We start from the raw sequence: 202,187 nt of genomic DNA, 5'->3' as shown, positions 1-202,187 counted from the left end.
CACTCTGACTTCACAGCACAAGCTAGGCATCCATGTCTACGCACGGCTGGAATGATGCACCTAAATCTCTATCTCACCCAGGGCAGGGGCCTCATGGGACCCACCTCTGAGAACTCAGGCCCAGCACAGAGCAGACTGCCCTGAGGCTTGTCAAATGACCAAGTGACCCAGTAAGGGGGACGATGGGTTCTTTCCAGAGGCCCTTGTCTTCCACAGCTGAGGACCCTAGGAAATCACAGGTCTCGGTGCTCTTTCCTGGGAGCGGGAGAGGAGGGGCTGGCAGGGCTGGGACAGCGAGGCCCATATCAGACAGCACAGCTTCAGAGCCTTCCAAACGGGGCCCTCTCGGGTCCTGACTGCTTGATTGTCGCGGGGGAGCTGCTACAAGTGCTGAGGTGTCTCTGCCAATACAGCTGATCTTCTGCCCACTTGGGCGTGAGCCCCTGCCAAACAACCTGAGACAGCTTAGAGGTAAATGATGGATGGCATGTCCACCTGGTGGAATTCTCTAGAGCAGTGCTGTCCAATGACAGAAAGGTTCTGTATCTGTGCTGTCTGACACAATAACCACTAGCTACACATGGCTTTGGGGCACTTGAAATGTGGCTCATGAGACTGAGGAAGTGATTATTTTATTTTATTTAAATATAATTTTTTTTAGAGACAGGGTCTCACTCTATTTCCCAGACTGGAGTGCAGTGGCTGTTCACAGGCCCCATCAGGCTCAAGAGATCCTCCCACCACAGCCTCCCATATACGTGGGACCACAGATTCACACCACCAAGCCTGGCTAATTTTTAAATTGTTTTTAGAGATGGGGCCTTGCTAAATTGCTCAGGCTGGTCTCAAACTCCTGGCCTCCCAAAGTACTGGGATTGCAGGTGTGGGCCACCACGCCCAGACTAAATACATTCCTAGTTATATTTAAAGAGCCACATATTGGACAGCACAGCTCTAGGCCTTCACAAACGGACTGCTCTAAGTGTACTGATCGGGAATTCTCTCCGCCTTACTGCTGAGCAGAAAATCCAAGGTATAAGCAGTGTGTGTAGAGTGCTTGCATCCGTGTGAAAGGTGTGCCCGGGCTGTTGGGGACACAATAGCGAGCAGGGGGCAGGCAGTCACAATCACTGTATCCCAGGAAGGGAACTAGGTGGAAGGAGAGGATCTTCCACTGTACACGCCTTGGTTTCTTTTGATTTGAGGCCCACCCCAAGCAGCCTGAATCTCCGACCACTCCCCAAACTCCTCACTCACCCCTCCAACAGCCAATCTCCAGCCTCCATGACCTTTCTGTCTCCCACGACCCTAAGCGCACTTGTACCTCAGGGCCTTTGCACTTGCAGATCTCTCTGCCTGTAATGCTGTTCCCTGGGTTCTTCTGGCTGGCTCTCAGAACCAAGATCACTTCCTAAGAGTGGCCTCTCCTGACCACCCTGGCTAAAGTCCTCTCTCTATACTTGATCTTAGCCAAAAGGCCAAGAAACAATTGTCCTTTCTCTGTTATTCCATATTTTAGCCCCTTGTTTGTTTTCCTCTGTAATTATCTTACTTGTTCACTCTCCACTGGCTGCCACCTCACTAGAAGGTGAGCTCTGAGAGGCCAAGGGCTGGTCTTGTCCACAGCTATAGCTCGAGAGTCTACAATGGGGTCTGGCATGTAGTAAGTGTTCATATTAAATGAATTTCCCAAATCCACAATTTAAATCTCAGGCTTGTGAGCTGATCTCAAAAAGGCTCCATTCCTTTTTTACATTTTTTTTAAAAAAGAAAAGACTCTCCAAAAACCTTTTAGGAGCTGGGACAGTACCCCCAAAATATACGTTGCTTCTTGAAACAATGCAGCGATGAGCCCCAGAGTGCCCATGGAGGACCCCAACCCACCTTCCATCTTCTGACCTGAGGGCCCAGCCTTGATGTAGGGCTGGGGACCTGGCGATGGCTCAGGACTGTCACTGCTTTTGAGGGACCTCGAGGCTGGGGTGTCTGCTTGTAAACCAGGATTCCCCCACATTGTGCCAAGGACAGCATAGCAGACAAGGGACCAATATCTAAGAAACTCCTGCAAATCCAGAAGGAAAAGACAGGAACCTCAAAGTACGACTCTGGACAGGGTGTGACCAGGTGATTGGCTGAGGAGGAGGCCCAAAGCTAGCAAGCATGTGAAGAGACGCTGAAACTCGAGAGTAGCCTGAGGGATGCTCTCATTTTGTGCCCATCAGACTAGCACAAGGTAGATAGCTGAAGAGTGCCAGGTGTTGGCAGGGATATGAGGGGCTCCCCTGGACTAGGGGGGCAAAGCCATCCCACAGCTATCTGGGAGCCATTCAGCTAATTACATACATACATGCCCTGTGATCTGGCAGTTTTGCCCTGAACATATTACATCTTCCCCCCAAATCCTCACACATGGCCATATGCGGAAGGTTGGAGGAGGGGTTGGATGTAATCTGGGGTCTGTTGCTGGGAAGTGGATCAACAAAATGTGTGGAGGACCCAATGGACACACAGCCACATGGAGGGACATAGAAACCTAGTGTTGAGTGGAAAGGGTAAGAAACAGAATGAGCCTGGTGTGGTGGAGCACACCTGTAGTCCCAGCCACTCAGGAGGCTGAAGCAGGAGGATCGCTTGAGCCCAGGAGTTCAAGGCTGCAGTGAGCTGTGACAGGGCCTGTGAACAGCCACTGCACTGCAGCCTAGGTGACATAGTGAGAGCCTCTCTCTCAAAAAAAAAAAAAAAAAGAAAGTGAAGTGAGCTATAAAGCATAAAGCTATTTGCACAAAATGATTACATGGAAAACACGTTTTCCAAGACACATATAAAACTGTTAGTATGATTATCTGGGGACAGGGTGATAAGAATAGGGAATGAGGAATTTAAAAACAAAGGAATGAAGCCCAGGAGCTGCGGGAGCCCAGGGGAGAGGTTTCTAGGAGGGTCAGTGGTGCTTCCAGGAGGAGGTGACCTGGGTGCCCTTGCTGAAAAGGAATGAAGGGTGAACCAGACAGATGAAGGTGTGTGTGTGAGCGTGGGGGCTGGAAGGCACAGTAAACCAAGAGACGCTTACTGAGCGCCTACTATAGGCCACATGCTCTTCTAGTCGCTGGGTTTATGCAGTGAAGACAGAGCTGGCCCTTGGTCTGAGGAGTTTCAGATCTAGAGGTGGAGACAGACATTAAAAAATACCTAGAAAAACGCTGACTATAATTAAACACAGCTCTGACGGTCATCCGCCTGCAGCTGTGAGTGCCGACAATGACGCCTGATCCTGGAGGGGCTCAGGGAAGGGCTCTGTGAGGCAGTGATATCTGAGTTGAAGGAGAACAGCACTTAGCCCTGTGTACGTGAGAGGAAAAGCATTCCAGGCAGAGGGAACAGTATCTGCAAAGGTCTGGAGGCAGGCAGGAGCAGGAAATCCAGTCCACCCACATGGACAGAGCATACACGGAGTGAGGGGAACATGGTACCAGGTGAGGCCAAACCTAGAGCCTTGCAGGCTGTGGATTTCATTCTAAGGCAAGTGACGAGACCAAAGAGCAAGAGGCTAGTGCAATGTGGGCAGGCAGGGAAGGCAACTGGGACAGCGCCCCTAAAGTACACATATGACCTCCCAAGGGGACAGAAGTAAGAGTTCCAGATTGTCCACAGAGTGACCATCCCTGCCCTCTCTTATCATTGCTCTGGGACCAGCAGCCCCTGCGCAGCCACATTCAGAGTTCCCCAGCTTGGACCAGGGGACGGAGGGAAGTGGAAAGTCAGGCACAGAATAAGAGGACTTGCTAATGGGGGCAGGAGGGAGAGGAAGGTGGTCAAGGACTTGGAGATGGGAAAGGGCCAAGAGTTGGGTGGACAGGTGAGTGTTTCCGGGCCTGTGGAGGGACTGCATGGAGGTGGCCAGGGCAGATCACAGTGAAAATGTTAAGTCAGACCAATGCACTTTGCTTGACCTTGAAAAAATTAAGAGGAAGCCAGCACCATCCCAATTTCACCATCCTCTGCCTTGCACCCCAGCCATCCCCAGCCCCCATCCCGTTCATGCCCTGGCCTCTTCCTCTCCTTTTCTCACCCTCCTTTTTCTTCTCTGGTCTCGCGGTCCTATGCGGTGTCTCCGGCAGAGGACGAGTTGGAAGGGACAATCTGGGTGTTGGTGCCACCTACTGGCTGCCACAGGAAGTGCAGCCTGGTGTGGGGCGCAAGTCTGAGCTGGGGACGCTGTGAAGGGAGGTCTTCACTCGCTCGTGGTGAACAGGTCATTCCTGGAGGACCATTCTGCTCTGGGCACCATTTTCAGAATGGTGCTGATAAGCCGCTCACCACCTTCCCCAGGGAATCACTGATGGGCAAAACTGTAATTGCTCCTGTTCAAAACCCTCCCTCTGCCTTCAGAATTGGGTCCAAGCTCCTTAACACAGCACAGAAAGCCTTCAGGACCGGACCCTGGCCTCAGGCACACTGCCTCATTCTCATTAGTTTCACCGCCTACCTCCCCCACCCCCACGCGTGGGCCCTCGCACGTGGGGGCCCCTGCCTGCTTGCACAGGCCGTTCTCTCTTCCTGGAACACTCTCCCGCTCCCTACTGCTCTTCCAAACTCCTGCTCCTCTTTTAGGTCTCAAATGACCTTCACCCTCCACCCCAGGAGAAGACTTTCCAGCATCTCCACATTAACCAGGGACAGGAAGAGTGTCTCAGGCAGTGGGAACAGCATGTGCAAAGGTCCAAGATGCCATCGAGGAAATGGAAGAGGGCCAGAGAGGGTGACAGAGCTGGCAGGGCTCTGGCAACAGATCCCATGGGTCCTGGTGAAAGGTTGAGTCCCTGGTGAACAGTGGAAGACAAGGTTTTCAGCAGTAAAGGACATGGTCAGATGTGTGTTTGGAAAGGCCCACATGAGGCTGCTAAGTGGAAAAGGCGCTGAAGAGGCAAGAGTGGGTTTGGGGACAGCAGGCAGGGGCTGCATTGGACAGAGATGATGGGGGTTTGGACCCTTGAGCTCCCACTTCATGAAGGACAGGTTCTGACCGCGAGCTCCCAGTCCTTGGCTCTAGCCTCCCTGGAAAAGGGACAGGCCTGCAGGGTGCCAGCCCAATGCCTCTGCCTGACCTCCCTGTGGGGACCCTAGTGTACCCCAGTGTGCTCCACATCAGCTTGGCTGGCTTCTCTGACATACCCCCACACCCACACTTCTCACCCCCTGGTGATAGGTACCCAAATGTTGCCTGTCTCTCTGAGCCAGTGCCTGTGGCTTATGGGAGCTGCCATCCCATTTTACAGAGGAGGAAGCTTAGGGTCAAAGTTGGGAGGCGAACTGTGAGGGGCAGCGATGGGATGTGAAACAGGGTCTGTCTGCCCTCCCCACCACACTAGGTGGCCTAGCAGTTACAGATAGGGCTCTGTCACCCAGTGACTTTGGTTAGGTTGCTTTACTTTCCTCTGCCTCGGTGTTCTCTTCTGCAAAAATGGGGCAATCGGGGGGTTTGTGAAGAACATGTGGGATGAATGTCTGTAAGGCACCAGCACAGCACTGGGCACACAACAGGCACTCGGTAAATGGCTGCTGTTACATGAACACTGTCTCAGGAACTTAACATGCTCACTGGGGAAATGTGCTTCATGCTCCTGAGTCGGGGAGAGATCAAAGGGAGCTGCAGGAGGCCTGAGAAGGGAGGAGAAAGTAGAGAGAGCATCTCAGGGCAGGTCTGGAGCTAAGACACTCTGAGTTCCAAGCAAAGTGCAGGCATCCAGGACACCAGCTGTGAGGAGCCTCGAATGCCACACTGAGGAACTACCAAAGGTTCTAGAGTCAGAGAAGGCACAGCTAGTGCCCTAAGCCCAGGGGTGGGCTGCTCTCTCCCCCACAGATGACAGCATTGGCTTTGGAGGCCTAAGGGATCCTGGACAGTGGAGGAGGCTACTGGCAGCAGGGAGCCCATTCTCAGTCTTCAGATACTCCGCTTCCTGGGCCCGAGAACCTCCTCCATGTAATTCCCCAGCTAGTCATAGGGTGGCGACAGTGCACCATGAGAGCTCTGCTTCTCCCTCCCTGTCTTCCAGCCAAAACAAAAGCCAAGTACCAATGCCTGTAAGATGCCTCTAAGAGATAGAAGGAGAATCCTTACATCTCTATGAGTTATAGTCCATTAGTATCCCCAACTTACAGATGGAAATGAAGGTTCAGAGAAGTCAGTTAGTACCCCCAAGATCACCCAACCAGGATTTGAACCCTGGTCTGTGTGTCTCCCAGTCTGGCTGCAACAGCTGCCCGTCCTAGGCTAGCAGTCCTGGTTTGGCCTCCTGCCCCCACTAAGGAGGTTGGAAGGGCAGTGCTGCCTTCCCCAAGCTGAGAGATCAGAGGTCTGCATGGGAGTGGAATGTTAGGACAAAGAAGAATTTCACTTTTGCTTTCTCTCTGTGAAGTTTGTCACTTTTGTGGCTTTGGCACTGGGGTGAGGTGACGGGACAGTTTCCATCCCTGGGGTAGAGAGGAGCTGGTCTGAGGGATGAGGCCTTAGTGTCCCCATACCAGCCTAGGCTCCTGAGACTGCATTCCCAGGCCCTTGTAGCTGCAAAAGAGGGAGAGAGGTGACTTTGATGGAGCACTTCCTGCCTGCCAGCACTATGCCAGACACACTTTCTGCATGCATTCGGCACATAGTAATGAAGCACCCTCTGTTTGCTGGTCACAAGAGAACAAATACTCCAATCTCTTGGCATGCAGCAATAAATATATATATTTATATAAAATAATATATCTTAAAATATATTTTACTATAAATGAGCACACAACTTAATACATATTTATTGAATGAATGATCTATGTTGGGCTGAGGTACTTGTGAGACAACCAGCTAGTGAATTGGCAACTGTGGGACAAATCTAGGTTAGAGATTGAGATGCAGGCACGCAAGTGACGAGTAAATGAGTTCCCTCAGGGATACTGCAAAAACGATGAGCCCCAGGACAGACACCTCCGTCTGCTGGGCAGGGAAGAGGGGCCATGCCCATGACACAGAGGCACAGAGAAGGGCTTGTAAGAGGGAGGAGGCGGCCAGGATGCCCTGGAAACCTCGCTGATGCCAAAGGGCCAAAGAGAGTCAAATGGTGCCCTTAGTAAAGCAGCAAAGATTACGAAACGTCACCGGATTTGGCCATGGTGACACACTGGGTGCTCTGAAGCCACACTGCAATGGGTTGAGGAGGGAGATGGGAGGCCAGGACAGCGGAGGGGAGGAGGGGCAGAGCCTGGCTGCAGGGGAGTTGAGATTTTTCTCTTAAATATGGGGAGAGACAGACGCCTTTGTGGGCTGCCGGGAAGGAGCAAGAAGACGAGGTAGGGTTGGAGCTCCAGAGAAGCGAGAAGAGAAAGCAGCAGAAAACCCCAAGGAAGCATTAGGGCGGGACTCAGAGCCCACGACGAGGACAGGGCCGGTCCTCCTCCGCCTCCTTCACGGAGCACTGAGGCCGAGCAGGTGGTGAATTCAGAGAAACAGGCACAAAGGGCCAGTGGGGTCGCTAGCTGGAGCTGGGGCACGCTGGACGTTAAGAGGTACTGATGACTCTTTCCCCGCGCGGCCTAGAGCACAAAGATCACTTTCTCCCGAGCTCCACCGCCACGGAGAGGGTCGCGCGGCCCAAGGCCCCGGACGCCGCTGATTGGCCCGCGGCAGCCACCTGACCGGGCTGGCCAATCAGGAGCGCTCTCCCAGGAATGCCGCCCCGCGTGTGGTCCCCGGTGGAAGCCCGGCCTGCGGCAGCCTCGCGCGCCCTCCGGCCTGGGCCGGTGTGGAGCTGGGAGGCCGCGGCCGGGCTTCCACTAGCCCGTTCCGCTGGCCGGGGAGGGGAAGGCGCCCGCCCGCCCGGGACGCTGGGGCCCAGGGTCCTTGTGCTAGATCCCCTTCTCTCTCGCAGGCTTCCGCGGCTCTGTCCCTGTTCCCCTCTCGTCACTGGTCCAAAGCAGTGTTGTACGAGGTTTGGAGCAAACAGAACCAAGTTGAAATTACTTGCTCACCATGTAATTGTTAAACACCTAGGGCAGGTGTTTAACTTTATTGAACCTCAGGTTCCTCACCTGGAAAATGGGACTACTAATACCTCGGTGTCTTTGTGAAGATTGTAAAGCCTTGCCTGGCACGTGGTGAGCCCCCCAAACACACTGGTAATCACTTTTATGATTGTTGGTATTTCTTCCCTGGAGGAGCTCACAATCGTATCACACAAAGCCTTGTGTTAAAGCTGCTGCTGCTTCCTCTTCCTCCGTACTAGAATGTGTGCTGCTTGTCAACAAGGACATGCCCACAGGCCTTTTTAGTCTTCCAACCCCACAGTCCCTTCACTTGACCTGACAAGGGTAAATTTAACCTACACACAAACAGTAATAGGGCAGAGTATATGAAACCATGGGATTTATATCAGGGAAAACCCCAGCAATAAGGTGAGAATATAACACAACAAGGATGTACTCACCTTGTTAGAAGGCTGCCATGTCCCAGCTCTGTGAGCACAGGCAGATCTTGACCTCTCTGAGCCTCACCAGGATAATAACTACAACCATTGGAGGACACACCAGGTGCCAGGCACTGTTCTAAGCTTACATATTACCTTTCAAAAACCCCACTTTACAGAGAGATCACACAGGCACAGAGAGGTTCTTTACCACAGATATTAAGTGGCAGAGCTGGGCATTCAAGCCAGGCCTTCTAGGCCAGAGTCTGTACTCCTAACTTCACAGTGTGCCGCCTCTCAACACCAGCACAGGAAATTGGCACCCTAGACACGCAACACACAGAGCTATGGACAGTGTTCTGCAGCCAACCGCAGAACACAGAACATTCTCAGGATAACTGGCCCAGTCATTTCCAAAGTCCAATGTTATAGAAACCATGAGGTGGGGGACAGTCTATCAGGGGTGGGGAAACTGCCTTAAGGCCCACAGGTTTCCCACCCCTGGTCTAGATTATAAGAGATTTAAAAGATACAAGGACCAATGTATGATCCATCTACCAAAGACATTTTAGGGAAATGTGAATATAAAAAAGGCATTAGATATTAGGAAATTATTGTAAGGTGGTATTGTAGTTAGGTAGAAGAATGTCCTCCTTTTCAGAGAAGTTTGCTAAGTGTTTAGGTAAAAAGTATCAAGATATCTTTAAATAACTTTGAAATGGCTTAGAAAAAAAGTCTCTGAAGCAAATATGCAGAATGTTAACACATATGGAGTCTAGGTTGTATTGACTACATTTTTCTTTTTTACTTTTCTATATGTTTTTAAAATATCATAATAGGAATTTTTTTTTAAACTGAACATATTTCCCACCCCTTGTCCAGCTGTATTTCTCATCTGGTACCCCTGCCTCCTGCAGAACCGGGAAGGATGCAGTCGTGAGTGGAGGGCGCCCGCTGGTTAGGCCCAAATGTGGTCCATCCACACAGGGAAGTATTATTCAGCCACAGAAAGGAAGGAAGTACTGATACATCCTCCAACGTGGATGAACCTTGAAATCACGCAAGTGAAAGAACCGAGACACAAAAGGCCATGAGTTCCATGCATGTAAGTGTCCAGAATAAGCAAGTCCACAGAGACACAGGCCCTCTAGAAAAAACCCTCCCCTACTAACCCCTGTCAGGACAGCTGCCTTTGTTCTATGCAGCCTTGTTTTCTAATTCCGGTTTTTGCTTAAGCTTTTCCCCTGAGGGATGTGAAGATTTTCCAGATCATTCCAAGCAGGTTGGAGTTAAGAGAACAAGTTCCTACTCAGCTATAAGAAACAATGTATTTTCCTGGAAAGAGCTGGAGCCCATTCTACTAAGTGAAGTATCCCAAGAATGGAAAAATAAGCACCACATGTACTCACCATCAAATTGGTGTCACTGATCATCACCTAGGAGCACATTTAGGAATAACATTGATCGGGTGTCGGGCAAATGTGGGGGGGGGGATGGGTATATACATACATAATGAGTGCAATGCGCACTGTCTAGGGATGGACACGTTTGAAGCTCTGACTTGAGGTGGGGGCAAGGGCAATATACGTAACCTAAACTTTTGTACCCCCACAATATGCTGAAATAATAAAAAAAAAAGGAAAAAAAAATAGAACAAGTTCCCAGATTTTTAACTTCCTTATGTCCTCCTGGGTCTGCCTGAGAAAGCACCTCTTCCAGGTTCCCTTTCTGGAGATTTCCCATTCAGAAGAGCACAGCCGCATCTCACCCAGATGGATCTCTCTGGGAGGTGGGAAGGGGTGCCCCAGGAGAGTGCCTGTTGGGAGAGCCAGCAGAGCTCCCCAGGCCTCACTCAGCAAACTCAGTGGAGCTCTACCTTGTCTGTCTATCCTAGAATTAGAATTTGTGTGTGTGTGTGTATATGTGTTCTTATTAACACTGCTTTTAATTGAGAAATTAAGTCCTATCTTTTCTGATGGAAAGTCAGTCTGAGATGGCTGAGGGGTTTGAAGATGGGGCCTGACTTTGCCATTTTAGACACACTTTCTATAAATTGAACGAGCTGAATCTAAGCTGCCAGGTTTTGGTGAAGTACACATATAGTACATTGGAAATTATATTATTTGCAACATATGATTTAAAAAAAACAAAACTAGATGTCAACTTTCAAATGTGTGAGTGGGTTATATGCATATTTTCTTAACATTCTTTAAAGGGGTATTTGATCAAATATTTGGAAGACCAGCCACTGCTCTCCACACTTCTTATTTCCTTACCTCTTATTCAATCCCCAACCCACTGCACACCTGAAAGGTTTCCTACCAGTTCACCAAACCCTTATCCATAGTCTTATCATACCTTTATCTTACCTGACTTCCCTTTAGCATTTATTGAGCAGCTACTGGGTACAAATTCTGTGCCCACTTGCCAGAGCAGGGTTTTTACTAGCTGCTTTTCAGTCTCTGTTTTCATCTGTAAACTAGGATAATATCTTCTCTTTGAAGGGAGATAATGGGTAGATGTGGGTGGATGAGTTGTAAATGGTAACTTTTATGCAGGCGGAAGGTATAGCTACTTTCCTGGCCCGCTGGCTGTTCCCAAACATCCTGAATCCTTTTGGGGAGGGTTTAAGTTTTGCATAATTCATTTAGCCAGTAATTTGAACCACAGTTCTGTCTGATGGAGACACAGGCTTGAAAAGAAGGAGAAGGGATAGATCAGGTGTCAGGAAATGTTTCTGGAGCACTCACTCTAAGCCTCACAGTCCTTGGTCACTGGAGGAGAGAGAAGTGTATGCCCTAGGGCCAGGCGCGGTGGCTCACACCTGTAATCCTAGCACTCTGGGAGGCCGAGGCGGGTGGATCGCTCAAGGTCAGGAGTTCGAGACCAGCCTGAGCAAGAGCGAGAACCCGTCTCTACTAAAAATAGAAATAAATTATCTGGCCAACTAAAAATATATATAGAAAAAAATTAGCCGGGCATGGTGGCACATGCCTGTAGTCCCAGCTACTCGGGAGGCTGAGGCAGTAGGATCGCTTAAGCCCAGGAGTTTGAGGTTGCTGTGAGCTAGGCTGACACCACGGCACTCACTCTAGCCCGGGCAACAAAGTGAGACTCTGTCTCAAAAAAAAAAAAAAAAAAAAAGAAGTGTATGGCCTAAGCCGTGTTGTAAGTAGCTTTCCAAGTGGCTGGAACCAGATTTAGAAGCCATTAGTTAATACAAGGGCTCATTCAGGAAAAAATGGCTGCCTGTAGGGATGGGATCAGGGAAGACTTCTGGGAGGAGGAGTATTCTACAGGACCCTGAAGGATAAATAGGAGTCTGCCTGACAGGAAAAAAGGCAGAGGGAACAGTATGAGCACAGGCTGGATAGAATGTGACCTGTCCTGGCACTGGGCAGCTGGGGGAAGTGATAACGGCAGAAGGGCAGGGATTAGTGGCTACTTTGGAAAGAGGCTTGAGAGGAGGAAAACATGAAGATGGAAGCTTGAATCCTTGGGGCTGGGGCTGAGGGTACAGGGTTAGGTTAGCAAACAGAACTGTGGTATTTGAGGCAGGAAGGAAAGTTTGCTGGAGAGCTGCCTGGCCTCAGATGTTGCCAAGCCTTCCCTGATCTTAAGCCTGATTCAGTTTTGTGGAAACTCCTGCCTGGGGAGAGGAAGGACACAGCTCCTGGACCCATCAGAAGGGCTGCTGGTGGTGTTCACTAGGTACATTTGGGATTAATTACCAAAGGCCTCCATGCCTCCCCCAAGATCTGGCTGTTTAGTCAGAAAGTAGATGCTGCTCCTGTCCAATGGGAACAGAGAGCTTGAACTGGGAGTTAGGGGTTGGGAATTTGGCTCTGGGAAAGTTTTGCTTCATTTCTAGAAGATGGGCATAACAATAGTGCCCATCTCATGGGATTAAATGAGAGCGTGTCCTGGAGAGTAGCTGGCACAGAGGAGGATAAGCCACGACTGTTATTGGAACCAGACAATCTCAGCACATCCCAGAAGCAGGGCTCTTGCTGGGGCTGTGTTTCCAAGGGAGGAACCAGTCTCTCCTGGACACTGATGGAAGAGTGAGTTTTTTACTGCTCAGATGCAATCATGTCATTATCCTTCTCCTTAATTTCCCACGGCTCCCTACTGTCTTCCAGATAAAACTTCAATTCTTTAGCTTGACTAATACAGTGCTGCACGGCCAAGCCCCTGTGGTCATGCCCATCCTCACTTGAGCCTCTTACTGCTATGGCCACCTCCCCTGGCACCTGCGCCAACCTATGGGGCCTCCCACCTGTGGTCAGTTCCTCCCAAGCCTGGGGTTGCTCTAGCTCTTCTGCAGGAATCTCTGCCTCTTCCCCTCCTTTCCTGGTCATTCCTGCATGTCCTTCAGCACTCCCTCTGGATGTTACTTCCTCAGGGACTGCCCCTGAGTCTTCTCCAGGGGACGTCCACCCCCCCACCCCACTGCTCTTAGCACTCTGCTCTCCGCTTTCCTGTTGTCTGTCTGCCTTCCCCAAGGCTGTGAGGTGGTGTCCACTAAATGTCTATTGAATTAATGGATGAAAAGGGGGCAGTTCTAAGAAAAAAGAGGTCACTGTACACTGGCCAAATGTCCCAAGAGGTATCTATTCCAGCAGAGTGGGAATTATCAGAAACGATGATTTATAAATAAGGAAGCTCAGGCTAAGGTAATCTCACTTTGCCTGATATTCAAATTTCTGAACGCCCGCGTGTGAGCTGGCATGCTGGGCTTTCCACAGACAGTGTGTGCAGGGTGTCCAGGCTAAGAGCAAGGGATGTGAGCCCAGTCACACCAGGTGAGAGCTGAGGCTCCAAGACCTTGTACAAGGGCTTACTCTCTTGGACTTCAGTTTTTCACAGGGCTGGTGAAGGGTTAAAGGAACTGTGTGTCCAATGCCTTGCATGGTGTCCAGTACACGGCACAAACTCAGCAAGTATTTATTGATTCTTCTCTCAGTCTTAAGGATGGAAGACACAGGCCCAGAAAAGTTCCCTGAGCTGAGACACTCATCTAGGGAAGAACTGGGTGTGCCTCCCACGGCCCCACCCTATGGGGACACAGCCCTATGTCTTCTTCCCCTACTTCAGGAGTCAGTGTCCTTGTGAGAACATACGGCCCTGTGGATGTCCTCAATTTAGTGATGGCACCCACTAGCTCAGCCAGGGCCTGCTGGATGCGGAGGCTCCAGAGGGGGCTGTTGTGCTTGAGGCCTCATTAGCCAAGATGTACTCTACAAGGCAGAGAGGGCCCTCAGGGGTCATCCCAGGGAAGTCTGAAAGGTTTACTCTGGGGTTCAAGTCTTCTCCCCCAGACCTGTTAGCAACCAGATCATCCCCAGCTGCCAGTCCCCCTTTGGCCCTCACTCTTCTTCCAGAGGAGCTGGGAGGTTGGAGAGAGGTGTTCTGCAAGGGAGTGATGGTCAGAAGTCAGCTTTGGAAGGAACCATCTTACACCTTAGCACATTTATTTAGCTGTCTTTTCCTGAGGCCAGCATCTCATCCTTTGTTTCCCTAACATCCAGCATACTGCCTGGAAGTGGTTGCTGAATGTAGCAATGAATTATATTTCAGCATTGAAGTGCTTAGTTTGTAACTAAATGTAAGTGGAGGCTGCTAACACTTCCCTTTACCTTAAAGGATCCTCATAACTGCCCTGTGCATTGGAAGCCACAGGTGAGGAAACCGAGGCTTGGGGCTGTTAAGTGACTTGTTCAAGGCCACCCAGTGGCAACTCCCAGGCTTTCAAGGATGGCTAGTGGGAAAGTAAAGGACTGGGAGGAAGCTTGATGAATTGGGGCAATTGGCAGAGGAGTAACTTCAGTCAGAAATGATTGGGTCAAATGATTAGGTGTGAAGAAGGAACCAGTCAGAGCATCCCAGTTGAATTGCCCAGTTGGGGCTATTAGGGGTGACTTCTTAGCAGAACAAAAGGGCAGGACCCTGGGGTATAGACCGGACTCTTCTCTGGCTGACCCTAGCACATAGAAAACTGCCAGCCTGACTTTGCACCTGGGAATCTTAAGGGTATCTTAAGAAAAAGTCCCCCTGGGATCACAGCCCTCTCATCACTCCGGTTCCAGCAAGTGCTTTTCCTTTACAAAGCCCACTTGCTGTCTCCAGAAGGCCTGCATCCAACACTTGTGCGGGGTGTGCTAAGGCTCTGCTTACTTGGGAGTCTCCATCACTGGACTGTGGGCCTTGGAGAGGAAAGAATGGGCACATCTTGAGCTGGCGGGTTACTGGGTGGGAGAAGGGTGGGGTTTAGCTAGCCCAGCACTGACATTGCACAGCGAAACGTCGAAAGTGGCGTTTCTCCCAGGTGGGCTCGTGGTTAACACACTCCGCTGCGGGTAAACACTCCACTGGGGCAATAACTATGCACATTTACTAAGTCCTGGGAGGCATGGTGGTCACGTGGCCTTCGAGGGCGGTGCCCTCAGCTTTAAGATGGAGTTAACTCCAAATCTAATCACAGAAGGCTTTCTGGAGGAGGCGGAATTTTTATGACGGTCGGTTGTGGCTTTCTCTGAAAAGCGAGGATGCGCTTAGCCCCCTAGAGGGTAGCTCCTGAGGTGAGCTTCTTGCTGGGTATTAAGTCCAGGGGATGACGGGGGTCCACTCTGGGAGAAGGGGCTGGGGGACTAGAGTCACAGGATCAGGCCCAGTTTGGGTTCCAAGACCTGCCCTTCTGCTGTCTTTGCGTACTGGACGCGCCGCGACAGCGCTAGGTCGGTGCTGCGGGGCCCTGGCGCTGGGTGCAGGCCCTGAGATCCCGGCCGCCCGAAAGAAGGGCGCCCCTGGCTGGGGGTTGGGTCAGAAGCTTGGCCGAGCCGGACCGGCGGTCCCCTCTCCCGGCGCAGTTCCGCTGGGGTCCCGAAGCCCGGCCCGCAGGGGCAAGGCGCGCGCTCCCCGGGGAGCCGGGCTGCGGAGCCGGCGGCCTGCGCTGGGCGGCGGTGGCACGAGAGGGCCATCTGCCTGGGTGCCGAGAACTGCAGCGTCTGCGGTGCGAGGCGCGGCCCGTCCCGGCCCCCTGCCCGGCGCGCACGCACCTACCCACGCCCGCCAGCGCCCGCAGCCCAAGCCCCTTGCCAGGCCCAGACCCAGACTAGGCGCGGGAGGAGGTGCAGGGATTAGTGGACCCCTCCCCCGGGCTCCCCTCGCCCCGCCCGAGGCAGCGAGGACCCTTGGGCTCGGGGGTGGTGCGGGAGCTTCGTCTCGGCTGTGCAGGGCTGGAGACTCGGCCTCACTGGGCGGGGGCTGCACGGCGGCAGGCCAAGGTGCGGGCGCGCTGTCAGGCTGCAGCCCGGCTCGGGTGCGGGGGGTGGGCTCAGCGCCGGGGTCGCCCGGCTTCATTCCCCCTTGAGGCCACGGCCGAGCGGGCAGTGCCCGGGCGGGTAACCCGACCCGGCTCCCCGGAGCCGCTCACCCCGCACGGCCGGACAAGGGGGAGGGAGAGGAATGGGGGGAGGGGGAAGGGAAGGGGTGGTGGGTGAGGGGCTGTAGGGAGCGCAAGGCCGACTTCCTAGCCCGTCTGCGCTGCAGTAGGGTGGCTGCCTGCGGCGCCCCGGACGAGTCAGCTCCCTGCCTCGCGGGCGTCGAGCCTGCGGCAGGAGGGAGCCCTGGGGCTGCACAGGCTTGGCTCGGGGAGGCAGACCCGAGCTGCTGCCTCCATTTTGTTTCCTGCTCAGCTTGGTCTGTGGTGGTGGTGGTGGTGTGGGTTTGGGGTGCAGCCGGGTAGGGGGTTCACCTGCGGCCGCGCCTGCTCGGGGCCTGAGGCCTCGAAGACCCCAGCCCAAGCCCCCAGGTGAGCCCTGTGGCAGGAGGGGGGTTGCCTTGGCCTCGGGCCGAGCCAAGCGGGCTGAGGGCAGGTGCCCAGTGGATGGGGAGCCTGGGCTGTAACCTAAGATGGAGGCCGGGACTGACGCGGGCCGGCGGGGCGGTCGGACAGGCCTCAGCCGGGCCAGGTGCCGCCTGGGTTGGGGTTCGAGACGGGTAGGCTGCTGGAGCCGTGTGCAGCCTGGGGCCTGCGCAGTGCCCCGAGGTAGGTGAGGGGATCGGAATGCCACCCACGACGCCCGCAGGCCCCGACACTCCTAGGAGGCGCGCGAGGCCCCTGGGGAGCCCGCCCCAGGCCCCGCCCGGGCAGCTAGGCCGGCCCGTAGGCCCGGACCGCGAGCGGCCGCAGGGGGAGGGAAGAGAGGGGGCGGCAGCGGCAGCTCCGCTGATTGGGCGGTGCGTTCGTGAGCCCGACTTCACCCGCCCTGAACCCCGAAGAGTGAGGCGAGGGAGCGCGCGCGCACGGTGGGGGAAGGGGTGCGCGCGCACTCTGGGCCCCAGCCGCACGCGGGCCGGCGCGAGGCGCTCGGTCGCACGCGCTGCCGCGGGGGCGCGCGCGGTGGGGGTGTGAGGAGGAGGAGGAGGTGGCGGCGGAGGAGGAATAGGCCGGGGCAGGTCGCGGTTGCTGCCTTCTCCCTTGAAGAGAGACGCGGGGGGAGGGGGGTGCGGCGAGCGGCTCCTCTCTCTCCCCACTGCTCCGCTCGCGCCCCAGTGTAATGAGGGTCACCCCCTCCCCCCAGCTGGCCCGGGAGGGGGCGCGGGGCACGGTAACTAGTGCGCTGGGGTGGGCGGCGGGCAGGCGCGAGGAGGAGGGCGGAGGCGGCCGGGTGGGGAAGATGGTGGTGGCCGTGAGGTGAGGGACTCGGGGGTGGGCCAGGCGCGGCGCGGGGTTGGTGGCCGGCGGCGCTGCAGCCGTGGCCCCCTCCCCCTCCTCCATCACTACCAGCCGGGCTCAGGCCTAGCTGGCTGGGCTGCCGCGAACTTCCTCCCGGCACGGCCCATGCCCCGCCGGCCGCCCGCGAGCACCTCGGCCTCCGCCTCCCCTCAGCTAGCCGGCTGGAGAGCACGGGGCCGGCTGCCCTCCCGCAGCAAACTTTGCTTGCTGCTGAATATTGATGAGTGAGATCGGCTCGGCCGGGAGGTGCGGCCGCGTCTGCGGGAAGGAGCGCGGCCCGGGCAGGCGGCGGCGGCGTCGGCAGCAGCCATGTTTGTCAAGCTGAAGCAGCTGCTGCTGCCCTGACTCGGCTTCGCCCGCTACCTCTGTTTCTCGCCCTGCTGCGTCCTGGCCTCTGGGCCCTGTAGCTGCGGACCAAGCAGGCCTGCAGTCAGGAAGGCAAGCTCCGGGGTGCACCCGCCTCGGCCAACTCGCCTGCGGCCTGGGCACGGCCCCTGCAAAGGCTCCGGCGCTGCCTGGGCGCAGGGTGCAGCGCTATTGTGACCGCTGCGCCCGAGCGAGCGAGCCAGGAAGGAGGAGGGGTACCTTTTTGTGCGGCGTCCGGGAGGCCGCCTCGGACCCCGCAGCCCCCTCCCTTCCAGAGATCCTGCCACTGGACCCCTGGCAGGGGAGGGGAAGGACGATTCCTGGTTGAGATTTGAGAATTTGGACTGCCAGAGGGATTTTAATTTTAGTTCAGCCCAAGTGTCCACCAGTCTGCAGTGGAGGAAAAAGGGACGAGCTGTTTCCATGTGGCAGGATCTGCCCAGCTTCGGGAAGATGGTGTTTGCGGAGGCTCACCGAGGCCATTTTTACATCTTCAGTCGGGGGAACTTTTTCCGCCCATGGAAGTGCAGCAGAAAGGCATAAAGGCCACTAGGCCTTGAGAAGTGGCTGCCATTTTGAAGAGAAGAGTCAGATGGCCTATTAGATTAATTGCTGTGTTTTTGGATTCTAGGTTGATGCCGGCCCAGGATGGATCAGACCTGTGAACTACCTAGAAGAAATTGTCTGCTGCCCTTTTCCAATCCAGTGAATTTAGATGCCCCTGAAGACAAGGACAGCCCTTTCGGTAATGGTCAATCCAATTTTTCTGAGCCACTTAATGGGTGTACTATGCAGTTATCGACTGCCAGTGGAACATCCCAAAATGCTTATGGACAAGATTCTCCATCTTGTTACATTCCACTGCGGAGACTACAGGATTTGGCCTCCATGATCAATGTAGAGTATTTAAATGGGTCTGCTGATGGATCAGAATCCTTTCAAGACCCTGAAAAAAGTGATTCAAGAGCTCAGTCGCCAATTGTTTGCACTTCCTTGAGTCCTGGTGGTCCTACAGCACTTGCTATGAAACAGGAACCCTCTTGTAATAACTCCCCTGAACTCCAGGTAAAAGTAACAAAGACTATCAAGAATGGCTTTCTGCACTTTGAGAATTTTACTTGTGTGGACGATACAGATGTAGATTCTGAAATGGACCCAGAACAGCCAGTCACAGAGGATGAGAGTATAGAGGAGATCTATGAGGAAACTCAGACCAATGCCACCTGCAATTATGAGCCTAAATCAGAGAATGGTGTAAAAATGGCCATGGGAAGTGAACAACACAGCACACCAGAGAGTAGACATGGTGCAGTCAAATCGCCATTCTTGCCATTAGCTCCTCAAACTGAAACACAGAAAAATAAGCAAAGAAATGAAGTGGACGGCAGCAATGAAAAAGCAGCCCTTCTCCCAACCCCTTTTTCACTAGGAGATACAAACATTACTATAGAAGAGCAATTAAACTCAATAAATTTATCTTTTCAGGATGATCCAGACTCCAGTACCAGTACATTAGGAAACATGCTAGAATTACCTGGAACTTCATCATCATCTACTTCACAGGAATTGCCATTTGTAAGCAGTTTTTGGTACAACTTAAATATATACATAGATGTGTATCTACAGGCCACTTAAAGGGAAACTTGTGAGAAATTTGTTTTGGGTTGCTTATCAGTTCACAGCTGAAAGCCTACTGCTAATGATAGATGAGCTTTTGGGGGAAAATTTTACTTTGATTTTTAAATTTCTCTCTACTGTATGAGTTTGGTTCTTTTCAGCTTTTCCTAAGCAACTCTCCATTGAGGACTGGTTAAGTGAGTGTTTAACTTTTAAGGGTATTTGACTGAGTTCATTGATTTTTCAAGATGGAGGTATACATTTCATTAGTTTAAAAAAAAAAAAAAAAAGGCTTTGGCCAGCCAGTATCATGAGTGCTGATGAACCAGTTTATTTCTTGGAGTCTTGTTTCTGTATAAAGCATGGCTTATTTATTAGTTGATGAGTTGACTGTTGCTGCAGGTTGAAGTGCATTTTGAGCACAGATTGAAAGTGGCTAAGATGAGAAGGCTTTCTTGGACATCAGTCAAAATTTAAATTAGGCTAATTTTTCTGAATGTAGAGCAGGCATCCTATGCTTTTGATAACTGCCACCATCGGCTCTTGAACATTTTCTAGTTAAAGTTTTTCATTTTTTTTTTAAAAGAGACAGCGGTCTCCCTGTGTTGCCCAGGCTGGCCTCAAACTCCTGGGCTCAAGTGATCCTCCTCCCTAACCCTCCCAAGCAGCTGGGACTATAGTAGTTTTAAGTTTTGAAGTATATATGTTGTGTGGTGTATGTACGTATAGGTGTACATAGAAATGGAGAAAATCTAATTTGAGTTGCTGTTTTCAGCATTGCTATGTAGTATTAGAGGGTGGTGAATGATAACGTTCTTTTTTATTTGAATTTATGCAGAATTTCTTGACTTCTCTAGTTAGCTATTATGATCAGTTGACTTCTTAGCCTCAGTTTCATCACTTTTAAATTCTGAAGGTATTTGATTGCCGTAATATTTCTTTCAGCTTTAGATATTTGATTCTGATTTTGTTTCTATGTAAACACATTGTCACTGGTAATGTTACCAAACAGGATTTATTTATTTTTGCCAGCAAATGCCTTAGAAGTACCATGTAAAGGTTTTATAAGAAAAACTTACAGTACATGGTGATTGTTTTGAGTGCCTGAACATTCACTTTACTGTATATCCCTTCTGTTGTTTAAAGTTACAGAGGGAGAATGTGGGTGTGTCACTTTTTTTTCTGTTGATTCATATCTTAAATATGCATTAGTACTCCTTGGTTTCTTAGCTTGGCAACTGCAGGTTTAAAAAACTAGGTTCAATAGTTATCTTGAGTCTGTATTGTCCTAGATATGTATTATGGTGGATAGGCTGTTTTGAAAAACCTATTGGCAGCTTAGACAAATTCTTGAGTTCACATTGAAGTTTATTTTACATATATGTAGTTTTGTTTGTTTTCACATACAAATTTAAGTCTGAGAATGGAGATAGATGTTTCTCTGCAAGCATACAAATGGGGATTTAAGCCTGTCTGGTTCATATCAAACAGATGTTTGTGGAGTATTGGTTTAATTAAGAACAATTGAAAATATTGGAGCCTTTAGACAGTATCTTATTCTTCTAAAATGGAAATTAGCAAAATTGTATAAATGTAGAAAACTTTTTGAGGGAGAAATTCTAAATTGCTCAAAGACTTAATGGGTTTGAAGAAGCAGTATCTAGTTTATTCTTTTAGGACTTTGGTTCCAGGTAGTGGTTGAAATCTATTGGTTTTTATTTTTGCCTTTGATATTTTTTAACTGAGGTTTTAAAAAGGGAGGTCAATCTCAGTGTAAATTTAGTTTAACAGTGTAGCTTAGGAAGGGTGTAATTAAAAATAATTCTTCTATGTAGCCATATAGTATTGATTTCACAGTTCATTTTAAGTTCATCTGTGGAGTAGGTATAGATGCTATGCTGAAGGCTGGACCTTTTAGAAAATCCTTAGCACAAATTGTGTATGTCTCTTATTCTCTCTGTAGTGTTACCATAGAATAAGATTCTGTTGGCAGTGGATAAGAGTAATTATTAGGGTGGTAGACTCCTGTCTAGAATTAGAGAAAGATGCATAAATCAAGATCACATTTTCTGTTGTTTTGTTTATCTAGCTCTCAGCAGACTGACTCCTGTCATAAATGAGCAGCCTCTTCAGTTTACCCTCATGTGCCCTTCATCTATTTCTGTGAACAGTGATGTGAAATGGTTGTCATTACAGTTTATAATCCTGACCTGGTGCTTTCATATTTAACTGAGTTGTTACCTTCTTTTTTTTTTTTTTTTGAGACAGAGTCTCACTCTGTTCCGGGGGCTAGAGTGCCGTGGCGTCAGCCTAGCTCACAGCAACCTCAAACTCCTGGGCTCAGGTGATCCTTCTGCCTCAGCCTCCCCAGTAGCTGGGACTACAGGCATGCACCAGCATGCCCGGCTAATTTTTTTTTTTGTATGTATTTTAGTTGTTTGGCTAATTTCTATTTTTAGTAGAGACGGGGTCTCGCTCTTGCTCAGGCTGGTCTTGAACTCCTGAGCTCAAACGATCCGCCCGCCTTGGCCTCTGAGAGTGCTAGGATTACAGGCGTGAGCCACTGTGTCCGGCGAGTTGTTACCTTCTAATTCCTCCCACTACACAAGGCCTTTGTGCTTTGTACGTGGTAGGTGTTTGATAAAATCTTAAAGGAAGGTTTGTCCCCAGATCCCTAAGTTTAAATAGGCAATAACTTAGAGTTTATTAAGTGCTTTGGTCTGTATTGTCTCGTTGGGTCTTCCTAGCCTTGTGGTGAAAAGAGACGTCATAGAAGAAATAGGTTAGCTTTCATGGCACTTGAGATCACTGGAGTCAAACTTGAAGTCATAGAATTAACTGAATAACCCTTGGCTTATTTTACTGACTTCTGAAAGGTCTGTGATACCTTTGGCTGTGTCTGAGGTAACTCTTGGATTTCTCACTACTAGGATGATTTAGAGCAGTTGTTTGTTTTCTATTCTTCTTCACTTAGATATTTTTATGAAGAATTTATACTATAGTTATATTTGTGAATTTATGATCCTCAAAGTTTTTAGAATGTAGCCAGCTTCAGGATGGTTTGACATATATATGATACCATGGATGTTTAAGGAATCGAGTGAAGAGATAAATGAAACCTAGAGCAGTTGAGGCTTCAAGAAAGAAGTGGGACTTGAATTGGCCTTGGCTGGATTGACTTTGTTAGGTTTAGAAGGGTACTTTGGATGTGGAGAATTAAAACAGCATAATATTTTCAGAGGATAATTGTTGGGGGTTGCTTGGGTAGGATGAATGTAGTCAAATAATAGGGCCTAGAAATCTAGACTAAACCATTTGGTATTGATGTGATAGGAACTGGGAGCTATTGAGGGATTTTAGCTGAGAAGTGATAATGATGAAATCTATGTTTGGAAGACTGGCTGGGTGAGATTAAAGGCAAGGTTAGGATGTAGGAGTCTGTTGCAGTAGTAATTAAGACTGGGACTTGAGTGTAATTAGTACTAGAAAGAAAGGGGATAAATCTGAAAGACTATTTCAAAGGGAGAAAGTTAGAATTGACGACCCCGCTGGAGGAAACATTGGAGCCTGGATTTGAAGAATGAAAGAGACATGAGGGTAGATGTCTAAGGCTTATAGTGTTGGTGCCTGAGAAAAAAATGATTCTTCATAGGTTCCCTGCTCTTCTCTACCCATCATCTCAGCAGTTCTTTACTGCCTTCTTTCCTCTCAGAAGAAGGTTGATCCTTTCTTTACACCTTTGAGGTTCTGCTCTCTATCTGACTCCCTCCTCCTTTCTGGGTGACCTTGTTTTGTTAATTGCTCTTTCCCCTTTCCCTCTGGTTCTTCTTTTTCTACTTCCCTCCACTACATCACTTTCTCTGCCTAAAACCATGGTGGCATCTTACTCCAAAGGAATCTTCTTTTATCCTGTAACCCTTAAAGTAACTATTCCCCTTTCTGGTAAGAGTCATCTAGTTTGTTTACCTCTCCTTAATGCTCTGTAGTTTGGCTTCTGTATTCTACTCTGCTTAAATTGTTCTTTCATAAGTCACAGATGAGACCTTCTTTATACTTATTCTGCTGTATTTGCAGCATTTTGACCACTATTCTTTAAACAGTACTTTTTTGAATGTTTATTCTTTTTCTTCCTCTTTCCCTGCAGTCTCATCCATTTTCTTTCTTTTCTTTTTTTTTTTTTGAGACAGAGTGTCACTTTGTTGCCCTGGCTAGAGTGAGTGCCCTGGTGTCAGCCTAGCTCACAGCAACCTCAAACTCCTGGGGTCAAACGATCCTACTGCCTCAGCCTCCCGAGTAGCTGGGACTACAGGCATGCACCACCATGCCCGGCTAATTTTTTCTATATATATTTTAGTTGACCAGCTAATTTGTTTCTCTTTTTAGTAGAGACAGGGTCTCGCTCTTGCTCAGGCTGGTCTCGAACTCCTGACCTCGAGCGATCTACCCGCCTCGGCCTCCCAGAGTGCTAGGATTACAGGCGTGAGCCACCGCGCCCGGCCTCATCCATTTTCATTAATTCACTTTACTACTGCTCTGTTGTATGAAACTCTCTCTGACCTAACTTCTTAGCTTCAGACCAAGAATTCTTTTTTTTTTTTTTGTTTGAGACAGAGTCTCACTCTGTTGCCTGGGCTAGAGTGCCATGGTGTCAGCCTAGCTCACAGCAACCTCAAACTCCTGGGCTCAAGCGATCCTCCTGCTTCAGCCTCCCGAGTAGCTGGGACTATAGGCATGTGCCACCATGCCCGGCTAATTTTTTCTATATATTTTTAGTTGTCCAGCTAATTTCTTTTTATTTTATTTTTTTAGTTGAGATGGGTCTCACTCATGCTAAGTCTCAAATCCTGAGCTCAAACGATCCACCCGCCTTGGCTTCCCAGAGTGCTAGGATTATAGGCGTGAGCCACCACCCCCGGCCAGACCAAGAAATTAAAAAAAAAAAAATCTTTATTTTGGGTTGGACGTGGTGGCTTCTGCCTGTAATCTTAGCACTCAGGGAGGCCAAGGCAGGAGGGTAGCTTGAAGTTAGGAATTTGAGACCAGCCTCAACAAGATCAAGACCCCATCTCTACTAAAAATAGAAAGAAATTAGCCAGGCATGGTGGCACATGCAGATACTTGGGAGGCTGAGGCAGGAAGATGGCTTGAGCCCAGTAGTTTGAGGTTGCTGTGACCTAGGCTGAGGTCATGGCACTTTAGCCTGGGCAATGGAGCAAGACCCTGTCTCAAAAAAAAAAAAAAAATTGGAAACAGGGTCTCACTGTTTTGCTTGGACTAGAGTGCTGTGGCGTCACCATAGCTCACTGCAACCTCAAACTGCTGGATTGAAGGGATCCTCCTGCCTTGGCCTCTGGAGTAGCCAGGACTATAGGCACATGCCACCACACCCAGCTAATTTTTCTATTTTTTGTAGGGACACAGTCTCACTATGTTGCTCAGGCTGGTTTCAAACTCCTGGCCTCAAGCAATCCTCCCTCCTCAGCCTCTCAAAGTACTAGGATTATAGGTGTAAGCCACCGCACCCAGCATGGACCAATAAATTCTAATTGCTAACTGGCTTCTCTCCTACCTTGTGTCATACTCACTTAAAATGTAACATTATTTCCATTTTGAACCCATCTCTCTTACTGCCAAATGTGCGTTTCCTTCTGTTAATGATGGCATCATCATCCTTTTCATCTCAAGGCTGGGAACCTAGAATCACTTACTCATTTATATGATTAAAACGTATTTGGTCAGGTGTGGTTGCTCACACTTGTAATCTTAGTACTTTTGGGAGGCTAGGAGTTCGAGACCCTGTCTCTACAAAAAATAGAAAAATTAGCTGGGCGTGGTGGCATGTGCCTGTAGTCCCAGCTACTCGGGAGGCTGAGGCAGGAGGATCCCTTGAGTCCCAGGAGTTTGAGGTTGCTGTGACCTATGATGATGCCACGGCACTCTAGCATCAGCAACACAGTGAGACCCTGTCTCAAAAAAAACCCAAACCATATTTGAGGACCCCCTCTGTGCCAGGCACTGCTAGTATTAAAAAAGAGAGAGATAGTCTGTGCTTTTGAGGAACTTCTCTGTTTGGCAAAGACTAGTGTAAGCAATGGCAATACAGAATGCTAAGTGGTTTGGTAGGTGTTATATATGCATTACTTTGGTAGTGTGGAGGAAAGCATGCCTGGAGTAATCAGGAAGGACTTCACAGAGTGGTTATTTATAATTTGAACTGAGACATGCCAGTAAGAGTGAATAGCATATGTAAGTGGCAAGAAATTCTTGGGTAGGTATCTGGGAGGAGAATGGGGTTGTCAGGAGATAAAGGTATAAAGATGGGCTTGTTTTATACCGTGCTGCGTAGCTGAATTTTTATGCTATTGCTAAATTATACAGATCTCAGACTTTCCCTTTCTTCATTCCTGTTCTACTATAAGGTCTTTATCACTGGTCTTTGTTTGGTTTTTCTCTCCAGTCTATCCTATATAAAATTACTTCCTGCTTACCAAATGAGAAATGCTGGGTCTCTGCTTAAAGCTTTAGCTTCGGTGCCTCACTCTTCTCATTGTCCTAACAGATAAAGTCCAAATTCAGTGTGCTCTTTGATAGGATCCTATTCTGACCTTTCCAAATCTTATGCTATGCCTTTGTGCACCCTGGGTTTAGCCAGACCTTACTCTATACTCTGCCTTGGCTCATGCCTTTATGCTCCTGGTCTGATTCATCTTTGCATTTTAGCAGTGTGTGGTGGACACATGTATTTATTGAGTGAATGGTGCTATTACAGAGGTTCAAGTTCGGAAAGAGTAAATTTTAAGTAGGAAGATCGTGAGTGGACTTGCGGCTCTCCTCATTTTCAGTGTACCAAATTTTAAAACTTCACAGGTTTTTGTGACTTAGTTTCCTCATGCATCAGTTACTAAGGCTTTTGAATTTCAGCTCCTTGGTAGCTCAAGAACTCATTATTCTTTGCGTTCTCAACTTCTACTCTTCTAATTAAAGATATTAAATCATAATGGTTTTGGAGTTGAACAGATCTCTTAGTGTATACTAGACTACCTGTTTAATTGCAGAAGTTCCTTAATCTCTCCAGGGCCCAGTTCCACATATCTAAATTGGGGCTACTAGTATCTTCCTTGCAGGTTGTTGAGATGATGCAACAGGATAATTTACAGGAAGTAGTTAGCACAGTGCTAGTCCTGAAGTAGGTTCTCAGTGAGTGATATCTATTATTGGATGCCAAGAGCCAAATGAATATTTCGAAGAGTTGTGAATTTTGAGAAAGATATCTTTGAGTTGTTCTTGTTTTTCTCTGTATTCTCCCAAACACTTTTCTTGTTTAATTGGTAAGTTAAAGACATTAGCTACCATTGATAATTTCTATTTTTTATTTAATAATCAGGAGGATTTAATTTGTGCAGTAGGATCAATAGCTTTTTGTACCGTAACTATTAAGTGGTGTACCTATTACATTCTTGCTTTTTTTTTTTTTTTTTTTTTTTGAGACAGAGTCTCAACTCTGTTGCCCAGGCTAGAGTGCCGTGGCGTCAGCCTAGCTCACAGCAACCTCAAACTCCTGGGTTCAAGCGATCCTACTGCCTCAGCCTCCCAAGTCGCTGGGACTACAGGCATGTGCCACCATGCCTGGCTAATTTTTCTACATATATATTTTTTAGCTGTCCATATAATTTCTTTCTATTTTTAGTAGAGACGGGATCTCACTCTTTTTCAGGCTGATCTTGAACTCCTGAGCTCAAACAGTCCACCCGCCTCGGCCTCCCAGAGTGCTAGGATTACAGGCGTGAGCCACTGCGCCTAGCCCTACATTCTTGCTTTTTGCTGATTGTCCATTGTCATAATGTTTTCTTTTTTTTTGAGACAGGGTCTCACTTTTTTGCTCAGGCTAAAGTGCTTACTGAAACCTCAAACTCTTGGTCTCAAGGGATCCTCCTGCCTTAGCCATGTCCAGCTAATTTTTAAATTTTTTGTAGAGACAGGGTCTTGCTATGTTGCCCAGGTTGGTCTTGAACTCCTGGCCTCAAGTGATCCTCCCCTTCAGCCTCCCAAAGTGCTGGGACTACAGGTATGTGCCACCACGTGCAGCCTATTATAGATATAAGTGTTTCATTTCTACACCCTGGATTTCAGGGAAGCCCAATGAAAGGAGATCCAACATCTTTTCTGGTGGTAGATTTGATTCCAATTTAACAGTTATTTCCAAAACTTCTTTAAATGATCTCAAATGTAGCCTTTTAAAGCAATTGTGAATCTTTTTTTATTTAGAAAAATTAAACTTAAAAATAGAATGGGCCAGGCGCAGTGGCTCACGCCAGTAATCCTAGCACTTTGGGAGGCTGGAGGTGGGAGAATTGCTTGAGGCCAGGAGTTGGAGAGCAGCCTGAGCATGAGCGAGATCCTGTATCTACAAAAAAGAGAAAGAATTAGCTAGGCTTGGTAGCATGTGCCTGTGTTCCCAGCTGTTCCGGAGGCTGAGGCAGGAGGATTGCTTGAGCCCAGGAGTTTGAGGTTGCACTGAGCTGTGATGAGGCCACTGCACTCTTGTTCTGGCAACAGAGGAAGACCTTGTCTCCCAAAAAAAAAAAAAAAAAAGGGCGGGGCGCAGTGGCTCAAGCCTGTAATCCTAGCCCTCTGGGAGGCTGAGGCGGGTGGTTCACTCAAGGTCAGGAGTTCGAGACCAGCCTGAGCGAGACCCTGTCTCTACTAAAAATAGAAAGAAATTATCTGGACAACTAAAAATATATATATATATAGAAAAAATTAGCTGGGCATGGTGGCACATGCCTGTAGTCCCAGCTACTTGGGAGGCTGAGGCAGTAGGATCGCTTAAGCCCAGGAGTTTGAGGTTGCTGTGAGCTAGGCTGACGCCACGGCACTCACTCTAGCCAGGGCAACAAAGTGAGACTCTGTCTCAAAAAAAAAAAAAAAAAAAAATGATTCTCTCTCCTCCCCTCCCTGCCTCTCTCCCTCTGTCTTCCTCCCCATGTATGTGCGTGCACTTTTTTTCCGCTTTGGTTAATGTTAAGGACATCTATCCATATAAGTAGGTGGAAAGATTTCCATTCTTTTTTTATTATAGGCATTTTTATTGGGTTAGATGTAGATTCACATGCAGGTGTAAGGAATAATACAGAGAGGTCTCTTATATTTTGCTTGGTTATGCAATGGTAACATTTTTCAAAAAACATCTAATACTACAGCCAGCATACTGACATTGCTGTAATTCACCACTCTTATTCAGGTGTTCCCAGGCCCTCAAAAGAAAAGTCTCTGTTTCTGTAAGGACATATTCCCAGTTATACTGGTACTCATTTGTTATATGTGTATTAAGTTCTTTACATTTTTGTCACCTGTGTAGGTTAGTATATCCACCACCACAGTCAAATTCCTGAACAGTTCTAACACCATAAAGATTTGTCCTGTTGGTTACCCTTTTATAACCACACTCACCTCCTTCTTGGCAACTGTTTCTTCCCTAAGCTCTTTCAGCTACTAATCTGTCCTTTTTTCCTAAAATTTTGTCATTTCAAAAATGTTATATAACTGGAATTATACAGTATACAGCCTTTTGGGATTGGTTTTTTTCACTTAGCATAATTTTCTAGAGATTCATCCAAGGTGTTGAGTATATCAGTAATTCCGTTTTATTACTTAGTAATATTCCATGATATGAATATACCATAGTTTGTGTAACTCTTTACCTATCGAAGGACATCTGGGCTGATTCTAGCTTTTGGCTATTAAAATAAAAATGCTGTGAACATTTGTGTGTAGGTTTTTGTGTGAATATAAGTTTTCACTTTTCTGGGATAAATGCCCAGTAGAGCAATTAATTACAGGATCCTTTGGTATTGACATGTTTAGTTTTATAAGAAATTGTTCAACTGTTTTCCACAGTGTCTATACCATTTACATTCTCACTGGCAATGTGTGGGTGATCCATTTTCTTTTTTTCTTTTTCCTTTTGAGACAGAGTCTCGCTCTGTTGCCCAGGCGAGTGCCATGGTGTCAGCCCAGCTCACAGCAACCTGAAGCTCCTGGGCTGAAGTTATACTCCTGCCTCAGCCTCCCAGAGTGCTGGATTATAGGCTCGAGCCACTGCAATGGCCTAATTGTGGTTTTAATTTGCCTGTCTGTGATAGCTAATGATGTTGAACATCTTTTTGTGTACTTATTTGCCATCCGTATATCCTCTTTGGTGAAATATATTCATTTCTTTTGCCCATTTTCTATTTGGATTTTTTTTTTCTTTTTTACTGTTGAGTTTTGAGAGTTCATTATGTATTCTAGATTATCTACATTCTTTTAAATGGCTATATACAAACTATAATTTTAAAACGTTACTTTCAGTTTTAGATAATTTTTTCTTTTCTTTTTTTTTTTTTTGAGGCAGAGTCCCACTCTGTCACCCTGGCTAGAGTGCTATGGCATCAGCCTAGCTTACAAGCAACCTTAAACTCCTGGGCTCAAGCAATCCTTCTGCCTTAGCCTCCCGAGTAGCTGGGACTACAGGCATGAGCCACCATGCCCGGCTAATTTTTTCTATATATTTTTAGTTGTCCAGCTAATTTCTTTCTATTTTTTTAGTAGAGACGGGGTCTTGCTCTTGCTTAGGCTGGTCTTGGGAACTCGTGAGCTCAAATGATTCACTCGCCTCGGCCTCCCAGAATGCTAGGATTACAGATGTGAGCCACCGCACCCGGCCCCATGATACTTTTTGAAGGATTGCTGGAACGCTAAAATCTATTTTGGAGGATGATCAATTATGTTTACACATTAGATTAAATTAAAAATAATTAATGGTTATGTGATATCTCCTGACATACCAGGAAGAGTCTGAAGTTAGTTTTTCTTTGTAAATTATGAGAATATATTCCCTTTGTCATCTCTAATTTCTCTTGATTCTGTAATTGGAGCTGTTGGGGCTCCCTGGTGAAAGTAGGTGATGTGTTAGTTGTGTCTGTAGGCAGGGAAAATAACAGGCATTAATGCCATATTCATTGTCATTGAAATTTAACATCCAAAGTCATTTCTTTTCTTTTTTTTTTTGAGACAGAGTCTCACTCTGTTGCCTGGGCTAGAGTACCGTGGCATCAGCCTAGCTCACAGCAACCTCAAACTCCTGGGCTCAAGTGATCCTCCTGCCTCAGCCTCCCGAGTAGCTGGGACTACAGGCATGCGCCACCACACCCCGCTAATTTTTTCTATATATATTTTTAGTTGTCCATATAATTTCTTTTTTTTTTTTAGTGGAGACGGGGTCTCGCTTTTGCTCAGGCTGGCCTCGGAACTCCTGGGCTCAAATGATCTACCCACCTTTGCCCCCCAGAGTGCTAGGATTACAGGTGTGAGCCACCACGCCTGGCCAGTCATTTCTTTTTTTTTAATTTTTATTTTATTTTTTTTTTGAGACAGACTCTTGCTTTGTTGCCCGGGCTAGAGTGAGTGCCATGGCATCAGCCTAGCTCACAGCAACCTCAAACTCCTGGGCTTAAGCGATTCTCCTGCCTCAGCCTCCTTAGTAGCTGGGACTACAGGCATATGCCACCATGCCTGGCTAATTTTTTCTATATATATTTTTAGTTGACCAGATAATTTCTTTCTATTTTTAGTAGAGACGGGGTCTCACTCTTGCTCAGGCTGGTCTCGAACTCCTGACCTTGAGCAATCCACCTGCCTCGGCCTCCCAGAGTGCTAGGATTACAGGCGTGAGCCACCGCACCTGGCCCATTTCTTTTGTTTAAAAAAGGTTATTATTCCAGCCTGAGCAACGTATCAAGACTTCGTTTCTACAAAACAGGAAAATTAGCTGGGCATGAGGCACACAACTGTAGTTCCGACTGCTCAGGAGGCTGAGGCAGGAGGATTGCTTGAGCCCAGGAGTTTGAGGTTGCTGTGAGCTAGGCTGGCGCCACAGCACTCTAGCCTGGTTAACAGAGTGAGACTCTGTCTCAAAGGAAAGAACCAGAAAAAACAAAGATTGGTTCTTGCTCTCTCATCCAGGCTAGAGTGCAGTGGCATATTCATAGCTCACTGTAACCCTCAAATTCCTGGGCTTCAAGCTATCCTGTGTCAGCCTCCCGAGTAGCTGGGACTACAGGTGTGTGCCACCATGCCTGGCTAATTTTTAGTTTTTTTCCAGAGATGAGGTCTCTGTGTTTCCCAGGCTGGTCTTCAGGTCCTGGCATCAGGCAATCCTCCCACCTCAGTCTCCCAAAGTGCTGGGATTACAGGCCTATTTTTTGTTTAAATGATTGAAATTATATTTTTTTATCTGTATTTTTACTCTGAATGTCGATTCTTGTATTTCCTATCAGCTTGTTTCTGTTTCTTAATTTCCGCTGGTACTCAGTAGGAAAAAGTGTAGATTAAATCTTGTTTTGAAAGAGTCATAAGGGTCTTTCCAAACTGTTGGTAAGAATTTGTTAAAATTGACCAGACTGGAAGTCATTACAGTTTTGTTTTTTAAAATAATAGATTATATTAGCATTGTATTTAACCTTATATTTTGACTTTTCTATAGTAGATGTGAAGTAATTTAGTTAACTTTCTTTCTTCAGTTGACAAATAATGGCAAAAGTGATAAAGATGAATGAAGTGTCTTAAGTAGAAAGTCAGTTTGGGATTGTAGAAAGAATATGGGCTTTGGAGTTGCACATGCTTCCATTTGAGACTAAACTTAATTCCTGTTTTTGTCTCAGACAAAGGACCTCTCAACCTCAGTTTCATAATCGATGAAATGTTTTGAAAATTAATTCCTAGCATAGTGCATGGCACATGGTAGTTATTTGCTATCATTAATCATCATAGTTAACATATATTGAGTGCTAGGCAGCCAGGCTCTGTACTGTGTATTTAATAAGTGTTTTCCATTTATTTTTTGTATTTCTTTTTTAATCTTAAATGCCAAACTTACATTTCTGATGACTTTGGGGAAGTAAAACTTTGTATTTTGTTTTGCTTTGTTTTGTTTTAATAAAAAGAGATTGATTTTAATTGACAAAAATTTATGGATGACTCACTCTTAGAAAAGTGACTCACTGGCAGTGGCGGTATCCTTCCAGTTGGTTTGAAATTCAAGAAGTCTGGGTGGGGTCAGTAATGAGAGGTAAAGGTGCTAAATATGTTCCCAGACACATTGAAAAACTTCCTTGTCACTCAGATAATGGGTTATGTGTCAAACTGGGAGGAAAGGAAGCAGTTAAAGGTTTTTGTAAGAACAGCCTAGTTGTAATTCTCGCCTGTGTAAATGAGCAGTCAGGTGAGGGAACAGATGAGTTCCAGGACCAAGATGGCCAAAATGAGGTCAAGGTATATCCTGCTGGGCTCAGGAAAGGAATGCTGCAGGCACGGTATGAGAAGTAGGGTGTTGCCTGAGGAAGAGAAACACAAAACACAGTGTGCAATGAGAAATACATACGTGGTCTTGATACAATATGTATTTGGTCTTTGTCTGGTTGGTTCCTCACACAGAGCTCCCAACACCTTTGTAATTTCCTGAGTGATTAAGAGTGATAGCGGTGTATTTTGTTATGCAGGGATGGAAAGGGTGTGATACCTTTCTTCCCCATCCTCAGGGTCACTGCTGACACTCCTGGAACAACATACAAGTTAACAGGAGAAAGGCATAACAAATTTATTTAATCCAAGTTTTACATGACATGGGAGCCATCAGAAATGAAGAACTCTTAGGTAGATAGTTAGGATCTCTGGCTCTTCTTGGGACAAGGGTGCCCTGCTTTGGTGCTGTCTCTGTTAGCTAATTTAATCCTCAAAACAACCCCACCTGAGTTGCTAAACAACCATTATTTCAGGTTTACACATTAGGAAATTGAAGCTTAGAGAGATTAAGTGGTTACCCAAGTAATGGCACTTGTATTCCAACCAAGGCCATCTGCTGCCTCCCCTATTACAGAGGACTAAGAATACTTCATTACATAATGCATTTTTAGTGGATTCTTGTGTTGTAAATGAAAGGATAAGAGATGGTAATGTGATTACTTGTTTTTGTCAAGTTTGCATGTAAATTTGGCCTAAAAACATGAATAAAAAGGCAAGTAATATCTGCAAATCTGTTCTGTCCTGTATTTCAAAGGCAAATATAACTTCTGTCCAGTATGAGAATTTCTTTCTCTGACTTCTCAGTTACGGCTATGTATAGCCACAGTGTAGCCACTGGGGCTAATTTTTTAATGTTTTTACAATGTAAGTATGGAGTAATGAAACGTTCTTTCAGTTAATCATATTAGAAATGAATGTTCCATTCAAAGGATAGTTTTCTTACCTTGAGAAACTAGACACTTTTTAAAAATTGAGGTTAAAATTTAAATAACTTACACTTCACCATTGTAACCATTTGAGGTATATAATTCAGTGGCATTTCCTACATATATACAATGTTGTGGAACCATTGCCATTGTCTAATTCCAGAACATTTTCACCACCTCAGATAAGAAACCCCTTATCCATTAAGTAGTCACTCCCACAACCCCTTTACCCCCAACCACTGGTGACCCACTAGTGAGCTTTCTGTCTTTGTGGATAAACCTAGACATTTCATGTAAATGGAATCATAAAATATGTGGCCTTTTGTGTCTGGTTTCTTTCATTTATTTCATTTCATTCATTTCAATGTTTTCACTGTTCATCCCTATTGTAGAATGTATCAGTACTTCCTTCCTTTTTATGGCCAAACAATACTCTTGCATGAATATACCACATTTTGTTTATTTATTCCTCTGTGGTGAATATTTGGTTTGTTTGTACTTTTTTTGTTTTTCTTTTTGGCTATGAGAAATAATGCTTCTATGAATAGTCACGTACAAGTTTTAGTTTGACCACCAGTTTTTAAATTTTTGGGTATCTACCTAGGAGTAGAATTACTGGACCACGTGCTAATTTTGTTAAACTTTTTGAGTAATCACCAAAGTTTTTTCCACAGAGCCTATAGCATGTTATATTCTCAACAGCAATATATGAGGGTTCCAATTTCTCTACATCCTGACCGACACTTATTTTCCATTTTTTTTTTTAGTATAGCCATCTTAGTATGTGTGAAGTAGTAAAATAGTATCTCCTTTTGGTTTTAATTTGTATTTCTTTAATAACTAATGATATTAGGCCGGGCGCGGTGGCTCACGCCTGTAAGCCTGGCAATCTGGGAGGCTGAGGCGGGCAGATCGTTTGAGCTCAGGAGTTCGAGACCAGCCTGAGCAAGAGCAAGACCCCATCTCTACTAAAAAAAAATATAGAAAGAAATTAGCTGGACAACTAAAAATATATATAGAAAAAATTAGCCGGGCATGGTGGCACATGCCTGTAGTCCCAGCTACATGGGAGGCTGAGGCAGGAGGATTGCTTGAGCCCAGGAGCTTGAGACTGCAGTTACGGTTGTGCCACTGCACAAAAACTGCTCATTGAAAAATAACTTCCCATTCTTCCCTTTTCCTTGTTTCTGGTAACTTACCTCTATTGTGTTTTCAGTCTTGTTGAATTTGCCTATCCTGGGTACTTCATGTAAGTGGAATCATAAGATATTTGGTCCTTTTGTGTCTGGCATATTTCACTTAGCATATGCTTTCAAGGTTTTTCCATGTTGTAGCATGTATCAGAACTTTTTTATGGCTGCATAATCTTCTGTTATATAGATAATACCACATTTTGTTATCCATTCATCTGTGATGAACATTTGGGTTATTTTTACCTTTTTGATGATGTAAATAATGCTTCTGTGAACATGGGGATACAAATATCTGTTTCAGTCCCTGCTTTCAATTCTTTTGGGTATATACCTGGGGTAGAATTGCTGGGTCACGTGGTAATTCTATGTTTAACTCTTTGAGGAAACCCACCCCTTTTCTTTCTTAAGTGTTTGCTTTGCTGAGTATTTTCCCCACTTCCTGTAATTGCTTGTGATAGTTTTCCCGCATTTGTTTGCTGCTTTTGGGGGGAAACTGGCCTTTGAAGTTCACTGCTCCCCATGTCCTCTTATTTCACTGTAGACACTTTTGACTATGTTGACCTTTGCTTATGTACTTTTGGAGTTTACTTTTGGTAATCATCTTTTTAAATTTTTTTATTTTTGGAGACAGTCTCTGTCTGTTGCCCCAGCCTAGCTCACAGCAACCTCAACCTCCTGGGCTCAAGTGATCCTCCTGCCTCAGCCTCCTAAGTAGCTGGGACTACAGGTGCATGACACTATGCCCGACTAATTTTTGTACTTTTTTTAGAGACAGGGTCTCACTCTTGCTCAGGGTGGTCTGGAACTCCTGAGCTGAAGTGATCCTCCTGCCTTGGCCTCCCAGTGTTAGGATTACAAGTGTGAGCCACTGCTGTCTTTAGATCTTGCTGTTATATCAGGTAAAAGTAAGGACTAAATCTGGTAAAGAAATTAAAGTAATAGGTAACAGCTAGGTTCTAATTGTGACTCAGAAGTTAACATGAAAACACAAATAATTTTTTTTTTTGGAGACAGAGTCTCCCTCTGTTGCCCAGGCTAGAGTGCCGTGGCATTAGCCTAGCTCACAGCAACCTCAAACTCCTGGTCTTAAGCAATCCTTCTGCCTCAGCTTCTCAAGTAGCTGGGACTACAGGCATGCGCCACCATGCCCGGCTAATTTTTTTCTATTTTTAGTTGTTTGGCTAATTTCTTTATATTTTTAGTAGAGATGGGATCTCCCTCTTGCTCAGGCTGGTCTCGAACTCCTGGCCTCGAACAATCCTCCCGCCTCGGCCTCCCAGAGTGCTAGGATTATAGGCGTGAGCCACCACGTCTAGCCCAACACGAATGGTTTTTATCATGTGATAGAGTTTACTTCTTAGTGGTCCTGTATGGCAGGGTTTGCCAACTATGGCCTGCAGTCCAAATCTGGCCAATACTTGGGGTTGTATAACCCATTAGTCGAAGAATAGTTTTTATATTTGTGAATAATTGAGACAAAATCAAGGGAAAATATTTTGTATCATGTTAAACTTGTATGAAGTTAAAATTTCAGTACCATATAGGAATTTCTGTTGGAATATGGCTACTGTCATTCTTTTACATGTTGTCTATGGCTGTTTTTTGTGCTATGATGGGAGAGTTGAGTAGTTGTGGAAAGAGTAGAGTATATGTCTTGCAGAGTTTAAAATATTTACTGTCTGGCATATACAAAAAAAAGTTTACCAACTCCTAGTGTATGGTAGCTCAAGAATTATTGAATGAATGATCTTATAAGAACAATACTTATTAATATAAGTTCTGGTGTGTATGTCAAAATATTATTTCATAGGCACCTCTAGTTTAAGCTTTAATGAATGGAAGCAGTTATTGGGAGTCCTTCTGGTTAATGGGAAGGATGTTTATCGGAACTCTGTTATTCAAATCATGATTTTGGTCAACATTCTTTGGTTTTCAGAAAAGAGGGTAAAAAGTTTTGTTCTCCTATAATGTTGTTACATAGCATTTTTTCATAGTACGTTACAAATATTTTTGTGTCCTGTATCCTCTACTAAACTTAAAACTTTAAGCCTGGGCTGGTGTTGTCTTTATTTTATTTCACTGGAGCCTACATAGTTCCTGATTAGTAGATAAAGAATAAATATTTGTAGGAGGAATGAACGAATGTTCTGTTAGATAAGCAAATACCTAAGTCATTTCTCATATTTTGATTCTTCTGCAGAGAGGAAAGCTCCATTTGTATTTGAGATGTAAATAAAAAATAAATAGGGACTTACTTGCCTGAGACAGAATCGGTTGGAAAAAGTTATTACATAATCAGAGCACTATTGCCCAAAATAGTTATCTGTCTTTTAAGCCACCAAAGTATAGCTTGTACACGTTTATTATTTCATTGATTTTGTTTCTGGCAAATATGGTCTCAAAAGATTAGGGGTAATGTTCTGTTCTTTTTCTTTCCTTTTTTGGATTTTTGAGACAGGGTCTCGATCTGTTGACTGGGCTATTAGAGTGCAATGGCGTCGTCATAGCTCACTGCAACCTTAAACTCTTGGTCTCAGGGGATCCTCCTGCTTCAGCCTTCTGAGTAGCTGGGACTATAGGCACCTACCACCATGCCTGGTTAATTTTTCTATTTTTAGTGGAGACGGGGGTCTCACTATATTGCTCAGGCTGGTCTTAAACTCTTGGCCTCAAGCAGTCCTTCTGCCTCAGTCTCCCAAAGTGCTGGGATTACAGGCATGAGTCTCTGTTCCCAGACTAATTTTCTGTAATTAATTTCAGTGGTGAGTAGGAAGAAAATTTGAATGCATATATAAGTTACAGAAGTGTAACAGCATTCTAAGAAGGGCAAATAATGTTATAGCTTTGACTGTAATATGTGGTACATCATTTAAACCACATGGAAATGATGTATGTCATTTCAGATAGTAACATCCAGAATAAAGTTTTAAGAAATTAGTTTCCAGTTTCCAGAATGGTAAGTGGTATATTCTGTCTGCATTTTACAGCAAAAGCATATTTGTAATATGAACATTCAAATGTAAAAATTATACCTTTTCCTCATTTCAGTGACTTCAAACTCAGTGTTTTGAAATTGAAGGATTGAAATATACAAGTATTCGATTATTCTCTTAATTTTTGCAGTTGTATATCCAGTATACAGTCTGCATTTATCAGAAATGTTTAAAAGTGGCTTTTGTCTAGAAAGGCTCATTCCTATAAGATATTCATCATGTTGGAAGAGCTTTTAACAATTTTATTTTGTATTTTGCAAAAAAGGTCTCTAGTGGTGACCTCAGGATTCTTTAACACCAGGGCTTAGTCCAGAGTCCAGGTCCAACTTTTTGGAAAGAGTAGGGTGGTAGATATTCAGACTTTGGGGATAGCAGCTGTGTCCCGTTGGAAACTTTCTGTTTGGAGTGTTTCAGTGGTAGATGGGGGTGGTAGTCACCTACTAGAATTCTTGTGAGGTTTCTTATATTTCATGTGAAGGAACTTGGCACATTGTGGAACATTCTCTGAAATGTTATTTTCGTCCTAGTTTTGAGATTCAGTGTGTAGTGTGGTCCCAGTTTAAAAATTGTCAAGGCTTTTTTTTTTTTTTTTTAATTTAAAGACTGGCCCAAAAACATTGGGTTTTCAAATTTTGCATGTCATTGATCAGTCACTTTAATAGATTTATTTGACTGAGTTTTTTTTTTTTTTTTTTTTTTTTTTGGTTTTTTTTGGTTTTTTTGAGACAGAGTCTTGCTGTGTTGCCTGAGCTAGAGTGCTGTGGTGTCAGCCTTGCTCACAGCAGCCTCAAACTCCTGGGCTCAAGTGATCCTCCTGCCTCAACCTCCCGAGTAGTTGGGACTACAGGCGTGCACCATCACGCCTGGCTAATTTTTTCTACTTTTAGTAGAGACAGTGTCTTGCTCTTGCTCAGGCTGGTCTTGAACCTCTGACCTTAAGCAATCCTCCTGCCTTGGCCTCCCAGAGTGCTAGGATTACAGGCGTCAGCCACCTTTCCCGGCCTTACTCAGTATATTTAAGATATTATTGGTTTTTCATCATTTATTAGATTGGTATTTGATCCTGTTTGTTCACCAGAAACTTTGTGTCTTAGTTCATTTTCTGCTGCTATAACAATACCACAGACTGGATAATTTTTTTTTTTAAGTTTTATTTATTTTTTTTAGAGACAGTGTCTCGTTCTGTCACCCAGGCTGGAATGCAGCGGCTTGAGGATAGCTTACTGCAGCATCATGCTCCTGTGCCCAAGGGATCCTCCTGTCTCAGCCTCTCAAGTAGCTGGATTACAGGCACATTCCACCCCACTGGCTAATTTTTAAAATTTCAATTACCGGCTAATTTTTTAAATTTTAATTACTTAACCAGCTAATTTTTTAAATTTTAATTAATTAAAAATTAATTTATTATTATTTTTTAAAGACAGCTTCTCACTCCAGGCTGGAGTGTGGCAATTGTAGCTTCAAATCCTGGGCTCAAGCAATCCTCTTTCCTCAGCCTGCTGAGTATCTGGAACTACAGGTTTGCGCCTGGCTAATTTTTAGAATGTTTTTTAGAGACAGGGTCTCCATGTGTTTCCTAGGCTGGTCTCAAACTCCTGGCCTCAAAGCAGCTCTCAGGCCTCAGCCTCCCAAAGTGCTGGGGTTACAGGTGTGAGCCACGGTGTCTAGTCCAGACTGGATAATTTATGAAAAAAAGAGATTTATTTGGCTTATGGTTCTGGAGGCTGGGAAGTCCAAGATTGAGAGACCACATCTCTTGAGGGCCTTCTTGCTATGTTATAACATAGCAAAAGGCATCACAGGGTGAAGAAGCATTAGGGCGAGACAAAGGAGACCAAACTCATCCTTTTATTAGGAGCCTACCGCTGCCATATGAAGCATTAATCCATTCATGAGGGCAGAGCCCTCATGACTTAATCACCTCTTAAAGGTCCCACCTCTCAACACTGTGTTACAATGGCAGTTAAATTTTAGCATGAGCTGAGTGCTGTTGGGTGCACCTGTAATTCCAGCTACTTTGGAGTCTGAGGCAGGATATTAGCTTGAGCCTAAGGGAGTTCAAGACCAACCTGGGCAACACAGTTGAGACCCCATCCAAAAAAGAATTTTCAACATGAGTTTTGGAGGCAGCGTATAAACCATAGCACTTTGGATATAGAATTTCCATAATTCTAAAAGGTTAGCTTTGAGATTTAAGAAATAAGAATAAACTGTAGAACAGTTTTTTCTAATCCTTTAATAATTTGAACTGGAAGCCTCTTAGCACAGTTGTAGCTTTCTGAAGTACTCTTTGTACCTGTGTCATCCCTACCTTTGTACGGGACTCAAAATCTTAATCCACCAAAGAAGACTGGTTAAATTTCTGGAGTAGCCTGAGGTGGGAGGATTCCTTGAGGTCAGGAGTTGGAGACCAGCCTGAGCAAGAGCGAGACCCTGTCTCTACTAAAAACAGAGAGAAATTAGCTGGGAAACTAAAAATAGAAACAAAAAATTAGCCAGGTGTGGTGGTGAGCACCTGTAGTCCCAGCTGCTCGGGAGGCTGAGGCAGGAGGATCACTCAACCCAGGAGTTTGAGGTTGCTGTGAGCAAGGCTGATGGCAAGGCACTCGGTCTAGCTCAGGCAGCAAAGCAAGACTGTCTCTAAAAAAAAAAAAATTGTGGTGTATTCCTAATAGACCACTGGCTACTGGAGGACGAAATGTCCATTGGCTATGGTTTTAAATTTGTGTGACAACTCAACAGATTATAGTTTTGTGCATTCAAACTTTCCTTTTGCATTGTATGCCATTTTTTCACTTACGTTAACTTAAAGTTGCCTTATGTTCCAAGGACTGAAATGGAAGATAAAACCTTTCACATTTATAATATTTTATTAAGTTTTTTTCCTTGCTCATTCATTTATTCATTCATCATTAAACAAATATTGAGCATTTACAGTGTGCCTTATACTGTTGTAAGTGCTGAGAATACACATGCTCAGTGATGAGCAGAATACACATGGTCCCTTGCCCTCATGGATTTTTTTTAGTAAAGTCAGAGAGACAAACAAATAGGCACAAATAATTTCACAATGGTTATTGCAGTTTAACTGATGACTAGGAAGAGGAGAAGTGTAGGGAACTTTGAGTGCACTCTCTGCTTTAGTGTGGTCAGGGAGGCTTCCCTAAGAAAGTGACATGGAAGCTGGGATCCAAAAGTTGAGTAAGAATTAACTTGGGTGTAAAAAGGATTCTAAGGGGGCAGAGGTAGTGGGAGAGAGGAATTGAAAGAGAATTTTAGGCAGAGGGACCAGCTTGTATAAAGGCCAAGGGGAACTGGTGCACTTTTAGTAACTTTTCAGAAGGCTGTGAGTTTATGATTGAATACTGGGGATCCTGAGGGTCTGCCATTGATTCAGGTTTGTTTGTTTCTTTTTCTTTCTTTTTTTTGGAAACAAGGTCTCTGTTGCCTGCCGTTGGAGTGCAGTGGCATCATCATAGCTCACTGTAACCTCAAACTCCTGGGCTCAAGGGATCCTCCTGCCTCAGCCTCCTGCATAGCTGGGACTACCATGCCCAGCTAATTTTTTTGTTTTTTGTGGAGACGGAGTCTTTGCCCAGGCTGGTCCCAAACTCCTGACCTCAAGCCATGCTCCTGCCTCGGCCTCCCAAAGTGCTAGGATTATGGGCCTCAGCCACCTTGCCCAGCCTCTTTTTTTTTTTTTAATTCAGCATTACGTCATCTGTTCACACCCACATGGGTGAGAAAAACCTCTTCACACCAACCAATGCCCAGATTTTCTTCTGTGCTCTTGTTAGACTGTCTGTCTGTCTCACGTTGCCTTTTAAAGAAATATTATTTATTACAGTTAAGATTTTAGAGACATTTGTTTTTTCCTGGTGAATTTTTGCAGTTTCTGTTAATTCAAAAAATTGCATTTATTCACTTTGTAGCACACTCACATACTTTAAATGTAAAAGGATTTATAGGTAAAAGTCTTTAAATCACCCAGTATCCCCTCTCCTAGTGTGTTGTCGTTTCAGATATTTTATGCATATCAAGCACATGCATGTAATCTACACAAGTTTTTCTTTTTTAAACAGTGGCAAGATGCTATACCTCTTCTGTACCTAACTTTTTTCCACCTATTATATCTGGTAGATCATTCTATATTATCTGCATTTCAAGAACTGCGTCATTCATTTTTATTGTTGTAGGTTACGTCATTGTCTGAATGTATCATAATTTAGCTAGTCATTAGTGATGGATGTTTAGTTTGTTTTCAGTCTTTTGGTACTACAGATAGTAATGTAGCGATTAACCTTGTATGTTACCTCATTCTATAATGGAGTATATATGTACCTATAGAATAAAATATTCATTTATTTAAATGAATACTTATTGAGCACTTACATTGTCTTAAGTTTGTTGTTTAAAAAATGAGTAAGAACAAAAATGAATACAAAATAAATAATATCCCTGCCCTTGAGATTGTTGTTGCCTGGTATTAATATCAATATAATGTGTCAAGTGCTGTAGTAAGAGGTACACACAGGTGACTGCAGAGCCGTAAGTAGGGGTATGGTAGACCCAAGTAGAGGCTCCTTTGAGCTAAAACTTGAAGCTATTAAGTAGCTATTAACCAGATAGGAAAGGAAGGCATGCCTTAGATGGAAAAATGCATGATCAAGTGCATGGATGTGTTATAGAATGACATTTATGTGTAATTGCAAAGTATAAATCATGTGATGCAGGTTGGTGTTAGAGGGCTTTAGGTTTGGATCAGCAACGAGGTGTCAGGTCAGGAAGGGCCTTGTTTTTCATCTCAGGAACTTGGACTTAGTTTTGTTTTTTTAAACAATTTAGCTTCAGCTGAAACCTTATACAGAACACCAGTGTAAAACATAGAGGAAAAGATAGAGCTGCTTTGATTTGGGGTATGGAGCAGCCAGCTTTTCTTCTCACCCTCTTGGGCCTTTCCAGAGCACTATATCTCTGAGGAACATAATTTGAAAACTACCTCTGTGGTGGAGTTTCAACACAAGGATTTTTTTTTTTTTTTTTGGAGACAGTCTCGCTCTTTTGCCCTGGCTAGAGTGCCGTGGTGTCAGGCTAGCTCACAGCAACCTCAAACTCCTGGGCTCAAGTGATCCTCTTGCCTCAGCCTTCCGAGTTGCTGGGACTACAGGCATGCGTCACCATGCCCGGTTAATTTTTTCTATGTATTTTTAGTTGTCCGGCTAATTTCTTTCTATTTTTAGTAGAGACAGGGTCTCGCTCTTGCTCAGGCTGGTCTTGAACTCCTGACCTTGAGTGATCCTCCCGCCTCTGCCTCCCAGAGTGCTGGGATTACAGGCGTGAGCCAACAGAAGGATTTTGAGAAGTTCAGAGGGATTGATTGATTCCAAAGATTCCCCTCCCCTTTTTCATTCTTAGAGGTGGAAATAATTTGGTGTAATGTGTGGGAGAAGGGAGAACTAAGCCAAACAGCTGTGTCTGGGCTGCCATGAAATTGTTACTTCTATTCTTTAGAGTAGCCTATTAAGAGATGATTAACATTAATTAAAAAACATCCTTTTAGAGATACAAACTAAAATATTATGGATGGGAGGTGACATGATACCCAGGAATGTGCTTCAGGTATAAATAAATCAGGTATGAGTGCTTTGGAGTGAAAGTGGCAGGAAGTGGATAGGATTATAAATGAACACAGCTGGCCATGAATTGATACTTATTGTTAGCTGGGTAATGGTTGCATAGGAATTTGTTGTATTATTTCTCTACTTTTGTGTATATTTGACATTTTCCATAAAAATTGAAAAAAAAAGACTAAAAATTCTGTGGCTAAGTTTTTTTTGACTAAGTGGGAAATTGCCTTTTTTTTTAATGCTTGATAATTATGAATCAGAACATAAATACAGTGCTTAAACTGAGATATATGTTTTTAAATATGTCTAAAATCTAATTTCAAACTATATTTGAAAATGCCCTGTAATTTTCCTAGTACTTTGCTTTGAAGAAAACTTTTTAGTTATTTAAATATCCAGATAGAATGTTATACCTGATTATGGTTTTCAAACTAAGCCATTATCATGAAGGATATGAGTAATTATGATTTTTTTGATATCTTTAAGTAATTGACAAGTTGATTTCTATTAATATATAAGCTACATTAATAATCAAGGGTAAACAGATTAATTTACTTAAGTTTGAGTAGGTTGCTTTGGGATTGGTTTTAACTTCTTAGAAAGGTTTATTCTGATACTGGTTTAATGTGACTGGCATTTTGATTAAAGTGCTATAACACACATGTGTGTGTGTGTGTGTGTGTGTAATTTTTTTTTTTTGAGTACTTAATAGCATTTCTGACAAAACCAGGAACTAATATCAGGTTGGTATTATATCCATTTTATAGATAATGCTCAAAGGGAATTAACTGCACTAGATCACACAATCTCTGTTTCTAGGGAATGAACACTTGTATAGAGCCTTCATGAAACCTGGATTATCATCGCTGGTTATTTGAAGGTCAGGGTCCATAATTAAGCATCCCAGTAAAATTAAGGCTGCTATATTATTGCATAATTGAAGAACATGTTCAAACTTTAAGCTAGACTGTGGTTTTTGAGGAAGAAATTATGTCTTAATCATATCTGTGGCCCCAGGGCCTAGACTAGCCTAGCCCTATGATCAGTAACTCTTTGTTGAGTGAGTGAAGAAGTGAATGAAAGTGGTATTTTGTAGGTTCATTATAGTTTAATTTCATAAAAGGCCTTGTGAAGGGGAGTCACTGAAACCCTGAAATGGTATAACAGGCAGGATGAACAGAGTTTATCTTTGTTTTAAGATTGAATATTGGTTATTTGAATCATGAGTTTGGGGTAAATTTCTATTTTTTTTTCTTTTTTACCTATGCCTTAAGTTGAATGGAACAGAAGGGGTGACTTTCAAAAATACCATTTTTAAAGAAATTTTAGGATAAGGATTATGTAATATATGCCAATCATTTATTAAGTGTCAGAACTGTTCAGCTCCAGCATTTATTTCTAATCACCTTATCTTCATTTTATAGATGAAGGATGGACTTGAGGTTCAGAAAAATTAAGTAACTTGTCTGGATTTACAGTCAGTAAATGTTAGAGTCAGGATCCCTTCATACCTAATTTTGTAGAGATCCATAGCCTGTGCCAAGATTCTTGAATCCTGGGCCTCTCCACTGTATGAGAGCCATGGGGATATTTTACATTATGACTGGAGAGACAACATACTTTTAGACAAAAGGTACTAGACTACAAGGCCAGATGTAGTCTTTTTTGTTGTCTTCAGGAAATCACCTAGATATGTTAGAGAGCCTCATATATGTTTTTTAAGGTTGATGCAAAATATAGGTTAATATGAGTAAAAGTTGCATTTTGAATCTCAAAAGGCTGTGTACAAATTGGTTTATTTTGTTTTTGGAGGTGTCTTTGTTTTAACCATAAGCTGACTCTAGACTCAAGTTTAGTATTACCTATTGTTGACGTGCATTTTACCAACATTGGTTTTTACTCAGGTAAAGAAGTACAATGAGCACAGACGTGTATGATATATTTGTTTTGACGTGACCAGGGGCATCTTATGTTAGTTGAGTTGTAGTATAAAGGTGTTTTGAGGAACATTTGCTTGTTGAGAGTTTATAAGCAGAATCCATCATTGAATGAGAGACTAAGGACCAATCATACTCGGTGGGGGGCAGGGGAGGAGGCTGTAATTATGACCATGGCCAAATACTAATTAGCTATATGATATGTTTGTTTTCAGCCTTGACTGTTCATCATAACCATCCATGGAGCTTTCAAAAAACTAGGTGCCCAAAGCCCCACCCAGTTTCTCATCAGAATCTTCAGTCTGCAGGAGCATGGGGGTGTGGAATTGGGCATGTGTTACATTTGTTATTTTATGAAACTCAGGTGGTTCTGATGTACAACCAAGGTTGAGAACCGTTAATCTGCTTCCTCTGGCACACAAACAAATCTGTCCATACACGGCATAGACTAAAGCAGAAGTCAAAGATAAGATAAGCCCCAGGCAAAAGAGTTGGAACCCATTCTACTAAGTGAAGTATCCCAAGAATGGAAAAATAAGCACCACATGTACTCACCATCAAATTGGTGTCACTGATCATCACCTAAGAGCACATTTAGGAATAACATTGATCGGGTGTCGGGCAGATGTGGGTGGCCGAGGTGATGGGTGTATACATACATGATGAGTGCCATGCACACTGTCTAGGGGATGGATAGGTTTGAAGCTCTGACTTGAGGGGGGGCAAGGGCAATACATATAAGCTAAACTTTTTTACCTCACAATATGCTGAAATAAGAATAAAAAAGAATAGGCCCCAGGCAATACTCAATAATTATATGATGATGTAATAATAAATGAAAATTGCTGGGTGCATAGTAGGTTCGCAGGCATGGAAAGAAAAAATTATGCAGAATATGCAGAATAGAAGTGATTTTGGCACTAGATTTTCTATTGTAGAGAAAATGCCTGTGGTCAGTGTTATGAAATGCCACACATTAGGAGCCCAAGGAAGGCCCTTAACTAATATTTTGAATCATTCAGTTTCAAATAACATAAAGGCACAACTTCATGCAACAGTTTCTTTTGTTGCCTCAGGCCAGAGGATACTTTCTCCCAGCTCCTGGGGACCTCCTGGGGTTACCAAGGTGTGCCTGTATCTGTTCAGGTCTGTCCTCTGCACTGCCACCAAGTCTGTTGTGGGTCTGAAGATTCATAAGGCATAAACCAAAGGCCTGGCCTAGGAGGAATGTCATGGCCTGGATGTGTCTGTTCTTCCACTTGAGTGTACTGCCCTCTTGGAGCAACTTCTCTTCTGTTCTTCATGCTCCAGGCATGATGGTCTCCTAGCCTCAATCTTACTATGTGGTCCTCAATGTGTGAGCTTCTCTGACCAACCTAGCAATCAGCTTTGCTTTCCAGCTTTCATTGGACCAATTCCCTGCTTTTCCTCTGCCCTTATCTAAGGCTTGAGGGAATTTCTTTGATTTATTGTCCAGGCTTTCACTTTGATCTGTTGTTCCTGGGATCTAGCCAATAGGCAGGGGGCATTTCTTACATGCCTAGTAACAATCAGGTTTTACTCAGTTATCTTTAGTTCTTTGCCTTAGATTGCTGCAGGCTAAAATTATAATGCTGCCAGAGATCATCTGTCTAACCACTGCTTGCTAGGTTTGCCTGACTGGGTCCTAGGTCCCTTTTTCTTCTCAATATTAACAGATTGAGCTCTGACTCAGTCTACCAGGTAGAGAGGATTGCTGGAATTTAGTGTACTCCTTTATTCTGTGGTTGATGGGGTAGAGTATGAGTTACAAGATGCTGGCTTCTAATCTCTGCTTTTTGCTAAAGGGCCCTAGACCTCTGGCAAGGTCACTCTTAGCCTGTTTGCTTGTCTGTAAATATGGGATAGTAAAAATCTGGCCCACTTTACCTGGTTGTTTTTGAGATTCAGATGATACAACGGATGTTAAAAGAGCTTTGACAATTAAAAATACACACATGTATTAGATTATGTGGTTGTAAGGTAGGAGTAATTTTGCTTATAGGAGTATTTTATTTCATCTTATTCTAGATTTAAACATTTCCTTTGTAATTTTGAGTTGAGATTAGGAAGGGAAATTACAATTCTTGTAGAAAAATTGAAAGAAACAAGCTCAGAGAGATGAAGCAACTTTCTAAAATCTCAGGTGGTTAGGAGCAGATAAAGAATTAAGCCCGTGCATTTGCAGTATAACAGATATTATTTTTTATGCTAGCATAGCAAGTGTGATCCAGTATATGTAGTTTCTCATTTAATTATAAGCAAATATAATGTAAGAGATTGGAACTTAAAAGGATTAATGGTTTATAAATGCATAACATATTATATATATTTATCTTCTTACTTTGTCCCATAGTCTTAGAGAAGTCATTTGGTCCCTCTGCTTTTCATAGTCTTTGTTCAAGAATAGTTTCTCTCTCAGAGAGGAAAATTCATTTTTAATAAATTATAATATACTCATAATGTAAATCTTGTTAATAGATTTAAACTGACTTAGAAGAAAAGGAGGTGACCTGTAAGCATATTTTGTGTTTGGTAATAGATATTTTTTAATTTTAAAAATGGAAAATTTTTTTTGTCAAGATTGAGTCTCACTGTATTGCCCAGGCTGGTCTCAAACTTCTGGCCTCAAGCGGTCCTTCTGCCTTGGCCTCCGAAAGTGCTGGGACTACAGGCATAAGCCATCATGATATATAGTTTCTATAACTCTTACTGAGATGTTGACCTTCCTTCCTGCACTGAACTTCATAATTTTTTTCATTTTCAACAGATACTGTTATTTTGACTTTGTATGTCTGCATATTCTTAACCATGTGTTATAGTAGATTCCTTAATAAAAGTGATCGTTGTAGGGGCAATAGATACGTCTCTAAAGTGATTAACGTGCAAGATAGCATATCAGTACTGCCAGAAAGGTAAGATGATGCTGTGATCATGTGAGGAGGGAAGGGTTTGTTTAACCTGCATCTTGAAGGAAGGATAGGGGAAATTTAGACATGGCGTAATGAAGGTGTAGGGCACACTGAGGCAGGAGGGATGCAGTGTGAGGAAATAATGTAGTGTAAATTACACTCTGATTAGATTGTTTTTTGTTTTTTGTTTGTTTTTTTTTTGAGATAGAGTCTGTCCTGTCGCCCTGGGTAGAGTACAGTGGAGTCAGTGTAGGGCTTTGCAACCTCTAACTCTTGGGCTCAGGCCATCTTCTCGCTTCAGCCTCCTGAGTAGCTGGGACTACAGGTGCACTCCACGACACCCAGCTAATTTTTCTAATTTTAGTAGACACAGAGTCTAGTAGAGACAGGGTCTTGCTCTTGCTCAGGCTGGTCTCAAACTCCTAAGCTCAAGCAATCCTCCCACCTCGGCCTCCCAGAGTGCTAGGTTTACAGGTGTGAGCCACTGAGCCCGGCCTTCTGATTAGATTTTAACATGTAGAAAGAGGTGTGGGAAATGAGGCAGTGTGGCCAGATGAGGTCAGTTTGAGGAGGGCCTTGAATACTGCTTGGTTAAGTGGTACGTACAATGCATTGGCTAATAGGGTGGAATCAAAGGTTTTATTTTTCTTTATTTTTTATTTTTGAGACGGAGTCTCGCTCTGTCACCTGGGCTAGAGTGCTGTGTTGTCAGCCTAGCTCACAGCAAGCTGAAACTCCTGGGCTCAAGCCATTCTTCTGCCTCAGCCTCCCAGAGTGCTAGGATTACAGGCTTGAGCCACCGCACCTAGCTGAATCAAAGGTTTTAAAGATAGTAATAGCATTGGAATTGTGCTAAATTTTGGATGGATTGAGAGAACTTGAACGTGGCTGTGTGTCCAGGGCGCCGATTAGGACTGTTAAATTATTTCAGGGTAGAAATAAGTGAATTATTCTCACAGAATCAATCTTTGTTTTTAGAAGTAGATGTTGGACAGCTGGTCTGGTTCTTGTAATAACCATAAAGTATAGGGACAATGAAAGGTCCACTTGAATTTCTTCTATTTAAACATTATTTTTAGATCGATTTGGAATTTGAAATATGTCCCTATAAACAGTGATAAATGGAAGTTAAGTTTAAGTGCCTATACTGTTGTATTCTTAATGTAATTGAAATGTATATTTACAAAGAAATATGGTGAATGATATTTATTATAACAGCTGTTTTTGGAGTTGTTACAATGTGTCAGGCATTTTATAACAACTTGATGAAGTATGACTCCAGACAGCCTTTTAACCATTACACTAAACTACCTCTCAAAATAATGGTCTTATACTAATAATTAAAAAAGATTCAGAACCCTTGAATATTGCTGCTCAGGTTGAATAGAGGAGGAAGAGTAGGCTTCTGATTTCAAGGCTTTGAAATAATGTAAGCTAATACCTAGTACTTTTATGTTTACCAGCTACTGGCACTGTACATATTAATGTGTTTACATATTATTCAGTACTTCAAATAGCCCTTTGAAGTAGGTGCTATTATTATCCCCATTTTACAGATGAAGTAAATGGGCACAGAGAAAAGAAAGGCACTTTTAGATTCTTAGAGGATGATAGTGTAAATGTCCTTGGTGTACTTTTCTCACTATTGCTAAGAAATTCTGTCTTGTTGCATTTTTCTACATATATTTCATTTTGCCCTACGAAAGCAATATGTGTTAAATTTACTTAGAAATATAATACAAGATACACTTTAAAAAACCACTGAATCAGATACCTTAAAAGGGTTAAAATGGTGAATTTTATCTTAAAGTCTGCCTTCCAAAATTATGCAAGTAATACATGTTGAGTGTCAAAAATCAGAAAATACAGATAAGACAGAAAGAATCACTTGACAGTATCCAGAGTTCCAGTTACCATTGTGACCTCTGTTCTTCCAGACTTTTTTGTATGTATATTTGCATATGAAGATGTATATCTTTATAAAATTTGAGACATTTTGTAAATTTTTTCCACTTAGAATATACTGTGTATATACAAAATATTTGTAGCACTCCCATGTATAGATGTTTTATAATTTATTTAGCCAAGTCCGTCAGTCCCTCTCCAACATCTAGATTTTTCCATTTCATTTTTTTTTTTTTTTCTTTTTTGAGACAGGGTCTTGCTCTATCACCTGGGCTAGAGTGCCGTGGAGTCAGCCAAGCTCACAGCAATCTCAAACTCCTGGGCTCAAACCTTCCTACTGCCTGAGCCTCCTGAGTAGCTGGGACTTCAGGCACATGTCACCATGCCCGGCTAATTTTTTCTATTTTTAGCAGAGACGGGGTCTCGCTCTTGCTCACGCTGGTCTCAAACTCCTGAGCTCAAGCGATCCTCCCGCCACGGCCTCCCAGAGTGCTAGGATTACAGGCCTGAGCCACTGCGCCTGGCCAATTATTTCCATTTCTTAGCCATTTAAAAAGTGATGGGACCGAGGCACATTTAAAGTATTGCTTTTCTGGCTGCTCCCAAGGTAGTGAGCGATCTCAACTGATTGTTCGCAGTTACAGATCAAACTCCTTGTTCTGCTCTTTCCCCCCTTTTCACTACTGCACTTGACTTGTCTTTAAAAAAAAATGTTGCTTTTCTGACCTGTGCCAGTTATCTCAAATCATTTCTGAGATTTTAGTCAGTGCCCTCCTTGGCTCAAGAAAAGACTGCTGGCAAACTAGAACATGTGCGACAACTGCAGAATAGCTTCAGTGGCTTTGTGTGTGTGAATAGACTTTTTACATTAGTTTTTCTTTTTCTTTTTGTCTTTTTCACCTTCACCCCATAGGCTCTAGACTTTTACATTAGTTGTTCTTGATTTGGGGAATATTTGAATTTCCAGTAAGTTTCGGAAACGTGAGTTATATTTAAATATTGTGGAAAATCCTTTTGTAAAGTGTAGAATTCTTGTTTTTTGTTTTTTTCCCCACGTCAGATGGGTAATGTGTTGATGTGGTAATAAAACTTGAGGGAGGCATATCTCACACTGTAGCATGAAAACTCAATCATCATGTGTGGGCCGGGTGTGGTGCCTCACCCCTGTAATCCTAGCACTCTGGGAGGCTGTGGTGAGAGGATCGCTTGAGCTCAGGAGTTTGAGACCAGCCTGAGCAAGAGCGAGACCCCGTCTCTACTAAAAATAGAAAGAAATTAGCCGGACAACTAAAAACAGAAAACACTAGCTGGCTGTGGTGGCTCATGCCTGTAGTTCGAGCTACTCAGGACGATGGCTTGAGCCCAGGAGTTTGTGGTTGCTGTGAGCTAGGCTGACTCCACAGCACTCTAGCCCAGGTAACAGAGGAAGACTCTGTCTCAAAAAAGTAAACAAACAAACAAACAGAATCTTTATGTAGAATCCTTATATAAAGAAAATTCTGGGTCACCAGATATAAAAATTTGTATTCTTTTGGGAATTAGACTGGTGCAATATAAAAAGCATTTTTGTTGGAGTCTGGTTTGAACTCTGTCTTTGCTGTTTTGGTACTAATTTTATGAACCTGGGCAAACAATTTCTGTCTTGATTTTCTCATCCATAATATGGACAAAATTTCCTGGCTGGGTGCTGTGGCTCATGCCTGTAATCCTAGCACTTTAGGAGGCCAAGGCAGGAGGATCACTTGAGACCAGGAGTTTGAGACCAGCCTGAGGAACATAGTGAGACCATATCTCTACAAAAAATAGAGAAATTAGCTGGATATAGTGGCACACGCCCATAGTCCCAGCTACCCAGGAGGCTGAGGCAGAAGGATCACTTCAGCCAGGGAGTTTGAGGTTGCGGTGAGCCATGCTGATACCACTGCACTGTATCTTGGGCAACAGAGCAAGACTATGACTCCACAAAAAAAAAACACCAAAAAAAAAAAAAAAAAAAAAACCCCAAAAATTCCTTCCTGGCATTTCTGTGCATTCATGTGATAATTGATGCCTGTTAAGTGTTGAGCACAGTGCCTGCCTTTTATTGTGCCCAGATGTAGCTGGTTAGATCACTGCACTTAATACGGTTATTTTACTTAGCAATTGCTCAGTGTGTGATTTGGTTGAGATGTACATTAACCCCTCTTCAGTTCTGACTTAAATGAAATGTTGTTGTGAAACACGGGTGGAAGTTGTGATTTTGTTTTTGTTTGCTTTTATTTTTGGGAAGTCTGTCTTTGTGGAGAGTTGAGGATCCAGGATGATTTTGAGCACTCAACACATACTTAAATGAATGCTTAGATTGAAAATAGCTGGGATGCTTCTCACCTACTAAGCAAACATTAAATTGGGTTTCTGCTTTCACTTGTGCTTGGAAAGTTTGAAGTTAGAGCTGAGAGGCTTTAAAGAGGAAGGTTGATCTGTGACCCTTACCATAATCTAGGGTTACTCCATAGCTTTGCATAAAACCACATTTGTTAGTGTACTCAGTATCTGAATAGACTAAGTGCTGTTCCTGGCCCCATGAGGAATAATTGTTGGGGAAAGAAACACTTCCACTGTACTAGAATATTTGTTTTGAATAGCCAGAGTACTCCGTTTCTAAAATTTGGGTGATTAATTGGTAATCTGAAGATGGCTTAGAGAACTACAGATTCAAAATTTGATAGCCACTGACTAAATTCTGATGTGCTTTCTCTGCCTAGAGTAGATCTGCCAAATTTAGTTGTATTGCCAAATACCAAACTAGGGCATTTCAGCGACAGAGAGTGGTTTTTGGCCATGTTTGAAGTAAAGACATTTAGTGTGTATGTATTTAAGTACATTGTTTATCTTTTTAAGACAAAATAGGGTTCTGTAGGTTAAAGGCTTGTAATTTTGATAGATGCTGAAGTGGACAGAATAAGGCACCTAATTTTGCTACTTAGAAATGGCTCATTGTTGCCTATTTTGGGTCAGTTAAAATATTTTTTATTGAACATGTATTTTGTTCCAGATAATGGGGATACAAAAGTAAATGATACTTTGTCCTCATGAAGTTTGGAGCCTGGGGGAGTAGATAAAAATAAGCTGGTAACTTGATATAATGAACTAAAAGATAGGCATACCATAGAGTATAGCAGAGAGGTGCTTGGCCCAACCAAGGGGAAGGAAGTGATGGGAGGAAGGTTTCCTGAGGGGACACGGGAGAAAGGAAAGAATTCTAGGCAGAGAGCGATGGAAGGATGAAGACCATAATCTGCAAAGGCAACTGTGGACAGCCTGGTGTAAAGCTTTTGATGTGGGGAATGGTGAAATATGAGATTGAAAAGAGAAATAGTATCCAGGTCCTCCCCTTTTGTATTTCATGAGAAGGAACCAACTATTCTTATCTTGACTGTCATTATCTCTTGAAGTTTGTCCTGAGAAATGTGTTACGAATGAAAGCCACTTTCCGTCTCTAAGAATTGCACCCCAACTAAGTGTCTATAATATTTTATATTGTTCATTTTTCTCTTCCAAATGGACTGTGAGCTCCTTGAGAACATTTTTGTTCTATATTCGGTTATATGCCTCTCAGCATGTTTTTATGAAGTGCTTAAATATAAAGAAAAAATATTTTCCTTAAAAATAAGTACTTACTGTAAAATATAATAATACTTTCACTCCTTAGAAATACTCACTGTTTAGCACTTTCCAGACTTAGTAAATATATGAATGAAAGAGTGACCAGACATAAATTACTTAAAACTAAATTTAATCCATTTGGCAAACATTATATGAGCATATACTACCGTGTGACACTCTAGGGAGACATAGGTAAGACAATATCACTACTATCAAGTGGCCTAAGAGAAAAGAGAAATAGTATCCAGGTCCTCGCCTTGGTATTTCATGAGAAGGAGCCTAAAACTAATGTTTTAGTATTAATAGCACATCATATCCTAAGGTAACTAGAGGAGCAACAGGAGAAATTAAAAAACTTGTTTGGCAGGTTTAAAGATAGTTTAAAAATAAAAACCTTCCAAAGTTCTTTACCTAACACTTAAAATTTGGACATTTCTTTTCTCATTATGATTGGCAATAGCATCTTTAAAGGTTTTGGGTTTTTTTTTCCTTTAGAACATATTTTTCTGCCTTCCCATAATAGTTTTTTTTTTGTTGTTGTTGTTTTGTTTTTTTGAGGATATGGAGTCTCACTCTGTCACTCAGGCTGGAATGCAGTAACATGATCATAGCTCACTGCAGCCTTGAACTCCTGACCTGAAGTGATCCTTGAGCCTCTGCCTCCTAAGCATGTGGGATTACAGGCACAAGCCACAGCACCCAGCCTGTAGTAATTTTTAATGACTACTTAATAGACCAGCAAATTGTTCTTTGTTTAGTGATCTTCCTGTAGTTTAAATTAATTATCTCTACTTTTGTTATTACAGTTAAAGATACAGTGAATATGTGTTTTTCCTTAGTCTTTTTCCTTCTTTTGGGTTTTTTTAGGATGGAATTCTAGGAGTATGAATATTGCATCAAAAGGTATTGCCATGTTGCTCTCCAGGAGGTGGTACAAAAATTGATTAGACTGTAGACCATAGTGAAAAGTTATTTTCAAACCCCCGAAAAAATGAAAAGAATTGAGGAGTCTATTTGTCAGGTGATTGCAGCACAGTTTAAAAAGGATCATTACCTATTTTTATGCTCTAGGGCTTAGTCCTCAGATGTCTTTCTGAATCCATATTCTCTTGATGATCTTTTATCTGGACTCTGATGACTCCCAAATTTATATCTCCAGCCTGGATCTCTTCCTGGAATTCCAGAATCTCGTATGTACAGAGGCCTTCTTGACAGTTTCACTAGATTGTGAAATTGGAATTTCATGCTTGTTGAAAACCATATTCCGGATGGATGTTTCTTCCTAAAACCTGCTTCTCCCATAGGTTTCTCCATTTTTAATAAATAACAACTCCAGCTTTCAAATAGTTAAGGCATAAACTCTTAGAGTGATACTTGAGTTCTCTCTTTCTGTACTGTGCATATCTAGTCCATCAGCAAATTTCATCCGCTCTGCCTACTTCTCACCCCCTCTACCCATCCCAGATTGCTTCTCTTAGCTGTTATATCTCTCGTCTGGATTATTTTCACAGTAACCTTCTAAGCAGTTCTCCCTGCTTCCTCCTTTCCCGCCTAAGGCTGTTTTATCAAAATAAAAACACTTGGAATGATTCTTTTAAAACATAAACCTCTTAAAGGCTATGTCACTCAGAGTAAAAACGGCAGGGCATACAGTGTAAGAGTTTACTCCTTGTCCTCCTCTCCCTGAATCATCTTTTTGTTCTCATTCATCCTATTCTCTCACTTGTTCACTCTGTTCCAGTTACATTAACTTTCTTGCTGTTCTTTGAGAAAAAAGCCAGGGTACGTACATTCCTTCCTCATGATCTTTGATTTGGTATTTTATCATTCAGTACAAGATATTTTCTAATTTCCATTATGCTTTATTTGTTGACCTAAGGATTATGTAGAAGTATCTTGTTAATTTCCAACATATGGAGATATTTTAGTTATGTTTTTATAATTAATTGCTTAACTACCAGCCAGGCACGGTAGCCCACACCTGTAATCCTAGCACTTCTGGGAGGCCAAGGTGGGAGGATGGCTCAAGGTCAGGAGTTCGAGATCACGCTGAGCAAGAGCGAGACCCCATCTCTACTAAAAAATAGAAAGAAATTATCTGGACAACTAAAAACATATAGAAAAAATTAGCCGGGCATGCTGGCGCATGCCTGTAGTCCCAGCTACTCTCGAGGCTGAGGCAGGAGGATCGCTTGAGCCCAGGAGTCTGAGGTTGCTGTGAGCTAGGCTGACGCCACTGCACTCTAGCCAGGGCAACAGAGTGAGACTCTGTCTCAAAGGGAAAAAAAATTGCTTAATTACCTGTGGACAGAGAATATGTTCCAGACGATATCAGTCCTTTCAAACTGGTTGAGATGTGCTCCATGGCACAGTACGTAGTCAGTATTTATAAACACTCTCTTTGTAGAAAGAACGTGTAGTCTATAATTAGAGTGTTGTAGTTTGTTAGGTCAAATTTGGTATTTACAATGAAAATTTCTTTTTCTCTTTTTTCTTTCTTTTCTTTTCTTTTCCTTTTTTTTTTTTTTTTTTTTGAGACAGAGTCTCACTCTGTTGCCCTGGCTAAAGTGCCGTGACATCAGCCTAGCTCACTGAAACCTCAAACTCCGGGGCTGATGCCATCCTACTGCCTCAGCCTCCCGAGTAGCTGGGACTACAGACATGCGCCACCATGCCCGGCTAATTTTTTCTGTATATTTTCAGTTCTCCAACTAATTTCTTTCTATATTTTCGGTAGAGACGGGGTCTCGCTCTTGCTCAGGCTGGTCTCGAACTCCTGAGTTCAAAGGATCCGCCAGCCTCGGCCTCCCAGAGTGCTAGGATTACAAGTGTGAGCCACCGTGCCCAGCCAATGATGAAAATTTCTAAACCTTGAGTGATTTGTTTGCTTATTCTGGTAATTACTGAGAAAGGTTTTCCTTCCACCATGATTATAATTTTGTTTGTATGTCATAGTAGCTCTGTCAATTTTTGGTTTTTATTTTTTATTAGGGCTTTAAATTTTAAAACTGATCTTCCTAGTGAAATGAATTATAAACTTTAATATTGAGAATTAAAAAAAATTTTAATATTTTAGTTATTTATTTTTGAGACAGAGTCTCACTCTGTTGCCCGGGTTAGAGTGCCGTGGCATCAGCCTAGCTCACAGCAACCTCAAACTCCTGGGCTCAAGCAGTCCTCCTGCCTCAGCCTCCTGAGTCGCCAGGACTACAGGTGTGCACCACCATGCCTGGCTAATTTTTTCTCTATATATTTTTAGCTGTCCCTATAATTTCTTTCTAATTTTTTTTTTTTTTTTTGTAGAGACGGGGTCTCGCTCTTGCTCAGGCTGGTCTCAAACTCCTGAGCTCAAGCAATCTGCCTGCCTCAGCCTCCCAGAGTGCTAGGGTTACAGGCGTGAGCCACCGCGCCCGGCCAGTTTTAATACTTTAAATTGTTAACGATACTTAGTTGATACCTAGTTAACCTCACACAGCATTAATTTTTTCTCTGTTTTGAAAATGCTCAAACTTGTATTTTTTAGAAGACTAAATGATACTTGGATTTAATAAGTTCTGTGAAGAACAAAATTCTACAACATTCATATTTTTATGCTTGACATACTGAGTTTTATGTCAGTTTAACCTATTATGAGAAAAAATAGCATAGTTTAAGTCACTTGTTCTCTTATCTTTAGTTCTGTCTCCACAAGTAAAACCTATCACTACTTTTCACAATAAGAAAGAAAAAAATAGGCCTGGCGTGGTGGCTCACGCCTGTAATCCTAGCACTCTGGGAGGCCGAGGCGGGTGGATCCTTTGAACTCAGGAGTTCGAGACCAGCCTGAGCAAGAGTGAGACCCCGTCTCTACTAAAAGTAGAAAGAAATTATCTGGCCAACTAAAAATATACATAGAAAAAATTAGCCGGGTATGGTGCTGCATGCCTGTAGTCCCAGCTACTCGGGAGGCTGAGGCAGTAGGATTGCTTAAGCCCAGGAGTTTGAGGTTGCTGTGAGCTAGGCTGACGCCACGGCACTCACTGTAGCTCGGGCAACAGAGCGAGACTCTGTCTCAAAAAAAAAAAAAAAGAAAGCAAAAAATAATACACAGTCAAAAGGAGCTGACTTGAAATCATTTATCCCCTTTGTCAAAAGATAACGGATTCAGTGTGGGAGATCACCATAACAAGAATAGTCACTGATTATTTATTACTATATCATTATTATTATTGATATATATTTTAAAGAAACTAGGGTCTCTCTGTTGCTGAGGCTGGAGTGCAGTGGTACAGTCATAGCTCACTGCAGCCTTGAACTCCTGGGCTCAAGCAATCCTCCTGCCTCAGCCTCCTGAGATGCATACCATCCCGCCCAGCTAAAAAAATTTTTTAAAAAGATTTTTACACATATTGTTTGAATGAAACTGGTACAGACAATGTCCATTTAAAATCAATATCCCTGGCCAAAAAGTACAAATTGGCCAGGCGTGCTGGCTCACGCCTGTAATCCTGGTACTCTGGGAGGCTGAGGCGGGAGCATTACTTGAGCTCAGGAGTTTGAGACCAGCCTGAGCAAGAGCAAGACCCCATTTCTACTAAAAATAGAAAAATTAGCTGTGGATAGTGGTGGGTGCCTACAGTCCCAGATACTTGGGAGGCTGAGGCAGGAGGATCGCTTGAGCATAGGAGTTTAAGGTTGTTGTGAGCTATGATGATGCCACTGTTCCCTACCTGGGGCGACAGAGTGAGACTCTGTCTCCAAAAAAAAAGTACAAATAAAATAAAAAAGAGAAGTATTCTGTTGTATATAACCTCTGCATGAAAAATGCTATTAATTGCTAATGAAAATTAGAACTTTTCTGGCATCTTCTGATAAGGTTTTAAAAAAATCTTAAAGTCCTTCTCTTCAGTGAAGCCATTTTGGAGTTAGTCATTATTCTTACCTTGTCTGTCATTCTGACTCCAACCTGATATTCCTCTTCTTTTGGTCCAGACCCTCAAATTTTCAAAGTAGCTTCAAGTTAAGGAAAGGTCATAGTCCCACATTTCAGTTCTCTGAAAAACTTCTATCTCCTATTGAAAGTAATAGTTCAGAAGTGAAGCAATCATATGCTAGAACTTCAGGACCCGTTAGAAAGTCATTATGAATGCTTGCATTGGTCAATCTTATTTATCATCACATGCCTGAAAATGTACAGTCCTGCAAAAGATGGCCTCTCTGTGTATACATGTAAATTTAAAAAATGAGTAGGTGGGCCAGGCTTGGTGGCTCATGCCTGTAATCCTAGCACTCTGGGAGGTCGAGGAGGGTGGATCGCTTGAGGTCAGGAGTTCGAGACCAGCCTGAGCAAGAGTGAGACCCCGTCTCTACTAAAAATAGAAAGAAATTATCTGGCCAACTAAAAATATATATATAGAAAAAACTAGCCGGGCATGGTGGCACATGCCTGTAGTCCCAGGTACTCGGGAGGCTGAGGCAGAAAGATCGCTTAAGCCCAGGAGTTTGAGGTTGCTGTGAGCTAGGCTGACGCCATGGCACTCACTCTAGCCCGGGCAACACTCAAAAAAAAAAAAAAGGAGTAGATAATATGAAGGGGGGAACTTAGGCTTGATCACCAAAAATTAGCAAATGAAAACAAACGATAATGACTAATGAGCACTAGAATTGAAACTACCAGATGTTTTAAAGAGATAGATGCCAGTTTTCAATTCCCCTTTGAACGCCACATTACAAATGAACTATTTATAAAAATAAAAAAGGATTAAGGGAAAAGAAAAAAATAAAAAGAATATCTAAACTATTGAATAACTCCCCCCCCTTTGTGCCTAATAAACTTCAATTCCATTTTCTTCCTTCATTCCTTGTTCTTTTGGACTATGATTATTAGCAATTCTCTGACCTTCAAGAGAATTCACTCTTGAATTCTTCCTGAGTGAATTCATTGGAACTCCATCTTTGACAGTGTGATTCTTTGAGTTTCTTGAAATGTGTTGTCATTTTCACTTGGAAGTGAACGTCACTGCTATGGTTTCCATTGACTTTGAGTTTACTGTATTCTTCTTCCTTCTTATCATCCAAGTCCTAGGTTGAAGGTTTTACCTCCTGGTCAGACATGGTAATGGTGGCTTCACCAGGGAGTCTCCACACAGCAGTGGCCTTGTGTAGGCTGCACCTTGTGGTTTACAAATGAAGTTTAAAAAATTTGTTGTAGACACAGGTTCTCACTATGTTGCCCAGGCTTGTTTTGAACTCCTAGTCTCAAGCCATCCTCCCCACTGAGTTTCTCAAAGTGCTGGGATTACAGGTGTGAGTAATTGTGTCACTATTTTTTTTTTTTTTACCATTTGCGCTGGCTCAGGAGATAAATAATAATGTACATTCCATTAGTGTATACAAATTCCATCTCACATTTTCTAATATTTTATAATAAAAGAAATAGGTCTAATGTTTAAGGGGAGGATTAGTGTGACATTATTATTGCAGGACAATTTTGCTGTCATCACAGCTCAAGAATTAATCTGCAGCAACCTTTTAGAAAACAGTTTACTGTCCACCCAAAATGTGAGATTAAGCAGTCCTAAATGCACATGAGGAAAAAATATAAGACATATTTTGTCGTCACTCACATTGCTCCCTCCTCCCTGAAATTCATATTAAATAGCTTTTGCAGATCACTTCTGTTTTTAGCAACTTAAAGAATGTAAATGAAAAGCATTCTTCAGTTTAAATAAAAATCATAACACCACTTTTGAAACTCCAAATGTGACTCTCATCATGTAAGAGAATGATTTAAATAGCAAATTCTTATAGCTCAGCGATTATGTACCATAATCAGTGAGGAAACTTGAAGCTCTCAAATTATTTGTTTTCAATTCAAGTGAAAACAGTTAGCCCATTGCAGTCATTTCCTTATCCTAGTCACTTGATTAATCTTTTAGTTCTGATTCCCCTAAGTCTTTGTTTACAGTTGTAATAGTTTTCCTCTTGCATTTCTTGGGAATTTCGTCATTAGCACAAATTTTTTTCATTTTAATGTTTGGCAGTTTCTTCAGATCAAAATCCCATGCCCTAAAAGTTTTCAGGTTACTCGCATTTACGGTGCCTGGAATGTCAAGGCCATATCCTTCACACTGCTGTCACTCAAGCTCCATTGACTGCTTAATGACTGCCTGTCTCCTGGGAATGGTGCTGCCTTCCTTGCCTGTGTTTGATGCTATTATGTAACCCAGTCTGCTTCAGCTGAATCTATTTAAATACCTTTCAGTTAATTCACAAGCATCTTTCTTTGAATATCCCACTTTTTGGGGATTGAGAAGACTTTTGAAACCACTGCAATTTTTTACCAATAAGGTTGAGACGCAGGCCTTTTCATTCTTCAATTTTTCATTTTTTTCTTGTTTGTTGGCCTCTCATAATTTGAACTGCTTTTCTGCTATTATCGATGGATAACTCCCCCCACTCCCAACCCCCACCCCCACTCTGCACTTTTTTCCTTTGGTGATTTAGGCGTGGTGATGTTCTTGTGGCCACGGAGAACCTCTATACACTAGATCTTGGGTAATCTCACCAACTGTTGCAGCAGCAGCTCACTTGAGTAACCCTACCTAAACACATGTGGGGCCAGGGAAGCCGGTGTGGACCTAGCTGGAAAGGGAAGGCTGCCTTGTTTATTTTTTTTCTTCTTTCTCCTTTCCTGATTTTACCCCCCCCCCCCCCCTTTGTCTCCTGTGATCTTGTCTGATCCTGCTTTCTATTGGATTTACAAATTGTTCATTGTTTATTTCCCTCCACCCTGTTCAAATTTGGAAATTACACATGTGGTTGCTCTTCATTGAGAGGTTCCCCTAGACATTACAATAGGCCTTCCTAACTTATCAAGACTTAAAATTACCATTACTTTCCTCTCTAACAGTATACTTTAAAACACTTTATTCTTTCCTAATAATATGTAGGCCTTAGAGTACTTAAGTTACTCTTTACTGACGTGAGATATTGTGAATTATAGTTTTCTTATTTTTGTTTTAAACTTCATTAGATATTGTTTTCAACAGTGTTCATTTTGCATATTTACTATGTGTACTTACTTTGTTTTTTGCATCCTTTACCTGAGATGATTTCCTTTAGTCTGAAGCACATCTTTTAGAATTTTGCATTCTGAAGGTCTGCTGGTGGCTAATTCTCACAGTTTTTGTTTGTCTGAAACTGTTTTTAGCTCTCATTCTTTTTTTTTTTGAGACAGAGTCTCACTCCCTTGCCCTGGCTAGAGTGCCATGGCGTCAGCCTGGCTCATAGCAACCTCAAACTCATGGGCTCAAGCGATCCTCCTGCCTCAGCCTCCCGAGTACCTGGGACTACAGGCATGCGCCACCATGCCCGGTTGATTTTTTTCTATATATTTTTAGTTAGTCAGGTAATTTCTTTCTATTTTTAGTAGAGACGGGGGTCTCTCTCTTGTTCACGCTTGTCTCAAACTCCTGACCTTGAGTGATCCTCCTGCCTCCATCTCCCAGAGTGTTAGGATTACAGGTGTGAGTCACCACGCCTGGCCAGCCAGCTCTCATTCTTAAAAGATATTTTTGCTGGGTAAGGATTCTACATTGGCAGGTATTTCCTTAACACACATGGAAAATACTGTTTTTACTGTCTTTTGACTCCTTTTGTTGCTGGTGAGACGTCAACAGTTTGGAATTAGAAATCTCCTTACTTTGAAGGTAATGTGTCTTCTTTTCCAACAGCTGCTTTGTAAGATTTGCATTTTTTTAAAAAATGTCATTTTGATGTGTCTAGTTGTGGATTTCTGTTTATTCTACACAAGATTTGTTGGCTTTCTCAGATCAGTGGATTAGTGATGATGATCATAGCCAATTTCTGATACTGTTGCCTCTGAACCATTTCTCTATTCTGTTCTTCTAAGAAACTGATTAAGTGTATATACATATGTGTGTCTCTTGCTGTTCTTTTTCTAAAATTGTGGAAAATAAATAGAATTTACCATTGTAATCATTTTAAAATGCACATTTAAGTGGCATTAAGGACATTCATAACGTATATTCACAGTACAGCGAATGCTACTGTCTAGTTCTATATATTTTTAATGCCCCAAACTGAAACCTGCACCCATTAAGCACTACCTATTTTGCTTTTTAAAAACTTTAATTAATTCCCAATTAGAATGTAAGTTCCATGACACTGGGGATTTTTATTTTTTTAAATATGGAATGCTTCATGAATTTGCATGTCATCCTTTCGCAGGGACCATGCTAATCTTCTCTGTCATTGCAATTTTAGTATATGTGCTGCTGAAGCAAGCAAGCCAGGGATTTTGTTTGTTTTTGAGACAGCGTCTCACTCTTGCCTGAGCTAGAGTGCCGTGGCGTCAGCCTAGCTCACAGCAACCTCAAACTCCTGGGCTCAAACGATCCTCCTGCCTCAGCCTCCCGAATAACTGAGACTATAGGTGCATACTACCACGCCCAGCTAATTTTTACATTTTTAGTAGAAATGCGGTCTCACTCTTGCTCAGGCTGGTCTTGAACTCCTGAGCTCAAGCGATCCTCCTGCCTCAGCCTCCCAGAGTGCTAGGATTACAGGTGTGAGCCACCTTGCCCAGCCCCAAGGATTTTTTTTATCTGATTAGTTGGCTGGTATGTTCTCAGTTTGTAAACAATGCCTGAAATATAGAAGTGGCTCAGTAAATATTTCTTGAATGAGTGAATAAATGAATGTGTGATTTATGAGAAGAATGTGCCATAAATTGGCTGTATTTATAAAGCTCATTCATGATACGGGTGGCACTTGAAGATCAGATCAACATAGTTATGAATTTAGTTTTGTCTTCTAGAAAGTGGTGCTATTAATACCAGTCTTGTAATGCTGCTATGATGATTGGCAATAAATATGGCACTGGTCTGTTTTCTGTCTCGTATATTTGCCTATTCTGGATATTTCATACAAGTAGAATCATACAGTATGTGTTTCTTTGTGTCTGGCTTCTCTCACTTAATATAACTTTTGAGGTTAACGTTATGTATTAGTACTTCATTTCTTTTCATTGTTGCATAGTATTCCGTTGTATAGATATGTAACATTTTATTTAGCCATTCATCAGTTGATGGGCATTTGATTTGTTTCTACTTTGTGCCCGTGATGAATAATTCTTCTATGAACATTCTTGTACAGGCACACTTCACTTTATTGTGCTTCACTGTTTTCCATTTTGGAGATACTATGTTTTTTACAAATTGAAGATTTATGTCACCCCTGCGTTGAGCAAGTCTGTTGGTATCATTTTCCCAACAGTGGGTGCTGACCTTGTGTGTCTGTCACATTTTACTAATCTTCATGATATTTCAAACCTTTTTCTTATTATGACATCTGTTATGGTGATCTGTGGTCAGTGACCCTTGATGTTACTATTGTAATTCTTTTGGGGCCCCGTGAACCGTGCCCACATAAAGTGGCAAACATAATAGATAAATGTTTTATGTGTTCTTACTGGTCCACCAACCAGCCGTTCTCGTCTCTTTGCCTCTCTTCAGGCCTCTTTATTCCCTAAGATAAAACAATATTGAAATTAGGCCAATTAATAATCCTACAATGACCTCTGAGTGTTCAGATGAAAGGAAGAGTCACACATCTCTAACTTTAAATCAAAAGGTAGAAAGGATTAAGCTTAATGAGGAAGGGATGCTGAAAGCCAGGACAGGCAGAAAGCTAAAACCTCTTGTTCCAAACAGCCACATTGTGAATGCAAAAGAAAAGTTCTTGAAGGAAATTAAGTGTGCTACTCCAGGGAACACATGAATGATGAGAAAGTGAAACAGCCTTATTGCTGATATGGAGAAAGTTTTAGTGGTCTGAATAGATCAAACCAGCCTCAACATGCCATTAAGCCAAAACCTACTCCAGAGGACAGCCCTATCTTACTCTTCAATTCTATGAAGGCTGAGAGAGGTGAGGAAGCTACAGAAGAAAAATTTGAAGCTAGCAGAGGTTGATTCATGAGGTTCAAGGAAAGAAGGTGTCCCTGTAACATAAAAGTACAAGGTGAGGCCGGGCGCGGTGGCTCATGCCTGTAATCCTAGCACTCTGGGAGGCCGAGGCGGGTGGATTGCTCGGGGTCAGGAGTTTGAGACCAGCCTCAGCAAGAGTGAGACCCCCGTCTCTACTAAAAAAATAGAAAGAAATTATCTGGCCAACTAAAAAATATATATAGAAAAAAATCAGCCGGGCATGGTGGCACATGCCTGTAGTCCCAGCTACCCGGGAGGCTGAGGCAGTAGGATTGCTGAAGCCCAGGAGTTTGAGGTTGCTGTGAGCTAGGCTGATGCCACGGCACTCACTCTAGCCTGGGCAACAAAGCGAGACTCTGTCTCAAAAAAAAAAAAAAAAAAAAGTACAAGGTGAAGCAGCAAGTACTTATGTAGAAGCTGTAGCAAGTTATCCAGAAGATCTAGCTAAGATAATATGGCTACAGTAAACAACAGATTTCCATTGTAGATGAAACCACCGTATATTGGAACATGATGGACTTTCATAGTTAGGGAGAAGTCAATTCCTGGCTTCAATGGACAGCCTGACTCTTTTGTTAGGGGCAATGTAGCTGTGAGTTTAAGTTGGAGCCAGTGCTCATTTACCCTTCAGAAAATCCTAGGGCCCTTAAGAATTATGCTAAATCTACTCTGCTTATGCTCTGTAAATGGAACAGCAAAGCCTGGATGACAGTACATCTGTTTACAGCATGATTTACTGGATATTTTAAGCCCACTGTTGAGACCTGCTCAGAGAATAAGATTCTTTCAGAATATTCCTGCTCGCAGTACAATTTTCCTAGTCACCCTAGAGCTCTGATGGAGATGTATACAAGGAGATTAATGTTGTTTTCATGCCTGCTAATACACCATTCATTCTGCAGCCCACGGATCAAGGAGTCATTTTGACTTTTAAGTCCTGTTATTTAAGAAATACCTTGCATAAGGCCACAAACAGAGATTCCTCTGGATCTAGGCAGAATACATTGAAAACCTTGTGGGAATGATTCTGCATTCTAGATGCCATTAACAACTTGAATGATTCATGGGAGGAGATGAAAATATCAACATTAACAGGAATTTGGCAGAAGTTGATTCCAGCCCTCATGGATTACTTTGAGGATTCGAGACTTTATTGGGGGAAGTAACTGCAGCTGTGGTGGAAATAGCAAGAGAACTAGAATTAGAAGTGGAGCCTGAAGATGTGACTGAGTTGCTTGCACACTCATGATAAAATTTTAATGGATAAAGAGTCACTTCTTATAGATGAGCACAGAAAGTGGTTTTTTGAGATAGAATCCACTCCTGGTGAAGATACTGTGAACATTGTTTAAGTGACAACATGGAGTTTGAATATTGCATAAACTTAGTTGATAAAGCAGCAACAGAGTTTGAGAGGATTGACTCCAGTTTTGGCCAGGTGCAGTGGCTCACCCCTGTATTCCCAGAGCTTTGAGAGGCTGAGGTAGGAGTATCGCTTGAGGATAGGAGTTTGAGACTAGCCTAGGCAACATAATGAGACCCCCATCTGTACCAAAGAAAAATTTTATAAAAAGTTCTACTGTGGGTAAAATGCTATGAAACAGCATCACATGCTACAGAGAAATCTTTTGTGAAAACAAGTGTCAATTAATGCAGTGAACTTCATTGTTGTCTTAGCTTAAAAATTGCCATAACCATCCTAATCTTCAGAAACCACCACCCTGATCAGTAAGCAGCAATCAACATTGAGGCAGGACCCTCCATCAGCTAAAAGATTATGACTGTCAGCCGAAGGCTCAGATGATTGTTAGTTTTTTTTTTTTTTAGCAACAAAGTGTTTTTCCCCCAAATTCACATGTTCAATACAATAAAGTATTTTCAACTAAGATATGTACATTTTTTAAAACATAATACTATTGTACATTTAATGGACTACAGTATATAAGCATAACTTTTATATGCACTGGGAAACCAAATAATTTATGTGACTCACTTTATTGACGTTATCTGAGACTAAACCTGTATCTCTGAGATGTTTTTGTGTGGACATTTGTTTTGATTACTCTTTTTTTTTTTTTTTTTTTTTTTTGAGACAGAGTCTCGCTCTGTTGCCCGGGCTAAGAGTGAGTGCTATGGCGTCAGCCTAGCTCACAGCAACCTCAAACTCCTGGGCTTAAGCAATCCTACTCCCTCAGCCTCCTGAGTAGCTAGGACTACAGGCATGCGCCACCATGCCCGGCTAATTTTTTCTATATGTATTTTTTTAGTTGTTTGGATAATTTCTTTCTATTTTTAGTAGAGACAGGGTCTCACTCTTGCTCAGGCTGGTCTCGAACTCCTGACCTCAAGCGATCCACCCGCCTCGGCCTCCCAGAGTGCTAGGATTACAGGCGTGAGCCACCGCCCGGCCTACTCTTGGGTACAATATACCTAGGAGTAAAATTACTGAGTCATATGGTTACTCTTTGTTTAACTTTTTGAAGAAATGCCAAAGTGTTTCCAAAGTGGCTGCATTATTATTTTCCTAACAGCACTGTATGACAGTTCTAATTTCCCATATCATTACCAATGCTTGTTATTCTCTCTCTGTGTCTACTTGGGAAGTGATAATCTCATTGTGATTTTGATTTGCATTTTCCTGATGAATAATGATGCTGAGCATCTTTTCATGTGCTTATTTGGCCATTTGTATCTCTTCTTTGAAGAAATGTCTACTTAAATCCTTTGGCCATTAAAAAAAAAAATTGAGAGGTAGGAGGATTGCTTGAGGCCAGCCTGGGCAATACTGAGACCCTGTGTCTACAAAAAATTTATAAAAAATTAGCCAGGCGTGGTGGTGCACACCTGTACTACCAGCTATTCAGGAGGCTGAGGCAGGAAGATTGCTTGAGCCCAGGAGTTTGAGGTTGCTGTGCGCTATGATGATGCCACTGCACTCTAGCCCAGGCAACAGAGTGAGATGCTGCCTCAAAAAAAAAAAAAAAAAAAGATTAAGGTGTTTGTCTTTTTATTGTTGAGTTTTAGTCATTCCCTATATATTCTAAATATAAGTTCCCTTTTAGATATATGATTTCCAAATATTAGATATCATTTGCAAATATTATCTCCCATTCTATTCTTTTTCTTGATTGTGTCCTTTGAGTGCAAAAGTTTTAAATTTTGATGGAGTCTTATTTATGTTTTTTTGTTGTTGCTGTTTGTTGTTTTCATGTCATATCTAAGAAACCATTGCCTACTTCAGGATCCCAAAAATGTATGACTCTGCGTTCTAAGAGTTTTGTGGTTTTAGCTCTTACATTCAGATCTTTGATCTTTTTTGAGTTAATGTTTGTATATGGTGTGAGGCAGGGGTCCAACTTCATTCTTGTTGATACCCAGTTGTCCCAGTATCATGTTGAATACTATTATTTAAAAGTCTTCATTGAAGACTCCATTGAATTGTCTTGGAATTCTTGTAGGAAATCAGCTGCCTATAGTTAGATGTATTGCTTTATTTCTGTATTGTCAAGTCTGTTCCCTTGATTTACATGTCTGTTCCTTTGCCAGTACTATACAATATTGATTACTGTAGATTTGTAGTAAGATTTTAAATTTGGAAGTATGAGTCTTTAAGATTGTTTTTGCTTTTTGGGTCTCTTGCATTTCCATATTAATTTTAGGATCAGCTTGTTATAGTCCTCAAAAAAAAAACCAGCTGGAATTTTGATTGAGTCTTATAAGTCAGTTTTGGAACTGTTGTCATTTTAACAATATTAAATTTTCCAATCCATGAACAAGGAATGTCCATAAATTTAGATCTTAAAAATTTTTTTCAATTATGTTTTATATTTTTCATTGATAAGTCTTTTACCTCCTTGCTTAAATACATTCTTAGTTATTTCATTCTTTTGGATGGTATTATAAATGGAATTTAAAAAATTTCATTTTCCTGTCTTGTTGAGAAGAAAAAGTAAAAATTTCATTTTCAGTTTATTTCTAGTGTATAGAAATACAATTGATTTTTGTATGTTGATCTTATATGCTATAACCTTACTAAATTAGAGTATTAGCTCTAATGGTTTTTTTGTGGATTCCTTAGATTTTTGTATGTACAGGACCATGTCATTTATGAATAGAGATAGTTTTACTTCTCCTTTTTCCACCCACCCTAGATTCCCTCCCTCCATCCCTAGCTAGAACCTTTGGTACAATCAGTATTCAACAGAAGTGGCAAGGGTGGACATCCTTGTTTTTTTTCCTGATCTTAGGAGGAAAGCTTTCAGTCATTGACCCTTAAATGAATTGTTAGCTGTGGGTTTCTCCATAGACAGTCTTTGTCAGATTGAGGAGGTTGTCATTTATTCTGCCTTGTAGAAATTTTTTTTTTTATCATGAAAGAGTATTGATTTGTGTCAAAGGGGTTTTGTGTGTTTATTGAGATGATTATTTGGTTTTTTCCTCTTCATTTTGTTAATATGGTGTATTGTGTTGATTGCCTTTCAGATGGCGAACACTAACATTGCATAACAGGGATAAATCAACCCTACTTGATCTTGGTGTATAATTGTTTTCATATGTTGCTGTATTCTGTTTGCTAATATTTTGTTGAGACTTTTTGCATTTATATTCTTAAGGGATATTGGTCTATTGTTTTCCTTTTGGTAATATCTTTAATTTTGGTATCAGGGTAATGGTGTCCTCATAGAATAAGTTTGAAAGTATTCCCTCTTCTACTTTTTGGAAGAATTCATAACGATTAGTGTTAATTCTTGCTTAAACACTTAGTACCATTCATCAGTGAATCCCTCAGATTCTGGCTTTTTCCTTGTGGGCAGTTTTTTGATTTACTCTCTTTACTTGAAGTGTCCAGATTTTCTATTTCTTTTTTGTTTGTTTGTTTGTTTGTTTGTTTTGAGACAGAGTCTCATTCTGTTGCCCGGGCTAGATGCCGTGGCGTCAGCCTAGCTCACAGCAACCTCAAACTCCTGGGCTCAAGCAATCCTCCTGCCTCAGCCTCCCGAGTAGCTGGGACTACAGGCATGTGCCATCATGCCCGGCTAATTTTTTCTATATATACTTTTAGTTACCCATATAATTTCTTTCTATTTTTAGTAGAGACAGGGTCTCACTCTTGCTCAGGCTGGTCTCGAACTCCTGAGCTCAAAGGATCTGCCCGCCTCTGCCTCCCAGAGTGCTAGGATTATAGGCATGAGCCACCACACCGGCCACTCTATTTCTTTTTGATTCAATTAAGTTGATTTCTTGGAATTTGTCCATTTCATCTAGGTTATCCAATTTGTTGGTATGCAATTATTCATGGTTTTCCCTTTTAATCATTTTTATTTCTATAAGATCCTTCCCTTCCCTTCCCCCTTCCGATTCCCCCTTCCCCTTCTCCCTTCTGCCTCCTCCTCCCCTCCCCCTCCCCTCCCCCCTACCTTTGTTTTGCTTCAGAAGGGGTTTCACTGTGTTGCCCAAGCTGGTCTCAAACTCCCAAGCTCAGGCATGTCTCCTGCTTCAGCCTTTGGAGTAGCTGAGAGTACAGGTGCATGTCAGTGGACCCAGGTAGATCTTTCATTGTTGATTTTAGTAATTCAAATCTTCTCTTTTTCTTAATGTTTCTCAATTTTGTCAATCTTTCCATAGAATTAACTTTTGGTTTTTTGAATTTTTATTTTACTGTTGGATTCTCTTTTCTTAATTTCCTCTCTAATTGTTATTAGTTTCTCAACTAGAAAAAGGTGAAAAGTTGAGTTACTTGAAATTCTTTAAAAAAATGTTCATGTCTACAGCTATGAAAGGCCCTCTAAGCACTACTTTTGCTGCATCCTGTAAGTTTTGTGTTCATTTTTGTTTGTAGTATTTTCTAGTTCCTCTTGTGATTTCTTTAACGTATTGGTGATTTAAGAGAGTGTTGTTTAATTTTCTGAATTTTCTTCTCTTGATTTTTGGTTTTATTCCATTGTAGTTAGAGAACATACTGTGTATAATTTCAGTCCTTATAAACTTATTTAAACTTGTTTTGTCACCTATTATATGGTCTGTTCTTGAGAATATTCTGTGTGCATTTGAAGACTGTGTAGTCTGCTGCTGTTGGGTAGAATGTTCTGTAAGATGTCTGTTAGGTCTAGTCAGTTTGTCGTGCTATTAAGTCTTTTATTTCTTCGTCGATCTCTCTGGTTGTTCTATCCATTACTGAATGTGTTTTGAAGTCTCTTATTGTTTGTCTTTCTCCATTCTATTCTGTTTTTGCTTCATGAGTAAAATAAATAGAAATTCACACTGAGACACATCGAAATGCATATATGTTTATGATTATCATACTTTGTTGAATTGACACCTTTTTTTTTTGGAGACAGAATCTCACTTGTCATCTGGGCTGGAGTGCCATGGCATCAGCCTACTTCATAGCAATGTCATGGCTCACACTTGTAATCCTAGCACTCTGGGAGGCCGTGGTGGGAGGATTGCTTGAGGTCAGGAGTTCAAGCTAGCTTAAGCAAGAGTGAGACCCCGTTTCTACTAAAAAAGAAAAAATTAGCTGGGCAACTAAAACTAGAAACAAAATGTTAGCCAGGCATGGTGGCAAGGCCTGTAGTTTCAGCTACTCAGAAGGCTGAGGCAGAAGGATTGCTTGAGCCCAGGAGTTTGAGGTTGCTGTGAGCTAGGCTGAGTCCATGGCACTCAATGTAGCTTGGGTAACAAAGGGACACTCTTTCTCAGAAAAAAACAAAAAACAAAGAAAAAACCTCCTGGCTTCAACTGATCCTACTGCCCCAGCCTCTTGTGTTCCAGCCTCTTGAGTAGCTGGGACTACAGGTGTGCGCCACCATGCCCACCTAATTTTGTCTATTTTTAATAGAGACGGGGTGGGGGGTCTCCTTCTTGCTCAGGGCTCAGGTTGGTCCCCAACTCCTGAGCTTAAGAGATCCTCCCACCTCAGCCTCCCTAAGTGCTAGGATTACAGGCGTGAGCCACTGTGCCTGGCCTGAATTGATACTTTTATCATTATAAAATATCTATCTTTGTCTCTAATAAAAATTTTTGCCTTTAACTTTGTTTTGTCTGATATTAAAACAAACTATACCTTTTCTCTTTTTGTTACTGTCTACATGATTTCTGTCTTAGTCCAATTGTGGTGCTATAATAAAATGCCTTAGACTGGGCAATTTATAGCGAACAGAAATTTATTTCCTACAGTTCTGGAGTCTGGGATGTGCAAGATCAAGGCACTGGTATTGGTATCTGTAGGGGCTACTTTCTGCTTCAGAGATGGTGCCTTGTTTCCGTGTTATCTCATGGTGGAAGGGACAGTTAATTTTTCTATTATTTCTAGAGATGGGATCTCTCAGTGTTGGTCAGGCTGGTCAAGAACTCCTGGCCTCAAGTGATCTTCCTACCTCAGCTTTTCAAAGTGCTGGGATTACAGGCACAAGCCACCACGCTTGACAGAAAGTTATTTGAAAAGAGATTGTTCGGCCGGGCGCAGTGGCTCATGTGTGTAATCCTAGCACTCTGGGAGGCCGAGGCGGGAGGATAGCTTTGAGGTCAGGGGTTCCAGACCAGCCTGAGCAAGAGTGAGACCCCGTCTCTACTAAAAATAGAAAGAAATTATCCAAACAACTAAAAAAATATATAGAAAAAATTAGCCGGGCATGGTGGCACATGCCTGTAGTCCCAGCTACTCGGGAGGCTGAGGCAATAGGATCGCTAGAGCCTAGGAGTTTGAGGTTGCTGTGAGCTAGGCTGACGCCACGGCACTCTAGCCAGGGCAATAGAGTGAGACTGTCTCAAAAAAAAAAAAAACAAAAAGAGATTGTTGCACTATCATGAGCTGTTTTTTAGTATTTAGCTCTGCTGTAATTTTTGGATATGCCTGGAAGGAGATTAATATCCAAGGACTATCCACTCTGTGGTAACATTCAATTAACATTAAAATAGAAAACAACTTAAGTTTTATCTCATATGTCCAACAAGAACATACTTGAACCAATTGAGCTTTTTTTTTTTTTTGAGACAGAGTCTCGCCTTGTTGTCTGGCCTAGAGTGAGTGTTGTGGCGTCAGCCTCGCTCACAGCAACCTTAAACTCCCAGGCTCAAGTGATCCTCCTGCCTCAGCCTCCTGAGTAGCTGGGACTACAGTCCCTTGCCACCACACCGGGCTAATTTTTTTTTTGTTTCTATTTTTAGTTGCTGTGCTAATTGTTCCATTTTATTAGAGATCCGGTCTTGTTCTTGCTCAGGCTGGTCTTGAACTCCTGACCTCAAGCAATCAATCCTCCCACAGTGCTAGGATTATAGGAGTGAGCCACCGTGCCCAACCCTCCCCTAGTATTTTGAAATAAAAAAAAAAAGTAAAAAGAAAAGCCTTAAATCTGCCTATCCTGCCAGTCTAAACTCAGGTGCCACTTCTTCACTCAAGTGTTCTCTGATACCTATCCCCAAGTGTCTTGGAATCAGGAATTGTGCCTTATTTGTCTTTGTGTCGCTTGTTGAACTTTGTGTTAGTAAGTTTGTGTGCAGTTGAATTGTGGGCGTAAAAACAATTTGTTTGAGAGTCTCTCTTTGCAAGGTGAAAATTTTAAGCTGGTTTTTATTTTATTTTTTTTGAGACAGTCTCACTCTGTTGCCCGGGCTAGAGTGCCGTGGCTTCAGCCTAGCTCACAGCAACCTCAAACTCCTGGGCTCAAGCGATCCTCCTGTCTCAGCCTCCCGAGTAGCTGGGACTACAGGTGTGCTCCACCATGCCCGGCTAATTTTTTCTATATATTTTTAGTTGTCCAGCTAATTTCTTGGTTTGTTTTTTTTTTTTTTTTTTTTTTTTTTTTTTTAGTAGAGATGAGGTCTTGCTCTTGCTCAGGCAGGTCTCGAATTCCTGAGCTTAAAAGATCTGGCTGCCTCAGCCTCCTGGAGTGAGCCACGACTCCTGGCCTTTAAGCTGGTTTTAAGAAAAGAGTTGTGTATCTTTTTAAAGCCTTGTCCTTATTTCCTCTTTTTTCATGTTTAGAGGCCTTTTCAGGGTGGGGAACTTGTGGCCTTAAGGCCTTAAGTGTGGCATTTTTGACTGAATCCAAATGTTACAGAACAAATTCTTTTATTAAAAGATGTGCAGCAGAGAAAGTTGAAGCTTTTCTTGTCTCCTTTGCTGCTTAAAAAAGAACAGTCTTGAAAATCAGAATGCTACAGGTTCCCCACCCTTGTGCAGTGCATTGCCTGTGATCCCAGTTACTTGGGAGGCTGAGGCAGGAGCATTCAGGCAACATAGCGAGACTGTGTATGTGTGTGTATGTGTTTTTAAAAAGTCAGTTAGATTTGGGCACTATTGAATAATAGTATTAACAATATGTATTTATATATACAGTTTTTTCACTGAGTTTGCATGTATTTTATTTGGTTATTATGGTAAATCTATTAAAATAGTAGGAGAAAAATATTTCAGGTTTGTGAAAATCTTTGCCCATCAGTTTAAGAAACTTTTTGTTTCTCAATGGCTTTTTTTTAAAAATCATGATTACTGCTTTGGCATGGTTTCTAAATAGATCGTATATTATATGTATGGCTGTGTAATCGATTTTCAATATCATGTGACATCAGCTGCACTTAGCATATTTCAGAGTTGTCATACCATAATTCTTTTTTAATAGGTCTCTTGGTGGATTTTAACTTTTGTCATAAATAAATTGCTTTAAATGTCTTTTTAAACAGTTATTTTACTTATTTGAATTATTTTTTTTTGAGTTAAAATACTGGGAGTAGACTTAATAGTTAGTCATCTTGATGGTTCATGGTAGAGTAGGTGTTAATTTCCCAATTTTGTGGCTTATGAAACTGGGGCTGAATTAAATGACTTGTTTAAGGTGACCGAGTTTGTAATGGAGGTGAAGACCACTTTGGTTGTGTGATTGTAGTGACTGTCTTTACCTGATAACACTCATGTCCTTTCTCATCTATTGAATGCATGTGTTTTATGGCTATACTTCGGATAATACAATGTAATCCTTTTGTAGCAGCCATACGGAGACAGAAACATGGCCATGTCCTAGATTGATTATGGCTGAATTTTTCATAAAGAATATAATAGTCATGAGATTTTATTGTTATTGAATAATAGGATAGTGGTTAAGAGTTTGGGCTCTGCAGTTGGACTGCCTAAGTTTGAAACCTGGCTCTGCATAAAATTAGAGTAATAATATAGTATCTACCTTAAGAGGATTCAAGGAGGAACAGTGCTTGGCACAGATTAAGCATCAAGTAAATGTTAGTTACTATATTTAAAGTCATTTAGGACTTGAATTAATAAGCAAGTTCCATATTTAGCGATGATTGTCAAATATATTTAAATAATCAGAAACCAAATTATATCAGAAAGGAATGGGAACCTTCTCAGACTGTAGTTCTTAATACAGATAAATAACAGATTTGTTTTTCCCGTCAAGTCTTGCAACACTGGTTTTAAAGTTTCAAAGTCAGCTAGCTTTGAAGTCATATTCTTTCTGATAACTCACAGACTCATAACAGTTAAAAATGCCCCCTTAGGGCTTTGTAAAAGAAAATAATCTCTCAGCACTTTGGGAAGCTGAGGCTGGAGGATTGTTTGAGGTCAGGAGTTTGAGACTAGCTTGGGCAACTTAGCAAGTCTCTGTCTCTAAAAAAACAAACCAAAACAAAACATAGCTGGGTATGATGGTACATGCCTAGAGACCTAGCTACTTGGGAAGTTGACATGGGAGAATTGTTTTTGCCCAGGAATTCGAAGCTGCAGTGAGCTATGATCGTGGCACTCCTGCCTGGGTGACAGAGCAAGGCCTTATCTCTGAAAAAAAAAAGAAAATAATATGTAGTTTCTATCTTAGTCCCAGAAGCTCTATATACATGAAGAACTAATCCTAGTATTTTCGTTTTTTTCTGCTTTCGTCCACCCCTTCCTCCAATCATAGCATTTTCAAATGAGATTTAACTTCTATGAGTATTTAGAAGCATTCTGTGGGATTTTCTATGATTTATGGCTGAAACCAGAGTCTTAACGTTAAGTGGTAACTTACAAATCATTGAATTGAGTCCAGTCCTTTGATATCCTTCACATGGGGCATTATTCATCATTTATTTGAATTATTTCAATGAACTCATTCAGCGTACCGTTTGTTGAACCTTTAGTTAATCTGTGTTAGGTGCATACTGTTTTAGGCATTAAGGAGAGAAGATTGAGTCTGGCAGACGAACTCACCCAGCTTTTTTCAAGATGTGGCATTTAAATAAAATGATAATATTTGTATGTTTCCTTGGAGCAACTGGAGGAAGTTGCTCTTAGTTTGAGTATCCTAGAGAATTCTTTTGGACACTCGAAATATCTCAGCACACTTGCAAAGCCTTTCTGGTACACCAGATGGGAATCTTAGGTGTATTAAACACAAAATTGTTTTTCTCTCAAGGCAGGAGATTGATACCATTTGTGGGGTGTTAAAGACATGGATTTAGGGCTGAGATATTTCCTGGTGTCCGGAATTCTAGGTCAATTAGGCATATTATTTTTGGAGAAAGGATGCAACAAGGGTCTATGCATTGGACAGTTCCAAGGAGCTCCATTTATATTACATTCTGTATGAATGGTGTCCCTGGGAGTTGCACAGTGCAATGTTCTGGATGCAACGTTCTATGCATATCTTGGGAAAAATCCAGGCCGGTTGCCCTGATACAACTAGTGTCTAGCCTATATATATATATATAGCTTTCGGGATGTTTTCATCAGAGTCATTATAGTTAATTAACTAATAGAAATGTCTGTGTTGTTTTGAGAAGGATGTAGAACATCACCTGAAGAAGGTTCTGTAGTCTCTTGACATTGTTAAAAATTCTATTTATAATTTTCTATGTTTTTCCCCCTTCATGCTGTGATCCAAGGACTGAAGCAAACATAGCTTTTCCTTGGGATTATTTTTGTTATTATTTTAGTTTTTAAGTTTTTAATAATCAAAACAGTTCAATTTTATTTTCATAATGTAGATAGACTAGTCATATAAAGCAATTATAAATTGAAAGCTAGTACTGGATAAAAGGCTACGTTATTAACAATTAAGGCAAAATAATTTAGTTGTACTTATTTTGTAACTCTTGTTATGTTGGAGTGTTTTCATCCTGAGTTTTCAGGCATTGCTTTCTCAGAAGGCTAATAGGAAGGTGATATCCTGTTTCAAAAAATTTTATTCTTATTGATGTCCCATGTTTTGTCTACCTAAAGTGTCAACCCAAGAAAAAGTCTACGCCACTGAAGTATGAAGTTGGAGATCTCATCTGGGCAAAATTCAAGAGACGCCCATGGTGGCCTTGCAGGATTTGTTCTGATCCATTGATTAACACACACTCAAAAATGAAAGGTAATAACTCCAGTTGATTATACATGATAAAATACAGTATGGAATTATAAACTTGCAGTTGCCTTTAGTATAACCCAATTTTTGTTGCCTTTAATAATAATCTGTTTTCTCCTATGAGCATTTTGTGAATGAATTGTTACAACGTATTTTATCTCTTTTGAATTTTTAAGTTTATTTTACTCTATGATTTAAAAATTCTCAATTGATTTACCTGTAGACACCAGGAAAGTGTTAGGCCATTTACCTGAAGTTTACATTGTCCAGAATTACCTTTCATTATATTTACATATTTATACTTTAATCTTCATGTTTGTATCATTTTTGATCATTTAAAAGCTAAAACAATTATAAATATTGCTTATAAGATATTTTGAATTTTACAATCTTAATTTTTAGTATTTCCTTTAATTACTATAGTTTGTTTCTTACTTGGTTGTTGTATTTGAATATCAGGTATCTTACCTTTATTTATTTTTGTATGGTGTCTTTAAATTGCTATAAAGTGGAGCCTGAAACATGGTTTTGAGCTCTTTTTTTGTGTGTTAAGATGCTTTGTGGTTTTATTGTAGTTTTAATAAATGTATTTTAGTTTTTGAATAGGATATGTTTATGAGAATCAAAACAGTCAACTTTCTCTTTGCTGTTATCTGCCCCATTCTTCACCCCTCCTTTCAATGGGTAACCAGTTGTTACTAATGGTTCTTTCCAGTTTGTTTATGTAAATCCAAATATATATTGTCATCTGCTGCCCCTTCTTTTTATTTTATCGTGAAAGTAGCATAGTGTATGTATATTTTGCAGCTTGTCTTTTCCACTTCTTAGAGATTTTTTTCATATTTTTCTGTAGGATGATTTCTACAAAGTTGGAATTGCTAGATTTGATTTTATATTTTGAATATTCAATATCCAGGTGCCCAAAGACCTTTGAGTTTCCTGTATTAAACAGCTAGTACCTTATCCATTGTGGCCTGTCTGGATTTCTAAATTCTACTTATACAAAATTCTCTTCTTTTGTAACCTCCCTGTCTCTAGGGACTGCTGGTTCCTTACTCATTATAGTGTTCCTTATGCACTATACTCAACACTAGTTGAGTCCATGCCATTTATTTTACAAATACTAAGTATATTGTATTGATTTGAGTACTGTGCTAGGTGCTGGGATCCAGTAATGGGCAAAAACATCAGCCCTGTTTGCCGTCATGGGAAATTAGAGTCTAGTAAAAGAGACAAGGCACCGGCAAATAATCAAGTAAATAATTACATAACTGAGAACAGCGTACAAGGAAAAATTTTTGTGTGCATTCAGTGATATAGCAGGGACACTTACCTTGGACTTTTGTTGTGATGGTGTTCTAGGGCAGTTGACCTAGTAAAGTTATCTTTTATCTGAGACTTTAGAGGATAAGTTAGATGTTAACTAGGGAAAAGAGGAGCTGGTTCTCAGAACAGAAAATAGTATGTGCTCTGGCTGTGAGTGATCTACAACAGAATAATGGAGGGTGACACAATATGAAACTGGGAAGTAGCTATGCACCGAATCATTACTACTATGTAGACTTCGTTAAAAATTTTGTATTTTACCTACGAACAATGGAATATCATTGAGCAGGGGGGGATGTGATCTCACCTGTACTTTTAAAAGTTCACTCTGGCTGCAGTGTGGATTAGAGGAGGCACAAATAAATAAGAGGAGATAGTTAAAGGAATCATTGCAGTAGTTATGATGAAAATTGTGAATAGAAAATAAAGAATGATTTAGGAGATAAATATCTATCTCACTTAATAATGGATTGAATAATGGGGAGTAAGGTGAATGAAGGAATTCCTGAGGTTTCTAGCTCCCAGGTCTCTGCATCTCAGGATGGCTCCCATGTTTTTAGCTCCATCCATGTTGCCATTTACTGAAAGAACCCTGGAACATTTATAACTGAGAAGTGCCATTTGCTTGTTCATATTATTATAGTTGAAGCCATGGGCAAGGCATGGATGATATGATGTTGGGGACAAAATATACCATGAGACAAGAGGTTGCTTTGAGGAAGCCAGCATTTGAGGTCTATGTGGAGGAGACTGAGCTTGAAAAAGAGATGAATCAGACATGTAAGAGGAAAACTGGGAGAATGTGGTGTCTAGAAACTAAAACACAGTGGTATCCATATGTGGTACATTCCAAGACCCAAAGCGAATGTCTGCAATTGTGGATAGCACTGAATCCTATAAATATATATGATGTTTTTTCCCATACATACATAACCTATGGTAACGTTTATTTTTTTAATTTTATTTTTCTGCTCAATATGATCTGCAGGAACATAAAGCTTCACTTATAAATTAGGCATAGTAAGATTAATAACAGCAACTTATAATAAAAAATAATTATAGTAATAAACTTTAATAAAAGTTACATGAATGTGTTGTCTCTCTCTCTCAGTAGCTCATTATACTGTACCGCATATAACTAAAACCATGGAAAGCAAACCGTGGAAAAGGGGAGAGACTAATCTATTTTAAGAAGGAAGGTGTGGTCAGTTTTGTTGAGTGTTGGCTAGTGATCACATAAAATGTCCATTAGAGATAAGGAGGTGTGTATATCACTGGTAACCTTTTTTTGGTGGTTTGATTGTGGCAGAAGTTGGACTAGACTGATCTGAGGAAATGGAGACAGGCAGAGAAAGGAAGATGCTGTAGATGGAGAGGTATATGGGGTCCAGAAAGATTTTTAAAAAGGAGAAGGATTATATAGTTAGTAATGATGAGAAGAGTTCTGGAGGTAGGCTGAGGTGGAAGACAGAAGTAATGCAGGATCAGAGATGGGATCATCCTATAAGGGAGAAGGAGATGGTTAGATGTGATTCAGATCATAGTCAGGCTTTGGCCTGAATGGGAGGAAAAGAACCATTCTAATGTAAACATTAGGGGTTGGTGAGGGTGTTGGTGATTGTAGGTTCGATGTGGGATGCTTGAACATTTCCTATCTTTCCTGTTTCTCTGAGTGAAGAATGTGGTCACATCAGAGAGCAAATGCTATTGCTGGCAGGAAGATAGCTTTCTTTTTTTTAATTCAAGGGAGCTTCCCCAAAAGGGTAAATTTAAATAACTCCCTGCTGCAGAAATGATAAAACAAGTTAAAATGGGTCTATTTAACCTTTCAGCTGGTTTCTTCATATTACTTAATTTTTTAATTTTCTCCTTGTATTTCTCATTTTGGCTTTTTTTCCGAGGTGGTTATGACAAGCTATAGTCAACTAAATTCTGGAGAGCTTAATTTATACTCTTAGTAGTTACTCTCCATTTTTATTTGAATTTGAGTTTTTCTATGTATCTCCTTCATAGGAGATAACTGGTGGAACCACCAGTCTTACCATTGCAGCTGCCAAGTAGCTTGTAAGAAATGTTTACTGTCAGAAATAATTTTGCTCCCACCACACTGAAACTATGACTGCTATTAATGTTTGACTTTGTAGCAATGTAATCTCTTTGAAGTTTTTATTTTGAAAGTTTCAAACCTACAGAAAAGTTGAATAGTAAAATGAACACCCATGTATACTTATATAAAAAATTGTTTGGTGCCAGTTATTAATACCAGTGTAAAAATTAAAAATCATGTAATGTTCATATTGTGATCATTCATGTTTATTGGTTTCTCAAAGTCAATTATTTTAAATGGTGTTAGAAAACACAAAATTTCATAAAACCATTTTGTTTTATTTTTTTTTTTTAAAAGTCATTTTTATCAGATACAGTACATATAAAATTAAATAGTCGTGGTTAATTCTACAAGTCTTGTTAAGAAACCAGTCTGGGCCAGGTATGGTGGCTCATGCCTATAATCTTAGCATTTTGGGAGGCTGAGGTGGGAGGATCACTTGAGGTCAGAAGTTTAAGACCAGCCTGAGCAATATAGCTAGACTGTCTCTACAAAAAATAGAAAAATTAGCCAGGCATGGTGATGTGTGCCTGTAATCCCAGCTACTTGAGAGGCTGAGGCAGGAGGATGACTTGAGCCCAGGAGCTGAAGGTTGCAGTGAGCTATGGTGGTGTCACAGTACTCTAGACTGGGTGACAGAGCAAGACCCTATATCAAAAAAAAAGAGAAGAAAAGAAAAACAGTTTGCTGTAGTAATACCCTTCTCCACAACACAAAGCACCTTCAACTCTTTTAGCTGGGTGTGTGGTACTTCTGCATCTCAAAATGCCATTATTTTGTATTATTTTTCATCGCTGCATTGAGCTCCATTTCCCACCCCACCTCTGTCACCCTTTATCTTTCTTACTATACTTATAATTTTGGTTAGGAATTCACTGTATACCTTATTATGTTAAGAGTTGGGGCTGTATCCCAATAAAACTAAGCCAGGTATGGCTATTATGTCTGCCGAATGTGTATTGCTTTAGTACCATTATAAAGTAGGAAAATTGTGAGTTGAACCATTGTAAGTCAAGGACCGTCTGTAAATTCAGTCATATATGTGGTCATTTGTAACTGATTTTTTTCACTTAGCATAGTGTTTTCAAGGTCTGTGTATGTATGTGACTACTTTGTTTACATGGTGATGCTATTCACCATATTAGTACTTCCTCCATTGTCTGATTAATTAACATTTATGCATTCATCAGTTGATGGACATTTGGACTGTTTCCACCTTTCGGCTATTGTGGATAATGCTGCTAAAGAGCATTCATGTATAAGATTTTGTGTGGATATATATTTTTATATCTCTTGGGTATATACCTAGCAGTGGAGTTACTGGCTCAAATGGTAACTGTGTAATTTGTGAAGTACTGCCAGACTGTTTTGCAAAGCTGCGGCACCATTTAACATACCCACCAGGAGTGTGTGAGCATTCTGATTTCTCCACATCCTTGTTGTTTGACTTTGTAAAAAAAAAAAAAGAAAGAAAGAAAGAAAGAAATTGTGGTAAATCATGTATAACATAAATTTATTGCTCTAACCATTTCAATTAATGGCATTAAGTATTTATATATTCACATTGTTGTGCAACCATCACCACTATCCATCTCCAGAACTTTTTCATCATCCCAAACAGAAACTCTGTACCCACTTAGTAGCAAGCCCCTAGCCCTTGGTAACTACTAATCTACTTTTTTTCTGTATGAATTTGAGTATTCTAGGTACCTAATATAATTGGAATCATATAATACTTTCCTTTTGGGTCTGGCTTATTTCACTTAGCATAATGTCTTCTAGGTTCATCTATGCTGTTACATGTTTCAGAATTATTATTTTTTTTAAAGCTAAAATTCCATTGTGTATCACATTTTATTTATGCATTCATTGTTCAGTGGACATTTGGGTTGTCTATTGTGAATAATGTTTCTTTAAATATTGTATAAATATCTGTTTTATCTGACTTTTGGATTATATATCAAGTCCTTTTGAATTTTTTTTTTTTTTTTTTTAAGAGACAGGGCTTTGCTCTGTTGCCTAGGCTGGAGTGCAGTGGTACGATCATATGGCTCAATGTAACCTTGAAATCCTAGGCTCAAGGGATCCTGCTGCCTCAGCCTGGCAAGTAGCTGGGACTATAGGCACATACCACAGTGCCCAGATAATTTGTAAAAAATTTTTTTGTAGAAATGAGGTCTTTCTACCTTGCCCAGGCTAGTCTTGAACTCCTGGCCTCAAGTGATCCTCCTGCCTTGGCCTCCCAAAGCGTTGGGATTATAGGAATGAGCCACTGTGCCTGGCCTGAATTTTATTTTTCAAAATATCTTTCACATTTTGTTCTTCCCATTTTTACTGCCTTAGTTGAGGTTCTAATCATTTCATGTCCATACTACTTTGGTGATCTCTGGTCTAGTGAGTATCCTGTTTCTTCTTATTGTGTTATTTAGAATCTAGGTCAAGGAAGTTTATATTTCTAAGATGCAAAACTGAGCCTTATTTGCTTGGTTTAAATGAGGCTCCTCATAGCCTGCAGGATAATGGCTAAGCTTTTAATGTGCCATGTAAACTTTTTCAGGTCTGGCCTCTGTCTAACCTTGCTTAGTTTTTACTTTCCTTCCACATTGTGATTTAGTGTTCTGAACCACTTGTAGTTTGTTATAATTGTTCTGTTCATTCATGCCTTTGAGGGTTCGAGGCCCTCATCCTTGAATTCTCTACCCAGCAAACCGTGTACCCTTAGAAATTGTTCAAGTGTCCCATATGTCCTCTAGTTAATGATTTCCACTTTTTGGTGTTATTTTAATGAGTTTTTATGTTATTGCTATTGTCATGCTGTTGTACCATGATCTATTTGTATATGTCTTTGTTTCTTGGGGGGGAATGCCATAATTAGTGCCATAAGCAGCATTATCATAATCATCATCTCACATAAATGTAAAATTAGGTAATTCTTACTTAAATATGCACCTGAGATTTAAATACTATATTTCATTGATTCTAAAAACAAAATATGAAATTAACATGTATCTTTAAATTGATATATTGACCATATCAAGGTGATGGCTTTTTGTTTGTTTTTGTGGTTTTTTTTCCTCCATTTCTTAGTGGTATGTAAAATAAATGTACAACTTTCCATCTCTGGCATCTCAGAGTTTATGAAGTGGTGTACTTCCTTCTGGATTCCAGGATTGTAACTGCCATACAGCCTCTCTTTTTCCAGGATTAGGTCACCCTTCTACTGAGTCTTCCAAGCTACATTACCCATTCTGGAGGCTAAGAATTCGAGGGGCTTTATCTGGTGAGGGCCTCCTGACTGGTGGGGACTCTCGTTGGAGTCCTGAGGTGGTGCAGGGTATCACATGGCAAGGGGGTTGATCTGCTCTTTATATATGTCTTATCCATTAGGCAGCGAGTTCTTTTTTTTTCTCTTTGTAGTATTGGCACATCAGAAGTTTTTGATCTGTTAGTTGAATTTATTTATTTATGGGAGAATGATTTGTTCTCAAATTAACTTTAAGAATCTCTATATAGGTATATCTTAACCAATTTTAATCTCCTTTATAGGTGATTTCTATTGAAGATTTTAATTCAATAGATGGGAAATAAGGAGTTTGGTTTTTTCTTAGTTTCTTTTTCAAATAGACTAAAAACAGAAAAGTTAACCAAGTTTTAATTTCATTATGAAGCCTTGTTTTTATAGATAAACAACCATTTGTAAACTTTTGAAACTAGCATTTATAAGAGAAACTGCCTTTGAAATGTACTTTGGGGGAGTGGGTCTACTCTTCCAATTACTGCATAGCTAGGAGTTTTAAAAATCATCTCAGTTTATACTTGTTCTATAGTTCAGTTTATAAATCTGTCCTCCCCTTTCATTTTCTTTTTGCATTCTGAAGGAAGTAGACTTTTCCTGTTTTTTCAAAGAGATGTTTGGATTCTTTTTTGTGTTTTGAAACAGGATGTGGTTGTTGTAATGGAATTATATGTGAGTTAAAGTGAATTTTCATATAAAATGCTTTGCATTTCCTTCTGAAAAAAGTGACAAATTGTGAAGCCTCTGTAGCTCACTCCCTTGCCTGCCTGCCTGCCTGCCTTCCTTCCTTCCTTTTCTTCTTTCCCTTTCTTTCGTCCTGTCCTTTCCCCTTCCCTTCCCTTCCCTTCCCTCCCCTCCCTCCCTTCCCTTCCCTTTCCTTCCCTTCCCTCCCCTCCCCTCCCTCCCTTCCCTTCCCTTCCTTCCCTTCCTTCCCTTCCTTCCCTTCCCTTCCCTTCCCTTCCCTCTCACTCTGTCACCTTGGCTAGAGTGCTGTGGCGTCCACCTAGCTCACAGCAACCTCAAACTCCTGGGCTCAAGCGATCCTTCTGCCTCAGCCTCCTGAGTAGCTGGGAATACAGGCATGTGCCACCATGCCTGGCTAATTTTTTCTATATATATTTTTAGCTCTCCATATAATTTCTTTCTATTTTTAGTAGAGGCGGGGTTTCGCTCTTGGTCAGGCTGATCTTGAACTCCTGACCTCAAGCGATCCATCTGCCTCGGCCTCCCAGAGTGCTAGGATTACAGGCGTGAGCCACCGCGCCTGACCTTTTTCCCCTTTCTTTTCCTTTCCTTTCTTTCTTTTCTTTTTCTTTTTCTTTTCTTTTTTCTTCTTCTTTCTTTCTTTCTTTCCCTCCCTCCCTCCCCTCCTTCCCTCCTTCCCTCCCTCCCTCCCTCCCTTCCCTCCTTCTCTCCCTTCCCTCCTTCCCTCCCTCCCTCCCTTCCTTCCCTCCTTCCCTCCCTCCCTCCCTTCCTTCCCTCCCTCCCTTCCTTCCCTCCCTCCCTCCGTCCCTTTCCTTTCCTTTCCTTTCCTTTCCTTTCCTTTCTTTCAAGTGGAGATCCTAACGGTGGATAGTTAGAATCTCCGGCTCTGACCCTGTTTCTGTTGTAACCTTTTTTTAATGCTGTAAAAGATGCTAAAATGCTGTGTATGGAAGAGATATATATGCTAGATAAATTGGATTGTAATGTTTTCTAGACTGGATTTGTATTTTTACTTATTAATTAATTTATTTTTTGAGACAGAGTCTCACTCTGTCACCCCCCTCCCCCCCCAGAGTGCCGTGGCATCATCATTGCTCACGACAACATGAAACTCCTAGGTTCAACCAATCCTCCTGCCTCAGCCTCCTGAGTAACTGGGACTACAGGCGCATGCCACTATGCCTGGCTAATTTTTTCTATTTTTTGAAGAGATGGGTTCTTCCTCTTGCTCAGGCTGTTCTCGAACTCCTGGCCTCAAGCAGTGCTCCCACCTTGGCCTTGGCCTCGGCCTCCCAGAGTTCTAGGATTACAGGCGTGAGTCACCTCGCCCAGCCCAGAAGCAATTTTTGACTCTGAATTTGCCCTCTCTGAAGTCATTAAATTTATAGTAGCTATACTATCAGGACTGTACCCCTTATTTTTTAGTGTTGGTTGTTCTGAGAAATCCATGCGAAGGCCCCAGGGTAAAGTGGACTGCAGCCTCGAACTCCTGGGCTCTAGTGATCCTTGTGTCTCAATCTCCTGAGTAGCTGGGACTACAGACGTGCCATCTTAATTTGCTCTGTGATTAGCTAATCAGCCTCTAACTGGTTTTGAATATATATCACTTCTAAACTAGGCCATTGATTTTTTTTTTTTTTCCATAAACGCTTAAGTATTTTTTTGTCACATCAGTTGAATACTTAAAATTTTGGGGGGGGCACCTACTTCAGATTTTCTAGTTTAGTAGGTATTTTACCATATTAACTGTTTGCTTCTTTGACAACAATGGTGTGGCTGTTCTCTTGATGATTAGCAGTCATGTTTTTGAAGTAATGACATTGGTTCTTGTCCTTACCTAGTTTCCAACCGGAGACCCTATCGGCAGTACTACGTGGAGGCTTTCGGAGACCCTTCTGAGAGAGCCTGGGTGGCTGGAAAAGCAATCGTCATGTTTGAAGGCAGACATCAATTTGAAGAGCTACCTGTCCTCAGGAGAAGAGGAAAACAGAAAGAAAAAGGATATAGGCATAAGGTGGGGGGAAAAAAATAAAAGGCCTTTAAAAAATTATCTATTTGAGGGTTGGCAGAGGGAAGACAAGGAAGAAGCATTATGGTTTTGAAATAGGTTATTTCTTTTGGTATTAGGATGTCTTTGGGAAAATAGCTAGGAAGCAGGGTTTTTGTTGTTGTTGTTTTTTGCAGTGATCTGGGGCTAGCTTTAGAAATATTTATACTCAATTTGTTTAGAAATGTTTTCAGCTACTTCTGTCGTTACACCCAGAGAAGTTACAGCATGACATAACATGACCAGTCTTTTGTTATTTCTTATGTGAGAAAAAAGTGATCACTAAAATGAAATACTCTGCTTTTCACTCTCTGGACTCATTATTTCTCTTAAAAACGAGAAAGATAAGGCTTTTAACAGTTTTCTTTTTTATGTTTGCCAGTGCTTAAGTTTGCAGTTTCAAAACTGGTTATATTTTAATGATGAACGTTGTGTCTTTGTTTCTTTAGCTTGATGTTTTGAGTTAAAATTGGCCGAGAAAATTTTGGCTGATTTTTTTTTTTTTTTTAAATACTTTTTGCCTCCATTTTAAAAATTGTGTTCCAGTACACATAACATAAAATTTATCATTTTAACCATTTTTAGGTGTACAGCTAAATGATGTTAACATTCATAATGTGCAGCCATCAGTTTTCATAATTATTTTCATCTTGTAAAACTGAAACTCTACCCATTAAGCAATAACTCCCCATTTTCCCTTCCTGCCCCTCAGTTCTTTGTACCTCTATTCTTCTGTCTGTCTCTATGGTTTAATATTCTTTCATAGTCAATTCTAGAAGGGGAAATAGTTTTTCTTAGATTGATGTTTTATACTCCCGTTTTTAAATAGTTTTAAACTATTTAAAAAAAAATCATAATTAAGGCCGGGCGAGGTGGCTCACGCCTGTAATCCTAGCACTCTGGGAGGCTGAGGCAGGAGGATTGCTCAAGGTCAGGAGTTCGAGACCAGCCTGAACAAGAGCAAGACCCCATCTCTACTAAAAATAGAAAGAAATTATCTGGACAACTAAAAAAAATATATATATATATATATAAAATTAGCCGGGCATGGTGGCACATGCCTGTAGTCCCAGCTATTTGGGAGGCTGAGGCAGAAGGATTGCTTGAGCCCAGGAGTTTGAGGTTGCTGTGAGCTAGGCTGACACCACGGCACTCTAGCCAGGGCAGCAGAGTGAGACTGTCTCACCAAAAAAAAAAAAAAAAAAAATCATAATTAGAATAATTTAGTTAGTATGCATGGTCTGCCACTTATAACTTGATTCCTCTATGACTTGGTGTCTTTATCTCTGAAACTAGTGTAATAACATCTACCTCGTAGAACTGTTGTGAGGGTTAGAAGTATAAAATATGTTTGAGGTTGATGCTTTAAAAATAGTATGTTTTACTGTTAGGATGAAGGGGTTAACTTCATGCTTTCTAATATTTTGGATGATTGGGAGTGGGGAGGTATAAGTTTTTGTTAAGCCTTTTAGCTATGTAGATTTATCAGCCCTCTTTAGAGGATTTCATTAATTAATGCTTTCAGGTTCTGGAAAATTGTTTTACTCTTTTGCAGTTAAGAGAATTTGTGGGTGTGTGTTTGTATGTAAAAGATGATCAGTTTATTCCCTTATAAGAGGAGGTTACCTATCTAGTGACCTTAATTTTTGCATACTTTGCAGAACATCCCCTTCACAAGTATAAAAGTGTTTGTGAACACTAACTGGTAGGTAGAACCTTGACTAATATCTATCATATGGAGGCAAGGAAAGAAATGAGAGTCTGGAAAAGTTAGATGTTTTTCATAGAGCCTCAATGTCCTCATGCTGTGAGGAATCAAGAAAAGAACTTATGTATGTCGTTATTCCCAGGGTGTCTTTGTATCTACACAATGAAGCCAGGAGACAGCTTAGTTATAATCCAGTTTGTATGTAACATGGAGAGTCTTGATTAGCCATGTAGCTAGTGAAAACTAGAATTTCAAATTTCAGCACTCCTAGGGGGTAGATCTGGCCTGCTCGTACTTCTTGACCTATCTTTTCCATATTCATCTTCTTTAGCCTTTTGCTTTCTTTTTAAGGCAAGTGAACATATGCTTGCCCTTCATAAGTCAGGAAGAAAATAAATCCTTATTCTAAGATATAATGGAGTAAGTAGGGAGGGTCTGGGTCTTCCTTGATTTAGAAATGTAATGTTATCAGTTTTAGTCTAAGTTATGGTTCATTCCTTTGTGTTATGAATGTAGGGGAAGTCGAGTGTTTCTGAGATCAATCCTTCCTCTAATGATAGATCTTATTGGAGGCAGTAGTGTTGAGGAATTTCTGTTAAGTTAAGCTGTAGGTGAGTTCAGGTGCTACCTACCTGGCCAGTCCCATAAAAGGGCCTTAATACCCTTTTTAAGTGTACAGTTAAAATGTAAAATGTACATTGTACATTTTAACTGTACACTTAAAAATGGTTAAATACATTCATAATGTGAAGAAGTCCAGCAGGTTTGGAAAAGCTTCTAATTTGAGAAGTGTTTATTGATCATTTCCTTGTTCTCCTTCCCATTTTCTGTGATAAGTGATATTCTTTTTCTCCTTTAAATTTAAGGTTCCTCAGAAAATTTTGAGTAAATGGGAAGCCAGTGTCGGTCTTGCTGAACAGTATGATGTTCCCAAGGGGTCAAAAAACCGAAAATGTGTTACCAGTTCAATCAAGTTGGACAGCGAGGAAGATATGCCATTTGAGGACTGTACAAATGATCCTGAATCAGAACATGACATATTGCTTAATGGCTGCTTGAAATCTCTGGCTTTTGATTGTGAACATTCTGCAGATGAGAAGGAAAAGCCTTGCGCTAAGTCTCGAGCCAGAAAGAGCTCTGATAATCCAAAAAGGACTAGTGTGAAAAAGGGCCTCATGCAATTTGAAGCACGTAAGGAAGAACGGGGGGGAAAGATTTCAGAGAACCTTGGCTTAAACTTTATCTCTGGGGATGTATCTGATAAGCAGGCGTCTAATGAACTTTCCAGGATAGCAAACAGCCTCACAGGGTCCAACACTGCCCCAGGAAGTTTTCTGTTTTCTTCTTGTGGAAAAAACACTGCAAAGAAAGAATTTGAGACTTCAAATTGTGACTCTTTACTGGGCTTGCCTGAGGGTGCCTTGATCTCAAAACATTCTGGGGAGAAGAAGAAACCCCAACGAGGCCTGGTGTGCAGTTCCAAAGTGCAGCTCTGCTATATTGGAGCAGGTGATGAGGAAAAGCGAAGTGATTCCATTAGTATCTGTACCACTTCTGATGATGGAAGCAGTGATTTGGATCCCATAGAACACAACTCAGAGTCTGATCACAGTGTCCTTGAAATTACAGATGCCTTTGATAGAAAAGAAAACATGTTATCTATGCAGAAAAATGAAAAGATCAAGTATTCTAGGTATCCTGCCACAAACTCTAGGGTAAAAACAAAACAGAAGTCTCTCATTGCTAATTCACATACAGACCATTTAGCGGATTGCACTAAGACAGCAGAGCCCAGAACTGAGACATCTCCGGTTAATCTCTCTGATCTTACAGTGTCCACTCTTGTCCATAAACCCCAGTCGGATTTCAGAAATGATGGTCTTTCTCCAAAATTCAACATGTCATCAAGCATTTCCAGTGACAACTCACTAATAAAAGGTGGAACAACAAATCAAGCTCTATTACATTTGAAAAGCAAACAGCCTAAGTTTCGAAGTATAAAGTACAAACATAAAGAAAACCCAGTTATAGTAGAACCCCCAGTTACAAATGAGGACTGCAGTTTGAAATGCTGCTCTTCTGATATGAAAGGCTCTCCTTTGGCCAGCATTTCTAAAAGTGGAAAAGTAGATGGGTTAAAACTACTGAACAACATGCATGAGAAAACCAGGGATTCAAGTGACATAGAAACAGCGGTGGTGAAACATGTTTTGTCAGAGTTAAAGGAACTCTCTTACAGATCCTTAGGTGAGGATGTCAGTGACTCTGGAACATCAAAGCCACCAAAACCATTACTTTTCTCTTCTGCTTCTAGTCAGAATCATTTACCTATAGAACCAGACTACAAATTCAGTACTTTGTTAATGATGTTGAAAGATATGCATGATAGTAAGACCAAGGAACAACGGTTGATGACGGCGCCCAACTTGGTCTCTTATCGGAGTCCTAGTCGAGGAGACTGTTCTACCAGTAGTCCTGTAGGGGCTTCTAAGGTTTTGGTTTCAGGAGGCTCCACCCACAATTCAGAAAAAAATGGAGATGGCACTCAGGACTCAGCCAATCCTAGCCCTAGTAGGGCTGACTGTGCACTGTCTGGGGAATTGTCTGCATCTTTACCTGGCTTCATGTCTGACAGAAGAGATCTTCCTGCTTCTGGCAAAAGTCGTTCAAACTGTGTGACTAGGCGCAACTGTGGACGATCAAAGCCATCATCCAAATTGCGAGATGCTTTTTCAGCTCAAATGGGAAAGAATACAGTGAACCGAAAAGCCTTAAAGACAGAGCGCAAAAGAAAACTGAACCGGCTTCCAGCTGTGTCTCTCGAGCCTGCACTGCAGGGAGACAGAGAAAGTGGAGGTTCATTGAGAGGTGGTACAGAAGACCCTGGTAAAGAGGAGCCTCTTCAGTTAATGGGCCATTTAACAAGAGAAGGTGCTGCTGATCTTCCTGACATTCATTTCCGTAACAAGGTTAAACAGCCTGACCCTGACACAATTCCCAAAAAAGGCCCGGGTTTTGAAAACAGAAAAGGCCAACAGCTGGACTCTGAAATGAACGGTGTGAATGATGAACACAATGGTGTAAATCAAGCGGTGCCTAAAAAGCGGTGGCAGCGTTTAAACCAAAGGCGTGCTAAACCTCGTAAGCGCACTAACAGATTTAGGGAGAAAGAAAACTCTGAGGGTGCCTTTGGGGTCTTGCTTCCTAGTGACCCTGTACAGGAGAGGCAGGATGAATTTCTAGAGTGTAGAACTCCTCCTTCAACAAACATACCAGAGGATGCACAAACAGATCGGAATCATGCTGGCCACTTAGATGCAGTTGGGTCACAGTTGAATATTTGTGATAAATCCAATACCAGCCTTGGGGACATGGAAAAGGAGCCAGGAATTCCCAGTTTAACACCACAGGCTGAGCTCCCTGAACCAGGTAAGGACTTCTGACAGTGATAGAAAGGGATTTGAGAAAGTGCTCATAATATTGTCATTTTGAAATTGGTATTTTATTGGAACAGTGAAGTATGAACTGGGAGGGAAGGATTATCACTTGAACGATGTAGAATTATGTAGAAGGATCTGAGTTTTGAAAACCAGATTTCCACTTATTTTCAGAAATAAAGTTTTACGAGAAGCTCTGTGTCCTCCTGCCCCACCTTTTAGTAAGTCTCAATAACATTTTTGCTCCTGCTCCCCATTTCCTGTCTTTAAAAAAAAAATCTCCAAACTTTTTGGGATTCAATCTGTTATTACAAGTGATTGAGAGGCTCTGGTCCTAAGGTTTAAATCCAGTTGTTAGTTTCCAAGCAAGCAAGTAGACTTGGTTGGGTATTAGGCTTCTTTTGACTAAACATAAGGTAGGTCCACCTGTTATGTGGACAACAGGGACATGTGGTTTTGACAAAAAATGATGGTGTTCTATAATACTTATTTGAAGGTCTTGAGTGTCTTATATCCCTTCTGGAATGAGGATTATGAATAAATAAAAATACAGTAAGTAGCAGAGTATCCTATTCTAGTAGAAGAAGAAGAAACAAATCTTTCAAGACATGAACATTATACAGTATAGTTATTGAAGATAAAACAGTATCCTTAAACAGAAGATTTCACAAAGTTGTTTACCATAATAGATTTTTTCCTATCAGCTTTATTGAAATATAATTTATATACCATAAAATTCATCTTTTTAAAATTTATAACTTGGTAGTTTTTAGTACATTCAGAGTTGTACAAACATTTGCATCATCCCCCAAAGAAACTCTGAACTCTTTATCAGTCTTCCTTCAGTTTCCCCCAATCTATAGATTTATCTGCATACATTTCATAGAAATGGAATCATACAATATGGCTTTATCACTTAGCATAATGTTTTCAGGGTTCATCCATGTTGTATCATGCATCAGTGCTTCATGTCTTTTTAAAAAATTATGAATAAAAGCACATAACATAGTTTTTAAATGTACATTATGAACTATACACACATTGTTAAAAAAGCAGGTATCTAGAACTTTTTCATCTTGCATGACTGAAACTGAATACCCATTAAACAGTAATTCCTTATTTTTCCCTCTGCACAGTGCCTGGCAACTACCATTCTACTTTATGTTTCTAGGAGTTTAATTACTTTAGATACCTCGTATAAGTGGAACCCTGCAGTATTTGTCGTCTTGTGAGTGGCTTGTTTCCCTTCGTGTAATATCCTCAAGGTTCATTCCTATTGTAGCATATGACAGGATTACCTTCTTTTTAAAGGCTAAATAACACAGTCCAGTGTATATATACCACCTTTTCTTTATCCATTTATCGGCTGGTGGACATTTAACTTGTTTTCACAATTTGACTATTGTAATGCTACATTGAACATGGTTATGTAAAATATCTCTTTGAGATCTGGTTTTCAATTGTTTCGGACATATACCTAGAAATGAGATTGCTGGATCGCATGAAATTCTGCTTTTAATTTTTTGAGAAACCTCTGTACTGTCTTCCATAGTCACTGCACCACTTAATAATCACACCACAGGGGACAAGTGTTCTGATTTCTCCACATCCTCTCCAGCGCTTGTTATTTTCTGTTTATTTGATAGTGACTATACTAATGAGTGTGTGGTGATACCTCATTGTGGTTTTGATTTCTGTTACCCTGATGATTAGTGATAAATTGAACATCATTTAAGGTGTTTTTGCTGTTTGTGTGAGCCAGTAAGCCTGGCTTATTTGTCTTCTCTAATTTCATTCAGCAGTGTTGTATCATTTTCCGTGTACATTTCTTTTATCTCCCTTTTTTTTTTTTTTGAGACAGAGTCTTCTTCTGTTGCCTGGGCTAGAGTACTGTCCCGTCAGCCTAGCTCATAGCAACCTCAAACTCCTGGGCTCAAGCAATCCTACTGCCTCAGCCTCGTGAGTAGCTGGGACTACAGGCATGTGCCACCATGCCTGGCTAATTTTTCTATTATATATATTTTTAGTTGTCCAGCTAATTTCTTTCTATTTTCAGTAGAGACGGGGTCTTGCTCTTGCTCAGGCTGGTCTCGAACTCCTGAGCTCAAAGGATCTTCCCGCCTTGGCCTCCCAGCGTGCTAGGATTACAGGCGTGAGCCATCATGCCCAGCCTTTATTCCTAGTTTGTTGAGTGTGTGTGGTTTTTTTTTTTTTTTTTGAGACAGAGTCTTCTGTTGCCTGGGCTAGAGTGCCGTGGCATCAGCCTTGCTCACAGCAACCTCAAACTCCTGGGCTCAAGCAATCCTTCTGCCTCAGCCTCCCGAGTAGCTGGGACTACAGGCATGTGCCACCATGCCCAGCTAATTTTTTAAAATATATTTTTAGTTGTCCAGCTATTTCTTTCTATTTTTAGTAGAGATGGGTTCTTGCTCTTGCTCAGGCTGGTCTCGAACTCCTGAGCTCAAATGATTCACCCTCCTCGGCCTCCCAGAGTGCTAGGATTACAGGTGTGAGCCACCACGCCTGGTGTGTTGAGTGTTTTTTGTTTTTATTATAAAAGGTGGTTTAATTTTGTCAGGATGCCTTTTCTGCATCAAATGAGGTGATCATATGATTCTTTTGTCTTTTATTCTTTTAATGTGATTTATTCTATTGATTGATTTTCCTATTTTTGAAGCATCCTTGTGTCCCAAGATTAAATTCTACTTGGTCATGATGTATACTCCTTTTAATGTACTGTAGTTTGATTTGCTAGTATTTTGTTGAGGGGTTTTGTATCAGTATTCATAAGGGGTGTTGTTCTATAGCTTTCTTTTCTTGTAGTATCTTTGGTTTCATTATCAGAGTAATACTGGCTTCATAGAATGATTTTGGAACTATGGAGAATGCCTATATAAGATAAACAAAATAAAATGAGAAAGGAAGTTTGTGGAAGAAAGAAAGTCTTCAGTTTTTGAAGAGTTTGAGAAGTATCAAATGCTTGGTAGCATTCCGCAGTGAAGCCCATGTATTCCTGGGCTTTTCTTTCTTAGGAGATTTTTGATTACTTGTTCAATCTCCTTAATATTTAAAGCACTTTTCAGATTTTCTATTTCCTGATGATTCAGTCTTAGTAGGTTCTATCTTTTTGGGAATTTGTCCCTTTCTTCTAGGTTATTCTACTTGTTAGCTTGTAATAGTTCATTGTAATCTATTATCTGATTTATTTCTATAACATTACTTTTAAAGTCTCTTTTATTGCTAATTTTAGTTATTTCAATCTTCTCTCTTTTTTTCCTAGTTAATATAGTTAAGGGCTTGTCACTTTTGTTTTTGTTGTTTTTTAAAATAAACCACCTTGGTTTTACTTTTTTTTTTTCTTCCCTAATTTTCTATGCTTTATTTCGTTTACATATGCTTTAGTCTTCATTGTTTCTTTCCCTCTGCTAACTTTGAGTTTAGTTCTTCCTTTTCTATTCCTTGAGGTATAAAGTTAGGTTGTTGATTTGAGATCTCTCTTTTTTTTTTTTTTTTTTTTTTGAGACAGAGTCTCACTCTGTTGCCCGGGCTAGAGTGAGTGCCGTGGCGTCAGCCTAGCTCACAGCAACCTCAGACTCCTGGGCTCAAGCGATCCTACTGCCTCAGCTTCCGGAGTAGCTAGGACTACAGGCATGCGCCACCATGCCCAGCTAATTTTTTCTATATATATTTTTAGCTGTCCATATAATTTCTTTCTATTTTTAGTAGAGACGGGGTCTCGCTCTTGCTCAGGCTGGTCTCGAACCCTGACCTCGAGCGATCCACCCGCCTCGGCTTCCCAGAGTGCTAGGATTACAGGCGTGAGCCACCGCGCCCGGCCTCTCTCTTCTTTTTTAACATAGGCATTTACCAATATAAAAGTATCTCTCAGTACTGCTTTTGCTGCATCCCGTAAGTTTTGGTATGTATGTTCTGTTTTCATTTGTCTCAAGATATTTTCTAATTTTCCTTGTGGTATCTTCTTTCATCCATTGGTTGTTCAATGGTGTATTGTTTAATTTGTGGATTTTCCAGTTTTTGCATTGCTTATTGATTGCATTCTGATCAGAAAAGATACTTAGTATGATTTCAGACTTCCTGAGTTTATTAAGACTTGTTTTATGACCTGACATGTGATCTGTCCTGGAGGATGTTCTATGTGCTTTTGAGAAGAATGTGTATCTTACTGCTGTTCGGTGGGGTGTTTTGGTTTTTTTTTTTTTTTTTTTTTGAGACAGAGTGTCACTTTGTTACCCGGGCTAGAGTGAGTGCCGTGGCATCAGCCTAGCTCACAGCAACCTCAAACTCCTGGGCTTAAGCGATCCTACTGCCTCAGCCTCCCTAGTAGCTGGGACTACAGGCATGAGCCACCATGCCCGGCTAATTTTTTTGTATATATATTTTTTAGTTGGCCAGATAATTTCTTTCTATTTTTAGTAGAGATGGGGTCTCGCTCTTGCTCAGGCTAGTCTCGAACTCCTGACCTCGAGCGATCCACCCGCCTCGGCCTCCCAGAGCTAGGATTACAGGCGTGAGCCACCGCGCCCGGCCCGGTGGGGTGTTTTGTATACGTCTGTTGGGTCCAGTTAGTCTTTAGTGTTGTTCAAATCCTTTGTTTCTTTATTGATCTTCTGTGTTTCCCTCCATTATTGTAAAGTGGGGTATTAAAAATCTTTTTGTGTTGCTATTTATCCCTTCAGTTGTGTCAGTGTTTGCTTCATATATTTGGGTGCTCTGCTGTTAGGCAAATTACATATTTATAATTTTTATATCTTCCTTGTGCATTGACTGTACTATCATTATATCATGTGCTCTTTGTCTCTTGTCATAGTTTTTGAATTAAAAGTGAAAATTGTCTAATAGTAAGTATGGCTGCCTCTGCTCTCTTGTTTACCATTTACATAGAATATCTTGTTTCCATCCTTTCACTTTCAGCCTCTGTGTCTCCTTAAATCTAAGGCGAGCATTTTGTAGATAGCACACAGTTGCATCATGTTTTTTATCTATTCAGCCGTTCTGTCTTTTGATTGAGGAGTTTAATCCGTCTTCAGTTAGAGTAATTAATCACAGGGAGAGAATTATTATTGCCATTTTGTTAATTGTTTTTTCCCTGACTTGTAGCTATTTTGTCCCTCTTATTCTATCTTGCTGCCTTTGTATTTTGTTGATTTTTTTGTATTGACATACTTTGTTTCCTTTCTCATTTTATTTTTGTGTATTCTTCTATAGGCATTCTCCATGGGTTTATATAAAACATCTTATAGCAGTTTATTTTAAGCTGTTAACAATGTAACTTTAGTTGTATACAAAAATTCTCTTTTATATCTCCTCAGACCCACTTTGTTACTGGCTTCACAAATTATATCTTTATATTGTGTATCCAATTAATATAGTTTTGTAATTTTTTGTGCTTTTGTATTTTACATTCTATTTTACACTTAATTCAGAATTAAGAATGCTTTATGCACCATCATTACATTATTCTGTATTTGTATATATATTTACTTTAACATTTTTTTTTTTTTTTTTTTTTTAAAGAGACAGGACAGGGTCTTACTCTGTTGCCCATGCTGGTATGCAGTGTCCTGATCATAGCTCACTGCAGCCTTGAACTTCGGGACTCAAGCAGTCTTCCTGCCTCAGCCTCACTAGTAGCTGGGTCCACAGGCATGTACCACCACACCTAGCTAAATTTCTTTATTTTTATTTTTTATGGAGACAAGAGTCTCACTGTGTTTCCCAGGCAGGTCTCAAACTCCTGGCCTCAAGTGATCCTCTTGCCTCAGCCCCTGCAAAGTGCTGGGATTACAGGCATGAGCCACAATGCCCAAGCCTACCTGTGAATTTTTAATTTTTGTATACCTTATTGTTGCTGCCTAGCGTCCTTTTGTTTCACCTTTCCCTTTAACATTTTAGGGTACGCCTAGTGGTGATGAAGTCCCTCAGCTTTGGTTTATCTGGGAAAGTCTGTTTCTCCTTCAGTTTTTTTTTCCCCTGTGTTTTGATGAATTTATTCCCCCAGGCAATTCTCACCCTAATTAAGACACAAAACATTTCCATCACCTCAATAAATTTGTTTTGTGCCTCCATTTAATTCTTTCCACATGGGCAGCCGCTAATCTTTTTGCCACAAGAAATGAGTTTTCCCTGCTCTAGGAATTCATATAAATGGAATTAATACATTATGTAGCCTTTTGTGTCTTTCTTTTTCGCTACAGAATGTTTTTGAAATCCATCCATGTTTTTGGGTCTGTCTGCCTCTAATATTCTCTTGAATGGGAATTATTACGTGTGACCTTTTACATCTAGTGTCTCTCCCTACTTTGTAGATGTGAATAGCCAAAAACATTAGAACTGAAGCATGGAGAACCAATCTGGGGTTCCAATATGGGATCAAGGCAGTAAACGTTAGGCTCTTGGCAGTAGCCGAAATGGACAGTTTTGTGGCCAAGAAAGACATTTGTAGGGACTTTAACATTGGGGTATAAGCTGAGTTGGTGTGAGGGTGCCTTGGTGATGTGCATAAATGAGGGCTACAGGATAGGCATCGTTAAGGGATCTGGGTTGTGTGTGTGCATTTCTCTGGCAGGTACTGCTCTTGACTCCACCCTCAGATATCTGTTGCTGTTGAGCTTCTTGTTTTTTCTGTATATGCTTGCATTTTGCTTTCTTGAGGTTTGTTCTGTGGTTCTTGAACCAAATCTCCAGTACTGTCAGATATGTGTCAGTTTTTGAGGCCATCTCTCTCTGAAGGCTGGGGTTTGGGTATGGGTTCTTACTGAACAAGATGTTCAAAGCTTCCAGTTGCTTCTCAGTGGACATGGTTTGTTTTCTGTGTGAATGCGTCTGGTGCTTGCCTTTAGGAAGCTTCTCCAGGCCTGACATCTTCTGATCCGGATGTACTCCTCTCATCAGATCCAGTGATGAGAACTCTCTCCCTCAGTTTTGAAGGGCAGTTTTGCTGGTGATAGTATTCTTGGTTGGCAGCGTCTTCCCACTCCCACCCCCCAGCACCTTGACTATATTATCCCACTCCCCTTTGGCCTGTAAGATTTCTGCTGAGAAATCTACTTAAAATCTAATGTGAGCTGCTTTGTACACAATGAGCTGTTTTTCTTGCTGCTTTTAAGATTCTCACTTTTTCCTTGACTTTTGACAGTTTAATTATATAGTTGGCCCTCTATGCCTGCAGGCCTACATTTCTGGATTTAAGCAACCACAGATTGCAAACACATGAGGAAAAAACACAATGAAAATTTACAATACAAAGGCTGAGTATGGTGGCCCACGCCTGTGATCCTAATACTCTGGGAGGCCAAGGTGGGAGGATCACTTGAGGCCAAGAGTTCAAGACCAGCTTGGGTAACATAGGCAACATAGTGAGACCCCTTCTCTATAAAAAAATAGAAAAATTAGCTGGGTTTGGTGGCACACACCTATAGTACCAGCTCGTTGGGAGGCTGAGGCAGGAGAATTGCCTGAGCTTAGTAGTTTGAGGTTGCAGTGAGCTATGATGATGCCATTGCACTCTAGCCTGGGCAACCGAGCCAAGACCCTGTCTCAAAAAAAAAAAGTTAAAATACAACAATAAAAATTAATACAAATAAAAGTATACAAATATATACACATTGTATTAGGTACTATAAATAATCTAGAGATTATTTAAACTATACAGGAGTATGTGTGTAGGGTTATCTGCAAATACCATACTATTTCATATAAGGTACTTGAGCATCCTTTAATTTTGGTATCTGTGGGAGTCTTGGGACTAATTTCTTTCTTTTTTTTTTTTTTTTTTTGAGACAAAGTCTCGCTCTGTTGCCCAGGCTAGAGTGAGTGCCGTGGCGTCAGCCTAGCTCACAGCAACCTCAAACTCCTGGGCTTAAGCGATCCTATTGCCTCAGCCTCCCGAGTAGCTGGGACTACAGGCATGTGCCACCATGCCCGGCTAATTTTTTCTATACATATTTTTAGTTGGCCAGATAATTTCTTTCTATTTTTAGTAGAGACAGGGTCTCACTCAGGCTGGTCTCGAACTCCTGACCTCGAGCGATCCACCCGCCTTGGCCTCCCAGAGTGCTAGAATTACAGGCGTGAGCCACCACGCCCGGCCATGGAACTAATTTCTTACAGATGCACAGGAACAACTATAACATTTCTCCTTGTGGGCCTCTTTGGTTTATCTTTGTTAGAATCTTGAGCTTCTGTAAATTCGATGTCCTTTTCTTCTTCAGTTTTGGGAAGGTTTGGATCATTATTTCTTCAAATAAGCTCTCTATCCCTTTCTTTTTGTTTTCCTTTTGAAATAACCATAATGGGTATATTGGTCTGCTTGAATGGTGTCCCCTAAATCCTTACATTTTGTTCACTTTTCTTCATTCTTTTTTATTTTACTCCTTCAGTTCCATAGTTTCAAATTATTTGTTTTTGATTTTGGTGATTTTTTTTTCCTTCTGCTTGATCAAGTCTGTTCTCCAATTCCTCTAGTGAATTTTTAAATTAATTTAATTGTATCCTTCAGCTTCAGAATTTCTGTTCGTTCTTTTTATAGTTTTTTTAAATTGGAATTCTCATTTTGTTAATACATGGTTTTCCTGATTTCGTTTAGTTTTCTGTAGATCATTGAACTTTTTCAAGACAATTATTTTGAATTCTTTGTCAGGTAATTGATAGCTGTCTTTTTCTTTGAGGTTGGTTTGTGGAGATTTATTTTGTTGCTATCACTGGGCCATGTTTTTCTGTTTCTTTGTGTGCTTTGTGATTTTTTATGTATTTAGTTTTGTTGTTGAACTTTATACATTTGCAAAATCAGCTACCTCTATCTAGTCTTTATAGACTGGCTTCATTCTGGCGAAGACCTTTACCAGTCATCCCAGCAAGAGATTTTAGGGGCCTCTTAATCCATGACTTCTGTGGGCTTATGCATTTAGTTCCCTAGTTAGAGAGGTTTACTGGTTTCTTTTTTGGGAGGTTCTAGTATCTTGCTCCCTCTTGTGTCCTTCTTTGCTAGTGGAGGTTCTCCTGTGCCATAGCAAGAAGCTGCCCTGCTCTTTTTTGTTCTCAGTGGTCCTCAGGCATCTAAAGCATGCTGTCTTTCAGCTTCCCAGATCTGGTAACTTTGTGAAAAGCCTGAATGCTTCATTCTTTTCTCCCAAGGGGAAGTCATAAGTTTGTGCCTTTTTCTGATTGTGAGGCCTATTATGAGGCTCTAGTTCTACAACAAGCACCAACCCTACCCCGGACATCCAAACTATGCAGTTCTGTTAGTGCTCCCAGTCAGATGAGACAGACTTTAGTCGCTGGGGCAGTCCTGAATAGCCAGAATGTTGGATGCATGCTCTACTCTTCCCTCCCCAGGCCACCTCCCTGCCCTTCTATTTCACAAGGAGAAGCTGCCACTGGAGCTGAGCTGTGCTGGTTTGGGCAGTATTCTTTACCCATTTTAATGGTCTTGGCACCCATGTTGATAATCAGTTGGGTATAAATACGTAAGGGGTTATTTCTGGACTCCCAGTTCTTTTCTCTTGATCTATATATCTGTCCTTATGCCAGTATCACACAGTGTTAATAACAGTATTTTTGTAGTAATTAATTACTGTATTTTTGAAATTGGAAAGTGTGAGTCTTCTTTGTCCTTTTTCAAGATCATTTTGAACTTATCTGGATCTTTTGTGTTTCATATTAATTTTAGGACCAGCTTGTGAATTTCCAAAAAAAAAAAAGAAAAAAAAAGCAAGTTGGGATGTTGCTAGGGATTGTGCTGAATCCTTAGGCCAGTTTGGGCAGTGTTGCCATCTTAGCCATCAAAGTCTTCCAATCCATGAAGAAGGGATGACTTTCCATCTATTTAGGTCATCTTTCATTCTTAGGATGTTATGTAATTCTCAGTTTACGCATTCTGCACTTCTTTTGTTGAATTTATCTCTAAGTATTCTTTCTTGATTCTTGATTCTATTATAAATGAAATTGTTTTCCTAATTTCATTCTCATATTGTTCATTACAAGTATATGAAAAATAATTGATTTTTGTTTATTGTATCTTTCAACCTTTCTCAGCTTATTTATTAATAGCTTATTAGCTAATAGAACTCGTTTATTAATAATTTTTTCAAGGAATTTTTTTAGATTTTCTTTATACATGGCCATGTCATCTGTAAATAGAAATGGTTTTTCTTCATCCTTTCTAAACTAGATGACTTTTCCTCCCTTTGCCTAATTACCCTGGCTTGAACCTCTCTAGTATAATGTGGAATAGAATTGGAGAGAGCAGACATCCTTGCTTGTTCTTGATCTTAGGGGGAGAGCATTTAGTCTTTTCCATTAACTGTGGCATCAGCTGTGGTTTTGGTAGATGACCTTTCGTGTAGAGAAAATTCTTTTCTATACCTACTTTTTCATATTTGTCAGATTTTTTGTGTGTGTGTCTGTTGAGAAGATCTTTTTTTCCCCACTTTATTCTATCAATATATGATGTATTGCATTGATTGATCTTTGTATTTTGAACTAACCTTGCAGTCCTGGGTTAAATCCTACTTGGTTATGGTATATAAATACATTTTTCATTTTGCTGGATTTGGTTTGCTAATAATATTTTGTTGAGGATTTTTTTCATCTATACTCACAAGAGATGTTGGTCTATAGTTTTCTTTCTTTGTGATATCTTTGTCTAATTTTGTTATCAGGGTAATACTGGCCTCATAGAATAAATGGGACATAAGATTCTTAGCCATAACTCAATTGTGGACTTTGTCACTTACTCATTTTCATTTTCTTCTTCTTCAGTCTTCTTCTTGTTCTTGTTGTTGTTGAGATAAGGTCTTACTCTGTTGTTGTGGCTAGAGTGCAGTGGTGTCATAATAGCTCATGGCAACCTCAAACTCCTGGAATCAAGCGATCCTGCTGCCTCAGCCTCCCGAGTAGCTGTGACTATAGGCCTATGCCACCATGCCCAAATAATTTTTTTTTATTTTTTGTAGAGACAGGGTTTTGCTCGTGTTCAGGCTGGTTTCCGACTCCTAGGCTCAAGGGATCCTCTTGCCTTAGCCTCCTGAGTAGCTGGGACTACAGATGTCTGCCACCATGCCCAGCTTAGAAGTTCTTTTACTGGGTCATTAGGTTTGTATTTAGCAGTATCTCTCAGAATTCTAATTTTAAATTGTACTTCATAGTTGTTATACTAATACATTCCTACTAGCAATACACATAAGGCCTGACATTTTGTCAGTGTTTCTTTAACATCTACCCTAACCACCCCATATTTTATGTCTGTATCTCTGCTCAGAATCTAATCATTAAAGAAAAATTGGAGTTCGCCAGGTGTGGTGGCTCATGCCTGTAATCCTAGCACTCTGGAAGGCAGAGGCGGGAGGATCGCTCGAGGTCAGGAGTTCGAGACCAGCCTGCGCAAGATCGAGACCCCGTCTCTACTAAAAATAGAGAGAAATTAGCTGGGCATGGTGACACATGCCTGTAGTTCCAGCTGCTCGGGAGGCTGAGGCAGAAGGATCACATGAGCCCAGGAGTTTAAGGTTGCTGTGAGCTAGGCTGACGCCACAGCACTCTAGCCCGGGGAACGGAGCAAAACTCTATCTCCAAAAAAAAAAAAAAATTGGAGTAAAGTATGTAATTTTGTAAAGGTTTTATATGTATAATTTTGATTCTAGGAAGTCCCTTAACATGAACGAAGTTGTGTTTCAAGAGGCTAATTTTACTTTGGTTATTTGGACTGTACAATGCATTTTTCTGGTATATAAAGTCCTGTCAAATTTGTAACTATAGGACAGGAAATGGATAGGGACATTTTTACTGAGTAATAATTTTTACTGAATAAATACTGTTATATGATAGAAGTATTTTGTATGTATCCTTTAGAGGTACATAATGAAACATGTGGATGAAATGTTACACAATTTGGGAGATGTGTCAAAATAACTTTGAGAGAGGGTTGCGGGTATTGATGAAACAGGATTCACTGTGAATTTGTAATTGTTGAATCCAGATGATGGGTACATGGGGTTCATTATACTCGTTTTGTAGATATTTAAAATTCTCTATAGTAAAACCTTTTCCAGAAGGAATTAAGAGCAAAGAAATTGGTAAATATTTGGTTAAATCTATCAGTGAGTGTAAAAATAATAATGCCCCTGGACTTATATATACAAAATTAAAATATATAGGAACAGTAAAATATAAGTGGGATGGAGGCAGATGGAAGTTGTTAATGGTTCCCTTTATTCTCTGAAAGGATAATGATAGATTAACTTTAGATTTTGATGAGTTAAGAATTCATATTTAAATTTTTAGAATAACCTAAAACATGGAACAGAAAGCAGAAAGTTCTGTTGTAATTTATTTGTTAGAAAAATTCATCCCGTAGATTTCCCCATACACATTGTACTGTTTGCATCCCTGTTTATAGTTTAACATGTTCCCCTGACCTCTGTCCAGTAGTCCTCCCTTATCCACGGATTCACTTTCCTCAGTTTCAGTTACCCACAGTCAACTAAGTCCAAAAATAGGTGAGTACAATTCAGTGAGATTATTGAGAGAGAGAGAGACACCACATTTACATAACTTTTATTACAGTATGTGTTATGGTTCTGTTTTATTATTAGTTAGTGTTGTTAATCTCTTATTGTGCCTAATTTATAAATTAAACTTTATCATAGATAAAAGTATATATTGGAAACATCTAGAATCTATAGGGGGTTTAGTCCTCAATTTCAGGAATCCATTGTAGATAAGTATATATAGGAAACATCTAGAATCTATAGGGGGTTTAGTCCTCAATTTCAGGAATCCATTGGGGGTCTTGGAACATATACCCTGAGGATAAGAGGGGACTGTTTTATTTAATGTAATTTGGTATTTGCATCTAAAGACTTGATTAAATTGAGGTTTTTTCTTTTTTTTCACTCTATCTCCCTCTTGTGCCCTTTTATTGGAAGGAACATAATACGTACTGCTTGTAACTTTTCTGACATTAGCAGGCAATAATAGGTGAAGAAGGTTATAAATGCTGCATTGAAGAAAAATAAAATAATTTAGAGGATGGGTAATGCAGTAGGCCAGAGGATCGCGTGAGCCCCCAGGAGTTCTATTCCAACCTGGACGACATAGCCAGGCCCCATTTCAAAAAAATTTTTTTTGTTTTGGTAATAGTATGGTGATACATTACCTACCTGACAGGTTAAATTAAGGATTAGAGATTCATGAATGTTAAATGGCTGAATATTGCCTCATACACAGTATACCTCCTTTATTTCCTCTTATTTCTTTTGTCTTTTTTCTGTTGAAAATGTCATTGGTGTTTGAAAACTTACATGACATATCTAATAGGAATTTATTAAAGCATGATCTACTTGCCTTAGAGCAGAGAGCAATTACCATGAACTGTCATAGGCACAAATGTATATATTTATTTCAATATGAGTTTTTACTTATTTCTTTTCTACCAAGACAGATTTTTCAGACATTATTACTTGGGGTAACATTTTTAAGTACTTACTTGGCGCATATAGTTTTATTTTTTTAAAAAATAATTGCTGGGGAAAACCTCTCCAATTTTGATCATTTATAGGTTTATTGTCTGAAAAATTAAGGAAATTCCATTGGTTTTGAGATTTTAACCTGCCACATAATTGTATTGGGTGTGTTTTAGGCATACAATTTGATAACTGTTTCAGCCTCTAGTATTTTTTTAAATTTTTTATTTCTTTTTTATTTTACTAGATACGAAGGATACGAAATAGTTTTAATTTTAAATAAAGTAAAAGGCATATTATAACTATTTACTACTATGAAATCACAGCAGTTAGAATTAGTAAAATGAAATTATCTTCCATATCTTGTCCTAATGAAAGTTCTCTGGCTTCTTTCCATAAGTGCTAAGAAGTAAGAGCTTTTATGAAGCTTTACAGTCCCTGTGACCTTTTCTTTTTGGTCTCAACTTTTGCTTTCCTTTCTTTTCTTTTATTGAGAGAATGTCAATAATGCCACATTCAGCTGAGGTAGGAATGGCTTCCTTGAGGGCATCCTGTCATCTAATGCTTCTTACCACCTGAGTAGACTATATCTTGCTCTCTGTAGGCCTTAGCTCCCAAAGAGCTTACAGTGTAGTAAAATGAATATAGCATATTAAATGCATTAAAACTAGGGCACAATTTTATAAGGAAATTATAATAGATACTTGTTTCCACAATTAATTCAAAGAAAAATATCATATTTTGATATTTTGGTCATGAGAAAAGATAAGATTTTTTAAAAGTAGGTGTCCAAAATTCTATATTTTTATCTTATCCTCCTTTCTTTTGCATATATGGCATTCATTTTTTATGTTATTGAGGTAATGATATATGTATAATTAATTATGTATTTTTTGATGATTCTATTCAGAAATAAATTCCTCAGTTTTCTGGTGTGAAACTCAGTACAACCATATGATACTGAATTGATGAATTGTTTGTAAGGTGCTTTTCAAATTCATGTGGCAGTGCTGATTGGGTAATAGGTCTGTCTGCACATCTGTCTGATAGTCTACATAATCCAGAGAGGTTATTTAACATACAGCTTGAGCATCTCTAATCCAAAAATCTGAAATCTGATATGTTCCAGAATCTGAAGCAGTTTTAGTTGACATGATGCCACAAGTGAAAATTGCACAGATGACCTCACGTGATGGGTCGTAGTGAAAATGCAAGCACACAACATAGTTTATTCAGCATCCCCAAGGGAAAAAAGAATCTTTCAGCTCCCTACGCCTTTGATATATATCTTTTCTGTACATGCTGAGATTCCCCCACGCAAGCATGCCCACAGAGGGCGATGAAATGGCATGCTTACAGGCTGGATGCACCAACAACAGGTTCCTCATGATGCTTCACGTGGGGCCAAGACCTACGTGTATTACTGAACTGATTTTTTATTGCTTCTTCTCTACTTTATGGTATGAAAATATTGTAATTTTCAAAAAGCTTGCAATTATCCCTATGGGTAATAGTGATAAGAAAAAGAAGAATTTATGTTTATCTGTAGCACAGAAAGTGAAGCCATGGAGAAAACTGAACAGTGGTATAAGTGTGAAATCTCATATAGAAGAGTATGATGTTACCATATGTACCTCAAGAAACAGAAGGGTAAACTGTTGAAGTTCTATATGAAAGTGATGAGGAAAAATAGAAAAATGCTGCATGAAGCTAAAAATGAAGAGCTCAATCATGTATTGAGTCAATCCAGTGTTGCAGTGAACACTTGCAACTTATTGTAGGCTGATCATGAAACAAGCAAAGATCTGTCATGATGAACTGAAAATTGAAGGGAACTGTGAATATTAAACAAACTGGTTGCAGAAATTTAAGAAAAGACATGGCTTTAAAGATTTGTGGTAATAAAACACAAAGCAGCAGAGAAATTCATTGCTGAGTTTGCCAAGGTCATCACTGACAAAAATCTGATGCCAGAATAAGTCTATAATGCTTATGAAGCATCATTGTTTTGGCATTATTGTCTTAGAAGCACCCTGACTGTGGCTGATGAGACTGCCCCTATAGGAATTAAGGATGCCAGGGACAGAGTAACTGCTGGGATGTGCTAATGCAATTGGCATGCATAAGTGTAAACTTGCTGTGGTAGGCAAAGCTGTTTTCAAGAAGTGAGTTTCTTACCAGTCCATTATTATGCTAACAAAGGCATGGATCACCAGGGACATCTTTTCTGATTGCTCTCACAAACATTTTGTACCAGCAGCTCATGGCTCACTGCAGGGAAGCTATTACTGGATGACTGCTAGATTTTGTTATTCGTTGACTTGTGTTTTGGTCATCCTCCAGCTGAAATTTTATTAAAAATAATGTTTATGCCATATGCTTGTCCCCAAGTGTAACTTCATTAATTCAGCCATGTGACCAGGGAATCCTCTGATCAGTGATGAGTAAATATATTAATAATAATACTTTCTTGAACAGAGTGCTAGCCACAGTGAACAGAGGTGTAGGTGTGGAAAGTTTTTCAAAGGAGTTTAGCATGAGGAATACGTAATGCTGTTGTCAACGGTTGGAACATGTTGATTAAAGACACAGTTGTCCATGCTTGGCACAGCCTATGACCTGTAGCTGTGGTTAGTGATGATGAGGAACAAGGTGGTGACTTTGAAGGATTCCATATGTCAAGTGAAAAAAAATGATGCCTGACCTTCTTACATAGGCAAAATATACCTTCAGAGTTGATCAGTAATCTGGTAGAAGTAGGTATCTAAGAAGTTTTTGGTATTAACATAAGGCTCCACTTGTTCATTCATTGACTGGTGAAATAGCTGAAGTGATTCTGAATTAAGGTGATTGTGAAAACAGTGATGATGAAGATGACGGTGTTAATACTACAAACAAAGTACCTATAGATATGGTCAAAACATGTGATGGGCTTATTGAAGGACTAGAACAGTGTGCATTCATAATGTAGCAAGAAATCCTATCGGTTTATGAAATCAAAGAGAGACATCTCAGACAAAAACTGTTAATAAGGCAGATGACTCTGGAGGAAACATTTATAAAAGCCATCCAGCAAAACACTTTCTTATCCCCAGAGGGCCTATTTCCTGGTCATTCAACTGCTTCTGGTGTTTCTTCTCACTTAAAAAAATAAAATATAGTGTACAGTAGCCTTTTAATCAAAACGCAGCATCCTTATGGAGACTGAAAGCCTGCAGTTGTTTGTTGCTGTTGTTTAATAGCTGATACAGGTATTCTAGTGATTCTGCTCTGCAATTTAGTTATCCTGAACATGTTTTTTTTTTTTTTCACAGTATTAGTGGTATGTCATTTTTTACTGTTAAGTAATTACGTGTGAATAATTGTAAGAAAATGATTATTTATGAGTAGCATTGAAATTCACCATTAGGAATGATAGTGATGCCATAAAAACACAGAGTGTCCACAAGGGTGGCTGAGATAGTGACACCTTTGCTTTTTAATAGTTCGGTGTAAAAAAGTTTTGTTTCATGAATAAAATTATTCAAAATATTATATAAAATACCTTTAGGCTATGTGTATGAGGTTTATATGATATATACTTTCATGTTTAGACTTGAGCCCTATCCCCAAGATATCTCATTATATATATACCAATATTCCAAAGTCTGAAAAACGCTGAAATCTGAAACACTTCTGATCCCAAGCATTTTGGATAAGGCATACTCCACCTATAACTCACAGTATATTTTACCAATTTACCTGATTGAGACTCTGTTTTTATGTTAGGTATATGTTAGCTCTGTTTCTATTGGTGTCAGTTGCCATAGGACGATACTTTCAATTTAACCTTTTTCTTACGATTGGGTGGGCCGTGTATATTGGAGGGGTTGTGTATGGGTGTGTGTGTGTACAAAAGTCCCTTTGTACACTCCCAGCCCTCCTTTTGTATGTGATAAAACAGAGCAAGTCATTTGAGCCTCTTGCATCTTAAGCCAGAGTCCTCTTGCTAAGTGGTTTCACATCTGGGTACCTTTGGGAGTGTGGGGATAGTTTTTCTTCTAGCTTTTTGGTTAATACTGAACTTGTTTATCTTGTAGCTGTGCGGTCAGAGAAGAAACGCCTTAGGAAGCCGAGCAAGTGGCTTCTGGAATATACAGAAGAATATGATCAGATATTTGCTCCCAAGAAAAAACAAAAGAAGGTACAGGAGCAGGTGCACAAGGTATGTTCCAACATTTCAACAATCTTTCACTGATCCTCTTAGGATATTGCAATTTTGCCTTCATTATCATATTTTGTTCTCATGAAACAAAGATTTTATCTGAGATCTTGATTTTTCAGTTTTTTATCCTTAGTTTCTAGCACAGTACCTAGCATATAATGCTTACTGAGAATGTTTAAATGAGTGTATATAGTGTATGTCTTTGTATATGTATTTGTCCCTGTTTGTTTTCTAAGAGTATTTAATGACTTAGGAATATTGTTATGATATGATGGTAAGTAAAAAACAGAATAAAAATTAAAAATATAAAAAAATACACTATGATCCTGATTTTAAAAATAAATACATTACTTGTCTTATTTATTTTTTTATTTTTATTTTTTTGAGACAGAGTCTCACTCTCTTGCCTGGGCTAGAGTGCCGTGGTGTCAGCCTAGCTCACAGCAACCTCAAACTCCTGGGCTCAAGCGATCCTACTGCCTCAGCCTCCCGAGTAGCTGGGACTACAGGCAAGCGCCACCATGCCTAGCTAATTTTTTGTATATATTTTAGTTGTCCAGCTATTTCTTTCTATTTTTAGTAGAGACGGGGTCTTGCTCTTGTTCGGGCTGGTCTTGAACTCCTGAGCTCAAACGATCCACCCCCCTCGGCCTCCCAGAGTGCGAGGATTACAGGCATGAGCCACCACGCCCAGCCCTTATTTTTTTCATTCAGTTTTTTTAAACTGAAGTATTTTAAAGTAAATTAGAGGGCTGGGCCTGGTGGCTTACTCCTGTAATCCTAGCACTTTGGGAGGCCAAAGCAGGAGGATCATGTAAGTTTGGGAGTTTGAAACCAGTCTGAGCAACATAGGGGGACCTGATCTCTCCCAAAAATAGAAAAATTAGGCAGGCGTGGTGGCATTCGCCTATAGTCCTGGCTACTTGGGAGGCTGAGGTAAGAGGATGGCTTGAGCACAGGAGTTTCAGGTTGCAGTGAGCTATGCACTCTAGCCCCAGTAACAAGAGTGAGACCCTGTCTTAAAAAAATATATATATATATATATATATATGTATATATAAAGTAGGCCGGGTGCGGTGGCTCACGCCTGTAATCCTAGCACTCTGGGAGGCCGAGGCAGGTGGATTGTTTGAGCTCAAGAGTTCAAGACCAGCCTGGGCAAGAATGAGACCCTGTCTCTACTAAAAAAAAAAAAACAGAAAGAAATTATCTGGACAACTAAAAATATATATAGAAAAAATTACCTGGGCATGGTGGCACATGCCTGTAGTCCTAGCTACTTGGGAGGCTGAGGCAGGAGGATTGCTTGAGCCCAGAAGTTTGAGGTTGCTGTGAGCTAGGCTGATGCCACAGCACTCTAGCCTGGGCAAGAGAGTGAGACTCTGTCTCAAAAAAAAAAAAAAAACCAAAAAAAAAAAAAAAATATATATATATAGTAAATTAGAGATATTTTGACATTCTATCCCTATATAATATACACCTCTATAAAATAGAAAAGTTTTCATTATAACCAGTTTAACATTTTCACATCTTATAAAATCAGTTTATCAAATATCAGCCCATATGCAAATTTCCCCAGTTAACCCCTGACATTTACCTTTGGTTTATCCATACTGGGATCCAGTCCAAGACTACATATTATATCTGGTTGTTATGGTTCTTAAATCTCTTTAAATCCAGAGCATTCCATATTTTCATTACTATGTCTATATTAGCAAAGAGATTTGTGTGAGTCCCTCCTCTTAGGTGTCACACTTTCTCTGTGTTTCTGTTAAGCATAAGGTAGAACTATCTGTTTAAATTGTATTTTACCCTCTTTGATCAAGAAGCAGTATATCTCAGTCAACTGCATTCTTTCTTTTCTTAATTGTGGTAGAATATGTATAACAAAATTTACCATTTATTTTTATTTATTTATCTTTTTTTACTTTTTTCCTTCTTTCTTTCTTTTTTTAACCATAGAAGGCACCATGCTGGGCATTTTAACCATTGTTAAGTGTGCAGTTTAGTGGCATTAAGCACAGTTACATTTTTATAAAATCATCACCGCCATCCATCTCCAGGACCATTTCGTCTTAAACTGAAACTCAGTACCTATTAACCAATAACTCCCTTTGCCCCCACCCTCTGGCTGTGATCATTTGATTTTCTGTCTTATGAATTTTATTATTCTAGATACCTCATATAAGTAGAATCATTCAATATTTATTCTTTGTATTTGGATAATATCCCTTATCGTAATTTCTTCAAGGTTCATCCATGTTGTGGCATCTGTTAGAATTTCTTTCCTTTTAAAGTGCATTATTCTGTTTGACACTGGAGTTGTAACAGTTTTGGTCCATGGGTTCTATTTTTATTTTTTGTCCTTAGGTAAGTTCCCGCTGCGAAGAGGAAAGCCTTCTAGCCAGATGTCGATCTAGTGCTCAGAACAAGCAGGTGGACGAGAATTCTTTGATTTCAACCAAAGAAGAGCCCCCAGTTCTTGAAAGGGAGGCTCCGTTTTTGGAGGGGCCTTTGGCTCAGTCAGAACTTGGAGGTGGACATGCTGAGTTGCCACAGCTGACCTTGTCTGTACCTGTGGCTCCGGAAGTCTCTCCACGGCCTGCCCTTGAGTCTGAGGAATTGCTAGTTAAAACATCAGGTAAGGTGGGGATGGGGTCTCAGTATATCAGCAGATATGATTAGACCAAGCAGGAGATTTTAATATGTTTTGGTGGAAAGCCAACATTGTATGTATATATAGTTAACTACCTACTTTTGTCCTTAAAAGTCCCTAAAATGCTGGCTAATTAGATATAGTTGCTGGCTGGGCGCGGTTGCTCATGCTTCTAATCCTAACACTCTGGGAGGCTGAGACAGGAGGATGATCACTCAAGGTCAGGAGTTTGAGATCAGCCTGAGCAAGAGCGAGACCCTGTCTCTACTAAAAAAAAAAAAAATAGAAATTATCTGGACAACTAAAAATATATATAGAAAAAATTAGCCGGCATGGTGGTGGCGCATGCCTGTAGTGTCCCGGGTACTCGGGAGGCTGAGGCAGAAGGATCGCTTAAGCCCAGGAGTTTGAGGTTGCTGTGAGCTAGGCTGACGCCACGGCACTCTAACCTGGGTAACAGAGCGAGACTCTGTCTCAAAAAAAAAAAAAAAAGTTGCTGCCCATAAATTAATTTGTGGCACACTGTCAAGTAGACTTACATTTTACAACTACTGTCTTTGCTCCATGTTGTTCATGATTGCCCGTTAGCTAACCATGTAAATCTGCAACCAACAAGGTTTAAGGATGGGCACTGCACACTAGAGGAATAAGCTTCACATCCTGGCTCCACCAGTCCGTTTTACTTGGGAAGTTGTTTAACCTCTGAACTTCTTTCCTCATGAGATCATAATGTTAATAATGTATAATGTTATATACCTCACACATAGTAAGCAGCTAATAAATGTAAATATTTCCCAGAAGTTAATTACCAGTTGCTTTTCACTTTATCATTCTTAACATACATGTCACTTTGGGAGAGTTGGGTCTAGACATATTGTCTCTAATTCACCTTTTTACTATTGAAAATTGTAGTCAGCCAAGAAATGGGAACACTCCTTCTCTTTTGTACCCCTTTAAATTTTGGACATAACTTCTTTACATTCTGAACAGCAGTTTGTGATGTTATTCCTTCTATTAAAAAAAAAAAAGAAAAGATCCCAATTATGCTTAATCAAGTAAGGGAGAATCAAAAAGACTTTTTTTTTCCTTTTTGGCAAGCATGAAAATTAAGTTTATTGAAGAGAGAAAGAGGATTATAGAGCAAGATACAGGTTTATAGAGCATGACACATATGCCACAGACGGCAACTGGACCTATTATCACAGCAAAGGGAGAGTCAAAGGAAGGGGACAAAAAAATGCCAAAAAGATTTTTAAAAGGACACTGAATATATTTACTGTTTCAATATCTGTTATGTACCAAACCATGTTATTAGACTCTTTCATATAATTCTTAAGAGCAGTCCTATAAAGTAAATAAGTATTTTTTATTTATTCAACTTTTATTTACAGAGGAGCAGAGCAAAAATTGTAATCTTGGTTCATTTATACTCAGAATCCACTCTTTACTTCTCCTTATTTTATCCTTATCACTTATTAATTGCAGTAAAAGCTGTTTTGCCCTTGTGACTTCTCCCTTAGTTATTTTGCAATTTAAAACACACAAACACAGCCAGGTGTGGTGGCTCATACCTGTAATCCCAGCACTTTGGGAAGCTGAGGCAGGTGGATCGCTTGAGACCAGGAATTTAAGAATAGTCTGAAGAACATAGAGACCCTGTTACTACAAAAAATTTTAAAAATGAGCTGAGTGTGGTGGAGCATGCATGCCTGTAGTCCTAGTTACTCCAGAGGCTGAGGTCGGAGGATCTCTTGAGGATTGTTTTAGTCTAGGAGTTTGAGGTTGTAGTGAGCTGTGATTGCGACACTGCATACCAGCTTGGGTGACAGAGGAAGGCCCTGTCTCAAATAAATTAAATAAATAAACATACATACACACACACTGACATAGGAACATCCTCATATTAGTTTGTATCTGCATTGAAAATGATTTACTTTTTCTATTTTAGAATAAATAAAATACTATTCTGCCTCTCCCCGTAAGACGAAGAGGAAAACGTCAGGAATATCTTGTGACTCATTTGGTGTGGTATATAGATTTTTTAAAAAATTACCTTTGCCCAGTTTCTTAATCATCTAATGTAAAAATACATGCATTTCAGGAAATTATGAAAGTAAGCGTCAAAGAAAACCAACTAAGAAACTTCTTGAATCCAATGATTTAGATCCTGGATTTATGCCCAAGAAGGGTGACCTTGGCCTTTCTAAAAAGGTATGTTATGTTTGTCAATTCTAAAATAATGAGTTCAACCCAGGAAATAAGGGTGTTTAAAAACAACCTTTTTAAAGTAATATTTATAACATCGATGTACATATACATAGAAATTACAATGTCGGCAAGCATAAGTGATCCAAGAGATCCTCTATTAAATGGCTGTTTTGTAGTTATGTGGCAATGTGTATAAAGTGGTTTCAGGTTTTCTTTTTAAGTGAAAGATTTAGAAAGCTTTTAAGATTGCATAACTTTTTGTCATAATTCCTTTTTTGAGCTTAAAACCTCTTACCTGACTTCTATTTCACTTCTGTCTCTAAAGTCATTAGCCTACACTTATCTTATTTTTCCGTCTTTGTAACAGCTCAGAAAAGAACTAGGTCTGCTGTAATCTAGGCAGAATTATGTGAACTTAAGTTTCTGAGTTTACAGAGCTTGTTTTTATTAGCCAAAAAAGCATCATTAAACAGTGTATAGGGCCAGGCGCAGTGGCTCACGCCTATAATCCTAGCACTCTGGGAGGCCGAGGCAGGTGGATCGTTTGAGCTCAGGAGTTTGAGACCAACCTGAGCAAGCACAAGACCCCGTCTCTACTAAAAATAGAAAGAAATTATATAGACAGCTAAAAATATATGTAGAAAAATTAGCTGGGCATGGTGGCGCATGCCTGTAGTCCCAGCTACTCAGGAGTCTGAGGCAGGAGGATTGCTTGAGCCCAGGAGTTTGAGGTTGCTGTGAGCTAGGCTGATGCCACGGCACTCTAGCCTTGGCAACAAGAGTGACACTCTGTCTCAAAAAAAAAAAAAAACCAAAAACAAACAGTGTATAGAAAATTATTTTCTAGGAAATTATTTTCTAATTCTATATGGATAATGGGTAGATACTGATTCCATAGAAAACATCCTGATCCCCTTATGTGTGAAAAGTAACTCAGGGTAAATGTCAGAAATTCAGTTGTAGAATGTACAGATTTCCTACTCAAAAATATTTTTCTTTACCAAAAAAAAAAAAAAATTATAATTAAATCATAAATAATTTGAGTTTTTGGGCTTCTGTCCATACTTAATGATAGCAGACTTCTATCCTTGCTAATCCTATTTTAAGGCCTGTAGTTTTTGATTTTGTTAGACACTCACCCATCTAGTTTAGTGTAATTATAAAAGTTAATATATTTGTGCTTTATAACTCCTTTTTTAGCAACAGCATACCTTTTAATTCTTTTATTTTTCTCAAAACAGCCTTATGACATAGACTTCTTAGGCTTATCTCCTGCCCTTTGAATTTTCTTTGCAGTTTGCGCAACTTTCAGTGACAATCTCTTCAGTTCAGCCATTCTCTCGTTGAACCCTATGCTCTTAATAAGCCTGTGATGATTTTCTTCTGCAGCACTTTCCCTTTTTGTTTTGTCTTACTCAAACCTTAGCCATTTTGCAAGATTGTTGGAAGAGGTAGATGAAATAGGCAAGGTAAACCAGGATTCAGTTGACTGTTTCTGAGGATAGTAGTGACACTGGGTGATCAGATGATAAACTTAATAGTGTTGTACAAGGTGAGTCATGGGAGGTTGTCCTATTATTGCTGGAGATGAGGTGATGACAAATTTCAAAGAAAGAATTCAAACCATTTAAGTGATGAATGAGTTAAAGAAATAATCTTAATCTTCAATGGTTTTGAAACTAAATTACTTTGAAAATTGTGTTCATTTGTATAACCTTTCTCTGTCAAATGCAGGTTTCTAATAAAAAATGTGACCTGTGGTGTTTGTGGAGTAATATTTTCCTAAGGGAATAAAAAGGGCCATTTAATTTATGTGCTTAGTTTTAATTTATATAGGCAAACAAATCTTAGGCTTTTCTTTTTTATTTTTTTAGAAGTTTGGGGCAATGGAACTTTTTTTTTTTTTAATGAGATAGAGTTTACACGAATAAAATGCATAGGTCTTTGTTTTGTGGGTTTTTTTTTTTTTTTTTTTTTTTTAGTCTCACTCTGTTGCCCTGAGTAGAGTGCCGTGGCATCAGCCTGGCTCACAGCAACCTTAAACTCCCGGGCTCAAGCGATCCTCCTGCCTCAGCCTCCTGAGTAGCTGGGACTATAGGCACACACTACCACGTCCAGCTAATTTTTCTATTTTTGGTAGAGATGGGCTCTCGCTCTTGCTCAGGCTGGTCTTAAACTCCTGAGGGATCCTTCCATCTTGGCCTCCCAGAGTGCTAGGATTACAGGTGTGAGCCACTGTGCCAAGCCTGCATAGGTCTTAATTTTGTTCTGTTTGATGGCTTTAGACAATTATATATACCATGGCTCCACCACCCAAAGTAGGTACGATCTACAGTCAGTCATCACCCCAGAGATTCTTTTTGTGCCTTTTTTCAGTCACTCTTGTTCCCCACTCTTGTGCAGAGGAAATGCTTTCTTCTGTTACCATAGGTTAATTTTTCTTATTCTTAGACATCAATATTGTTTTGATTTGTTTTATTCTTGCTTTTTTTATACAACACGTATTTTTGAGATACGCCTACAGTTTGCACTTCACTGCAGAAGAGTTTTCTGTTGTATGATTTTTATCACAATTTTCTTTTCCATTTTCCTCTTGGTGCACATTTGGATCTTTTTCATTTTAGGGCTATTAATCATAAGGCTGGTGTAGTTTTTCTAAGTCTCGTGGTGGGCATTGTCTTAGTGCATTTAATGCTGCTATAATAATACCACAGACTGGGTAATTTATAAACAATAGAAGCTTATTTTGCTCACATTTCTGGAGCTTTGGAAGTCCAAGGTTAAGGGGCCATCTTCTGGTGAGGGCCCTTCTTGCTTTGTCAGTCCCATGGCAGAAGGTGAAGGGGAAAGAAAGCATGCTCTTGAGAGAGGGAAGAGGACCAAACTCATCCTTTTTTGTCTGGAACCCACTCCTTCAATACTGGCATCAATCCATTTGTGAGGGCAGAGCCCTCATGACCTAATCACCTCTTAAAAGTCCCACCTCTCAGCACTGGTGGATTGGGGATTAAGTTTCTAACACACAAACTTTATAGGAGTTCAAAGCCCCATAGCATAGACATATTTTTATTTCTCTTGGTATAAATCCTTAGGAATGGAATTGCTGGTTTCATGTATGTTTAAGTTTTCAATTAACTGCCAAATAGTACTCCAGAATGCTTGTGCCAGTTTATACTCTACCAGCAATATATGTTCCACTTGTTCCACATCTTTACTAACATTTTATTTTTCAGTTGTTTTAAATCCAGGTTTTCTGGTGGATGTGAAATCATACCACATGGTTTTAATTTTTATTTCTCTCATGATTAGTGATTATAGTATGTGCTTCCTGGCCATTCCTATGTCTTTGTGAAGTCACTGTTGAAATATACTTATTTTTGAATAGACTTTGTCATTTTATGGTTAAGTTTTTTTAAAGGAGTGCTTTATATATTTTTCTTGCAAATCCTGTGTCGAATATATGTACCATAAATATTTTTTCTCAGTTTGAGGTTTCCCTATTCATTTTCCTAGAAGTATCTTTTCATGCAAAGAAAATTTTAAACTTACTGATTTGTTTCTTATGATTAATACTTTTTGTGTCTTATTTAGGAAATGTTTGCATATACTGCATGGCACAAAGATGTTAATCCTCTGGTTTCTTTTAGAAGCTTGTGGTTCTGGGTTTTGAAGTTCAGTTTTTTCCCCATGTGGCTGTCCAGTTGTTTTAGCATCATTTACTAAAAAAATCCCTAGTGTCTATCTCTTCCCTCTCCCCACCCCCTTCCTATTCCTCAGTCATCCTCCTGATTTCCTTTTTTTTTCTTTCTAAAGACAGGGTCTTGTCTGTTTTCTGGGCTAGGGTACCCTCGCATCAGCCTAGCTCACAGCAACCTCAAACTCCTGGGCTCAAGCCATCCTGCTGCCTCAGCCTCCCGAGTAGCTGGGAATACAGGTGTGCACCACCACACCGGGCTAATTTTTCTGGTTTTTATAGAAGTGGGGTCTTGCTCTTGCTCAGGCTGGTCTCGAACTCCTTGCCTCAAGCGATCCTCCCACCTCTGCCTCTCAACGTACTAGGATTGGCTGGGGATGGTGTCTAACTCCTGTAATCCTAGCACTCTGGGAGGCTTCGGTGGGAGGATTTCGAGACCAGCCTGAGCAAGAGCAAGACCCTGTCTCTGTTAAAAAGAGAAAAATTTAGCCGGGTGTAGTGGCGCACGCCTGTAGTCCCAGCTACTCGGGAGGTTGAGGCAGTAGGATCACTTGAGCCCAGGAGTTTGAGGTTGCTGTGAGCTAGGCTGATGCCAGGACACTCTAACCCGGGCAACAGAGCAAGACTCTGTCTCAAAAAAACCAAACCAAAACAAAAAAACCCCAAAGTGCTAAGATTACAGCCGTGAACCTTTGCGCCTGGCCCTGATCTCTTTTTAAATTATAGATATACTTACTACTTCTCTGTCACTGTTGAGTTTTTGTTCTTTTGGAAGGGTTGTTGGCATTAAATTAAGCACTAAAGAAAGTGAAAAATCAGTATTGGTGATGGTTACCACCAGACTTTCCTGGAAAATGTCTTGTCTGTTTTAGGAGTCAGTCCTGCCATCTGACTTGGTCTGTGTCACTGTGGAGGTCCTGATTACTCTGATGTATATTTTGTCACAGGTTGAAGCCATGATTCAATTAGTTCCATTTTGGGACTAGATCATGAGTTACCAGGCAGACCAGTCTCTTTGTAGATGGATTAATCAATGAGTTAGAGAGGGAAGGATTATCTGCTGAGATACTACCTTAAGGGGACACTGGCTTAATGCATAGCCACTGCAGACTTTAAATGTAAAGTAAGTTACTGGTATCCTCCAAGACACAAAGTTCTATTGCCTTTTTCATTCTGAGTAAGAACAGACAGATTTTTATTCATGTAGTGCGATTTCTTTTCTGCTGTTGTTTCTATTTTACTTTATAAAATTGATGGGATTGGAAATGAGACTATTTCCTGCATTGTTCTCTGACTGTGGTTGTGGCAGCATTCTGATTTTGTTCTGGAGCCTTTGAGTGACTGTTAAACAATGAACTATATTTTTAGTTTAAAAATTTTTTTCAAATTACTTTATTTTTTTAGTGATGGTCTCACTCTATTGTCCAAGCTGGAATGCGGTGGCATCATCATAGCTAGCTCACTATAACCTTGAATTCCTAGGCTCAAGTGATCCTCCTACCTCAGCCTCCCGGGTAGCAAGGACTGCAGGCATGCACCACCATGCCTGGCTAAATTTTGGTGAGGGTGGAGGGAAGCATCGGGTTCTCACTCTGTTGCCCAGGTTGGTCTCAAAATCCTGGCCTCTAATGATTGTCCTGCCTCGGTCCCCTTAAGTGCTGGAATTATAGGCATGAGCCACTGTGACTACCTCAGTGAATTGGTTATCCAAATAATATATATGCTGTTTTTCTTAAATTATGCAAATCTATTTTATGGATTTGTCTAGGAGTTCCATATAACTGGCCACCTAATAACATTTGCCCCTTCATTTTATTTGACATCGTAAGACTTTTGATATACATTGAACATGAGGAAAGTTTTGTTCTTTGGTTTATTAACATATTGTAATGAACATTGAAAAATTCACAGCTGTATTTTTTCATGTTTTGGTCTCAGACATTTGGAACTGTACACCAAGAATGGCATCTAAATTTTGTTTTACAGTTACAGCGAAGAATATTATTATTCTTGTAGGAGAAGACATTTGCTTGGGATAGAACTAATTCACATAAGTGTGTTGGTAGGGAATGAATAAAATGTGTAGGCTCTTGATTAGATTCTTGATGTCTGAGTATTTTGTTTTGAGTTTTGATGTTGCTTTAATTTAGATTAATGTTGTCACCACTTCAATTGGAAAGACATTCCTAGTTTCAGAGCTGTTTAATTCAGAATTCATCAGGTAAATAAGTCTGTGTCAAATATCATGGCTATAAATACAATTTCAGGAAGCTGGATTTTAAATATAAGGGAGTGGTAGAATAAAACTGAGCATGAGTCTTTTGGAGGATATTTTTATTTAATGCCTTTCCCCCTGAAGTTTTTTTTCAAACCTTTACTATTATCATACTTTCAAAAAATATATACACATATATTTTTTATGATGCTAATCTTCTCTGTATCATTCCAATTTTAGTATATGTACCTCTGAAGTGAGCAGAATATACTATTGTTTTAATTGCCACAACCAGCCAGGATTCTTATCTATGGCAGTAGAAAATTCAGGTTTTGGCATAGAAAGAAAAGAGTTTATTTTCTAATTGTGGCAAACCATGTTCTTTTTAATTAATTGTAGTGTTATGAAGCTGGTCACTTGGAGAATGGCATTACTGAATCTTGTGCTGCATCTCATTTGAAAGAGTTTGGTGGAGGTAAGTATTTTTGATTTTTGTTTTATTTTGTTTTGAGATTTAAAAAATGTAAGCAGGTAAGTTTTGAAGCACTTTGTCCATTAACTAGAAAAATTGTATATGTAAGGAAGACCAGTGTGGGGCAAGTTCTAAGACCTATTTGGCCAAAATATGCTTCCTGAAACTATATATGACACTACAGAATTTTATTATCATTTTTATGCTTTACATTATAATCAGTTAAATGAAATTATAATTATGTTTGAGTAGGTAAGTGTTGGGAACAATAGAGAAAAATCAGTTCTTTAATTTTCTTTCTTTCTTTTCTTTTCTTTTTTTTTCTTTCTTTTTTTTTTTTTTTGAGACGTAGTCTTGCTCTGTCACCCGGACTAGAGTGCCGTGGCGTCAGCCTAGCTCACAGCAACCTCAAACTCCTGGGCTCAAGCAATCCTGCTGCCTCAGCCTCCCGAGTAGCTGGGACCATAGGCATGCGCCACCATGCCCAGCTCATGGTTCTATTTTTATTAGAGACGGGGGTCTCACTCTTGTTCAGGCTGGTCTCGAACTCCTGAGCTCAAGCAATCTATCCTCCTGCCTCGGCCTCCCAGAGTGCTGGGATTACAGGTGTGAGCCACCGCGCCCGGCCACTTCTTTAATTTTCTTACTAGTCTAACTCTTCAGACTACTTCATTAATTTCTTGGCTTTGATTCAGTTTTTAATTCTATAGGATAGAAAATTTGGAACTGGGTTGAAAGGGAAATTATAAATCATCTGAGCCAGTCTTTTACAAATAGTCTTATTTTCTTTTATCACATCTATGGTCAATTAGAGTATGTTTGAAAGTAAAAAGCTTACATTTGATTCTATTCCATTTTAGTTGTCTCGTAAGGGCTTGGGAATCTTCCATATCATGTTAGAATGTGTCTCCTAGAATTTTTACTTGGTGATCTTGGTTCTATCCCCAGGAGGAATGGGAAACTCTTCATTCAATAGCAGATGTAATATTCATAGATATAGCATCTACTCTACCAGTTCTTTTGGTAGGACTGTTAACCTCTGATCCATCTAAAGCATTCCAAAGAGTTAGGATGTTGTCTATATTATCCCTGATTTATAGAAGAAACATGAAAATGATCAAGGTACCAGGGTCAGGGAAATATATACAGCCTTGGACAAATTAACTGCCACTGTACCCCTTGTTATCCATCCCAGATTTTCTCCATGCCAGTTCTGTCGACCACGTTGTTCATTCATTTGCCAGTGCCATTTATTCTTTTATGTTATTCTTGACATATTATCCCAGATTTCAGTACACTGCACCAGATGTGGTCTGTTAACAAAGAGTATCATGGGAAGGTTATATTTCATGTGGTCTTAAGATATACACTGATTGTAATGTGACCCACGATTATTAAATTTTCTAGCAATGCGTTAACTGTTGGCAGTTAAAATCCCATAGGTTGGTCAGTTTGTTTGCTGCCTTTTAAAATAAACCACTTTCAAAATAATATAAACTCTTTTCCTATATTTTTATATTTCAGTTATTTGTAAAACCTACAATGTAAACTTTATTTGTTGTAAATTTCGTCTAAGTTTTTCCAGCTCCACAGGGCTGAACCTTTCTGCTACCATCCTGTTATATCTTATTTTAGTAATAGGCTGTGAGCAACTTTGATAGCAGAGTTTCACCATCTCAATTGGGCAGTCAAAAAAGAGATCACTGAGGCAGTCTTCTGAACTCCAGCCTTCATATTGACACCTAGTGTAAATATCCTGGAATATTTTATGAAATACCACTTTAGATTTCTCTTGGTGTTTCTGTAACAAAGAGTTGAAATGTGGTAAATGGAAAATGGGGCTGGCAGATTAGAATTTTTTGTTCTTAATATGCCACACGAGACAGTGCATTCATTTTATGTTATTGGATATTCAGTGATATACCACCAGTACATGAATATCCTTTAAACCACTGGATGTCTCAGGGGATGTCTTCCTCCCCTTCTATAAGCCAGATCTTTTATATTTCAACTCTTCATCTTAATCCTTATATCATATAGTGATATCTTTTTTTTTTCATTTTTAAAATTTTTATTATTATTATTATTATTATTATTTTTTTTTTTTTTTTTTGAGACAGAGTGTCACTTTGTTGCCCTGGCTAGAGTGAGTGCCGTGGCATCAGCCTAGCTCACAGCAACCTCAAACTCCTGGACTTAAGCGATCCTATTGCCTCAGCCTCCCGAGTAGCTGGGACTACAGGCATGCGCCACCATGCCCGGCTAATTTTTTCTATATATATTTTAGTTGGCCAGATAATTTCTTTCTATTTTTAGTAGAGACGGGGTCTCACTCTTGCTCAGGCTGGTCTCGAACTCCTGACCTCAAGCGATTCACCCGCCTCGGCCTCCCAGAGTGCTAGGATTATAGGCGTGAGCCACCGCGCCCGGCCCCATCTTTTTATTATTTTAAAGACAGGATCTCACTCTGTCACCCAAGCTGGAATACAGTGGGGTATCATAGTTTGTTACCACCTCAAACTCCTGGGCTTAAGCAAACCACCAACCTTAGCTTCCCAAGAAACTGGGACTACAGGTGTGCGCCACCATGCCCTTTTAATTTTTGTCAACAAGTGTGTGTGGTTTTGTTTGTTTGTTTGTTTGTTTGTTTGTTTTGAGATGAGGTCTCACTATTGCCCAGGCTGGTCTAGTCTTGAACTCCTGGCCTCAAGCAATCCTCCTGCCTCAGGCTCCCAGTGATGTGTCTTTTTGTCTCTAATCTTGGAGTTAGGGATTGGTATTTTTTCCTGACTAGTAAATGGATTTCTTCTTCATCTGTAGGATATTTAACTTGTTTGAGGAACTGGAATGTGTGTCATTTCAGTCATTTAAATTGATATTGCTTTACTCTTTAATGTATACGAGGCACAATTTATATTTATGTAGTCATTATTCCAACTAGTTATGTAGTCATGGGTAAGTCTCCTTTCTTTTTTCTGATATTTTCCTAATCTACAAAGCTGGAGAGTTAAATGAGTTTTAAAGTTGATTTTTACTCTAGCATTTCATAATTCTATGAGGTCCCTTTATTTGAGCATAGCAGTTCTTGGATGTCTTTGGTTAGCCAGCAGGTAACATCTGTTTTCCTGTCACAGGCACTACCAAGATATTTGATAAACCAAGGAAGCGAAAACGTCAGAGACATGCTACAGCCAAGGTGCAGTGTAAAAAAGTGAAAAATGATGACTCATCAAAAGAGACTCCAGGCTCAGAGGTACTACTCAGTTCTTGGTCTTTTGACCTTCCAAAGATAAGCTACTTTTCACCTTAGAGGCCACATTCCCCCTTTCCCTTGAGTTTACTTAAGATAGTATTCTATTGAAATGGCTAATTGCCATAAGTTATCTTGGAGAAAAAGGAGAGCCTAATCCTAGTAAAAATAAGTCGAAACACATACTGAACTGTGGGTATGGCCTTTTTAAAAGATCACTAAGTGTCAAATGAGATATAGAACTATTTCATCATTTAGTAAACTTGTTCTAAAACCAGAGAGCACAGTATCAAATAACCATATGGTCTGATGAACTTGAATATTGCCCTTTAAATGTTGAGACTGCTGCTATTAGGGGGAAAATTTCATTTGCCTGTTTCTTGAGATCATCATCTGCTTAATTTTTGGATAATGTTTGTAAACATTGGCTTTCAGGAAACAAAGATAGATTTCCTTGCAGAGCATCAGTGCAATCATTGATGCTATCTCTGACTTTCCAATTCAGGTTAAAAGACAATTAGTGTAAGTTAGGTCAGCATCACACATTATGATGCAGAATGTTTCTTTCCAGGACAATTTGAATAGAATGCCCAAGGGGGGCATTATTTAGGAAACACTGATCTTGGAAGGACAAGTAAATAATCAAATAAACTTAAGAATGTTTTCTCTCCCTTAGTGAAACCTTAAAATGGAACAGCTCAAAAAGTTCCAGTGGAACAGCCTCAGAGCAGTTAGTGGCAGGGCATGAGGCGCCCACTACCCGCCCAATCACAGCAGGGTTAGAACTAACATTGCATGCAGTCCGCCCGCGTGATTGGCTGAACATCTGTAAGTGCTTAATGGCTAGACAAATAGCAGCTCAGAGGGAGGGGGTCAGATGGAGGAGACATCAATAATACAGATTTCGGACATTATTTTTTCTCTGCAAGGGAGAACTAATGACACACAGGACGACTGGAAGCCCCAAGGAGACTATTGAGGAGGGTGTAGAACAAGACCATGGGATGCCTGCCTCTAAAAAAATGCAGGGTGAACGCGGTGGAGGAGCTGCACTCAAGGAGAATGTTTGCCAGGTAGAGGATGTCACCCACTTGTGTTTTCACTGCATGTTTATCTTTTAAAAGAGGTCCTCTCCATGTCTTGATGACCTTATCATGGTTAGATTAAAAATGATTTTGGATGATTCCAACGAAGTCACTTCCTTTAAAGATTTAACTCTTTTCTCTCCCCACAAAAAAAAAAAACAAGGAAGAGAAATAGCTTAGTGTTGATGAACCACCTGCCCTCATAGCTCATGAATGAGTACATGCCCTGAAACAGGTCTGAGATGGGAGTTGTGAATCTGTGGTTGCTTACTCAAACATAATTCTGTGCTTCTCGTGGTGTCGGTATTTTTGGGTTTCTAAGGAAATTTTCAAGGGTGATTTTAGCTTTGAGATTTTTTTGGTCTTTTTTTGCTTTAAAGTGGTGACTTTTATCCAGAACGTGTAGCTGCATAAAATAAAACGAAATGAGAAAAAAAAATAAAGTGATGACTTTAGAAAATCTATCACCTATATATTTCAATTTATTTAATAAGTATTTATACAGTATTTACTATGTGTCAAGTATTGTTCCAAGCATTTCATGAGTATTATATCATTTAGTCATCATAGCGATCTCAAAAGGTAGAGTTTTGTTATCGTCCCCATTTTGCAGATGAGGCAACTGAATTACAGAGAGGCTAAATAGCTTGCTTATGTCACACAGTGAGGCCTGGATTCACACCTCTGCAGTCTGGCTTTCACATTGTGTTGTATTGTCTTTCCGAGAGATGTGTTTCCACTTTATTGTTAAAGAAACTTCATCTGACTTTGGGAGTAGAGTCAATTGAATGAATGCTTTGGATATGTTCCCTTTTTATGGTCTGGATTTACCTATGTAAATTCTTAAAATTTGGCATATAAAAACTTGCAGAATATTAGTTCTTTTTATTCTTTTTTAATTGAAACAACTAAAAAAATTAGCCCAGTCCCAGAATATGTTATTGTGGCCTATATAATTTCATCCCAGTTTCTTTGACTTTTCATTTTCACTATTATTTGTAAAGAATTTTTCATATTTCAACCAGCTCCCAGTGTTACTATTCAAAGACAGGTATGCCCATTTTATACTAAGTGAGACAAGTCAGAGTGTGAATATATTTTACAAGCATTTTTTTCCAAAGAAAGGTTAAAGGTTGGTTGACCCTGTGGTCCTGGCTTATTTGGATCGGTCTTTGTGTCAATCTCTTGTCCTGGCATAATTTATTAATAGCATGTCCTTTCACTCTCAAGTGTCCCAGTTTGAAAAGTGAATTATATGGCCATCCCAATTAAAGCATTAGTCCATAACATTTAATTTCAGAAATTTATTCTTCAATTCATATTGTAATTGAAATTTTCCTATTTAAGTGATAAATATAAATTTATTTACTATATGTGAACACTTAAATCATTGGTACTCTGAATACACAAAGATAAATATATAACATTTATGGCATTTTTCAATTTTTGTGTGTGAGTAGTGGATAATAAAGAGTCTAATATTTGAGAATAGCTCATACTATGGGTAGATTAAGGCCCTGGGGTCCCCTCTCAATCTTGGGCTGCCTCTCTGGCCTTTCCTGCTAAAACTTTTTTAAATTTCAGCTTTGATGTTTTTAAGTGACCAAGACCCATTTTATTTCTCTAGTTCTTGAAGATAGAACTTGCTTAGTGACCTTTCCCCTTTCTTGCCTTACATAGTAAGTGTAAGGGCTTTAAAAATTTTTAGTATTTTTCTGCTAATTCAAGTCAGGGTGGTAGAGTGATAAAAAGTAATGCATATTGGAATTTTGCCAAATTTTCATAAATCTTATAATGTTTTCATAGCGACACATGTGTATACTTAGACTGAGTTCTGCAAAGAGTGAAAAAAAAAATTTAAAAAAGAGGCCGGGCGCGGTGGCTCACGCCTGTAATCCCAGCACTATGGGAGGTCGAGGCGGGTGGATCGTTTGAGCTCAGGAGTTCGAGACCAGCCTGAGCAAGAGCGAGACCCCGTCTCTACTAAAAATAGAAAGAAATGATTTGGACAGCTAAGAATATATATAGAAAAAATTAGCCAGGCATGGTGGCTCATGCCTGTATTCCTAGCTACTCGGGAGGCTGAGGCAGTAGGATCGCTTGAGCCCAGGAGTTTGTGGTTGCTATGACCAAGGCTGACACCATGGCACTCACTCTAGCCCGGGCAACAGAGTGAGACTCTGTCTCAAAAAAAAATAAAAATAAAAATAAATAAATAAATAAATAAATAAATAAGAAAAAAAAAAAAAGGATGCACATCATTATTCCTAAGCCTCTGTCTTAAGTGATGCCCTGTCTTAGATGAAGATCATCTTAGAAAGGTGATCTTTCCCATATGGTTCTAGACGTGTCTCAGAGGGCTGTTGAGACCTTGGTGGGGGCTCTTTGGGACTGTTATGACCTAAGCTGAGCTGGCCAGTATCTCTTGCTTGAACCACTGCGCTGTCCTCTTGGTTTGTCTCTTTGCTCTGTCCTCACTTTCTGTCCTTTCATTTTCCATGTAGTAGTCAGGGGGATCTTTTTAAAAATGAAAACCTGATTTTAGCCTTCTTTTGGCAAAGCTCTCCAATGGTACACCTTTGCAGTTAGAAAAATATCTACAACTGCAGGGACCTGCCGCTTTCTCACCTCATTTTCTGCCACTTCTAATGTTTGTTTACTTCAGTCCATTGACACTGGCTTTTCTTGTGATTCTCAAACATTGAAAAACAGGCAAACACAGGTTTTTTCTATCGGTGGACCTTCCGTACTTGTTGCTTTCCTGGCCTTGCCTTCACATCTTCATGTGGCTGCCTTGTCACTCAGAGCTTACCTCAGAACCCAGTCTGAGAGGCCATCTCTACTCTCCCGATCCAAAGTTGCTTTTTGAATTCTCTGCCTAGTACTTATGATTATCTGATATCTCTCCTTTTTGTTTAATTGTTTAGTTGTGTCTTCTATCCCTAGAATATAAAAACCACAAGAACCAAGGACCTTGTGGTGCCTGGCATAGAGGAGGTAATAATTAAGTATTAGTTCAGTGAGTGGTGGGATTTCTTGTTTCTGTTTCTGGTAAAACTACCTTTTTCTTTTCTTTTCTTTCTTTTTTTTTTTTTTTTAAGACAGTGTCTTACTCTGTCACCCTGGCCTAAAGTGCAGTGGCATCATCATGGCTCACTGCAGCCTTGAACTTCATGGCCTTGAGGGATCCTCCTTTCTCAGCCTCCCGAGTAGCTGGGACTGCAGGCATGCACCACCACACTGGGCTAGTTTTTCTTCTTTTTTGTAAAGACAGGGTCTCGCTCTTGCTCAGGCTGGTCTTGAATTCCTGGCCTCAAGTGATCCTCCTGCCTTGGCCTCTCAAAGTGCTAGGATTACAGGTGTGAGCCACCGCGCCCAGCCCAGTTTTTAATCTTTCCTCTCACAAGAGCCTTTCACGTGGGATTTTAAAAAACCCTTTTTCTACAGGCAGATCTGTGTTCTTTCTCTTAACAGAACTGTGAGAAAGTGGGTGAGCTGCTGTTATGTGAGGCTCAGTGCTGTGGGGCTTTCCACCTGGAGTGCCTTGGATTAACTGAGATGCCAAGAGGAAAATTTATCTGCAATGAATGTCGCACAGGTAAAGCAGATAAAAGAAAAGTCTTCTTCCAAGGAATGCTTGACTTTTAAGTCTTTCTGGAAAAAAACTCATTTATTGGATAAGCTGTTTTATAGCAACATTGGGCTAGTTACCAAAGACACAGAAATGGTGCTTTGTTACCCCAACCCTCAAGAAAGCTGCCATGTGAATAATATCTGGATACCATAATACAGTACAAAATGTGTTACATTGGAGATACATCCCGAGTGCAGTGTGAGCAGAGATGAGCTAGTGCCACAGAGGAAGATACCTGGTTTGGTTTTAAGAGAGAAATAGAAATTGTTGTGAGAAGGGGAAGGGTATAAGTTCCAATAATGAAAGTGTATGAAATATTTGGAAAATAGGGAGTATAGGCCAGTGTATTTAGAGTTTAAGATATTTTAGTTAAGAGGCATCGGTCATGACTACGAGGGCTTCTGTGTTACTGATGATGTTTTATATTTTTTCAGTTGGCTAGTGATTACATGAGTGTGTTTACCTCATGATTATTCACAAATTATATGCTTCGGATGTGTGCGCTTTACTGTGTGTGCATCAAACATTAATAAAAATGTTTACAGAAAAAGAAAATTCTTTGGAAAGTTATAACTTACAGATTGGGTCAGAAAATAGGAACAGTCAGTCCAGACCAGCCTGTAAGGCACCTCATAAGCTGTACTGTGTTCTTTTTTAAAAGCATGATATGTAGATGTTACAGCATTTATGCAATGAAGAAATCAGGGCTGAAACTATAGATTTTATGCTCATAAGTCATTGAAGCCATGGGTGTAGATAATGTTGCCCAAAGAGAAGCATCAGTGGAGTGAGAAGAGGGTCAATTGACACTACATGGAGATACCCTCTTCTGAGGAGTTAACCGGAAGGCAAGGAGGACCTAGTCAATATCTGTCAAGCCATGGGAGCGTGGGGTGTAATCACTAGGGACAGATGTGGCAAAAATACTGAGGAGGTTCTGGAGTGAAAAGAGGCCTTTTTGTTTGGCAATGAGAAAATGTTTCACTTTTCGCCAGAGGGTGCTGCAGTAAACTAGATTGAAGGGTGAATGGATAGCAGTGTACATTACTTCTTTAAAAAGTTTGACTTCAACAGAAAGGGCAGTAGCTGAAGAGAGAGGATTATTATAGGGTCAATAGGAAGATCATATATTGAGTGTTCGTAGGATGGAAGTTAAGAACCAGTGTAGGCCGGGCGTGGTGGCTCACGCCTGTAATCCTAGCACTCTGGGAGGCTGAGGCAGGCGGATCGTTTGAGCTCAGGAGTTCGAGACCAGCCTGAGCAAGAGCGAGACCCCGTCTCTACTAAAAATAGAACGAAATTAACTGGACAACCAAAAATATATAGAAAAAATTAGCCAGGCATGGTGGCGCATGCCAGTAGTCCCAGCTGCTCGTGAGGCTGAGACAGTAGGATCGCTTGAGGCCAGGAGTTTGAGGTTGCTGTGAGCTAGGCTGATGCCACAGCACTCTAGCCAGGGTGACAGAGCAGGACTCTGTCTGCCTCAAAAAAAAAAAAAAAAAAAAGAACCAGTGTAGAGAAACACATTTCTGCCAAAGGAGAGGGAATAATGGTGGAGTACAGTCATGGAGACGGGAGAGGATACTTTTGAAGAAATGAAAAGGTGGTAACAAGATGAGAATTTACTATGGAGTTGTGAGAGAGAAGACAGGAGCTAAAGCAGTTTTTTCTTGGCTTGGTGAGAATGATGGGAATGTTAGTTGTTTCTAACTTAAATGGTAGAATGTAGCTTTAGGATGGGGAATGAGGTGGAATTGACTCGTGTCTATAAATAGACAGCTGTGTCAGATTGAGGCCCCTATTGGTTGGGACAGTTATTTTATTTTCTTACAGCCACTTTCAGCAACTTGGGATCAAAAGTTGGAAGATGAGATCTGGGTTTATTTTGCCTTCCCTTAGCTGGGCTTTCCATCTTTATGGGAAATAGTGCCGTGCAGCCCTGAAAATGAAATTTAGAAAAATTTTTTTAGGTATATTAGTATTTCTATTATCCTAATCCTAGAAAAGTCTTCTTGCCTTTTTTTGTACTAATAATTCAGTTTTGTCTTATTATCTTTATTATGATGTAATGCCCTGTGAACAGGTTGATCCTAAGGTAAAGCAGTTTTTAACACATTGACTACCATGTGAGTTGTATTTAACTCAGGCTAGTTTTGAATCTGGGGCCCCATGAAGCAAAACCCTGCAGTTTGGTTTGTGAAAATCTTAACTTGTTGTGATGTTCTTATTGTTACAACTAATATTGACAATTTAATCCTAAAAATGTGTGTTTTGTTGCATTCTATAACACATGCACAGAAAATAATAAAAAATAACACCTTAAAAAAGATCATTTTGTTTTAATAAAATACGTGGCCCTGGGGAAAATTTTTTTTTTCTATTGTGGCAGTCAATGTGTTAAAAGAATCAATTTTATTGTTGATAATTTGCCCACTATAAAGTGCACCCATTTTAAGCATATGCATTGATAGGTTTTAATAACATGTATTCACCCAGGTAACCACAATCATAATGAAGGTTTTGAACTTTTCTGTCACTCCACAGTGTTCTGTCATGATCAATACTAGACAATCCCCATTTCCAACTGCAGGCAACCAATGACCTGGTTTCTGTCACAACTGATTAGATTTATCATTTTTAGAGTTTCATGTAAATGAAGTAAAACAGTATATAATCTTTTGTGTCTGGCTGAGTGCAATGTTTTTGAAACTCATCTATGTTGTGTGTATCAATAGTTTATTCTGTTTCTTAAAACAGTTCTATTGAGGTTAATTGGCTGTATTTCAAGTGTACAGTTTGTTAGGTTTTGATATATGTATATGTGCATACACCTGTGAAACCATCACTCAGAATAATTATTTTATGATTCAACGATATTATTGTGATATTGACAGTTTATTTCTTTTTATTGCTCAGTAGTATTCCATTGTATATATTTACTGCAGTTTGTTGATCCAAGCTATTGATGGGCATTTGGGCTCTTTCCAGTTCAGGCTATTATAAATAAAACTGCTGAGAACATTCTAGTCTTTGTTTGAACACATTTTCTTTTCATTTGGGTAAATACCTAAGAGTAGAAGGGCTAAATCATATGATAGGTATATGTTTGACTTTTTAAGAAACTGCCAAGTTGTTTTCCAAATTAGTTGTGCCATTTTACATTCCCACTAGCAATGTATGAGAGTTCTAATTCTTTCACATCTTTGCCAACACTTGGTATTAGTCTTTTAAATTTTAGTCACTTGATAGGTATGTGGTGGTATCTCATTGTGGGGTGTTTTTTTTTTTGAGATGGAGTCTTGCTGTGTCACCTGGCTAGAGTGCCATGGCGTCAGCCTAGCTCACAGCACCCTCAAACTCCTGGGCTCAAGCAATTCTCTTGCCTCAGCCTCCTGAGTAGCTGGGATTACAGGCACACGACACGACACCCAGCTAATTTTTCTGTTTTTAGTAGAGACGGGGTTCTCGCTCTTGCTTAGGTTGATCTCAACTCCTGACCTCAGGCGATCCTCCCACCTCAGCTTCCCAGGGTGCTGGGATTACAGGCCTGAGCCACTGCGTCTTAACTGCAGTTTTGATATCTCATTGTGGTTTTTATTTGCATTTTCCTAATGACTGATGATGTTGAACATCTTTTCATGTGCTTTGATGAAGTATCTGTCAAAATCTTTTTGTAAAAATGGGTTATTTTCATATTTTGAATGAATTTTACAGGTTCTTTATATATTCTGGATACAAGCCCTTTATCAGATAGGAACCTTAAAAAATATTCTCCCAATCTATGGCTTGTTTTTTCATTGTCTTTGTTTCTTTTCTTTCTTTTTTTTTTTAGACAGGGTCTCACTGTCTTGCTCAGCCTGATGCTCCTGCCTCAATCTCCCACTTGGCTAATTTTTTTTTTTTTTTTTTTTTTGTGGTAGTGACAGGGTCTCACTATGTTGCTTAGGCTGGTCTTGATCCTGGCTTCAAGTAATCCTCCCACCTCAGTCTCCCAAACTGCTAGGATTATAGATGTGAGCCACTATGCCTGGCCTTGGTTTTTTTTACTGGTATTTTTGAAAGAGCAGAAGTTTTAATTTTGATACAGTCTGGTTTATAAATTTGTTCTTTTTATGGACTATGCTTTGGTGTCATATCTAAGAAATCTTTTTTAAACCCAGTCTTACAAAGATTTTTCTTCTGAGAATTTTATAGTTTTAGGTTTCACATTTAGGTCTATGATCTATTTTCAGTTAATTTTTGCATATGACATGAAGTATAGAGACACTATTTTTTTTTTTTTTTTTTTTGAGACAGACTCTCACTCTCTTGCCCAGGTTAGAGTGCCGTGGTGTCAGCCTAGCTTACAGCAACCTCAAACTCTTGGGTTCAAGCAATCCTTCTGCCTCAGCCTCCCGAGTGGCTGAGACTACAGGCATGTGCCACCATGCCTGGCTAATTTTTTTCTATATATATTTTTAGCTATCCAGATCATGTCTTTTTATTTTTAGTAGAGACGGGATCTCGGTCTTGCTCAGGCTGGTCTCGAACTCCTGACCTCGAGCAATCCTCCCACCTTGGCCTCCCAGAGTGCTAGGATTACAGGCGTGAGCCACCGCGCCCGGCCAGAGACACTATTATATATATATATATTTTTTCCTGACTCACCCACTCTCTCACTCTCTGAGTCTTTTTATTTATGCATTCATTCATTCATTCATTCATTCATGTATTTTTGCGACTGAGTCTCTCTCTGACGCCCAGGCTAGAAGAGTGCAGCAGAGTCAGCCTAGCTCACCGCAACCTCAGACTCCTGGGTCAGGGGATCCTCCTGTCTCAGCCTCCGAAGTAGCTGGGACTACAGGCGAGCACCACCATGCCTGGCTAATTTTTTCTATTTTTAGTCAAGATGGGGTCTTGCTCTTGCTTAGGCTGGTCTCGAACTCCTGAGCTCAAGCTGTCCTCCCGCCTTGGCCTCCCAGAGTGTTAGGATTTTAGGTGTGAGCCACCACTCCTGGCCGAGAAGCTAATATTTTTTAGAGTAGGAAAAATTTTTCCAGTTTCAGTAAAGATGAAGAGAGTAAGAAATTGGAGTCATTTTTTATTGCTTGTGCCTCACCCTGTTTTCCTGAAATAGGGTGACCATATCATTATTTAGATTGTTCCAGTTTAATAATGACTCCCAGTTATTCAGTATCAGGCTGAATTTCTTTCTTTACAAACACATATTTTAATATTTTTCCTGAAATTGTTGTTAGCTGGGTGATCTCAGTGTTTGTAGATAAGATGGGTAATTTGAATGAGCTCCTATTTTCAGCAAGTTCCTGCAGCAGGATTCCGCTTCTGATCTGTTTGCCTCTTAAGTCTAGGCTCTTTTCCATACATTGTATTGCATCTCAGAGAGAGGTGGAATACTTCTTTTTTAACTTTTTATCACAGAAATCTTCAGACATACACAATGGTAGAAAGAACAATGTAAAGAATCTCTATGTATTCATCACTTGGTTTCAATACCTACCAACTTTCGGCCTCATTTTCCCTATATGTTTCAAAAGGTTTTCTTACAGATACAGTTTTTAAAAATACATCCAATGTGTAAGAAGAGAATATTCAGCAACTTTTATATGTCATCTACCAGCCAGTAAATTTTTAAATGTTCTCATTTGTCTCAAAGGTATTTTTTACAGTGTTTTGAATCAGGATCCCAATAAAGTCCCTGTATTGTATTTTTTTAATATGTCTTTTAAATTTCTCTTAATATATAACAGTACTGCCCTGCTCACCATATTTTTAAATGCCATTTGTTTGTTGAAGCAATGGTCATTTCTCCTGTTAAATTTTCCACATTCCAGATTTATTTGGTTGCATCCTTGACGTTTCCCTTTAACTTGTTCCTCCATCCTCCATATTTCCTGTAAACCTGTGTATAGGTCTAGAGACTGGATTAGATTTAGTGTCAGTTTTTTTCTTTGGGCAAGGATGCCTCAAAGACAATGTGTGCTTCCTGTTGTATCACATCAGCAAGTATATATTGTCAGATTGTTTATTTTTTTGTGATGTTGAGCAGTTCAGTAGTGGGTTCAGATGTTGTCAGCCTGATCAGTCCATTATAAAGTTTTCCACTAAGTTTTGCCTAATAGTTTAGCATTGTGTAGATTCTTGAATTAGTATTAATTTGTTACCTTCTTTTGGTTTTTCAGGAATCCATACCTGTTTTGTATGTAAACAGAGTGGGGAAGATGTCAAAAGGTGCCTTCTGCCCTTGTGTGGAAAGTTTTACCATGAAGAGTGTGTCCAGAAGTACCCACCCACGGTCATGCAAAACAAGGGCTTCCGGTGCTCCCTCCACATCTGTATAACCTGCCATGCTGCTAATCCAGCCAGTGTTTCTGCATCAAAAGGTATGAATTTCTCCTGTAGACCAATCTAATTGTAGTACCTCAGTTTCATTGGCAACAGATATTTTCAAATGCAATCTGGTATGTCTCTTCATGGCCTCTTTTTAGCTTTTGTCAGTTAGAGAGAATGCCAGCATTATATGTGGGAGAGAAGAGGGAGTAATGGACTAGTTTAGCAGCCACCACATTGTGTTCTATGGAGCCCTGGTGTTAAGCGGTAGTGTTAAATATTTGGAATTAGAGATTTGGGTTGTTTTTTGTTTGTTTGTTTGTTTGTTTTTTGTTGTTGTTGTGAGAGAGTCTCGCTCTGTTGCCTAGGCTAGAATGCCATGGCACCCTCAAACTCCTGGGCTCATGGGATCCTCCTGCCTGAGCCTCCCGAGTAGCTGGGATTTCCGGCATGCGCCAACATACCTGGCTAATTTTTTCTATTTTTTTTTAGTTGCCCAGCTAATTTCTTTCTATTTTTAGTTGAGGTGGGGTCTCAGTCTTGCTGAGGCTGGTCTTGAAATCCTGACCTCAAGCAATCCTCCCACCTTGGCCTCCCTGAGTGCTAGGATTATAGGGGTGAGCCACCACACCTGGCCAAGTTTTGGTTTGGAAAGGGGTTCTGCTGCATGTCCTCTTCCTCTGTATGATTAGAAGGCCAAAGTGTATTCTTCCCCTGTGGGTCCTTATATCTCTGGTTGACAAATGTGATATCATTTGGAAATGCATACCAGGGCAGAATTAGGGGTTTTGTTTATTTGGAAACAGGGTCTTGCTCTATTACCTGGGCTAGACTGTAGCACACTCGCATCATCATAGTTCACCGCAACCTCAGACCTCTGGCCCCAGCCTCCCAGGTAGCAGGGACTATGTGCACGCCCCACCACGCCCAATTAATTTTTTGAAAATTTTTTGTAGAGACAGGTTCTCGCTGTGTTGTCCGGGCTGGTCTGAAACTCCTGGCCTCAAGTGATCCTCCTGCCTCAGCCTCCCTAAGTGCTGGAATTACAGGTGCGAGCCACTGTGCCCAGCCTGTTTTAATTTTTTAAATGGAAACTCCTGTTTTAGAAACTTACTTCTGCTTCACAGTTAGGTTGAGAGCTGGGTTTTCCAAAACTGTCTATGCTTATAGGTAAACTGAAGTTTTAAAACTTTTTATTAGTAAAAATAAATAAATAAATAAAAGTAAAAGTCTTTTCTTTCTATTTAGTAATAGTAGGTCTCTTACTGATTTTTCTAAAAGCCAAATACTGTGTCTATAGTAGTAAATGCTTGTGTGCCAAAAGAGTTCCAACTTTTCCCACAGAGCATTTGGGTGTGCAAAATTAAGCAGTGTTGACTTCTCTTTTCCTTTTTGTCTTTTTTTTTTTTTTAAGACAGAACCTCCAAAAAATATCTGTTGCCTGGGCTAGAGTACAGTGGTGTGATCATAGCTCACAGCAGCCTCAAACTCCTTTGCTCAGGTGATCCTCCTGCCTCAGCCTCCCAAGTGGTTGAGAGTATAGGCACTTAGCCACCACACGTGGCTAATTGTTTTATTTTGACTTTTAATCAGATTGTCAGTACCTTTTGTAAAATGACTTCCTGGCCCTATAAGTCTCATCAGTCCTGAGTATAGTAATTTAAATTGCTGGCTCAAAATGGGGTTTTGCTGGGCATGGTGGCACCTGCCTCTGGTCAGCTACTCGTAAGACTGAAAGGGGAGGATTGCTTGATCCTAGGAGTTTGAGTTCAAGTTCAGTTTAGGGAATACAGTGCCCTGTGTCTTTAAAAAAGAAAAAATATTTGCAGTTTAACTATCAGCTACCTTCTCCTTTATAATTGCTGTTACAGATTGCATTTAGGTGGTTTGGGAATCATTTTGAGTTGGTGAAGTGTTTCAGGGAATGTATTTCATCTGGAATGGGCAGTAGGTGAACTGACCTGAGATGCTTTAACAATCACAGAATACCAGGCAGGCATTAGTGTCCTGTCATCTCCCCCCATTTAGTCTGGGCTTTTCCTAGGAGTCAGGGCAGCGGTTTGGGTTGGGCTTTCCTTAATAAGGTAGGCTGGGCTGGGCACTGTGGCTCACACCTGTAATCCTAGTACTCTTGGAGGCCGAGGTGGGAGGCTGGAGGATCGCTTGAGGCAAGTAGACCAGCCTGAGCAAGAGTGAGACCCCGTCCCTACAAAAAATAGAAAAATTAGCCGGACATGGTGGTGGCATGCGCCTGTAGTCCCAGCTACTTGGAAGGCTGAGGCAGGAGAGTTGCTTGAACCAGGAGTTTGAGGTTGCAGTGAGTTATGATAATACCACTGCACTCTAGCCCCAGCAATGGAGCAAGACTCTGTCTTAAAAAAAAAAAAAAAAAGGCTCATTGACAATTCCAGGATCTGATTCCTTTCATAGACTTACTGCGTAACTCCTGTCTGAGCTTTTGTGGCAAATTGGGCATTTAAAATCCATCATCTGGCAGGGTGCCATGGCTTTGGGAGATCGAGGTGGGGGGATCACTTGAGGCTAGGGGTTTGAGGTTACTGACAGTGAGCTATGATCACATCATTGCACTCCAGCCTGGGTGACAGCAAGACCCCATCTTTAAAAAAAAAAATCCATCAATCATCTTAGTGTTCCTTCTATTTATGATATTTTCTGAATGCTAGCAAATAGACTTGATTAACTCACATTGTTTTTATATAATCTGTTTGTTTTTCTTTTGCTCTCTCCTTGTTTTCCTGCTTCTTATATATTTAGGTCGCCTCATGCGCTGTGTCCGCTGCCCTGTGGCATACCACGCCAATGACTTTTGCCTGGCTGCTGGGTCAAAGATCCTTGCATCTAATAGTATCATCTGTCCTAATCACTTTACCCCTAGGCGGGGTTGCCGAAATCATGAGCATGTTAATGTTAGCTGGTGTTTTGTGTGCTCAGAAGGTAAGAAATAACTCCTTGCTATATGAATAGTCTAAAAAGGGATTGATGAAGTGTTTTAATTGGAATAAGAATACTTTTCTTCACATTGTCACTGGGGAAAATATTAGGAAATAATGTTCCGAATTAATGATAACAGCAGAACTTTTAAAACTTGGCTTTGTTGCCCAATATTGGGGGAGAGATTTTATTTTTTTATTTTGAATAATGATTTTTAAAAAATAATAAACAATTGATGTAGTGAAAATAAAGAGCAGAGAAAGAAAAAAGTTTTCCTCAAATCCCACCAATTAATATTAAGTGATATTAATCCAGACATTTATGCTGACGTTTATCTGTCAGCAGATAGAAGGGCAGATATCGGCTGGGTGCGGTGATTCATGCCTTTAATCCTATTACTTTAGGAGGATCATTTGAGGGCTACAGGTTCAAAACCAGCTTGAGCAACATAGTGAGACCTTATCTCTATCTAAAATAGAAAAATTAGGTGGGCATAGTGGTAGCATATGCCTATAGTTCTAGCTGCTCTGGGAGGCTGAGGGCAGGAGGATTGCTTGAGCCCAGGAGCTTGAGGTTGCAGTGACTTTGATGATGCTGTTGTACCCTAGTCTGGACAATAGATTGAGACCCTATCTCAAGGCAGGTATCCAGAAAGAAGCAATTCTAGAAAATGATATCATCATATAATTGTGGGTTTTTTTTAATGTTTCATTCATTTATTTATATTTTTATTGGATACAAGTGTAATTTTGTTACTTGCATAAATTGTGTAGTGGTGAAGTCAGGGCTTTTAGGATATCCATCACTTAGTTGTGTGTGTGTGTGATTTTTAAAAATCAATTTTACATGAATTAAGAAGATAAAAACAACAAAAGTGAAGGAATTTATGAACTTTAGTTAAATCTTCATTATAAGGGATATTAGTTCTTAAAAGATTTTATAAGGTAGAGGAAAAACAAGTTTTATATCTTGATTATTTTTCAATTTCTAACATAATTCTTTAGAGGGGAGAATCAATATTAGCCCTCTCACACATTTTCTTTCCTTTCTCTCCTTTACATCCTTCACAACCTGATTTATGCTAGTTAATGCTAAGTGGATGGGTTAGGTACTCATCACCAATATGTTAACTTTGGTGCTTGCAGTTCTGAATTCCATATTTTGGTTTTTCTCTTGGTTAGCTGAACTTTTGAGAAGAGCTCACAGGTGCTGTTATTCTCTGCTTGAGGCATCATTTGCCTCTGTGTTAGAAGGACATCTTCAGTGCCACAAAATGTTTGTTACATGTTATTTTTCTAAGATTGCTTTGAACATTGCTCCACTATTTGCTGGTGGTGTTGGTGGCACCAGTTCTCTTTTCCAATTTCCTCATTCACTTTCTAATTGACTGAATTTTGCTGATTATTATTATTTTTTTATTTTTTTTTATTTTTGAGACAGAGTGTCACTTTGTTGCCCTGGTTAGAGCGAGTGCTGTGGCGTCAGCCTAGCTCACAGCAACCTCAAACTCCTGGGCTTAAGCGATCCTCCTGCCTCAGCCTCCTGAGTAGCTGGGACTACAGGCATGCGCCACCATGCCTGGCTAATTTTTTTCTATATATATTTTAGTTGGCCAGATAATTTGTTTCTATTTTTAGTAGAGATGGGGTCTCGCTCTTGCTCAGGCTGGTCTCGAACTCCTGACCTCGAGCGATCCACCCGCCTCGGCCTCCCAGAGTGCTAGGATTACAGGCCTGAGCCACCACACCCAGCCTTGATTATTAGTATTTTGGCAGCAAATTCCCTGACTTTCTGGTTTTGGATATGTAAATGTGGCAGGTTATGAATGTTCTAATGGGACCAATTTTAAAAGACTCCGTATATGTAATGGAATGATTATCATATTTGGAATCTGAAAACCCAGGTTTGAATTCTGGCTGTGTCTTAGGGCAAATTGCTTTACCAAGGCTTTGAATGCCTTGGTTTGCCCATTTATAAAATGTGGGCTTCATACTTTATCAAATAGTCATATTATGATGGTGTAAATTAAATGAAAATGTGTGGTTAAAGCCCTAGCACAGAAAATTAGGGTTTTTTTTTTTAAATTATTATTACTTTTATTACAGGGACCACTGCATTAGGGTCTTGCAATTGGGAGAGAGGTTGGGCTCAACTCCCAGAAAATAAGTTTGGATGATTGTTGGTCTTGTTTTTATTTTGTTTTGTTTTAAATTTTTTATTCTACTTGGGACTGACTTTTTTTCATAGCCTGCCTTATTCTGTTTGATTTTTCTTCTAAAAACTTTCCTTATTGCTAATTTACCCTCTTTTTCCCAAGATGACTTCCCCCAAGAAAACAATACTTTCTTTTCTTTCTTCTTCCTTGAAATACGGATCACTGTGGAGATCTGTGTCATCAGATGTAAGAATGTATGTCAGTAATTCTGTAAAAGGAGAATTTTCCTTACTTGTGATATATTGTTCTTTTCTAAATTCTTTTCTGTAGCCAGAGACTGGAGTCTAGTTAATTTCAGAAGTTAAGAAACTAAGGAAATCCAATGGAATCTGATGAATTGAGAAAATATTATATTCCTTTTGAGAAATTTGGATATACTAAATAGTGCTACAGCCAAAATGAAAATTTTGTTACATGGCTGCTTTCTGTATTTGAAGACTCAATTTAGACTTTTTTGGGGGGGTGGGGTGGGGGAGTGTTCTTAAGATTTATGTAACATGACAATTTAAGAAAAAAAATAACCTACTTACTAGAGTTTGCATCAGGACATTAGTTTTTTGTTTTTTTATTTTTATTTTTTAAATTCTTTATTTTTTTTTCCCCTTAAAATCTTAACTCATTCTAGGACATTAGTTTTTATTCTCAAACTATGATGCTGATATAGAAAAAATAAAGTAGAGTATTCAATGCAGTTGTGTTGATGGGAAGTAACACTTTGGTGTAAGGATGTTTTAATGCAGAAAGAGGGTGGTGCTGATTTTTTAAAGATATATTCGCTATGTGATTGTTCTGTATAGAGTTTTATGCTATCATAAATTCTTTTTTGTTGTTCTAATATATACTCCTTAAACTCTGTTCTGATGCACCCTTAGGCCTATTTATCATTTTACCATTTTTTATGTCTTTTAAAGAAAGTTAAAGGCATGACTTTTGTATTTAATACCATTTAAATACAACATTTTGTAGTTTTTAGAATAAAAATTAGGGGTCTGGGTACTAATGTACATTTTTTAAAAGTTTTCCATGTTTCTTGAATGTGGGAAGGTGAAACAATTTCTGAAAGGTTTTCACAGTGGAGGTGCCCATGTGAATGGCAGTCCTAATTTGTGTGATGCTGAAAAGTTAGAATCCAGTAATGGATACTCAAAATATTAACTGAGTACCCAAGGGAACTGAAGTGTCATCCATGGATCTTGGGGGAGAGGCCCAGAGACCCTTTCAGATTGTCTGCAAGATTAAAACTCTATTATGAAAAGATGTTACTTGCCTATTCATCTGTTAATACCAAGATGTTGTTTGCCTTTTTCTCTTTGTTGACATTTGCACAGATAGTGCAAAATCAATGGTGGGTAAAACTGTTGGCATCTAATCACACATCAAGGAGGTGTATCATCACAAACATGGTGGTTTCACGTAAGAATTTCCTTGATAAAGAAGTAAATTGTATTATTTTTGTTAAATCTTGACCCTCAAGTGAACATTGTTTTACTATTTTGTGATGGTATGGGAAGTACACATAAAGCAGTTCTGTTGCATACTGGTGGTTGCCTTGAGTTAAAGCACCCATGCAACTGAGTTTGAAGAGTCAACTGAGAAATTATGGCTATTCATACTTGGAAAACTATTATGTACTACATTAGGCCTAACAGCATCCTGGTACTTAGTGATGAGATCATGGTGGTATCAATAAATGTGATATTTTAATATTATGTAACAAGATAGGTCAACATTTGGAAGATCTACATGACTGAGTGAACGAATATTTTTGATATAACAAATGTATGATGTTAAAAACTTGGTATTTATAAAAGATCCATTCAAAGTGCAAGACAGATCAGTGAATTTTAATGTAATAGTATTAACAGTTAATGACAGTTTCAGTTTCCACATTGCAATTAAACTCTACATTATGGAGTTTTATTGTAGTATCGAAGGAATATACACAATTGAACAGGCTATTAAAATACTCTTTTCCAACTATGTATCTTTGAGAGACTTGATTTTCTTCATATATGTCAACCAAATAACATATTGCAACAAATGCAATTTAAAATATTTGTAAAAATGTCAAAAACACCCATAGTACAAGCTATAATGCTTGGGTGGCTGAGGTAGGAATATGACTTGAGCCCAGGAATTTGAGTCTGCAGTCAGTGAGCTATGATCATGCCACTGTACTCCAACCTAGGTGATAGAGTGAGACCTCATCTCTAAAAATTATTTTTTAATTAAAAAAAGAAAAGTAAAACAGTGAGCTCTTATTAAAATTTCCTTTTTATTTCAGAAAAATATAGTTTTTTCATTAAAATGTTATCATTTAAAATGAATTAATAGATATTTAAAAAATTTTTTAGTTTTAATTTCTTTTTGGCAAATATCTGTATGTATATCCCCCATAAACAAAAGCTGTTTGGGATTCTTTATAATTTGCAAGAGTATAAAGTTATCTTGAGACTAGAAAGCCCAAGAATTGCTGGTCCCACTAGATAAGATTATCCTGCTGTTAGAAGACAGGGAAGGAATAGTCTTAAGCCTTTTTTTTTTTTTTTTTTTGCTTGTGTAAAGGAGAGAGAGAACTGAAAAAGGTGATTATCAAGAGTATTAGTATGATAATATAGTAAATTGCCAAACTGAACGGAATTAAGCCCTAGAATTCAGCAGTGTTTAAAATTTATTTTCCCTTGTTTTCCCTCTTTAACCAAATGTCACTTTTTCATCTTTTTGGGTTTTTTTGATTGTTAATGCAGCTTTCCCTGTTCTGTCTCCCTGTCTTTCCCCCTCTCTCCTATACCTCTCCTTTACTGCCACCAGACAGACCCTCCTGCCTCCTTCCCTCCTTCTACCCAGAGTAGTCCTGTTGATTTCTTCCCTCCTATTCTTCCTCATCTTATGTCCCATTATGGTCTCCTGCAAAACTGATGGGCTTGCCACTCTTTCCCCTCACCTCTGCCCTTTGGCCTTTATTCTATCCAAGTTTCTTTTCATGTTATATTCTTCTTTGAAGGCCTGATTCAAATGCTTTTCTGTACATGAAATATTTCTCATATATCCTAAGTGTCAACTTAGTAAGTTTTTTTCCCAAGATTATGTATGCAGACTGTGATATCAACCAAATTGTGACTCATGAGGTAACTAAGCATAGATAGGAATGTTGTAGAAGGTATTCCGCCACTGGGTCAGTTGAATTTATGTGACTTTACATTACTCTTAATGTCCCATTCTTAATTTATCTACAAAATGCACAAAAATAGTCAAGTATGGGTTTTAGGCTATGTAATTGTTCTTCAGACTTGTTTCCTAGCAGTAGATATTTTTCCAAATGAAATCTTACTCTGAATCTGAGCTCCAGTATATAGTACAGATAAAAGATGAGCTTTTCCAATTGAAGCAGGAGTCAGATCTTACACTCCTGACACCCCTGAAAACAAAACTCTAGCTGTTATTTTAAGAGCCTGCTATAGAGAATTATTGAGAAAGGGCAGAAATTACCGTGGGAAGAAATTGTATATGCAAATTGTCACAAACGTATGTTTTTAGTAGGATTTTAAGAACTAAAAGAAGCAAGGTGAGAACAAGATGAACGCAGATACATACTTTGCTAAGTCTTTACTCCTCACTTTCTCTTCAGGATAAAACTTGGGCTTACATGTTTGAATCTAGCATGTTTGAAGCATGCTCATTTCTGGCAGAAGACAGGGCATATGTTTGTTGTATTCCTTAAATATGAATCTTTCTTCCCTGAAATACCTTATCTAATATGTGTAACAATGAGAGTTTCAGAATCAGATATATAAATTATAGTCACTTTGAGTACAAAATCTTTTAAGAAGTGGAAATTCATTGTCACTGTGATATATAATTAACCCAGTGTCTCAGAATTTGGATAGGGAGGAAAGAACTTACAGTGAAATTTTGGTAACAAACCAAATAAAAGTCACAGATAATACAGTTGTTGCAGATATCATTTATATCTTGAAATATCATTTATAGTCATTACTACTACCAGATCTTATTTATGCATTACAAGGAAACATGTATATCTGTATCTCTTGTTTTGCACCAACATTTTGTTAATTATATTTTAATATGGTCAATGTACTTTTTATCTTACATATGAAGTCTATTCATTTATAGATAGTATTCTGGATAAGGCCCATAGGTGTTACAAGGGTGCCAAACACTTTGCTTAGGGTGTAGAATCACATACATAGACAAGTGCCTTATCATAAAATTTTTTCTCTTTTTGGCAGCAAAATAAAATGTGTACCTATCTGGCTGAAAATACAAAGTTGTAAAAAGTTAGTAATTTACAAAAAAGGGAAAGAACTAACCATATGGAGACACTAATTATGTGTCCTTAACGACTAGGTGATTTATTAGTTAGGTGAGTTCTCAGACAGATGTGGTTATTATTCATTATAGAAAACACCTCACTATTGAGGAAATTATACACGGAAAGTGAATTCTCCAAGGTCATACTGTCTTAGAGCTGGAATTCCAACTTGAATCTAACATCAGTTAAAGCTTGTCCTCTTTATACTGTGCTCATTGTGTGTCAATATTTTTTTTGATTAGTATGTTGTCTTCTAGTGAAGGAAATGAAAATGTGTGTGGATGTACACATACATGAATTTTATAGTTTTGCTTCTGATCTCATTGATCTCATTGCCTTAACATAATTTTGCTAGTAAGATCTCGTTTATTAGCTGTGAATCTAACAATCCTTGGGATTGGGGTGGGGGTTTCAGGAACATTGGAGAGGGAATACTCTTGCAGAAAAGTCTTTCTGAATAACTAAATTACTAAGCCCTTTGCTGGGAGATAAATAATTGTTAGGAGCTGAGGAAAAACTGTTTCTTCTGGGTTCTTATATGCCTTATGGTCTGAGTGCCACATTTTTTTATTCCCGCAGGAGGCAGCCTTCTGTGCTGTGATTCTTGCCCTGCTGCTTTTCATCGTGAATGTCTGAACATTGATATCCCTGAAGGAAATTGGTATTGCAATGATTGTAAGGCAGGCAAAAAGCCGCACTACAGGGAGATTGTCTGGGTAAAAGTTGGACGATACAGGTAAGAGTGAAGCAGAATGCCACTCATTTTTTTTTACCACCCTGCTTCTTGGGAACTGTCAAAGTTTTTACCTTTTTATTTAATGATCTTCCTGATTAGTCATGGTACCTCTCCCCCTCCCCTCATTAATTTTTCCTTATAAACCACAAAACCTAACTTTCTGATTTGTAATCATAGGAATAATACATGTTCTCTGTGGAAAATTTATTAATAAACAAACCCATAATCTCACAAAAAAGATACATTGTTAACATTTCAGCAAATTTATTTGCAAACAGGCCAATATGCCCCCCTGGCAAAATAATTGTCCTTATGGTTTATACGCAGTTTTGTACCTTTGCTTTTTAAAATTATTTTTATTAAACATAGAATGCACAAAGAATATAACATGCATGATTTTAAGGAATAACAAAAGGAACACCTGTGTATGTACCTCTCAAAGAAAAAAAAAACATTGTTGGTATTTTTGACTCTCTATGCCCCGATTCCATTCTCTCCCCACCCCCATAGCTACCCACTGTACTAAATCTTCAGTTTTTTATTCCTTTGCCTTGCTATAAAGGTTTACTATGTGTATAATGTTTTGTTTTGCATGTTAATTAGATCTTTATATAAAGGAAGTTATTACTGATACATTTTCCTGCAACTTACTTTATTCATTCACTTTTATGCCCTGAGAGTCATTATAGTTAGCATAGTGCTTTAGTTCATTCATAGTTCCCTGTTTTCCCATGCTCCTTTATATAATCACACAATGTTTTGTAGTTCATTTGTCCATTTTCCTGTTTGAACTATGAACATTTTATTGGCATTTCTTGGTTTACATACACAGGAGCTTCTCTAGGCCATTCTCCAGAGTAAAATAGATCGGTATGGGCTTCCAGCTCTAATAGTTGATGCCAAATTGTCTCCCTAAAATGGTTGTATTATACTAACTTACTTGCTTTTTTTTTTCTTTCATTTCTTGGTATCATTTTTTAGTACTCGTAGTAAATTTTCAATACTTCCGAGTAATTGAGTAAGTGTAATTATTGAATGTTTCCTTTTTAAAGACCAAATTGTCTTTCATTGTATAGTGTACCATGGCTAACACTATCATTCCCTTGATTTAAAGTTTTTTATTCTTAAGGATAAATGCTTCATTGAACATTATAGTCATAAGTCTTTTTCATATCTCCAATTAATTCCTTTTAATAGATGCTTTGAAGTGGGATAATTGAGTCTAAGGGAGCATATGCATGTTTGGGAGTGTGGACAGGTGTTTTCATGCTTCCAGCACACGCTACTTGTTTGTGCTCTAGTTAGGTTGTAAGAATGCCCTAGGATGGACTTTTCGTATGGGCAGACAGAAATTCCTATGCCATTTTATCTATTTAAGTAGGTTATTTTCCTTGTGCCTTGCAGTCTCCTAGAGGTTTCTTCCCTTCTTTTCACCTCTCCCAGGTGGTGGCCAGCTGAGATTTGCCATCCTCGAGCTGTTCCTTCCAACATCGATAAGATGAGACATGATGTGGGCGAGTTCCCTGTCCTCTTCTTTGGGTCTAATGACTATCTGTGGACTCACCAGGCCCGAGTCTTCCCTTACATGGAAGGGGATGTGAGCAGCAAGGATAAGATGGGCAAAGGAGTAGATGGGACATATAAAAAAGGTAATTTTATCCTTTCTGTTTCTCAGGCCAACAACTACCTCTGTTGCCTGAGTATCTGTTCTGTGTTAAAATTCACATACATTCCATTTAGCAGCTGTGTTCTGTCCTCTGGGGGCGTTATGTGGCTGCAGGTACAGTATTTTGAAGGAAAGTTGACCCACAAAACTCATTGTTTTTGAGCCAAACCTTTCCTCAGTTGAAATTTATTTGAGGGAGGTTTTTTGCCTTATCAGTTCTTTTCTTATTATCTCATCAAGTAATGGAGTTCTGGAACTATTTTATAGAACAAAGAATATAGTTTGCTAGGCAAGAGCTCACATCTCTAGTGAAGCCATGTTTGCTCCAAGGAGTTTAGTTTTGGTTTCTTTGTTTTTTTTCCTTTTTCTCCTTTTTTGGTTTATTGGGAAGAAATAAAATTCACCAAAAATTACAGAGCAAAGTAGTGAAGGTCACAGCATAAATACTATATATGAAGAGAAATTTTTGTAAGCTGGTTTAGCAGTAAAGCTGTGTAGGGGTGAGAAGGTATATCTTGTCTCAGCAGGACTAGTTTTACTACTTACCAGGTGGCTGAATCAGCTTTTTTAGCTCTTGGTTTTCTCTTGCCATTTAATGGAGAGAGTTTGCTCTAAGAATTCAGTGGGATCATGAAAGTGAACCTGCAGAGTACATAACTGGTATCCCCTCTGTGATAGTTATTAGGTTGTTAAGTATGAAATGTCCAACTAAGTGCTAAGTTTTGATAGTTGATACTTCTGACATTTCACTTTGACTCTTCTTTTTTTATGTTTAATGTGAAGGTAGATCCTCAGTCTTTCAAATGCATGTTTTGGCTTGTGATTATCTTTAAATTTTTTTTTTAAAGAACAATTTTTGTGAAACTGTGGGTAAGTCAAAAATTCATGTTATTTTCAAACGCATTTTGTGGTCAAAACAATGCAGCGCAGACAGCCTGAAATAACAATGAAGTGTTTGGGAGGATGTGGCTAATGAAGGCACAGTATGGCGATGGTTTGAGAAATTCTGTTCTAGTGATTTTAATTGTGTAAATGTGCCATGTGAGTGACACAAGACCAGGTTGGATAATGATGAGCTGAAAGCTGTAATGGAAGTGAATCTGTCTCAACCTATGTATAAATTAGCAGCAAGGCTTGACATCACCATTCCAACAATATTGGAACATTTGAAACAAACTGGGAAGGTAAAGAAGCTGGAGAGATGGGTACCGCATGAATTAAACGAGCGTCAGAAAAGAAACTGTCTCAAAGCTTGCCTTTCTTTGCTGTCATGACATAAAGGCGAACCATTTCTATACTGTACTGTTATGTGTGATTGAAAATGGATTCTTTTTTACAATCGCAGGTGTTTGGCACAATGGTTGGATAAAGATGAAGTGCCAAAACACAGTCCAAAACTGAATATTCATCACAAAAAGCTAATGGTGTCTTTTGGGTGGTTCAATGCTGGTATTATCTACTATGTCTTCGTGAAACCTGGTCAGTCAATTACAGAGGATGTCTACTACAACCATTTGGATGAAATGATGAGGATGCTCGCAATTAAGCAGCAAAGATTGATCAATAGAGACAGGCCAATCCTCTTGCAAGACAACGCTTCAGCCACGTGTCGAATAAACACCACTGACTCCAGCTACAGAGGCTGGACTTGGAAACTCTCTGTCATCCACTGTATTCACCAGACCTTGTATCTACCAACTGACTACCACTTCTTCCAGGTTTTGGACCACTTCTTGCAAGGAAAAATATGCAGTTCTCAACAAGCTGTGGAAACCACCTTTCATGATTTCATCCCCACTCATTCTCTAGGCTTCTTTCGTGGTGTAAACAAGCTATGGTTAAGATGGCAAAACTGTGTCGATGGTTTAGGTGAACTCTTTGATTAATTTGTATTGGTTCTTGTTTGAGATATAGTAAACTACCCTTTTAATTCAAAATTGGACATTTCATGTTTAATGACCTAATACCCTCTTCCTCTAGCTGGCCTTTAAAAGCCAACATATCTTTTGCTGTTTGCATATATTTGGACATTAAAGTACAGACAGTCTCCAGCTTACTATGGTTCAATTTAAGATTTTACAGTGATGGAAGGTGCTACCATGTTCATTATGCTCTTCAACTTACCATGGGATAATGTCCAGGAGTGTCTGTATAAAATTTTATCTATGGAGTGAGATGAAATGAAATTCTAAGGAGGTGCAACTTCCTGGGTAGGGAATGGGAGTGATGTCTGTAGGGAATAAGGTCAATAAAACTTCATTTGCCGTATGTTATTTTAGTGCATACTCACTTATTTGTCCTCTAGTTTTTGTGCAAAGATATATGGGCTCTCAGCACTAAGTCGGTAATACATAGTACTAATATTATATGTTATCAGTACTAATATTATAGGAGCTTGGGTCTTGAGTTTTGTAATCTCAGAGGTTGGGGACCAAGTGACCAACATTTCTGCACAGAGCTGGCCACCATAGATGCTGGGAGAAAAGAGGGAGTGTAAGATCTCAAGTCTGAGCCAGCTGAAGCTCTGGGATTCTGCCTCCACTAGGAGCTGTCCTTTGCCTTCTAGAAAAACATGTTTTTGTTTTGTGGAGACAGCATCTTGCTCTACTGCTCAGGCTGGAGTGCAGTGGTGCGATTGATCATAGCTCACTGCAGCCACGAATTCCTGGGCTCAAGTGATAGAAACACATGTTTTTAAGGGGGGAATTGACATAGATACCAGCAGTCAGAATGCCATTCAGTGAATGTTGTGGCATAAATGTTCATGGTATATGCTGTGGGTACAGAGCAAGAGAAAGCTTGACTAAGCTGGGGATTGAAGTTTGAAAATCATAGATGCCTTCTGCCCTAAGTGACACTTTGAAGAATGAACCATAATAATAGTTAACCATTTATTTTCCAGGCCCTGTTCAGTATTAGAGAGTTTTCTGCTTTAAGCCGTATGAGGTAGATACCATCCTAATTTTGTATATGAGGAAACTGAGGTATATAAAGGTTAAATTACTTGCCCAAGATCCCAGTGCCAATAAGTTAATAGAGAAATGTCTCTGACTCTGATAATTGGGCTCCGGAATCCAAACTCTTAACCTCTACACTGATTATGAATAAAGGAAGGTACTTTAGAATGTAGCAAGAATGCCTGACAAAGACAAGGTGAATTAAGAAAAAAATTATTTTTATTTATTTATTTATGAATGAATGAGACAGAGTCTTACTCTGTTTCCTGGACTAGAGTGCCATGGCGTCGGCCTAGCTCACAGCAACCTCAAACTCCTGGGCTCAAGCGATCCTACTGCCTCAGCTTCCCGAGTAGCTGGGACTACAGGCATGTGCCACCATCCCCAGCTAATTTTTTCTATATATTTTTAGCTGTACAGCTAATTTGTTTTTATTTTTAGTAGAGACAGGGTCTTGCTCTTGCTCGGGCTGGTCTTGAACTCCTGAGCTCAAATGATCCGCCTGCCTCGGCCTCCCAGAGTGCTAGGATTACAGGCGTGAGCCACCGCACCGGGCCAAAAAAAAAAAAATGTATATTTTTAAATAATAAATAAAATGTATCAAGAAGATAAGCCTGGTGTGGTAGCTCATGCCTGTAATTCCAGCACTTTGGGAGGCTGAGATGGGAAGATTGTTTGAGCCCAGGAGTTCAACACCAGCCTGAGCAATAGCAAGATCCTGTCTCTACAAAAAGTAAAAGAAAAATTAGCTGGGCGTGGTGGCATGGCACCTGTTTTCCTAGCTACTTGAGAGGCTGACACAGGAAGGTTGCTAGAACCCAGGAGTTTGAGGTTACAGTTAGCTATGATCACACCACTATACTCCAGCCTGGGTGACAGAGCAAGACTCTATCTCCCCCCCCCCCCGCACCCCCCCCCAAAGAAAAACCCACAGTGTAAAAGCACAAGCTGACACAAACATGCTGAGTTAGTACTTCCAAATATTTGCTCTACTTTAAGCATAATATTAGGAAGCCTAAGAAGATAAGTAAGTTAACATGGTCAAAGCAGAGTTTTAGAAACCTCAATCTGGATTTGATTATTGGGACCATTAAAAGGTGAGAGCTATAGCCAGGAAGGTCAGTGAGATGGTTTTAGTTCTAGTTAGAGATGACCAGACTCTAAGGGAATTGTTCATGGAGGTTGGGGGGGATGTTGTATACTGGGTAGACATTAAGGAGATAGACTAGGCAGGACATGCCGAATGATAGGATGAGGGAAGAATGAATTTTAGGACAGTTTAGAGGAAGGACTCCATGTAACACACAAAATCTGCTACGTTGTTACAAGGAATTAGAGAAAAGAGGATAGGACAGAGGGAAGATTTTTGTGAGAGAACTGACAGAGCATGGGGAATGCCACAGAGAGGAAAGAGGGAAGAATTGGAATTCTCACAGTTATTTCACCTCACTGAAGAAGAATGGATTAAAAGTTTGCTTTAAGTGGAGAAGTATGAGGATTTTAGGATCTTGTTGGACTTTTCAGATATTACAATGTTTTAAACATATTAAAGTACAAGTCTTAAGTGTAGAATAGATAAGAAGATCTGTGTATCATTAGAGCTAATAGTTGATATTTACAGAATGAGTCTTAACAAAGAGTAGGACAGGTTCTCTACGGAATAGGCAAGAAAGAGAGCAAAACTTCAACTTTGTATTTCTGCCAAAGGAGAGTGAGCACATTACCTGGGGCTCCTAGGAAGTAGAATGTTTCTGGAAGCATGAACTCGGGGACTGAAGAAAAATTTAGGTTTAAAGGCAGTGATTTTGCTGAGCAAATGAAGTTTTGTTGTTAGGAGATGGTATCTGTGGGCTTTTTCAAGCCATTCAGCTGTTTTTTGTTTTTTCCTGTAAGCTATGGTAGTCTGTATTAATACCATTTAGTTATGGATTTTGTTTTATCCTAATGCCATGTATTAATACCATTGGGACTTAATAATCTATTTGAACATAGGTGTCAGGTGTGTTCTTTTTCATAAAGTGTTGGCTGATTTTGATCTAAAACATGGAATTTCTCCAACTGAAGGGGGGTGGAATAAAAGCAAAATAACTTAGTCCACAGATTTTTAAGTGACTTGTACTGTATTTTTTCTTAGCTCTTCAGGAAGCTGCAGCAAGGTTTGAGGAGTTAAAGGCCCAAAAAGAGCTAAGACAGCTACAAGAAGACCGAAAGAATGATAAGAAGCCACCACCTTATAAACATATCAAGGTGAGACAAAATCTGCAGGAGAGATGCCATATAGCTTACCCTCTTCCTACCTTGTTCATGATGAGAATGGAAGCACAAGCACAGTTGCTTTTAGGCAGAGGTTTGAACTTAAGAGAAGATAGTAAAAAAGTACCAGAGCACCATTTCTAGCATATTGCAGTCTTCTACTGCCTTAGAAAGTCCTCTCATACAAGTTGATTAGATTTCTGTTCACAGAACATCTTGTGGTTAGAAGGGACCGAAGAGCCATGATGAAAAATGATAAATGGCCTTGAGTTAGTGTGAGTAATATGGTAAGTTTTCTTGGTAATGGCTGATGCTGAAGATGTTTTATGTTAGCAGTATGAGTAGGATTACCAAGTTCAGGAGAATTAATGGGAGGTGTACCTAACCTCAATCTACCTGGTAAAATAGTCATCACCACTTATCATCTGGGTCCAGTAGACCCTTTATTTTTTTTAATATTTTTATGTAATTTATTTATTTTTTTAGGCAAGCATGAACATGAAGTTTATTGAGAGAGAGACATAATTATAGGGCAAGAGCAAGATACAGGTTTACAGAGCATGGTACATACTCCATGGATGACGACCAGACCCATCGTCATAGAAGGGCAAGCAAAAGGAAGGGCAAAGAGGGAGAGAGCTTTTATGTCATTTATATGAACAATTTACAGAAGTAAAAATAAAGGAACAGTGAAGAACAAATTTATTAGACATTTTAGTATTTACTAAAACCTCTTTTTATCTGATAAGTTGTTTTAGTACCCAAACATCATAAAACATTAAAATTGTTAGCCCTATTAGCAAAATGAGGTAGCCCAGGCTCTTGTTGCAAAATATTTGTGATTACATCATTCTTGGATGGGAATGCCCTATTTTATTTTTGTCCTTAGAAATAATATATTTTTTTTTTTTTTAGTTTCCAAAGTCTGATATTTGTACTAAAAGCAGACCATAAAGATGGTATCTAAAGTGTGACAGTTTATTTCACTATTTCATTGTGTTTATATACATATATATGATGCCATCATTTTTCCATTTTTTTAAATTATTTTAGTGTTTTTCAACATAGTTGTGAATCATTGATGAGTAATAATGCATAATAATTAAATAGTAAAATGTTACAAGATATAGGAAATGTAAGAACATAAATTTCCATATTATATCTTAGATTTATAAAAGGGGTCTAATGAACAATTTGCATAATGTTTAAAAGACAGAGTAAGTTATTCTTTTTAAATAAGTAAATTTTCTTTTTGATCTTTGGAAGACCTCTAAGAAGGAATAAAAATTGTGAAATATCAACCCTTAGAAATAATTAAAACTGCTGAAAGGAAGAATTTCAAAACCTATAATTGGGTCTAAATGGCCCCTGCTGATACCCTGAGAGCTAAATGGAGTTATTGTATATGAAGACATAATACCAGGGTGTAGATAGGCCTCAAAAAAGGAAAGTAATCCTGTTCACACAGTCCTAGGTGACAGATAACCACAAAGTAGGCATTTTAGAGAAGCACATCAACCATATTGAGCTATTGAGAGCGCAATTCCTGTGAATGATTTCATCACAGAATTTAGTGGCTAACTTCTTCCCTCCACTTTTATTTTTCCCCCAAACATTTCCAGCAAAAGGATCTGAACGAGGTCTTGGCAAACTATGGTTCGTGGGCCAATATGGTCTACCGCATATTTGCATAATGCCCATGAGCTCACGGCGGTTTTTACATTTAACAATTAACAAAGAAAAAATATTTTGTGACACATGAGGATTATGTGAAATTCAGCTTTCACAGCCTGGGTAACATGGTGGTACCCTGTCTCTACAGAAAATTTGAAAATTAGCTGGGCATGTGGGAATGTGCCTTGCCTATAGTTTCAGCTTCTTTGGAGGCTGAAGCAGGATGATTGCTTGAGCTCAGGAGTTTGAGGCTGCAATGAGTTGTGATTATGCCACTGCACCCCAGCTTAGGAGACAGAACAAGATCCAATCTCTTTTTAAAAAATTTTAAAAATAAAGATAGAATTGCACATTGTATATGGCAGCTTGCTTCCCTACTACAATGGCAGAGTTGAACTGCCTGTATCAGAGACCTATGGCCTGCAAAGCTGAAAGTATTTATTGTCAACCCTGATGTAGCATGAGAGTTGACTTGCAGTTACATGTCTGTGTCTTTGTTCTTACTTAACTATGTGGGTTTGCTTTTGTTTTCATTTTGCTTTATGATGTGTTAGGCAAGAAATTTATTTTTGGATTAATAACAGATATGGTCAGATATTGCAAAATGATTAAAACATATACTTATGGAGAGAAAGGAAGTAGGATGAACCTTTGTGGAGAACCGGTCAGGTAAATGCCTTGGATCAGAAGTCAGTGTTGAAAGGCTCTATTTAGGACCTGTAGTCTTGTGTGTGATTGAGGTTAACTGTTATCTTTTATCCCCTTAGAAGATGCTTTACTTATTAGGTCTGTGGCTTCCAGTTTTATGTGGTGAGCGTATTCCTCTATTAACAAGAAGTTTACAATTTTTACCAGCGTTTTAAAGAATCTAGGAACATACCTGGCAGTGAGTCTTGTGTCCTTTTTAGTTGTTACAGAGAAAGGGTTTGAGAACAGTATATGTCCAGATTGTATAGATTTTATTACATTGTTAAAGAAGAGGAGGCAGTCAATAAAGTACCAGAAATGAAAGCATTTGAGAATTTAGAGGAATTAAATAACTTTTTAAAATTTTATTTTTATTTATTTATTATTTATTTATTTTTCTTTTTTGAGACAGTATCTTGCTCTGTAGCCCTGGGTAGAGGGCAGTAGCGTCATCGTAACTCACAGCAACCTCAACCTCTTGGGCTGAAGTGATCCTCTTGCTTCAACCTCCCGAGTAGTTGGGACTGCAGGCCTGCGCCACAACACCTGGGTGATTTTTCTATTTTTAGTAGAGACGAGGTCTCCTACTTGCTGAGGCTGGTCTCAAGCTCCTGAGCTCAAGCAATCTTCCCAACTCGCCTCCTTAGAGTGCTAGGATTATAAGCGTGAGCCACCTCGCCTGGTCAATATTTTTTAATTGGGCAGACCCCAGCCCCCCCAAACCAGAATAAGTTCAGAGAGACTACCAGAAATAACATTTTAAGTAATAGTGATTTTTAGATTGACCAGGGTTAGTAATCTAGGCTATTTGATATGATGGAAACAATTATAAGGGATGTTAAAAGAAAGGTAGAAGGCCGGGCGTGGTGGCTCACGCATGTAATCCTAGCACTCTGGGAGGCCGAGGCTGGAGGATTACTCGAGGTCAGGAGTTTGAGACCAGCCTGAGCAAGAGCGAGACCCCGTCTCTACTAAAAATAGAAAGAAATTATCTGGCCAACTAAAAATATATATAGAAAAAATGAGCTGGGCATGGTGGCGCATGCCTGTAGTCCCAGCTACTTGGGAGGGTGAGGCAGTAGGATCGCTTGAGCCCAGGAGTTGGAAGTTGCTGTGAGCTAGGCTGACGCCACGGCACTCTAGCCCAGGCAACAGAGTGAGACTGTGTCTCAAAAAAAAAAAAAATAGAAAGGAAGAAAGAATTCAATTTCATCTAACATGTTTAAGAGCCTTCTAGATTCTGTATTATACCTCTACATATATTTCTTATTCTCTCAACAGTCTTGCAGGTATTGCAGAATTCCTGAATAGTCAATTTTATTTTTTATTTAGGTGGGTTTGTTTGTTCTCCCTGTCACCCAGGCTAGAGTGCAGTGGTGTTGTCATAGCTCATTGCAACCTTAAACTCTTGGGCTGAAGTGATCTTCCTGCCTCAGCCTCCCAAGTAGCTGAGTCTATGGGCAAGGGCCACCAAGCCCAGATAATTTTTTTTTGTAGAGACACTGTCTCAAACTCTTGGCCTCAAGTGATCCTCCTCCCTTGGCTTCCCAGGGTCTAGGATTTATTATAGGGATGAGCTACCACGCCTGGCCTGAATAGTCAAATTTTAAGTGTGGATTGTGTCTTTGAAGACTCAATTTGAGTGTTTCCACTGAACTATCAGGTAGGGGAGACTCGTTCCTATGCACAAATCCATCTCTGTATTGGAATATCTGTTTTTTCCCTTAGCATTCTTGTTAGTATATGTAAAAACTATATAAATGGCTTTGGTATCACAGCAACTGTTTGACCTTCATGTTTTGTTTCACCTAATTTTCACTGTTTTTCAGCAAAATAAATACATGAGTGACATTACCATAGTTCTTTTAACAGATTTCAAATTATGGCAGTAAATAATTAAAATGCATGTTCATATATAGGAACCCAAATTACCCACAGATGTTTTTATGCCAACAATTTCCCATTTAAGAGGAGTGCATGTTTTTATGTAGCAGCTAATGTGGCGCCACTGTGGTAATAGCACAAACCTAATTTACAATTCATTGGACCTACCAGCTTTGAAATTTAGATTTCTTTAAATGAAGTTTTTAAAGTTTTGTGGGATTCATTTTTCATATGTCAAACTGCCTAAATCATGATAGTTCAAAATCATCTAAAACGTGGCACACAACTTCAGGGAAGAGAAGTGTGCCTTTTACCGAGCCTGAATTATCTTGTGTTGACTTGTCTAATGTACTGTATACCATGTGCTTCTTCTCCAGGTGAATCGTCCTATTGGCAGGGTACAGATCTTCACTGCAGACTTGTCTGAAATTCCTCGTTGCAATTGTAAAGCTACTGATGAGAACCCCTGTGGGATAGACTCTGAATGCATCAATCGCATGCTGCTCTACGAGTGCCATCCCACAGTGTGTCCTGCTGGAGGGCGCTGTCAAAACCAGTGCTTCTCCAAGCGCCAGTATCCAGAGGTGGAAATTTTCCGCACATTACAGAGGGGCTGGGGTCTACGGACAAAAACAGACATTAAAAAGGTGAGAAGACTGTTAGCTTTTTTTTTCTTCATTTCAGTTGCTTAATATGATCAATTCTTCTTGATGAATGTGAAGAAATTCACATAGAGGAAAATAATACAATTTAGGGATTAACCTTATTGTGTCTTGCCATCTCCTTCCACAGTTTAGAGGCTTGAGAATAGATGGTCTCCTTTATCTCTAAAGTCTTTTGTATTGATCATGTTCCTTATGTAGGGAAATGGGAAAAAAGAGGGAAATTCATAGAAAAGCTCTGGCTTTATCAACTTTTATGTGGAAATTCTAGAATCAGTGGTTAGGAGAGGACAGTGAGCACATGATACAGAGGTGTTGATTACCTACTACTAAAATATTCTTAGTGGGGCAAACAGGTCTGGATTCATGGAAAATGAAGGAGAAGAGGGTTAGGCCTCACTGAATGAAAATGCAGTAATATCTTCAACTTGAAACTTGGCAGGATCTGCAAGTTTCTAATAAATAGATAAGATTGTACAGTCTTTATATAAAATAAATCTTATTTGACATTTTAATAAAATAAGTCTTACTCTGGTTATACTTTCTGAAGAATTTTATTGAAATTTCTGTCTAGGAAAGGCAGTGAATATGGGTTGGTCTGTTTAGTCATTTGCCAAGTAGTTATATAATCTGCTATGTGCCAGGCATTGTGCTGAGGAGGCAGTAATCAATGAGAGAAGCACGGTCCATGCTTGTGTAAGTTTACATTCTAGAGAGGGAGAGACAGTGAATAAATCATCACCCAGTGATGAGCATAAAGGGCTCTGGAAGCATGTAGCAAAGGACCCGAAACTAGCTTGTCTCTGAGAATATTTTAAGTTGAGACTTGGACAATGAATAGCTGTTGGCTCAGGCAAGGGGAGCACTAAAGCCTTGCAGGTAAGGAGACAGCATGTGTGAAAGCCAGTGTGACTGTAGAGTTAGGGAGAATGGCTGTGTAAAATGTGCAGGGGTGGTAGGCAGGGCAGCTCCAGGGAAAATGAACACAGTTTAGGGAAGCTGACTTTCAGGCTCTTGAACAAGGAATTGACCATCCATATCTGCATTATAAGGAAGCTTTAGTTTACTTACTATTCTTCCATTCCATCTTTAGTATCTAGTGTATCTTAATCTTTCTGTTGGTGGCAATGGTGGGAGTGGGGAGGTGGTTCTCATTATCAAATAGTTGAGGCATCATAAAGTAGCTAATTACATAAAATATGCATGTAATTTGCTTTGGAGAATCTGGTATTTTCATTAATTTTTAAAAAATAAAGTGTACATGTGAATACCAGTGTGCTTTTTGCCATTAAGTCAGGGGCTATTTCTTGTTTTAGGGTGAATTTGTGAATGAGTATGTGGGTGAGCTAATAGATGAAGAAGAATGCAGAGCTCGAATCCGTTATGCCCAAGAACATGATATCACTAATTTCTACATGCTCACCCTAGACAAAGTAAGTAATGGAAAGTACTTGTTTGCATTGTTGTAAGATAGTGAGATTTGTGTTGTCCCAGCCATAGCATTGGTAGGCATGTCATGCATTGCCCAAAGCAGGGTCTTTTCCCCTATCCATGGGGATGCCCTGTTCAGGGTTCTCAAGTAGGTAAGATTTGTCAATCCGTGGCCAAAGCAAAAAATAAACTGCTTTTTAGCATTCTTTTTGAATGATTCAATGTAAATTCGGGATTATATCTTTTAGTATTTTTCCTATTGGATTAAAAGTTGAAATGAAAAAAGTAAATAATCATTCTTTTGCCTTTTTATTTTATAGATTGAGAAACTGAGGTTTTAATATTTAATTATTGTGTTAAGAAAGTCATATACATTGATTGTAGAACTCAATTTAAAAACCTGAGTCACCTTTCTCATTTTAGGAATTTTCTGATGAGTTTCATTTCATTGATGCCTAGAATTATATTTGGGAACTTATTTCTAATTCCAGTATCCTAGTGTGTATATTTTCTGTGTATTTGATTCCTATTTGTACCTGAATATTAGGTTCTACTTTTTTCTTCATCCATTAGCTTTTATCACAGAACCTTTCTTGGTATTTGCCTTTGCAAACATTTCTCAAGTTGTGCACTTAATGACTTGTGATGTCTACACCTCTAGATATTCTAGGTTGGGCTGGGGACTCTGCCTCAGTATTTAAATCTCCTTAGGTGATTTCTAATGGTCCATCCTGGTTGAAAACTTCTAATTAGAGGATGGGACAAGCTGCTGTTTCTATGACAGTGGTCCTGAAACTTCAGCATAAATCTGAATTACCTGGTGGTCTTGTTGAACTCAGATTGCTGCGCTCCACCAGAGTTTCTGCTTTAGTATATCTGAAGCACAACCCAAGAATTTACATTGTTATCAACTAGCTAGGTGGTGATGGTTCTGCTGATCCAGGGATCACACGAAGAATCACTATTCTGGAAGATTCAAACTTTACAAATAGGAATTATAGCTTATTAGAATAGTCAAATTTTAATCAATAGCAGAGGTCTCAGGAAGTCTGATAAGCAGCTTCTGTTGGAATTCTAGGACCGAATCATTGATGCTGGTCCCAAAGGAAACTATGCTCGATTCATGAATCATTGCTGCCAGCCCAATTGTGAAACACAGAAGTGGTCTGTAAATGGAGATACCCGTGTTGGCCTTTTTGCCCTGAGTGACATTAAAGCAGGTAAGAATCATTTAAGGATTCTGGAGCTAAGATCCAAATTTCAGCTTTTATCATCTAAAAATCCCTTATGTCCTCTATGCCAATATGTGAAGTTTCCAAGCTTCTGAGGAAACATGAAGACTTTGCAGGTGGTCCTTGGGCATGGATTTGGGGGGGGGGGTGTATGTGTGTTAAAATCAATATAAAATTTATAATTTTAACCATTTTTATATGTATAGTTCTCTGGCATTAAGATTAAGTTCATTTACATTGTTGTGCAGTCATCACCATCATTCATCTCCAGAACTCTTTTTATCTTCCCCAGCTGAAACTCTGCACCCTTTAAACACTAACTCCTCATTCTCCCCTCTCCCTACAGCCCCTGGCAACCACCATTCTTCTTCCTGTCTCTGAATTTGACTACTGTAGGTACCTCACACAAATGAAATCATACACTATTTGTCCTTTTGTGACTAGCTCATTTCTCTTAACATTAATGCTTCAGGGTTGGGCATGTATGGTTTTAATGGAATAAATTCTCAGAACTTTAACTTTTATATGAACTCCCCAATAATTGGTCTGCTTTAGAAATTGCTGTCTCTCTAGATCTCCTTTCTTACCTTGCTTTCTACAATTGCTCTTCTCCCACTATATAAACCAAAAATTTCACCTCTCAAATCTTAAGGGTTATGGACCCAAGGCTATTTTTAAAAACAAAAAACCCATCAGCTCTGGGGTGCCAAAGAAGTAGACAGTAGGAGAATGTACTGCTCTGTCATGGCTCGCCTGGGTGCTTTTGTCTCTAAGAATTAGAGTGCGGAGATGGTTGTAACCAAATTAAGTAATAAGATGTTTATTTGAATTGAAAGTAAATCTGATAATGGTGAGTGGTTTGATAGTGAAGTTACATGATGGATATTTTCCATAAATTAAAGGGTCTTAATCTACAGCTTCAAGGTTTTCATAAAACTTTTTTAATCCCCGGTGGTCTAGTGGTTAGGAAAAAACAATATCTATTTTATGTATATATACGTGGGCATACCTTCAAAATTGTGTGACTTTTTAAATATTAAGACTTGTGTAAAATTTGTGAATTTTGAAATGTATAAGAAAGTACATGGTTTTTCAAAATAAGTTTTGCCGGGACATGAGCAAAACAGTTGAAGATTACTCTCCTATACTCAAACTGAGATGGAACTAGCCTAGGTAGTTTGTATTATACAATTACTGTTGAAGCAGAAATCCTGTATGAGCAATCTGGAAGAAGAACTAAGTTCTCTTTTGCCTAGTCAGCATTGTTGACCTCAGGAAGCATTAATCAAGCTTCGGCAAGCAATAATTCAAAAGCAATGTGGTTAGCTCTTGCCCTGTTTTGTGTTCATTTTTAAAATTTAATCTGTGGGACTTCTTCCAGCACTCTCACACCCAATGTATTTTTTCTCTACAATTCAAATATGCTGCCCAGGAGTTTTTTAGGCTTTTTAGAATTTTCAAGTTTTGACAATTTTCAGATTTTAAAATTGAGAATAGTTCTTTTCTCTGTCTTGCAAACAATTTGCTTCATATAAAGCTGTGGTCCCCAACAGCTGGGGACTGGTAGCACTCCATGCTGTGTTAGGAACTGGGCCACAGAGCAGGAAGTGAGTGGCACAGCAGAAGTGAGCAGTGGGTGAGTGAGTGAGTGAGGAAAGCTTCTTTATCTGTTATTTATAGCTGCTCCCCATCACTCGCATCGCTACATAAGCTCCACCTCCTGTCAGATCAGCATTAGATTCTCTTAGGACTTCGAACCCTACTGTGAACTGTGCATGTTGAGGAATCTAGGTTGCTTGCTCCTTATGAGAATCTAATGCTGATGATCGGAGGTAGAGCTGAGGCGGTGATGATAGGCGCTGTGGAGTGGCTGGCTGCAAATACAGATTATCATTAGCAGAGAGGTTTGACTACACAATATAAATGCAATGCACTTGAATCATCCCCTCTTCCCTGCCACTGTGGAAAACCGTCTTCCATGAAATTGGTCCCTGGTGCCAAAAGGTTGGGGACCACTGATAAAGTATTAAATAATTAAACAACACTTGAGGATTACCATGCACTGCACTCTGCTTGATACTGATTTTTAAAATTCTGACTTGTCTCAAGTTTTTGGAATGCATGGCTTCAGACTAAAATGTATAGATTTCTGCTTTGTAATAGGAGCAATTTAGTAAATATGTCTTATACTAGATACTATTCTAAACATACTATCTCATTTAATCCTTGCAAAAATGCTGTAAAGTAGGTAGACTACTGTCAGTTCCACACTTCTACTCAGACCCTTCAGTCCGTTTCCACAGGGAAGGCTTCCTACCGTGTCTAACCACAAATTTTTCTTCTCTCTTCTCCTGTGTTCACTCAGCTCAGTAGTTTGTTGTAAAAATTCACAGACCTTGTTCCTGTCCTCACGTCTAGTTTGCATGGATGAGGTGGGCAAAATGAGACAGTATGTGATAAATATCAGGCTGACTGCCTAGACAGATGGAGTTAGGACTTTCATCCTACTTCCCGGGCTCTTCACATCCCTGTCATTATCTCCCACATTTGTTATCCTCACTTCTTGTTTACCTCTTTTCTGATGCTCTTTGCCATCCTCAACAACTGCAGATCCATCAAAGATTATTGCATGTTTAACTCTTTTCTAGAATGGTATCAGTGTTTCCTTTATGAGTGCTGATACCTTCTGATTTAGTTTAGCTCCTTGTGTGATTTACATAGTGTATATGTTCTGTGAGTAGCAAGTTATGCCAAGTATCCTGCAATCTTACATTTGTGTATATGGTGCAGTTGCCTTACAAGCACATCAGATCTATAAGAGTTCAGTTACATACTCATAAATTTTTTTGATAAGAATACTATTAATAAAATCACCCAACATTTAATCCAGTAAATTGACGGCAGGTGTAAGATGGGAGATATGCCCCTGCTGTTACCTCTGTCAGTCTGAGTTCCTGCAAGCTCCTTACAGTGTGAACCTCTCACCTGGCTATGAGTGATTCTACTTTTCCTACAACGTTACCTCTAAATATAAGGCAGCTGCTTGATATTTTGCTCAACTGAATAAAGAAATAGTGGTCTATTTCCAACATTAGATGAAAAACTATGTATGTTAGTCCCACTGATAAAAGGTATGTCAGTCTGCAATGGGAAATCCTCCTAAGACTTGACAATGTTTTTTCTTTGTTTTGTTTCGTTTTTGGTTGTGTGTGTGTGTGTGTGTGTGTGTGTGTGTGTGTGTGTGTGTGTTTTTAAGAGATAGAGCTTCAAACTCCTGGCCACAAGCAGTCCTCCTGCATTGGCCTCCCAAAGTGCTGGGATGACAGGTGGGAACCACAGAGCCTGGCCCGTAGTTGCACTTATGTCCTTGAGCCACCGCACCTGGCCTAGACTTGGCAGTTTTGAATATGAATGCTCATCACTTCATATGTTAGCTTAAGCCAGTTACTCCCACCCAGAGACAACCTCTTTGTATATTTACATAAAATTCTGTATCTGTTAGGCCTTCCCTAACAGGTTGAGAGTTATATGCTTTGAGTTTGAATGTTTGTGTTTTATTTGCTCACACAGTTTTGATGGACCTTTGACAGAAAGGGGACAATTCGTATCTTAATCTGTATACCTCTTTTTTAAGTTTGCAAATTACTGCTATGTAATTCTTTCAATAAACTTGTGAGATTGTTATTTCTCTATTTAAAAAATGGGCTACTCCAGGCAAGTCTCAAACCCCTGGCATCAAGCAATCATACTACCTTGGCCTCCCAAAGTGCTGGGATTACAGGCATGAATCACTGCACCCAACCCATAGTTTCATTTTTTGTACTTGTTTGTGTGCAATTCAGGAAAAATTTTACACACTTATTTCTAAATCTTTCTAAGATAAAAATTTGTGTTTAAAAAAAAAAAAAAAAAGAGCCACTCATGGTTCTGATTCCACCAGCTAAGCTGTGGCATAACTGGGATGTACGGCCAGTTTCTGGTCTAGATCTTTCTCGTATTACTCTGCCTTTCTCCTGAGTGCTGCCAGGTAAGGTGTGTTCACCTGGGCAGCACAGACCTAACAGGTTGTCTTCATACTTGCATTTCCAGTGCCTGGCACATTGATACAGAGTAAGTTAGTTTTTGTTTGTTTTTGGTAATGAATTAATATATTTTGAATCTGAGTAGTTAGAAAACAAATGAAAAACAACTTGAGGTAAAATCAATACCTCTATAGTAAAAATTATCTTAAATATTACTTGTTAAGCCATTTCAGTTTTTTTGTTATTAAGTTGTATTAGCGGTTTGTATAGGATTAGAATTTGTTAATATAGTGGTGGGATTAGTTAAATCGTTTTTAAAAATTCCCTTTTTAAAATTAATCTGTGGGAGCTTGGTATCTTTTGTAATTAATACAGAAATAATGTAATTAAAACCATAGATACTAATATTTTTATTTACGGTCTCTTATGCAGGCACTGAACTTACCTTCAACTACAACCTTGAATGTCTTGGGAATGGAAAGACCGTTTGCAAATGTGGAGCCCCAAACTGCAGTGGCTTCTTGGGTGTTAGGCCAAAGGTACCACCATTCCAGCCCTTTGCATTGGGAATAGTGGTGCAGTCCTCCATCTCTGATGGTGTTAGGGCTCAGTCTTCCTTGTAAGAAGATTATTTCTTTGAAATAATCACATTGAATAGGTGTCGATGGGGCCGCTGGCAATTTACTGAGCAATCTGATATCAATTCAGTTATACCAGAGAGGGTCTTTGGGTATTGTTGGAGTGTTTTAAGCAATCTGACTTTAATTGATAATACTTTCTAGCTATGAAAGCTGTAAAATAGAAACTTCTTTGGTTACCTCCCACCTCATTGTTGGTCTCACCTTATTTCATTCATATCTCCTAATAAGCTACTTAGATTCTTGGTGTATCTGTGCATGTCTGTCTCTCACTTTTTCTCTTTCTAAAAATACCAAAGAATCTGTAATTGAATTTAAGATTCTAAATGTAGTAAAATGCCACAGATGAGAAAGTAGGACTCTTAATCTCAACATTGTAACAAAGTATAAATGTTGCATCTTACTTCCTGTTTTCTTGTGTGCATTTTAACTGAATTGTAATTCTATAATTCTATTAATTGCTCATGAGTCTGTATCCTGCTTTTCTTAAATATTATAAAAATATTACCTTGCTGTTACATAATTATCTTAACCATGATTTTTAGTGACTTTAATTTTTATACAATTGGACATAATAGATGAACATCTGGATGCTTCAAAGTTTTCTCTATCATAAGTAACTGCACAGTGAAAATTGAAGTTCAATTTTCATGCAAAGTAGACTACACAGTGACTCCAATTGGCTATTTCCCTTGATGTTTTATTTGATTATGCAGCTCAACATTAAGAACTGAAAAATGCAGATTATCGTAGAAGAAACCAATAAGAAAAATTGAGCAATAACATGTGAAAACAAAGAACATCCACTGATTATTCTTTTATCTTGTTAAATAAGGAAGAGCATCTCTATATTATATGGGGTTTTGTTTTGCTTTTTGTTTGTTTGTTTGTTTGTTTGGTTGGTTGGTTTAATGGTCTTGTTCCTTAAGAAGTCAGTTATTTCCTATAAATCAAAATAGTAATTGAGTTTAACCCATAGTTAACGATGTTAGGTGCACTGGGGATGTCAGTTTCTGCATCTTTGCGGTCTCACATGAATCAGGGGGAGAGAAATGCTGGGAAAGAAGTTTAGAAATGGAAGATCACTGTGGGTTGTTAATAAACACTGGCCTGTTAGAATGGGAAGGACTTTTATTAAGCCTTGTAGATTGGTCCTGTATATTTCTAAGCTAAAATGAATATTCTGATGAAAACCACAGGGTTTGGTGACCAAATGTAGCCTGCATGAACACAGACGTGGCCTGCTGGCTGCACCAGGATCTGTCTTTGGGAGTGGTAGATATTTACCTCATTTGATTTAAAGACGCATAGTCTTTTTGAGGACAAGGACCATGAATCTTTTGTGTCTTCCTAACACATGGTGCGTAGAAAGTGTTCAGTGAAAGTTTGTTAAATAAACAAGAAATGTGTGTGCACACAGAGTAGTCTTCTTTAACTTTGAAATTGGACAAACATAAAACTAAAACTTATGAAAGGGTGACATTTAACACCAGTTTTGTTGTCAACAAAAACACATAAGGACTTAATCTGTTCGTTCATGTGGCAGGAGTAGTTAATTGATACAAAAGTGGTAATCAGTGCTGCCATTTACATTTATTGGGTATCTATGATGTGTCAGGTGCCTTTCCTACATTTTATCTTCATGACAGTCTATGTGGACTGTCTTTTCCAAGAGAAGAGACTGAGGCTCAGAGAGGATAGTTAACCTGGTTAAGATTAGTACTAATATATTGACAGAATGCTGACTGCTTAATATCTGACCTCTAGAATCAACCGATTGCCACGGAAGAAAAGTCAAAGAAATTCAAGAAGAAGCAACAGGGGAAGCGCAGGACCCAGGGTGAAATCACTAAGGAACGAGAGGATGAGTGTTTTAGCTGCGGGGATGCTGGCCAGCTTGTCTCCTGTAAGAAGCCTGGCTGCCCAAAAGTTTACCACGCAGACTGTCTCAATCTAACCAAGCGACCAGCAGGTTGGTGCCAAAATCCATTCAGAGTGCTCCTTCTTTGACAGAATATCCAGGCTTTCATGCCATTTGCTTCAGTCTGGAAGAAAGTGCCTGTGCATATTGTTGAAGGGTGTGGTCTATGTTTTTATTCTGGAAATAAATGACAACAGAGGCTTAAAATCCTTAATTATAATTATAAGGAAAGGATTCTGTATCAAGAACTTTACTTATATTTACGTTATTTCATCCTCCCAGCAACCCATAAAGGTCATTTTTCTTCCATGTTATGAGGAAATGCAGAGTCAGATTGGTGAGATGACTTTTCACAAATAGACGGAGGAGCTGGGTTGAAAGCCAGGTTTTCTCACTCTAAGGCCACTATATCATGTTACCTTCCCAGAGAAAGAAGCTGGGACAGAGTAGAGCCTTTGGATTGTTCTGGTCAGTAAGAGATGGATTGCCACCCTGTTAGCCAGTCCCTAACCATGCTCCTATCCCCCTAGTGGGGTCTCTTCCCTTGCAAAGTAGACTTTTTTCCTCTGAAGGAGATGTGAGTGTGTCAATTAACACATGGGAAAGCTGCCCAGGTGGATGTACTAACCAGGAATTTGTGGTTGGAGAAGTTTATAGCCTTTGGGTGGTGATTTGGTGTTAGAGGATTTTAGGGATTTGGTTATGCCGTTCTATTTTAAAAGGCAAAAAAGAGAAACTAGTAGGGAATCATTCCAGGGTAAGATTATACATTATTAGTGGCGTGCTTCCCAGAATTATAAAAGGTGGAGAACTTCAAGGTGTAGAAGTAAAAGGATTTTGTCCTTGTATATTGGCCAGGGTGATGAAAGAATAGGAACTGAAATAGAATGAGAACAAGGCCATAACATTGACTTGTCAGTGCCAGGAAATGGAATTGTTTCAGAATCAATTACTCAGAGCCATCACTGGCATGGGCTGTGATGGAGTTGATCATGCCTCTGTGCCAAGACCAAGGTGTAGCATAGTTTAATTGGGGATAGAAACACTGTCTATGGTCAAGACTCTTGACTGATGAAATGGAGGTAAAAAGATAAAAGATCGATAAAAGCTCAGTTTTGGGTCTTTTCCACTGATTCCTTATTGACCACATAGGTAACATTTTGTACTGATTTGAAGACTTAAAATTCAGCAAAGGTAAATCTGTTCCCATTTTTCACAATTGTGTATCTTTCCTATTCCTGTTAATAACCAAATAAGCAGGAATCTAAATAGCTGGGATGTTTCTCTTGGAATTGAATATTTAAAAGCTGTATAGGGCCAGGTGTGGTGACTCATGCCTGTAATCCCAGCACTTTAGGAGTCCAAAGCGGGATGTTTGCTTGAGGCCAAGAGTTCAAGACCAGCCTGGTCAACATAGCAAGACCATGTCTCTACCAAAAAAATAAAAAAGCTATATAGGACAAAAGGAGTTTACAACAACATGAAAGTAATATCAAAATGTTTCTTCTAAGAGGAGCTTTGTGTTGTTTTTGTTTTCCTTGCTGGAAATAGTCATAGAAGTATGGATTTATTCCTCTGCTTGTATATTTAGGGTGATTCTATTAATAGTTGTTATTTGATGCTTCACTATTATTTAATGTATTCTGTGCAAAAGAGGAAGCTGTTGTTCGAGGGCAGGAGGTGGCAGATGAGTGCCCCTCTGAAGCAGGGGCAGTGTGAAGGAGGATCTGCATTCTCACCTTTGGACCATCCCAGAGCTATGGCCCAGCTCACATGCATCTCTTTTTTCCTTAAGCTTTTGTTTCACTTTTGTGTTTTCAGGGAAATGGGAGTGTCCTTGGCATCAATGTGACATCTGTGGGAAGGAAGCAGCTTCCTTCTGTGAGATGTGCCCCAGCTCCTTTTGCAAGCAACATCGAGAAGGGATGCTTTTCATTTCCAAACTGGATGGGCGTCTGTCTTGTACTGAGCATGACCCCTGTGGGCCCAACCCTCTGGAACCAGGGGAGATCCGTGAGTATGTGCCTCCCCCCGTACCGCTGCCTGCAGGCCCAAGCACTCACCCGGCAGAGCAATCATCAGGAGTGGCTGCTCAGGGGCCCAAGATGTCAGATAAGCCACCTGTTGACACTAACCAGACGCTGTCACTCTCCAAAAAAGCTCTGGCAGGAACTTGTCAGAGGCCACTGCTACCTGAAAGACCTCTTGAGAGAACTGACTCTAGGCCCCAGCCTTTAGACAGGGTCAGAGACCTTGCTGGGTCAGGAAGCAAACCCCAATCCTTGATACCCAGCCAGAGGCCACTGGACAGGCCACCTGCCATGGCAGGACCAAGACCCCAGCTGTCTGACAAACCCTCTCCAGTGACCGGCCCAAGCTCCTCACCCTCAGTCATTTCCCAACCACTGGAAAGACCTGTGGGGACAGCTGACCCAAGGCTGGATAAATCCATAGGTGCTGCCAGCTCAAGGCCCCAGTCACTGGAGAAAACCCCAGTCCCCACTGGCCTGAGACTTCCACCGTCAGACAGACTGCTAATTCCCAGCAGTCCCAAACCCCAGACTTCAGACAGGCCCCCAGACAAATCCCATGCCTCTTTGTCCCAGAGACTCCCGCCTCCTGAGAAAGTACTATCAGCTGTGGTCCAGACCCTGGTAGCAAAAGAAAAAGCACTGAGGCCTGTGGACCAGAATACTCAGTCAAAAAATAGAGCTGCTTTGGTGATGGATCTCATAGATCTAACTCCTCGCCAGAAGGAGCGAGCATCTTCTCCTCATGAGGTCATAGCACAGGCTGATGAGAAGATGCCAGTATTGGAGTCAAGCTCATGGTCTGCCAACAAAGGTCTGGGGCATATGCCGCGAGCTGTTGAGAAAGGCAGCATGTCAGAGTCTCGTCTTCAGCCATCTGGGAAAACATCGGCCCCTTCAGAGCACCCCTGGCAAGCTGTTAAATCACTCACCCAGGCCAGACTGCTTTCTCAGCCTCCTGCCAAGGCCTTTTTATATGAGCCAGCAACCCAGGCCTCAAGAAGAGCTCCTGCAGGGGCTGAGCAGACCCCAGGGCCTCCTATCCAACCCTCGGGCCTGGGGAAGCAGGCGAAGCAGATGGGCGGAGGCCACCAACTACCTGGACTTGCTGCCAGGAGTGGGCAGTCCTATAGGTCTCTTGGGAAGGCCCCAGTCTCCCTCCCCACTGAAGAGAAGAAGTTGGCAACCACAGAGCAGAGTCCCTGGGCCTTGGGAAAAGCCTCACCAGGGACAGGGCTGTGGCCCATGGTGGCTGGACAGACACTGGCACAGTCTTGCTGGTCCGCTGGGAGCACACAGACATTGGCACAGACTTGCTGGTCTCTTGGAAGAGGGCAAGACCCCAAACCAGAGCAAAATACACTTCCAACTCTTAACCAGGCTCCTTCCAGTCACAAGTGTGCAGAGTCAGAACAGAAGTAATACCAGTAAATGTCACATGAACAGACATGCTGCCCCCAGGGTACCATTTGGGGAAGGGAAATCTTCTTTTCTTTCTTTTCCCCCTTTAAAAAACAGATCTACCCCACACTTTCCCACTGTAACTCTTCTTTCCTTATATCCCAACACTCAGAACTCTTGTGATAATTAGCCAGTGGGGGGTTGTGGTTGTGTGAACCATGTATGAAAATCCAAGTAGCCCCAGCCAAGGAGACAGACAGACTTGGGTCTCTTTCCCCCAACTTTTTACACATGATCAACGTGAAATAAAAAGTCCACTCTGGAGTCAAGCATGGAATTCAATTCCGCTGCTCAGGTTGGAAGGTATAGAGGCTCTCAAAGCAATTTCCTCAACCCGACAGAGCCCCGTTGAGGGCACCTGTGGAACCCTTGGGAGTTAATGATCTTCATTCAAATCAGTGGCAACTTCCTGAGCATTCATGTGTTCTAGGCCGGGTGCTAGTCACTGATGAGAGATACAGAGATAAATAAGGCCTATTTCTGATGAGCCTAACATGCCTGCCTGGGTTCCAAGGCTGTTTTTAAGAACCTTTGACCAGGAAATAACAGGAAGTTCTGAGGGGCCCTGAGGCTCCAGACTCATTTTGAAATGTCCTTTGTGGCACCAGAAGTGGTTATGTTGAGTAAGTGTATCCTGGTTGGGGTGTCCATGGGTGCATGTCCATGCACGCATGTTTATACAGAGGTCTCCTCTGTAGACAGAAGGGGGCTGCATCAAAGCCAACTGGGGCTACTGGCTGGGGCAGTCACTGCTGCTTCTGTGTGGGCTGTGCAGAGTCGGAAGATCTGACTTTGGAAGAGCAGGTGGTTAGCGGGAGCTGGGCTCTATGAAAATGTAGTTTTCCAGCAGTGGAAAAAGGCAATTGGCAAGCTTAATTTTCTTTGCCACCGATTTTCCTCCTTTTACATGATCCTACCCTATCCCCATTCCCCCAAACACTCAGGTGCTTTCAGATTTCAGAGTCTCGGGCAGTGGACATAGGGACTCTCTGGCAAGCTTGAGCTAGACACACCAGCTTCAGGAAGAGTACCAGGTCCTGATGGGAAATTACTTTTCCCCTGATCCTTTGCCCTCCTGAGTAGAGGGTGTCCTCTTCTTCACCTCCCTGAGAATGTTGCTGTGTTCTCTATTGAGAATACCTGCCTGCTGACTTAGCTCAAAGGCAAGCCAGAACCCTCCTTCTAAGACTGGCGAGATATGTTGTTTAGAGCAATGTCCAGACTAAGAGATGACTCCTCATAACTGCTGATTATCTGTTACTGCTGCCCTGAGCTGGGGCCCAAAGGGCTGGGAAATCTGTTGGTGCTACCCTGCCCTACCATTCACCCAGCTCACTGACTGCCAACAGGAAGTGCTGTTTGGCTAGTTCCCTTCCCCTTACCCACCCATCCTTTTTCCTTAGACCAACGTTTACCTCTCTGCTTTGCCAACTTAGCAGCTTTAGCCAACAGGCCATCCCTTGGCCCAAAGGTCTCCTGGCCAGTCTGTCTCAGTTACGTACGGCTTTTACATCCTCAACAGGATTCTGTATCTGGTCCTGACTTCCTCATCCCAAGTACCTATTGAGGTCACTCCCATCACTTCCAAGGAGGGAACAATAGTTGTTATAGAAGCATTTGCGCTTTATATAAAGATTAAAAATAGAATCTGCTTTTATTTCCCAAAGTCTGTCTCTGAAGTTGAGACACATGAACTCAGGCAGAGGGACGAGGCTGGGCAGGGCTATCCCAAGTTTAGGGGCCTATCCCTGCATTCACTGAGACCTCGGAATCTCCTCTGTGAATTCCACCTGCCTAGTTCTCCCCTTTCATCCTGTCTTTCTTGCCACATCATCAAAGAGGAAAAGCTCTTTGTTCAAAAGGAAGAGAAAACATAAAGCATCTTATTTTCTTTTAAAAGAATTTTAAACCATGAAAAAAATATTTTTAAAGAAATTCACCCAGAACATTAAAGTTCATTATATTAAGTATTTATCATGTGTGAGAATAATAAGTATATAACTGCAGCTAGTAGGTCCCTTTCCCTAATCTCTTAGGTTGTATGAGTAGGCTTTGCTTGGTGCCAGTCCTGTGCCCTTTCTCTCCTGTCATCTGTAGTTGTGATCAGAAAAAGATTTCTGCACTGCACTGTCAGAATCTCCTTTTACTATGTTGTGTGTTAAATTACCGTAGCTCTTTGTTTCATGAAATAAACTGTGAATTTTTGGGGTGGGTGGCGTGCAGGCTATGTAAAAATTTTAAGTGGAGAAGTTTGATCCTGAAGTAGCTTCTCTGAAGTAGGCTTTGGTAGGTAATTGACTTGACAGCGGTCTAGGTATGTCTCACAGGACAGGACGGGGTGAGGGAAAGGGGGCCATGATTGGCCACTTTGTGGTTTTGTTTTGGTTCTTTCCATTCTCCACCATTCACTGGAGGCTTCATTCCAGACCTGCCTGGAAAAACAGCTTCTGAGCCATATTTGGTTTTGGGGGACAGTTCTTTATCTGAATGGACGAACAACCAGGCTTCTTCTGTTCAGGGCCATTGAATAGAAACTAGAAATTTGAATTATTGGGCCCACTGATAGCAGAATCTGGTACTAGATTATTAAAATCTTAAAAGCAGTCACGATCCAATTAGAAGCAGAGTCAGAACAACTGTTGGGAAACGAAACTCTTGTATGAAGGTGGGAAGTGACCTTGCCAGCCCCTGTGAGACTTCTCTTGAAGCCTATAATGAGACCCTTTTTCCCAGAGGGTGTGACTTGCAGTTAAAAGGAAATCTTTTATCTTAGAAACTTCTTATCCTTGTGTAGGGTATTTGTATGTTTGGGTAAGTGTGTGATTGAGGTCTTAAGAGTCTGCCTTGGAGCCAGCTCACCAGGAAGCCTTTTCCAGGGGCAAACGAAAGGTTGAAATGCTCCATGGGTAGCTATAAAACCAATACCTCTCCTAGCCCTGTTAAGTCGGAAAAAAAAATATGGAAACTGTTGAAATTTGTATTCAGAGCCTCATTTGCTTCTCCTGCTGGAGCCAACCCAGTCTAATAGAAAAATAACTGTCTGCTACAAACGCATCCATGTTTTTAAACATCTGCTTTTCCCTAAAGTTACTGAGTCTGAGATGACTTAACTGTGTTCATCCTTTTCTGAACTAAATCCACATCGTTAGCATTGGTGAAAATAATTGTATTCTTCACATCCTCCACCCAACACTAAGGTCAGGGCATGAAGTTCTAGTGATCCTTTTTCCAGCTCAGCATCATCTACTCACTGGAGCTGGACTCCCAGGTTGTAGTTCTGATGTTGCCCCGGGAGAACAGAATGGCAGGAAGGAAGTTTGGTCTTGGCAGCTTCACTCATGAAGAGTAGACAGGAGAGCATGAAACTCGGACAGGGTTTACTCTTAGCTTCCTGTAAAGCAGGTTTTCTCCTAAGACTTTTTTTTTTATATTGTCATCCTCTTGGGGTTTGTCAGCCGAGAGGTCATAGGGGCCCAGGTATTCTAATCTCTCCAAGATCATGGCAGGAGAGGAGCTGCCTCAAGCCCCTTTTCCTGCTGAGTCACCCTTGAGCTGTCCATGTGTTAGACATTCCAGATCATTTAGAGCTAGGTGGCTGCTGCATGAGACTTTCCTTGGCTGTAGCCAGTTAGCTCTCAGCTGAGCTTCCTAGGGCCAGTGCAGCAGGGCCAGAGGTTGCTGTAGTGTAAATTAAAGTAAGAATAGATCATTGTTTTGTACACAAAAATGTAATGATGGTGCTAATTTCATGGTATAAATAAAGCACTGCCAAGGGTTGAGGGACTGGCAACTTAAGAAACCCAGGTTCCTGTCAGGGAGAAAGAGATTTTATGGAGAAAGGTTTCTTTGAGGCTTTGTTAGAGAGGGGGAGAAGGCAGAGCCTCAGTGAAGCCTGCACCCAGCCCTGGAGTAGTAGCCCAGTGCGGTCCAGAGGTGGAAGAGATCTTGTATCCAGATGAAGGTGGCCACTGAGTTTCTTAGGGCTGGGGTCGGTCATCTTGTCCCTAGCCTCTGTCCACACTGCCTGGAACAGGTTGGTAGAGAGCTCTGGGTGCTGGGTCTCCCTCGGTTCCCTTCGGCCCATCTCTACCTCTTCCACTCATGGAAGCACCTCTATTGCTTATGAAGATTAAGGGTAATATTTTCTAAGGAAGTGGAAAGAATTTATTTTAATTAGAAATCCACGTCCTTGAAAGAAGAGTTTCCTACCAACATAAGCAAAAACAGCACATGTTCTACTCTTATGTGGTCCCTTCTCTAGAACTGTTTTCCTGTGACTTTCAAAACATCAGGCTATTGAGGGGCTTCATGTATGAGGCCCTGGAAACTAAGGAAAGCTTGGCGGAAAAGAGAGGAGCACAGGGAGTAGAAGCAGAAATGAATGGTTCTGGTGCTTTAGACTTCCAGGGGCGGGGCGGGGCGGGGCAGGGCAGAGGCAGGCCATCTCCAGGTCTGAGGTGGGTGCTGCCTGTGTGCGCATGTAGGTGAGGATGTGCTGAAGATGGGTGAGTGCAACACACAGGAGCTCATGGAAGAGCAACTTCCTAGGTCTGGGCAAAGAAACAAGCTGACGATAGAGATCTATCTTTATATTTTTAAGAAAGGACCGTGGGGGAGGGGTGGTCAGCCAAGATCCATCATTGTTTTTTTTTGCCCCACCCCCATAGATTGTCAGCTGTAAGTGAAACTCCTAGTGAAAAAGAGGGGAGCCCTGTGCTAGGAGTCCCCATAAACATGTACTGTAATTCTTTGTATATAGAAAAAAATTACTGTAAAGTAAAGTTTAACTTTACTCATATGGCCCTTGCCCTGTGTTTTGTTTTATTGTCCGTGGGGAGATGTAGCCTAACAGAAGGGAGGAGTGGTTTGGGGTGAGAGCAGAAGTCAGCCCCAGAGATAGTTCCCTGGGAGGCGGGGGAGACATGATGGAGCTCAGCCCTTCCTCCAAGCACTTTATGGGAGTGGTGAGGGTTTCTTCCCAGCACCCAGCCATGTCTGCCCAAGCCTCTTTCTCTCCTGTTGGGAGTGGCTCGTGTCAGTTTCAGTCTTCCTCCACAGGAAGCCTCCTTTACTCACGGAGGAAGGGTATTTTGAGGTACTGGTTTTAAAAAGGAAGTGGAACCAATGCACTTTCTATGTCTGTGAGTGTAAGTCTGACTGTGTTGGCTAAGTTTTAAATTCTGCAGAAGCAGGTGTTGGGGGTATTGCAGAGCCTAAAAGCAGGAAAGCAAAGGCAAATACATTTCCTTTTGCTTGAAGGGGAGGTGTCAACCCTGTTTACAGTTAATACCTGATCCTTCAGAAATTTGAACCTTCAAGGCCTAATACTTTGGGGGGCACTTTGCGGGGAGTTTGCCTCCCCTTATGACCTAGTCCTGAACTTCCTGCCCTTTCAGCAAAAAGCCCTGGGAAGAGCAGGAAAAGCATTTAGTTCTAGAGTTACTTTTCACTTAAGAACTTCACAGTCCTTGGGTTAGGTAGTAGTCACCTCATTTTACAATTTAGAAACTCAAGCCCCTTTTCTAAATTAGTAGCTGAACTGGATCCAAATCTGGATCCATAAGACGTGTCTTGCAGAAACTGCAGACTTTTCTACCATTAAACTACATTGTAGGATGTCACCGGGAAGCTCAGGACCTTAATCACAGGCCTGACTTGTGGTCCAAACATGACAGATGGAGTAGAGCAAGCCAGATAAACCTGTCTTGAGGTAGGAGTGCTGGACTCTTTTATCTTTTTGTTGTTGTTGTTGAGACAAGAGTCTCATTGTGTTGCCCTGGCTAGAGTGCAGTGGCGTCAGCCTAGCTCACAGCAACCTCAAACTCCTGGGCTTAAGCAATCCTTCTGCCTCAGCCTCCCGAGTAGCTGGGACTACAGACATGTGCCACCATGCCCGGCTAATTTTTTCTGTATATATTTTTAGCTGTCCAGATCATTTCTTTCTATTTTTTTAGTGGAGACGGAGTCTCACTCTTGCTCAGGCTGGTCTTGAACTCCTGACCTTGAGCGATCCTCCCGCCTTAGCCTCCCAGAGTGCTAAGATTACAGGCATTAGCCACCGCGCCTGGCCGACCCTTTTATCTTTGCACATAACTTAAGTGCTATTCTCAGCACCCAAAAGGAATTGGGAGCTTTGAGCTGCCCCAACCAGTCTCTCACCCTATCTTTGCCCCCACTAAAGACGAGGAAGGACCCCTTTGCTTCTCTGGCATCTCTGCCATAATCCCAGCCAAAGTTTGGGTTTCCACAAGAAAACGAGATGGGAGAAGTCTTAAGAAGTAAGGCCAGCCAAGTGGCCCCAGAAAGAACTAGGTGTCTTGACACCCAATCCACACAGCATGGAAAGGGGCTGAATGTGATTCACAGTGCATTGATTTTATTTACAGATCAGAAGCCACTTAAATAATGTGCAGACACAAGTGCTGTCCAGGGCAGAAGCCTGGGGTCCAAATCAGCCCTTATCCCTCCTCATGCCCACAGTCAGCCCAATGCTGCCTCTATTCCATGGGCCAGCACAGGCAGGTGCCACCTCTGCTGCCAAGGGGACCTGGGGTAGCTCAAACATTTGACCACCCAAGCCCAGAAAAGAGCTGGGTCTGGCCCCTTTGGGGAATTCCTTTAATTCCCCCAGGCCAGGTGAGTGGCGACTCAGTGATGACAACAGCTGTAGAAATAGGGGTTTGCCTTCTGGCCCAGATCCACGCCCTTGTCCTCTGTCAAAGAGAGAGGTGGCAGCTTGGCACCATTCTGTTGGGGGGGTCCAGGTAACTGGTAAAGGGGGCTTGGTGCTGTGGGCCTAGGGAAAGTCTCTGTAAAGGCTGGGGAAGCACACACCTGTCATCACCTGGAAGGCAGCCACACTGACGTAATCCTCTGCCACTTTCTGGAAGAGCTCGTCTGGCAGGAAAAATGATGATCAGTGAGGGCCCAATGCCAGTACCCCTGGGATCTCCCAATGACCCAGCCATCTAGGGTCTTTCCTGCTTGCTCTGGTGCCCCTGCTCCTGCTGTGAGGCCCCAGTACAGCACTCACCCACACTCTGGCCCGTCTTGCTGGATGTTTCAAAGAGCTGAGCTTTGATATCTGTAAAGAGAAGTGACTAAAGCCTCAGGTAAACATAGACAAAGGGGAAAGCTAGCAGTTTAGGGAGTCTCCTGGACCCCATAGTTCAAGGAGGCCAGAAAGCCCTCCTAGGGCACATTGCCATGGCTGCCAAAGGCAGTCCCTATTTCCTGTGACCCACCCAAGCAGCCACACCCCCCTCTACCACCCAAGGGGCTAAGGAGCAGCTACTGTCTGCATAGTCCTGGACGTCATGGAAGTCCACACGTCGACGCCGCCGGTCCTCCTCCAGCAGGTCACTCTTGGTGCCACATAGGTAGATTTGACAGCCCTGGGGCAGAAGACAAGGCCAGGGTTACCACTGACCAACAGAGCCCCAGCCCCAGGTCTTCTGGTGAGGTCTGGCCACCTACCTCCTCTAGGCTGCGCAGTTCCTTCACCCAGAATTTCGCTCGCTCAAAACTGCTGCTGTCTGTGAGGTCTTGGTATGGGGCATGCGGGAGACACAACCAAGGGTCAGGGCTTTCTCCGAAACCAGCCTGGCACCCAACCCTTTTGCTTGAGGAACAGCCCAGAACCTCCCTTACCATAGCAGACGATGGCAGCCTTGGCACCCCGATAGTAGATTCTGCTCATGGCCTCATAGCGCTCAGAGCCTGCTGTGTCCTAAAGGGCAGAGGGAGGCTCAACCCTGGCCCTAGTCAAACTAAGGCCGTATCCTCCAGACCCCCATTTTCCTGGTGAGGAAACTGGGGTCTGGAGAAGAGAAATGACCTCTGTGAGGCCACAAGTCAACCAGTAAGGAATGAGTTTACCCAAGAGTAGATGCCCAGGGGACTTACCCAAATACCCAAAGTCACTGTCCGGTCTCCGACAGACATCACCTTGGCCACGAAGGCGGCCCCGATGGTCTGCAACAAGAGGAAAGGGATCAGGGCCACTGGTGCAGGCTGGCCCCCTCCCACCGGTTCCTGGCCCCAGCCAGTGCACTCACGTTCTGATAGGGCCCCACCAAGAAGCGGTCGTGCACGTATCGCTCCACTAGGCTTGTCTTGCCCACGTACTCCTTGCCCAGCATCACCACCTTAACGTCCACGCGCTGCCCGCTCATGCTCCCGGGGCCGCCTCACCCACGTCAGGGTCCTGAGCGGGGACGGGAGGCAAACCCAGATCTCCGCTCGGCCCAGGCAGCGCCCGAGCCTCAGACCCCGACCCCAAGCGCCAACCTGCGACTCGAGACACCGCGTCGGGCTCGAGCAGTGGGCTTGCACTTTGGCAGCGCACCCGTCTGCCCCGCTCTTTGGCCCCGGGCGCCAATTATCTCGAAGACCCCAAGACCCGAGGTGGCCTTGAGCGCGCGGGACAGCGTCCGCAACAGCGCTGCACACCGCCGTGCAGCTCGCTGCTCCGTCGCTCGCTCGCTCGCCTGGCGAGCTTAGCCTCCGCTTCGGCTCGGCTTCCCAACCGAACCGGGGGTCCCCTCCAGCCTCGCTCGGACCCGCAGCACCGCGACTCCCGCGGGAGGGGGCCCGAAGGGGGGCGGGGGCGGGGGCACGAGGTCACGTGATGCGAGCGCCGGAAGTGGTGGCTACCGTGCGGCTGCGCCGGAAGTGGCGCGGGCCGGGACAACTCATGGCGGCTGTGGCGGCTTGGGTGCGGTGCGGCGGTGACTGAGTTGCTGGCCTGGCGGCGGGCGTGCGCCGAGCCCGGGCCGGCCAGCACGAGCCCTCCCCGGGCTCCGCACCCCTAATGCTGCGTGGGTGCTGAGCCCGCCCCGGCCGGGACGATGGTGAAGTATTTCCTGGGCCAGAGCGTGCTCCGGAGTTCCTGGGACCAAGTGTTCGCTGCCTTCTGGCAGCGATACCCGAATCCCTATAGGTATGTGGTTTTTGGAAGAGCAACCCCCACCCCACATACACACCCCTACCTATTTGGAGATCGAAGTGTGGATGACCCCCGAGTAATGGGGCCAGGAACGACTCCACGTCGAGTTCGCTGTAGGGGATCGCAGGAACTGTGGCGGTCTTTAGGGCCCAAAGACCTTGTCGAGGAAGCAGCCAGGCCTGGCCTGCAAGATCCTGAAAGGAGGCTGGGCCTGGGCGGTGGTTTACTTGAGACCCTAGTCTAAGTCTCAGGGTGGTGAGACAGGAAGAGGCAGCAGCACAGGAGTTGGAAGGGATCTTGAGGTTGGAAATCTGGGTGCTTGCGTACTCTGTCCGTGGCCTTCCCCGTGGTGTAATAAATCATGAGGTCCAGCCCTGCTGGAAGGCCCAGGAATCCAGGTCAGTGAGGAGACAGGAGTTGGAATTTGCCCTGGGTTAGGTTTGAGGATTCTTAGTTCAGATCTGAGCCACGTGTCACTCTGCAAGATTGCAGAAAGGCATGGCCCGTCTGGGCCAGAAGGCTCCAAATGGGTACCGCAACAGGCAGTCTCTCAGGGGCAGGCTCCTGAGGGTCACCTTCACTCTGACACCTGCAGCAAACATGTCTTGACGGAAGACATAGTTCACCGGGAGGTGACCCCTGACCAGAAGCTCCTGTCACGGCGCCTCCTGACCAAGACCAACAGGATGCCCCGCTGGGCCGAGCGACTGTTTCCTGCCAATGTTGCTCACTCAGTGTACATCCTGGAGGACTCTATTGTGGACCCACAGAATCAGACCATGACCACCTTCACCTGGAACATCAACCACGCCCGGCTGATGGTGAGACACCACCCCCCCCTTTACACCCCCAAAAGTAAAGAACTCCTCAGGTACACATGGCTAGAGAGCCATGAGGGAGCTTCTGTGGTCTGAGGTAGGTCTGGGTTACTGAGGAGTGACAGCTATAAGGTATAACCTCAGATTATCTTCTTTTCTGATGGTCAGCCTCTCTGGATCTGTCCTTTGACCCATTCACACAGTGGAGAAGGGGTACCTATCTTCAGAGTTGTTGCAAGTACTAAACATAAAGGTGCAGCACACGTGGAGATTGGCCCCACAGGAATGATGCTGAGGGAGGGGGCAATGGTTTCCAAGTGGGAGTCCACCAAGCCATAAGGCACCTTGGATGTGCCTCAGGGGGACAGGTTTTGGGCCCCTTTCCCCACTTTGACTAGAGGAGTTGCACTTCTACTTGTATTACCCGGTGGATTTCTGCTGGAGATTTTGGGAAAGGGGGTTCCACATACTTTTGATCTCTTGCTTTTAAAAAAGCTTGAAAAGCCATAGTTTAAGGAACATTCTGTGTATCTTATTCCATGTTAATACCCCGAAAGCTTTCAGTGAATTCTGTTTTTCCGCTTATCTTAACAATAATCTCTCTGTTGTGCAAAGAGGGAAGTGAGGTTCAGAGAGGGTGTGTCCTGCAAGGACACACAGTGAGTGGGTACCTTACTCTGCCTTAGCTGTCTGAAGTCATCTCAGATGGTTACATGAGGGAACTACCTCTGTGTCTGGTAAATTACCAAGATAGTGATCCAGCTGTGAGAAGTATCTCTTAAGTGTTTCTCCTGGAAGTAGTAGTCACATTTTCCTATGTGATAATGGGAACTGTGATGACTGTCAAACATTCATTTCTACCTAAACTCTCAGGAAGCTCGAGCTGCAGTGGGTGGATGGCAGGCTAAACACACTGTGCGTGTCTAGAGATACAGGTACAAAACAGAAAGTCTAGAGCCAGGACAGGCTGGAAGGCCCTCTACTGATCTCAAGAGACCATGTGCCTTCTAGTTTAAGGGTTGGAAGAGAAGTCTCAGAGAGCAAAATGACATTTTTTATGGTCTTCCTGCTCTCAATCTTGAATGGCACTCGGGGGTACAGTAAGGGGAAGGAATGGATTTTCGTTTCATTGCTTCCCCTCATGAAGAGATGGGATCAAATTTATGTGCAAGTTGGCAAAGTAAAAGACTCCACTGCGATTATGGTTGGCCTGACTTCCTGCACAGATGGTGGAGGAACGATGTGTTTACTATGTGAACTCTGACAACAGCGGCTGGACTGAAATCCGTCGGGAAGCCTGGGTCTCCTCTAGCTTATTTGGCGTCTCCAGAGCTGTCCAGGTGAGCAGTATTGTGGGGGCTGCTGGGGTTCAGGGTTTTGGGCACTAAGGCTGGGTTGGGGTTAGTTGGCAGCTCAGAATGCTTCCCCCTTTTCATTTTTTGCCAGGAATTTGGTCTTGCCCGGTTCAAAAGCAACGTGACCAAGACTATGAAAGGTTTTGAGTACATCTTGGCCAAGCTGCAGGGTGAGAGTTCTGGATACTGCTTGGGGAGCCTCATGGGGAGAAGCTAGGGTCAAGTCTGGGCCAGCCATTGCCCTGGACTGAGCCGGGGACTCATTGTCTGTCCAGTGAGTGGGGCCTGGCCCAGAGGAGGTTAATGTCATTGGGGAGGGTGATTAGATGGGCCTTTCAGGCATCATCTAAGGCCAGCCCCCTGCCACCTGCTGCAGGTGAGGCCCCTTCCAAAACGCTTGTTGAGACAGCCAAGGAAGCCAAGGAGAAGGCAAAGGAGACAGCACTGGCAGCTACAGAGAAGGCCAAGGACCTAGCCAACAAGGCAGCCACCAAGCAGCAGCAGCAGCAGCAGCAATTTGTGTAGCCAGCCTACCACCACCACAGCACACCAGACAACTCGGCTCAACTCCCTCTGGCCTGTCCCCATTGTACTCTTATTATTAAAAATCAACTTCCAGCCCTATCCACTTTCTGGGTGGTGGGATGGGGGTGAGTGTCCGGTTTGGCATCTGCAGTACACCAGACACGTTACCCATGTCTGAGCCCGGCCTGCTATCCCCCCGTTTTGGGCAGCTGAGGACAGAGGTGTGGTGACTTGCCCCCAGTCACAGACCATATGCAGGTGAAGTGACAATAAACACTAGACTGTAAGCTCCATGAGGGCAGGGCTCTTTGTTTTGTTCTCTGATGTGTCCCAAGTACCTGAAACAGTATCTAGCACATAATAGGTACTCAATAAATATTTGTTGAATTCAGTCAGCCCCAGCTCTGGAGTTAGAAAGCCTTGGTTTGAATCTAGACTTCACTATTTCCTGGCTTTGGACCTCAGGCAAGTCCCGTCACTCAACCCTGTTTCCACTGTCTGTGCAATGAGACAGAACAGCATCCAAGTGGGGACTGAACATGAACTGCCTGCCCCGCCAGCAGTGTTGCCGGCTGCTGGTCTCGTTTCCTCTTTCCCAGTTTGTGGTGGGAAGTTCCCCTTTATTTTCATCAGGCAAGACCATGGACAGGGGAAGTTACAAAAGAGGCTTTTAATGAAAATACTTAAAGTGTATATGGGGGAAAGGCCAGGGGACCTTGTCCAGGAAGGGACTTGAGGGCCCAAGAGGTTTCCCACTCCCCATGGGGGCAGCAAAGCCAAGTGCTACCAAAAAATGCCTACAGGGGCGGCCTAGGCTCAAGCTGCCCCGCAGGGCTAGGGCGGAGGAGGGGCAGGGGAAGGGGCATCCTCTCCCCAGGAGGGACTGCCTGGCAGCCAGCAGCACGGTATCGGGAAGCACCTGTTCCCACGCATGGGTCCTTGAAGTCCATTCCAACAGGTGACTCCGAGCAGCCCTTGAGGCTTGGCGAGGGCTCCTGCCTGGCAGGATCTGCCCAGCGCGAGCGGAGGTGGTCAGGGCAGAGGCCCGCCCTGGACGGCGCATCAGAGCCAGGCACCTGCGCCGTGCGAGTAGCTGTGCTCCTGGCCCGCGCTGAAGCCCCGCAGCAGCTCGGCCTCGCCCCCAAACACCAGGCTCTCCACGTCCACCTCCAGCTCCTCTGGACAGGGAGGGTCCAGTGAGAAGGCCTGGCCCGCCCAGATGGCCACATGCCCCCCGAGCCTCAGAGCACTCACCTTGGTCCGAGTCGGAGCGCTCGGAGGAGAGGCCCGAGGAGTCCAGGCTGTCTGCCCGCAGCCGCTCGCGCTCGCGCTCGCCCGCCCCCGCCAGCCCCCGGAGCTGCTCCAGCTGCCGCTGCAGGCTCTGCTGCTTGCTGCGCAGCTTCTCCTTGAGCTGCTGCGCCCGCTGCTCCTGCTCCTCCAGCTTCTGCGGATCCCGAAGGAGCAAGGGGCTGGGTCAGCTGCCCGGGGGCTTGGGCCTCAGCCCAGCACCACTCGGCGCCAGACGCGGGAGCCAGGTGCTAACTAAATCTGGGCCCCAGAGAGCTGTCCCCACATCCTCCAGGAAGCCAGCCCCTCCTGCCCTTCTTACCGCGCGTGCACATCTCACGGCCTCTGAGCGTTCTGTCTAGAGCGGGGAGGGGACCACACCAGGCCTTTGGGGCCTAGTGTAGAGATGTAAAGGATCGGAGTACCCTGGTGTCAAGCAGTAGGGACTGGGGGACTGCCATGAGTACACACTCGGGCTCAGGTTCCAGGCAGTTACTGCCATATGGAAACAGGCCCAGTGCTGCCAGGTCTCCCTGTTTCTTTAAGACAAACTGGAAAGTCAGACTTTTTTCACATCAAATGTCCTTGTAAGTGCTGCCAACTAATTGAAATTTTTAGAAAACTACAGACCAAAGGCTACAAGTCTGTAACTCCTGGTTAAGATCCTCCCAGGAGCTCTAAGGCTTCGGCATTAATCCACCTCCCCCCAGTCTCACCCCAATTCTGCCAGTCCTGAAGTTCCAGGGACTAGACGGCCGAGAGCTCTTCCAGGCAGAGCCCTCGATGGGCAGAAGCCTGAATTCGGTCACTCAGCAAGAAGGGGAGAATCAGGCCGAGGGGGCATTTGGTCTGGGCATAGAAGGATAAGTAGGAGCTGCCCAGGCAGAGATGAAGGAGGAAGCAGCAAAGCCGAGGGAGGCTGTGAGGATCAGGGAGAGTTCAGCTGCTTCTGTGGGAAATAGCGAGAGACAAGACCAAAATAGCCGCCTAGTGGCAAGGCCTGGTTGTGAGGGGCCTTGAGTTTCACAGGAAGTAAGGAACTGAGGCTTTGTCCTGTCGGGAGCTATTAGAGGGTTTTCAGTAGGAGATGGCCCTGGGCAGATCTGTGTGCTGCAAAGATCATTCTAGGGCAGAGTAGAAGATAGCCTGTTGGGGGCGAAACCAGAAGCAGGGAGGCCGGGAGGAGGCTGGTGGACATTAGTCCAGGAGACGGATGGTGGAGCTTCAAGGAAGGAGTGACCCCTGGTCCTGCCCCCGGGCCAGCCAGCTCATGAGGGGCACCAGTATCCACTCAAGAAGCTGGCCAGGCAAGTTCTACATGAGAAACTGGGGCCCATTACCTGCCCACAGTGTTATTCAGCCACAGTAATGGTACGAACAGGCACCTGCGGGACAGTGCGAATGGTTCCCACGATTGTGACTTATTTGTTGATCACAAATAGGTCTGTCTCTGCCACAGTCCCCAGTGCCTAGAATAGGGCCTGGCAGAGCAAGTGCTCAATAAATACTTGGAGGAAATAATGCACGTCAGGGGGCCTGGGCCTGGGTCCTTAATCTGCCTCTCATCAGCTATGAGACCTGGTTCATAGCACAGCTGAGCCTCTGTTTCTTCCTCTGTCAAAAGGGCCAGGAGGGCAGGAAAAGTCCTCTGGTATCCAAGGCTGCTGTGACAAGGCAAGGGCGAGGGCATTCTGGGCCTTTGAGTCCACGCACCCATTCCTGTCCACCAGGGGGCGTGGAGCTCAGCCCCAGGCAGCGGCAAGGGCCCTGGGGACCAGTGACTGGCGTCTTCTCAGTCCTTTCCCATCCTGGTCTTTGATGCTCTCAAGGTGGCATCAGGACAGACTGCCCAGCACAGGAGGCCTTGAAGGATGAGGGAGGGGGAGAGCAAGGACGAGCCCTCCCTCACAGCCTATCACAGAATTCAACAGCCATCCCCTCCCCCGACACAGAGGAGGAAGGAACGGGAAGTGCAGACAGGCCGGTTGACTTGCCTAAGGTCTCATAGCTGAGATCTAAGTAACAATGGCTGTAATAACAACAATGAACATTTATAGGGTGAACTCGTTTAAGCAGAACAACCCTCTGAGTTATTGTCTTCTTTTCTTCCATTTAATAGATTTGGAAACTAAAAGCAGAGAAAATCGTCCCAAGTCACATAGTTGGGCTATGATCCCAGGTCTCTTTCCCAAGTTCCACCCAGCCCCTCCATACTATACCCCTCCACACATCCTGGCAAGCTGGCCCAGGTTCGGGGTGGCCTCATACCTGGATGTGTGTCCGGGCACGGCGCAGCAGGCTCAGTGTGGTGTATCGGGCACAGTCAGCCCCCAGGGGCATCTGCTGCTTCAGCCGCTCCAGGCACCGCTTCAGCTGGGCCCTCCTGCAGGGAAAGGGGTCTGGAGGGCAGTGCCAGCCCCATCTTGCTGGCCTGAGGGATGGCAGGGGAGGGAAGGCCAGAGGGAGGTGGTCCACGTGGCCTGGTGCTGTCAGGACAGGACTGGGACTCACCTGCGCTTCTCCAGCTCATTGTGCACAGACCTGCCAATGCCAGGGAGGGTGGGGTGAGGGGTGGCCAGCTACTGCCCATCCCCCAATCCCCGGGCCCCCTGTAGCTCAAGATGCACAACAGATGTGGACCCCACAAAATCCCCCTATGGGGACCTCGAGTTAGCCTCACCCCTAGGCAGGGGTTGGGGGAGTCAGAGACACACACAGGGCCAAATGTTAAGATAGGCCTGCCTAGGTGGCCATAGGGGTCCAAACAAGGCCCCGAGCCAGCCAGTCAGGAAGAGCTTCACAGACAGAGAGGTGACAGCTGAGTGCAGAAACAGAAGTTTCCCAAAGCAGGTGGTGGAGGCAGAGGGGACAGCACATGCAAAGGGTTGAGGCAAGGGGAGCAGAGGGGGAAGGCTGTGAGGTGGGTGAGGGGTCTGCTGTGTGGAGAATGGGAGCAGGACCCACAACTGTCTTGCTTACATCAGGGGTGCTCAAAGAGAGTCCTTGAATGAACAGCAAGGTGTGTGTGGGGGGAGTGCAGAGATGGCAAGGGCTCTGAATGCCTCCTGGCCCAGAAGATGCAAGCAACAGGGAGGTAGTGGGCAGAGTAAGGGCCTGATGGGGAACAGTGCCCCTTCCCCCTAATCCCCGCGGCCACTGGCCCTCCTCACCGCCCACTGTCCAGTGCGCCAGCAGCTTGGGGGGGTTGCTTCTTCCTCCTGTGAATAGGGCCTGGACTGCGGTGCGGGCACAGGGACGCATAACCATGCTCAGCCTCTGCCAGAAAGAGCCCCCGCCCGTGTCAGACGGGAACTGGATCTGGTCCCAGCGGGAGCCTGGGACACAGCTTGGTCCAGGAAAGGCTCTTGGCGCCAGGACCATTTCCCCAACCCCTCCCAGCTCGACTGCTCGCGGACTTCTCTAGAGTTGAGGCGGGGGCGCCCCAGGGCTAATTGCCCTAGGGCCATGCATCCTTCAAGTTGGGAGCCAAGTCCAGTCAAGGCGCGTGTCAGCGAGGTCGCCGCCGGGAATCCAGCCAAGGGTTCTTTCTCACCTCTTTCACGGCGCTCCAGGAACTCGGCCGCCTGCAGCAGGACCTGGATGTTACTGGCCACGGGTTCCATGTCGGCGACAGCTGGCGGCAGGCTGGCCTGGGGTGTTGGCCTGGCCGGAGCAGCGGCTGCACCACTTTTGTTACAATGTAACTGACACGGTGCAACAAACACTGGGGCCCAGCCCCGCCCCCGGGACGCCCCGCCCGCGGGAACGCCCCACCCGCGGGAACGCCCCGCCCGCGGCCCCGCCCCCGGAACGCGCCCGGGAACCCGAGCCCACTCTCCGCGAGCCCGCCCGCCCCGAGTGGATTCTCGCGAGGCAGGCGCAGGCACGGGCTCCAGGCCTGGCCGTGAGGCGAACCCCCGAGCTGGGGGGGTGCTGCGTCTTGCCCGCCTCGCTCCACCACCCCACGCCGGCTCACTGGCGTCTTTGGGTCTCCGTTTCCAGCCCCGTGCCGGAGACCGCGCCCCGCACACAGAGCGGCGCCGTGGGAGCCCGGGGTCGCGGGAGCCCAGAGCCAGCCGCCGCACGTGGGCGCCGCGGGGCGGGGCCGGCCGGACGCCGCTCGCTCATTTGCCTCCCGCCCGCCGGGACTCGCTCTTGTCGTCTTCGGGGCGGGGCCGAGGAGCCACTGAGGCACCATTGGCTGGCGCCGGCCCCGCCCTCTCCCGCCGCTGGTCCACACGGTCGGGCGGGAAAAGAAGCAGGTTTCAAATTTGAAAACCGGACGATGGGGGCGGGGCTGAGCGGGGAACGGAGCCGAAACGCGCAGGCGCCGGCGGAGGGGCTGTGACCTCCGCTGCTGCACTCGCGGGGTCTTTCCCTACCCCTGCCTGCCATCTGACCCCTGGGGGTCCCCGCTGGGCCTCAGCTTCCTACTGTGTGGAATGGGAGCCGTCTCCCGGCTCCCCTCTCATCTGCAGGGAGCTATGTGGGGCACGAGCGCCCCAGCCAGGCCATTCCCCGGGAGCACGCGAACTGGCTTTTTAGGGAGGCCTGGGTTCTGGAGTCGACAGAGTTGGGCTCTTCTGTCACTGCTGTCTCAGCTGTGTGTGACTCAGGAATTGAGTCGCCAAGCTCGGGGCGCCCTGCGACAGCGCTGTGGAAGGAGCAGAGCCTGTGAGAGCTGCCCGTCTCTAAGGCCGGTGTAGCCAGACGCGGGCTTTTGCCTCCCAGACAGCCCCCCGGTTGCCTTTCTCGGAGTCCAGGGGGCCTTTTTAAAAAAAAAAAATTTTTTTTAAATTTTATCCCCATTTAACAGATGAACAGGAGCCCTTCTTGAACGTGATTTTCCTAGCCTTCGGAAGGCGCAGCTGCGATTTCCTGTCGCCAGGCCTGCGGGACAGGAAGGCGAAAGCAGCTGAAGCAGGAGGAGCATTCCCACCAGGCTGCCCTGGTCTGTGACCCCAGCGACCTGGAAATAGAGAGGGGACAGGAGGGAGGACAGCGCCTTTGCAAAGAGTCCTGGTAGACACAGGCACGTCTCAGTCAGGCCTCAGTTCCTTGAACAAAACCTTGGGGTTTCTCTAAGAGACACTCCCAGAGGAATGACTGACGGCTCAGGCGGGAACTGCTGCCTGGGACTATCCATCTGCTGGTCACCTGTTGTTCACTGGACACCAGGCACTGTGCTGGAGGCTGCAGGACACAACGATGGGCAGAAACAGACATGGTCCCTGCCTTTGCAGAGCTCACACGCTTGAGGGAGAGACCAATATATAACAGTGATCACACAGAGGTAGAGTTCCAGCCCTGAGAGGTCCTCACAGGAAGAGACACGTGCTGAGGGCACATTCTAAGGAGCATCTGACTTAATCAGGGAGGTCAGAGGTTTTTCTGGGGAAATGGATGAGTAGGTGTTATCTATGTATAGGACGGATGAAAGAGAATTCTAGACAAAGGAACAGCATGTGCAAAGGTCCTGAGGCTGAAAGGAATGGGGCAGTATAAAGACAAATGAGGCCAGCCTGGCTAACAGAGCAAATAACCTGGTGCGGCCTGACAGTGGAGGGGCTGCAGGGCTCAGGCAGGCTGGTGACCTTCTCAAAGTCCCGCTTGCAGTCAGCTATGTCTGAAGAAAGGAGTCATATGGCTTATGAGTGAATTTCTAATTTTATTTCACTAAAGTTAGCACCCACACAGTACAAGCATGAACCTTCTAGTCAGACATCTGGGACCCAGGTGACCTGGCCTTGGAGTTTGGCTAGGATGGGGGCAGGAGATCTGAAGGAGGAGGGGTCCCAGCAGGGGTAGGGAGGTGGGCATACTGGAGGAGGTTGTGGAAGTGAGGCAGGGGCCGAAGGGGGGCTGGAGTACTCACTTCAAGGAATTTGTACCTCATCTTAGGAGCTGTGCAGGGCATTGAAGCTAGGAAACAGCATGCAGGGTGGTGTCAGCCTGACCCCAGGCCTCCCATCAATGTGGGTCAAGGCCGCTGGCTGGGGGCAAACGGAAACACCTCCCGAGGAGAAGGGATGCAGGGGAGGATCAGGTTTGTACCAGCAGTGGTCCTGCCCCAAGCCATTGGATGCCCCTCTGAGAAAATGCTAGAGTTAATGCCCTCTAGGCCCAGGACTGGACAGAGGAGCTCTAGTGCTCCTGCCACCTTAGCAGTGACCAATCCTAGAACCTTTGTCCTAGACTCCCTAGGGTCCTGCATTGCCTCTGGGGGCTCCACAGTGCAACCCTGTGACCTCCCAGCCCCTTGGCCTTGCCTGTCCAAGTCATTGTGGCTGTGCTGTCCGCACTTCAGTGCATGTTCTGCTGGGGACTAGTGTCCTCTGGACTCCAATGGACAGAGCCTGATCTGTGCACTGGGTTGGAGGGGAGAAGGGGACTCCCCCTCCCATGCCCCAATCAGGACCCCTTGAAGAGGGCAGCCTGCCCTGGGCTCACCATCCTCTCCCACCTACAGGGTGCAGGAGGAGATGGCCCTGCTGTGCCCTCAGGACCCTTTCACTTCTCCCTGCAGGTGAGAGAGTGGGGGATGGGGCGAGGGGGAGCTGGGGCCTGGCTCAGACCCTGCATCCCTGCCCAGCCTCCCCTATGCTGAAGTCCCACCTCCCTGCCTCTCCCACTTCATTCATCCTCCCCTCTTCCCAGAGAGTAGCATTCCTTAGTCATGGCACTAACCCAGCTCCCCATGGCCCTCCCGACAAAGTTCAGGCTGGGCTGAGCCGCTCCCCCTGCCATGTCAGGGACATGCCATACTTTTGCCCACCTCCCTGCCTCTGCCAGCTCGCCTCAAATGTCACTTCCTCCAGGAAGTTCCCAGGACTTCCTCCTTCAGAGCATCCTCCCAAAACAGCAGTGGTCCTGTATCCTCAGGGTTAGCTTCTTCCATCAAACTATGACCTCAGCAACAGAGGAAACCAGTGCTGAGAGACTTGGCCAAGCCATGGGCTCGGGGTAGAAAAGGGTCTTGGTGGGCCTGGGCCTCGTGCCCACAATATGCTGGTGGGGTAGCAGTCAGCAGACCCCAACTAAGAGGCCACACTGGAATGCCACCCCCACGCTGCTGGGGAAGTGCAGGATAATAACTAAGAGTCAGGGGTCCATCTGCTCCCTCACTTGACATTACAGGGGAATAGGCCGTGAGACCAGGCCTGGCTAGATAGGTCTCAGAAGTGGCTGACAGTCCCAGTTATCCTGGGTGGGACCACTTCGGAGACATCTCTGTAGGATCGGTAGTATGTCCACGTTTTAATTCTCAATATAGGTAATTTCTTCTTGCTGTCTCTGTCTGTCTCTTTCTCTTCTTGATAAGTCTCGCTAGCAGTTTATCAGTTTTATTCATCTTTTCAAAGAACCAACTTTGGATTTAATTTGTTCCTTTGTTCCTAGCTTCTTAAGGTGGAAATGTGAATGATTTCTTTCTTTCTTCTTTTCTGTGCACTGCTTTTACTGCACTCCACAAACTTTGATGTGGTTTTGTTTTGATCCAGAGAGATATTTTCAAATTCCCCTCAGAATTTTTTCTTTGACCTGTGACCCATAAGTAACTTGAAGTTTGTTCTTTAATTTCCAAATATCTGGGAATTTTCTAGATATCTTTTTGTTATTGGTTTGTGATTTATTCTAAGATGATCAGAGGATATACTCATGATTTTGATCATCTGAAATTTATCAAGGTCTGTATTATACAGTGTATGATCTGTCTTGACAAACGTTCCATATGCATGTGAAAATAACTTGCATCCTCCAGCAAAAAAAAAAAAAAAAATGTATGTCCTTACTGATTTTTTGTCTACTTTTTCTATCAATTACTAGGAGACAAGTGTTAAAATCTCCAACTATAATTGTGGAATTGTCAATTTATCACTTGAGTTCTGTTACATTTTACTTTATGTATTGTGAAACTCTATTGTTAGGTGAATATACATTTGTGATTGCTGTATCTTCTTGTGACTTTATTCTGTTATGTTATGAAATATCCCTCTTTATCTTTGGCAATTTCCTTTTCTTTAAGACTATGTTGTCTGATATCATATAATTACAACAGCTTTTTCTTTTCTTTTTTTTCTTTCTTTCTTTCTTTCTTTTTTTTTTTTTTTGAGACAAAAGTCTCTCTCTGTTGCCTGGGCTAGAGTGCAGTGGCATCATCATAGCTCACTGTAACCTCCAACTCCTGGGCACAAGTGATCCCCTTGCCCCAGCCTCCCAAGTAGCTGGGACTACAGGCATATGTGACAACACCTGGCTAATTTTTAAAAAAATTTTTCTAGAGATGAGGTCTCGCTATTGCCCAGGCTGGTCTTGAACTCCTGGCCTCAAGAGATCCTCCCACCTCAGTCTCCCAAAGTGCAGGGATTACAGAAGTGAGCCACTGTACCCAGTTGGAAAAACTTTCTTATTTCTTCAATTATTTCCCCTGGCCTAGTCTCTCCTCCCTCTCCTACTCTGAACCCAATTTGGTAATACCTCAAAGGTAATTGATGCTGTTAATTATTTCAGTTTTTGGTTTTTAAAACTTTCTGCTGTAGTTTGGATAATTTCCATCTACCTATTTTCAAGTTTGCTTATTCTCTCTTCTAGAGTGTCTAATTTGGTGTTTAGCCCATCTGTTGTAGATTTTATTCCAACTATTATATTTTTCAGATCTAAAATTTCCATTTCATTAAGTTTTTAAAGTTTTCTATCCATATCCTGGAATGTGCCGTTATTCTGTGTGCTAGTTTCCTAGGGCTGTCATAACAGAGTACCATAAACTAGGTACTTAAAACAACAGAAATTTATGCTTTCACAGTTCTGGAAGCTAAGAATCTGAAATCCAGGTGTCAGCAGGGTTGGTTTCTTCTGGAGTTTCTGGGGGAGAATCTATTCCATGCCTTTCTCTCCTCACTTCTGGTGATTGCCAGCAACCATCGGAATTCCTTAGCTTGTAGACACATCACTCCAATTTCTACCTCCATCTTCACATGGCATTCTCCCCCATGTCTCTCTGTGTCCACATTTATCTCTTCTTATAAGGACATCACTCATTGGATTAAGAACCACCCTAATCAATATGACCTCATTTTAACTAATTATATCTGCAAAGACCCTATTTCCAAATAATGGCACATTCTGAGTTTCTGCATGGACATGAAGTTTTGAAGGACATTATTCAAAATTCTTTGGGTATGATTTTTAAAGGACATTATTCAGCTCATTATACCTCTCCCCAAAACCAATTATTGTTCCTTTCCCATCAGTTGTTTTATATATTTATAATAGTTGTTTAACGTCCTTTTTTGCTAATTCCAATAACTTGGTTTTACTGTGGGACTTCTATTGAATGTGTTTCCTCTTGATTATTAAATACATTTTTCTGCTTCATCTCCTGTTTTATGCTTTTTTATTGATTCTAGAATATAAAAGAAAAATGAGCAAAAATTGAATGGAGTATAATTTTATTGAAGTATATATTTTGTTTATTTGCCTAAGAGTACAAGTCCTTAGCTGTCTGGCAGTTGGAGTGAGGAGCTTATCATTAGATTCCTCTTAGTGTCAAGCTGAGCTCTGTGAGGAGTTTAGCCAACTGTGCAGTGAGAGGGAACACAGTCCACACAAAGTGGCTCTCACTTCTGACACCAACTACAAGGTCAGGGGTTCCCAAAACCACCCCCTGGGACTCACAGATCCCACTGAAAACTACTGTATGAACTATGTCCTACAGTTTATTACAGGGAAAGAATACAGACTGAAATCAGCTAGGATACCAGGCACAGTGGCTCATGCCTGTAAGCCAAGCACTTTGGGAGCCTGAGGCCAGGAGTTTGAGATCAGCCTCAGCAGCATAGCAAGACTCCATCCCTACAAAAAAGCTAAAAATCAGCCAAGGGAAGAAGCACATAGAGAGTCTGGAGAAGTACAAAACACAGGACTTCCATTGTCCTCTCCCTGGGGAATCAAAACACACTGTTTTCCCAGCATCGATGTAGGATACCATACATGGAGTCTCACCAACCAAGAAAGGCAATCTGAGCCTCAGTGTTCAGTTTTGGGGCTCCATTCTGCAGGGATAATTGGTTGATGGGTTACCTCCATGGTTGATCCCAGTGTCCGAGTTGACTGACAGCCTGTGCCTCAAAGTTCCACACGAAATTCTATTGTTGCTCTTTTTAGTGTGGCCAGCCTCTGTCCTAACTAGCCCAAGGTCCCCAGTTAAAACCTCCCAGTAGCTGGGGACAAAGGCTATGCCGCTTTGGGGACAAGGTGAAATTCTTTATGACACAGGCCACCCCTGATTCTCTTACAGCAAAATGATCATATGTCTAACATTTGGGGAGGCCAGTATTCAGGTAGGAATAGATTTAAAAAAACAACTAATTTATTCTATAAAATCATTACATACATTTTCACATTTTTGTACTAATTAAATTATCATTTCCCTACTTGATCTACAACTATTAGTACCTTATGATAAACTTGTGCAGAATGACTTAGCATAGAAATCAGCCGATGCTTAGGTAAACCCAGTTCTCCCTCAAGCCAGTCATTTTCCATGTGTATGACATCCTGAGGAGGTTTTAACTTGATTTCCCAATATATTTGACTATCAATATCAGAATTATAACTTTACAACAATGTCAGTGTCACTCCATATTGCAGTGTGGCAGCAGATATATCCTGAAAATTAAGAGTCAAAAAGTCCTGGCACATCACCAGGGTCCCTTCGTCACAAGTCAGTGCGGTCCGTCCTCATACTGTGTGACTGAAATGTGTCCCAGGCCAGGCCACTCAGGGTCACGGGCTTGCATTCAGTGTTTTTCATGTCCCACAAGCAGGAGTGGGCTCAGCAACTCGGGGCTTGGCCCTTCCAGGCCTCTGGCGTAAGGGAGCTGGGAGACAGTGTCTTCTCTTGCTCTGAGCATCTTTGGAGGTGTTAATGTAATATAGGATTATCCTCGTTGCATTACCCATTTATTCATTCTTTTATCCTCTTCATTTCTACCCAAACTTTTTCACCTTTGGAAGGGACATTCGGTTTGGCCACTGTGCTGGTCTAGACTGCCAGCGGCAATCCCAGTCTAGCAAGTGCTTCCTCTCAATCCTCTCCCATTCATACAGGGTAAGGTCACCCGGTACATCATTAGTGGGCTGCCACTGGGCAATGCAGCAACAGTCACTGGAGACCTCAATTTTGGCAAATGGGGTGAAGCCAAAACCACCCCATCCAGACCCCTGGGAATTCTGACATAGAGGTTCAAAGGTGTGGCTGCGGGTCCTCACTTAGGGAAGCAGAGGCCCCTATCCAGGGGGCCTCCCTTGGCCTCCCTCATGTTGAGTGTGAGCACACACTTGTGAAGGTGTGTGAGCCAGCCTGCAGGCCCTTATCGCCCCTGCTTTAGTCAGCAAATATTCCAACTCCCTGTTCCAATTCTTCACCAAACCATTACTCTGAGTAGGAGATCTCTTCGCCCATTGTTGGGCATTATATGCTATAAAAAGTGTTCCTTGTGCCGAAGATCCGAAGATGTGGCCTGGCAGTCCAAACTGGCGCAGTGTCTTCTGTTCCGGTCCTTTTAACTGTACTCTGAGCATTTGCATCCACCACAGAGAAGCTAAGCCCCGGGCCAGAGTGACGGTCTATTCCTGCCAGAACCTGCTTGCAGCCTCCCCGGGCTGCAGGAATCAGTCTGACTCGCTGGGTACGTGCGGGCTTTCCCCAGGGAGCCTGCCTCGTAGCCAGCTGCAGCCTCTTGTCTCTTGTTGGCAAGCGAGCCAACATGTGGCTGCAGCCCCCACATGTCCTCTCACTTCATGGGCCCAGGTGGCCACCTCAAACGAGCAACCAGAATATCCACTCACCGGTTCTAAACAACTTCTGATCCCAGAACGGGGTTCTTCTCATGGGCGTCAACATGTCCCGCTATGGACCCCTCAAGTTCCCACAGTATGTCCATAGGGCCATGCCCCACACAGGCATCTGGTGAACAGGTCAGCTTTCCACTGCCCTTCTGCCTGGCCACGTGGGCAGCCCATTGCAGTAGCCACTGCCCATGCATCAGTAGAAGCCCAAATATAGGGGCAAACAGCATGCAGTTCAGCCCACCCAGCTGACTTGATTTTACCTTCTTCAATCAGAGCGCCAGCCTTCCAAACAAGGAAGCTGTCCTGCCACCTTGAGACTTCCATCCCTAAACCAAGCAGCTCTTTGTTGGTCAATAGAGAGCTGTTCTTAGGGCACTTCCTAGTGGCCCAAGTGGCCATAGGACCCAAAAGCTCCTCATGTGGTTCCAAAGTCGGCCCTAGGGGAAAGGAGGCGCCGTTCTGAGCAGCGCCTCCTCACCTGCCCTGGGAGCACGTTCCCGCATAAAGCATTTCCACCCTGTTATGGGCTCCTCCGGGCATGGCCCTCCTCATCAGAGTATTTCTACAACATCACCTGGGACATCATGGGTATTTCAGGTTTCAAGATTATTTTGTTTTTAAGTCATAGGGGCAATCTCAATTAAAGTCCAATAGCAAGTTAGTAACCATCTCTCAAATGGAAATTTTCTGGCGCCAAATCCTAGTGGTTGCCACTAGGTGGCACTCACAGGCTTTTGCCACAAGCTCCAGTCTGTGCTCACAGGGATATAGCACGGGGCGTTAACAACTTGCGTGGGCTTGGGCAACTTGCTGGCCCCCACCCAGCACGTCCAAGCAGGATTGGTGGATGAGCAGACTCGCATGCCTTCTGCTGTACCATGCAGGTGGGGAAGCTTCCCCAGGCAGACCCGATATTAAAGCCTGTGACACATCCAGGTAAACACAAAACCTGTTCAAACCTTCCAATCTCCATGCCATCATCTATTGCATTCCTATATTCTCCCAATCTAACTGTCACTCCCACGAGGACTTCGCAAATAGGTTTTGGAATCTAGCACACAGGGTCCACATCAAGGCGTCCCAGGGAAATCTCTTTCGCAGCCCCAACCATTTTAGCCACTCATGTTCATGTGGCCTTGGGTCCCCAGCAGGGGTTGGCCATTGTCTTGACTAAGTCACAGGACCATTGCCCCAAGTGCTTGCAGATCACTTGCCATCTTTGCCTTCTGGATTTTTAAATTCCTCAAATCAAGGTGAAGAAAGCAGACTTGTTTAGGGCCCTTCAATACTAGGGAACCAGCAGTGGCTCCAACAGTCCACCCAGGTTCCAAGAGTGTTGGATCACGGCCCTTGTTTTGACCCCATCAATGTCTGCTTTATTCATCTCATTTCTTAATGACCATTTCAAGATTTCCACACTGCTGGGATGAGTCCCTTTGTTATGTGAGAGAGAAATATTAACAGATTTCTTTTTTAGAGTGCTGGGTGGGAGGGGAGGGGAATCTCTGTTTCAGTATCCACAACTGTATCTCAAATAAAACAGAGACAAAACAGTCATCTAAGACCGTGGTGCCCAGCCCCCAGCCACAGAGCAGTGCCCGTCCATGCCCTGTTAGGAACTGGGCCACACAGCAGGAGGTGAGCAGCAGGCAGGTGACAGAAGCTTCATCTGTATTTACAGCTGCTCCCCATCACTCGCATCACCGCCTGGGCTCTGCCTCCCGTCAGATCCGCGGTGAATTCTCATAGGAGCAGGAACCCTGCTGTAAACTGCACATGTGAGGGATCTGGGTTGCACACTCCTCATAAGAATCTAATGCCTGAGGATCTGAGGTGGAGCCGAGGTGGTGATGCTAGCGCTGGGGAGTGGCTGCAAATACAGATTATCATTAGCAGAGAGGTGTGACTGAACAAAGACCATAATAAATGAATTGCTTGGAGGCTCATATCAAAACCCTATTAGTGAGTGGCAAATGACAATTAAGCTGCATTTGGCGGCAGGCTTTATAGTGGGAAATGAGTTGATGTACTTGAATTGTACAGCTGCATCTGGAGCCAGCTTTAAGTCAGAATCCAACACTTATTTTAGTCTGCGTGGGGCCTGCCCATTATTTTATTTACCACTTCCATCCGCACCTCTTTCCCGCACTGCACACTTGTCTCAGTCAGTTTTGGTAGGCCCCTAGCAAAAATGAGTAAAAAACAAACATCACTGGAGAGTTTCTTTGAAAAGGGGGAAAGACCCAATGATGAGACAGCAGAAGACTCTAAGACTGCCAACAAAATGAAAGATCCATTTAAGAGAAAATACCAAGAGTCCTACTTAAATTACGGGTTCATTGCAACAGGTGATTCACACTGTCCAAGCCCGCTTTGTATACAATGTGGTGACTGGCTAACCAACAAGCCATGAAACCTTCAAAACTGCTTTGCCACATGGAGACCCTGCACCCTGCTTTAAAAGACAAGCCTGTGGAGTTTTCAAAAGAAAAAAAAAACGTGAACACAAAGAACAGAAACAATGATTGAAGGCCACCACTTCATCGAATGTGCCTGCACTGAGAGCATCATTCTTAGCGGCTAACTGCATTGCTAAAGCTGAGAAGCCCTTTACTATTGGTAAAGAGCTGATCCTGCCTGCTGCTAAGGACGTTTGCTGTGAACTTTTAGGAGAGGCTGCAGTTTAAAAGGTGGCACGTGTTCCTCTTTTGACTAGCATCACAACTAGACAGATTGATGAAATAGCAGAGGATATTGAGGCACAATCATTAGAGAGGATTAATGAGTCACTGTGGTACGCAATCCAGGTTGACAAGTCTAGTGATGTTGACAACAAGGCAACAATGCTTGTTTTTGTGCAATATATTTTTCAGGAGGATGTGCCTGAGGATATGTTATGTGCACTGTTGTTGCCAACCAACACCACAGCTGTGGAACTATTTAAGTCTTTGAGTGGTTACACATCAGGAAAACTGAATTGGTCATTTTTTTTTTCTGGAGACTTTCACTCTGTTGCCTGGGCTAGAGTGCTGTGGCGTCAGCCTAGCTCACAGCAACCTCAGACTCCTGGGCTTAAGCGATCTTTCTGCCTCAGCCTCCCGAGTAGCTGGGACTACAGGCATGTGCCACCATGCCCAGCTAATTTTTTCTATATATTTTTAGTTGTCCAGATAATTTCTTTCTATTTTTTCAGTAGAGACGGGGTCTTGCTCTTGCTCAGGCTGGTCTCGAACTCCTGACCTCGAGCGATCCTCCCACCTTGGCCTCCCAGAGTGCTAGGATTACAGGTGTGAGCCACCACACCTGGCTTGAATTGGTCATTGTGTATCAGTATATGCACAGATGGAGTGGCTGCCGTGACTGGATGGCTTTCTGGTTTCACTACTTGGGTCAAGAAGGTCGCTTCTGAATATGAGTCTACACACTGTGTCATCCATACAGAAATGCTGGCTAGCTGAAAAATGTCACCTGAACTAAACAACATTTTGCAGGATGTGATTAAAATTATCAACCACATTAAAGTACATGCCCTTCACTCATGTCTGCTCACGCAGCTCTGTGAGGAGATGACACAGAACAAACACGTCTCCTCTTGCACACACAAGTGAGGTGGCTTTCCAAAGGCAGATCACTGGCTAGAGTTTTTGAGTTACAAGAGCCGTTTCAGAGATTTCTTTTAGAAAATCAGTCACCACTGGCAGCACGTTTCAGTGACAGAGAATGGGTTGCAAAACTTGCTTAGCGGTGTGACATGTTCAACCTGCTCAACTCAGTCTGTCACTTCAGGGGAGAAAGACAACTGTGTTCCAGTCAGCAGATAAAGTGGCTACATTCAAAGCCAAACTAAAATTATGGGGCGATGAGTGAACATTGGGATTTCTGACATGTTTCAAACATTAGCAGAGATTTTGAAAGAGACTGAGCCAGGGCCTTCTTTCTCCCAGCTGGTGCACAGTCACCTAGCTCAGCTTTCTTGGTGGCCAGCACTCGAACGCACAGGAATGGGATCTGCGGGTGCTGAGACGCAGGCGCGGGACACCAGCTTCCGTGGGTGATCTGGGCAGCCCCGTGTGACGCCGGAGCCAATGGTGGCAGCAACAGTGCTTCAGGTTTGCTTCTTTCTGGATCATTTGGGTTTATTCTTTTGCCCTTTTTTTTCAATTTGATTTGAATGTAGCTCATTTCTCCTTCTTATTTTCTTATAGTTTTATTTAAAACAAAAATTCCTCCCTAAGTTTTGTTTTAGCCATGTCCTGCAACTTTTCTCTTCTAGTGTAGGATTTGCATCATGATTTCTTCCTTAATCCACAAGTTATTTGGTAGTGTGTTTTTTGTTTTCAGATACAAATGGTTTTTAAGCTATCCTTTTGTTGATTTCCGTTTATATTCTCCAAATTTCTTCATGTCTCTGTATGCACGTCCATCTCTTCCTCTCCTCCTGCGGTCCTCTGGGACGCCTCTCTGACCTGATCTTTGACTTACTCGTTTGTTGAGTCCATTTTGTTATCAGCCCATCTACTGAGTCCTTTATGTCCACTAAAAGTCTCATACCCTGTGTCCCCAGCTGGTTCTTTCTAACTCTTGTTCCCTCCCATGTCTCCAACACCCCCTCATCTCTGAGGACATTCCCTACTGCACGGCCTACTGGTTTGGCTTCCTCAGTCATATAAATGTATCCATGGATATATACACATAGATATACACAAATTATGTATAATTGTGTGTATAACTGATTTTATTTATATTATATATAATGGTATGCAATTTTATATATAAAATGCTTTGTTACATGAGTTTAACTCATTTATATTTATTGCTATAACTGATATTTTGGTCTAAACCCTCTTATACTATGTCATATTTACTATTTATTTATTTTTTTTGAGACAGAGTCTCACTCTGTTGCCCGGGCTAGAGTGCCGTGGCATCAGCCTAGCTCACAGCAACCTCAAACTCCTGGGCTCGAGCAATTCTGCATCAGCCTCCCAAGTAGCTGGGACTACAGGCATGCGCCACCATGCCCGGCTAATTTTTTCTATATATGTATATATATGTTTTTAGCTATCCGTATAATTTCTTTTCTATTTTTAGTAGAGAAGGGGTCTCGCTCTTGCTCAGGCTGGTCTCGAACTCCTGAGCTCAAACAATCCACCCACCTTGGCCTCTCAGAGTGCTAGGATTACAGGTGTGAGCCACCGTGCTCGGCCTACTATTTATTTATTTTTGAGACAAGATCTCTGTCTGCACCCAGGCTGAAGTGCAGTGGCACAATCATAGCTCGCTGCAGCCACCAACTCTTAGGCTCAAGCCATCCTCGCATCTCAGCCTCCAGAGCTGATGCAAGCACAGGAGTGGGCAGCCACACCCAGCACTTTTCATTTTCTTTAATGGTATGTTTCAAAGAGTAGAAAAGTTCATTTTGATGATGGCCAATTTATCAAATTTTTTTATAGATTATGTGTCCCAAGAAATCATTGCCTTTCCCAAAGTTACGATGAGTTTCTCTTATATTCTGTTCTGGAATTTGTGTAGTTTTAGCTTTGATGTTGAGATTGATGATCCATTTCGAGTTGCTTTTGCATTCGATGTGAGGTAAGGACAGAGGCGGCTAGGGTTCCACTTTTTTTTAACCAGTAGCTATAGTGCCATTTGTTGAAAAGACAATCTTTCCCCCTTTGAAATTCCTTGGCTCCTTTATCAAAAATCAACTGACCATACGTGTGTGGGTCTATTCCTGGATTCTGTTCTGTTTCTTCAATATGTATCTAAGTCTACTGTACACCGATATTACACGTTCTTAAATATGGTAGCTTTGTAGCAAGTATTAAAATCAGGGAGTCTAAATACTCCAAAATTTGTTCTTTTTTTCAAAATTGTTTTGGCTTTCCATATAAATTTTAGGATCAGTGTGTCAACTGCTACAAAAAACAAAGAAATAACTTGATGGGATGCCTACTGGAAATGCATTGAATCTATTAATCAAATTGGGAAAAAATGACATCTTAACAGTCCTGAATCTTTCAGTTCCTAAACACAGTATATCACTCTATTTGGGTCTCCTTTTATTTCTTTCATTAGGGTTTTGAAGTTTTAGCAAATGGACCCTACACATATTTTGTTAGATTTGTAATTAAATATGTCATGTTTCATTGTTGTCATTAAAAAGTGTTAATGTTGGCCGGGCACGGTGGCTCACGCCTGTAATCCTAGCACTCTGGGAGGCTGAGGTGGGAGGATCGCTCAAGGTCAGGAGTTCGAGACCAGCCTGAGCAAGAGTGAGACCCCGTCTCTACCAAAAATAGAAAGAAATGATTTGGACAGCTAAAAATATATATAGAAAAAATTACCTGGCCATGGTGGCGCATGCCTGTAGTCCCAGCTACCTGGGAGGCTGAGGCAGTAGGATCGCTTAAGCCCAGGAGTGTGAGGTTGCTGTGAGCTAGGCTGATGCCATGGCACTCACTCTAGCCTGGGCGACAACACGAGACTGTGTCTCAAAAAAAAAAAAAAAAAAAAATTTCAAACATACAGAAAAGTTGAAAGAATGTTGTACTGAACATCTATGTATGCACTACTGAGAGCCTAACATGGACATTTTGTACTTGCTTTACTGTGTATCCACCCACATAATCTTTGTCATCTTAATTTTTCAATGCATTTCAAAATAAGTTGTAGCCAAAACCATACTTCCCTCTAAATAGTTCAGCATTTAGAACAAGGGTTCAACATATGTTGATAGTCGTTTTTTCCCTTTTAAGAGACAAAGAAGATCAGTATATCATGATAAAGGAGGCAACTCATCAAGAGGACAAAATAATTGTCAATACATATGCACCCAGTGTCGGAGCACCTACATAGAGAAAGCAGACATTAGGAGATCGGAAGGGAGAGGTGGACGCAGCACAAGGAGAGTAGGGGCTTTCGACAATGCACAGATCACCTAGACAGAAAACCAACAGGAAACACTGAACTTTAACTGCACTTTAGACCGAATGGATCTAACTTTTTAATAACTATTGTCAAGTCATGAGTCTTAATGCCTTCAGCTGCTCGAGCCTGTACACCCATCAGAACCTCCCAAGAGCTTTTCAAACCGCCCTTGTCCGGCTCCACCTGACCTGCTAACCCTGCGGTGGAGGCGGCGGCGCTTCTCGGCTCTCCGGGTAACTAAGGCAGCCGCGGCTGACAGGTTATCCGGGTAACTAAGGCAGCCCGGCTGACAGGTTCTCCGGGTAACTAAGGCAGCCGCGGCTGACAGGTTATCCGGGTAACTAAGGCAGCCGCGGCTGACAGGTTATCCGGTAACTAAGGCAGCCGCGGCTGACAGGCTCTCCGGGTAACTAAGGCAGCCGCGGCTGACAGGCTCTCCGGGTAACTAAGGCAGCCGCGGCTGACAGGTTATCCGGTAACTAAGGCAGCCGCGGCTGACAGACTATGCAGGTAACTAAGGCAGCCGCGGCTGACAGGCTCTCCGGGTAACTAAGGCAGCCGCGGCTGACAGGTTATCCGGTAACTAAGGCAGCCGCGGCTGACAGACTATGCAGGTAACTAAGGCAGCCGCGGCTGACAGGCTCTCCGGGTAACTAAGGCAGCCGCGGCTGACAGGTTATCCGGTAACTAAGGCAGCCGCGGCTGACAGACCTATGCAGGTAACTAAGGCAGCCGCGGCTGACAAGCTCTCCGGGTAACTAAGGCAGCCGCGACTGACAGGCTCTCCGGGTAACTAAGGCAACCGCGGCTGACAGGTTATCCGGTAACTAAGGCAGCCCCGGCTGACAGGTTATCCGGTAACTAAGGCAGC

General features: G+C 41.9%; 4 protein-coding genes, 1 long non-coding RNA gene and 4 pseudogenes across 11 annotated transcripts; 3 read left to right on the top strand and 6 right to left on the bottom strand.

Annotated features, from left to right (window-relative positions):
- The first annotated feature begins 7,792 nt into the window (after nt 1-7,792).
- Nucleotides 7,793-9,810, top strand: LOC123623466. Its single transcript, XR_006729862.1, has 3 exons — nt 7,793-8,157; nt 9,362-9,549; nt 9,681-9,810. It is a non-coding gene; the product is annotated as an uncharacterized LOC123623466 (long non-coding RNA).
- Nucleotides 9,811-16,657: 6,847 nt separating this feature from the next.
- Nucleotides 16,658-174,402, top strand: NSD1 (nuclear receptor binding SET domain protein 1). Of its 5 annotated transcripts, XM_045530594.1 has the most exons (24): nt 16,881-17,056; nt 18,182-18,295; nt 19,036-19,125; nt 76,870-77,005; nt 86,274-86,446; nt 89,054-91,616; nt 109,185-109,309; nt 111,680-111,950; nt 114,067-114,176; nt 120,482-120,557; nt 123,689-123,807; nt 124,734-124,877; nt 128,364-128,487; nt 134,703-134,903; nt 137,626-137,805; nt 144,930-145,086; nt 146,530-146,735; nt 151,844-151,956; nt 156,585-156,854; nt 158,186-158,302; nt 159,379-159,520; nt 163,987-164,093; nt 165,960-166,164; nt 167,935-174,402. In XM_045530594.1, the coding sequence occupies exons 2-24, from the start codon at nt 18,266-18,268 to the stop codon at nt 169,563-169,565; spliced, it is 7,290 nt and encodes a 2,429-aa protein (XP_045386550.1). In that variant the 5' UTR covers nt 16,881-17,056; nt 18,182-18,265; the 3' UTR covers nt 169,566-174,402. The 5 variants fall into 5 exon arrangements, with proteins under 5 accessions (XP_045386549.1, XP_045386548.1, XP_045386550.1 ...); XM_045530593.1 differs by lacking the exon at nt 16,881-17,056 and adding an exon at nt 16,658-16,685 and having other exon boundaries at nt 18,182-19,125; XM_045530592.1 differs by lacking the exon at nt 16,881-17,056 and adding an exon at nt 16,694-16,754 and having other exon boundaries at nt 18,182-19,125.
- Nucleotides 51,074-51,169, bottom strand: LOC123623709 (annotated as a pseudogene).
- LOC123623465 lies at nt 59,469-59,757 on the bottom strand (annotated as a pseudogene).
- Nucleotides 60,531-61,056, bottom strand: LOC123623552 (annotated as a pseudogene).
- LOC123623662 lies at nt 62,851-62,951 on the bottom strand (annotated as a pseudogene).
- Nucleotides 174,403-175,958: 1,556 nt separating the features above from the next.
- On the bottom strand, nt 175,959-178,911 carry RAB24 (RAB24, member RAS oncogene family). Of its 3 annotated transcripts, none has more exons than XM_045530590.1 (9): nt 178,595-178,911; nt 177,662-177,810; nt 177,510-177,578; nt 177,255-177,333; nt 177,081-177,148; nt 176,899-176,998; nt 176,638-176,688; nt 176,439-176,501; nt 175,959-176,317 (listed from the first exon to the last, which is right to left on the bottom strand). In XM_045530590.1, the coding sequence occupies exons 2-9, from the start codon at nt 177,776-177,778 to the stop codon at nt 176,253-176,255; spliced, it is 612 nt and encodes a 203-aa protein (XP_045386546.1). In that variant the 5' UTR covers nt 177,779-177,810; nt 178,595-178,911; the 3' UTR covers nt 175,959-176,252. The 3 variants fall into 3 exon arrangements, with proteins under 3 accessions (XP_045386546.1, XP_045386545.1, XP_045386543.1); XM_045530589.1 differs by lacking the exon at nt 178,595-178,911 and adding an exon at nt 177,894-178,226; XM_045530587.1 differs by lacking the exon at nt 178,595-178,911 and having other exon boundaries at nt 177,662-178,225.
- PRELID1 (PRELI domain containing 1) lies at nt 178,251-181,640 on the top strand. Its single transcript, XM_045530586.1, has 5 exons — nt 178,251-178,545; nt 179,147-179,372; nt 180,596-180,709; nt 180,816-180,894; nt 181,101-181,640. Exons 1-5 carry the CDS (start codon nt 178,454-178,456, stop codon nt 181,247-181,249), a joined length of 660 nt encoding a protein of 219 aa, XP_045386542.1. The 5' UTR covers nt 178,251-178,453; the 3' UTR covers nt 181,250-181,640.
- Nucleotides 181,641-182,200: 560 nt separating this feature from the next.
- On the bottom strand, nt 182,201-186,649 carry MXD3 (MAX dimerization protein 3). The gene is made up of 7 exons (XM_045530585.1): nt 186,513-186,649; nt 186,090-186,240; nt 185,707-185,812; nt 185,048-185,077; nt 184,805-184,919; nt 182,504-182,693; nt 182,201-182,427 (listed from the first exon to the last, which is right to left on the bottom strand). The coding sequence occupies exons 2-7, from the start codon at nt 186,157-186,159 to the stop codon at nt 182,312-182,314; spliced, it is 627 nt and encodes a 208-aa protein (XP_045386541.1). The 5' UTR covers nt 186,160-186,240; nt 186,513-186,649; the 3' UTR covers nt 182,201-182,311.
- Nucleotides 186,650-202,187: the final 15,538 nt, after the last annotated feature.

The sequence above is a fragment of the Lemur catta genome, chromosome 18 (genome assembly GCF_020740605.2).
Source record: "Lemur catta isolate mLemCat1 chromosome 18, mLemCat1.pri, whole genome shotgun sequence".
Lineage (NCBI taxonomy): Eukaryota > Metazoa > Chordata > Mammalia > Primates > Lemuridae > Lemur > Lemur catta.
The sequence above is the reverse complement of the archived record's forward strand: the minus strand, read 5'-3'. Positions and strand labels throughout refer to the sequence as shown.

Coding starts and splice junctions, on each gene's coding strand:
- RAB24 (XM_045530590.1), bottom strand. CDS start 177,778: ATGAGCGGGCAGCGCGTGGACGTTAAGGTGGTGATGCTGGGCAAGGAG. Junction 177,579..177,661: donor TGGTGGGGCCCTATCAGAAC/GTGAGTGCACTG, acceptor CTCTTGTTGCAG/ACCATCGGGGCCGCCTTCGT. Junction 176,999..177,080: donor AACTGCGCAGCCTAGAGGAG/GTAGGTGGCCAG, acceptor CTTCTGCCCCAG/GGCTGTCAAATCTACCTATG.
- NSD1 (XM_045530593.1), top strand. CDS start 18,199: ATGGATCAGACCTGTGAACTACCTAGAAGAAATTGTCTGCTGCCCTTT. Junction 109,310..111,679: donor TACAGGAGCAGGTGCACAAG/GTATGTTCCAAC, acceptor TTTTGTCCTTAG/GTAAGTTCCCGCTGCGAAGA. Junction 145,087..146,529: donor GTAAAAGTTGGACGATACAG/GTAAGAGTGAAG, acceptor CACCTCTCCCAG/GTGGTGGCCAGCTGAGATTT.
- MXD3 (XM_045530585.1), bottom strand. CDS start 186,159: ATGGAACCCGTGGCCAGTAACATCCAGGTCCTGCTGCAGGCGGCCGAG. Junction 184,920..185,047: donor AATGAGCTGGAGAAGCGCAG/GTGAGTCCCAGT, acceptor CTTTCCCTGCAG/GAGGGCCCAGCTGAAGCGGT. Junction 182,694..184,804: donor GTGCCCGGACACACATCCAG/GTATGAGGCCAC, acceptor CGGGATCCGCAG/AAGCTGGAGGAGCAGGAGCA.
- PRELID1 (XM_045530586.1), top strand. CDS start 178,454: ATGGTGAAGTATTTCCTGGGCCAGAGCGTGCTCCGGAGTTCCTGGGAC. Junction 179,373..180,595: donor TCAACCACGCCCGGCTGATG/GTGAGACACCAC, acceptor CTTCCTGCACAG/ATGGTGGAGGAACGATGTGT. Junction 180,710..180,815: donor GCGTCTCCAGAGCTGTCCAG/GTGAGCAGTATT, acceptor ATTTTTTGCCAG/GAATTTGGTCTTGCCCGGTT.